A 288358-nucleotide genomic window follows, 5' to 3' on the forward strand; every position below is an offset into this window, starting at 1 on the left:
AATTTTGTTCTTCTTATCTTATGATCTGCTGTCTCTAATAGTGAAACTGTGGTGCTAAATTTTATTTTACAAAGACCCTCAAGCCTTTGAAAGAAGAGACTGGGACACCAGATATCTTTCTATGAAGACCACTCAATTTACAAAGACCCCAATGCAGCACTAAAGCAGCACTGATACCCATCTGGAAATGAAGACCTGCCATTTACAGCAGCCTGGCATAGAGAGATCTTGTGGACCATTTTCTAATGCTTCAGGAATAATAATAATTAAAAAAAGGCCAGATTTCCCACAGAGTATCAGAAGTTCCCTTTCAGACACCTAAGGCAGTGGCCACATTTCCCAAACTGCTCAGCATCCAGCACTTTCTAGAGTGAGCAGCAAGAGCTACTTGTTGAAAATCTGGCACCATCTGCTCCAGAGCTGCACTTTTTCCATTTTATCCAGGCTGGAATATCATACACACAGAGCAATGATTTCAACATCATGGGCATCAGGCATAAGTCAGGTGATGGACAGGGTATTTCATAGCTGCTTTTATGTAATCAGCATTCAAAATTTGACACACTCCTGGATCATTACTGTCTAAGATTTTGCTAAAGAAAGTCCAAGGACTCTAGGTAAAAGTAATCTCCTACATGGCAAATTCTATGGGCAAATATGTCATCTCAGTGTGCTCTTGGCATGCTGTGTGCTGTCACAGGCCTTTTGTGTAAGATATGAGAGAGACCCAAGTGATTAGCAAAGGCCCCAAGGTACTGTTTGCTACAACACAAGTATCAACCTCCAAAACTGAGGTATACTGCAACATAGTCAATTATCACTTAAATGTCACCAGGGGTTTCACTTAAAACAAGTATTTGAGTCCCTTTCCTGTTCCACACAATCCTCCAACATGTAGCATAGTCTCTCCATCTCCCCAGAGTAGTAGCTGTATTTCATTAGGGAGCAATGTGCAAACTCTGGAGAGCAATATAATGCTCTGCTGAATATAGGTCACTATTAATCATTAGTGACCTATGGCTCTAAAAATGGTACAAACATCACATACCATCAGGTTGAGTTTACGTGGAAAACAATGAGACTAGATATTCATTCCAATTTGTTAAAGTTAAATGTGTGTCTGGTTGTAGAAAATGCCTGGATTCTGCCAGAATTTTACTTTTCATTTTTGATCTCCACAGGGGAACATAAACCAGTGATGATTTTTTTTCCAATGCTGAAGTTGTTAGATCCTAAATTTCCAGCTGCTTATACTGACACCTTTTCAGGGACTCTATGTGAACAATTTAATCATTTCTTTCAGCAGAAAAACTGACTCCATTAGAGTGCAGTGGCCCAGAGGACCAGCAGCAGCTGTTAAAATGCAATCACTGTTGAGCTCATATAAATTGTTATAAAAGTTCTTTCACTGTTTCTGTATTTAAACTTGCTAAAGTACATCCAGCAAATGCATCCAACCTCTCCTTTAGATGCTTGCTTCTACTAAGGTTATGAAAGAAGGTCTCTCTGTAGCAGTCTTTGTGTTGGTCTTTTATCCTTGGTAATGTTCCAACCACTCTGAAAATGGCAATTATTAATTTAACGTGAAAAAAGCACCACTTCTATCCCAATATTCTGATTCATTTTCTTCCAGTTTCTAACCTGCTGTTTCTGGCAAAAGCCTTTTTGATAAAGTGAAGGCTGAGTACTTTTGAGGCAGGCTTTGACAAAATTAGGTGCCATATGTGACAAGTTTCAGTTGGTGTTTATTTAAGCTAGGGGGTAGACCACAAAGACTCCATTTGGTAGCTCAGGTCTAGAGCAACAAAAGAGTATTTAGCTGCTTGACTCCTCTCTAGGGATTAATCTCCCCTGGGAGTTCAGCACCTCATACCTCTGTGGACTTGAGCCTTTCCTCCTAACTTGATAGGATGAAGTGAATCTCCACAGAGCACGCCAAAGCATATGCTAGCATCACACTCATCTGACTGAAATTGGAAAACAGGGCTGGCATGTGCTTAAGAGGTTCCTGACAAATGCAGGCTATTACCCAAAGCTGGAAGTTTGTTCCCCTAATCAGGCTCTCCAAACCTGTAGAAACTGCGGTTACAGTCTGACCGTATGGATGTGTTGCAAAGCTGTAAGTTAGGTTGTGAATTTGTAGGTAGTCAGCTGCTTAAGAAAAAGGTTTTCTGTGTGAAGACTTATTCTAGGTTAAATCTGAGGTAGCTTATGCTTCCTTTGCTGTGGAGGTGAGCTACCTGTAATTGCCTGGTATTTACCTGAGGATAAGAAACATCTGGATGGTTGCTGGAAAGCTGCTGATGCAATTGTCATCTGTTCATTTGGGGTTTGACCGAAATCAGCATAAAACTACTTTCACAGAAACTAATGGGCTGCCTTCAAAGTAGTATTGCAATGATAATAAGATCCATTTCTTAGGCACCAACTTGGACTTGGGAAATCCTAATTCCAGCACTCTGTAACCCCTGAAGTGATCTTGGGCAGTGCTTTTCTCAGATCCTCAAATGTATTTACACATCACTGATTTCAGTTGCGTATCTAAATGGCTTTGAAAAATCTGACCAGAATGCCTCTGTGCCTGGTGCCAACTCTGTTGATGGGTTATTAGTAAAATCTTGTGCTGTAGTAGTACTGTGGGACCAATGAGATCGTATGTTAATGACAGCAGTATGAATAGCTAAGACAGAAAACAAAGGTAATTACTGAACTGAGGAGTATTTAAAGGGAAAGTTTCCCTGACATTTAGCAACTCACAGAGTGAATCCAACTGGGAAAAGCAATTCTGAAATACTCCAAGTTTCCCTCCTTAATGTCTTTCAAGGTTCAAGTGCTTGTGTTATTCGAATCCTACCTCAATCTTTGATAAAGTGGGTTATGAGACCCTACCTGTTTCATGACTTCCTGATCGTATTAAATGGTGGCAGTGAATTCCATGTGCTTCTGCTCAGGCTCAGCAAAGCTGTTCCATTGCTGCCTTCTCATATGCACAGTATGTAATATCCTTATGGTATATCATAGGGTTTTTGTTTGCTTGCAGGTAAAGGCAAACTTTCATATTTGTATCCTGAGGTTTACTGATATCCCCAGTGAGGCATAGGGCAACCCTGTATATAGCTTAGTTCAAAAACAATTGCATATCAGTTCTTCTGACACCTGTGGGGATTGAGTTACCAGATCAAAGCTCTGAACTGATTTTGTTCTTTGTGGTTTCTTCACTCAGTCAGAAATAATTTGTAAAAGACCTTTAGGGCACCTTCAGCTGAGCATAACTGCATTGATTGGAGAGATATGCATACTTTTGTGAGCATAGTTGTGCAGATTTCAAAGTGTAAGGTATTCAGACCAGTGTTTTCCTGGAGGAATACCAGTGAACTACGTGGGTGTACACATTCCTGTATACCTGGAGAGACATCTATGGGCTGTGAGCATAGTCAAAACAGAAAAACTGTCAATATTCTAAGTGGAAAATGAAAGAGAAATGTGTTGGAAATCTAGAATCAAGCCTATCAGAGCTGCATTTAGTGGGTAACCAGGAGGGGACAGGACAGGATAGGGTGTTTTCTCTCTTCTTTATTGATCCTGATTGTTGCTGCCTTAAACAGTGAACATTCTCGGAAGAGAAAGACAAGGTTTGATAATAATGTGCGTGATGGTCTACCTACTTCAGTAACAGTTAGAAATCCATGCTCGGGTGAAGAGGCTTCAGGATTTTCTCATTTGATAAAGTGTTGCAGTACACCTAGACGAGCTGGTGAGGAAAAAAAAGAGACTGACAGACACCACTCATTTCATCCAGCAATGCACACAGTTGCCATTGACAAAAGGGAGCCATTATATCAATTTTGTTAAGGGAGGGAAGTCTTCTGCAAAACTCATCAGTTTCCGAGTTTTGGGGGGTGAGAGGGAGGGAAGTACATTTTAAGGGATGGGGAATCAATTTGTTATTGTGCAGCTATTTTTCACTTATGAAATGTATGCTTTATAATGATAGCTATGTACCCAGAGCTCGGGGTGAGTGATTAAATGACTCTTTAGAGTGAAATAATTAAACCTGTCCCTTTTCCAATAGAAACAATGTCCAACAAGATAAAATTATGGTTGTGATATAAAAGCATTGCTGATAAAAATTTGAGAATTACAACACAGGAAAACTAAAAGAGGAGTCTGAGTAGTAGAATACTTTATATTTTTCACAGGACTTCCTCAAATATGAGAATGCTCAAATTACTACTCCAGCACATTTGATGTACACGATGTTCATTTTAGAAACTTATGATTTCATTAGCAAATGGAAGTTTAACTAAAACAAAGCAGTCAGATCTGTAGGCAGTGATGGCTAGAAATAACATTCTAAGTATTTTAATCCTGACGTTCCAGAGATGTTTACCTTTGTGAAGATAAACAGAACATATACAAAAACGAATGAACAACAATCTGCATTCTGTCATTAAAATGAACTTTGCAGATGACTTGCTCTCAGACTCTGAGACCAATTCTTTTTTTAGAGTACAGTCTGCAGAACCAGAAAATAAAGACAAAAACCAGCCTGTTTTCAACCTCTTAGGGACCAAATACCACAGAGAAAGTAGTTTTGTGGTTTTGTATTTATTTTTAAGTGCTTAGTTTAGTTATTAGAACACCACTTTTTTATTCTTCTTCTCAAGTATTCTACATCAGCTCTGTGGTTTAAAGTGATACTTAAAATGTCTGTAACTTCATTACAGTTACAGAGAATTCATGCCAAAAGCCTTTTGCTTTGGAGTACACACTACGGTGTATGTGTCTCTTTTATACCACTGCTGCATGATAAAGAGAAAGCAAGATACTTTTGAAGCATCTGCATTATCATTCTCAGATGCTACTTTCATCCATCTTATCCATCACTGTAATTTTTACACATCTGGGCTGTCATACACCAGAGCTAGCTAACCTGATTTCCCTTGGCATTAAGGCCCCTTTTATCAAGTTTGCTGAGAATAGAGCCTAACATGGCTATAAAATTTTATCAATAACTCTTTCAAGGACCCTAGACCTTGGGAAAATAATGTGCAGAGGACCTAAGTCTGGTCAATGTTCATATGAATGTTTTACCATGTCAGGGAAAGTCAAAGTCAACAAAAGCAACGTGTGAATGAATAAAAATGAGGGTCATCAGACTCTCATGCCTCCAGCCATCTTCTAGGTCATACATAAGACTGAATCCCTCACTAGTGATCATTAGACAAGCATCTACACTGTGGTGGACAGCAGCTCTCAGGGTGGCATAGAGGCCAAAATTGTTGTTCATGTACAGTACTGCCTTGCTACAGTGATGTTGGGGCTGACTCAGTCGTAACCCTGAAGATTTTCCCCAGAGAAATGGAAGGTCCACCAAGTGCACATGCTCCAGAGAGCTGCCCCTCACAGTATAGGTGAACCCCAGCACTCTCTGCAGCCTCCAACTGTGCCTTCTGCTGGAGGCAAGAGGAGGCAGCAGGGAACACCTTGAGACCTTCTTAAAATGACTCCTGTGTCACCTGTTTCAAGCAGCCAGCATCCGTAGGGAACCTGAATTCAGGTTGAGTTCAAGCAACCAGCATCTTGCGAGTCATGTTGATGTTTCCAGGTACAAACTGTTTTGCTCTTTGGTTTAACAGTTAAAGAATTAGCATCAAAACCTACATTTTACCATGCAGAAGAAGCTAATTTAGACCAAATCCAGAACACTGCTTCCTCATCTAGCCAAAAGCAAGGAGAGACATACACAGAGCTTCAGCAGTCTTCTGTGTTGGACTTCTGCACAAAGCAGCAGAAAAAAAATGAGAGCTGGCATGAATGTAGTGTTCTTTAAGACTGTCCTAAAGAATATAATAATGACTATCTTTATTTTTTCTTTCTTTTGAAAATTTTTTTTGTTTTTAACTGACCACTTCAGGAAAGAAAGTATAAATTCTGGCTTTAGTTTGTCAGTGGCAAAAGACTACAATGTATAAAACTTGTGGAATTCAAACTAGCCTGTCCTCAGGGACAGGTCTGTCTGCTCCCTTGGTTGGGCACACGGTGTGCATACCAGCAGGCTGTGCTCCGCAGTGGCTTTGGAGTAATCTGTTCACTAAAATAACATAATAATGCTTTAGGTATTAATGGGTCACTTTAGCCAGCTTCAGTGAATGAAAGAATGGAACTTGTTAAGTTCCAAAATAAAACTGAAATTCTTTGAACTGCTGGCAATACTGAAAATAAGTGAAGTTCATAGAAGTATATATCCAAAACCCATACAAAGACAGGCTCCGAGACATGCTTAATTGCATTTTTGGGTAACTGTTATCACACTGTTTTTTGCTTGAAGGATCTGTGTCCTGCCTGATTCTCTCTTCTGTGACTCAACATGAGGAAATTCCTGAAGGTGCCCAAAGAGAGTCACATTTCCAGCTCTTGTGTTTGTACCTTTGACCTTCCTTATTACTTGCTGTAGCCTTTCTCCATTTGTATTTGTGTGTATGTGTGCATGTGCACAAAATTCTTAAGCAGTCTGGGGGATAACTAGCAAGTGCTGTGGTGTGGAGATTTCATTTGTAAGGGCCAGTTGTCATGAGTATACCAAATGAGCACATTGCAGTTGGTAATGGCCTAGCATTAGCTAAGCCTAAGTATTCAACTTTTTTTATGATTTGTACCTCCTGAGATGATTTCCAGTGGAAACATAGACCATGCATAAAGAATTTAAGCCTCTTACTTCATCTTCGCAGACCCTCAGAAATAGTCCACAACAACAAACTGATAACCATGGGGCTACATATAGCAAAACTGTAAAAAAAAAAAAAAAAAATCCTTAAAGGAATGTTGTATCCATCATATACAGATATGAGTGTGACAAGGTTTGTAGAGAAGGGTAATATACTTTACAAGATCCATTCATACTGTAAAGAAAACAGAAACACTAAAAGTGCAGAAGCCTTACTTCTGGTCCATAACAGAAGGAAAAGACTTGAAATTAAGTACAGGCTGGGATTAATTGCTCTAAGTTCAATTTAATTATGGTAGTAATCAATTAGAAAAGTCTGGATATTATTTGTGGGCAGAATGAGATATTAATTATAAGGAATTATCAAATTGCTAGCTTTTGAGGGATGGACACAAAGAAAAGTTATTGCCTGTGGAAATCTGAGATTTTATATTGTAATCAGTCTTCATGTATTCAGAGTTTCCTTAACAAATTTTCTGCAGATTTGATTTAGTACTTTTTCCTCTGGACAGTATAGTAGAGAATCACATGTGTTTCGTGCACTGAGAAGAGTTAAATGCGAAGTGCGTTAAGGATATAGTTCAGTTCTACCTGGAATCTTATGTGCCAATATAGGTAGCTTAGGGCCAAGTTAATAATTTTGATAGTTTCACTTTTTAAAAAAAAAAAAATTGTTTTGCATTATGACATAAAATTTACACATTCTCTCACTGGATCTGAATCAGATTTCTGATGCATTCAGGTCTGAGTTAATAATTAAGGTCCATTCTTAAACAAAGCATTATTAAACCAGATCATAGTAAAGTGAGCTTTAGAACAAGAAGAAGTTGCTATGATTCATGCCCCTTCTGTTGCAAGTTACATTTTTTTTTTTCAGATTATCATGCAAAAGTTTTCTCTTACTCTTTTTTTTTCTGTGTAAACTAAAACTTCACTTTTGCTTTTCAAGAGTCTCACCATGGGAACATTTTGTGCTGTAATTTGGCAGAGGTGCTTTCTGAGTAGGAAGTTTGGACTTGTTTTCAGGATAACTGAGGTATTCTTTTTCTTTGCTTTTGTTAAATCTTGGTATTTTGCTAACCTTTTTGATGAGAAGACAGGGACCTGCAAGAACAACTTTTCTCATGGAAACTGAAAAATTTTTGTTCTTGCCATACGTGGGAGTGGGAAGGCGAGAAAAATATTCTCTTTGAAAAATAAAAAGCGAACAAATTAATTTATAGAACTGTCCAGAGTTCATATCCCTGAAAAGGAGCTGGTTATACTTTCATACAGTTCTTCTCAGATACTTCTTATTTTTCTAATCTATGTTCAGTCATTCCTAGAAGAGAATAACCCCTCCCAGTCATTAAGAAATTTGCCATATGATACCCATGAATTAAAAACTAAACTGGGGGTAGAATACAGAAGTTCTGACATAATTTCATTATTATTTTTAGTGCATATACTAACAAATATCTCCAAAACAAGGAAGTAAATTCATAAAAATATGCTCATGTAGATGGGTATATCTACTCATTGGATGCTCTTCTTGTTAAATCAGAGGCTATGTTCTTGGCTTCCATTCCATTCCTTGCCAAGTATCTGCTAATGTGTCCTTAGAGAGCTCTTGTCTTTCAGTTGTAGAACAGTCTGCAGAACAGTAAGTGCATTTAAAAAAAAGGTTTACTTGTGTAGAATATGTATTTTTATTTCAGTGTTTACATATCTCTGTATATACCTCTAAGCTGCTGTGGCCAGTGCCTTAAATTAGTGGGTTTTCCACCTAACTGGCAAGAGAAAGGTACCTCAATAAAATTTCCTCCTTTTCACATCCCAGCTCTCAGGTTTTTTCATTTGGAGAACTTCCAAGAGCTGCAGCTTACCATTTGAGAAGGGATCCATTTCAGCTGGACAACAGAATGAAATTATTACATCTGGTGATGGGGTCAATAAACAGTAACCTTTGCTCACAGACAAATTCCCTGTCCAAGCAATTGCACTCTGCTTAAGCTTGTATTCCTGAGGTCATGTGCAAACTCATTCCTCAAAAGCTCAGGAAACTATAGAACTGCTCTAAGACCTTGTGAAGGGAGATTTTTTTTTAACAACTTGATTTGTCTCATATATGAGGAGCAGACATTATTCTCCTTCACTGCCCAAGACTTGTTAGGTGGGATTCCAAATTCAGCTGACTGCAATAGACTAACTTTTCAGGTATGGCTCTTATTTTGAAAATCAGAGCATTACTTTTAACTATCATGTTAAATCCCATCATCTGCAGAAGAGTAGGGTATGTCAAACTCTTTCCCTTTATTCACTTTCCAGATAACTCCTAGAAGTACTACCTCTGTCATTCTGTATATTCTCTGCATGTTGAAAATGACCCTCAAGTTCCTGCAGTTCACAAAAGACAATTTAAGGGATTACTTGGAACTTGTAGATTGTTCAAGTTCATATAAATTGAAATGTATTCAACGTGCCTTCTAAAACTGCTTAAGCCATCTGACTTTACTTCTGGAGTAGCAATAAAATAAATGAATAGTACTGAGAAAACCTATACTCTGGGGCAGTGGAGCATCAAGACCTTGATCCACAGTTAAAATACCTACCTTAAGCAAACTTAGCTTAAAATAAACCTATTTTCTAATACGATTTCTACATTTCCAGTTTACCGAGTCTATTGCCAAATTATCTGTGTAAGTGATAGAAAGCTTTTTTTTTTTTTTTTTTTACATTAATTGTTCTCATTCCTTTTGTTCTCACATAAGGAGTCCCTAAAAATGACAGTTGATTTTTCTTTGCAAAAAGTATTTTGAAGGGATAGCCATTTTTATTCCAGAAACTTCTTTTCACTGTGGTCCCAGTGTAAGCCCACAAGGAGTCTATAGGAATTATCCACCCACCGGAACAGATATTCAATTAGGCCTTTATGGTTTGGATACATACGTTAAGAGCTTGCTATCAAACTATCATTTCTTTGTCAGGGGGACAGGACTTTGGAGTTTCCATTATACTTGCAAAATTAAGCTTATTGAATGGCACACATGCTGACTGCTAAAACTTACAAAGCATTCCTGAAAATCAGTGCTTGTCATATATGACTTTCTGTGAAGGTACTATATGAAAGATATACCTGTTAGGCTTTCCAGAACATGTGTGTTTAATCTGGGTGTAATTTTTAGAGCGATACAAACAACAGCAACAGGAAACTTGATTTTTTATATAGTTCTTCTGACTGTAGGGAAGTATATCTAATCTTCAACCTGAACTCAGCAGCAGCAAAACTGCCCCGGAGATGTTTTAATTTCAATGGAGTTTTTAAAAAGTAATTAAAATCAGGACATCAGGGTTATTCCAGCATTCCTGTAGAAAGTGTAATGAAATCATTAAATTCCAGATAAAGATCTGAGACAGTGGCAGAACATTTATTGAATGTATAGTGAGAAACAGAAGATTTGAGTTTTCTTGCATTTGCACTGGTAGAAATTAGAAATATGCTATGTGGTGTAAAAGAAATAATGGCAGTCTAACCTCAAAGGGAATAAAACTAGTAATTTCTAATAGACAAGCACCTGTTCTGGAAAACCAAAAGTTTCTGGCATTTAATTTAGGCTGAAATACAGGGCCAAAACTGTAATTCTGTAAATACTATAATTGCCCAATCTAACTGCAGTACTGCGTGTGAGAGAGCACATTGTAAATGTGGTTGATAATAATACCACAAATTTAGACATCATCATTTTCAACATAAAATGATAAATATGTAAACCTTTATCTATAATGGAGTGGAGCATTTTTAGACCATCAGGATGACGGAGTTCTAAAAATACCTTTGTGCGTTTATGCCTGGATTCATCCTTTACTGGCTATCTAAAGTATGTGTTATTGACTGCTTTCTAAATATGATCAGAACTTGTTTCAAAGTCTTTGAAATTTGCCTCAGAAGCTGTGTCTTGTGTAGCATACAGCATTGGCATCTGGGAGCACAGTGACTGGTGCCTGCTACCTGGGTATCAGTTAGGTTCTTGCTCTATCATGGCACAAACAAAGCTTTCTACACTCTCCCTTTCTTTTTTGTTTGACTGTGAGGAGATGTATTACCTGACTTATGGTAAGGGAGCTACACTAAAAAATCCTACTGGTACTTAACTGTTTCCAGTCATACGACAGCTTAGTGGAAGAAGTCAGCAAATTTTTGTCAACAGCACTACTTAGTTCTGAAAAAAAATTCACTGAGTTACAAGAGCTTATGTGTTTTGCAAAATTATCTTCCAGGCCTGTGTTGTGATTTTGCTCAAAATGTATTGCATTGTTCAACAAATACGTATCATTGCCTTTTCTCTTTTCTGGAGATATTTGTTCATTTATAGTCATGAAAATAAGTTCTATTAGGGAGCAATGTTTTCCCACTCTGCAGACTTCGAGGATGTGAGAGAGGTTCTTACTTGTGAACTATGATGTATTTCAGGAATGTTGGCTACCAACAGAGAATGTGTTCACCTTGGAGCTGGAGTTTTTCTGCAGAACACATCAATAAAATGATCTTTTAACAGCCACCCATTCCAGCACCCAGGTGTGCTGTATATGCATCCTGTTTCTCATACACCGGAATGCTTTCAAATATCAGGGTTCTTTATTGAAATCACGGCCAACCATATTAAGATATGATTTCAGGTAATTATAAATGGAAATAATATTTATAAAATACCTGCCTGACTAAAGGTCATGCTGCTGTACAAAATTCATGTTTTCCTAAGAGGTCAGTCAACTCCTTTGGTTTAATAAACCGTTTGTTGGCAGATTTGTAAAGTGATACTGGTTCTGCAGGTCCTAGTAGTTCTCTGCAGAGGAAATAATTTTACTGTTTCAGATTACAAGTGCTACAATTCTTAACCAAGATGTTATTTGGGAATGTCAGCCTTATCAAATCTGCTGCATGCTGCTTGAAACTCATTTATCTACTATATGCACTTTATTTACACCAGAGTGTGACAATTCTCTCCTGCTCTGTCTTATGCAGCTGGCCAGCTTGATCTGTGGTCAGTGACCAAAGATTTGCCTGAAGCACAAGGTTCTGCATCTGGGTCAGGGCAGCCCCTGATATCAATACGTGCTGGGAGCTGAAGGGGTTGAGAGCAACCCTGTGGAGAAGGATGTGGGGGTACTGGTGGATGAAGAGCTGGACGTGGGCTGGCAATGTGCACTTGCAGCCCAGAAAGCCAACCGTATCCTGGGCTGCATCAAAAGAAGCGTGGCCAGCAGGTCGAGGGAGGTGATTCTGCCCCTCTACTCTGCTCTGGTGAGACCCCACCTGGAGTACTGCATCCAGCTCTGGAGCTCTTGGCACAGGAAAGACATGGACCTCTTGGAGCAGGTCCAGAGGAGGGCCACAAAAATGAGCAGAGAGATGGAACACCTCTCCTATGAATAAAGGCTGAGAGAGTTGGGGTTGTTCAGCCTGGAGAAGAGAAGGCTCTGGGGACACCTTATTGCGGCTTTTCAGTACTTAAAGGGGGCTTATAAGAAAGATGGGGACAAACTTTTTAGCAGGGCTTGTTGCATTAGGACAAGGGGTAATGGTTTTACACTAAAAGAGGGTAGATTCAGACTAGATATAAGGAAGAAATTTTTTACACTGAGGGTGGTGAAGCACTGGAACAGGTTGCCCAGAGAGGTGGTAGATGCCCCATCCCTGGCAACATTCAAGGTCAGGTTGGATGGGGCTCTGGCCAACCTGATCTAGTTGAAGATGTCCCAGCTCATTGCAGGGGGGTTGGACTAGATGACCTCTAAAGGACCCTTCCAACCCAAAGCATTCTATGATTCTGTGATTCTATGAAATGTATCTGCTTCGTCAATAGCAAATTGAGCTGGAACACTGAATCAGCATTTGATTTTAGACAACTGTTAAAATATTATTTCAGTGAGCCTGGTATTCTGAAGAAGTATTGGTTGAACTGAAAACTGGTGTTCATGCTTAAACTTGAAGCAGATTGTGTTCCCGCAATACTGTACCCTTAAAGAGTTCAGCATTGCAAGAAAAAAAAAATTGGACCACTACGACTCTTTTCAAGACTTTTGAGTCATTGGCAGCCTGATTTTGTTTAGGAAAGGAAAAATGAAGCCTCTTGATGTGGTTTCTAATTTTTCTACTGAAATAAAAAATCAAGTAAGGGGGAAGATTGAAAATTTTCCAGTAAGATAGGGTGGCCTAATTAACCATTGCTGCAAAAGTAGGACATGAAGGGAATGCCAGAGAACTGTAGTTCTGAAGTACATACTATTTTCAAGCATTGTCTTAGGATTCATGGCAGAAAATTCCTCTGTGACAACCATGACCAGCCATCACAGGTACAAACATGGTCACTAGGCAGCCAGCAACATCTGCCTGCTCAGTGGAAGCATCAGGACCAGAGGAAGTGAGTCGTGACTCACTTTCCAAGGATTGGTATGAAAGAAGTGGGCCAGCAAGTGGGGATGACAACTGCAGCTTTTAGGGTCAAGGGCCTAGAAAAATCATCTGGTTCCCACGATGGCATATTGCTTGCATTTTTCTTTCCTGTTGTGATGACTCCCATGTTTGTCTTCTGATGCTTTCAGAGTATTTGATAGGGCCTAGCCACAAAACAAATGTTTCAAAGAAGCTGGGAAACTGAAAACATGCCGTAGGTTTCATGTTGCTGGCACTTACAATTACTTGGTAAGGAAAGCAAAGTTAGCCAAAGATACACCTAATCGTGCAGTCACAGAAGAAACTCCTGTCCTCTGCCAAAACTGTGGCATACTGAAGAGTAAACAACCCTCCTGATAGCCTGCTTGCTGCACAGTGTTGTAGCCTGTCAGACCTGTATGTATCATTGAACTTCAGTACCATAGGCAATCCTAAGTTTTGAATATTTTGTTACCTTCCAAATAAGGATGAAGGAATGAATTGGAGCTTTTTGTGTGTTAAGCAAGTTGTTCCCAAATATTTAGCTTCAGTCCTGCTGAATTTTTTTTTTTTTTTTTAACCTTGTCATTTTAACTTGTACATTTGTAATCTTTTGAAGGGAAGAAATTGTAAAGATGAGATGTCTGGTCCTGTAGAAATGAATGCTTTACTTTGGTCAAAATAATACATTTTCACCTTCTTGGAGCTAGTTATTACACTAATTTCCTGTAAAATGTGAACAAGATTGATCTAGTTCACAGTATGGTTGGATATGCTGGCAATGTGACTGTTCAGTGTTACCACTGGCTTGACACCCAGCGGGCAGAGGACTTCCCTGCCTCCACAGAACACAAGAGGGAAGAAAAGCCTGTGTTGGGGTGAGGGTTATCATACTCCGGAGGGAGGCAAACTAGGAGAGCCATGGAGACTCCTTCAGTTGAGCTGTTTGACAAGAAAAGACTTCATAATGGGCAAAGTGAGGCCTGGGCGTGGAGGCTGTGGGGTCTGGGCAGAGATGTGGCTCCCACTGGCACTGCAAAGGGCTGAAGCTGCTTGGTTCTGCTGATAGGGCTGACCCTAGAGACTCACTTGAGATTCACATCAGTCTTAATTTCTAATCAAATAGTCAATGCTTTTAACGTAATCAGTATGTGAATTGTCTTAGTAAAGAGCTCTGTTATATGAAGTGTGTGAACCCTTTGGGAGCGTTGCCAGTGGCACCCAGGGTTTGGTGGCAATCTCTCTTTCTGCTGAGACCATGACAGACCCAGCCCACCGACAGCCCTCAAAGGGGACTGGGGTCCCACAGTGCTTGCAGAGACAGCCACTTCTTTATGAAATTTCCATTGAATTGTGGTCAGGTATTTTTTTCACAGGTGACTCCTGTTAACTTTATCTGACATTAGGTGGATATTCTAGGAATTAAACCTGCTGTGAAAAAAGCATGCAAACAAAACCATATAGTTCTAAGCCCTTACATTTGTAAAGAAAAGCATTGGAGAATGTGAAGTGGCACTGATACAGCAGTGCTTTCCTGATTTGGTCATCTGATGTAGTTCTTGGTACATGTGCCAATGGATATTCTTTCATCTATTTAGCTTTGACCTGATATTCCCATAACTTTATTAACATTCTTAGCCTCTTTAAACAGCATTCCCAAATATGGTTATCTGGCAAATCCACCCTCTCCACAGCAATATTAAAAACTCTGAATCCAGATGATTTCTCTAACTTTCTGTTTTGCCTCGTCAGTCCAGGTAATTTGTCTACAGTAGCCAGCAGTTCTAAGAATCAGGGTTCATTCTGTAAACAAAGTTTTAATTAAGACTTCCAAGTGCTTCCAGCAACCATGTATCTCAGGAAATATTTGGGATTCAAACATCTGAGATGTTTGATTTGGATTTTTTTTCAAATGAATGAATCCATTCATTTGGGATTCATTTTCAAGTCTTCATATTTCCTTTGATTACAATGGCCCAGTAACAACCTATAATGATGGCTTTAGTTACAGACGTACAAAACTAACATCTTAGCGCCATCATAGCATTGATAACAGTAAAGCACAGAAAAATTTAGGATTTTTTCAAAAGATATTCTTTTCTGAATGCGCTGGACATCCTGACTTAGTCCTGTATCTGAGGAGGGCATAAAATTCTGAGTTTTAACTGCATTGCAAGTCATTTTCATGTCTGCTATTGGCTGTCATAAAAGCTACTTCTATCCATCCTGTAGATATTAAGCAATAACAGGGGATTTCTTTGTCCCTATTAATTATCACTTTTTTCAGCCTCCTTAAAAATTTTAGAATATAAGGATACTGAAGGCAGAGTAAAAAGTGTTGAAAGCATCTCTATAACAAATTCTGTAAAGAAGCAGGTTTGAAATGTCAGTATTTAGCTCCATTTGGTACATACAATTTAAAGTATTTCTGAAGCCCAACAGGCAAAGAGGGGGTATGGCATTTCTTGTCCATCATCTTTCTCTCTGATGTCTCCCGTCCCTCTTGTTTGTATCCTTTTGCCTCCGGTGTGATTGTCATGTGCGGCAGCACAAAGGCAGATTAAGGATAATTTTGGTGCTTCATACACTTTTTCATGTCTTGGGAAGGTAATTACAGACTTCTCTACCTTCACAGACTTCTCTACCTTTCACATCAGGGTGCAGCAAGGGCTGGCTGCTCCCCGAGGGCTGGAGAGCCCTCCGCTGAGCGCAATCCCACGGCCAGCTGGGCAGGGAACCAGCGGGGCAGGGCCTGTCCCTCCACCGCCAGCGAGGGAGCAGCACAGGCCCCGGGTGGCAGCCAGCTTCAGCCCAGAGCCTAGGTCATCAGGCAAGCGTGTGGTGATGGCGCAGGCCCAAAGTCAAGCCAGGAAGTCAAGCGGCTGGTCAGGGTCAGGGTCAGGGTCAGGGCCAGTGGTGACCAGGCAGATCCATGGTGATGAGGTGGACCTGAGGTCAAGCTGGGAAGTCAGTCTGTGGGTCAGAGTCCGGGTCGGAGGGGCCCATGGCTGGAGAGGGCAGGGCTGTGGGGAGCTGGAGATGGACACTGCTGCGGCATCGCTGGAGCAGAGACTGGCGGCCTCAGGGGGCTGAAATGGGGTCCTGGGCTGTGGGCAGGGTGGGGGCAGCCCCAGGGGTCTGGGCAGGGCAAGTAAGGTGCACTGATGGCCTCAGGACCCTGACATCACATGCCTTAGCAGAATACATTAGAAAGAGGAATGAAAAGTCTAAAGAATCAGAAAGCTCTTAATATGTCATATAAAAGCAAGAAAGAAAACCTGGTTTTGGAGTGTTGCTCACCAAGCTCGGAAAAGAAGCACAGTTCAGGGAATTAACTGGGGATTTTTCAAAACCCTTTCCTTTCCCAGGACCTTTTCAGGCACACTGATGTCTTTGCCACCCGAGTTTGCCATCATTTTCCAGTGTTTAATAACAGATGAAGTGAGGAGAGACTAGAAAGGCTGGGACTCTTCAATTTGGAGAGGAGATAGATGAGAGGGTCAGTTGAAAAAGTTTCAGAGAATTATGAAAATAGTGAAGATGTGGCAGTGTTGGTCACTGCTATGTACAAACCAAAGGAACTGTTAGGAGACTGGTTTAAAATAGGTAAAAGGACAAACGTACTTCTTTCCACCGTAGGTAGTAAACAGCTGGCCACTGCTGCCATAGACATTGTGGATACAGAGAGAATTCATTGGTTCAGTAGAGATTAGATAAATCTGTGGATGACCAGTCCATAAATAGGATATGCAAAGGAGTGCTAGAGGGTTCATCCCTGCTTTGTCTGCTCTGGATTTTGGGAGGGTACAAAGGAAATGCATCTCACAAAATGGCAGGGTCACATCCCTTCTCTACATTCCCTCTCCTTCAGCCACTGCTGGGGACAGAGTTCTGCGCTTCACCCAACAGGGCACTTCTTACAGGCTGATGGTTTTGACTCCTCTCCTGAATGCTTTTCCATTACAATTAACTTGAAAGCTTCAGGTTCATTCTCTGGATTTAAACTCATCAGGGAAGTCAGAGAGAATAGGCACACATATATCATTGGCAGATTATGTGACCAACTGTCCACACTGAAACACTGGATTGTGACCAACTGTCACTGCTCTTAAATCTTGTCCAGCGGCATACCATGACTGCTGAAGTGACACAATGACCTGCTGGAGCTCTATTCTGGGTATGTACTTCAAATCTAACTCTGTTCAGATATCCATAATTGAGTGAGTCAAATATTCAAGACAGAGAGTGGATAACAGGGATAGAGGCAGGGAAAAAAGATCAAAGGAGGACTTGAAAACTTCAGCAAAAAGGGAAGCAAAAGGAAAAGAGATCATGAAAAGCACAGTCAGCAGAAATAATGATAACCGGTTGAATGTAACTGTGCAATGTGTAAAAGTAAGGAAGACAAAGGGGATGGAGCTGGAAAAGGAATATATAGTGGGACAAAACCTGGCAATTCAGAGGAGAAACAGAAAGAAGTAAAAATAGTGGGGAAGGAAGGTGGTGATGTAGAGAGTGTAAGAGTAAGCACCAAGTGAAACAGGAGGAATGAAGAGAAGGAGAGTGCAGGAGGTAAACCACAGGGAGACAAAATAGAGGGTAGCAAAAGGAAGGACTTGAAGATAAGGAAGGAAATTAAGAAGGAGTGGAGGAGTCTTAAAGCAGAACTGGTCTCTGCTCAGATGCTGAGGTCTCCTCCTCCCTTCCTGGTTGCAAAATGAACCCACTTCATCCACTGATTTGAAATGGAGAGGACCTGGCAGAGGTGCAAAGCGCAAAGCGCACTCCTCAGCACAAGGACTAACACAGGCCCAAAAGTCCATGGTAGCCAGAGGCAGTGAGAATGAGGACTGTAGCCTGGCAAGCTAAGGGAGGGTAGCTCCCCACTGACGCTGGTTATGAGAATGGTAGTTTTTGTAAATTCTGTTTTCATTTATCCACTGTTATGACACTGGTTTTGTTGCTGTGACATGCAGTGTTTGGAGAATCTACAGTTTACCCACGGCAGATGATTCTTGAGACTGGGCAGCAGTAAATCCTTAATTTATTTGCTTAGGACAAAGTATGTTCTGTTGCTTTTCCCCATTTTTCATGTCATTGTGACGTGAAAAGCATTGTTTTGTCTTTCTTTTTAAAGAATCTATGTCCAGCTACCGTGAGTTCAAGATGTAGCATTGTGTCTTTGTTTCCCTGAAAGAGTTAACTCATTGTGTTGGCTTTTTATTATTTTTCACACGGCATTAGTTAGAAGCAGGAATTTTTTTGTTCTCAAGCTAAAGCAAATAATACATTTCATATACAAATGGGCCTGCTGTGTTGTACGTAGCAAATTGCACCTCTGCTTTATGCTCTTTGTGGTAACCCCTCCTTCTCCAACATCCTGTCTCCTACCCTTGCACTTACTGGTTGTGGAAGGACGACGTTAACCGTACAAAAGCATTTTCCTCTGATCTGGGGAGCCTATTGGCCATATGAGTTCTTTGAGCTGCCAGTGTCCCAGTGACACACCTCACCCTGCCAGCTTCATGGGGCCTGCAGGCAAAAGGCAAACCCCAAGCCCACTGTGCCGAGATTGCTGTTTCCTCATAAGCAAAATAAGGAGGATGGTGAAGCAGGGAATAATCTCCCCATCTCTACTTGAAGCCACGGGAAACCTTTTCTTCCTAATAAGCATCACTTCCCTTCATGTTCTGGCTCTGCATAGTGAGAGCTTTAGTCTTTTCTGTCTTTTAACCATGAATCTGTGGGATGTAGGATTAGACAGTGGCTGTCATGTATGGGCTAAACAGTCCTGAGATAGGGAGAGGACCTACATGCAATGTTTGTTCTTCTCATTATAACTGGTGGCAAGTTAAAAAAGTACACCTTCTTACAATTATTTTACAATAAATTCAGTTAAAGTATAATGAAACTTGATGAAACAGCTATTATGTTCTTAAATAAAGGAGAGTTGTTTTTATAGGTTTCAGATAAGAATAATAACTCCGCCTAATCATTTTATACAGAGTACAGACAGGGCAGCACCCTTTATTTTTTTTGGGGGGGGAAGCACCAAAAACCCAAACAAACAGAAAAAAGAAAAGGCTTTAAAAGAAGTGTTTTATTTAATATGGACATAGCGTTAATCTGATTTAAAACTTTTTTACTATCTTGCCTGTCTATTGATTAGACAGAGGAAAATTTAATGTGTTTGTTTTCTTGACTTACTCGGATGAATAAGTGAATGAGTGAACAAGTAATGTGGCTGCTTGCTCCCTCGATCTGTGTTCAATAATACCAAAAATGGGCTTAGTTTTGGCTGAGGGAAAATATTTGCACAACAAATGATTGGGCAGACACTGTGTCCAATACCAGGAGTCAGCCATCTGGATTTAGCATCAGGTGCCCGAAGAAAGAACAGAAAAGCTCTTTGTCCTACATAAATCTCCAGAGAAAGTTTTGGTCCAGATTCCCAGTCGGATGCTGCTTTGGATAGCACTGAAAGCTTATCTTCAGTTGTTTATTAGTGTCGTCCACTTCTGGATTTGCAATGATCCTGCCATTCTGTTCCTATGGTTGGGGTGTTTGTTTTCTCTTCATTTATCAAATCAATAATGCCAGAGGAAATAGTAACCTTCAGTGACCTACAGATATCTTTACATCTTCCCTGTCAAACCATACAGCAACTCAGGGAACAAAGAACCCTCTTTTCAGTCGCATTTCTTTGCCAGCAAATTTCTATGTTTTCTGGAAGGGACCAGCAAGGTATTCAAGGAGAAACTGCCAGATGAGACAAGCTGTCACTTAACACAGATCTTACTGATTCAGTCAGGAGGGAGGATTTCTTTTGTGTCAGGTAGAACTGCTACTTTCAGACCAAAAGTCTCAGTTTAAATATCTTCAGGAGCTATTGTCCAGGAAGCGTACACTGGGAGATTAAACACTGGATGGGAAGAGTCTACTAAATCATTAAGTCTCCTGGAGTGTCTGGCCATCATTCAACAGACACCGCTGGGCCACATGGTATAACAAAGTTCAAGCATTATAACAGAGATTCCTTACTGGGACCACAATGCAAAAGTTGTGGGGTTTTTTTTTTTTAATAATACATTGCCAGAAATATCTGAGCTGTTATTTTTATCTTCTTTTTTAAAGCCTCTAAAATTATGCTAAAACCATATGACTTGCAGAGATGTGCATTAGAGTCTAATTGCTGTCTTTTTCCAAATACAGTTTAGTGAAATTACTGGTATAACTAAGGAACACATATAGTGCCAGTTCCTTGAGAGGGTGTGAATACATTTTTTTAATTATTAATTTCTTTCTCTCTCTTCCTTTTCAGAGACAATACAACATAAGGCACATAAACAGTGTTTAGGAGCCAAGTTTTGTGCAAGAACTTACATTGCTAATGCAGAGAACAGACATCCATAAGTAGTTTGCACATCTGGGTGCAAATCTAGTTTCAGACCTTAAGATCAAGCTATACCTCAAGATGTTATATGCAAGGCTCAGACTGGAGCTTTTTTATAGATATATGTGCTTACATATTTATTATTCCTGTTTTGCCTTCCAAATTGAGAATTTCCCTGGGATGTTAATTGATTACACTCTTGCTACTGCAGCCCCAAGATGATTTTGAAATTTAATGGATTTTGCATTGGTTTCATGTCTAATCAACCGCAGAATGCGAGAGATATATGACTGTGCTTTCTAAGCCCTGTGGTAAAAATATCAGATCTTAGAATAATCACAGCCATAAAGTTAATAATTTGAATTCTTCTGTATAGCTTGAAATCTGACTGCTTTTCTGGAGCAGGTGTATAGCTATACAAGAAGATACATCATTTTTCAAGGACAGGGGTTAAATTTTTTGCTTTGTGTATGTGTGATAATTATTTTTATGTTACATAATGCACCTAACAACTCTTTGGCATGGTTATTTCCTTTCGGCATGTTTGGTGTTGTGACACCTGCTCCCAGCTGCCTCAGGCTCCCCGTTCTACAGGGACTGGAAGGAAAATGGGGACTTAACTTACATTTTCTTTCCTGAAGCCACATGCCTAACTTATAGGCTTTTCAGTGTCAGCAGTAACATCTAAATTGCATCTGAGCCTCAGTGTTTGGATATAAACATTACTCGGCAATCCTTTGGCAGATAAAGGGATAGGAACCCGTTCTCCTGGGGAACACATAACTCCCTCAGTCATGGGACCTTCTTTTGCTAATATTTGCTAATATACCTCTCTTAAAAAGGCCATCAATCTGAAGATCTGTTAGAAATTTCTTTCCTGAGCTATTTACATTGCTGAACAGTTTGTTTCCTTCCTTTGGATGCGTAGCTGCATTTTCAGTGTTTAGAAACATAATTCTGTGCTGGCACAATTCAGTTTTCCATAACTAATTACTGAGCAGTACAGTAAAAAGCATACCATTTATGTAATGACAATATTCTGTAAATGAATCCTAAAATGGAAACTGCAGTCCATCTTTAGAAAGGTGTCATATGCTGCCATTGAAGTAAGATAAAATGGTTTTCACCCCAGCTTTGTACTGTAAATCTATTTTATCTCAGTTAACTGAGATTTCTTTACCATTCTGTTTCCATCTATGAATTGTAGAGCAATCCACTTTTTGTAGATAACAGAATTACATTAATTTAATAATCCAATTCTACACAAGTAAAACATTGTTTGATCCCTTATTGCAATGTTCTGTTTCCAAGAGTGCCCAGTAGCAGGTAATCAGTGGAAGAAACAAAATAGAAAGGTTCTGTAGTATATTGCTTCACATTCTGATTTCTCAGAAAGATCAAACATGCCAGATGTTAAACAAATATCCATTGAACTATTTTCCTTTTGAGAACACTTAAAAGATTACACTGCAGAAATGTTTTACATTTCCTATAATATAATTTGCAATGTATAAAGTAGTGCTAGAAACTAAATTTGAGATGAATGCCCAGAAGCAAATCTTTACTGCATTGTGTTTTCAGGTCAACCAAGGATGAAAGGATTAGGAACACATGCTACTAGAAATACTGTTCAATACTGGGCAGGTCCCATCTTGTAGCCTTCTTCCCTCAACCTAACTTAGAAGCAGTTGAGGCAAGTGAGATAACAGAGGGTTGCCTGTGTTTGTTTCTTGAAATTACTGCAGTGTGGTTTGCTACTCTGAGACGAAGATGTACTGTCCTTCCTGACCTTCCTCTTTTCTTAGAGCTCGTGCATTTTGTGGAATGATGAGCTCTCTGCCATGAACATGGAGTTGTAAAAACATGACAACACAACATATGACCTGTTAATTTTGGAAATTACTGTCTATGCTAAACATTTCTTGTTCTACATGCATTATCTTGCTCTGTATTTGTGATAACGAAATAGACAGTGTGAGCCACTGCCGGTGCAGTGATGCTCTAGAATTACTGATGCCTAACTGCACAGATTTTCTCAGGTGTGCATTTCCCTGAACTCTGCCACTATATGCCTCATTTGGAGGTTGACTGTATGATTGCTTGACAATACTATTAAAAACCATAGGCACAGAAACACACACTTAGCAGGTCAGAATGCATGGAATTTCTTTGCTGTGACATAGTTATTTTAGAAAAAATTGCAGCATGAATTGTAGCATTTATTTTCTATTTGTTTCTGGCTCCAATTCACTTGTGTGCTCACAATGATTAAAATACTTGTTCTGGGAAGATGCTAACACACCCTTCTCCTCCCAAATCCCCCAAATCCAAAATATACATGAAGAAGCTGAAAAAAATGCTTCAAAGCCACAGAAGAAGACATTTCAGGCTGCTGAAAATTAAATAGTTTAAAAATATTGCCAAAAAAATGTCCACAATGTTTCCAAATATTTGTGAGGAAATATTTGGTCATGAGAACTGAGAGGATGTCTCTTTTTTGCACCTCATGTCCCCTCTCAGTTGAGTACAGACAACATGGAGAAGGAAGATATATTTTACAAAAGCTGAAGAGGCAGCTAACCTGGGAAGGGAACAAATAAAAGAGCTTAAGGAACACATTGCAAGCAGAGGCTGGTAATTTTTTAGCAGGAAACTGATGCCTGGGTAGTAAGTGGCAAAGAAGCCTGGACCTATGAATTATTAGATGAAATGTAGGAATGGACTGACTGGGCAAAGACACTGGGGTAAGGCAAAGAAAGTGGGAGAAAAAGAGGACAAAACAAATCAAGGTCAGAACTGAGTCACGGGGGAAGAAATGTCATTGATGCGGTTGACAAGCCAGGCATGTATTGGTTATAAATCTTTATTTGTTTTATAACCTAATGGTAGACTGTTTTTCTCTCCTGCAAAATTATTATATAAATTTGAGTTGTGCTATGCTGAGAAAAGCCTCAGAAATATAGTTTCTCATTTTTGGGTAAGCATCCTAGTCGTCATAGCATTTTAGAGAATACAAGCACCACCCTGTAGATTAGGTGTCTGCTGAGTGGGACAAGTCAAGCAGTCAGATAGGGTTCTGGGCTATGAATCCCAGTTTCAGGGAGCCCCCTCATGCAGAAAGGAAAGGAGTGCAGACCGACCCCTCTATTCAGTGCTTCCTAATGATTTATTTCCTTTCGGCATGTTTGGTGTTGTGACACCTGCTCCCAGCTGCCTCAGGCTCCCCGTTCTACAGGGACTGGAAGGAAAATGGGGACCTAACTTACATTTTCTTTCCTGAAGCCACATGCCTAACTTATAGGCTTTTCAGTGTCAGCAGTAACATCTAAATTGCATCTGAGCCTCAGTGTTTGGATATAAACATTACTCGGCAATCCTTTGGCAGATAAAGGGATAGGAACCCGTTCTCCTGGGGAACACATAACTCCCTCAGTCATGGGACCTTCTTTTGCTAATCTCAACACTTCTGGCTTCTTCCCCTGTGCATCTTCTTGTTGATGAAAAATGACGCAGAGGGTTCTGCATATGAGATGCCTTCACATGTGACACTTTGATTCACACCCCCCCTCCCCCTGCAAAAAGAAAGCAGGATTCTTCTACAGGCGAAAGATATGGGAGGAAAAAATTCTGCGATCTTGTAAGTAAAATCTGAATCTTAATACATGGGATCAAATTAAAATTGTACAGGCAGATTTTTAATTCTTTTAAAATATATTTCATAACATGAATTATGTTATCTTAACCAATTTTATGTGTGTTATGTATAATGCTTGTGAATATTTACATTGTTTTTTATATTGGACTAACTATCTACCACCTCCCTTTCTCCCCATTCACTTGTAAATTCTATGACAAACAAGCATATACTATAAGTGCTTTTGGGGGAATGTCTTCCAAAATAAATTCCATTTGGACTTAAGTAGTTAATTCTATACCAAAATGACCAGAGAAAAATCACTTATACAGAATATGATCCCATCATTTTTTCTCAGGTCTTCAAAAAGCTGTCAGCATCTTCATTTTCTTATTTCATTTGAAAAACACCGAAAATGCTGTCCAATGAAGACAGGAGGTGGTGGGATTTTTAGGCATATTTTTCTGGTCTTACTTGTAAATTTTTTATACCAATGGGATTTTAGCAGAAGTAATTAAAGAGTAACTCTAGCTTGGCCCGTCTACATGCTGCTTGTGTCACAATTTTAAGATGTCAGTGTGTTTCACCTACATAGAAGTGATTTATCAGCCTTGCTAGCGGTGTGTCTAAAAAAAACCGCGACCTAAACCTAACACCTCCTCACTTGTACTGGTGGAATGATAACTGGTCTTGTATACTTTTAAAGAGGCATTTATCTTGTAAAGAAACATACACACTAAAGAGCAATAATCCAGCTAGCAGTTGTCAGATTTGCATACCATTTGTGACCTTTTCTAAATCATGCTCTTCCTAGGAAGCTCACCGCATTTGCCACAGTTTCCTTGGAACGAGACCACTTGTGCTTTAAATTGATACAAGAAGATTATTTGAGAAGGTCAGTTGTAACTGTCACAGGGAACCAAAAATAGGTTCTTCAAACAGAAAGCCAGTTCCTTTCAAGAGTTTTTGCTAAGCAGATGTGGTTTCAACCACAGTTTGAATTTACATCTCACCTTCAAAGTTCAGGAATGTTTCAAAATAGTTTTGCCATACACTCCTCTCCAGTTATATCTCGTGGTTGCCATTCAAAATATAATCAGTCTTTGCTGGTATTTTAATGGTATTCATCAGAGGAGGGAGAGACTGAGGAGCCTGCTAAATCTCACCAATTCCTCTGTCATGAAGGCAAAGGTGAATGCAGCAGAGCTACCACAACATGGGTGGCAGAGCACAGGTATGGAGCTTGTTCCCAGCTCAGCTACCAGTCCTCTGGCTGGTCCTTGGCAGCTGGTTTCCACAGCCCTGGGCTTCTGGTTTTGCACCTGCAAAAAGGCAGTAAAAATCCTGACTTCAATTATGCATGTTGTTATTTCTAATATAGTTATTTGTTATTTCTAATATAGTTATTTGTTGTTATACCCATGCTTGGCTATTGGTGTCTATTCCTACATGTGTGTTCTTAAATGAAGAGCATCAACTGTTGCAACTGAGGTCTTTGGGATGTCATACATACTTATGGTAACAACACCATGCATAAGACAATGAGATTTTGCATGTGTTTAGTGTCCTTGCATGGGTCGGTATCTGTTGATCACGTCCTAACTCACAGGGCAGTCTTGTTGTGTAAGAGCTACAGGAGAAGACACTATCTCAAGATGCCATTTGCTTTGTCAAGGAAGATTAGGGGGAAAAGACAATAGAAAACACTAGCATTTTTTTAAATGGTGTTCTATGCACTTGTGTTTGGCAAAAAGGCTGAGATTTGGAGAGAAGCTACAAAAGGCTGGCACAAACCTTACTACAGAGTTAATGCTGAATCTAAGTTCATGTGTCCATTTATAAATAAAATTGCACCCGTGTTAGAATGAGCATAAGAAACCTCAAACCCAAGGAACAACCTTGGTTATGTAAAAATTAGTGGCCACCCAAAATTTCCTTCAGCGTTTTACTACTACGTCCCTAATCCTACAAACCAGTCCTCCTCTGGTGAGGCTCATCTGGTGTTAATAGTGAAAAATAGCAGAATGCAAAGTGTAAAAAGGTATGGATTGCACCTACCAATGCACAGTTCAGATCTGTATTCAAACAAGTAACTGTTCACAGAAAAATGGCTCGTTGTGAACAGTGAAGTTTTAATTCTGTGATTTTTTTTTCTATGGCATTCCTTTGATGTTAGTTATATTCCTTTAAAAATTATTTTTATTACCAAGAACTGTTTTCTTTACCATGTATTATCTTTTCCATTAAAAAACACTAAAACAAACATTCTGCCCATCATCTAGTTTGTTGTGCAACTTGGAAAATACAGGAAAGATATTGTACTGTTTTCACACATGTCCACTTCTTATTTTCCTACAGCATATTGGAAATCTGTATCACAGTCTGTCTCTGGCTGACCTTCAGGAAAACTCCATTAGTATGTTCTGGTAAGGAAAGACGAACTGTATCTGTGAGATGAATGAAGCAGCAGTGAGGCAAAAATCTGCATACTTAGAGAGAAAGGAAGTGAAAAAGACTTGTTCTATCTGAGGCTGTAAGACATCCTCTAATAGTCTTAACACTCGAATTATATGAACATGTAATAGAGTTGCAAATATTCTGATACTTTCATTATTTGAATTTAAGTGCTCTACATACCAGTCAGTGAGCATCCATGTTCCACAGTACAGACTGTATTAACATCTTCTCAAATGCATCTTCTTTTTGCAAAGGTTCTGAATGCACAGTGTGTTCTTAAGAGTTCAATGAAAGAGCTTGCCCTTAAATCACGAACAAAACCAACACAAAATGTACAACTCAACTTCTGTGGAGGTATGATGTTGCCAGTAATAAATGTGGAAAAAGACATTAGAATGGTTATAGAGCCAAATAAGGGCTCAGGATTATTGGACTGTTTGCACTGGCTGTACATACAGTTTCAACAAAATCGACACCTACATCAAACATGCGGCAATTAGGCTTCAAAGAGTGTTTGATTACAAAATATGGGAAAAACCTGTACATTTCAGTGCAGTACTATTAGTCTTGTTAGTGTGCATTTTCAGTTTCTTTGCTTAGAAAGGTGAAGTTTGTATAGTTTCTGACTGAATTTTGGCTGAATTACTTTAACTCTTAAAAATCAAGTTTTAATGCTGAATCCACATTTACGCATTCAGAGGCTATTTTCTATAAAGACCTGTTCAAACAGACTTACGCTGCTTCTTTTTCCTGCCAATACAAAATTTAGTTATAATATTGTGCAAAAATGCTCATGATTAGGATGCACACAAAATGAGTACAGTCTGGAATTAAATTCCTAATGAACATTCATACAATGTTGTACTAGTGTGACCCATGGTACACTCCTAGTGATATACTAGAGGCAGGAAACAGCTGATGTGAAGATTGTGCCTCACTTTTGTTGAAGAAACATACTGTCAACAGAAGGGCAGCTGATTACAGCCACAAAACCTCAGGGCTCTCTTGCAGCACCTTGCTTGTCTGTGTAGAGGTGAGTATTCCACTTCTTGCGCACAGTTATCACATCCTAGCCACTACTCATTCTCCTGCTGGAGCACCAGGCTTTAATTAGCAGCCTTCATCACATCTTTTTTCTGTGCATCATTGTACAGGACTTTTAGTTCTCATGGATAGTTGCTGCTGTGTTTCACTCCCTTCCAAAGGTAATATATTACAATTGTGGATAAAGGCAGGGAAGGCAATACAAGGAACCGAGCCAATATAAGAGGGACTCAGTTGCCTAAATGAAGGTGTACAGTGTCATTTAGGATGTCTTCCACCACCCAAGATAACTGCATAGGGCTGACATCGGACTTATGAGGAGTCTGGCACCCCTCTGGAGCAGCAGCAGAAAGTGCACAATGCCTAAAATGACACTGTTTGGGTAAGCAAATCTCATGCTGTCAGCCCTATCAATATGCAGTCCTTAGTGCTGACGCCTTAAAACTAGTCAAGTTTTTCATAGGCTTCACACTAGTCGAGAACTGAGGAATTGAAGGACAGTAGTAACACAGCTTTGCAGGTTAGTACAGGATAATCCTCAAAGCAGAATGGAAGAAAACAGAAAGGGTGCTTGCTTCAAATGCTAAACGATCATCTGGGATGGCTGATGGAAGGAGCCAACCTCTTCTTTTCAATACTGAATGAGAGACGGTAGATAGGACATGGTACTTAATGACTGGTGAAATTCAAAGACAAGTATGATATGACCAAAAGCTTCTCTGTAGGAGCATTCAGAAGAGGCTTAATGAGGAAAAGACTGCATTTACAAAAGACAAAGAAAAGGGTGCTTTTGTCCTCCAGACAGAAAATTAGGAAAACCTGAACAATGAAAATGTCAAAGGCTTTGAGATGCTGTGCAAGAACAAGTGTAATATTTAGACACTGATTGGACGTGCGGTCTTGACAGATCTGAGTCAAAGTTGTTGCCCAGGTCTCCAGGTTGGCATAGGCAGACTGGCAGCATTCCCCTTTGGGAATGAGAGCATAGGGAAATATGCCAAACACTGCTTGGCAAATCTCTAAACAGTCCACTCAGTGACAAATTCCTGAAGATGAAATGCATTGACATTGCAAGCCCTTTCACTTTGCAACAATTTTATTGGACTTTTACAGGTTTGTGACTAGCTTCAGTGAGATTTTCTGTGGCAGCTATGCCTTAAGTGCAATCCTAAGTCTCTACTCAATTCTGCAAGATCTTTTGTAGCTTCAGTAGCACACTGAGCTCAGGTTTCTAGCAGACATATCAAGGAGGTAAAAAAAAAAAGAAAAAGGTTAGTTGAGACAAACCCTGGTTGATATACCTCAAAAGGTTTTCTCTTCTCTAGGAGATAGCACATCTAAGACAGAAGGATATGAGTGCTGACTCAACCTGGTGGTTTTCCAGTTCAGTACAGGCTCTTATTGATGCTGTAACACTGCTGCTGCATAGAATGATCTTTTGGATACCTCAAGAATTTTAGACACTTGTCAGCTGCATTTTGCAGATCCTATTTGTAACACAGAACTCTTTGGATTCAAAAAGCTTTACACATTAGCTTTTTGGCTTCAGACAGAAGCTCACTATTGCATTCTTTTGCACTGAATAGAGGCTTTTATAGTGTAAATGTGCCCTTATCTAATTCATAGGGTTACTGCTAGCCAGCCAACACAACTGCACTTAATTGTGCAGTTGTTAAGAGGTTATTTTATTTCATCTTCAACAGGTTGGGTTTTTTTCTTGACTTTTGTCTCCCATCAGGGTAAGGTGAAAGAAGGGTGGAGGCATGGGGTATATACAAACTCACTTTATTTAGGTCTTCCTTTGATATGAATCCCAGCATCACTGAAGTTACTGCATTAGATCTTCCCATAACATCTTTGTTGCTGATTCTGGTCTGACTTTTTTGTTGGTGATTGATTATACCTTTCCATTACATTATAACTTTAATTCATTACATTATAACTTTAATTCAGAAAGATTGCAATGCACTACCTTATTTCTGTAAAAACTCTCAATTTAAGCACCCAGTTGAACGCAGCCCTTTCCAGAATGCTGCAGTTATTCCAAAGCACCAAATTCCCTATTCCCTTTGCTTCACTGCTCCTTCCTCTGTGTCCAGCCACATAGGACACCTTCTCACTTCTGCCAGCTCTGCATTTCACTGGATCCCCAGTGAAAAGCTAATTTAGCTTCTGAAGTGACATAAAACTCATTCAGCAAGAGAATGAACATTTTTCAGCTGGTTTTATGAGCTGAACTGGCTCACCAATAAGTCAAAGCTGGCACAAGGAATAGGGCAGGACACTGCACCTACAAACAGGTCCTAACCTGACGGAGCCAGAGCAGGGAAATGAAGTTGAACTACTCCTCTGGGAGGTGTTTTGATCACACAAATGTTTTAGATGAGCTCAGCTCTCTAACTGCAGACAGAGGTTAATTAATGGCAATTGTCTGAGCTGGACTTCTCTTGGACCAGATTTCAAACAGAGACGTACCCTTTAATGCAAGCAGCCACGTGTGCAGCTTCTGCTGTCCTTGAAAGTAAGGCAGGTTCACTAACGCTGCTTCTTGTTAAAGTCTCCAGGCCAGTTTAACACCTTGTCTCAAATGAGAAGCTATTTATTATTTATTATCCCCTCCTGCAGCAACCTATTAAAAAAAAAAAAAATCTTCCTTGTTACTGACAAATTTATCAATAAGATGTGCTGAGAAAACAGCTTGATGTGATATAGCTGTAAGTAGTATACTATATTGCTTGTATTTTTGGGACTCCATCTGAACTGAAAGATCCATGAGAATGTCACCTAGACAGGGTAGCGAATCACTCAAACAGTGAGCTCTGCCCCTTCTTTTGAGGTATTTCTACTGTGTAGAGAGCAATATAAACAGAGAGAAAGACAGCACTAAGAGGAGAGTATTTCTGGAGGCTAGCTGTTAGACTACTCATCTAAGAGAGAGCCCTGGGCTCTGGTTCCTGCTCACTGGCCTGCTGGCGCAAATGGATATTGAGTATCAGGTGCAAATGAAGTCTCAGGCACTGAGGCTAGGACACCAAACTCCCCATCCTTGTCAGTGGCTGGACTGGATTGCAGATTCTTCCTTCTTGGCTGCCTACAAGCATAAGCTCATTAGTGTTTTTGCAGAGTCCTCACTTTCCCCAGCCCAGCCCAGCCTACTGTCTGGTGATGAGCACAATATCCAGGCAGCGTAGGCTTGGATGCCCTTGGGCAAAAGATTCCAGTGTTTGCCACCTGGGTTGTTTGTTACAAGTCAGTGAATGGTATTTGGGACAAAGTGAATTCAGTGCAAAGTGTCTCTGATAAGGATGGTGCAGCAATCTGCTGCTTCTCGGCACTCCTGTCTTCTCATCTGCCCGTGATTCCCTAGCTGTCCTCTTTGGCTGGTCTGAGACTTTCATGACAATCATCGTGAGAGTATATTGCCCAAAACATGTTCAAAAGAGACATGCTGTTATGATTGGCCTGATCTCTATGCGTGCTGTGCATATGGTGGTCAATAGTGGGATAAGGATAGTGGGATATCTTGGGGTGGGGGGGACCAGTGTGGCACAACCTCCTCATAGGTAGGAAGGAATGGAAAGTGATAGGCCAAGACATCAAGGAGCCCCCAGCCCTTCTAGGAGTGCTGGTAAATCAGCACAGGGGCTCATTTGGGGGCATGAGCAGCGGGTATGAGTCAGCATGAAACTTTACTGAGTACTTCTGGGCCAGATCCGGGCAGGGAACAGAAAAAATCTGCACATGGAAGCCAGCAACACTCAGCTGAGTCACATGCCCTTCCTCCTTCCTAAAACATGGGGTTATTACTTCTCTGGGTGATAAATTTAACAGCACCCCTTCTACCTCACCTTTTACAGTTAGCTACACACTGATATACCTACAACCTATATAGCTCAGTGGTTACAGACCTTCTCCTGGGGGATCTAGAGATAGAAATACAGCAATCCTAGTTGAGACAATTTCTCTCCAGAGGAGAAAATTCAGGACTCAGAGGTACAATAAAGTCACTATGGCATAAGGAGTTAGTGCACGCTAAACTCGGGCCCGTAGCTGTTGGTATCTGTCTCTGTGAATGCTCTCAGCCAACCCCTCACATGTCAGACTATACATGACAGAGGCTTGAACTGTGAGGCATCATGCTACAGCCAAGGTTGGCTAAGCTTCTGAACGGGGATAATTGTTCTGCCTTACTTCACAGATGGCAACTTGATAATCTACAGTCTAGGCCCTGACCCAGGAACTCTTGCAGCACTCTGCAAGACCTACCTTTTTGATAAATCTCTAGGCTTTGAAAGGCTGTGTATTCATAACACCTTGTGACCAGCTTGTCTTAGAAATTAAGGAGCATTTTTCTTCTGAACATAAACATGAATGTAGTGTAATTCAATGAACTTCATTGAAGTACTTCTGGGTTTACTTTGGTATAGCTGACAGCAGAATTTGGCTCTATATGTGTTGGCATGCACTCTATGGGACATTGTGAGAAAAAACAACAAAGTTATCCTTCTTAAACCATGTTTCAGCTTGCCGGTGGATCTGAGCTTTAAACACTACACTCTAGTCTAATGCCAGAAATTTTACCTACTTTCAGATCTCCCCATTGTAAACTGTCTGCCAAGGCTTGAAGACTGTAGGTGTAAAATACAGTTAAAGAGTTTTACACTCTGAGATTTGCCAAGCAAAGTAGAGTCCATGTCTCTCCTGTATTAATAACTTATATTGTAGCATGTCTGGAAAACTAAGGCTTTAATTAGCAAAAAATGGAAAATGCTTTAAAATGTAGCCAATTTTGGTGTGTTAGTGCTATTTAGAATGTAAGTTTGAAAAGGTTTTCATTTACTCTTACCAAAGGAAAAAAAAGTGAATGTAGTATCATGCTGAAAGTTTTGATTCCTTCTGATTAGGCAGAGAACAGGTACATGCACAAGCAAGATTTCACATGATGTAACTGTGCATGTAAGTATCTTACCTAGATTTAGCCTTTGTAAGCAAGAGGTTTGTCCTGCTGATCAGCTGAAGGCTAACTGCATACTGGCCTGTATCAATAGGAGCATAGCCAGAGGAATTGATTATGCTCCTTTAGTCAACACTCATTAGCTCACATCTGGAACAGTGGATCCAGTTATGGGCCTCCAATACAAGAAACACATTGATAAACTGCAGCAAGTTCAGCAGAGAGCCACCAAGATGGCTGGAGGCTGGAGCATTTACCCAGTGAGGAGAGGCTGGGGGAACTGGGCTAGTTCAGCCTGCACACGAGACAGCTTTTAATAGCAGCCTTCCAATACCTACAAGGAGGTTACTGTGAAGAAAGAGCAAGGCTGAACTGCACAGTGGGAGAATGAGAAACAATGAGAAACTGAAACAGGGAGATTCCAATTAGATATAAAGAAAAATTGTCTCCATGGGGATAACTTTTCATTGGAACTGGTAAAGTAGAGATGTGGAACTGAACAACCTGATTTGAATCCAGTGTTGGCCCTGCTTTGAGCAGGAGGCTGCCCTAGAGACCTCTTTGAGCTCCCTCCCAACCTGAATGAATCTGTGATGTTGTGATCTTACAGAGACATTTGCATCAGTGAAAGTGAATGTAGCAAGCTACCAAAACAAAATGGAAGTTTATTTTGTCTGGATGCAAATTCTGCTACATTGTGCAATTTAAAGCAATAACAAATGACGAGGCATCATCTAAATTAGTGGCTTACTCTTCTATTCTTTGGGTCACATTCAAACTTCACAAGTTGTGTCTACCCCATAGCTGCAGTATGAGTTTCAGGATGCTTGGTAGACCTATAACCTGGTGTCTGGGACACTAGTCTGTATTTAGCCGCAGCTCAGATTGTCTAAAATTTAGGTAATGCCAGAGTTTAGAATGGACTCCAAGTATTCTGCAGGGCAAAACCATCCTTAGCTCTTCTGCTTGAGCTTATCATTGCAAAACTGATGGGATAGCTGGAAGCCTTGATTTGGCAGGGCTGCAGTTTAGTGTGAGTTTGGGGTTTTCCTACATTCTGTCTGGAACATAAGTCTTCTGTCTTGTGGTATTAATATGTAATGGACCAGTTGTATATGAAGATGCAAATTCGATTCACAGTTGCATTCACATTTAATTGCCAAAACCAGTCTGATATACTTTTAAAGTTTGCTTATTATGTATTCAGGTGCCATTATTCTTATTGGTCTGACTATAAAGTGACACAGAGAAATCTGACCAAGAATTAAAGACTGACCCTGATATCTCTAGGTGTGTACAAGGGTTGTACATGGATATCACTGCTAATTTTGAGAGGGAAAAATAGCTATGACTCACTATTGATCTTGTTAAGATCAGCAATGGATAAATGGTTGTGTTAACATAGATTTCTAAGAGGGAACCTTCCTTTTACTTGGCTTACGCTGCAATTATTTGAGAAACGGCTAGATAAAAAGACCCATTAATCTAATTTCCTTCAGTGTTTTCAAACATGCTGCAACATAAAATTCCTGATAAAATTATTAAGATTGTTTATTTCACAGTCTCAGTGCCTTTACATGTCTGAATGGCACCCAGCCATCAGTATACTCAGAGTAGTAGTGTTTAGTGTGCACAGGAAAAAAAAAAAATTACTAGAAAAGCTATTTTTTAAAGTAACTTGCTAGAGTATTCTGGTTTGTATGTTAAGCACGCTCACAAAAGGTAAATTCACTCATGTTTCCAGGCAATTCAATGAGTAAGAAGCACAAAATACTTTAAAAAATCCAAGACTGTTTTCTTTCTGATTTTGTAAAATCTTGATAAGTAATGTTTTTCTTTAGGTACTCCCCACTATCACCTTGTAATCTAAAGATGCAGAAAAGAAATGGGGGAAACTGACTTTAATACATAGGTATTTTGGTGAAAGGTAGCAGTCCTGGATCAAAATACAAACAAACAGCTTATGTTCCCCAAAATATGATCTGCTATAGCCAACAGTTAACTGCCTCACATAGTGCAAATCTGATTAGCCAAGATTTTCCTTCTTTCACTTAGTAGGTCTTTATGAGTCTCATTTTGCCACTCTGGCTCAAACTGAGTTGTAGCTTACTCCTCAAGGCATGACTTTGATTCTCGTTGCTCTATCTAGACTCTACTCAGGATGACTAAAACTTCCAGAATCTGGTTTCATGTGTTATATTTAATATTTTAAAGATAACTGCAGGCTCGATGTTGGTTGCCAAGACTTTGTAGCAAGTAAATTCTGTAACCAAAAAACCAGAAGATAAACCACAGATACAACCACAACAATTTCTTAATTAACTGAAACCACCCTCAAGTTGTGTTTTTAAACTGAAAGGTGTTCTCTTTCTTCCCATTTTCACTATTGTGGCTGCTTTAAATCTCCATGCTCTAGTTAACCATAGGGTATATGGCCACAAACACACAGATCATTCTCAGCATTGGTGCTAGTAGGGTGTGATTCTACAACCCTTGTGTTGTGAATCCATGTATCCAGGCTATAATACAGTAGGATTGGTTTAATTATTTTGGTTTAGGATAGCAGGGGCTGTGGTACATTCTGTATAATTTCTCAGAGACCTTCAATATTATAAAACTTAGACATCTGATTGTAAAGAGACCTGATATTATAAAACTTAGAGGTCTACATTCCTCTGTAATATCACATCTTCCAAATGGGAGTCACAGGAGCCAGCAACTTAAGTGGGAGTGTCTCACAATAGTCATTAGGAGATGCTGAAGAGAAGAATATATCTTAACTCATCGAATCATATAGTAATTTATGTTGGAATTTCCCTCTGAAGGTCAACTAGTCCAACCTGCTTCTCAAAGCAACTCAAAACTTGTTAGGGCAGGTTGTCCAGTGCCATATACAGTTAAACTTTGAATGTGTCCAAGGATGGAGAATCCACAACCTCTCTGAGCAACCTGTTTCAGTGGTTTATTACCTTCACTGTGAAGACTTTTTTTCCTTGAATCTGTACAGAATTTCCTATGCTGCAATTTGTGTTCATTGCATCTCATTTTTCCACTGTATATACCTCTGGAGAAAAATTTGGCTCCATCTTCTCTATAACCCCTTCCATTCCTCTGCAAGTTGAAGACAACAATTAGATTCCCCTGTGATCTCTTCTTCAGGCTGAACAAAAGTTGTCTCTGCTTCTCTCTTTACTTGCCAGATCCCTTGATAATCTTGGTCGTCTTCCACTGGACTTACTTTAGTATGTACAAGGGAGATCGCAACTGGACATAACACTGCAAACACAATTTCACAAGTGCCAAATGGAGGGGAATAATCACTTTTCCTGAATGTTACACATTCTTGCTAATATAGTCCAGGATGCTGTTGGTCTGCTGCTGGCTCCTGTTCAGCTTGCCATCCATGATGCCTGGTGGTCTGACCAGGTTTCCATCTACTTTGTAGTTTGCTCATCCAATCTATATCTCTCTAAAGGGGAACTATGGGAGACTGACTATCTAGAAAGCCTTGCTAGAATCATTCACCTTACACATACTCAAAATAGAGCTCAGTCAAGTGTTCCCCATTCAGCTGAGTATTCATTCACTCCTAACATACCTGCCTGCTTTCTTGCACAATGGCATGAACTGCTCTTGTGCTTTCAGGAGGTTGTCTTTGAAGCCAGCCAGCTTTTCTAGGCCCCTTTGCTCTTCAGTAAACCCTGAATGAGCTGAAATCGGATGTCTTGGAACGTAGGGTCATTCTGTTACTTGCTGTTCTCATTTCCTCCAGGTTCTTAAGGTCTATCATGTCATTGCCACTGCAGCCAATGCAGTCATAAACCTTCATATCGGCTTTTCCTTGTTTGTGAACAATGGGTCCCCCTAGCTGGTTAGTCCAACATCACCACCACAAAATTTTCCTTGATGCACTGCAAATATCTCCTGGATTGCTTATGCCTCCTAATGTTGCCTTTCCAACAAATGTCATGGTGGACAGAGTTTCCTATGGGAACGAGGGCCTGCCATCAAAAGCCTTCTTCCAGTTGTTTTTAAAGGACTTTATACAATACCTCCCATGCACTAGCAGGTCTGTAGCAGACACCCACTGCAATGCCCCCTTTGTTGGCCTTCTTCCTTTTAATCATATATAAGTGACTAAATGTGATGGAAACACTCATGTCAGAATGGGACCCACAGCCTGAAACAGTCTCCTGGATTAAGATGCTTGCAAGCACGTCTCAATAGAGTGCTAACCTATCTTAGCGGGTTCACACCTGGACCTCATTCATCTTCTACCACCTGTGGATATCCACATCCCCCAATATAGATATGCCCTTGATCATGTGCTCTTGACTTACAACAGCCTCTAAAGATGTGTGCAGAACTGGGTTCAGCTTCTTTGTCTCCCTGCCACCTCTTCATCAGCTATGGTGTTTCAAAAATCATGATGGTACTGATTTATGCCATTTTACATGCAAGAGATTTACCTCATTTACATACAGAAATCTGAGAATCGTCAACAGGTGTTAAGCTTTGTCATAATGTCTTAAGTTTGAGGCACACAACAAAGCTGAACAACCTACAGTCCTTGACTAGCAAAAAGCTGAACATCTGTAGGCCACGGGTGGCTGTGGGGCTAGGCAGAGTTTTTGACAATTTCCCTCTTAGGTTCAATGCCTCAGTTCTATAGAAACTCTACTTTAGGCACTCTGTGGATCTTAACCCTGGCTTTTAATCCTTTGAAATAGTAAATGAAGACACCAATTTTTTTCAGGGACATCATATTTCTTATAGTAACGTGGTTCTACTCAAGGATGGCATTGTGAAGCAGCATCTGTACATATTCTCTCCTGAATCTCTGGATCAGTTGGGCTAAATTAACCTTAGGCAAGGGTACTTTTCTGCCTTGAAAATCCAACTTAAGATCTCTTTTCTGTGGATCAATACCAGTGCTAATGGTGACAAGTATAAGACACTTGAGGTGACTGCTCTGCTGTCCTATTGCTTTTACTAATTGTGCCTTAAACTCAAACATGGACCAACAAGAAAGGAACCCTCATTTAATTTAGTTATCTCTGCATTAACTCTGCAGTGCTAATAGAAACTAAGTGCAGTCAGATACTATTTTTGCCTGGGAACTAAGCAGCTCAGATGCTGAGTGCAGACGGAGAACTGTTCTGCTGACTAAGAAGCTGCCTTTTATATACAGTCATGTCTCATAGATGAGATACACTTATAGCAGTAGTTTTGCATCAATGGTTGACACTGAATTAGCATAAAATTCAGTGTGTCTCAGATCATGTGTGGTGATGAGATAGTCATGCACGTATTTTTGTCAGTGTTGTGGTATTGCATTTTTGGACATAACTCACCCGTGCAACCCTCTTTCTGGAATGAAGTTGCTAGATTACTTCGTAATTTTCATTGTAACTGGAGGTGCAATATATGATTGTGTGAAACAATGAGGGGTTTTTTCATCAGAACAGTGTATTTTTTATATTTTTGGTTTGATATGCTGTGTGTAGAAGATGGAACAGTAATTTCTGGTAGGTTCTTGTATTTGCAGGCACTATTGGTGTAGCTATTATAGTCCAAGGATTTAAACAAGACAATATTTTTAGGTAGTGATGATATCTCTTATTAAAGAAACTGATACAGCTAAAAAAATTAGGCACACAAGCCAGGCTTGTCATCTAAACAGAAGTAGCAGATGTCAAAGCTAAATGCAAGCTGAGCACAGGGTTTAACTAAATATGTATCAATGAGACAATTGTGGTGAAAGAGAAACAGGCAGTTTTATCTTCCAGACAGTAACTGCCTACCTCTTTTTCTCCTCTTCTCCACAGAACCATGACCTATTCTCCACGATAAGGTTCCGGAGAAAGGAAAATTGACAATTCTCTCATTAAAAGTTGATGAATTTTAATTATTTCATATTACGGACCTAAGTCAAACATCCCTGAGGAGAAAGCCATATAATGAACTATAGAGAAACACAATGGATATAGAGCAAGTCAAAGATATTCCAGAAATAGCCAGAAATCAGAAATTCTCTTTCAAAGCACAGAAGATACCAAACAGAGACTTAGAGCACAACATTCTTATACTTTTTTGATAAACTAAACCGACCTAGAGAACACACTATATACACTACCTGGCTTCCCTGTTGTGTAGAGCAACCCTGGGATCAGTGCAGGGCGTTTTTTATCTAGAAATGAGACCGTGTGAGGCGATCTTTTTACAATGGATACCAAATCACCATTGCATGGTTGAAATTGTCTTCTGTTGACTGGGAGCATTTTGAAGACAACTTTTAACAGCTTAATAATCTTACTGTTTTACTTAACTAAAAAGAAAGGTTAAGACACATGGATTGTTGATGAAGGAATCAGCATCTCTGCCATTACCTAAAGACAGCCATTTGGCAGCCTTTTCAAAGACAAAAACAGGTAAAGAGATGGTGAATAGTATACTTGTCATTAATTTGTCAAGTCAACATATTAATGTGATTTGAGTCAAGTTAGCGGTTGCTCAGCCAAGCATTCATGGCCTCACTAAACCCTGGGAGTAGTAGGAGAAATTGGGGAAGCCTGTAAGAAAGTTTAGTTTGGCAAAGAAGTGAAGAGCCAAATAAAGGAGAACTCCAGGGGGAGACCTTCTTCATCAGTTTATATGACAGGGGGAGTGAGCAGGGGAGTTAGGTTATGGCAAGTCAGGAAATCAGTGAGGGGCAATAGTTAGCCCCAGTAGGAGAGCTCTGAGGCAGGAAACAGAAAAGACTGAGTGTGTTGACTGCCTGTTTTCAGAGTTCCTCATTCATGAGCTCATAGGCCAATATCCTCATAGGTCTGCTAATGGCAAAAGACAGAAGTATTTGTTTCTTGGGTTAGGGGCACTAGTTTTTAGTTTCTTTCATGTGGGTTCAACATTTTTATCGGCCTTAATGAAAGTTTCATTTATATAAGATGAAGAGAGCTGGCTCTCCCTTGAGTTTCTCATGTAATCAGAAAGATATAACTCTGTGTTTATGTTAAGGACAGAGGAACAGAGCGCTACATGTTGCATCTTACTGCCTGCTCACTCCATTACTTTTCCTGTAATTTGACAGGATTAAACATAAACAAGAAAAGGAACGACTACAAAAGACAGTGAGTATACTGCAGCACTGATATCAGTCAGTTCAGTAATGACCATCAGTGTTCTTCTCTAGATGCATTTCAGAAGTACAACACGTAAAATTTCTACTCTTCATGAGTAATATAGATCAGCTGGTGATGGAATACAGGTGGGTTCTGCTAGCATGCCCTTGGGTATTTCTACTAATCCTATTCCTTTTAGGATATCAGAAAAAGCATGCTAGGCACTCAGATCACACATCCTGCCCTCAAACTTGTCCCCTACAATAATGGTGAAAAAGCAAGTCTTCTGCTTGCTGAAAACAGCATCCTGGTACTATATACTGACAAGTATCATAGTTTCAACATTGTTTAGTGTTAATTGATCAATTCATTTGATCAGAACAGGGTTATTTACAGTACTTCCCCCTTCCTGCTAGCCTTCAGGTACACTGAGGTCATTAAAGAGCGAATTTATATAGGAGCTTCCTAAAACATGATCTGCCTGCGTAGACATAGGTAGAAGCATACCTCTATGCCATATAGGCATTCACATGGAACTGAATGCATTAATGTATTTTGCAGGTGAAATTTAAAGCACTCTGTTTAATGTCAGCTGTAAAATATATATGCAGTAAACACCTATTCTAGTTCTTTTCACCTATGGCAAAACTAAAACCAAAATATATGTATCCAAAATGTGCAATATGATCCTGCAGAACTTGTGCCAGTCACGCTGAAATAGAATATTAATGTCACGGTTGCAACTCTAAACTGAAAAGCTCTTCCTTTTTTTTTTTTTTCCTTTTTACTGTTCTTTCAAACTAGCAGTCAAAGCTTATATAATGGTGGTGCACCAGACTTCATTAATGGGTAATTTAGCATGCATTACTATTTATCTATACAGAAAATACAGGTCACAAGCATCTTTCTTTCCCCTCACTTAAAAGTACTTTTTCTCTCATAGGTCCTTAGCAATTTGAACTACTAAAAGTGTCTTCCAAGGAATAGGAAAACAGATGAAGTAACAGGTCTGTTTTCCAAACATTTTTTTCTTCCTGTTCAACCTGAAGTTGACAGAAGTGAAGCCTTTACTTCCATGGAAAATTTTGGCAGTGCAAAACCTTGGACAGCATAGGCTTTGTGGTTCTGATTTCGTACAGAATGCAGAGTGGATGGACAGCTAACCATGCAGACTGAAATCTTTCTTTCTGCTGCTCCGGTGCAGCAGTAAGCATCTATCGTCTCACTGTGGCTAACAAGGCACATATATCTTGAAACTGGGGGCTGTCTTCTTTGTAAATATGCCTGTAGGCAATTAGATAAGGGAAGATGCTGTTCTGTTTCAGAACAGCAAAGAAACAAGCTTCAAAAGGCATGCCCAGGCCTGTCCCTTCTAATTAAACCTTGGCTCTCAGGATTCTTACAGCAAAGGAAATCTGCGCCTTTATGGAGGCCAGTCTTTATGGAGCCAGCTATCTATTTTTATTGTGGCTGGTAAGAAGGTCATTATGAAGTGTTTTTCCATAAAAGGCAAATTGTCCATCCATACAGAAGGTGTTTCATTATGGTGAGGAACTGGAGATTGCAAGTTGTGGAGGATGTTATTATGTTTCTTTTCCTACAAAAGCAGCAAACACCTTGCCAACTGTACTACTGTCTTCTCATTAGCTTTTATGACTTGTCTTACACTACTTCTTAGTCTCATTGTGCCAGCTGATACAGAAGCAAAGAATAAAATCCAGCCCCTTTGTAGCTGAGCCCCCTTCATATTTCTTGGAGGGGCAGTCTCAAAGCTGAGAAACATTTGCATAAGAAGCAAGATTCCTATATTTCTTTGACAACAATCTGAGCTGCAAAAAGTATTTTAGCTTGAGCTAGGAGTGGTTTTGCCTTAGATAACCTCAAACATCCAACAGTCTGAGTCAGCAAGAAAACTGGTTCTGAGTTCTCCAGGATACTAGACAATGAGTGCAGATTAGTTTCCAAAGAAATGTAGTAATAAGGCCGTTCCCCTATATGAACCCTCATAATTTCTGGCAGAAATTCTGCTCCCACTGAAGTTTAGTAGGATTTTCCCATTGACTTCTGAGAAGCCAATATTTCACTACCAATTCTCAGAGCTATTCCTGCCCTTTCATCTCCCTCCCTGGAGTGAATGGAGAACACCTGTACAATTGCTGTTTAGAATAGATGCATTTGATAAAATATGCAAGAGATTTTAATTCTATTCTGGTCAGAAATTTTGGTGGCAGCTTTCATTGTTTGTTTGGGGTTTTTTTAATGTTGACTGTAGCATAGTAGACATGCCTGTATGCTGGGTAGTTTTTCAGTGACTTGGTAATATTACTGCTACCTTTTACTATTTTTTACTCTTTTTATTCTATTGGCTACTATTGCTACTATGATGTCAGAGAAGCTAGAGGAAAAAAAAAAAAACACAAACAGGCTTCTGATTTTCAAGGTACAGCACCCAACTATTTTGACTTCATGTCAGCTGAAATTGCATGCTCAACACTTGTCAAAATACTCTGTCAAAACTAGAAAGGATAGATCTGACACCTGAGCTGTCGTAAATAACAACTTTCCTTGGAGTCACTGAAGAAAAAAAATTTTCTTCAAAGGGAGAGAGAAGAATGAGAGAAATTAATGAGAGGCAGAGAGGCAGACAGAGGGAGGGAGAGGGAGGTGGATGACCCTCTTCTTACCTGAGGAAAATTGTACCATCTCTGCTTCTTCAAAATCACCAAGTTGACATCAGAGAGAAGAGAACCAAGCAATATTGTTACTATAAGCATATGATTCCCACTCTCTGTAGTCAAAATCTATAAATTCATTAATCCTTCCCAATTTAATTTTAATAGCAATCTTATTGGATATTATATGTCATAGAATCATAGAATCATTTAGGTTGGAAAAGACCTTTAAGATCATCCAGTCCAATCATTAACCTACACTACCAAGTCCACAATAAACCAATCAAGGGTAGACTAGACTAAACCATGTCCCGAAGTGCCACATCTACCCATTTTTTAAACACTTCCAGGGATGGGGACTCCACCACCTCTCTGGGCAGCCTGTTCCAATTCTTGACCACCCTTTCCATAAAGAAATTTTTCCTAATTTCCAACCTAAACCTCCCCTGGTGCAGCTTGAGCCCATTTCCTCTCGTCCTAATGTCTTCCCATTGCTTCAAAAATTCAGTCAACTGTACTAGTGATAGATATTCCACAAGAAGGAACAAAATGAGATTCAAGCAATACCAGAAAAAAAAAATAAAAAAAAAATCTATGTGCACACCCCCATACATACACGCACATGCACACTTTTGGAGGAGTCACAAATTCAGGCTAATTCTCTCCCTGAGCCTGTTTAGGAATAAATATCCTATTAATGTTGGTGGCATGCATGATTTCTGATTAATGCCAGTGCTGGTATTCCAGGCTTTAAAATAAGTATGAAAACAGTCCTTCAGGGAAGATGTCAGCTTCTTTCAACTTCCCTTTAATCTCCACTACCCCAAGAAACTCCACATGTTCACACTTTTTCTCTCTTCAGTGTACAGAAAATTTATTATGATGACTGGATTAAGAAATAAAAGTCAGTCAGGCTAAGCCTTACAGTTGTAACTTTTACGTCTTTTTGAAATCTCAGAAAAGGGACATGTGAATCAACTCGTAATCTGAAACGTTTAATTGATGCAGAGCATTGTGTAAGGTCCAGCCAGATCCTGAAGCCCTTCTCCCTGTGATTCTTACTGAACACAGTCCTCAGAAGTATTGAATGCCTTCAACTGGCCTAGAAAAAGTGATTCAGTTTTATCCAGGAATAATGTAGCTTGAGAAATGATTGCGTCAAGCAAACGTCAGCAACTCAATGTTTATGAGAATGCCACTGTTCAGGAACAAAACCTGGGGATATGGATTTCTGTTTCATTGTTAGAAAAATAAAGCAAAGGAGATGAATGTGGCTAAAGATGTTGTGGCAATTTACTGATCAGTAGGTAGACAGAGGAAGTGCAATTTCTGGGATACTGACTCTTCTGAGAGTTTGTGGTTTTATCCAGCTGAGTGTCTGGCCTAAACTTGGCTACATGTTAAAAAAATCAGATCTAATTTTTTTGGCCTATGGTATCTAAGAAATTGTTCACGAGAAACATGAAAGCCTGCATGAGCTGAACTGGAAAGCAAGAGGACATTGTGTAATAAATAGGAGTCAAGAAGGTGACTGAGGAATAACATTTTCCATTACGCTAATCCAAAGCAGAAAACTCAACTGTGAGTTTCTTTTTCCTTCCTGTATATTCTCCTTCTCAGTTCCTCAGAAAGGCACTCACTGTATTCAGATGTAGACACATTTTTCATTTCTTATGCAAATATTAGCAAACTGAACCATGAGGCTAAGTTCATCATGTTCAGCACTTTCAAAAGAACATACAACTGCCAAGAGTTCATGGTGGTTCAGGGACTTTGCTTTTACAGACTTCTGTGGAGATTAAAAGTTAGCTCCAAAACAAACAGCCCTTTCATTAGGCTCTCCCTGATTGTGACAATGAAATCAATTTCTCAGAAAGCACACCATTAATGAGTAAGGTTTCCTTGTTCCCAAGAGGGCTATCTATGTTAAATAAGATGGATGCTAATTTTAGATACTTAAAAAAGGAAATCATTGAGGAATAATCATTTTAGTAGACAAGGCAGAAGACAGTTTGCTTTCTTCTACTGATGACTCGGAGGATGTGTTGCTACATAGCAACCTATTCCCAAAGAAGAGGAGTATTTCTCTTTGATGCTAGTCTTTGGAAACTGCCCCTTTTTTCTGTTTCTGTATCATCCCCCAACAGTAATTTCCTTAGCCAGCCTCTGGTATTGGATGTATAGCCCTGGATGTAGATTAGCTTTTGAGATCTACACAAAAAGGAAGATTGTAACTACCAAGTCTCACAAGCCTCAGAAGTGGACTTCAATACTGACCCATTCACTAAAAGTGCCTATAAGATCACCAATCAGTGGGAATTTTGTGTGCAAGATGCGCATCTAACAGCAGCAGAACTGAGATCACAAAGCTATTGACAATAAACTGAAAACTTAAAAAATTCTACTCCCAAAATAACTAGGTCTTCATGTCACCATGTCACAGATGCAGCTACTGCTTTTTTGGAAATGCAGTTCTACTTACTCCAAGCCAAGACATACTGTTTCAGTATGACAGTATTCTTCTCCTTGCATGGAGGAGCCTTTGTAACTCACTCATTTAGCTCCTGATCCCCTTCCTAATTGGAATTTCCACACCTTGCACTGTCTTCATTTTTTTTATAAATTCTAAAGTAGCTTCTCAAAATCAGTTTATATTACTTTTTTAATGTAACTTTTGCAAATTTATGCATCATTAAATTACTGATGAGATAACAGATTTTTTTTTTTAATAAAAAAAGCAGTTTTACAAGGGCACTAAAAAGCAGATTTCATCACAACAAAATATACTACTGCTCTGAGATTCCCTGGCCTAGGCAGAATGTGCTAGACCAAGAATCAGAGTCTGTATGACCACAAAGCTGCCATGCTTTGAGGGTAGGAGCTAGCAGTGCACTGTGCAGGGTGCTTGGAGATAATCTGGATATCTTAAACACGACACTGTTTTAAGTAATGCAGACATACCCTAATTCCCATTTTCAGACATCTAGGCACTTAAGTTCTTCAGTCTTCTTGATAGTGGAGTAAAGCTTTGGTGACAGTGAATCTTAGAGCAGCAAATGACCTATAGGATTACAAAACGGTTGCTCTGAAGGTTCATCTTCTTGGAAAGAGCAGGTAATGTTTAGTCCTGTCATTCTCTTGAGGGCCTAATTTTGCCCTCTCTGCAGGAATAAACCTGTTAATTTACAGAAAAAAGTAGAATGGGAACTCGACCCAGCTGTAACTGTCTTTCAGTTATCATGTTACGATGTTCTTTCAGTACATGCACTGCTCTTTGCTGGAAGGTTGTTGTGCACATGTGTGATGTGAGAGCCACTGGTACCTCTCTATCAACATGCAGTACCATTCACTCTTTGTTATGTATTTATGCCAACAAACTGGGTCTTATGAGTGGGTGATAAGTAAGATCATGCGCTGTTAATCCTTCTTCGTATACATCAGCTTCTAGTCTTTTGTCTAAATAGACCCCATTTCTTATCTGCTGAAACAGTAGATGGCATACAGGCAAGCAGCAAAATGTTCCCTGGGTGATGCTGATGAGATCACTTTTCATTTTTTTTTCCATGAAAAAGTCAGTTTAACTTCAGAGTGTATTGCTTTTTTTCCTGATCCTCTTTGACCTCCTATGGGTATCTCAGCATTTTCCTTCAGCTTGAAAAGTTTATGGCATGTTGTTTCTGTAGAGTAAATGACCAGACTCCTAATATTTTTAACAAACCCAAGCTGATTCACAGTGGTGCTGCCAGGTTAAAGATCTGTTTCTTTTCTAAATGGTACAACATCAACTCAAACCTTGGCAATGGCAATTTGGGCAAGGTGCTGCCAGTGTGGGTAGCCACACTGCTGCTGGGCATTCCTCAAGCATTGCTCTGTCTCTTGAGGCCATGAAATGTTTCCAGCTGGGAGGCATGAGCAGAGGACAGGTTAAAGATGCTCTACAAGACTACAGGAGATGTGAGAATGGAAACTGAAGTGGTTTAGTTGTTCACAGTTTTGGAAACAGTACAAAACCATGCCCAGAGTTTGGCTTCTGCTGCCTATTTCATTCTGTTATTTAACAATTAGCGTTTTGAAACACTTGAACTCCTTCTCTGTAGATTCTGATAAACTTTAGCTGCTTTATAATTTTAACTATTTTTAAGTTTAGAAAATAATGCATAAAATAACATTTTTTGTGTTACTGGCTAGCTGCAGGAACACACTAAATAATTTCAGCCAGTCTGACACTGCATGGGCTCTTTGTCTCAGGGCCACCTGACCTGTGCAAACCAAGCTGAGATTCTCAGTTCAGTTGTTGTTGTTAAAGGAATTGTGGCATCAGTGGACCGGATGCCATGGCAGGGAAGACAAGCAGTTTCTGGATGGAGTGAGAAAACAATCTTCTCATCAGTATAGCTTGCTCTTCCTGATCAAAGTAGTTCACAAGTGGAATAATCAATATGCAACCATTGCCTTTGGTCATAAACCTTGGATTTCCTTCTCCAGGAATTAAAAATTATTCAGGTTAGGTTCCCTACATTGACTTTATATTGCACAATTTAAAGATGTCTGAAAGTCTCTGAAAGTTGAAGTATTAGTCAATCAGTTTTCTGAGAAGAGCTGAAAATATGTACGAGGACTACTGTTCATACAAAGTTAAGCACTAATGTAACAAGTTAATCAAGTAAATTCCATTTCAACAATATCATAAGGAAAAAGGGTTACATTAGGCCTGAATAAACTCTGCTTTTTGAAGAGCTGAAAGAGTGATCTTATAAAAATATATTCTTGAATTTGCCATGCAAAATGATACATGAGTATAAAGGCTCTGTTTAGCGGGTGTATCTACATATGCAAGTATGTATGCATAAAAATTGTAATTTCAGAACTAAAGCTGACAATCTTAAAATGCTATTTATACAAATACATCTTGAAGTAGTATGAAAATTCACACTTGCATCTTCATATGAATACAAATAATGTTCAGTGCTATCTCTAGTCCAGCTGTCTCTGGCAGTAGTTTTAAAACCTTTACTGCTTCTGGAATTGCATCAGAAGTAATTTCTTCTTTTATGGAAATGTTTGTCACAGTGCAAAGGATGTGGACAGTCTTGTGAATATGTGCATTTGCACATGCCCAGTCCCTCACCTGCTCATTCCTGTAAGACATCCTTGTCCTTTTTCCTTGATGAAACTCACACTTCCAATGATGTATTTAGTTGTGTTCAGCAGCCACTTGGAGTATTCATGAACACAGCAAATCCAGAAAATTTGTACCAAGCTATTTCTGGGACATGAAAAAAAAAATAGTTAGTGATTTCCAGAGAAGTCATAAAATTTGAAGTACCTTTTGTATGTGTTGTAGATTGGACTGGTGGCACCATCTACTAAAATTGCCCAGAAGTTCCATTACAAAATCATCTTTCTATTGCTTATAACTTTGCCAAACTTTAACTATTTGGCCTGAAATTTTGCATACTGGGTATCTGCCTCAGGCTAAATCTTTCTGGAAAAATTCAGTCAAAATGACTATTTCCAAGAACAAAATTAGGGGAAAATACATCATTCTGTCCATATCAAAATGTTCTGGTTGCCTCTTTTGTATGAAATTTTAATGATTTGAAACAGAAACATAAAATTTGGCAGGGGTGACTGAGGTGTCCAGCCTGTGCTCTTTGTTGTTGACATGGAACTGCATCTTGAATAAATTAAGAATCTTCCAAGAGAAAACAAAAATTAAAAAAAGAAAAAAAAAAGTTTGCAAATGCTGAATAGAGGATTACTAGACTTTTGAAGTCATAGCTCTGAAAGACTCCTGTGTCTACTGATCAAGATATCAGCTAGTAGTGAGCTGGGCTTTTTTTGCAGTAGATCAAGTCAGGGACTGATTCCAAAAGTGCATGCAGCAAGGCCTCAGCACTCTCCATTCCCAGTCTCCTTGCTCAGGCAGTGTAAAGGACAAAGCTTTCTGTTTCCACTACAGAGATGGCCGCAGGTGATTGCAGGAGGAGTGTGGTAGGACAAGGACTTGGTGGACAAGACTGAGACTCGAAACATCTGTCTGTAAGGAGGGAAATGGAGATCATAGGAACTGGGATATAGGATAGTAGGGCTGTGGGTCAACTTGGACTGGTGTGTAGTCCTGGGGAGGTATAATTTTTTGGACTGGAGGTTGAAAGCCAAAGGACCATGAAGGAAACTTGAAGGCAGGAGTCCTGTGGAAATAGTACTGTGCAGTCCTGTAACTAAATATTGTCATAATGCACATCCTCAGCAGTCCTGCATTACGAATACAATTTTGACATTTACTAATGTGTGAATGCTTATTATTGGAACTGATTTTATATTTTTAATGCTTTATTTTAGTGTGCAATGTAAATGAACACTGCGATTTCTAGTGTTAGGTCCTCATGATCTTCTAGAGTTGGAAACCCGAACTTTATAACTCACTGGAAAACTGGTAGGCTTTCCTTCTGATTTAGATAATGTTCACATCATAACCCATTTGAGTGGCAATATATCAGACTTTATCTTCTCACTCATGGCAGAAAGTGCCATCCTGGGCTTGAAACTCCAGATTAATCTTGTTTCCAAAGACAAAAGCTAATGAAATGTTTCAATTCTTTTTTTCCTTAAAGTGAAGGGCATTGATCTAGGCTAGAGTAGTGTCTTGCTCTGGTGAAGGAAGCATTCCATTAATATGGGAAGGACTCATGTTGGATGCATGGAGTTATAAGTGCTGAGACACATGACTTATAAACCAGTCCTGTGTGCAGCAGGTTAGAACTGGACTGAGAAACTAAGTCAGGACTAGTGCAATTCAGCTGCTGAAATGGGTTCCTTCACAGCCTATGCTGTACTGAGCAGAAAAGAGTCTAAACTAACTTTTACTTCAAATACTGAAGACACTTATGGAATAGTTTAGGTTAGAATGGACCTTGGAGGTCCTCTGGTCCAAACCCCTGCTCAAAGCATGCGTTAGTAGAAACTCAAGAAACCAAATTAGACCCTTATGCAGAAAACAAAACAAAACTTTTTTAGACATTTTAACTAAAGACTGTTTTTCTTATAAGAAATTACTCCTTTTGCAAGAAAAACACATTTTTGAGGTCAGTAGATCTGTTTATGTCTTATGTCATATGAGAACAAACAATGAGGGAGGAATTAGTAAAATTCTTAATACAAGAAACACAAAGTGTGAGATTCTTGAAAACAGCAATTCTGCTATTAACATTCCTCAGACATTGAACAATTTTCAAAGTGGCTTTAAACCTTGCCAAGTTAACTGCCATTGTAGCTGGGTTGGTTATGGCAAAGACTATTGGAAATGGGGTCTTATTATTGTTCACATGGGTCAAATGAGGGCAAGTCTGAGCTGATATCTGAACTGTGAGGTTAAATGTTTGACCTGAGCAGATTGTCAGGAAGGCAAAGAGGGCAACAGAGACCGAAAGAGCTGCTGGGTTAAGCAGCAGTAGTTCAACCATACTGTCTTCCACACAGTTGCACAAATATAAACAAGAAGGGGACAACTTGGTTCTAAGGTGTCATAAAATAACATCTGAGGAAAAGTTGTTTAACAGACACAGGCCCTGTCTCTGAGAAGCTGATCATATCAGCCATATGCTCTACATGTGGAGATGCCTTTGCACAACTTAAGAATCTTTCACTAATATTTGCTTCTGATTTGTGTTTAATGAGAGTGTTTGCAGCAGTATGTAAAGCATCAAATCGTGTAATATAAATATCATCGCATATGAACTTTCAAAAACATTTAACTGTTAACGATGCTTAATAAATAAATTTCTGATATGACTGACCAGCTGGTCCACTTAGCAAAAAGGATGTGATAGCTTAAAACCATGCTATCTTTATGGTAACCATACTTTTTTAAAAAATGCAGATACAGTATGCTTGAAAGCAGAAATAAACATGAAACTTTATGCTTGGAATTTCCCCATCTACTTTCATATTGGTCAGATACAAAGAAAACTGTGTGGCCCATGTTTTTAACCATGGCTGATTTTGGGACAATAATGGATCTGAATGTATCCTGTTCTGCTGCAGAGACTCTGAAGTTTATAAAGCAGGAATCTGAGGCTGTGTTATCAGTGGGTACTTTGAACAGTGGATGTTAGACTGCTATGATGGGATTAATCTCATCTAACTTTAGCTATCCCAGATGTATCCACTGAGCCTAGGATAAACCTTTTAGCACTCCCTACAGTCGGGCAAGAGATATACACAACTCCAAAGAACAAGTCCTTCAAAGAGCCTTTGAGGGTTTCTGGTGGTTCCCACTGAGTTCAGATGAGTAGCTGACACCATGGTCCTTATTTTTAGACTTTTAAAGCCATGTGACATGAAACTAGCTCTGAATCTATAAGAATTTTTTTTTTTCCTTTGGATACACAGAGACTTCCAGAACAGTGCCCCAAACTTGAAAATCTGGTTTGCTTTTACAAAAGAATGTAATCTTGCATATAAATGTAGTCTGCTAAAAAGATCCTAGGGTCCATAGCCTAGATCTAAAACCTAAAAAAAAGCCATTGGTCATAAAAGCCATTGGTCTTGGTCAAAGTATTGTCTGTAGAAAGGAGCTGAGGAATGCACGTGATTGGAAGGATTAATAAAAGGTTGAGAAAAAGCAGAAATTCTGTACAGATTAAATCTTTCAAGGTGGAAAAATGTAATGACCTCCCTGTTGGCCACGTTACTTGTTCCACAGTACTAAGTTAAATTCCTATTGAAATTGATAATACATTGTTGATTGCCCACTCCATGTCAGGACTTCAGGATTTAGTTTGAAATTTTTGCTTGTACTCTAAAACTATCATCATAAACTTTCATTTTAAGGATTTTTAACAGTGTTCCATCCTTTCACAGACACTTCTGTGAAAGAAATAGACTCCCTATGTTAACTCATGTTCATAATTAGTAGTTCCATTGCACAGGAGACAACAATAAAATAAAACTGAGGAGCTAAATATTTCGTTAGTCTGTTAACCCTCAGTGCTACATTACAGAATACTGTTCTGCAATTGTATCTTGAGCAAGTTTATTCTCAAACTGTCTACCTAGTATAGACACCTGAAAAGTACAATTAAATTACAGGGGGAGAATGACAAATGTTCAGATTCTTGGTTCTTTTGTATTTGTTTAAGGCATATTTGACATTTTAATTTATTTCAATTTTGTATTGGTCCATACCATAGCAGTGGTTTTCATGAATTGCCTCTGTACACAGGACAGGTCTTAGTTAGCCATTGCTAGAAAAAAACCCAAATGTTTAATTATAATTAAATCATCAGCCTAATCAGAGCTGCAAACATATGTTTATTTGTGAAAGACAAGCAGTGATTTTTATTTAATAGGATATAGTCTGTATTGTAAGCTGACAGCACCTCCAGTAAAAAGGTGTAAGCACTTTATTCAACAAACTCTTGTCTAATAATGTGCTCTTCTGTTTCATTGCAAACATCACATTACTGACAGTCTGAGATCAATAGGCATTTTGTTCCACTTGTGACTGCCAGAGAGGTTTTTAAAAACAGCTCCAGCTTATCAATGCCTTAGGGCAAGGACCCTCAAAACCACCATTTGTTATCAAGGAAATTTCTACAGATCATGTAGCCATAGGGCTATATTAATAATCCCTCATCTTCTTTCTTGTTTTGTCTTTCTGTTTACCAGTCTGAACTCATGTGCAAAACTGTCATTTCTGGAGCTTGTGTCAGTCTAAATCATTTCAATAAATAATCAAACATACAAACTAAAATAATATTGTTCTTTCAACAGGAAAATAGTTACTATTACTAAGGAAAATATTATTCACCCTGATTAATTTCAAGATGAGCCTTAGATGGCTTCAGTTTGACCCACTTTCTCTTTTATTGGATTTATTGCTCAGATGTCAACATCTTGTGAATTTCAGATTGTTTTTTAACTGTCATTAAAAAGCACACAGTAAGCCAGCGTTGTTTGTTATTTGTTTATTTCTTGATCTGCAAGTAAAAGCCAAGGGCACATTTTTAGATTAGAAGTATTCATTCAAGGATTATGAAGTCAGGGAAAGCAGATATCTGCTGCCAGTTATTAATGCAAAGCAGAAGACTGGAAGTGTTTCGTATCTTTCACTATGATTGATCAAGATATAGAAATAGACTTAATTTCTAGAATAAGATTTTTTTTTTTTTTCCAAATAAGTGCTTTTAATCAGAGCTAGTTGAGAGTCAGTTTCATGTCCTGCAGCATTTTCAAGTGTTCAGAAATGGTCCTGATTCCATACCCAGGTTAAAATGAAAGAGGCAATAAAAAAGAAAAAAAAAAAAAGGATGTTTAACCCATCCGTAAACCAACACTATCCAAGCCACTGAAGTACTCCCTAACAGGACAAAACCCACTAAATTTCAAGTTCCTTATCCAAAAGACTATACCAGGACTGTGCAGCCTGGGCAGACCCTTCTTGCTATGAGTCCTGCCTTTCCATGGTCCAACCTGAGGAGCAGACTGGAGTGCACCACAGCTCCTTTTGAGCCCGTATCTACAGGTCTCACCCAGGGCACACACCTGAAGTGCTGCTAAGGACTGGAAGGCATCCCTAGGTCTGCTTCCCTGGCTGGCTCTGCCCAGGGGAGGCCTCTCTCAGTGTGGCCAGATGCAGCAGTTCCATTTTGTAAGACTGATTAAACACTCTTGGAGGCAGGGCTTGACCCTTAGGTGCCAAACCAGCAAAATCATGTGTTTGGGCTTGCAGAAATAGTGACATTTTCCAGGGTGGGAATTAACAACAACTCTTGCAAATCTCAAACAAGCTGCTGCCAAGAGTATTGGATGAAAGTTTATTTTGTATAATACTTCGTTGGACTTGGTTCACCCGGCTGCTTGATGTCTGCACATCTTTTCATCACCTTAGCTTGCTTGGAAAATGATGGAGCACACAGTGCTGAGTGGAGATGAAGTGCACTGCTCTCCACCAGAAGCAGGTTCCTCAGGTGTGATGCGTTTGTGTCTACCACGTGACATGCTAGCCTGAGGTTAAGACTCCTTGTACCACTGCAGACTGACAGCCTGAATGACCATTTTCATCCTGAAAAGGAAATGCATTTTCACGCCTACCTCACTTTACATTTGTACGAGCAGCCAGCCTGATTCTGAAGGACAGGCCAAATCCTCAGAGTTGTGTGAATTAAGGTTTCCTGCATCCCAGGGCAATCCAAATATCTCTGTCCAATTTCTGTACTGATCCATTAGTCCAGAACAAAATAGTCACAAATGCTCTGTTTACACAAAGAAATTACTTGCTACACATGGTTCTTTATATACAAAAGCCTAGTCATGAAAGCATCATACTGGCTACTACATAAGCATGAAACAAAAGAAGAAAACATATACCTCAGAGAGTTTCCTCTGAGTGTGGTAGCCCAGAAGAGCCCTAGAAGTAGCCTGGAGGAAAATAATGTGAGACCCTGTCTTAGATTTGTATGGCAAGGTTTCAGTAGCATGAGGGCTACAGGGGTGGCTTCTGTGAGAAGCTGCTAGAAGCTTCTCCTATGCCCGATAGAGCCAATGCCAGCTGGCTCCAAGACAGACCCACCGCTGGCCAAGGCTGAGGCAATCAGCGACAGCGGTAGCACCTCTGGGATAACGTATTTAAGAAGGGGAAACAAAAAAAAAGACCCAGGACACAAACTACAGCTGGAGTGAGGAGCGAGAATGTGTGAGAAGAACAACTCTGCAGACATCAAGGTCAGTGAAGAAGGAGTGGGAGCAGAGATTCCCCTGCAGCCTGTGGTGAAGACCATGATGAGGCAGGCTGTGCCCCTGCAGCCCATGGAGATCCATGGTGGAGCAGATATCCACCTGCAGCCCGTGGAGGACCCCATGCTACAGCAGGTGGATGTGCCCGAGGGAGGCTGTGACCCAGTGGGAGGCCTGCACTGGAGCAGGCTCCTGGCAGGACCTGTGGACCCATGGAGAGAGGAGCCCACGCTGGAGCAGGTTTGCTGGCAGGACTTGTGATCCTGGGGGGGACCCATGCTGGAGCAGCCTGCTCCTGAAGGACTGCACCCCGTGGAAGGAACCCACACTGGAGCAGTTCATGAAGAACTGCAGTCCATGGGAGGGACCCACTTGGAGAAATTCATGGAGGAACTGTCTCCCGTGGGAGGGACCCCACACTGGAGCAGGGAAGAGTGTGAGGAGTCCTCCCCTGAGGAGGAAGGAGCAGCAGGGACAACGTGTGATGAACTGACCACAAACCCCATTCCCCATCCCCCTGTGATGCTCGGGGGGAGGAGGTAGAGAAAATGGGGAGTGAAGTTGAGCCTGAGAAGAAGGGAGGGGTGAGGGGAAGGTGTTTTAAGATTTGGTTTTTATTTTATCATTATCCTGCTCTGATTCTGACTGGTAATAAATTAAACTGATTTTTCCCAAGTGGAATCTCTTTTGCCTGTGATGGTAATGGCTGAGTGATGTCCCTGTCCTTATCTTGACCCACAAGCTTTGACCCAGCCAGGGCCAAACCACCACAGCCCTTTTTGAGGGTCAAACCACCACAGGTCCTTGCAAGTACAAGGGGTAACCTTGAGAAAAATCATGTGTATGCTCATTTGGAAACATTCAATCATGAACAGAGATAGCAACCAGGACCCCAAAAATACAGTGAATGAGGAGTCCTACAGTTTAATGTGATGTAGAAGGGAGGAATTGCAGAGGGAGCCAAAGAGATGGGCGATACAAGTAACAGATGGGTGAGAGAATAATCTTTGCAGTAGGGAAACTACTGCATTTTCAAGTCCCAAGAGAAAGATGACAAACTCGCCAGGCTGAAAGAGTCTGGGTGAAGGTTACAGGTGTGCAGATGTAGAAGAAAGATTATCTTAGTAGTAGTACATGGAAAGAAACTTAGACATGGTCTGGATGTGAGAGCTCAGAGTGAGCTTAAAGGGATGAGATTTTGTGTTGCATGTGAACCTGCGATAATTTGTTTGGAGAGTAATTTCTGTCCAGAAATTTGTCAGTTTTTGTTTACTGTTACTACCAGGGCAGTCATTATCAACTGGAGGATGATATTTGTGGTGCATTTAAGAGCAGAAATATGCTGTGTTGGGGAAATAATGTAGTAGAAGAACATTAGGGCCTGTGTGTAAGTGCATGGTAGAATGTTTTCTAGCCTTGACAATTTTCTTTGCAAATAAACAGTAGTAAGTAAAAGGTGGGGATGATATTTTTGGTCACATATTCATTCATGGCTAAGGTCTTGGAAATTTCAGTATTTTTAAAGCCTGGTCACAACAGGTCTGCATCACCTGTATCACCTTCTGTAGACCTGCTCAGATTTGGACAGTTGGCTTTCTCAGCTGGAGAGCAAGTAAAAGCCAACCTGTGGGCAGATTTGGGCTCAAGTGTAAGTTCAAACCTCAAACTAAGATGACAGCACAGATGCAGCCAGAGCTAGCAGCTGATCTCAGAACTTTGTTCATTAACTTGCCATAAGTTGGGTGTTTTCTTTGCTTAGTCAACTCTATAGTTTGGTGTACTGCTGCATTACCACATTTGCAAAAAGAGTGGGACTTAGTGAAATAAAGTTGGAATAACACAGCAAGGAGCAGGATGCTCTTATCTTCGGTCATTGCCTGTTACTAATTTTTCATTTGTCTGTTTGCTGATGACGTGGTTTAGCCCCAGCCAGCAAGTAAGCACCACACAGCCGCTCGCTCACTCCCCCTACCCCGATGGGATGGGGGAGAGAATTGGAGGAGTAAGAGTGAGAAACACTCCTGGGTTGAGATAAGAACAGTTTAATAATTGAAATATAGTAAAATAGTCATGATAATAATAGCAATATAATAATGATAATAACAATAATAATATACAAAGCAAGTGATGCACAATGCAATTGCTCACCACCCGCTGACCGATACCCAGACAGTTCCTGAGCAGCGATCGCCGCTTTCTGGCCAACCTCCCCCAGTTTATATACTGAGCATGATGTCATATGGTATGGAATAGTCCTTTGGGCAGTTTGGATCAACTATTCTGGCTGTGCCCCCTCCCAGTTTCTTGTGTACCTGGCAGACCATGGGAAGCTGAAAAGTCCTTGACTAGCATAAGCAGTACTTAGCAACAACAACAAACATCAGCATGTTATCAACATTTTTCTCCTACTAAATCCAAAACACAGCAGTATGCCTGCTACTAGGAAGAAAATTAACTCTATCCCAGCCGAAACCAGGACAGCTGATAATCAAAAATATGTGAATGCAAAATGCACTCTGAGGCTGGGGAACTCTCTGGAATGCCTGTGAGATGCACAGGACTCCAAAGCAATAGGATGCTGCATAGCAGAGATACTGCTACAGTATTCTCACTCTTTTGAAGTACCAGGGCTATTAACTGCTCTGCAAATAGTTAGTACCATACCCTTAGTGAAGGTGGGTTTTAAAAAAAAAAAGCAAGAAAATGGTATCCTTTGCTGTTAGTCCAGTTCCCCCAAAAACCCAATCCTTCTCATACACCTCCCAAAGATACATTTACTTTTTCTGGAGGAAGAAAAACATAGTGATGTAGTTATAGGCCATGTTCAAGAATGCTATGACATATGTAGGGCTTGACTCTAAGTTCAGTTTTAAATTATAAACAAAATTCCAACTTTTGAATCATATGTATGGTATCAGCACTTCAAAGTGAACTCTCTGTAACAGTCTTTGGAAAGAGACCCCACAGCTTAAGATTTACATTTTAGCTGAATACGTTTTTAAGCATGACAGTCATCTGCAATGATATATTGCTTACAGCAGCATTTTACATTTTTCATTAAATATTAACCCAAATTTATCCATGTTCAATAAAGAGGCAGACTAAAGAATGTTAATGTTAGGGAGACTGTTTCAACTGCTATTATAATCCATAATTTCCCAGTGCAAATTCTAGAGGCACCCACTCGTGTAATGCTCCACTTTTGCTGCTGCTCAAAACAGGGAAGAACCAGTGACAAATGCAGTCAGAGGGGACAGTCAGAGGGGACAGCAGCAACCATGACATGACTGTGTCCAGGATCTGGATGAAGGCTGGGAAGGGAAGCAGCAGACTAGGAGAGCAGAATTTGGCTTATTCAGGGAATTGCTAGGCAAAATGGTGCCACGAGGGGAAAAGGTACCCAAGAGAACTGGCTGATTTTTAAAGAAAACTCTTTGAGAGCTCAGGAGCAAACTATCCTGTTGTGCAGGAAGATGGGGAGTTTCAGCATTGGGAATTTCAGTAGCAATTCCTACTTGGCTAAGCAAGGGCTTCTTAGCTGCTCAGTGAAAGGGATCTAAACGTAGCCTGCAACTGCTTGAAGGGGAGTTAGGAAAAATGTCAGAGTCAAACTCTTCTCAATAGTGGTAGTCAGCATAAAAAGAGGAAGTTGGCACAAACTGCAGCCTGAGAGGCTCAGACTGACTAGAAGGAGAAACTTTTTACCCAACTAGCGCACTACTTGAGCAGGTACCCAGAGAAGAGGCGGCAATTTCCATCCCTGGAGATTTTCAAGATTTAACTAAACAAAGCCACAACTGCCCTGAGCTGTGTGAAGGAGGTTGGAATAGTCAGCATTTCTATGATTTTAGAAATATCCTTGAACAAATAAAGAACCTGTTTCTCTACCTGTCTGTGTTGAGCATTGAACCTAGCTGAGCTGGGGACTGAGCTGTTGAAGAGGGAATGGGAACACCCTTCTGCCTCCTTGGTTCTGAATGAGCCTCAGCATGGTGCGCAAGACGTGGAGAGCAACTCCCTATTGACTTACTGCCCGAGCGGAGGCTGTGCTGAGCATGCAAAGCAGCAGACTGTCAGGCATCATGGGGAACTTCACTGGTAGATTCTTTTTTGTGGAATAGTCGCATAGTGATGTGGGGCTCTGTTTTGTCAAAATCCCTGTAGATGCCTAAGTGTTTTGGCATATCTAGGCCAAAACTCCTGCAAGGGATGGTGGAATGACTGCAGTTCTGTGACTCACTTGTTAGAGCTAGAAGTCTGATGCCTCTGAAAAAAAACCAAGAGCAAAACAAACAACAGCAACAACTATGTTTTTACTTATTACTAAAATTTTTAAAGGTTAACTCTTTCAGAAAAGTTTAATATTACAAATGTTCTGTATGTTGCCTTTTGAAAACTCTGCTGTAATTAGAGCTTCTCTCACCTGACAGCTCAAGCTTTTTCTCCATTTCAGTCTCTGATTTCTGACCGTACATTCCTTCGTTATTTGCAGTACTTGCTAATTAAGTGCTATCTGCAAACTTGGAAGTCTTTGCTTTCCACATCGCTGTCTATGTTATATTTGTGTAAATATTTCAAATCTGGACCTCTAACACTGACTCCTGTCATCTTCTACTACTGACATTTGAGTTTGAATACTTTCCATTTGTGACTACAGTAGATTTCCTAGTAATGCAGCCAAATTTATGTTTAAGCATGCCAGTTTTCTTCCTCTTCTATGACCAGAGCAGAGGAGCTTAGTAGCAAGAATCAGCTAGATTTCATGCATTTTTTAAAATTAATCAGAATGGGTGTTTGAAGAAAGCTATGTGCTCCTTTACCTCTGCTAAAGGTACTGATTGCTTCCAAAAGATTTAAAACTGAATTTGTCTCACCTGAAATGCATTGCCTTTTATAATTTTTCCTTATCTAGTTCACTATTCTAAAAACTTTTTGTGATACTTCTTCAGGCTTAAGATCATATTTCCTTTTACATCTAGGCATGCATAACTGACTGTACATGCATACATACACAAGCACATATTCAGGATTTAATAATATTATTTGGAGGAAATCAAACTTTTTTTTCTTGGAAGTTCCCTATCCTTTAAATGTATATCTTGAAAATTTCAAATTATGAAAATAATCCTACTTCCTCTAAAACTCTCTCCAGTGCAGGTGTGCTTGTGTATGTGCTGACTGGTCCATCAGCCTTCCTTTCAAACCACTTCAAGAATCTGCACATCCCTAAGGATCTGTGGTCTCCCAGAAAATGTGCGATTTTACAGATGGAGCTTCTTCATGGCCTTGCTTCATGTTAAATATCCTTGTCTTTTTTATGCTGCTTCTTCAATGTTTGCCTCTAAATATACTTTTCTTGGCTACATTTTAACAGCATGTTTCTATATTTACATTACTGATGTTTTATATTAAATTCCAAAGTTAATTTTCTTACTTGAAGCAAGTATACCTGGTTTTCACCATGTAGCGATTTAAACTTAATTATTTAGAAGTACAGAGCAGTTTGTAATCTGCTTCAAACAAAAATGGAAATCGCTACTGTTACGAAGAAAGAGAATTATTTTTTATGAAGGATCGCCAAATCCTTCACAGACTATCCTGAAGAGTGCATGAAACTTATCATTAAAAAAATTTCTGAGGTGTTAGTATATATGCACGCTTTACATATTGATGGAAATACTTTGGCACGTAAAAGACAAAGGTTAACAGGATATTTTTACATAACATTTTGCAAGAAGTGTTAGAGACAATATTCATTTACGGTATTTAACAAGTGCAGTTCATGTTAAACATTAAATATTCTGGCAAGCGAAAGCAACAACTTAAACAATTATTTTCCATAAAATATCTTTTAACAAACCAAACCCATGTTCCTGGAACTGCCTTAGTATATATTAAGAATATACTATACAGAGAAAATAGATTTAATTGCTCTTTCTTTTTTTTCCCCCAATGTAATCATTTACACATAATTCAAAAGCCAGTGTCTTGTAGGATTCTTGCTAACTCACTTCAGCCAAATTTCTGTTCTTATGAAGAAAAGAGTTTTTTGTTCATGATGGTTCAATTGTCAAGTATGGCCATTTCATTAGCTAGTTGCCAGGCTATCTCAAAAGTTAAAAGGTGATTCTTCAAAAGAAATTATAAGCCCTGGAAGATAGGGCATCTTCACTGCACACCTCACAGTATGTGAATTAATTAGAAGCTGTATGAAATACGCTTGCTGCATGAAAATCCTTTTGTATCTGTACGTTAGCAGAGCAATATAGTACAGCAGTACTTCACACTTCAGATGTTTCCATTGACTACATGGGATATAGTTACCAGATGACGACACTGGGTCTCTGCTTACATGCAACTGATGTTCTAAAGTATTTTTTACATTAAAAAATAAGTAAATAAATCCCATATGCTGAACTAAAACTTCAAAAAAGAGACAGTTTTTAGACAAATCAGTGAGCTTACCCGACCCACCACAGCAGTATAGCTGCTGGAGGGCTCCCAGTGAGGAGGGTTAAAAGATGAGGCTGGGCACATGGAAGCATCATCATGGCCTCTTCAATAGCAGTACATAACTGCAACCTGACTCTGAAGCCTCAGCTTGAATGTCTCATGATGACTTACACCTAGATAAGGCTTTTGACTGTAATGCAAGCCTGTTCTCAGGGGACTATTAGGGAAGCATGGGTCATGTGTGTTTCAGCCACTTCCAGTTAATACGAGGAGTGTGTCTTCTGCTACCTAGGTATTAGCTGCAGAAATATCCTGCAAAAAGGTGTGTGTGGGATAGCACACCTTACCCTATTGTTCTCCAGTCTGCTTATCTGGTTTATACAGCTGTACGCAGTGGCTTTGGTAGGCAGAATTCCCATGGCTGCTATATATCAGTAAGCAACATCACTTGTTGCAATTACACAAGAAACCACTGTCATGTGGAGCTGCGGGACAGCTGTACCCTAAGACTATGCCCTAAGGCTATAGAGAGGTTACGTCTCTATACAGCTCTCATATGATTAATTTAATAATGTATTACATGCCATGCTTCTTGAACGTTCCATTGTGCTCTCTTTTTTCCTATCAAAGAGCTATTCAAAGTAAACAGTGACCTCATCAATACTGTCTGAAACTTACAGTAAATGGAAATCTTCCAAAACCATAATAGAAACCATATTTCAACAGATGTAAAAAGCAAGATGAGGAGTGAGAATTAATTTAGATGAGAATGTTACAACACTTGATACTTGACTTGGCTTTGCTCAACCTCATCTTTTTGCTAAGTACAGTATGCTTTTTTCATGTGAGAATCTAGATCAAAAAAGAATAGGAAAATCACCAGTGCAGTTTTTGTTGCAACATTCATGGCTTGGTGAAGAAGATAAAAGTAATTTTACCCACAAAAGATAAAAAACAAAGCAGAGAAATGTTGGCTTACAAGAGAGAGGAGCGAGAGTACTGTCATGATTGAGATTTCCAAAGCTGCATAGGTGTTTGAACAAACACAATTTTTTGAAAAAGGTATTCATTAACCTATTCATCCATGACCTTTAAAATGCCAACCTTTGAAAAAGCATGCAAGGATTGCTAGAACAGGAACAGAGCTGCTATTCAGGCATTTTAGATTGATCACAGCCAACAAGCCAAATAAAATAAAAGATCCTATCAGAACATCTTTGTGTGTCAGACAGCATTAAGCTGCAGGTGCTTCATTTCCATGCAACTCAGAGAAACACTTGTCTTTGCCTTGTTGATATATGTGGATTCTCTTCATCCCTGAAACTCTTAGGAAATTGTCCAATCTACAATCATTTTTCTTTTCTAGATAAAGAAAGAAACGTTGACTTGATTTAAAGGAAAAACACCAGAGGATAACACTCTGATTCAGGATCTGCACATTCGGCAAACATTTAAAAAGCAGCACTTGCTTAAATAGTAAGCCTTTAGTGACTTGGATTCCTACTGAATGTCTTTGTTTGTTTGTTTTTTCTTTTGTTTTTTAATCAGTAGATTAGCATCTTCCATAATAAATTCTAAGGCTAGCTGCATTTTCTCGTGCAGTATTAAAGCGTTCAGATGAATGATTACAGTAATGTGATTTCTATCACATTAGTAGAAATCTCTTATCAGAGTTGTTCATCACTGGTGCAATTTCCTGTCAGGGAATCCTTGCTGTTAACAGTGCTTACACCCATTAGGAAAAAAATCTCAATAAAAAAGTCATATAAAATATACTAATGATATGGTGCACTCACAGTGAAGCCCTTATTTCCAGCATTTTGGCTAACACCTTGATTTTCCTTAACTAATTTTGAAATCCAGAAGCTATGAACAATTGAGCTAGAGAAAATCATGTATGAACTTTATAAAGGCACGGTCTAATATACAATCAAAAGTGTATTTATGATATTTACATGTATTACTGTATTCATATTTGAATCGTATGTTTTCTATCTAGAAGCCACAGACATTCTAGGTAGGTGTGATTTATCCCTCAGAGTGTGAAGGATGCCTAATAAGTATGCAACAGGTTTATCATATTTCTGGAAAACGTGTGGCACCTTAAGAAAATTGTGGTCATTTATAGCATTGGAAGAGTAGTATTTTGTTTAGTTTTGTTTTAAATAGTCATTAAAAATTGAAGAAATCTCATTAGAATGTGTGTGCTTTAGTGTCAGCTCATGGTCTGCTTGCTGATGTTTTTATCACATCTACAAGCCATAACCTTTTGTGGACACTCACCCTGCTAGACTCCCCTCAAAGAAGATGCTAGTTCTGGTCCCAGTGACCTTTTAATTTTAGAAGAAGAAAGGAAACAGGAGCTCAGACGGGCAGAGAAGGGTGTACAAGAAAGCAAGGTTGGACAGCATAATAAATAATTGGATCTGCACAGTTGGCAGCCATTCTGGCAAAGAAGCCTATCAGTGCTTGTGTATAACTGTGTGTGCGCGTGTCTGTCTGTTGGCATTATTTGCCAGAATCAATAGTATATATTCTTCTAAATATTAATTTTCTTGATAGCCTGAAAAATACTAATATGCTAAGTAGCAAGATCCTGATTCAATGGAAATGCAGTTATTTTAAAGCTGCATAAGTTCACATAACTGTCCTCAAATTATTTTTTTTGGAGGATGGGGAGAATTTCATTACTTTATATGGGCCTCAGAGCATGAAGCCAAAAACCTTTTTCTTGGAACAAGTCCAAAATGGTTTAAGTATGTGGTACTTTATGTCCCTATTCCATGTTTTTCTGTATTTTTCTCCCCCCACCCCCCTGCTATATATCACAGGATAAGTGCTCTTCTCCTATGTATAGGAGGTCTGGAGGGGAGAGATATGCTAAGCTGGAATTCAACTTGATAGGTTTTCGTAAACAAACATTTCTTACTTTTCCATTTTAGAGTCTGCGTTTGTTCATCCTCTGGGGTGGCTTTTTCCTCCCACTCTACATTGCTAAGAAATTGTATAGAAAGTTTCTCTTTCTTCAATCCTCTCATCATTGTTTTCTTTCAACAGAATGACTCACTGTTGCTCTGGATTCCCTGTGCATGCTATCACAGTTCCGTGAACAAACTTGCTCTCATGTTAGCCTGACATCATCTTTATTACATTTTTATTGTCACTGACATTAAACACGATGGACCAAAGGAGAGTACCCGTGTCTCGTCATTTCAGCAGCACTTAGACATTATATATAGCACACTTTCTACCATATTTCTCCCTTGACACCATTCCTCTTCTGGGAAAACAATGTAGTAAGACAAGCACTTTGTACGTATAAGCTTTTTCAGCTAGCTCCTGTTAGGATTTATGTCCATTACATTTCAGCTCAGATGATCTCAGGGCACAGAGGCAACATATTTGCACTTCTGTTAACTTCTGTGGAAGAAAACATCTCGTCTAAGCAATGCGATTCACAGTTAAACATCTCGTCAAATAGGGAGGACTGCTTTTACTCAATTCTGTCATCCCTGAGCTCTATTGTCTCTGCTGGTCTGGAGTCCCATGAGGTAGTATCTCATGTGCAGAAACCAGCAGTTACTCCAGTGTATTTTACTGTAAGGCAAGGAACCTCAATTATCTTTCAGCTTCATCGGGGCATGCAAAGTGCCTTTCACAAAACCTCCTCAGTGGTTCTTTACTGGGAACTTGTACAGTGTAGTGTGTTATTCCTGTAATGGTCCTGTGCTGGACACAACCACTAGTCCTATGGTGACTGTCACTCTTGAGGCTGCAGGTCACTTCAAGCAGCAGACAGGAAAGTTAATGAAAAACAGCAAGCTGAGCACATAAAGGAACTATAAACTCGTAAAGAATCTGAAGAACGACTGGCTATGAAAGGTATAGCAAAGCAGTAAAGCTTCCATTTTGGGTGAATGGCAGAGAGTGGGATTTACTATCCTTCCACCAAAGTCCAGACTCTCACCATCACCACCTCCACCACTTCTAGAGAGACCTCAGTGCTTTGTGAGGTGGTTGACATGACATAGAAGAGGAGCTGAATTGTTGTTAGCCATATTCTCTGTATCCACCTCAGGTATGTAATAAGGGTTTGCTTAGGAGGTGAGCGTCTGAACTCTGTGGAAAGTGCTCAGAGCCTTCCCCAAAGTCTTATGACATTTTTTTCTTTTAATATCTTGAACACAGCTCCCTGGGGGATTGACAGACTTAGTCACAGTCCTACAGGGGAGGGGATGCACTTTTTTTGGTAAGAGGACATAGCTTCTATGTGAAAAGCAGTGGAGAGGACAGATAGCTGTTCTTCACTGGGCAAGAATGGGAGGGACCACAGAATATGTGCCCACAAAGGAGAAATAAAGCTGCTGTTATGGGGTACCTGGAGGAAAGATGTCTAAACTGGTAAAACTTTGTCTTCACTACAACTTCAGTGGTGTAGCCCTATCAATTCTACGTCCTTACTTGAAAGCCACAGTCTGCTCCAGCTGCCTTTTGACATTACTCTGGCAACCTGCTCTCAGTTTGTTTTTCTGAGTGGGGTGCTGTTCCCTCCTCTGCCCCCCTCTCCAGTTGCTGCTTTTAGAAAGAGACAAGTGTGGCCTAGGGGAACAAATATGTACGTGTGTGTGTGAGGAACACTGAGTTCTGATCATGGCCAAGCAAGTTCTGATTAAGCATATGTGAGCAATTGCAAGCGAATGGGGCACTATTTTTGTTGGTCTATTTCAGTCTCTTACAACTCTGACCAATGTCCCACACTGAGAAGTCTGAAATACAAGCAGAAATATGTTTTCATTGTGACCTTAATATGTATTGGCCAACTCAGCAAGGGATGATTCTGTAACCTGTTGTTGTAGACCACAAATTAGTGCAATGTGCATTTCAGGAGAGCAGGTCCCACACCATTGTGCACTGAGGTGGATTGTGCTTTTGATAGAGAGTGTCTTCTAGTGCTCCCTGTTTGGTGACTGGCTGTTTTGCTCCCAATATACATTTTATATACACCATATATTACAAACACCATACATTAGCTTGGGTAAGGGCTATGCACTAAAAAAGCTTCCCCCCCACCCCGCCCCTTAAAATATGCTACTTTCCATTCAGGAAAAAAAAAAATCCCCAAACTAAAAATAAAGACTGTATTCCTGGAAAAAGACAAAAGATTTCAAGAGAAGGAGACACTTCGCCACATTTATTTGATCAAAAATCTAATCTTCTATTTTTAAAAGTTTCATCTCAGTATTTTTCACTTTTTAACAGAAAACAAAAAAAGAAAAGGATTCCATTAGGCAGCCCATGAGGAATTTTTCTGGGTATCCCAAAGATCTGTGTACTTCAAACTCTATTGTTCTTTCTCTATGCAATGTATCAACAGCAATGAAACAAAAGGTTAAAAAGAACATGGAGGGAACTGCATGGATCTAAAGGCCAAGTCTGGCTTGCATGTTTTCAGTCTGCATCCTGCTGGGCCATGCCAGTTTTCTAGTTTGCGAGGAGGAAAAACATGTTCAAATGTTCAAAACCATCTCTCTTAAATAACAATAAAGACAAACTGGCATTAAGAGTTTGTGAAGATATGAGAATTAGTTTCACAAAAGTTGTATTTAATTATTTTTGGTGCACTGAAACAGTTCTCCTTCACTACCACAAGAGAGAAATTTCTGTCATATGTTACACAAACTACTCCGCATGACCAGGATTCAGCTGCTGCCTGCCTGCCCTGGTCCAGGCCATTCTCATTACTGCTCCTGCTGCAGACTGATACTGTTTCTGATGTGGTTACTTCTCAGAATTCTGTTCCACTGTGGAAGAGGTTATGAGCAATTTTAACCTTCATTTAAGTTATGGGAAGGAATTTGAAAGCAAGAGGAAATTTGTTTGGTAGTTTATATGGTTTGAAGTTGGGATGCAGAGGACCAGGAACTGCCCCACCCCCCACCCCCCACCCCAGTTTTTTAATGCCCAAATAACAGCACTGTTGCTGTTACCCAGGAGCACGCTACACACAGCACAGTAATCTCCTTTACAGTAAAACACAAGCCTTTAATTACAAATGGAACAGACTGGAAAAGTTCTGACAAAACATTTTCTGGTAGGAATTTGCCAGTTCAGACAGATTGAAATGTTTTGCTGAGACACTGGCATTTTCCCCTGGTTCCCTCAGAAGCCAGGCAGCCAGGGAGCTGCTCTGGGGCTGGGGCTTCAGCAGCTGAAAGGTGCAGCTCTGGAGCAGGTCCATCAGCAGCAGCCTTGCAGGGCAATCCCCCTTCCTTCCCTGGCTCAAGAGATCTCAGTGTTCACAGGACCAGTGCTTTGGGGAAGCCGAGGGGATGACCTGCTCCCACACTGAAGCTTTATTGCCTTTCACAGATAATTCTGAAATGTTTGGCTTTTGTTCCAAACTGGAACAAACCCAGATTTCGAAATATCAAAATCCTGTTTGAAAGTCTATTAGTTCTCTCTGCAAAGCTGAAACTATGACCACATACTTCCCACGTGTAGCACCTGCAGGAAGATGTCAGTGTTGAAAAACTGGCAGTGCTGATGAGGTTGTATTCAACATTTTGGGAGACCAACATCTTGAATATAGTGTGCTGCTTTACCTATTAGAGGTACAGGTCCTGTAGAGCTGCCTGATGCTAGAAAGAATAAACAAGGATGACACTAGATATTAGATGGTATTTAATGTTATAACTTGGAATTTTCTTACATTTAAGGTTTTAAGATGTGGCTATGCTGCAAACATTAAGAGTCTCAATGCCTTCAGAAAATAATGATCATGTGTGGAATACAGAGAGAAAGTATTTTTTGACATTTTCAATATATAAACTTCTAACAAGAGATTCTTACCTCTTCTTATAAGAAATGACTCCTTATAAGTTCCCTGTGTCGAAAGGATTATTAACTTTCACTAATACATATTTATTTTTACAATTTCAGGATAAACTTCCATTTATCACCCACCAATGGGCAATGTAAAATGAATTACTAGTGAATAATTTAATTAACATGAATTCAATTCTTGTTTCTCAATGTTCCGGTCAATTTATGACATATATTCCAATCTGCTGTTCCCATGAGACTGAACACAGGTACATCATTTATACACTCTTTTGCTTTATCCTACAGATGGCTGTGTTATAACACAGAAATCTCCTAATAATCTTCTTCCAAGCTGAGTGTTCAATGTAGGAGGGGGAGGCAAGCAGAAATACTGCAATTCTCTCCAATGAAACAATGACCTTTACACTCCTGTTGCCTTATATGTGCAAATACATCTGAGTCAAAAAAATCTGCCAATAAACGGTGCTGCAGTTTTAAGAAAGAAGCCACATCTCATACCTTTTCAGTTACTGTCAATCTGAAGTTGGGAGAGAGCAGCTGCAGATATAGCACTGATAGCCTTGGCTGGTGGCCACTGTGTGGTGGTGGAGGTGTGTGTACTTAGGCTGGTTACGAACAAGCTGTTTTCAACAGATTGCACATCAGCTGATGCATCTGCAAATGCCCTAAATTGATACATGAAGCCTTGTAGTACATAAAGGAACACAACTTTATAGAAAAAAATTCTTAAAATCACTCTAGCAAATGTAGGAGAAATGTCCTACAATTCAATTTATAAACATTTAATTTTGTGGAAAAAATTCATTGAAATCTGTAGGAGGAAGATCACTCTGCACTATATACTTGTACCTAGTAGTTTCAAACTTAGTCAGCTGAACTTCAGTTTCTAAATGAGGGTCTTTGTTCCTGAATATATCTGGTCTGTGTTTGAAGAGTATCACATCTTACAGTAGTTCCTGTTTCATTAACAGGACTTCTGCTTTGTTACTTATTGTTGCATCTTTGTACACCTGTGAAGCCTCAGGTTAATGCCCTGTGCTGCATGTAGCTTTGCATGTGAAAGGACTTATGGGAGATTCTTACCTACAAAGCCCATGGGAATATGATAAAACAAGAAAATATATTTTCTTGCTAATTCAACAAAGCTGCTGTACAGTTACATGGAGATACATCAGTTTTCATAGCATTCTCTGGATGGAGAGATGTTTTGTTATATGTAATTAAAACATATGTATCTAAATCATAGTACATTGTAACAGCAGCTTATGAACTTTGTCCATTCGCTTTTCAAGATACTCAGAAACTTTCTGGTTCCCAGAATAATTTCTTTCCGTGGTCACATTAATAATTTCTATTCAGGACGTACTGCCTCATTTCTATTTTAAATTAAATTTGTATGAAACAGTTAAAAATAGGAATTGGTGGAAGTCTCCAGGTAAATATATTCTCCACTAGTCTGTGTCGCTTCTCTTCAAAAGGCTTTTGTGTATAGATTTTTTTTTTTTCCTGAGGATAACTTTGGGCTGGGATGCATGTTGTCTTACTAGATTTCAAAATAGCAAAGCAGGACATTAGTAAGAAGTTGTTTTTATATATCTGACAAGTAGACTTATACCGATGTTACAGTGATTAACCTCGTTACTCAATCAGTGACCCCTTGTATTGAGCCTAGAGAGCAGAATTAGGAGTTCATGCAGCACAGTAACACTTCTGATATATACGGAAAGCTCTAATTCCAGCCAATAAGGAAGTTGGAATAGTATATTACACTGTGTAGGAATATGAAACTATATTTTGTTATAGAAAGATCAAAATCCTGAATGCAACTTAACCTACTAAATTTTGATATGCTATTTGAACCCCACCCTCATAAAGCTACCCCTCGGAAAAAGTGAACCTCAGAGGAAGTGTACTTAACGCACACGAAATTTGTTTTTCTAGGGTGAATAAACAGCAACATTGTTACAAGGTTATTTTCGTGTTTCCTTCTTATATGACTAAGTTTAATGATTTTTTTTTCTAATTATTGAATGGGGCTTTCATATTTCTCAAGCTATTCAAGAACCTCCCACTCTCACAGTCCTCAGAGATTTGTAGCCAGCCTTACTCAGAGGACATTCCAGACTTGTCACTGCACAGCTGCTCTTGGCGGCCAGCCCTCCATGCAAGGGCTTTGCCAAGCACCGTTTGGACCCCCCAACCACTCTGCTGAAACAATAGTTAATAGTATGACATTTGCACAACTGCTAAGTATTTTTGGGGAGGGCCTTAGAATTAATTTGTTTACTTCAGTTATAAAATGTGCTGTATCTTTGACGTCACTGGATTTACTCCTGCAGCCTAGTGTGAAAACTACCATTGATATCTGATATTCCACATATAGGCTGGTAGACAGCACGAGCTTAAAAGTCTGGGTTGGTAATAAATAAGATTCGTTACATTTCTTTAGTTGCTTGCTTGTGCTTTGGTCAGGGAGTTTACTTGGGAGAGTCTTCACTTTCTAAACCTTTGAAGTGCTTGCTTCAAATATCAATGATTTAGAGAGATAAAATAATAGATCTTACCAGGAAGAGGTTTCTTTCCTTTTCCTTACATACTGAATTTCAATCTGGTAATTTATCGTGCCTGATCCTGAAGTGTTTGATTCCAGACACTGAAAGGTGGAAAAGTGTGTATTTCTTTTGTCCTATTCTAGACCTCATAGAATCATAGAATGGTTTGGGTTGGAAGTGACCTTTGAACATGGTCTAGTCCAACTTCCCTGCCCTGGGCAAAGACATCTTTCACTAAATCAGGTTGCTTAAAACCCCAGCCAACCTGACCTTTTACACTTAAATTTACAAACTCCCCATTCCATGTGAATGCCAGGAAGTTTGATGCAGATTCTAATAAATCATTTAAAAAAACAGATTGGAAATTATCTTTGAAAAAGCTATGTTAAACTTTGAGCATTTCCCACATCTATTCTTTATAATTTTTATCATCCTCTAAGAACCAAAGCACTAGGGATTCTCCCTCTAAAAAGGAAAAATGGACTGTAAAGATAGTGGCAATTAAACATTACAAAACTGCTTACAGAATTTTCAACATAGTTTAATTATAAAATATATGATAGATTCTGCCTTTTTTAATACAGGACAAACTAACTTCCTATTTAAACATCTTTATTTTGTTTTAAAGTGAATGTGGTGCTGGGGAAACATGACACAAAGACCTCAGAAATCCTTTGTGTGTCTAGCAAGAAGAGCACAATGCAATAGCAGTGAAAACTTGCCCCCCACCAGTATGGTGTTGAGGGATTATATTTGGCCCTAACTGAGCAACATCCCTCACTGTGCATTTTAACTATGAGGATATACTTAAATGCTGAAAGGGAATCCATCTCTGCTCCTTTGTATCTTGTTTCAGCTGTATATTTGCCCACCATGGGTTTCATTCATGTTCTGTATTGTGGAACAAGAATATGGTTTTTTTAAGGCCAAACTCAAGTTAACTTTTTTAGGAAGAGAGCAATTTTTATTGTGTAAGGGGTTTTTATCAAAACTGATTTAAACAGTTGTTCTTAGGGATGTCTTTGGAAGTATTGGTTAGTATGCAGATTGCTTTGATTAGGTAAATGTTTTTCATGGCAATTGCTGGAATGTAAGTGAGCCTCTGAAGCTGGAAACTGAAGTTCAAACTCTTCACCACTGCTAAGAGGTTGCATTAGACCTTTTTCTCAATTACTGTGGTACCATCTTCTTTATTTGATCTTTGTACCTTTCTATGTTGCATACAGTTATTTTAATTTCATGACCTATGGAATGCAATCAGATTCTAAGTCTGACGAATACTTCAAACATAAATACACTATTTAGTAGAAGTTTTATTTTTAGGCATGAACCTGAGAAGACTTACTTTCCAGTAATACTCTGCCTGTGTCATCTGGATCTTACCTAATTGGCTTTTGAACTTTCCTGTTGTAGTAGTAAGATCAGAAACCTGGCATAAAGAAAGTGATTGATTTTATTTCCTTTGCTCAGGTTGCAAGTGCTATAAGTTTATTCCCTAACTATCTCCAAACTGCCAACTCTAGTGCCAATCCAAATGGAAAACCATGATATGAAAAATGAAAAGACAAACAATTACAAGGCACAAATTTCTCCAAAACAAAGTTTAGTTCACTTAGAACAGGATGACTCAACCTTCCCTGCTAGAAAGTTAGCAACTCTTTCTCTGGGGAATCAGAAAAGTCTCAGAATGTACTTTTATACCACCTATTGTAACATAGGATTTTTGTTTCCTTACGCAACTGGTCCTGTTTGCCACTCATTTCTCAACCTGTGATTAAACATGTAAATATTACCTATTTATTGACTCAGCTAGAAAGGAATCCATGGGCCTGCTGCTTAAGTGACATTTTACAGCTGTGCTGATGTCTTTGTTGTTCTGATTTCAAGTCCAAAATGCACAGATGTTTACTAGGATTCTTCTTGTGATGATTTTTTTTGTTAGTTATTGTATCATTTACATCTATGAAGACATTGAATGAAATGGCACTCGAAGTCTCAGCAGACTGGTGAGTTATCTGAAGTGTTGTAAACTATTTTTCATTCTTTGTGGAAATGAACACAGGCCTAATAAAGTTATTTTCTCTAAGTTCTGAATGAAGAAACTCCTTTAGATTCTTTCAAGAATGTGCAGTTTGTTTGTCTTTTATATGTTACAAATCCATAAAATTCTGTGCATCATTGACACATTAGTTCTTAAAAGTTTTGTTAGAGAAAAAATGGAAGATTTTTTGCCATGCTTTGGCTAGGCTGAGTTCATAGGGACTGTTGAAGGAAACCTTCAGATTAGCAGGACTTTGCTATCTGTAAAATATAGTTGCAGTTACAAAACAAGTGTTCAACGACTAACAGGCAGAATTAGTAGTTCAGCTGCTGACAGACAAGAAGTGGCGAGAGGAATTAGTGATTTAATATTGTCAGTGATTTTGTTTTTTATGGCAACAACAAACAACTTATTAATAAAATCCACAGGGGGCTCATGACTAACAGAAAGTAACCAGCCCTCAACTTTCCCATACAAGGCTTACTAGTTAAAAATAAATATATGTGAGCTGAACTGCTGTGGCCTGCATTGAAATGCCTAATCAAGTGGTCTGGGATAAAGTTCAAGCAAATAAAAGAAGATGAAAAATTCATTTGTATTAATCAATCACAGGATGACTAAATCTCCAGGAAAAAAAGTCAAATGTCTATGCAGTCTTAGGATGTACCAGGAGAGGCATTTTCAAGAGAATGCGTTAATGATTTTGCACACAGCACTGGGAGACCAAATCCAAAATGAAGTACGGTTCTGCTCCCCCATGTTTGAGGAAACTTAGGGGACTGGAATAAAATTACACACTTTATTGAATCTAGCAAAGAAAAAGTAGAGAAGATGTGCAGTTATTTTCTTGAAACAGCCAGAACAAGCATCAGTGAGGAAGACAGAGACATACAATATGAAGAATAAAGCATGAATGTAGACTGGAAGTTAAAGAGTTTCTGACTCTCAAAGGAGTAAGTTTTTGAAACAACTAGTGGGAACACAAGGAGAATAAATCATGTGGTTACCTGCACCTCAGTTATATAGATTTGCTGAGCTTTTTAACTTTGTATTTGTGTAATATAAATAGAAAGTGAGGAAGAGGTTAAAGATGAAAATTTAAAGGAATGTGCCTCAGAATTTTTCTAAACAGGCATGCTTTATTTCTTAGGAATGAGGAATTACATGGAAAAGCTTTATGTAAATATGCAGAGTTAAACACTAAGCCAGTAGCTGTTCATTCTCTGGAAATCTGAAAAATTACAAAATTAAGATAACTTTTATCAGTAAGCAAGGTTTATTAATCACCATTTATATAGCACCTTTTCTGTCAAAGGATCTTTAGAGTCTCTTTAGACCTCACCAAACTAATAGCCTGTGTGAAGACCTAACTATCCAAACTGAACTACACTCATGTTTAGGAAAGGTTCTGGTGACGATACTGGGTTTCTGTCCTTGCATAGACAACAACCACTGTGGATCTGTGCAGTCTATAAACTGTAAAGATCTGTTTATCTGCTCTTGCCTTCTTTATTAGACTTGCTATAATCCTGCAACATCCTTTTTTGAGATGGAATATGCAGAATTAATCACAATATTTAAGGTGAAGCTGTACCATTACTGTAGGCCGTAGAGTTGCATATTTTTCCACATTCATTCCTGTCTCATTCCTTATAAAGTCTGACATGTGATTTGCTTTTTTGTCAGCAGCTGAACGTGAGCAGAGGTTTCAACTGGCCATGCAGTTAAAGCTTTGAATGCAACTGCACAGACTTGCAGAGTAGTGGTTTCCATTGTAATTTTGCTTTTTTCCCTTTCCTTTTCACTCCTTGTTTATAAATGATGCAAAACCAGTTCCTGTTTGTCTTGGTATTCAAATAACCCACAAAAACTGAGAGGATTCCCGCATGGACCAAGGTTGCCTATCTCTGTAAAATGCTCAATGCATAGCTTCTTAATTGCTTCCCATGTGCTCTAAATTCTAATTTATATCTAACATATAGGCATTTGAGGCTTTTGAGAAAAACTTTAAAAAATGGCAGCTTATTGTTGCCATATAATGAAATGTGATGTGTGCTATTTATATATTTATCCGTGAGTTTACTTATGTTGCCATGGTTCCTAGGAACACTGGTCAGATGCTAGCCAGTGTATGGAAGTAGAAAATGAGAACCCAAACATCTCAGAAGATAAGGGGTAGGAAAAGAGAGGCTGTTGAAGAGAGGGATTGCTGGAGAACTGAATCAGTCAGCCAGTGTCAGGACAATGGCTGTTGGCACTATATACCAGCACCTAAACAAGCAAGATCTGATCCATAGCAGAGGACATGAGGGGAGAAGCACTCCTGGGCCAGACAGGGTATCTGCAAAAGCAATGCCATAAACAAAGAAGGAAAATGGATCTCATCTCTCTAAAATTAATAAGAGACATATGGAAGTAGAAACAGGAATGGTGGAGAAGGGAAGATTTGGAAGGAAAGGGGTAAGGACAAACAATGTGAGAAGAAGATAATAAAGGAAGGGTATGGAAATGGGATCTGAATTTTTGCTGGTGGAAGAAGGCAGGGTGAGGGTGATTAAGATAAAAAGGAAGAAACCATCAGGCCTAAATGACATAAAGCATAGGGAGGAAAGAGGAATGAAAAGCAGCAAATGGGATCAGTATGGGGAAGGAAGGCAGAGGAGATCTGTAAAAGACTGTCCAAGTGTCAACTGTGGGAAGTGTCAAAGGAATACGAGCACACTATGAAAGTTTTAAAAACTGGGCAGCACAGTGAAGGTGCTCCTGTGCAGACCTGCTAGGTAGCTGTTTTGTCAAGCATAATTTTCTTGTCCATGACTGAATCATATTTTTCCAAGTTGAAGAAAAAAGAACCTGGGATGTTTTCTTGAGAATCTAGCTGATGACAACGTATTTACTGAACTTCTCACAAAAATCATCACATAAATATTTGACTCTGATTGTGATTTCAGCAAGTTTATTTCCAAGAGTTTGATTTATAGATAAAATTCCATGTACCGAGTCTCCAAGCAAAACAACAAAGACTGAAAATATAAGAGACAAAGTTATTGGATTCTGTTGTAACATATTATTTTCAGCTACTCATTTTTACTTTTAGGATATAAATCACAGAAACTAACTGAAGCTGGAGAACATCCTTTCAGTTGTAATAATTTGCATTTCAAAATTAACTCATTCTGCCCCCCTGACAAATTCCTTGCTGCAGATTTTAGGCATAAAGTCCTGCAAAGCAATGCAAAATCTGAGAACTGCTAAATTAAAAAAAATAAAGTAATGTAAGACTATTCAGGCTAACACAGATGTAGAGTACCAATTATAGTCTGATTTAAGCAATTGCATAATGCTAAGACTTTGTTTATATCAGTGGAGTAAATTCCTGATTTACAAGGGAGACCTGAATCAATCGAAACATTTCTAACTTTTTCCACAGTCATATTTTTAGAGAATGAACTGTTGGCCATAAAGAGGCATGCAAGGAAATGAACAGGTTCCACCTTCCATCATTTCAGAGCTGAGCTGCTGTCTGCTTGACGGCTGAGCTGAGAGTTTACTTGCCACTGAGCTTGATGAAAATAAGTGGAAAATCTATTAACTCTTTTGCTCTCTGCTTCTTTTGGATCAAAATCACATTACTTTAAAATAGTGTTGCTGAAACATTTTTAAATCATATGCCTGAAATAAGTGTCCTTGTTACTTGAAATCATTCTAATTCTAGCAGTAGCTGAAAGAAATGTAATTTCAGGAGCGTGAACTGGTGCAGCTGAGATTATAAACTGGCACCGTACATTTCCTCTCTAGTGCATGAAAGCCAGTGGAAGTTTTCTCTGGCTAAGGACATAGTACCCAGCGTGTCAGGGCCTCATCCTGGCTTTGCTCTTGTTTGTACATTTTGCACATTCTTTTTATGAGTTGCCATAGAGCATGTATGAGGACCCTATTCTTTCTTGAGGACTGAAGAAACCTTTCAAACACTGTTAGCAGGCTATACTTTTTCCTACTTCTTTGTGGCATCTAATTCTAATATCCCCCAAATTATGTAGTAATTTGTATGAAGTAAAGGCTGATGAGCCGTAGGTTTCTCAGCCCTGCTATAAAGGAAGCAGTCAGCAAGTATGGGAGATGAGAAGCTTTTACTCTTTTGCTATACCCTAAAAGCAAAACAAGTTCAGGGGAATGACACTGGACTGTACAATATTAGGGAAGTGAGCTCTGCACAACGTAAATTGAATATACTAATGTACAAGCTCGGTAAAGGAATCCTAACTGTGTATATAAAATGTTTCCCTGATGAATAGTCAATGGCTCTGGTTTGCGTTTAAATTCCTCCCTCTACACTCATGCATCTAGGAAACCAGATTGGAAAAGATTCATTTCAGTCATTACCAGATTTACTGGAACAAACAGGAACACATTTACTGTGAAGAAACTCCTTTTGAAAGAGGCACTGAAGTTGCCGTGCCAGGTGGGGAAGACGTCCTCAGTGTGTGTCATAGCCTCCATCGAAAGGCTGGCTGAAAAGGTCAGGATGCACTGAAGCAGCATGACTTTTTGTTGTCCCAGAACATACCACCTGCTTAACATGATAAATTACACCAAGTTTGAATATCAGATGTGCACAAATGGCAATGCTTTATCATTTAGGCCTAGATCTTCACCTACAAACATCTGATATATTTGGCCTGGAAATGTTCACAAGAGTTATTCCTGCCTTGATGAGCCCTGAGGACCACTGCTCTCTAACAGAGAAAATAAGAGCACAGCATGGCCTTGATGGTGGCCTAACTGCAGTGCCCTGGCATGTCTGTCCCATTTCACCAAACTATTTTAAAAAATAAGCAGCATGTCATCTGAAGAAACTGTTTTCAGCTTCTATTGCTGGGATGTATTTAAAAGTCTCTTTTCTGCTTACTAACCAAACAAAGGGGGTGAAGTTTTTAAGAAAGGTATCTAAATATATCCATTAATTGATGAACATGCTCACTTTGTTGCTTGCAAGACAATAGACAACTTCTGATCATCAAATAAACGCTAGAGTAAACGGAGGGTTTAACTAGGAATTGTTTTTGTGGGAAGCTGTAGTTGTGGTTGTGGCATAAAACAAATTCTTTGAATACGTAGAAAACATTAATCATTGGCATCTAAAGAGGAAAAAAATGTTAGTGATGTTTATTGAAGGCATCATTAAATGCCATGGCTTATTATAAAACATGAAAGAAAACAAGCTTCAACAAACCACAGTAAAAGGGAGAGAATTTTTTTCTTACATTACAAACTTTTGGAAGAGCTCAGTTTCTGCTTTTTGGGAGCAGATATTTCCTACTCCATGTTTATCCTTCCACTAGAACAAAGGTACTGCAAAAATAAGTTAGATAGGCAGCACTAAACCAGTACACTATTCCCTGACAGAACAAAGGAGAAGAAAGAGAGGTAAACTTGGAGGTAGAGGACATGCCACCTCAATGTAACCTGCAGTACAGTCACTAGGAATAGCAGATCTTTTTTGCCGTGCATACTTTCTCATAAAATAAAATAATACAAATAAGATAGACTAAACTAAAAGCATCCAGCTTTTTTAGATTTCCGTATAATGTCAAATTTGAGAAATGTTGCTTCTGAGCTGAAGTGAACAAAGGAGTACAGCATGTATTTCAGTCCTTCAGTATGAAGCAAATACTAGTATTGAATGGAATCAGCAGCTATTCCAGACTTACTCAGAATAGTGGACCCATTTTTTTAAAAATATGTATCTGTTTATTAATCCTCAAAACCAGCATTTTAATACTCCTTATTTCAGTATCATAGTTATCCTCCATTAAGTAATGAAGAGACTGTATGTTATATAAATGTCATTTTAATATTGAAACCAGATGGATGTATGTAGATGTTTTTATTACATGCTGTTTACCATACATTTATAGTGAGAACACCTGCATTTCCAAGAAATAAAGGACAAATGCATGGAAAATTCAAGACAAAACTTTCTTGGCTTCCTATTATCCTTGCAATTCTATTCATATTTTGTAGCTTTTGAGCAGGTAGAAGGAAAAAATTTGACTAGATTTCAACTCTGGGCAATGCTGGCAATTTCTGGAGTAAGATCTCATATAAGAGCAGATGTTTTATAGATTTTATTATCTTCTTGTAGTGTTGTACCCAACCAACAGTTAAAGGCAATAGCCATTTTACAGGTCTGTGTTCCAGACCTTTTTGTTTTTGTCTTTTACTACATGAAGAGAAGCAGCCAAATCTATAAAAGGCCTATAACAAACTACTATTCCATGCCACTATCTAAGATCATCTGGATTTCTCCCATTATTAGTGTAATCCAAACATTCCTAAACACTGAAAAAGGTTACTGTCCTACCCAAAGTCAGCATAGATTATTTTAATTCTGTCAGCTGGTATAAAAATAATCTATACTATAGAATGGATAGCTATTTTTATGCATCTGAGGTATCCCTTGTTTTGTGAAGTAGTCACAACTTATTGTTTCATCTGATACATGGTGAGGCTGATGTTATGTGGTTTGTCTGCTGTTTTGCCATTTAACAACCAGTAAGAGCTTCTATATTTTTTCTCTTGGCTTGGATACTACTCCTGGACACAGGCTAAGTTGTTTTTTTACCTACTTACTATATCGTAGCTCAGAAGCAACATGACAGCAGTAGCAATTGCTCAGTTGTTTTACTCCTCATTAGTATTGTAACACTTCAGTAAAGTTCTTGTGTTGTCTGGATCCCTTGACTATGGGGAAAATAATGTGCCCTTTAATACTTTTTACAGAACTGGTCTGACATGGAAGTGGTCTTTAGGCCTGCTTTAAAAGATGCCTTGCTAATGCTGCCAGAAAGTACTGTACAATGGGCCTGCTCTGATCAGTACGATGGACTAGATGAACTCCAGACATCCCTTCCCACCTACCTAATTCTGTGTTTCTATGTTGATCTTACAGTTATATGCATGAGTATGTAGTGTATATGTTGCCCTACCTTTATGAAACCCATACTCTGGAACCACTTTCAAATCTAGAACATTTTCCAGTTTTATTTTTCCTGTAATGACACTTGTTTTCTGTCTCAGTTATACTAAGAATATTAAACAATCCTAAAGCTGCACCTCTGGAGCGGCTGGACTCTGTTACCTTCTCTTTGCTGTATTGTCAATACAACTGAGCCAGCATGTTGGGAGGGTCCAAGCTGGATGGACATGTAGCCAAAGCAGCCCAACAAAAACTCTGGGATCTTGTGTAATTATGCAGTTAGCATATGGGTGGATGCAACAGCATTCTCTCTCTTTTCCTTTGGCCTGTTCATCAATGTATTTGTTTATGTAACAAAGCAAATAACACTCCTGACCTATATACAGAGTCTGTATCCAAGCTATATTGACCAGTGGCCAGGAGCAGCTGTTTGAGAAAGAGTACGAGAAGAATAAGGTACTTGATACACATGCATGCCAAGGCATACACACACAAAAAGGAATAGACAGCTCTTTCCAAATTATAAGGAGATGGTTAGATTTGCAACAGCAAACTACAGTAAATATAAAACTTGCAACTTGCTATCACAAGAAAATGCAAAATGATGCAGCAATTCTTGTGCCTAGTTCACTTATTGAATAAAAAGAATATGTCTGGTGAGATTTTTGCAATATTCTTTCCATATTTATCAAGAGATAACAGAGGTAGTGATGACACAATTTATTGCTCAGTTACTTTGGTTTCCTGCAGAGTTATGTTCCCTTAGAGTTACCATACAGTTCCTGCAAAATAGCATGTGGTATTTTATCTTTTCAAATCATTACCTTGCATTCTTTTGTCCTACTCTAATAATGAAGCCTATTAAAAGAAAATTCATGAAAAGTGTTTAATCAGGATTTGTACTGTTATTTGGTAAGAGATGATGACAGAGGCTGCACTCCACTTCAAAGACATATCAGTCTTTTTAATAACATGCCAGCAGTAATCTTTCTGTGAGTTTCCAAACCAGAGAATGAAAAACACGCTAGGCTATTCTGCTATAAAGAATTGTTTGTTAACTCTTCACCGTTCTATTAACAAATGATAAACTGCATAAATTTCTACCAATGAAAAGAGAGTCGGCAAAGATGATGTAATCTGACTTCTACTCTAGGAAGTAAATAAAAATACCAGTTCCCTAATGCCTCTTTTTGGTTTGTCAAACTAAACAAAAGTTAACAATAAAGGAGCATTTGATTATTTTGGTGGTCCAGTTAGTGAAATTTCAATCATTCATGGCCTACTGTCCTACTGTCTCAGAGAAAACTCAGTGTAATTGGAAATTTTTGGTAAGAAATAATTCTGGTGAAGATGAGGTGTGAAAGACATACTTTCATCCCAGGAGTAAGAATCAATTTCTTCAAACCACTGGCCATACAGAAATTGGAACTGTAATATTTACAGTCAATACATCCATCCATACATACATATGTATGTGTTTATGTATATTGTATTGTAATATGATGCTACTGACCAAAAGCTAAATGGATTTTTTTCATTTATATTTCAGCACACAAACACTTTTTTTGGCTAATCTGGCAAATATCTGGCTTCCAATGAAATTAAGAGGAATTGGCAGTATATCAGGCCAGTTAAAATAAAGCTATTATTTAGGTATCTTGATATGCATTGAAGTTTTAACCCTAGGTCAGATCTTGGGTGACAGTTTGAATAGGCAAAGAATACTGTATACTGCTTCTGTGGTAAAGGAAAAGCCTCTAAAATGTGATCTGTCTCCTTTCAGCTATGCATGCATACACTCACAAACACACACACATATATAAATGAGGGAAATAAACTTATGTAAAGGTGCATAGGATTTCCATGAGGACAGCTGTACTGCCAGTTTCTTCTTTAGGTAATACCTTTTTTAGGATCTGAAGAAAACAGGTATTCCAGTTAAACCATTCCAGCTCAATCATAGCAAGATTTACTATATCTGAGTCTTCACTAGACATTTGTGGACTCTTTTTTGTGGGTTTTTTGTGATTCAAAAGCAAGGGAGGAAACACCTGAATTTGATACCCGCCTAGAAGTTGCAGAGTAAAGAAGCAAAATCATCAGAGTCTGCAACAGGCAGCTGCAGTAGGTACCCACTTCAGTGAGTACAGCTGTGCTCTGATAGCCGCTACACATATTCTAGTTGTTAAATGCCTGATTAAAGATGCATTCATGCAGACATGATGGTGGAGTACTATGCATTTTTATGCAGAATCTTGTCTTTTCAGGCTTGGGAGTCAACTTACCAGACAACAAAAAACATATAGACTGACTATAAGCTTCCCATCATGATAAGAAGTGATATGCTAGAAGTACATGCCACATACTGAGATGAGAAAGGAGCACTGCATATGTGCCTCACTAACCACTAGCTTTGAATACTGTCTTAAGTCTCTCTGAGGATAATGCCAACTCAGAAAAGGACAGAGCAACTGGTTTCGGCCAGTAGTTTATCCAGTTCTCTCTGAGTCCTGGGCTGTACATATACACTACAGTTTGCATCATAGGTGCTGCAAATGCTTGAACTTGCAAGGTGGCAAATCTTCAGAGAATTTGGGGGCTTTTTTAGATTTACACACATATTTAATACCATTGAAGTTAATAAGAATAGTGCCCTTAGCCTTTAGGCTGGAGTGCTCAGCACTTACAGTAACAAGCCCTGAGTAAGCCAGAGGAACGTGCTTTTGTAAGACACTGAAAAATTGATTTGGATTTCTTTGAGCACTTTCCTAATGCAGCTGTTTATGGGCAGCCTTGAAGTTTTATGTCTCTTGGTGACTTAATCTATCCATTCACTAATATAAACATTTCTTCAAATAAAACAAAGTTAAAGATTTTTGTTTCTTTTTGCACTATTCACATTCTGAATGGATCGTGACTTGGTCTCAGAAGCAAATTTGTAGTCTTTCCTTGCTGTTGACTGTCCAGCACCATGCATGTGCATGAATCGCTCATTATCTTGATAATTTTTAACAGCAACCCAGTAAAAAAATTGGACTTTAAACTTATCACTTCTTATCATTCTGATCTGCCATTCCCCAAGATGACTCTAAGAAGAAATAATTTGTCATTATGACTATTGTTAGATTCAAATATATTAAAATTATTTCAGAAATAGATATCCGCTACAGTGGGGCTAAAAGACAATAGTTTGCATACAAGAAGCAAACAACAAAAATAGATATACAAAAGCTGATCTCTTGTTTAAAGGATTTAATATCATAGAAAACAAATTATCATCTACCCACACAACTAAGAAGCACATCTATCTGTTTTGAAGAGACCCGATCTTCTTTGTTAGAGAAACACACGCAATTGCTTCTGTGTGCCTTTAGCCAATAGCTTCTTGCTGAATAAATGCTGAGGGCATTCCTGACATTCCTGGCGGAAGGCTCCTGGTGGAGCAAGCTGTGGCAGCTCTGTCCATCCCAGTTATGTACTGAGGGCTGAGCTGCACCCGCGCAGAGGCTGTCCAGGAGGCTGCACGCACTGGGATTTCCAGCCGTATATGGAGAACACCCATATGTGAACACGGTGCTTGTCTCCCCTGAGCACGTACTGGGACTGGAATGCACTGAGGTCTCACGTTATAGACTCCCAATGATGTAATCACATGTATCCGGTGCCTAAATTTGGTAGCTATATCACCAAGGCAGAGTGGATTTTTTTTTTCCTTCCTTTGTTCTTTTGGTTTGGTTTTTTGGGGTTTTGGGTTTGGTTTTTTTTTAATTAAATAAAGTGGAAATTATTTAAATAAGGTAGAATTTATTCCCAATATTTCAGCATTTTATTATTTCTTTCTAAGCTTTTGACAGAAATATCATGGATCTGCAATACAGGTTATTTTTCTCAGCAACCCCTGACTAAAAGAATCATTCATGTTATTTAGCAACTTGAATCTTCTTCCAAATGCTTTATCTTTACAAATCTGACTTAACAAATGGAATCAGAAAAACAAAATAAGCCCCAATTTTACACCATCATCTCTCATGTCTGTAGAAACCCACTGCTTTCACTTAATTTCTGAAAAGTCATAAAGGTATATTTATGACTTCTTTCAGCTTAGAAAACTGAATATTTCCATTCAGAGAGTCACTGGTAAATTTTCTTCAGGAGGCAGAAATATCAAATGTGCAAGAAAAGCTTTTTATCAACAGAGCATTTTTGTCAGACAGTTATAAATGTGTTGTCGCCCTTTTCTTCAACAGTAGTGGATACCCATTTCTTACCAACGTTCTGGCTACTCTGAAAACAAAGTCATATTACTCTGAATACAGAAGGAATCAAATAACAAAATTCTCCACCCCCTGCTCTCCCCGCCTTTGCCACCTCAGAGCCAGGGTTGTTTCCAGTGTTGTTTTGTTTGTGTATAAGACTTATCTTGTTATTTATGCTCTTTTTCTACTCTGTATTGCCAGTGTTTGTGCTAGAGGTCGCTGCCATTTCCTCTGTCCACTTCCAGGGATTTAACTGTTTCTTAAACGTGTCTTCCAATGACAACTAGTATTTACATTCAGTCCAGAGTGTATATGTATATATATATTGCCACTCCTTGTCTACATTATCATGAGATCCCTGGGACCTTGACCTATGTTGCATATGTGCCACAGGCAGCATCAGTATAAAGAACCCTAAGTACAGCCTAACATTGAGGGGTACTAGAATGGTTTGCTGCTTCAGGTGATCCCAGTCAAAGCAGAGCAAAGCAGAGAAAATAAAGTATTCCAGCACGCACCGAGCTTTCTCAAATTGGAAGACATGCTGCAAATACTAATTTCACTCAAAGGTATGTTCTGGCACTATTTGCCTCAAGCCATTGCTTACATGCAGAAGCATCCAGCTGCCTTTATGTGTTAGCTAAAGGAGAACCAGTGGGTTTATACAGCATACAAAACTTTTGTAAAATACTTATAAAAATGTATCATTAACATGATCTATTTCCTTCTCTGTGATCCTTATGCATGGCTCATAGAGTTTATTAGTTTTGATGAGGCAGGAACGTAGTGATAAGGTATATTTAAAGGATGCTATGAGAATTAGTTGCAAGTTTCACAGTGAAAGTGCCCACGAATAATTCAAATGCCTTTGAAGAAGTCTGGCTTTGTAACATCGAGGTTTTTGTTACAGCACTGAGTATTTAGGAACTGTAATATAAATTACAAATATGAAACACAATGGTGTAAGAACAAATTAATTTGTCTTATTATTCTTATTCAATAAATCTGATTTATTGGCTTTCCCTGCACTTACCCCCAGCCCTAAATTCTGAGGCAGATACTGTCTTCTTACGATATGTTTGTTTAGTCCTTAACATAATGGGCCCACAGGCTAAGATCAGGAGTCCCTAGGAACCCCAGCAGTACAAACAAACAATATTTTAACTAAATAGGGAGAAGAGAGGCAAATGACATAATACTTTCTTTTGTTATATTTTATTCTCTTTGAGCAAGGAGTATTTATGTATGAATTACTGTAATGTCCATCACAAATGGGTGTACAAAACACATACCAAACTGTGACAAAAGAACAGCCCTTTTACTGTAGTGCTTGCTTGTCTAAGCTGGGACAATGTGTATATCTAAGAAAGAGAGAGTGAAAACAGGATAAAAATAAAACCCTTGGATTAACATGGTAATCATAGCACATCCCTTGCTTATTTTTGGTCTGTGTGTATTTCTACTAAATGGAGATGAACAAGTCCAACCAGGGATTAAACGAAACCCAGCAGAACATCCAACAATTGCTTTTGAACTACACAGTGTTCTAAAAACTTGAGGCTTCCTTATCGGAAAGTGTTAGGAACTATTCCAAATCTGAGAATGTCAGCTAATATCCTGGTTACTGTATTTTTCATTAAAATATCTCAGGTGACATTAAAACTAAAGATGTTAGTTTGCACTGTCAAATCTTCTCTGAAGCCAGAAACCTTAGCTTGTTACTTAAGCATTTCAAAGTACTGTCAATTAAATAAAATTTCATCAAAATGTCCTGTTTCATCAAATCCAAGCTTTTTTAGGAGATCATCAGTTTCAACATCAATCAGGTTTTTGTGATAACTTTGGCACAAGGAAAAAGGCCATCAGTACTTCTTCCCATTCCATTATGTCCACTCTAACTGCTATGCTGTTTGTAATGTTACCACGTTCTGCATGTTTCTACACTGTTGTTTAGCTAACATATATATTTCCTGAATATGTTTTCTGCTTCAGCCAGAGGAGTTTCTTTGAATCTTTAACACATTGTGATTTGTCTATACCTTCCTGGCACCTTTGCTTGATGCGCATTCCCATGGATATTCGACAGCTACAGTGTCAAAGAGAAGGCACAACCTGACATGAGTGTTTGTATTTCAACAAAGCAAGGCTTCTTAGGTCAATGTATTCAAGATCCCTTGTGACCTAAAAGAGATCACCATAAAATCATATGTAGGGCATAAAGAACTGCAAAAGTGAAAAGAAAATCTTTCAAGTGAGCATTTACCAGGCACCACTAAGATGCAACAGATCCACATCATCCTCCTGGTTTGGAATACAGAATCACATTGAGTAAATGCCTCTCCAAGAGAGAACAGAGGATAGGGTTGTTTATTGTTGGACTGGGAAAGAAGCTGTCAGCACTTTCTTCAAGAATAAAAAAAACCCCTACCATCTTTCACACAAACCCTGTGCATAAGAGGGAAAAAATAGGCAACAGGCATATGAGGGTTCCCCCCATACACACAGTAAAAAATAAAATAGATGACAAAGCACTACTAGAACAGAGGACCATCCCCATAGGCAGTGGACTGTGGCTTCCAACCAGAATTTCAGCTGCCAGCTTCCAAGCAGGTTGTTGAGACTAGGTCAGTTGAGACTGTCCAGTTAACCTAGTCAGGATGAAAGCAGAAATTTAATTTGAAGATAGAGCCTCAGAAAGGAAGAAGAATTAAAATATAGCAGTTCTTAGAGAAACAACCAACTGAAAAATGCCTAATCCAGCTGAGCACATAAAAGGATTTAACAAACATCCTAAATGCAATGGCAGAATAAAACAAATTCAGATTTGCCAGACTAGAAGGCTTCCAAAGGAAGGAATAGGAGTCAAAGTCTTTCTCCTATTTGCATGATAAAGAAGAGAGTGCACAAGTAACATCAATATTTGTGGGAACTTGTGAGTATTAGTGACTACAACAGTGAAAAGTCATTCACTTCTCAAACAGATCAAGAACAGCGCCTTCCTAATGAAAAGTCGTGCAGGGCAAGACACAGCTAAGAGCAATTCTAAGAAATGTGGCTGATGTGATTCTAATCCTGAGCGGAAAATGCTGTGGTGTGACAGGATCAAAACCAGTGCATTCCACAACCTTCAGGCTGTGAGACAACTGACAAAAACCCCACATGCCATGAAGAAAGTCCAGGAGGGACCTAGTACTATTTCTTCAGGTAGCTCGGAAACCCACCCTCAGAAAGAAAAAGAAATCATTGTATACTTTTAAACTGCAAACCATGCCTCTCTTCTTCATCAAGCTCACAGAACTATCCAGTTGCAAATGCTGAGTGGCAGTGAAGAAATAGTGTTTTGGCTAGAGGTGAGAAAGTTACAATAAAAAAAATTCTTCCTTATACATATTTGTTAAGAATGTCATGAATAAAAGGCAGCGTCACAATTTGCTTTTACTTATGGTGCCATACTGAGATTTGTGAGTAATAAGAAAACTGCAACAATACCACAAAATTTTTCTTAACCCTATAAGTTCCTTAAATTTTACCCCACCTGTTTATTCACTTCAAAATTCCTATCCAGAATATATCTGTTGTTTTGTTCAGACAGAAAAAATGGTCTCGTGAATTAAGTAACCAGCTATACAACAAAAAAGGTGACCACTGAGCCATCAGGGCAAACAGCAGCAGATCATAAATTCTCCCAGATAATTATCCAGGCGAATACTTAAAAATGTCAAAACCGTATGAAGAAATCAAGATCAACTTGTGAGTGATTTGCTGAACAGCAGGGGGGGAGTAATTCACAATAAACACCGATGTATTTTTTGTAACATCAGCATCACCCCTCTGCTGAGCTCTAGCATGTGTTCAGGACCTTGTGAGGGGAGGCAGAGAAAAGGAAGAGAAAACTTGGTAAGCTTTTAATGCAATTTCTTTTCCTTACAGAATACACCATATGAGGAAGAAAGGAAAAGACCTGCTGCTTGCCAGGATCCCTTTGCAGAGGGGCCCAAAAGAGACAGTGTAGTTGGAATTCCCTCATGCAGACAGTGTAGTTGGAATTCCCTCATGCTGAGCTTGCCTGTACAGTCAGAGAAGGAGCCTGGGCAACTTCATTGAAACCACAATGGCTGGTGATGCCAGGTATGCAAAAATGACAGTCCCAAAAGCTGTAATTTTTTCACTGAAATATTTTGTTGAAAGAATTCCTATTTGGTTCTTATGGCAATGGAGGTGTAGCTATATAAAGCTGGAATGTCTGAATAGTTTTCTTCTGCTCTTGTTTTCTTTTGGACTAACAAGGGGATATGTAGCAGAGAGAATCAATGACTGGCAGGCAGGCAGTTAACACTGTAAATAAACATCTTCATCTCTACTTGTGACCATAATCAAGAAAGGGTCAATAAACTGGGGATGCAAAAGCGGTTATTGTGCTTTTCCTGCATGTCTTTTTCTGTAGCAACTCTACCAAAGCATTAAGGATGGCAAGCAGTGGGCTTATAGGTCAAGGCTCTCCAGCAATCTGAAAACTTAAAACAGTTCTGGAAGAAGATGACATGAGAGATTTTAAACAAATAAAAAACTGATGTGAAATGTTTTACCACCATGTTCATCTGATTTAATTCTGTTATCCTATATCCTCCATACGAGCAATTTGCCCACAGTTCAGTATGATGTTACTGGTGCAGAACATAGGCAGATTACCTTCAGCAGCAGATGGCTTTCTCCCCCATCCCCCATTGCATTCTATGGGAAAACTGACAATAGGTAACATGCTGATGGGAAGATCTTGCAGGGGGTACTGAGGGGTGAATAATGAAAAATTCCTGCAGGAGGCACCTTCCAATAATGAAATCCATAGAGCGGAAATCCTCTTTAGTGATGAGAAGAAACTTCAAAGATACCTCCCCTTAGAAAGTGTGAATCATTTCACAGAATCAGATTCGTAGATCCAGATAATGCTTGCTAATGGTAGTGAAGATGAACAAAAAAATTTTATATACACCTGATGTTGCCTGTTCTTCTTAAGGTACTACTTTTAATTTTTATCTCTACCCGTCTGCAGGAATTCATCACTATACTTTTTTCAGACTCATCTGGGGCTGCATACAAATTTGTCAGGCAATGTGGCTGCATGTCATTAGGCATCTATCCAGTGTCTGCAGTGCTTGAGCCAAGCACACTACTAAGCTCATGATAATTATTTTATACTAAACCCAGACTTTTTTACAGAGCAAGATACCACTGTCAGATGTGAGCTGTCTTCCTAGTAGGATTCTGGGGAAAAAAAGCACAATTCCTTTTCAAGATTTGCAATACAGGCTGGAGAACTATAGTGCTGCTTGGAGGGAAAAATCTGTAGTAGCAAGCCTTTGATGTGTGTGGCTGAAACTAGAATTGCATCTAAGTAGATTTATTCCCAAAGTTGATGCAACTTTAATAAAAAAACCAAAACCATTAGATCATATGAAACTCTTTATATTCTGTTTCAAAAAGGTAAAAATGGGAAACTAGCACAAAACCCATAAAAATTATTTTGAAGGAGCTTGACTGGAGTCTTGAATCACTCTGTGCTGCAATCTGGCAGATCATAGGCTAACTTATGGTTTGCCTAAAATAAGTTTGACTCCAAACCCATGCCAAATGCAGAGTTACCAGTAAATTTTTAAACAAGTCAGAACACAGAATGTTTAGACCAGGACAAATCTTTCCTTCTCTCACTGATCTTTAAAAGTTGTTTTTTAATGATATGCATGCAGATAGGTGCATAGTATAGCTTGTCAAGGAAATAAAACCCACCTGCTGATTTTAAATACTTAAAAATACTGATTTTAAATAATCATGATCAGCTATGTTTCATATAAAGTAAGTATATAAAGAAGGTCTCTTGTTCCAGAAACATTACCGATTCTCATAGAGGTCACATTTAAGTAGGGAAAACATTTCTATGCACCACAGTTCTATTACTCAAACCATCATCTTCTGCAGTTTATCTGTCTGTTGAACCAGGTATTGCAAAGTGCCAAACAGTGGACAATATCTGTGTGAATAGAGGTGGTTTCTCCTCCCATAGCCTGCTCTGCACTGGCGTTTAAGTTCTGTGGATGGAATGTGGAGAGCCAGGGATAGTACATCAAAAAGACAGGTCAATAATCAAGACTAAAGAGCTCTTAAATCTAGTAGTCAAAGGCATATGAAGGCCCGATGGCTGGCAGCTAAAAGCTGCTAGGTTCAACTTGGAAATAGGGTGGAAGCTTTTAACAGCAAACACAACTCGTAACAGCTCTGCTAACCATCAGCTGGCATCCTCTATGCAAGGTGTCCTGCCCTTGTGAAAGACAGACTTTCAACTTCAGTTTTTTGGGTTTGATGCAGAAATGACTGGGTAAAACTGTATGGCCTGAGTTATGCAGGAGGTCAGATGTGCTGTCCAGAACAGACTCTTCTGGAAAGGAAATTTATAAAAATAGTAACAGAAATATGTAACCCAGTGAGTGTATCAAGCATTTTTTTAGGACTTGGGTTCAACACCTCGAATGTAATGTACTTTTCCCCCTCAGATTCCTAAAGCCATTTATGTCAGGCCAGCTTCTCATCACTAATTATATTTATAGTTTGCCTGCCTGGTTGTCACTGGTCACATTTTTAGGCTTTGCATTGCGTTTTAAATCCCCTGAGTCATTTCATGTTCATGTTTACCACTCTTCCCTTCTTTTATGAGATTTTTCCATGAACCTGAAATTAAAATCATCCTTTCCTCCTCTCCACTGAAAAGTCACAACCACAAGTCATCCATCACAGCTCCAATTTGTCCCTTAACATTTTCTCTGATCCCTCACAGAAGAGGCATTTCCAAGCAAGAAGTTCAAGCTCCATTTCTCCATATTTCCCAGGAGAACCAAAAAGAACTTGCCTTTCTTCTAAATATTTCATTTCCATTTTTAATTCAAATTCTGCGTAGAAAATCAATTCAATGAAAAACTGGTCTTTTCACTCGCTGGCACCTAGCACTTGCAGTTCCTTCTCATTTTTTTGAGCTGTTTTTAAGGTGGAAGGGAGAGGGCTGAAAGGGAACAGGCTATACTGTGGTTGTGTCCATCACCTCTCTCCCTCACACATAGTTCACCTGTTTCAAGCTTCAGAAACTCATCGCTTACTTCCATTTGTTGCCTGAAAATAGTTATTTCCACAGAGTGGAAGAAAAAAGTGTCAAAGTATGTCTAGAAACGCTGCATAGCAGCCTTTTCTTTAAAGAGGGGCTTTTAACTCCACATTCAGCTCTATGTTGTACTACAGGCCCAACGTGCTGATTACAGTCATACAGCTAATAACATCCTGCCTTTTACTACGAATTGTGAACAATCTCAGACCTGACTGAGATTTGTCATCTGAAGCATCACTCTTCCCAGATGTAATAAGCCCTTTTCCTACAGCTTTCCACAGATGAGAGTAGTCTAGTGGTGCCAGGCTATTACACACATACAGATGTGATACCTAGACAGCCGTAGGGTCCCATACCAGGGACCTCAGTGAGGCATGTGTGTCTCCAGCTTCCTGGCACTTTGGTAGTGCTGTGGCCCTCACACCCAGGATGGTGAGTAGATGACTAAGGTCTGCAGTTGACTCTGTTAGTTTCTACATCTTCACATCTAGTTATTGGTTTAAGAGACAACACAATACAGAGGGAAAAATAATGTGATGTGTGGGAGCTGGCAGTAGGGATTTTTCCCAAATGTTTGGGAGGATCCCATTTCTCACAGATGGTGCTGCCAAGAAACAGCCTACTTTTCTTTCAGAAAATACAGATTGTTAGCAATAATCTTCTGCCTAAAGTATTTCCCCAGCCCAAATGCTAATCCTACTGTAAAACAAGAAAACCTTATTCAAAGATACTTATTATTTCAAGTGGGAAAAGAAAGCAAAGACACCCAACAGGTGGTGGTGAAGGGATTAATCTAACACCAGCAGAGGTAACTACAACACTACCTTGCAAAAGACCTTGATGGAGTGGAAGGGAGGAGGAGAGAGCAGGCTCCTTCCCAAGCAGAAGGTCTGTTGCCTGTCACACTCAGCTGCAGTGGTGGGAAATTTTAAAGCTGGGTGTGTCCAAGATTGAAGACTGAACCTTTAGAAAGGAGGCAATATAATATAGCTCATTTACTTTCACAGGCCCATACATGGTTGTGTCATGCCTACCCTGTTTTGTTTGTTGTTCATTCATATTGTTTCTCTTTTTAATTGATAGTCAGAAAAAGCATTTCCTTACCTTAAGGAAAGATCAGGCAGGATGGTGAGTCATACACTTTTATTCTTCTGGCTGCTATTCAGTGCATTAATAAACAAGGAATGTAAATATCTGTATATAGCTGGGGGAGAAGTCCTCTGCTGCAACTGCTGAACAGAGCTGCTCACAGTGAAACCCATGCAGGGCACTGTACAGGCCTTGGCATTAGGAATAGGAGGGAGGCAGACGCTCAAGGGAGCTTGCTGATACTGGGTTGAAAGGACAAAGCAGGTTTCTTCCTGACTGAACAACTGTCAGTGATCCCTCCTAGTGAAGGAAAGTCAGAAATCAGAGCAGCATGACTTGTTGGGCTTAACTGCAAAAGCTACTTTCAGAAGCCCCTGATGCTGCCAAAATTATGAAGACAAAGAATTTTGCTTAAAGACACTTTCTCTCTCTTTCTTTGTAACTGAATAACTCCAAGGTGGTGTAGAACATAAACCTGCTAGAGAAATATGAAAGCAGAGATGAACTTGAGTTAGAGGCTATGAATCCCCAGTCAAACCTCCTGAAAATTTAGCATGTGTTTGGGAGCGAAGGTTTGGGTTGGACTTCTCCCTCATGGGCAGACAGAATGTACTAATTCTGAGTCCAATTCCATGTTTTTCTTTGTTTTGGTTGTTATGATAGTCATGGCTACTGCTGCAAAATTAGGCCATTAAAAAAAAGGCAAGCAGCCCAATCCAAATGATTCCCATTTGAGCTAAACTCCTTGGGCTCAGCAGTAGACAGAGAGGTACCTATTTAGGACATGTGTTTTCTACTTATTTCTGCCCTTGACTAGTTTTGGATGGTACAGCTAGTTGACAGATGAAATCTCCTTCCTAGGGAAAAAGGCTGATATTTTCAAAACTATTTTCATCCCAAATTGGCATTTTCAGAGACCAATATGTTTAGAAAAAAAATCAGTTCAGAAATGTCAAAATATTTTTTTAAAAAATCAAACCCAAATATTCAACATTTCCCAACCGGTTTTAAGCTTGCTCCCACATGAGCTGGTGTCTGCTCTTAGGCTGGAGTCACCTTGCTTTCCTAGCGAGTGGCAAGTGCCTTATGCTTACATTTGTGCCTATAGACTACAGTCAGTATCTCATCAGATTTTGAGCTGATGGAAAGCCACTCAGAAACTAGAATCAGTATGGGAGACTTACACTTGTGCAATGCAACATATTTAGCAATATGCTAAGGACTGGCCAAGATGAATACCCTGGTCCAGCACTGGTAGATCTTCACAATGTGAAGATAGTATTGGCAACCTACCTGTATTATCATGGCACAGACCCCACAAACGCTTCACTCCATTTCTCAGCCAAACAGTGTGAAAATTCCCTATGTCTTTCATCTGTTGCTGCAAATCTTCTATGGTGCACAAGACAAAATCACGATCAAAAAGTTAGCAGCTGGTCAACCTTACCATAGACCTACTAATAAAAGTTGTTCCAGCACTTGCAGAACTACAGAGTGGGAATGGAACAGTCTCTTGGGATCTGCAGAAATGAAGGATGGTATTATCTGAAGGGGAAAAAAAGCAAAAATATTCAGATCCTGCCTCCAGAAGAATTACTGGTATTTTCTATAGGTTTCACACTTGTTCATTAGCCTGAGCTGTGCTTTGAGGTACATTAACTCGTATATCTTGAGTAAAACATGAAAAAATGTTCCTTTCTTGCTGATCTCCCCACCTTTTAAGAGATACTGTGAAAGTACAGTATTCTCATAAGACCATTTTAATGAGAGAGAAGTGTAGCTATGTTGTTTTACAGACTTTATTAAATTTTGCTTAGAACTCATTCACTTTGTTGACTCAAATTATGGAAGCAATTCTTGTTGTAGGATTGTTTATATGTCCCAGAGCATTCATAACTCACTGAGTTCAACCATCTACAAGTGCTTAATTACAGACTGTCTGTTTCATGTAAAAAAATGTTTGCCAGCAGTCTTTTGGCAGAGTAAGGAATGAACTTTGTAGAGGAAAACTAAGTTGTTCATGAGCGGCAGCAGCAGAAATGGGGAAAAGAACTTCCCCAGAGTTCTTTGAAGATTCAGGTTGCTGGATCCTGCCATGAGTTGGACTTTTATATAGACCTTTCTGGAATTATGCTAAATTTTGTATTGAAATTTCCCCCCCTTCCTGCCTCCCCCGCCCCCCTCCTTCTACAGCTGTAAATGTACATACATTTAAGAATAGCATGTGAAAATTAAACTCACAAGACACAGTTACACAAGATGTGGGCTCAAACTTTGTCCAGAAAGAGAGAGAGCATCTAGTCTTTGAAAATAATATTTCTTTGTGCTTTTTGAAAATATAAATACAGATCATCAATATGCTACTAAAGTGAGGCTGCATCTCACATTTCACAGGCTCAGAACATAAAAATGTCCTATATTATTTAATCTGTCTGATTATTTAAACTGACTATTTTGAATATTTGAACTGACTAGAGGATGGAGGTTTCTTTACCTTCATATTTCTAAACTGATTTTTTTTTCATAGTAGATTTCTATGAAAAATGTTGTCTTGCTGTGAAATGCTGAATTTATCTGATGGGGTGCTTTTAAAGCTAAATCTGAAGGTTTGGGCTGAAAAAGACCGATTTTTTTTTTTTTTTAAATTTGGAAATGCTATTATCTTGACTCCTAGGAGGTTTCATGTGAATACCTTCTCTTCCCTCCCTTTGCCTTTGGTTTGAGATTCATGGCTGCAGCTGCTGTGCAAAGCAAATTGAAACTTTTTTTGATTGAATGTCCATTCCTGAAGCAAAATTTCTGCCATTCTTAACTGCTGAAGTTCAAGATCGTGTATCGGGCCAGCACAGCATATCGCAACCTCAGCCTCCCCTACCTGAGACACTGCTGCCTCACCTCAGCGGAGGAACCCGTGTAATCCTTTGTTGGCAGACATTAGATACACCAAAATATGCGAGGACTTATTTGGAGAGTGATGTTGTCTCACCTTGGTCCAGAAGACAGAAGACAAAATTGAAACAGGCAGGACTTAAAGAAAAAAAGCCAAGTTATTTCAGTGTTTGGTACCTGAGGACTAGCTGAGCAAGTTTGTGATACTGCAAACGGCAGTTTTATTGAAAAGGTGAGGAGATTTCCCAAAGCTACAAAGGCAAGCGCAGTGAGTCTGAACATAGAAGCTGCTGTTTCCACCGTCTCTCCATTTCAGCGTATGCCAGCATGGAATCAGTGAGGCCTTCCCATTTCTATGTTGGGCTCCCGGGCCCTGCTCCTCACCGACCACACAAGGGGCCACGCCATGGCTGCGAGCAGTGCCAGCAGGGACGCCAAACGCCCAGGAGGCCCGGAGGCAGCAGGAGCCTGGGGGGGAAGGCCCTGCTTCTCTGCTGTGGGTGTGCCCCGAGGGGAAGGGGCAGCCCTGGGGCTCCTGGCCTTCCCCCTCCACCCTCCTCTGACAGCTGGGTGCCCACGGCCACGACGTGCTAGGCTGGACCGAAACCCTGGGGCAGCAATCAGCTGTGGGGCCATGGGTGGCATGCACCGGGGGAGCACCCAGCCTGAGGGAGCCAGCCTCCTGTCGGCGGCAGAAATGCCAGAAAGTTCTCCTTAAAAAGCAGCGAGTTACGCAGTTTTGCACCTGAGTCCTCAGCCGAGGGGGTGGAAATGGCCTTTTCAGGCTCTCAGCAGCCAACCAGCCAGAAGACCAAGGGTCAGTTATGAGAGAGGACGAGGGTGAGTTATTCCCCTCTGATGGTTCCCGTTGTGGGCTCAGTCCGCTCCCCTCCGGGGCCTGGCTGAGCTCCGAGGTACCTTGAGGTACTCAAGTCCTTGCAGCGTGAGCTCATTTGTTGTCATTTCCACTTCTGGGAAAAAAAGGGTCATAAGAAGAGATCAGTAAATGTGCAGTATTCATAAAGCACGGCCTCTAACAAAACAGACACATTGCAGTGTTATCATATCCAGGAAAACAGCAGCAGGCAGCATAACTTTAAAATACCACCCAGAAACTCTTGGTTGGAAAGGACAACTCATAGCATCAAAGCCTAAATATATTTGCCAAACCATACTTTAACTTACTGCCAAGACACCAGATTTATCCCCTTAATAGCAATGATCCAGTAGGCAACATGGTGCCTGCTACAGCAAACTGGACATGGGTTTATTTCACAGAGGTCAAGATTACAGAAAGAGCCCTACACATATTAATACTTGGTGAGAAAGGTAGGATTTGTTTTCCATATGAAATTGGCCTGAGGCTAGTTTGTTAATAAATAAGCCTCATAGGAAGAATACAAGAGAATCAATGTAACTGCTAGCTGTCAAGTCTAAGGAAAAATATTTATGAAAATTTCAGGTGTTTAGATAAAGAGTTTCAGGCCAAAAATAAATGAGAAGTAAATGTCTAATACAAATTGGATTTAGGAAAGGTAAAATTGCAACACAAGGTATATAACCGTACACAAAAAAGTGAAGGGAATGCCCTGGTTTCTACCTTGCTTTTTCAGACTGTCCTCATCTTCAGCCATTTATATGGCAGAGAGAAAATTCTGAAGACCGTGATATGCCTGGCATTGCTTTAGGACATTTATGTATGACGAACCTGTGCGTCGTGGTACGTTTCTCACTCTGATTGCCAGGAACTCTTTGGGGGATACAGGGGGACAAGTGGTGGAGGCAGTTTGCTTTTGTAATATTGTTTTTCTTCTTTTGTAATATTGTTTTTCTTCTTTTTTTTCTTCCCAGAAATGCATTTTGTACTCTGAATGCATCTTTCAGAACTGGTCCTCAGACTCCTGAAAGCAAAGATGCCATAGCCAGCTGGAATGGAAAAAGCTGATAAGGTGTTTAAACAGAAAAAAAAACAAACCCAAAACAAAAACTGTACGCAAAATAGATGCTGCAAGTATATGTGGTGCATATTTTTTGTATACACACATATTGGTGTGTGCATGCATATTTGTCACATATGCAAATATACATGTACACACAAAAACATGGCATTTATAGTGTGCATACACACAGGCAAAAATCGTCCTGACCCACCCAGAAATTCTACTCTTGGTCAGAGAGGGAGCAGACTGGTTTTTCTGTTTAATATTTTACCATCTGAACTCAGGGGATAATAGTAAGCGTATGTAATTTTGAAACTGAGGTTAGTCAAAGACTTTCCTGCAAGTGCTGACAAAGGTCTCTTGGTATCTTTTGGGGAGTGTTTGTATGTCCATTGTATGTCCATTAGTTCTAGGAACTAAATACATATGAGTTCAGGGGATCAGTCTCTTCTAGGTGTAATTCAAAATGCTGATACTGATCAGCAGGACCTGAAGCAGATCTCAATGGTTTTTTCTTTTGACTTCCTTTACTCTGATACCAGGTCTTAAATACCATGTTTAGATTCTGATAACCTGAAAGGACATTTCTGAGCATAAAGGTGAAATCAGGTGATTTTTTTTTTGATGGATATTTTGATGACTTTAATATAGGAGCAAAATATTCTGTGTAGAGAACTCATGAAATTTATGTCCCCTTTATTTATACAGTCTGTATATGCTCACTCACAGGACATAGGATTCAGATTTATGAGGAGCAAGAAGGAGAGGATGGTAGTTGTTACTCCTATTCCTAGCCAGAAATGACAGTGTTTGCAGATTTAATGGTGCTAACCAACCAAAGAATAATTTTTTTGCTTTCTAATATTTCTATATCTGTGCTCTAAAAGAGATAGCTACGTTTTAAATCTTTTTCAGCACATAAACACGTAGACTTTAAGGAGACTTACCTCAACCACACTACAATTTGCTGAGCCTGGCAAGTCTTACAAATCCCTAATCACAGTTGCATGTATTCAACAATGCAGAAAAGTCCAAATTTAAGGAGTAGCAGTTGAAATGTATGTATAAGGGGCTAATTGGTTTCAGCGGTTACATGGCATAGAAATAATAAGGTGCTGGGCTGGTTGCAAGGACACCTGCCAGCTGTTTCCAGCTCAGCCATGACTTGCCATGTCAGTGATGCTAGGCCTTTACCACTGTCACTGCTTTACTTGCCTTGTTTTGGCTGTCCCATCAGACTGTAAGCATTTGAGAACAAGCGCATCACTGCCTGTGCAGGATGGGGGTGCAGGGTAGTGTGGTTGTGAGTGGCTCTTCCATTCTTACGATGCTCATACTAGCAATTATAATAGCCTATACTCGTCTTCAGTGAAGTAATCTGACAGAAAACTAAGAACTTTGCCCAGACTCTTCTCTGGAAGGGAAATAACAATGAATCTATTTTAACAACACACTGGTTGAATCCCAATTTGGAGATCCTAAGACATAACATCTGACTGATGCATTTGTACACCATCGGATGCAAATTTTTACAAAATGAATGTTGTCTTATCGGAATTCTTCTGCTGATGAGGTAAGTTTGCGGTATCTGAGCTATGCTGTGTTTTTGGCTGTCCATGTCTTTAATTTGGAGCAATTCCACCTGCATCATTATACTTACATGACTGCAGTCACTGACAGAGGCCCTTAAACAGGAACATGGATGAATTCCACCAGCATGGCATGATAGCCACCCTTAGTGCAGCATGTAAAATTACTTGATAGTGTATGGCATCATATTGAACAACTTCCTGGAAACCTTAGCAATGCAAAAGTCTAAAAGAAATGGCCTGGCCTGCAGTTCATAAACAACACAGGCTGAATAAGCTACTTCTAACTGCATCAGAAACTTTTGCTCATAGATTTAGCCTTTGCTTCTAGAACTAAAAGTGCTAAAAAGTGGCATGACTAAAAAGGCAATGCAGCAATAAAAATTCCAGTTTGACTCTAGGGATAGCTTCAGAGGCATTGTGGTCAGAATTTTCTTCATTATTTGCAAGTTGCCAAAGAACATTTTTTATTCTGTATTGGCTTTGGGAAATCTATTAAGATTTTTAATTGCATTCAAAATTATTCTTATGTTTTGAAACCTAGTCTGCAGGAATGTTAACCAGCCCTTCATTAAGGTCTCTGAGTGTGGCTGAGACTTGTGTCTTAGCAAGGTGCTTTGCTTGTCTCTGCTCAATAAAAATACAAGGAATAATGCCAGTTCAGGGAATGAATAGGGCAGAAGGGAAGCAGGGGACACAAGTTATGAGCTGCTTTGGTCTTCATACTCAGGAAGTACTTACAAACTTCCATTGCCTTATCCCATCTCTTCCATTAGAAGGCCTTTATAAATTACAGGAATAAGTGGCCCTTAGCAAATAACTTCACAAGAGAGAGCAACCAAATGGGACTGAAGCAGAATAGGAAACTCCCTTCTGCTACTGCAGATAGTTCTGAGCTGCTAACATTTTTTCCTCTCGGATCAGGATGAAAGGCAAAAATCTCAATAATTTCCACAAATTATTAAAAAATAAAAAAACCCCAAAATCTCAATTATTTCCACAAATCTGAAAAATGTGTGAGCTGAGTGCAGATGAAACATTTCATTTCAATAATTTTGTAATATCTTGTTACAATGCTGCTTTGTCTTTAATCATTTTATGTCTAAATTTGCTAAGATTTCAAAGACTTTACTTTTGTAAAAAGTTCCAGCTTGAAGGAAACAAAAGCTTTCTAATTCAAGAAGCTGAAACGGGGCTATTTTTAATGTTTCTTATAAAATATAATAATTAGGGAGCAATGGGAAATGGAGACTTTTCTTATCCATTAGTCTGAGTCATAACTCAGATCAGTAACAAACGCTATGTATTTCAGTGTGATGGCTCTTTGGTGACTAAATCTTTTTTCCTATGTGGTTGACTGCAGCGGCATTTGGATCAGGCCTAGTAAGATGGTTCTCAACTGTGCCAATACCAGAAGAAGGCTTCACTCATACGCTGATAAGTTAATGGAACATCAAGGAGAAATATTTATTTTTTTAGCCAAGAACAAGATATTTGACAGTGGAGCTGATCACAAATGGAGTGTATCCTTTGGCAATAAAAATTTTCCTTTACAGTCATTTCCATGATTAAGCCAAAGCCACTGCTTTGTTCCTCCACCTGTCTCTGTGAGTCAGCAATGGTTTCCTCTTGCTTTCCCTCCAAGTGGTATGCCAATGTCTCGCCTGGACTGCAGAGGCACAGGTGTTGTGCCCACATTTGTGAATTGTTTAGTTTTTGCAATCCTGGCAGCCTGTCTGAGCTCTGGCAAGCTTTTTACTAAATGGGGTAGAGAATGGAGGGGACAATCCACTTTTCATGCTGCTCATGGGTTTTTTACTCTAAAAATAAGGAGTTTGAAAATCTCATCAGAACAATCTGTAATTTGTTTAGAACTGTGACTAACAAAAATGCTAAATTTTGTTCATGAAAAGAAGTACTGAAATGTTTGAGAGTTTAATTCCATGGGATTCTAAAAGTCAGAGATGACATGTTTGGGCCAAATTTTCACATTCAATTTGTGCTGTGCATGCAACTCCAATGACACAAGCATATCCAATAGGCAGTTTTGTACCCATGAGTTATGCTGTTGTAACAGACACACCTCTCATTTAATATCTACATTTTAGCTTATCTCATACCTGCATTTTGCACTCAGTCCTCTCTACTGAGGTACATATTTGATGGCTTTTGCCAAATGTTTTTCTAGAGCCAATATGAGTATGAACAACATGAAGTAAGAGGTGCCACCTGTACAAGTGTCATGCCAGCCCAGGATGTGTGCTTCCCACCTAATCACAGTGGGAAAGAATCTGTGTGACTCAGAGGCAGGGAAAGGAAAATAAGTGTCAGACCTCTGGACCAAGTCCTCAGCTTGCCAGGGAGGAGGGCTATCAAAGCCAGTGAACTCCACACCGCTTTATTCAACGGATTGTAGATCTGTGATTTCTGTCCCTATGGCACCCGTCTCCCCCACAGAAGCAAAATTCTTCATCTAGTTGTCAATGGTTTGGTGACAGCAACTGATCCAGACACTTGAGGCATGGTGTTGCTAATATAGCCAGTAAGCATGTCAGCAAACAAGTCAACCCCGAAACACAGAAGAGTATGCATGTGTCCAGTGTGTGCGTGCACAAACTTTAAACTGACTCCTCTCATGCCATACTGATGAGCAACATATTCTGGCCGTTTGTTTCCCATGCAGGCTTAGCATGGCTGATTTGTGTACTCAGCACTGAAACCTACACTTTTCCCAGGACCCATCAGGTCAGATTGCCCATAACCTATTGCTCCTTTGATGGCTCTCATCCTGCTTTCAATTGATGTGGCAGCGCATGAATACATATGACCGAAAGCTTGATATAAAACTCATTTGTCTAAACACTGGCTATTTATGTTTGATGGCCTGAACAATTATTAATCCTGATTGGAAATATAAGTCATTGTGTCTACAGTGTCCTGTCACAGAATCCCTGTTAGCTCCCCTGAGGCCAAATTCTCTGACAATGCACACAGTGTCCGGTTCTTTCTGCACACAGTACCATGCCCTAGCTGAAATCCCAGGCAGGAAACCTCTTTTTCTGTATGCTCACCAGTGTGGATGATCCCCAGGAATTTTCCTGGTCTGCCAGTGTATATCCCATAAGACAGGGGACAGACCCTGCGCCGCTGTGTCCAATAATTTCCATGCTCTCACATACTGTTAAAAAATGCCATGGCACATGCACCACTCATCCTCAGCAGGTACAACATGCATCCTTCCTGCCAGGGCATGAGCTCCCACACTAGCCCTGCATCTGGGGAAAGCCCTGAAGGGACTGGAGCCTCCCTTAACCTACAAAGAGAGTGGAAAGCTCCAGAGCAGCAGCAGGCCTTCTCTTTGTGTTAAAAAAGCAATATATCCCTCTTTGATTCCCTCTAATCCCTGCATTCTCACCCTTACTTGAAGACTCTGCTCCACCGCTGCCAATAAAATACCAAGTTCAAGGTTGTCAGATGACCTACTTGTCCAAAAAAAGTCACATACGAAACCCAGTACAGCAGGCACCCATCACCATATGTTTTGCTGGCCTGCACCTAGTACACATGTTCACCTCATGCTATTTTTTCAGTAGTTACTCTACAAAGCCACTGTGTGCCTCTGTGAACATACAGAGGCTGGCCTGGGCAATGGTACCAGTTACTGCTGTGGTGGGGCTAGTCCCTACTAGTTACAAAGGATTCCCAGCGCCGCATGGCCCCACAGATCCTCTCTCCCCGCAGCACCAAGCTGCAATGCTAGGATGTGGTAGGGGAGATCCATGGCAAATAACCCCACACAAACCAACAGATATGTCTCTCTCCCAGGCCAAGAAATGTCTAACAAAGCCAGGGGAAGCAGTTTAGACACACATAGCTCTGCTCTTGTGGAATAGTGTGGCTTGCTTTCTGTCCCCAGTTATCCCAGGGCTGTTGAGCATTTCCTTGGTCTGATGTGATGGGAGGCTTCTAGCAGCCATGGACCTGCAAATGTTGGTCTTTGGGGACTGGCACTAAGAGTTTGGTCTTTGTACACAAATGGTGTGATTGAGGGAAGCAAAGGTACTTACTTCACCTGTCACAACTTTCTTTTTTTCTGATTCTTACAGGAAATATGTGTTTGTTCTTGACTTGTGTTTTGTTTCCCAGGACAGTGCCCAGGGGAGGATCTCAGCTCCCACATTCTCACACATGCATGCACACTGCAGGGGTCTCTCCTCTCAGCTTTCCAGCAGGCTGAACCATGCCATACTACATTGCTGATCTCCAGGACTCCTGGACCAAGCCCCTAGCTCCCTCCAGGGAGAGAGCAAGGTGAGTGGCAAGGCATCAATGATGCAGTCAAGTCAGGCAGGGCTGTTACTAGAAATCTCTTGCTAGGTGAACGAGATGGGGAAGGATAGAAGAGAAATGTAGATTAGATAGTGTCTGAAGGCACACCAGGCAGAATGTGGCACAGACACCCCTGGAAAAGCGCAGAGATGATTTATGGAACTGCAAGGTAGATTGAGACAGGATGTTTCTCGGTTCTGCATTGGGAAAATTATCAGGAACACCCTACCAGGGGATTGCAATAATGAGTAACAGAAATATTGATTTTGAATGTTCAATCCTGTAGAAGAATCTTCAGCTTGAGTACATCATTGTAACTTCATTTTGACTTCAGTGGGGTATTCCATTTTCCATCAGATGACAACATTGCCCTATATACAAAAATATCAAGGCTGTCTTTTGGGGTTTTTTTAATAATGCTGAATGAATTAGAAACCCACTGTAAGACTATAAATAATATTTTAGTGCTGGCAGCTAAAATTCCTGGATCTTAATCCAAAAGGGACTATAATAACCATTTAGTCAGACCTCCTGCCTGAAAATGGGCACAGACTGAATGAAGGAACATTGTACCTCTGGGTATATATTTCTATATTTCCTATTTCAGTGACACAGAATTGAGAACATGGGAGGTTAGTTGTGCAGCCAAAGCCAAACGTGCTGTCAGCTGATACTCTTGCATTTCATATATACTCTATTGCAATGCCACATTTCCTTTGCTTACAGTGAATCAATACAAGGATATAACCTGCTATAAAGAACACAGTTCTGGAGAATGCAGAAAGCACTTTAGTCAAAGAGTAAGTTAAGTTTCCTTAAAGTCTGAATGAAAATGTGTACAGACGTTGGTTTTTTTATACACATCGTACACTCATTTGCTAATTTTACTTACATTCTCTCCAAACAAAATGAAAATCATTAAGTAAATTCCTAGAAGGTAATAATAAATCAATCAGAAACACCACAATTTTTTTTTTGATCCTTCCAGTTGTTTTTTCAGATGAATGTGAAAAAGTGCTAAAATACTCTATCCAGAAGCCTACACTGTGTAAATGATTATTATTAGCTAAAACTGCACAGTAAATAAAATCCGACAATTTTAAGCTGAATTTATAATGAGGTGAAGGTTGGTTTGATTTTGGGAGTTTTGTGTTTTGTTTTTGTGGTTTTTGGGGGGCTTTGGTGTTTGGTTCTTTTTCTTTTATGAAATGGAGTATTCTGCTTGGTGAACCGATTCAATGATGGAGTTGCTCCTGAAAGTCATTTGTCAGTGAAAAGAGTAATGAGAACATAATAACTAATCCCTCAAAAGTTCAGCTGGATTAAAAGCAATTTGAATTTTTTTTTTGGAACCAAAAATAAAGCTATTTGCAGATGGTCTTCATTAGAAATACCGGTGGCAAGAATTATTTCACAGCTCTAATAGTGTGTCTAGCCAGTATCCCTTAGGCCTTAATATTTTCAGTTCAGAGATGAACATTCTCTTTGTAGTCATCTGCTTGCATTAAAGAAATATACTTACCATGCACACATAAAGGTATGATATACATATATATATACACACCTATACACACACACACACACACACACACTTTCTTTAATGCAAGCAGATAACTATATATATTAAAAGATTTCCATGTATTTATACTACAAGAAAAAGAGTGAGAAACACTTGATGCTGAGAAACATACTTGTTCAGACTAATTTTTCTTTTTTTGAATCTGCAGCTCAGAAGGTTAACAACTTATTTTATACTATACTGATAATGTAAATTATACATTACTACTGCAAAAGCAATTTCCTGCTATGGAAAAAATGGATGCACCCTGGAGAACATATCAGCCTCCTTGTCACCCCACTGTCTTCACTTAGCTACAGTACCACACACAGGCAGGTAGTTAGATATATAGTTATCCAACCTGCATATATTATCTGATTGGCATGTTCACTTGCTCCTTGACTGCCATAAATGAGTGGCTGTGCAGGTGCCATTAGCACATGCATCTTTTTCTGAATGCACCATTGTAGGAGTAGCTGAAAAGCTGTTTGTACTACACAGTCAGAAAGTTGGCAGCAATGCTGGGTGAAAAATGGCAAGTATGTTTCAAGAAAAATTCAAAAAACTTCATGTTTACTCTACATTTTTTAACATCTCAATGAGAAATTAAAAAAAACCTGAAGGTATTGAAACGAAATACTTTTCAGGTTTTGATTTAACATGTATTGCATTTTCTTCTTCTTGCCTTTCTTCCTTCCTCCTCCCATTTTCTTTTGCTATTGTCATTTCTTGCCCTTTGTTTTTAATGATCAGTTAGAAGTGAATGAAGATAAAGGAACAGAAAGAATGAGAGGGAGGAGGAAACAATACCTGGCAAGCTGTAACACTTTTAGCAGGTTAGTTTAATAGAGAGGCCTTTGTATACCTGTACTAAGGTAATAAATGTGCCAGTAGGTGAAGTTCAACACTACACAAGACAGTTTACATCCACCCAATTTGATAGAAAACTATTTGGCTTGCTCAGGACATGTCCGTTCAGCTGGTTGTAGATTTTGCCCCCATCCTTTTGCTCTCTTAAAAATGGAATAGTGCTTTGTTAGGCAACACTGTAGAAGTTACTGCCTCCTTTTGCTTCAGGGCTTGGGGTGTTTACAATTTATGACCTGAATCAGCAGATACATATGTTTCATGCATATGTATAACACTTTTGAAAAGCTGGCAAGATATATCTTTCAGTTAGCAAGGAAAAGAAACAAAAATTTAATGGTTACAAATTTGGGCTTAAGCTATTCCTCCATTTCAAGCTTCATTTGTTTGCTTTCCATTTCAGCAGCTGCTGGAAGCACTCTTCAGTAGGAACCGAATAAATCCATACCACCTGTCCCACTCTGAATTGGAGGCCAAATCTTACTGTTAGCTATCTCAACATTAAAGAATTAAAAAAGCATCTCAACCTCAATTTCCATGCCATGGAAAAAAAACAGAAGAAGAATAATAAGAGCTTGTTAGGCAATTTGTGGGCATGTGACTTGCAATTACAGTAAAATCTTCATCATTCCCCCCAAAAATTGTTTGCAATATGAAGTGCAGTGTCTTCCTCTCCAAATTTGGTAAATGCCAATATGCTTTGGCTGGAATTTCATGCTGACATATATCTATTTTATTACAGGTTAAATTTTTAGGTCTTTTGATATTTAGCCTCTCCCCCTGCTATGTCTCATGGCAAGGCGGCTCTGAAGAAACTCATGGATTTGTGGGTATAGAAACAGTTATCTGAGAAAACTATTGGGATTCTCCCAGAACCACATGGCACATTTATCCCTATAGACTTGAAAGTTATTCCGCTCTAAACTCTACAGGTCTCCCACACAATGTTCATAAATAAAAGCAGATTTTGAATCCCTGCCTTTAGTCCTAAATCCCAAGGTAAGGATTGACTGGAATATATTGGAACAGATCTTTAGGTTTGGACTAAATGCTAGTCTTAGGTCATCGCCATGCCTTTCAAGCACTCAAAAAAACTACTGTAATGTGTTATTTTGGTACTGGGCCATGCAAATCTTGCCCAAATTTTGAGTGCGTGAGCTGTCAGCAAAGAGCTGTATAGTTGTAAGCAGGAGGCACTTCAATGCAATTCAAGTGAAACTTGTCCACCCATTTCACTTCAAATCAGCTGATTAGAAAAAGTGGCTTATGGTGCCAAGATAAAAACAGATAAGCCAAACTACTCATTTGTTTTTCCAGGGAGAGTTTCATACAGTTTATTAAATAGAGAATCCAGAGCAGTAATCAACACACTCACTGGGACATTAATGGAGATATGGTAAAGCAGTGTATGACAGCCAAGGGACAGAGTGCACTTCTTACTCACTCTCTCCAGCCATGAAATCAGTAACTCAAATCATTTGTCTAAGTCGTCTACTATTACTTTGGAGTGAATCAGTGCATGGAGGTTTAAGGACATCCCAAGCAGATTTGCTCATTTAATAGGGAAAAAACAAAACAAAAATAACAATTGCTTTATTTGAAAGCCAGGACCAAGGGAGATTTAGTTTAGCTAAAGCAATATTTGACTCCAGTTCAAGTTGGGCAGGAGTTCAGCCAGAAGTTATCATATGATTGGGTTTTGGGGATTCTATTTTTTTGGAAGTCTGTGTGAAATGATGTAGTAGTGGTCTCAGTCCAAATTCCAATCCATAAGTGCCTCTGTTCCTCGCAAAACCCCACAATTTCACCATTGTTAAGAGTCTCAGAAGAGAAGGCAAGAGCTAGAACCCATAGTTTGCTCTGGGTCTGCTCTGCACATCTGAAATAAGGACATGGGGGACATGAAATGACACCATTACCTTTGCTCTCCTGACAATCCTCCATTAAGGAGTAAAAACTTTACTGAGAAAAAAAGTAGTACAAACTACACCAACTACTCCATTCATATCTTTGTCCTTGTCCTGACTTTTTTCTTAATTTTAGCATAAGCTAAAGGTGACATTAGGATCCCAGCAAGCACTTTTTGGCATTGTCACACTGTTATTGAGCCTGGTTAAGAGTCAGCAGGATGTACACAGCGAAGATGAAACAACTTACTGTGACTTATTTTTGAGCCATTTGAAGAGCATGTGCCCTAAAGTCTGTTCAAAGTTAACTTTTCAGTCATTTGCCTTCTAGGAGGTATAAAATAAAAATATCAACAAATGCAGAGATTAAGTAGAAAATATAATGAAAAACACTGGTGTACTTCACCAGTTACCCAGTTCTAAGGAATGGGTTTTATGTCTTACACACTCTAGACTTCACTGTAACCAATGAAACATATTTAGTCTGTATTTAAAGTAAATATCCCATGGAACAGCACATGTTCAAAGTACAGGAAAAGCTTTCACTAATCTCTCACCCACAATACAACCTTGAACTACATCATTTGCCCACTCCTTATAGAGTTTTTTAGACAGTGCTTCTCAGAGCACTGTAATTAAAAATGACATTTTCTGAGTCCTATTGCTGCTGGCCTTCTCAAAAAATAAACTATATTTCTAAGAGTATATCAGGACAATTCAGCACTTAAGAACACTTGCAAACCAAACTCCAGTAGGCTAGAGAGTAATGCAAAATGCATGAAGTCATTGGATATTTTCTCTGCCAACACCAGCCATAACATACCAATAATGATTATATACCATTTCCCCATCATTGAATTGTTTTATCTCTCTTCCTCCACCTCCTTCTACACCTCCCCTCCACCTTTCCAAATGAAATTATACACTTAGAAATTATGCTTGTGACTCGGGGTTTCAGCTGAAAATGAAATTTGGAGTAGTTGAGAATGTCTTTCCTCCTGAATAAGCTTTACCAAATCACACACAACCAGATATTAAAATGAAGAAGAACTGAAAATTATTTCTTCTCTGCAGTTTCATTTTACTCTTTCTCATCCTTGTACCACACTGAAAACAACAGATTGTACTGCAAAGATTTTAATCATATTTTATGTCTGTTCTATTGAAACGTGCCATGCAGACTATGTGGCTGCAGGCTATTTCTGATTCACATCACTTAAACAGGAGTAGAATCAGGCCCATGTAATCCTGCAAGGATTATAAAGATATATGGTTTCCTTGGCATTAACCAGAACTGTTGGATAATGGCTCCCCTCAGAGGTAGTATAGGAAGCATGCACCAGTCCAGTATGTCTCCTTGCTACAAGGTGTCCGGAGGAAATAGATTGTGCATTATGCACAATGGTTGAAAATGCACTGCAAACTCCATCCTACAATGCATTAGAGATTGCCAGTTCAGTTCTTTTCCTTTATGGGAAATGACTGTAGCTAATGAATACAATCTGTTATAATTAATGATGGAAAAATATATAGGAATTTAGAAATGAAAAATTAGTATCAAGGATTAAGCTTCATTTTACAAAATATAACCAGTTTTGAGGTTGTATTAGAAGCATGCAAAGGAGAAACTTACCTGCCTACATTCTAATACTTCAGCTTCACAAAACTAAAATGAAGGCAAAATAATGAATAAAACATTTCTATTGATTTAAAAGTCAATTACTTGCAAGCTAGACCTTTTAACATTTGTCCAACCAGATGTTTAGAGTGGCTCTGTGCCAAGCTCAGCTATGTTTGGGAGAATTCTCTCTCTCAGTGGTGTCCCATTCAGTCCTTTAAAGCTTACAAGCAAATTCTCTTGCCCCAAAGCTGTTAATTTAGGATAACACATCAGCATGTATTCTGTCCTATACCTGTTTGAGGGATTCTATTAAGGAGCACTATTATTGCCTGCCACTTTCATGAGATGCATAAAAATGTTCTTGAACTGACTTTTTAAAAAATATTCTAAGAGATTTCTAAAAATTACTCACAGTTTGACCATCACATCATTGTGGAATGTGTTAGTTTGAGCTGTTTCTTAAACAAGACAATAGAGAAAAAGGGTAATTTAATAAACGGAACATATTTTTTGACATCTACTGGTTCTTCAGTTTTCTCCAATACAAGACATAGAGGATATCAGATGAAACTTGCATGTGGCAGATTCAGAATAGTGAAGAGTAAGTGGTTCTTCATAAATGAGAGGAAAAGTATCCAAGTATAGAAAATGAGAGTTTCTGAGATGACCACTATCACCACAGAAAAAGTCTGGAAGTTCTAACAGGTGTAAGAACTAGGAAAACATCAGCTCACTGCTCAGTAGCAGTTGAAGTAGCAAATAAAATTATAGGAATTATTAGGTAGGGAAGAAAGATTAAAAAAAGCACAGAGCTTTGCCACAGTGTAAACCCACACTGCATCTTGAATCCTATGCACAGGTGTGTCCCTAGTCTCAAGAACAGATACAATGCAGTTGGGAGAGGTATGGAGAGGGACAGCAGTAATGATAGCATGTGCACCAGCTCCCATACATGGAGCAGCCAAGTAGCTAGGGCTCTCGTGCCTGGAAACGACTCAGCTGGGTGGAAGTATGACAAAGCTTTATAAAATCATGAAAAGCAAAAAAAAGGTGGATTGGGACTGATTGCTCTTTGTCTCTTCAAATATAAGAAGTATAGACCATGAATGGAACCTGATGTGTGGCAGGTTCAAAGCAAGCAGCAGCAGGCACGTCTTCACTGAACATGTCGCTGAGGTGTGGAACTGCATGCACATGTGAAGCTTATGCGCAATAAAGAGGAGACTGGAGAATTTAATGGAATAAATGCCTGTTAAATGCGTAGATTCCACTCTAGCTCAGGAAATCCTTTAGTGACAAATTGCTGGGTCAGAGAGAGAGTATTTTATTTTAAAAGTTTGTTATTCTGTAGATAAAGCAAGGATCCAAGTACATTTTTTGATATCTAAAGGAATTTCAGATTTAAACATAATCCTTAATGGACAAAACTACACACCAAGAAACTTTATATTCTCTTAGAGATTATGAAATGGCAAACATCACATGGAAAATAGCAAACCAAGATTAAGAATAATTTCCTTTCCATCAGTCTTCGCATTGATAGTTCTAAAACACTTTTGCTCACATACACTATTTCTCATACTCTTACAAGGTGGGCCAGCAGAATTTTGCATTTGTTTTTAAAATGGCTAAAAAAGATAAGGAATGACTGATATGTTCTAGTTTTCAAAGGTTTGGTCCATCCCTATCGTTCACTGAAAAGGAAACCTGTCACTATAGTTGTCAGGTTGCAATGGATGGCAAGGGGAGAGTAAGAGTCTTACTCAGTACATACATCTGAATATAAACCAACAAAAAAGGTATGCACACTCCCACCAGAGGAAAAAAAAAAAAAAAAAAAATCTGTCTTCTCCCAAACACTCAGGAAAGCAATTTTTTTTCAAGCAAATATAAGTGATAAGATGTGTATTAATGCTTTGTGCATCTTCATTCAAACAATACACTAATTAATTTCCTGGCCATAGAAGCTGGAATAAACTAACAGTCATTAGTGCACTACAGATTTCAAGAGCCTAATATACTGCAACAGGACAGCATTTCACATTTCTTCATTTTTTCATGTCCCCTTGCTGAATGGAACTTGGAATAGAAAGATGGAAGAAGTCCAGAGGCTGTTCTCTTTAGTAATATATATAATGCTAATTAAGATTAAACATAAGATATGAGATACTAGAAGTAGGATTCCTCAAGCACTTTCCATAAAGAAAACAAAACTGGTGTTTTCATAACCCAGTGAATTTCTTTAATAAAAAAAGCAAACCCCCAAATCTCAGTATAATCTTAGGACAGCCATTTAACTAAGAATATTACTGCTAGAATATATGTAACAGAACCGCTAAACTGTTTGGATGCTCTAAATGTCAGGATATTGACAAAAAGTTTATCTGAGAGAATCAAGGTATTGTTGTGGAGTCTGAGTTCAAGAATGATGCTTAATAGTTCCTGAAAATCAGAATCTTCTACTTGTCGTGGTTTAGCCCCAGCCAGCAACTAAGGACCATGCAGCCATTTGCTCACTCCCCCTACCCCGATGGGATGGGGAAATAATCGGGGGAGTAAGAGTGAGAAAAACTTCTGGGTTGAGATAAGAACAGTTTAATAATTGAAATAAAGTAAAATATTAATGATAATAATAACAATACAATAATGATAATAGTAATAGTAATAATAATATACAAAGCAAGTGATGCACAATGCAATTGCTCACCACCCGCTGACCGATACCCAGACAGTTCCTGAGCAGCGATCGCTGTCCCCTGGCCAACTCCCCCCAGTTTATATACTGGGCATGATGTCATATGGTATGGAATAGCCTTTTTGGTCAGTTTGGATCAACTATTCTGCCTGTGCCCCCTCCCAGTTTCTTGTGCACCTGGCAGAGCATGGGAAGCTGAAAAGTCCTTGACTAGCATAAGCAGTACTTAGCAACAACTAAAACATCAGTGTGTTATCAACATTCTTCTCCTACTAAATCCAAAACACAGCACTATGCCAGCTACTAGGAAGAAAATTAACTCTATCCCAGCCAAAACCAGGACACTACTGTATTTCAAATAATGGGCTGTTAACCCACAGCTCTGAAAATCACCTGTCCTTTTCAAAAGCCTTAATCTATGTTTTGAGTAAGTTAAAAATTCATAAAAGTTGCCAGTACAATCCAGACAATGCACTTCAATGACAGAATGATAGAATCTCACTCTCCAGGAGGGAAAGAACAGTTTCTTCACAATATCACTCACATGAGTGAATGCATTAGTGCCATATGATCTTCTGGCATTTAGAGATCTCTCCAATATAAAGAAAATTAAGACCATTATCCAGTGAGGATTCTTACAGCATCATCTATTCATCACTTTCTGTCAGCTCTCGGTTCATACCTAGTTTAGCCTCTATTTTTGTATAGTCCAAAACATCGAACCTGTAGTAGAAATAAAGTCTACCTGAGAAACGTTGCTTTACAATTTAACTGTAAAAAACTGCGCTTACATTTAACATCATGTTTCTATGTCCCACAGCTAAAAAAATAGCATATACCATGGAGCAAGGGGAGCACCTGGTATGCAAGTGAAGGCTGTGCTCTTTCAAAGGCGTGGCTGTGGTGCTAATCACTGTGAACATGGTGGTGCCAGGCAGTGCTTGGCTATGCAACGTACGTGCCTTTGTGCAAGCAGTGCTGGAGCAAACCTCAGAGATATTCTGCCTCAGTGAGGAAGAACGTCTCTTGCTGCCACCAGTGTGTTACAGCTAACGCTGTTCTTTTGAATGACATATGGAAGCAGTATGGGCCTGTCTTTGGCTAGTTTTTTCCTGCCTGCTCTGGATATGCTGTGAGGTGCCCTCTCTTTCCAGAAGTCTAGGGATGTAGCAGTCCAGTAGTGCTTCATCTTGCCACTAAATGTTCTCGGCTGTTGCTGAATATGGCCATTACTGGCTTCAGAAATAATGGCTTCATGTACCACACTATAAAAATAGAAATTAGTCAGTTTTCCAATTCAGCTGGCAGTCTTTGTTTTTAATATTTTTATTACTGCAGACATCATCGTCCAGCCATCTGCTAAAGATGAGACAGACAATAACTGAGCAGAACTGGAATGGATTTTGCTGCATCTGCAGCTGGGCATTTCATTACTGTACTCTGATGGGGAATTGACGGGGGGAGGTATTTTGTTCTTTTTATAGAGACAACCAAAATGTGATGCGCAGCAACACTTCACTGTGAAAAAGGTTGCTGTTGTTTACAGGAAGACCGAATGACCCATACTGACCTTTGCTCACCACTGTCCTATCGCTGTTATGAGGGGAGAAGCAGCAAAGTCTGTCTCAGTTCCTTCTGTCATTCCTGAGGCTCTTCAGATCACTGAATTACTGAGATTTTTGCAAATTTGAGAGAGAAGGGAGGCTAACCCACTCCAGATGCCATAACAGTCCTGTATCTTGCTCTAGCTCCCCATGCTGCTTCCTTTCCCTCACCTCCCCTTTTTTAGTTCTGCAGACAAGTTATCCTCCAGAGGAACAACCCAGCCATCCTCGGCTTCAGGAACTGGCAGTCCCCTGGCTCTTCCTTGCTTAAATCCAAAATTACCCCAGAATAGACAATTAGGATGAGTAGCTTTGGCCAACTGTAGGCCATTTTGATTAAAAAAAAAAGGCAGAACACTCACTGACACCGAGATAAACATTCTTTTCTATGAAATAAAAATCTCAACTAAAAATATATATTTTTCCTTTTTTTGGTTTTAGTTTGGCAAAAATCAAATAAAACAGTGCTTAATGTTAGGGTTAATACTAAGTCCAAAGTGTGTGTGTGTGTGGGTGCCCTGGAGATATATAAGGACATACAATAGTCTTCTGCACACAGAAGTTGAAACTGAAACCTTGAAGTCCCGTGGTAGCTTTTTACATTAGAAGTTTCTGGATTTTGGTGGTCTTTAGCCAAAACTGCTCCTACACAGTTGGCCTGTCCATCTATGTCCTCTCAGCACAAATACAATTCTTTCTATTGTTTTTTTCTATGGGATCTTTAAACAACTTGTAAAACTCACTGGACTAGAAGATGCTTATAAACACTAAATTCGCCACTTGTGTAGAATTAAAAAAAATGCAAGAAATGTCTTTATCAACTTCAACAAATCTCAGCATGAAAACACTGCAGAATTAAAGAATGGAGAAAACACAGCTAGAAGCAGCACATAAATGAGCCCTGATCCACTGCCCATTGATGTCAGTGGAAAGACTTGCAGTGACTTCACCAGATCAGGCCTGTTGTGAAGGTCTGAAAAACGCTAACAGTATCTTTATGCAGGGTATTTTCAAAACCAAATGAGATACTTTTTTTTTTTTAATCAATTGCTTATATGGTACAGCATTGCTGCACAGAATGTCCTTGTCCATAAGAAATTGACAGAACAACATGATAATATAAGAACAGTAGCAAGGAAAAGCGGAAGATGGAAAATCTCTTTAATTAGCCTTCAGTTAGTTGGAAGCTTACCTATGCCAAGAAGAAATATAATTGAGGACAATATGCGGTAGCATATTACAGCTGTTCATTTTAGAAGACAGATAAAATCATTTCATTGTTGCCTTTTTATATATTTACTTCCCCCGCCCCCCATACCACACTTCTTTTTAAGAAATCCCTTAGCACAGTTAAATTGGAAGGCTACACAGGAATTCTTACACCTTTTTATTATTTTACCAGATGAGGGTTCAGGCATGTTGTCAGGTCATTTGACCTCCTTAAATGCATTGGCAGAGCTCTGATATTCATGGCCAAGAAATTGTCCTTGCTTCCTTTTCTTAAAGTTGTTTAAGTAATAATTTGTATTAATTACAGAAAGCACATACTTAATTAACTGAGGAAAGACTTGGGGTTTTCCCCAGGTGTCTCACATTTTAGCTGATGAATCCAATGATTAGAGAGATGGAAGCTGATTTGTGAGCCTGTTATTTTGTCTCATTTAGACCTGGTAAAAGGAATGGGAGTGATGAAGGAAAAGGTGATCAATACACAGAGAAAAGATCACATGCATTTCCAATTTGAGTCCAAAAATACCCATGTTATTAGGAGAAGCTGTGAGTGCAAACTTCAGAAGAAAGCCCAGATTTTATGGTGTGAAGTAATAGACAGGATCTTGATTTAGAAAGGATTCTGCACACTGCAGTGAGTAAAAAAAAACCCAAAAATTGACAGGGATGACTGTTCCAACTGAAGCATGTACAAACGTACCTGAGAATGCACATTGCCTATAATATCTATTCACACCAAAGGAAGGTTGCACCAAATTGGCACATTTAAACTCAAACATAGGTGCCCTTTGTTATAGAAGTACGCTTCTGGGAAGAACAGGATGTTATTAAAGGTAAATGAGTTTCAATCAATTAACCAGATAATTATTCAAATTTATATGCCTTTTCCAAGAACTTTTTTTTTTTAAACTTCAGTGCCAGAAGTCAAGCACGAAAGACTTTATTGCAAATACAAAATAAAAGGGCCTGATTTTTACAAATGCTAACAGGATCCAACACATATCTGAAGCCAGTGTTAAATAAAGCATTTACTACCACTGAAGTAGTCGACCATTTCTTTTGGCAGTAAGCTAAAGATTTCTGATCTTAAATTTCTGCTCACAAATACGACATTTTTGTCCTTGGAACTTTTGGGTACATTTTCAAAAGTGCTTATGCTATTTCAGTGGTTTTCAGCATTTAAACCTCTGAGTTTATGGGAGAAAGCTTAGAGGACTGGAAGTGGAGGAGCTATCAATTTGCACATTCTGCAGTTCCATCAGAACAGCCTAACTCAACAAGCACCAGCACGACAAAACACCTAAGTATGCGCTTAATTTCTGTCTCACCCATGATCTTGCCGATTTCAGCAAGGCATTCACACACTTTAAGTGTTAGTCTTAGTACTTTGCTGAAACAGAGCTGGAAAAGCTGCTTTACCCATTCAAAGTGCCAGAGCAATTCAGGTTCTCACCCGCTCTCTGAAGGTCCTGTGCACTTTGCAGCCCCTGTTAGCTGTTCTTTCAAGAGCTGTTTTTATAGACTGCTCTGGCTTCCTTGAATGCATCATATACAGACAGACAGTACGTACCAACACTCCCCAGAGTTCCCTAACACTTTAAGAAAATAGCAATTTTCGAAATCCAATATATATTTTACACTCAACTCATGAAAATAAATTAACTAAATGATTGAGTCTGCACATGACATTAAAATGCATGAATTCTTTAGTTTAGTACTACTATTTCTCAATTTTCTAATTACATTCATAGACTACAAGAAAAATAACACAGATACTAATACAAACTGCAGAAGGGCTCATACTCATTTACCATATTAATGAACATACGTTAATTTAGCACTGTTCTGGATCCGTATTAGGATGGTTTTAGAGGCCTTGATTTTGGCTGGCTTTCTGCAAACACATTGCCAGAATAATCACAGGAAGGTATGGAAATGAGTGGTGTCTCTTTTTGTTGAGAACAGGTTGCCACCACAATGAAACAAGTGTTGTACGAGTAGGAAATACAACATCTCTGGTTTGGTATGCAGGAATGAAAAGATCCTCAGCAGTGAAAGTGGACAGAAGCAGCTAGCTTCACACAGGGGATGAAATATGAGAAAGCACTAATGGACTAGTGACAAACTCACGCTCTCCTAGTGCAAACAGGTCCAAGGCAACAGGAAAGAGAGCCAACTAATAAAAGTGGGCTTCAGTAACACCTTTATTTTTTCCTCTGAAGTTTTGGGCTAGCTTTTCCTCTTTCTAGACTGTAACTGAATTGCTTGATAAAATGTATTATGGATCACTTAACAGTTCTTCATATGAAATTCTTCAGAAATATGTAGGAATCCTTAGACATTATAAACTGTGTTTATAATGCTGTGTTATATAAACTGTGTTTATATATTTGCTGAGGAGCAAAGAACAATGCGAAGCCAAAGTTGAACTTTAGAATGGGTATGCAAATTTATTAATAAGGCAGGTATGTGAGCCAGCTAAGAAGGAAAACTCATGAAGAAAGGTGAGTATTTGTCCAACTCAGGAGCACTGCCCTGTTCCAGTGGTTATATATGTTTCAGCACAATCTCAAAAACGACGAGCTAACTTTACAGAAATGACTTTACGTCTTCATATCTCATATGGATATATATCTGACCTCACAGGTCAGATCTCATGTCTAAGGGAAGGTTTCCCTTTTACAGCCCTCAATACTTCATCTCTTCAGCTACCATCAGTGGATTATCACAAGCTTTCTTTACTACACGCAACTATGAATCTTATTTAAGTAACATCAGCTTCACTGGAAGTTGAATCTAGACCACAGAAATGTTTGAAACTATTGAAAGGGAATGTATTCACATTGTTGAGCATGTACCCAAGTACAGATCTTGCATACTCAGGTCCTGTCCTGAGAAACAAACAGCCCATAACTCCTGTAAGGCCCTCAGGGTTACCATTCTGTTCTCCATAGATCCAGCTACTATTCTTGTTGCTAGTATTTTAATTCAATTCCAGTTGCAGAACTTTTCTCAGCAATTTTATTAAGTTTTTAGTACAGATACATATGTAATATTGCATATATATGGGAGACTGCAAAAATTCAGCTCTAGAATATTTTTTAAATATACTTGGAGCATATTTATGACAATAATCCTTTCACATATGAGGTGTCCCATTATACATGACTGGCTGGGACCAAAACTCTCAATACATGTTCTTCTATCACATTCGAATTCATGCTAGATAAATGATATTCAAGCAAAAGTTTAAGTGAGGACAGGTGTCATAAAAGTGGTATCTGAAGTAGGTACCTTTTATCTTTCCTAAAAAGTTGTTTCATACTTACAAATTTATTTACTAAATAAGTTCATGTCCTCCAGAAATTACTTCCTAGCCTAGATCCTATCTACGATTGCTTTCACATAGTTGACCATTTTCTTTCTAATTATGCATAGATGGCCTTCTCAAATGTCCTGTCTGCCCAAGCAGGGATTATACAGTGTCGTTGGAAAATATGCTAAGAAATCAATCCTGTTTTCCAAAATACTATGTTAAAACTTTCAATGGTTTTTTTAGATTACATATAGCACCTGTCATGCTCTACCACAGCATGTACTACACTGGTCTTCTCCTTTTGGAGACCATTCCGGGAACAAGAGTCTCAGACATTGAGGCATAAGACGATGTAGTGAGACTTTGCATAGATCAAGCCATCAATGTCTCCAGTGAGCCAGACACACATGAAATCACAGGGAAGTTGCCCTTTGGAATTCATGAGAAAATAGAAAACAATTCTAAAACCTAAGCAGGAAACCACAAGTTAAGTAGGGAGACCAAATTAGATACAAGCTTGCAATACACATACTGTAAGGAATGGAAGAGGAACAAACTGCTTCATTATTAGATGTACCAGCATACAAAAGCACCTGCACAACAGGTGCTTTTTTAAATCCTCTTCTCTGACTGAAGCAGCAACACCAGGACAAAACAATTACATTAGAGGGACCCCACTCTCACATCTTGATCGTATTGTAGCCTGTTACTAGCAATATTTGTAAGACTTATATCCATTAAAAAAAGATACTCAATTCCATGTTGAGTAGTACCATTTATAACAGAAGGTGGCTGTTAAACTGACAAACATCCAGAAATATAAAGGGTGTGCATAAACAATGCCAAGGATGGGAAGCCTGGATAGATAAAGAAAACTTGAGCATTACCTGCCAGAAATGATGAGAGTGGTATTCCACAAGGAGAAAATCAGCTGCAAGCTACTACTTGTGGCACCTGAACCATCATCTGGCTTATCACTGAGGTTAAGAACCACTGTGCTTCCCTGGAAAAAGCTGAGGAACGCCCCAGGCAATGAAAGATTAAGCCAGGAGGTTCACAATAACTATTCCCATTAGAAAATGATAGGCATCAATCCAGAAGCTCTCTAGGCTGGAACCACGTGCCCTAGCAAATGAAGATAAGGCCTGGGAAGCGGAAGCAGATTAAAAAATACAAGCACCCTGAAGAATTGCTCCTGTATTTCTTCTCTGAAGACCTAACATTTCCTGACCAAACCACCATTCCTCAGTTTAGTGAAGACCAGGAGGGTACTGCTGTCATGGTTTAACCCCAGTCAGTAGCTAAGCACCGCATAGCTGCTCACTCACTCCCCCTACCCTGATGGGATGGGGGAGAGAATCAGAGGAGTAAGAGTGAGAAACACTCCTGGGTTGAGATGAGAACAGTTTAATCATTGAAATAAAGTAAAATGGTAATGATAATAATAACAATAAAATAATAATAGTAATAATAATGTACAAAGCAAGTGATGCACAATGCAATTGCTCACTATCTGCCGACCAATACCCAGACAGTTCCCAAGCAGCAATCGCTGCCCCCCAGCCAACTCCACCCAGCTTATATACTGAGCATGACGTCATATGGTATGGAATAGCCCTTTGGTCAGTTTGGATCAACTATTCTGGCTGTGCCCCCTCCCAGTTTCTTGTGCACCTGGCAGAGCATGGGAAGCTGAAAAGTCCTTGACCAGTGTAAGCACTGCTCACCAACAACTAAACCATCAGTGTGTTATCAGCATTCTTCTCCTACTAAATCCAAAACACAACACTATGCCAGCTACTAGGAAGAAAGTTAACTCTATCCCAGCCAAAACCAGGACAACCGCATACGCTAGTCACCCTAGAAAGGCTGAACACAAAGAGAAAAATCATGAAAAGTGATGGGGGAAATCAGAGGGTATTACATCATGTAAGAGTCATAAACATTCATGTGTTGTCCATTTGCACTGGGAGTCTCCAGAAGACAAGCTGAAGACAGGTTTCTCAGCACATGTGCTCCCTCTGATATGACTTAAGGTGCCTGAATATCATTTGTGGAAAACAGACTTTCACTAAACCAAATCTTCAGTTACAACAAATGTGCTCCTTATAGTTAAGTCTTAAAAATAACACATATTGGCCAAAATGATTATATAACTGCTCAGGGATGTGTACATTTAAGATGGTTTTAAAAATCTGAATCTAATTTGGTAAAAAAAAAAGAAAATTTTCTGAGAGCTGCAGCAAGTGAATCGATTACAAACACAAAAACACTAAATCAAGGAAAAGGTATTACCTCTTCTTAGCTCATTAAAATTTATACCTTATGAAATCAAAAGAAAATTAATTGACAAACTCTTTTTGGTTCTATATTTATATCAAATTTTTCCCCTGTGTGTCTGAAAGTTGAATACTGCAAGCAGCTTTACATCTGAGTTTCAGAAGGAAGTTGAAATCATGGAAAATACCTAGAGGTAGAAAAGTACAATGTGTTTTCTAATGGTTACAGGGAAAAAAAAAAACAAAACCTGTGAACTAGGATTCTTGGGTTTGATTCCTGATTTTATCAGAGACTGGCTTAAGACACATCCAGCTTAGATGTTTCAACAGCTAAAAGATGCTTGGCCACAGCAAGATGATTCAGAGTGCCAGTTAGGAACCTGTCTCCTTAGTCATTCAGCAAAGAGATTTTTTTGGGATATGTGTATTACCAGGCTCCCAAAATAGTCAATGGAGACTGATAGGCTGCTTTTAAGAATGAGTCAGAGCAAAAGCATCAGACATTTATTCCTGTAATCGCACTCTGGAGGAGCCCATCTCTCACTGTCCATTAGAGAAAAAGTGCATAAGAAGCATCACTGAGTTACCTGGCCTCAGCTCAGTCCTAGGGGAACTGATCCCCTCCACATCTCATGCAGAAGCTTGGCCAGCTGAGGACATTGTCACATCAGCCACAGGACTGAGCTCCCATTTGAGTCCCAGCTGCCCTGACTGCTCAGGTGGCCTCTCTGCTTGCTGAGGTTGACGTGAGCATGGAAAGAGCCAGCTTGCTCTGCACACAGGGCCACCAGGGAAAGAAATGTGATACCATTCTGGATCTCAGCTACATCTCCATGAGCGATAGGAGTGGGCCTGACCCGAAACATCTGACCCAGACAGTCCCATTCGAGCCCAGGTGACCAGAACTGTGCAGGCAGGAATCATAGGGACATAAAGAATAAGCCTGAGGAAACATAACTGTCTAGCTCAGTTAGCATGGCACTCACTAGTAACAGGCAAGAACTGAGTTTCCACCGAAGCAAGTTTATGACATGAATGTGGTTTTAGAAAATTGTTCCCAAGAACAGAAGAAAGCATTTCAAGACTAGATCGTGACTTGTTATAACCAAACTGTCCTAGGAGTTACCTGGAGATGTACTGGGATGGGTGTCTCTTTGGTACTAATATTCATATTTCTAGGTAGTCACCAGTTTTTGAAAAAAATCACTGCATACACAGCAGCACCGAATGTAAAAGTACACTTAAATATCAGAATTGATAGGCATTATTATTATTTTTATTGAGGTGAACATACCATGTCAGCAGATCCCATGCTTTTAAACTGTGGATTTAATAGTCTAGATTCCTTTTGATTCAGAATCACGTTTCTAGGCAATGATATCTCTTCCTCTCCTCTGAGCTTGTCTCCTGAAGTTGTATATATCACACAATAAGGATTTCAACCTCCTATCTCTTGCTTAAGCTCTGCACTTCAATTTCTCAACTACTGCCATACAAGGGACCTTCAAAGGCATCCATACGGACCAAGCAGTACTCACTTGTGCTGCTCCAAGAGCTCTGCTGCCTGAGCTGCACCGTGCCACGCGGATGCCGACTTAAGGGCCTCTACTACTGCACTGTCTTGCTTTCTAGCCAAACACTCTGTATATCTGAATATGAAGAAGTATATTTTGTGTTGCCACATTGTTCACTTTCAAAGGCTACACTGACTTGCATACAACATATTTTCAGTGCTCTGAATGTATTAGAGGGGCTTAATTCACATATTTCGGTTTCTAGAAGAAACGATTTCACAATCCTATGAATTTCAACATTTAAGAACCTTTGGGTTTCCATTTATGAAATCAGTAATGTTTTCTTGTTTTGAAACTTTTATGCACCATAGCTGTACAAGTGATTTCTTTTCATTAAATATCACCTTTTGCTGCTAACAGTTTAAGACTGGGTTACAAAACCAACACTGCTTTCTCAGTAGTGAGTCCTTCCAGACTGTGAAAAACTGTTGATAACAATACACCAGTACTGATGTTAATATATAGAGACTGTATCTTCTATGCCGTTAGACCACAGTCTGGAAAGCCCTCAATGTATCCTCTTTCAAAGGCATGTGAAAAAACCAAACCCCTTTTGTTATAATTAAGAAATATAGCTAGAATCCAATATACTGTGAGTGGCTGTTTTTCAATAAATTAGAAAAAGAAAAAAAAAGAAAAGAAAATAAAGTGAAATAAGTTACTCTTGAACTGCTTGAACTTTTGACTCTACAAACAAATTATGGAAAATCTGACAGATAAACCTAGGTAAAATGACGTAATTTCATTTCTGCTTCTGGGGAAAGAAGAGGAAAGGGGGAAACTGTTGTGGTTTTGAAATCACGAGAGAATGAACTCACTTTCATTCTCTGACCTATCCATTTCTCAATACTTATTTTTATAGCTCATGCTATGAAGTTATGTAATGATAATTTATAGGTCAGCTCAACAGAACCAGGCAGACAACACTTAACATGATCCTCACTGTTCCGGTCCACACATCCAACAGCCTATATTGCCTCTCCTCTCCCCCAGACTGTTTGAACCTTTTTTCAGAGAGGTGTGCGATGAAAGGAAACATATGAACAAAATATGGAACAAAGGGGAGAAAGGGCAGACTTTTATGTAATTCATTCACAAACATTTCTAGAAGACCCAAGAGGTAGCAGTCAGCAAGGATGCCGCATTCCAAATGCAGTTCGGTGAATGCCTACAGAACTGGTGCCCGTAACATGAATAGATATTTATTTTCTCTGAATTTACGTCTAAGACTCCGGGTTCAGCATTTCAGCAACTCATCATTAAGCTTCCAAAGTGATGCAAGTGTCGCTTGCCATGAGTGCAGAACTGATAATTCATCTGTCACCAGTAGTCACATCCAAGCCTGCCCAGACAGAAACACCCACACCAGAGGCAAAATGTGGTTCCTATGTATAGGAAATTCTATTTTCAGCTACTGAGTTATCTAAAAATAAACTCTTACTCAAATGCAAGAATTTCCTTCAGTCCATTTTATTAGTACTATTAAAACACAAAGTACAATTTTGATTTGCAAGAGCTATTTCTACTCTAGCCGTGTCAGGTGGCTGGGTTCCAGTATCCTGTGAATACACTTTACATTCTTTTAAAGAACTGGGCATTTTCAAAAGGACAGTACTCTATATTTTGAAAAATATCCCTCAGTGATTTTCTGCCAGCTAAAGCATCCAAAGTGTCTGCCCTTAAAAAAGATTCAGTGCTTTTGGCAGCATTTGCAACCTAGTCTGTTTTTTCCAATCCAGAAACAATTTCTTTGCCAGACAGTCATCTGAAATAATGTTCTTACACAGAAAATACATGTTCAGTATGTTTTGCATTTATACATTGTAAACAGGCCAGTACACAAGAAGTTCTGAGGTCCTAGAGGCTGGCACTGGATTACAAGGGCAGTTACTTTCCTCTCAGATTGAAAGTGAAGGCACTGGAAGATGGCAAAGGTGGTAACAAAGCACTGGGATTTCTAGGACCATGACTGGCACAGCATCACTCCCAGGACTGCAGGGTCATGGGGCAGTGATGCTAAAGAGTGTTATAAGGTTACCCCATAGGGAAGACTGTGATAAAAAGTCAGCCACTCACTGTGAGGAGGGGAAGAGGCCAGCAGCAGGTTCATGATGTTCAGCCATGGGGCAGCAGTACCCTGGCTATGTAACCGGCGTACCTGCCCAAAGTATTTCCGAGGTGAAAATGCTGAAGGCTTGTGAACAAGACAGCAATTCTGATGATGTGATAGAAACCTCCAAATTCTAAACTACAAATGCTTTCATCCCTATTCTATAGGACTTCCCAGAGTGTTTTTTTTTATTTGAACAATGAGCTAGTCTTACAATTCAGATTATAGATTACATTGTTCGTCTTATGAACAGAAGTTCCCAAACAAAATAGGATTTGGAATCTACCATGATTTCAGATTTTGAGGGATCTGTGTGGACCTCTCACAAGATATAGTCTGTATTCCTTTATAAAAAGGAATAAATTCAAATAATTTAAGTATGTGAAAAGATTTTCAGATGCTAGAACAGTGCACAGCACTCTAAAAGCATGGTCAGACACAGCTGGATATCAGACTATGTCTGACAAATCTAGCTGCTCCCCCAGCTGCCTGTTCCATTTTGCTGACAGAGATTATCACCCTCTCAGCAGAGCAGGACAGGTAAGCATTCCTTGTCTGCTTCTCTGTGAACGTAGATGGCTCTGCTTAGGCTGCTCTTCTTTGACAGGGTTAGCTCAGATTCTGCATTTTGCACTGAAGTGGTTAAAGTATGTGTATTCACTGCGCACCACCAGATGTCTTTTCTGCCCTTCATTCCAGAGGAGGTTCAAATGCAGGACCCAAAAACTTGCAGATCAAGCTGTCTATGGTCTAAAACATCATCACATTCAAATTGAATAAGAATGTTGCAGCATTATGACAACTCTCATATTCTTCAGAACTAATATTTTTTCTGGGGCAGCATTTCCTTTTAAGTTTCATGATGACCTTGATTTTTTTTTACCTCCCTTTCTCTTTTGGGTAGAAGAAATACAGTTTTCTGGGGACATACAAACAAACACTACTGAAATTAAATACACATACTTCCCACTGACAGCCGTCTTGAGTTGTTTTTTTTGTTACTGTTTTCTTTTTGGTTTTTGGTGCTAGGGGTTTTTTGCATTAAAATGTGATCTCAGATTTTAAAGAACTCATTAATCATACTCCAAATTCTCACCGGGAGTAATCACACTCCAAATTCTCACAGGGGCCCTTGCCTTTTTTTAAAAACCAGCCTATCTGTTCTCAAGGTGTAGTATAAAATGTGACATAAACTGTCAGTCTGTATGCTTCAAGAAAATCACCTACAGACAGTTATTATGAAAAACATTTTTTTTTTAAAAAAAATCACTTTCTGTGTGTATCTTTATGAAGCACATAAGCCTTTTGCTTTTCTTCTGTGAAAATATCTGTGTGAAATGCCACGGTATATATTTCGTATAAAAGCAGATGAGATAGTCAAATGGTCCTAAACATGCATGCATTAAAAGGTTTGTCCAGAAGACAGTTCAGAGGAAGGAGGTGTTTTTCACATATATTCACAAGAAACGTTCAGCTTCTAAGCATGGTCAACCTGTCATTCCCACAGCCAAGGAGCAGATACAGTGCCTGTGTGAATACAGTTCAAAACCACAGTTACAAATAGCAGCCTTTGAAGTGACAATGAAGCATCAGCAAGCCATCCTTGGGCCACTCAAACACATTTTTAATGTCACACAATTGACAAAAAAAGACCAGCCTGCACTCAGACTGCATAGGCATCATATGAAGGCCAAAGACAGCAATGGGGCTGCTGGGGCCTCCAGCTGGAGCTGCCCTGCACCTTCAGAGCAGCCTTCAGAGCAGCCAGGAGCCTACAGCCCCAGCAGCAGACATGCTGCAGTGATGGCGTACAGGTGGCCTGCTCAGAGGTTAGGTCACGCTCTGCCATGACTTGAGCAGGGGCCAGCATATGCAGGCTAGTTGTCTGGCCAGGCAGCGGATATGATCTCAAAGGCAGCCAAGAAAGGCAATCTGCATACAGGGTCCTTGTCCATCTCATCTGCTACAAGCTGAGGGAGTTGTCTGACAGGAGGCTTGGTACCAGGCACAGATCACCTGGAAAAGCATGAGGCGAAGGGCCTGTATGTGCACCACCCTTGCTGCCAGTGCACCAGCTATAAGTGCACAAAGCCACACTGAAGACCTGTGGAGCCCTTCCCGGGAAGAGCTTGTTAGGCTCTTGCAGCCTACCATCCATTTGTGCTTTTATTCCAGTTTCTTATTTTACATGTCATCCATTGAAAAAATTTACTATCATCTTTGCAGTTCCTCAGATTTCACCTACTTATCACACTTTAGCAAGTTTCCTCCAATGACTACATTTTGTAACACATTTCTCCACCTCAGAGGTCCCTTGCACTGCTTTTTCCATCAGTTTTTTCGTTCTTGCTCTCAGCTTGCTGTGATTAGGCTCTAAAATAGGCCTTTTTAATTCTTTCTCTTCTACCGATCACTAGATCTGAAAGAGTACTTTTGGGAGCTCCAGACGTTTTCTATCATCTTAGTCCTCCTTCCCTTTCTGAGATCCTGCCAAAAGCAGCAGAGTGGTCACTGGACTTAAAGGGTCAGTCACACTGTACAAAGGTTTTGTTAAATAAATTTTCCTTAAAAATAGCCTGCCCAGCTCTATTTGTGACAGTGGCCTGATATTTTTAGGCTCTTGATTTAATAATAAGAAAAACAAAGCCCAGCTAAATTCTCCATCTGATTGTTAAACCAGCAATCTGAAAGAGCATTTCCTCCTCTAGTGACAGCTGAATTGATCTCCGACTTTTGTTTAACTTCTCCTTTGGCTTCAATACTTGGATAATGTTTTGTTTGTGTTTTAAAGCTTGCTTACCAGGCAATTTCTCCAACCACTCATCACTATACTCTTTCTTTCAGCAGTATATACTTGAGATGTCAGATTTACTGACTGATCAGAATATTTGACATCAGTGAAAAAAAAATCCAGCAGGTCTTTTTAACCAAAGAAAGAAGCACAGGAAATAACCTAATGTGCTATTAGTTACCAAAGCAGTAATGGTAAAAAAAGGTTTAGCCTTTGGGTCATCACATCTCTAGCTGTATGCTTCTGCATAGAAGTCTTCCCTTTAGATTGCTTTACAGTAAAATAATAATGCTTCTTCAACATGCCACACAGCTGACAGTCTTTAAAAAACAATTTTATCGTAGAACTAATTCTTAATGCGATGGACCTTAGTTCTCTAATACACTGTCACATAGAAGCCCCTGCTAGTCAGATTTAACCATGTTTCCATTGTCACTAGCTCTTGGGAGACCACGGCTAAGATTTTCTTCAGTCCATGTAACCAAGTTTTGTATGACTTTATTCATAAGTGTTGTTTGAAATTAGACAATCTGTCTTTCTCCACATGCTGGAACATTTTAGCAGTAATTCTAAACTGCCTCAAATACATGTTGTAAAATGTTCTGCATCTGTGTGGTTTCTATATTCCAAATATGCGTGTGTGTTTCCATATTACAAATGTGCATGGCAGAATCTAATAAATCTAATGGTTACTGCAGTGTTGCACATTAATATTGTGACTGTAAGTCCAGGCAACAGGCAGTATTTTACTAACTTTGAGCGTCACATTACAGGCAACCATCATGACTGCAGGAAGAAAAGTAGTGTAGCAGATCAGTAAATTAACTACTGGATACTGTCATATCTAGGCGCAAGGCTATGGACAATCTAGACAGAGGGCTATGGACTGGCAAAAGGGAGTCGCAAAATCTGGGGAAAGACTCTGTGCTATTTCTTCCATCATACCCCCATGTTAACAAGCTACAGCACTTAAAGCAGTTACACACTGGAGTGCACTAAAAGACTGAAGTATGTTGTGGTACTGAGGGAACAGGCTGTCTGGATAGGTCATGGCAGACAATGCCATGCTGCCAGTGAATGTTGAAACAATTGTCATGATGCATTATTACAGAATGCTAGACTTAGTAAGAGCTTTAAAAACTCAAGTGTTTGGCCACAAAGGCAGCCAAATAGTTATGTTCATCAGCAATACTTAAGTTATACACAGTAATGGAACGACAGAGGGGAGAAGGAAGGAAGGAAGGAAGGAAGGAAGGAAGGAAGGAAGGAAGGAAGGAAGGACAGAAGGACGGACCCCCTTTGGAAATAGGATCAAAATAAGAAGAGAAGCTTAAAAATCTAAGGCCTAACTTCAGCATATCATGATACATTGTTTCCTGAGATTTCAGGCTCAGGTACCTAATTCACACATATGAAATATGCCTCTGACAAAGTCCTTACGTAATACAGTGCAGTCATTCAACTGAATGGGTTAATGCCGCATGGGAAACTTCACCTAGGAATAAAAACCACCTCAGAGGGTAGAATGAGAATGTTCCCATTCTCAGGAGGTAATTTGTATGCCCAGGAGATAATTTACAACTCTAGAAAAGCACAGTTCAGTGTGAAAATGAAAAGAAATTTTTCTGGTCATTTCAACAAACCAAATCAAAATATTTTCATTCTTCAATATTGAAATATGTCATTTCAATTTAAAAACAAAAAACATGAGAAGATGTGGTTATTTCTGCATGCCCCTTTTGGAATGTTTCATAGCAAGCAGAAAGAAAAATTGTATTTCAGTCACTTGATCTAATAGGGATTGAAATCAAGCAATGAAATGCTGAAATTTCCTACTGGGTAACATCCCAATTCGTATCAAGTCTAGAAAACAAGTGTTTCTTTTTCAAGGAAATATCTAATTCAAGTAAGCAAGGGTTATTGAGACTACCATCTGTGACACGGAGATACTTAATGGCAACTTGGTTTGTGAAAGAAGGAAAAATTCTAAGTGTGCTTACATAAGTCAATGACATCCAAAAGCCAGAAACTTTGTTGTGCAATTATTCTTCTGCACTGTTCAAAAATAAAAGGTTATTGGCCAGAATTTTGGAAGACTTGTTATCTCAGTGCTTTGAAACATAAATAAGTTACCCCGGAGCACATAAAGCATGGTAACACTCTCCACATTATTTCCGCATGTGAAACTGAAGCATAAAAATGTGGTTATTTATTTCTCTTCTACTAAAGGGTAAGGTCTTTCACATTTACTGAGGAATAAAACTATGCAAACAAACAGAACAGCTGACCCACAGTAATGTTTCCCAGCAATAAATTTTGCATATGTCAAACCTCTCAATAAGCAATAGCTACACAAATAACATTGGTTTTTTCAGGTGCCACTACTTCAAAGATCATAGCTAATATACTTTCAATGACTGCTGAACAATTCCAAGCAGAGGCAGCCCTAATAAACAGGAACATAATTTTGTTATGGTTTTGTATTGAGAAGAGCATGATGAAGGAAAATATTTGGAGACAAGTGAGAGTGCATCAAGATATGAAAGAGCTTCTAGGAGGTTTTATTTAACTTGTTTATTAAGACTGGAATTCAGCTCAGCACAAAACTTTCTGTGACTTGCTGGAAAAAGTTTTCAGTCAAATGCAGAACAGCTGTGCTCTCATGCAGTCACACTAAACAACAATATCCGTCATAGCATTCTACCGAAAAAGGTCTATTCAGTTGAATGCAGTTTGGAGGATAGGAGGAAACTGAAGAATGTATCTTAAAATGATGCCATTTTGGCATATTGTCAGTGGGTCAAGAAGGAACTTCAGAAGGTTCAGAAGACCCTATTGCTGTCAAGGTGATGCTGCCCAGCTGTAGTAACTGAGAAATAAGCCAGGCTGAGTTTTCTTAAGCCACGAAGAAGATGTGCTCACGTTTGCATGGTGCAAAGCACTGAAGAATAGAACAGGCATAGTGAAGAGAAACGCTAGCAGAAGCTTTGGGCTGAGTCCCAACTACATGCAACTTTAGGCTTAGTAGAACATATCCCAGGATTGTTTGAATGATAAGAAATGGAGCTACCTAATGTATTCCTTCCCAGCAAATGTCAGAAGTGTTGTCCTTATTGGGAAAACAAGAATTCTGATAAGGCACAAGGGGACTGGCATCATTTGAGTTTCACAAATCAGGTCCCATGCTGTGAAGTGGTCGGAGTAGCAAGTGATGAAATTTCATTAGACCATCACTTGTGAAGTCAAGCTCTGAATCAGTTCAAAACTACTTTGAATTAAGCATTTTTCTTCTAGCACTCTGTTGAAATAGGTGCCATAACCAAAACCACTGCTTCTGCTTTTCTGCATGGTCCTATCAGCATCCAACAAAAATAAACAAGCAAGGTTTGTATGAAACTGTGCATTCCTCTTTATGATGTTAATCAATAGGTACCAAAGTGTGATAGACCAGACATAAGGTGGTTTATTTTACAGTCTGCATACAAGATAGGTTAAAAAAAAATTCCAGCACTAGAAACTGGGATTATCAATCTAATTCATGTCCTTAAATAGGTTTATTAATACTCAGAAATAACTTCTGATATGTAATTAGCAAATCACAAATCATTAGCCTCCTGAAAAGTCACATACCTGATCCCAACCTGAGATATTAAAAACCTGCTCAGCTGTTATTTAATGCGGTACTGCCCTCACCTCTGTCACCTAGATAACTAGCTCACAGTTTAGCCTGTTCATCTGGAATTTAGAAACACACACTTGGTCCTCTCTTTGCATGAACTGAATCACCTCCTTGAGCCTATTTCTCCTCCCTCCATGTGCATGTTTTAACCAGGATGAGCAGGCGAGTTCTCTGATTATAGCCATTACACCTTATTATGAAGTTCTCTGAAGCAGAGAAAGGAAAACTGAGAATGACTGCATAGTGCCTTACTGCCTTGCAAGTCCTGGATTCTTCCTTAGCCCTAATGGGATAGAGAGGCTCTGACAATGTGATGTAATGATCATAAATGTATTCTGTTGCTGGATTTAGTACAACTTGTTATGCTGGCTCTTTGAGGGGGAGCTGCAGAGTGTTCAGTTTTACATTTGTCTACACTAAAAGTTTCAAATATCTAAAATAAGGCTGTATGGATTGCTGAAGTATATATATCTGTATGAATCTAGCTAAATTACTAAGCTCCAGCCCACCCACCCCCCTAAAAAAGTGTTACAAGAAAAAAAGGATAGGGAAAGTATAAAGAAATGCCAGCAAAAACCAGAGAGAGACTGGGAGCAATACTGTGATATCCTGTCAAAGAAGTACTTAGAGAGTGTGATTATCTGCATTTTGAGTAAAATTATGATTGGAGGTCCTTCAGGATATAAATATGCAGAATAAAGGTGCAAAAGCTATCCAGTTACTTGAAACAGAGCTAGATAATTTAGATTAGAAATAAGATTCACTTCTTAAAGCAATGAGGATAAATACCTAGTGGATTACCTAAGGTTCTGGCAGATTTAGTATCACTGCAAATGTTTGTTTGTTTGCAAGTTTCTAAAATAAATGCTGCAACTCAAATGAGGATTAGTCAGAGCAGTATTTTTGTTTATTTTTTCACTGGAAACTTACATTCACAACAGTCCCCCAAGGTTTACAATCTGTTCATCAGTTAGATATGGCAAGGGCATTAATAACTCATGTTCAGTAAATTCGTAAAGCAGTTGTTTCAGAAATCAATCACTGTCCTTAATTTTATCACATCTTTTTGTATTTGATAGCATGACTACATTAAGTACTCAATATGGTAGTTATTATTCAGAAAAACTCAAGAATAATATTTTTAAACCCAAGGATTGTTGTGGAAAGGCCAGCTGTTAATATAGTGGTGTTAGCAGTTTGCACTGTACTAGGCTGGATGTTGTCATTCAGGAACAAGTCAACATGGAAGAGATGTGAAGATAGTTTCCTACCATATCTCCAGTGTCACTGTGCACAAAGAAATGTCCACTTTGGGTGACAGGCTATGTTTCCCCATAACATATCTTTGGGGTTAGACAAATCCTTTGGGCACCAACCCAAAAGATGGAATCAATCCCAACTCTTCTTTTCATGCTGCCTTCTGACCTAGACAAAACCATCATGGAACTGGTCTAAAAATCAGAAACCGCAGTTTTAGTATTTTGAAAGAGAAGGATTAGAGACAGAAAACCTACATTTTTTTTTTTCTTTCTAAATTTTTTTAGTGATAGCTGCTTGATTTGTTCCCCAGGATAACCCTCCATTTTGGTTGGGTTTTTTTTTTCTTATGTTAATTCTTCCTCCATTCTCCTGATGTTTTGCTTAATAATATTCTTATGTATACAGACTATGACCATAAGTGCATTATAACATGGTCACTTTAAAAGCCCATATAACTTTTCAGTAATAGTACTGAAAGCAACAAAACAGGGAAAATAAGGACACACCATTAAAAGCAAGATTCCTATAAAGCTCTGTCTTTCCCAGCTAGGTGTGATATTGTTTATGAAGCAGCAAGAGGATACTCATTTTCTGGCCTCCAACACTCTGTCTGCCCTGGGAAATTTAATCTAACTAACAGTAGGCAAAAATATTATACTTTGACCAGACTTCACATACCGTGAAGAGAGAAAGGGTTGGGACATGTCTATTTTTAACGAAAAAGTTTCTAAAATTGAATCACTTTTGTGTTCCCGCTCAGTAAAGAAAATAAAAAAGTATTACTTTTTGTGGTAAGCCACACAAAAATAAAAATCTGTTGGACTTTGATTGGAAAGAAAAAAACAACACAGCAATAATACACCTAGTAGCAGATTCAAAACATAATAAATCTTTTTTTCTCTTTTATTTTTCCTTTTTATTTTTGAACAGCAAGGAGTGTCAAATTCTAACCTTTTGCCTGAAAAAGCTCAAAACGACTCATTGCCTTTCTCCCAAGTATGGACTTGCGAAAAGAAAAGATTAGCTAACAGAATAAGGGCAGTTACGCTGCTTTGCCTCTCAGTTAAGAAGCATGACAAAGATGCTATTAAACCTGCAGATTCTCTCTCCAGTTTTTCAGCAGGTTTATGTATGCAAACAAGACATGGAATATAAGCTACAGTTCAGCTCACTCAGTGTATGGCTGTCACCACAGAAGGAACTTCCAGAATTGTGCTGCTGACTTAGGATGAGATTTAGACGGGTGAATTTTGCTGATTTTATTAATGTGTCTTAAATAGATGCGTTTGATATGACACCTATCATCACGGCAGTTAAGTGCCTGTGCGGGGTGCCTGCATGTTTCCTGCGAAACAGAAAGCAAGTATCTTATTTCTATTCTTACTTGAATGCCTTCATAATATTTTCCTTGTATGATCAATCATTTAGAGGCCATACAGTCAAATAGTCTTAACAAAGAACTGAAAAACAAGAACTCATTCTCGATTTATTGCTAAAGGAATAGTCAGCCCTTGGCAACATTAATAACTTTTTGTGACCATTTCCCAGCTGTGTTAGACAGAGCTATACCCAACAGTATCCGTATTAAGATTACATAATAGGCCTCATTTTCTTTTTCCTCAGCTACATGGATTATTCAGAAAAGATTATAGTGCAATCTATTAGCTCATATCATCTATAAATGTTATAGATTAAAGGTTTGTGTGACACTGCGCAGATGTAAAGTGCTAGCTGGACTCCAAGTATCCACTGCCCTAAATGGAACTGACTTTATCTGAAGAATGTGCAGAATTATGCTTGAAGGTCAGAAACATGACAGATAATTTGGAAGCTTATTCCACAATGGAGCTTCCCTGGCAATACATTCTATAATTGTCACATACCACAAAAAGTCCAAAGATGATATATCTTCTGTGCTAGATCCTACATCAAGTTATTCTCACTGTCATCAAAAGATTTGTTTTCAAAACTAGGTGTCACACCATATTGTGGCATTTGTGTCAGCAATGTGAAAGGCATAGCACTTGTTCTTCTGATGTGGTATGTTAGCCTACTTGTTCTATAGATATGTGTGTACAAAAACAAAGCATTAATCACAACCTTTAAGACTTAAGTGACTGTATAACATTCAACTGTGGAAAGCAACAAAAAAAAAGCAAAGTCTTCAACAAGAAAAAAGTGCAGCTCTCTTCTTGTGACAGGCTACAGCAACTCTGCAGAAAAAGTGCCAGAAACTTTATGTCTAACCTTCCAAAGTTCCTGCATTTACATGAACTGCCAGTAGCAGTTGACTTTCAAGAGTAGGATGTAGAATGAAGAGTGATCTGTGTTTTCCATCATCCAAGAAATTTCAAAATCTGATTGCACAGATGTTACATTTTTTAAAAAATGCTAAAATGAATTCATTAATTTGGGAATGTTACTTTTTCTACATGTTCTGCTTATTCAGGTGACAAAAATATCCTGCAATATTTAGATTTCAGATATATCTGAAACAGTGCTAATACGGCATAGCTTTTCAAAATTAGTTCAGAAAAAAAAATATTCCTGCTTAATCCTAACTGGTCTACAAATGCCTCCCTAAGACAAAAGAAACACTGCCATATTTTACATTTAGAAAAAGATTAGTTAATCCTTCTTTAGATTATTAGAGATCAGATTTAACATACCAAGCATTCATTTCCTGGCAACACCACCCATTTTTTGGTCACTGCCAATGAAGTTTGAGTAATGCCCATTACCTGCAAAATCAACAACACATTTTGTTCAGCTGATCCTAAGATAGAGCAGTTATTATATATCAACAGAAGGGAAAGAGAAAAAGCCCCTTTACCATATCCAGCTGGATGATAAAAATGTAGTGTAACGCGTGGATAAAAAAAGCAGATTTACTTGTTCAGATTCTTGAACAGTTTTTTTAGCTGATTAAAGGTAAAACACATAATTTAGGAAAATCATCACTTCACCATGAACATAGATAGGCCTTCTGTGTTCTCTATCAGTTGTAGTGAAATACCGCCCAAATACTATAACCAGTCTTATTGGTATGTGCTGGCTAACATATAGACAGATATGGCCTCTGCTCAAAACCAGACTGCTCAGACTTCCACCCTACCCTATGCTTTGGATGTGACAGATATGATTAATAAAACACTGCAATCTTGCATGCTTTACCATTAATTATTATTTAACCAAAATCAATCAAGCCCCAGGGTTCCATTTTAAAAATTAGATTTATTATCTACAAATAGACATCCTTGTAATGGAAAACCACAGAAGTTACAGAACCAAAAAGTTACAATTTAAAAAAAAAAATGCCTCTAGTTTTTTTCCTTTCTTCTAGTCCAAACCAGACTTTCTCCATCCTTTAATTCCGTTCCCAAGCAAGCCTCCTACTTTAGAGACACAAGCCCTAAAATGTAACTCTTATTTTTTTGTATGAGAGGGTTTCACATTCCTCTGTAGGGCCAGACAAATAGTTACAGTCAGACCCAGCAATGAGTGGAACTGTTCCATGCCATAGAAATCCAGAGTGAGTCCAAGCAATGTGCCTTTTACATGGGATGTGAGTCAATCTGCATCAGAATAGTTGGCAAAGTCTCAGTAATGATTGAAAAATACCATTTACTGAAATGCTACTGGAGTCAGAGAGATGAAGTTCAGTCTGGCTCAGCTCAACAGACCAAGATGCATTGCAGTTGGAGTCATATCTGCAACTCCTGCCAGATCATTCACTGTACTATACAAAGCCCTCTACTGTGCTTGACTGCATGGAAAGTGGTAATGACAGCTGGTTTTCTGCCTGACTCTGTCTGGGGACCATTTTATATTTTAGTGCACTAAACAGTGGATGTAGGCTTATATATGACAGATTTCTTAGAGGTATAGAGGTCTAAAGCTGACTTCCCATGCACTGTACCCTGCAGTGCCTGTATCCCAGCTACTACCTGGCTCAGCCCACTGAGTCAGGTCTAGGCTGGATCTAGAAAACCAGGATTTTGAAAGGATGGACTGCTAGGTTTCTCTTGATTCATTCAAGGGGAAAGGTTGTACATAATTTTATTTAGAAGAAATGTATTTGGGGGTAAGGCTATCTTTCATTTCCATTTTGTTTCACTAGTTCATGCAGTACTGTTATTGAACATAAGCCAAATTTTCCTTTCATTTATATTTGTGCATGCTTTATCAGTAAGCAGCCTCAGATTGCCTTGGTTCACTGAACCTCAGCAACGAATTTGGGCAAGTTGTTTTAATTCATACAGGCAATTGACAATTATTTTAAACCTGACTGAGCTACTTTGTGAGTTTAGTTCAGGAATACCACAGAAGTATTAACCTTCTAGCTTGAAGCAAATACAGCACAAGTTTTGTAAATGGTTTCAATAGGCTACTCAAACAACTCTGGCCAAGGAGCACAGCTGAACAAACTATACAATTCAGGAAAAGGTTGGTTTTACTGGCACCTGGGCAAAAGAGATGGTACCAGACCTACCTTGTGAACTTTGAATCTGTCTATACCATATCAGTCCCTTTTACATTTCTGAACTGCATCAGTAAAGACTTGCTCTTACCTTCCTCACTAAAGGAAGTTTTACAATGTCTGATTGGGGAAAAAAGAGAGTAATGTGATTCTGGGTCTGATCCTGATCTTTCTTAGTGCAAATCAGAAGTAATTCCATCAAATATAAACTGGCTTAACACATAGGAGGATTTCAGAATCCAGGTTAATAGGTTATTCATGAAAAATTAAAATCATGATGAATAATTGGAAGTAAATTGCTATAAAAACTCTTCTATTCTAAGTAACTTTCCCAATGTATCTGTAAATGTTTTTGTAATTATGTTCTGACTTTATTAGAAAGCCAACTAATAGGCAACCTAGCAAGGGAATGACATCCACTGTATGGACTTCTACCAGTCCAACCACAACAGCTTAATAGAAAAATACGACTGTAGGCCTGGATGACACATTGTGATGACACTGTCCATTCCCTGGCAGGATCAACACAAATGAAACACAATTTGAGATGTTGGCAACTGAGTCCTGAAATAAAGCATGTAAATAAATTTGGACCTGTTGAGAGAAACGTTATGGCTGATATGGGACTGTACAAAGTCCTTGTTTCACAAAGCTCTTCATGTTAATCATCTCGTGCTTCTATTGAATGGGGTTTTGACAATGTTTAATAGCATGACCTAGGTGAAAGTAAGCTTAAGAAGGTTCCAACTGAAGATAAGATTGACCCATTTCGACACAAGCTTAAACTATCCTGAATTTTTCCAATAAGCCTGTTTCTAAGTAGTAACACTCTGTTTAATGCACTCACTTAGAGAAAAACTTCTCATGATAATGGAAAGTAAGGGCAAGAAAGCTTTCCCTACTTCATGAATAAAGCCCATGAAGCATGATGGGGTTAGGCATAAAATCAGAAGATTAGTTGCCTCTAGAAAAAAGACAACGTGAGAAAGTGGACATCTGACAATATCAGTAACAAACAGCAAGTGATGATTCTGCTGAAGTGCAAATATAAATCACATTGTAACTAGGTCAGTTGCAGACCTACACAGACACCCATGGTAGGAAGTTCATGATAGAGACATTACTCAGTCTTCTGTGTTTGGAATCTACTTTACTGAGTCAGAGGATCATTAAAGCCTGAGAGTTTGAACAACATCCAGATACAGGACTCTGGCAGGGTCCTCTGAACGTACACTTGGAGAGCAGTTCCAGTTTTCGAGCCCTTCTGAGGTTTACTGGACACATGTAGTTTCCCAGAAATATCGTTGTTTTCAGTGGGAAATAGCATCCATGGCTTCAGGCTGTCTCACAGCCCTAAAAAGTCATCTATTTCTCATTCAACTAGAGGGTTTCTGGGTAATCCCAAACTGAAATATGGAATCCTTATTTGTGAGGGCCAAGGCCCCATCCTGCCCACAGATTTGTGCAGCAAAGCTGAAATGTACTTTCTCTTAGAGCTCCAGACACACAGTACTTCACCTTGGGGTTTTAACTCTTCAAGACATACAAAGACATACAAAGACATAGACAAAAATAGGCAGAGGAAGACGCTTCGCAGGAATTTGGAAAGAGAGAGAGAGAGAGAAAAGACTAAATAGAATAGATGTAGACATCCATGTCCTTTTCTCTGCATCGGTTTTCCCACCATGCCAGAGATATATTTAGGCTCTAATCAGAGCTAAGACATCTACGACTCCTCTGCCCCTTACTTGTGCTTTTAATTATGACTCTCCCATTCACAGGTTACTTGCTTTCATTTACCTTCCTTGAACCTATAATTAAACTTTTTTCTTCCTCCTGCCATTGTAATTAATCTCTTCCTGTGCTCAAGCTACCTTATATTCCAAGAGACATATGCACCCACATATCCTCCTAGGGTTTTAAAGACAAAGATCAACATATTGCTCTCATGCTGTTTGAGATTTTCTACCTGCAGAGGAAATGTGGCTCTGTTCCTCACATCTTCAGTCACTGCATTGTCCAAATACACTTCTGTCAAAGCGGTTGTCCATTAAGATTTTACCCATGACCTTTTCCTCCGTCCAGCAGAGATGTGCAGCAAAGTTATCAACTGAGTCAGTCCGCTTTCACTGAAGAGACTAGCAGTATAACAGTATGATGGTGAGACAACCATAACTTGAACTAATCCATAAATAGTGGTTCTCCAAATTCATCATATCCTTGAACCAGACAATGTCAAAAAAGAACAGCATGTGGAACTAGTGTTACAGTCTTACTAGCCATCTGCTGCTTTCTAGAAGGCTTTCTGTGGGCCTAAGTGAGGAGATTATAAAAAGGAATATTTGCTTCCTTTTAGTGTGGGCTATTGTGAGGAGGAGAGAGATGTGTGCGTTTCATGGTTACTTTATTTCCCTGGTTTTTTTAACTGGATGAAGGGACAGGGTATAGATAACCTAGCTTAAAACAGTCAAAGGTGGATTTCAGAGGGTAAATAAACATAGTGTAGTTTCTGGTATTTCTAGAAAGTCTTTGATTTAAGAGCAAGAAGGAGAAATTTTAAAAACCACGTATCTTTAATTAGCAAGTCCTTGGCAAGAAATCTGGAAATATCTTCACTAATCAAATAGTTTCAATATAGTAGGAATGAAAACAGCAGTGCCCCCAAGAAAGGACAGTGGGGAGAAAGGGTGGGGATTAATTTCCCATAAAGGGAAGGGACTGTAGTTGCTTCATGCAGGTTTGCCAACCAGCGCTTAAGGAATCAAGGAAGGTCACATCATGGTGCAGCATAATTTTCAGTTTTAAGAACAGGACTGTGTACAGTGTTCACTACTGCAGCATCCTTTCTCTGAGTATGATTTATTTGAACAAGTAGAATGAAATGGGTTTTGGTGTTGGATGTTGAAGCTGAACAAAATCCAGACTAGCTATAACACTGCCGAGAAATGGTTTTCAGGTTAAGACCTGCAAAAAATATATGTCAGACATTGCAGTGCAGGCTTCTAATTTGTCCTGATGTTGATAGACTTACTCCCAATGAAGTCAGAGTGCTCACTCCGTCTCTGTTCTTCTCATGGGAGAATGATACAAGCTTTCAGGTGAGCTCTTCTGGTAAGTTATGGAGAGACATTTTAAGAGGAAGGCTGGAAACCTGCAAAATTCACATATGTGAATATCTGCGTGTTCCTTGTTAACAAATATATGGAGCAGGCTCACTTGTTGCTTTTAATTTTCTTCTTAATGAATCCATAATGGCTAGAGATATTAGAGAATAAAAACCTAAAAGGAAGCCGTATCCAGTCTGGGAATAAATACTGATATCCACTTGCAAACTTTTTAATTTTTTAAATTTCTCTAAGCAAATATTTCAAAAATTTTGGGCTAAAAATATGAATAGAAATCAGCAACCTAAAGTTCATTAATAAAATTATGATAGTAAACCAGTCTGAATGAGCAATGCAACAGAACAAGCATTTGGTCCTGAATGTATTTCTGTTCAAAGCATCCAGGAAGATTTTATAAAGAGCCAGGTTAAAGAGACTGTACAAATTATTAGCATATTTTCTAAGTAGAATATGAACTGTCAAGGAATTGCTCATAATATTTCCAGTTATGCATTCCTAAGATACAAATAAAAATTCTTCTGCCTATCACTCAATTCATTATGAATGCTTCCAGCTGAAGGCAGAGTTAGTTTTGGCCTTTTATGGACAGTTAAAAGCTGCACCTGCTTTATTCTGTTTTATGTAACAAAAGAACATTATCTTTTTTTTCCTGTAGTGTTTAACAGCCCATTTTTAAAGGCACAGCTTCAATGACAACTAAAAAGCCAAACCTGTCTTCCATTTCTGGATTTGTTTTTTTGGTATTTGTTTTGTGAAGTAGCCTACTACTGTCAAGATAGAGTAGCAATTTTATGTCTGTTAATAGAAAAAAGGTAAATAGTCTAAAGCAGTGATTCTCAACTAAATCCCATTCATTTGAAAAAGTGCTGCTGTTTTCACCAGTCAGTAGTCCCAGTTCTTTGCTCATTTACATCAGCTATGTCATTCAAGAAACTTTTCTGAAGATCTTGCTTGAATCCCTGGTACAGTATTATTCCGGTGTAACATACTCCTGACCAAGGCTATCAAAATATAATTTATCACGTTCAATGAGGACAGAGAGAAGACTGAGACCACCAAAGTCAAGACTTTGGGGGATATTAAATTTTTTGTACCCAAATCACTGCACCAAAACAGTACACTTCTATTACAGTAATCAACAGCATTCCTTATAAGAAAAAGAAGCATTATAATATTTCCTAGAGGAAAGATTTTAGTCTCGGATAATAATAGCCATAATAATACACTTGGATTTGTGGTTATACTGAGGATGACACTAAGTGAATAAGTCATCAGATTTACTCTTCAGTCCACAAAGTAGCCTGGGAGGCAACAAAGTCTGAAGGATACTCTCAGTAACCCAGTGAGTTCTGAATGTTGTTCTTTGTCCTCCGCTGCAGTTCAGACATCTGGCATACCTCAGGCGAAACTGCTCTCTTGCACAAACTAATCCCTTCCATTGCCTCTTCAGTTGCTCAGTGTTTGTGGAAGGCCATAACGCCCTCTCACATTGCTTTTATTAGCCTTTAACTTCAGCAGTCTCTTACCTTTCCCTTTCACTGTTTACAGCTCTCAGTCATTTAGACATAATACCCAGATTCTGGACACCATTAACTGAGTAAGAGTGCTTTTGAAAACAGTAAATTTAGTCAACTGGGAAACTGCACAATTTGGGTGCATTGCTTTGCAGGCAAGATTTCCCAGAGAAATCAGATGATTGGATCTACAAAAGTGCTGGTCTACCACCTGTGCCTAGAAACACCAGTATGTGGACATTTTTCTGGTTAAGCAAGGCAGTTCATGGTAAAACAGAATATCTGTGCATTTGTGGTCCTGTACAGGACTGCAACACACAACATACCCGATCCTATAGAAAAACAGCTGTTGGGGCTGTATTCAGGTTGTGAAGGAGTTTGAGGCAGGTTGAGGTAGAACTTAGTGAGTCTGTGTCAGTTTTAAACAGATATGTGTCCTCCTACCTAAAGAGCTGTGAAACATAACTGTGACCAACCTGTCCATGCATACTTCCCCTCAGCAAGTGAGGGCACTATTCATTTGGACTAATCAGCCAAAGACCAATAATTTTCTCCCTTCTTCACGGAAGGTGTGGATGATCAGTGTACCAGAATTCAAGTAATCCTAATTCCCAGGAAAGGGAGCTGCACAAGAGGTGTTTCAGGGGAGAAGGATCCATGGGCTGGAGAAGAAAAGGAAGTATGGAGTTGGGCTACCCATGGATAAGAGAGGAAAATGAGGGAGGCAGGAAGCATTAATTTTCATTCTGCTGGTTCTGTGACTGCAGTGAATCACTGGAGCATAAGTAATTCTCAGAAAATCTGAAGTTTCAAGCCTCAACCCCCTGGTTTTTTTTTTCCAGCAGAGAAAACAAATATAATCCAATTTTCTTTACTCCTGAACATCATAAGTATGCTATAAGGTTATAGTAGCAAACTGTTTGAGATGCTTTCTATAAAAGGGAGTGAGGTGAGTCTGAGTATCGTCAGCCAGTGTTTATGGGGCTATATTGTTTTAAACAATTTTCGGAAAATGTGTTATAGCCAGCATTTCAAACATGTCTCATGCTCAGTGTAAAAGAGGTTTTCCTGTATTAATTCAAAGCACTCTGAAGCCCAGACACAACACAACACTCAGCAGCTCATAAATTTGTCAATGGATGAATTTAGCTTAAGAAAAATAAGCTGCATGAATTATAGGTGTGGCAGGGAGCACCACCTATATTCTCAAAGTTGCTTAGACCCTTTCCAGTTGGTTGTAACTTGTTGCAACTTTGCCAAATTTTAACTTTCAGTTCAGAATTTTTTCTAATTTTAGCTAGAAACCTTCCATGTAGTTATCTGCTACTTGAGCTATTTGGGGAATTTTCAGTCAAAACAGCTCAGCAATTTCTGAGGGCAAGTGAGGGGAAAAAAAAGAAAAAGCTTTTTATGTCCAGGGTGATAAATTCCTTTGCTCTTTAAGATGATGAAGGGCTCTCATGCTTTGGTGCAGGATATCCCATTCCCAACTCTGTGCAAAATCCACCATACCTTGTCCAAACAACAAGCATTTCAAAAGGCACAATTTGTACATGAAACTGTAGTAGACATTTACTGACTGGCAAGTGTTTCCTAAAATCTCGGCCTACGCTGAGCATGCCATGAGCTGAGCAAGTCTTAATGTTTTAAATGGGGTTCCCAGCTCCTATGGGGAGTATCAACACTGCTGGGGCGCAGTGGGGTCTGGCGGCTCCCTGGGGGCAGGAGCTGAGAGTGCCAGGGGCTCCCCATGGCAGGGCTCAGGGCAAGGCCTGGCAGCCAGGGCCCGTCTCATGCCCTGGCCAGGAGCAGGGCAGCTGCGGGCCCTGGGGTGGCCCCAGCCCTGGGCTTCAGGCACCTCCCTGGTGACATGAAGGGCCGTGGGCCCGTGGGTGGGCCTGGCTCGTCGGGGCCCACGGCCGGGCAGGGCAGGGCTGTGGGGAGCTGGAGACAGGCCCTGCTGCGGCGTCACGGGGCAGGGGCTGACATGGGCTCCTGGGCCGTTGGCAGGGTGGGGGGAGTGCTGGAGGGTGGTCAGGGACAGGAAAGCCCCTAAGTGCCCTCAGGACCTGACAAACACAGTGAAAAGAAGGCAGCCTTTTCTGTACACCCAGGCTAGGGGGGGCATTAGGTATGAGCTGAAAGGGGAGAGAAGAATTGAAATGGAAAAGACTGTGGAAAATGGAAAATGGAAACTCTGAAGGATGAAGGTGGGAAGGATAAGCACGAGGACAAGAGTGGAGGCAGAGTGAGAAAAATGGGGGAATGGGACAGTAAGCTGGAGACAGAGATGAGTCTAGGACACAACCTGGTGGACAGGCTAGGACATAAGAGGAAGAAGGCTTTGGCTCAGCTAGCTCACATTTCTTTGCAAAACATGGAAGGGAATCCAAAACTGCTGAGCCTAAATACATTTCAGCTCTCAATAAACAGATGTAAAATCCATGCCTGAAGTGCTACTGTGCAAATACAATGATATCCTACTACTTCAATCAGGTATTCTTTATTAATTTGAGTGGTGGAGGTCTATGTAGTGAATCCAAAACCTCTATCCTGACAGTAATCAATGGAGCTCTCGGTGTGATGCCACCTAAAGAGGTTTCTGGGCGTTTCAATGTCCACTTTCAAAAGTAAATGTAAAAAAAACCAAAAACAAACAATGAAATATCTTGTAAAATTCTTAACATTGCAAAATCAAGCAAACAAAATTAGGGGTAAGCTGGCATAGTGGCATGAGGATATTTCTGTTCTGATACCATTTGCAGCAAAATTGACTTGAAAATACCTGATGTTAGTGTAGCAGGCTAGGAGACAATCAGTTCGGGTGGTCCTGGATTCCTTCCAAACCATCTGATCATCCCTAGTAGAATAAGCCCACCTTGAGATTCAAATAATTTTTTTGCCTGTACTACTAATAGACTTCACCAGTGCATACATTTTCCAGATTACACACATCAATTTAAAAATGCCATTCTGTCAAAGTTGTACTGAGAATTTTAGTATAAATACCTGAGGTGTGGCAAGCATGGAAATAGCTGGAAATGTGACTGAAACTGAATGGTCAAAGGAAGGAAACAAAACCACAACAAAATTCTGAGGTATATGATCCAGAGGCAGTAACAGCAATGAACTTAATGAAAAAAACAACTGAATATTGGAACCAAATATGTAATAGGTTCATCAGAAATTGCTAGATAATAAAAAGGCAGCTGAATCTGTGCCTGTTTTGAGCACTCAAAATGCAGGCAGCATTAATGTTTTAAATTAGTCTGTTTTTCTATTATTATTACTATGTCTATGCGGAGCTGTAATCCGCAAAGATTCAAAAGTAATTTGAAATGAAACAATTCACTTCCACCTGAAATACTGCCACCTTTGGTGCAAAAAACCTCCCAAATAGGCTTTCTACGACAGAGAAATCCTTTAATTAAATTAAGAGAGGGAAGCTAAGAATAATTTTCTCCAATTAAAAAACATGTAAGTAATTTAGGTAGGCTAAATGCAATGACCAGAACTGGAATTTATAAAGCAAACAAGGATTAAACACTCTGCTGTTACCAAACATTCCTTGGATTCCTTTAAAACCACGAGGGACAGATTGTCAGCTTTATATCTCCTCTGTTTGACTGGGCCGTGTCTACAAGGGGACTTGTTGCTTCCATGTCAGACTGGAAGGACCAAAAACCATATACACTTTTTTCAGCTGTAAAAGTCAGTGGTTTGTTCTCACTTTATTTGCCAGCCCTTTGGCTCCCATGTTTTTCTGGACTTTTCCTCTCCATCATTGTCAATGACCCACTCTGGTAGTAAGTCTCACACTTTCAGACCTATCATCAGTTTCCTGCTATTTATCCACTCTAGTTGAAATACAAGGATTTCTCATCTTGTGTCAGCTCTTCAGTTCTCATGAATAGAGATAGACTCATTTACCAGAGAAGTAAAATTACTTTTGACTTCACTCATACCAACAAAAATAGAAAAATGTTTCCTGATTATGGGCAATGCATCTGGACCAAACCCCCTCTCTTACATTTCACTCAGTGTTAAGTTTAAGAAAAGTCAAACATTCATAGGCCAGAATATTACAGTTTCTAAGAAAACCATTACAGGAACATAGTAATAGAGAGAATTCCATATTTTGGGACTGAAAATTATAAATGTGCTAAAATCTGCATCATAAGACAGTGGACCATTTATATGGATTGTGTAACAATAGAAAACTGGTAAGAAGGAGGAGTTGCCCATCAACTGGTATGGTCAGATGTGTTCTTCCATTAAACTATATTGCAAAGTGTGATACTCGCTTCTTTGTTGTGTTGTCTGATTGCTCAATGATGATTTTATTAGCAGCTCGCACTCCCTTGTCTTAGGATTTTTAATCTGCACTGTTCAAAGTAGCTCACCAGTTGCAGTGGCTCATAGATGAAAATGTGCGTTTTCTGTGTACCTTGGTTATACCCAAACTGCTATGTAGTTCTCAATTACTTTTCGATGCCAGCTCAAGGTTTTACTCCTCATTATAAAATTAATGAGTAGAACAGTTCACAAGGACAAACGTGGTAATTCAGGTATAATTAACAGAAACAATGCCACAACGTCAGTCGTCTTCCTGACATTTTCTGTATCTTAACTTCCAATAGAGGCTTCCATTGTCTCTGCTGGTACTGGCTTTTGATTATTCCTCATACCATTCCTCTGAATCATGGAGCAAATTATTCTGAAACCCTTGACCAGAGTGCTACCATTTCTCCTTCTGCTTCCACAACTGAACAACTAAAATTTTCAGTTAGGGAAAATGAGGGGAACAAAGCAAGTGTTTCATGGATGTTAGAAGAAAGCAGATCCTAAAGCTCAGAGCTCCTGATAATTATCATGCAGTTTTGTGACACTAAATTGAACCAAATCAGTAGGCAGAATTAAATTTTCAAATAAGGAATATTGTCCTTGAAAGCTCAACATACCAGCTTGTATATACGGTGAAGAGCTATGTCAGATTCCTATATTCTGAATGTCCCATTGAGTACAAATGAAGTGAAACACTTGTACAGAGCATCTGAGAGGCCCATATTTTAGTATGTTAATAAAATTCTCCCACAGTGCCTTTTTCATAAACAGAAAATGAAAACTGCACATACGCATGCACACATGTATGCATTCATGCCTGTGAATTGGTCACAAAAATAGGATATACGCTCATATATATACAAATGTGTGAATTATGTATAAATTGCAGGCTCTCATTATATTTTTGGTTGGATGCTTTTATGCATGTGATAGCAAAAACATTCCTTAGGGCTGTACTGCTATGCTAGTAGGCACTGTGTCAAGACCAAACAAAGAGCCAGTTTAGTAGTTCTGCTTTATAAGCTGGAGTGTACAGAAGCTTCTCCATTTTCCTCCACAGGTTAATTTTGTGGATCTACCCTCCCTCTGCGTTCTGTGGCTCCTTATTAGTTACAGTATCGAGGACTCAAACTCTTAAATGATTGCCATTTTACCCTAGGAGATCATGGAAACCTGGCAGCAAGATGCTTGGCTAGCGGCACTACAGAAAAAACCATAGTGCTGTGTTTTAGAAGCTCAGTGTTATAACACAGCAACTATATCACAGGGCTTTTTTCACATCTTTCCAAATCCTGCACTGTTTATAACATTGGCATGATAAATACGTCTGAAAAGGTAAGGTTTGAAAAGTGTTTCCCCAGTGCCAATTAACTGTTAGAAGGATGCACAGACCACTGTGGGAAGGAATTTAAACACTTAGTGTCCTCTCAGTCCACTTTCATACAGAAAATGGATGTCCCTCTAATTAATTATAGTTCAGAAGCTGTTTTAGCTACATTCAGCCAACACCACATTCAAGAATGTCTCTGACCAGGATTTGTTCAAGTAGCAAGGTCATGTCTTCAGACATGTTCCTCTAGAGAGACTACCCTTGGAATAACAACTTGTTCCCATCCTGTGTTTCACAGACTAATTAAAATGACACTTTATATCTTAAAGGACATTTCAGAGATGGCTCTACAATGCTGACTACCATGCTTATGGACTACTTAATTTTCTGCCCCATCTATCTGTATGCACTTCTCATCTCTGATCTTCCTGCTTGAGTGTAAAATCTTCTTTTCATTTGTAGTAATGCAGAGCAAGAACTGTACCTGTCTGGGGGAGCTTCTGGCTACAACACATAAATAATTGTCATTCTCCATATATTGTCCACTCAGTGGACAAATACCTACTATGCTGCCTATTTTCATCCAACATGTAACTGGCCAAGTTCAAGTAAGATACTCGAAATTGCAAAGTAATTACTTCATCTGTCAGGATACCATATCATCTAGAAATAACATATTAGAAATTGTTTTTTGTCTGTCCCTTTTTGTGCCAGGTTTGGATTGGCCTTTGTTACTTTTCTCTGAAGCCTCTTTGTTGTACATGTTGTCAGGTATTTTCCTTGTTTAGGCAAAGGTATACAGAGAAGAGGCTGTTCGGTAGTTGCTGCTTTTTTCAATACAGCCACTTCCTTTTCCACAGACACAAAGTAGCCCTGTTTGCAGTAGAGCATTTCTGGTGGACCAAATGATTGCTCTAACAGACTTAGCTTTTGGCAGTAAGTGTATACTATTCCTAATGCCTACTCTCCTTTCAAATACAAGTCATACATATAAATATGTAGGTATTTTAAATATAATTTCTATACGCAGACTAAGCTCTTGGGAAATTTATTTTAAATATATAAATAAAATATATTTTCAAATGTAGGCAGCTTGCTTTAAAATCTAAATTTCAGAGAGCTCCACAAAGCTGTCAAAATACTTTAATTTCCATTTCAAAATCCAGTCACTAAGCCATCATATTCTCCAAATTCCAATTCTTGCTTTAATTTCTGTTGCAATGACTATGAGGTATCAACACAAATAACAGTTGATTCTGAAGGCCCACTTCAGAAAAGTATTTAAGTGCTAGTATTCAGTAGAATACTTAAAGACATGACTATAAGTGAGGTTTAGAGTCAGCCAGGTGCTTACACCTCATGATTAAGGAGAAATGCTTTGCTCTCTGAGCAACATCTCAAAATGGTTGATCCATCTGGTATAAAATAAACTTATTGACATTAATTACCACTGGAATTGTAAATTGTTTGTGACAGAGGATCTTTTTTCTCTATAAATCTATGAAGCACTTAAAATGTTGTTAGTGCTCTTAAAAGAGATTATCATAATCATTATCATAACCACTGTGCCAATTTTCATAAATATGCTATCAGAATATGTTCAGTAGAGACCACAGCTGAGCATGTATGTGCTTTAAGTTTTGATAAATAGGTTCTGAAAACTTCCCCAACAGCACTTACCTTCATATATTCCAAATGCAGATTTTTTTTCTCCAGAGTTCAGAAATGTTAGGTAATCTTTTATCTTTCCTGTACTTAGGTTCCCTTTGGACCTGATTCTGACTGAAATCGAAAGAATACAATTAACATTAACAAGGCTTTTCTTGAAATAGTCCTGCTGAGATCTGAAAGGGAGATGACAAACCACATGCAACAAAAATTATTCTCATGCTGTTCAAAGTCCAGTTTTACTGCCTGGTGAACTTCCATGCTGTTTAATGCACATTTTCTTGGTCTCCTGTAATCCCATAGCAGGAACTTCCCATCCCAAAACCAAAGGAGGCTTGTGCATTACTGGTGCTAGCCACACACATCAACAGACATTTTTTAATATTTAAATAGAAAAAGGTTACATACTACTCTCAGTCTTTCATTACAGTCTTCCATTTCAGGAGCGATGATTATTTGTTTGTTTTTTTTTTAATCTAGCATCACAGATTGAAAGTCAAGCTAATTTCTAGTGCAGCAACTGCTACTGCAAGACTAGCTGGAGTACTCCAGACTCTAGTCTGCGTGCAGTAAAAGAGGCAGAGCTGATAACCACAGTTTCCTAGATTAACTGATCACAGGAAAGCAATGCTTTACTTGCATGCATGAGAAAGACTGTGTTTGGTTTTGTGAATTCATATACAGCCATGTGGAAGCATGTGGTCATATTTCTTAAGGGCTGGTATTTGTTTTCTCATTATTAGGTAAGTTGTTGGACAGTATAAAGAAGCCAAATAGCAAAGGGGAAATTAAAGAAATCTGTGGAGAAAAGACAGCCCTGCCCAGGAAAAGTTGCTGAAAGCATTTGTTTTCAATCTTATTCCAATAATGTTCTGTTTCACTTTTCAAGTGTGTTCCCCATAGTTGTGTATGTTCCTGCCTTCTGTTCAAAGATAAAGTTACTTTTAAAATTTTGTTTTCATTATTTTTAATATATGATACTTTTATGTGAGTGAATTGTGAGTGGCAGAAATAGAATGGATCAGAAAGGAAGCAGTCTCTTAACTTGAGATATCCGGAAATTTTAGTCTCTCTGTTACTCAGGAATTGTCAACAATATGAAATGCATGTTAGCACTTCCATTTTGAGATGGTGCTCATTATTTCCAAGTTTAAATTAAAAATAAGTACCGCAATAGAATTCTTGTTACAAAATTTTTCTTCTGTTTTCCTTAGACACTGTCTACTCCTTTCATATGTTGACTTCATTATACTAAAATGGGTTCCATGTTCATAGCAAAATGTTCCATCTTTACAGCAAAGTGTAGTCATCAAATTAGCTTATTTTAATTTTATATACCTTGATGAAAAGGAAGAAGAGATGGAAAAACAGTCTTTTGTAACTTCAAATGCACTTATTCTCTATTGCAGATATTATCACCAGTACTTAACAATACAGTTCAGATCTTCAGCATTAAAACAGAAAAGTTGAAAGGAATTGTGGAGAATAGTTAATAATTTTCAACATATTTTGCTTCTAAAACAGCCAACCTTCCAGAAAATTCTGAAAAAAAACCTGATCTTAAACTACAACATAAGTTTTGTTTGCAAATTTATGGAGAAAATATCTTCTGCATTTTTAAAAGAAAAGCAAAGCATCTCCACAGATTTTATCTGGGCTTTGCTACAGTTTTAGCTAAGCAATCATAAAAAAGCCCTCTATAATTATGGCTACGTAATGCCTGTAGAGTTAAAAGGAAAGCATATTATGTACCAAATCTATCACAAGAAATGAGACAAACATGTTTTTCTCATAAATTTCTTCTGTCGCATTCCTATCCTTATTTTTCTGTTGATTTTTCTTCAATTAATAGCTTAAATTAGACTGTAACCCTTTGGAAGAAATAATATTTTTAGCTCCCTGCTGAAGTTTCCAGAACTATCTGTAATCCTGCAACAATAATGAACATTTGGGTAAGTTTGATTTTCTAAAATTTTGTCTGGAAATTTGGTGGAAAGAATCTATTCTGATATTTCTGAAATTCTCATTTTTAACCAGTGGCAGTTTGTTCAAGTTTAGCTCTTTTTGCCACTGGTATCACCAGAAAAAAAGCAGATGAAGAAAAATGCTGTAGAGAGCAAAAGTAACCAAACTTCCAGGGTTTTTAGGAACTCTGCTTGAATTTTGCATTATGTTTCAGGTCTCTGAATTTTTTCTTACCGCTGTATCTGTAATTACTGTTAAGAAGGAACACTAGTACTGTTTATATACAAGTATTGGGTGCATCTGAACAAATGCAATACGTTTTCTTTTCAAGACTTTTTGTGTATATTCTAGTTTTGGACCATCTGCATTTTTAACCCCTTGGACTGACTTTTAGCAAAATCAAAGGGTAAAAGTGGAATTCAGGCAGTACTGTCAAATCAGGTTTTATCTGAGTTTTGCAAATTTTCACCTAAATTCATAAAACTCCAACTTCATCCCCAACCCACTTTTGACTCAATTCATGTTCTTAAAAGTTTGCAAAATATACCTATACTAGAGAAGAACCCAATCCATTTTTTTAAATCAAGACATACCCTTGGCTTTGGGCTTTCCTATGTAAGATGCACCCTGCTCTATAGGTGGGCTTCCTCATTTCAGAGCCCAGTTCTAAACTGGAATCAGACTGAGATTAAATTTACAGGTCTTTGTGGTTGAGAATATTAACCTTCCGTTTTAGAATCTGGCTTAAAATTATAAAAGCACAGATATTAAAGAAGATAGAGACATGTTAAGCAATATGCTCCATCTTCTGCCAAAATGTTATTGTTTCTACACTATACTTTCCAGAGCTTTATGGAAGTTCTTTTTAAATGACTCAGACAATAAGCTTCCTGTTTTCCCCTTGGGAAGCTACTCCATAGTCTAATGGATTGCTGCAATTAAGTAATGTTTTCCTTATAAGCAGTCTAAATTTGTTTGCTTTACTTCATCAAGTAGCACCGGTTACTTGCCCCGTGAATATACATGTGAATATATCACGTACAAGGGTTGTTATTAAATGTTACCATTTCCCCTGCCTGTTTACCACGTTTTTTGTCCACATGCCAAGAATATCACATACTACAAATAATGAACAGAGCAGTAGCTAATATTCCCTACATATAAGGCTATCCCGTATGTTTCCACATTATTCTCATACAAAAATTAAGTTTTTCCTAATGAAAGACAAGGGATTTAGTTCTGCACTTCACTAATTTTGAAAACAAAACAAAACAAAAACAACAGGAGGCAATCTATTATGTGTTGGAGTGAGGAATTAGATCTGACCTACTACTTTTACAGCTTCCCATGGGACTGTGTAGAGTGCAACTGCTTATCACACTTAATTCTCTGTGGCCTTTACTAGCCCTCGAATTCCTGGAACAGGGCTTTTCATCAGACTACTGTTTATATGGATGGAGTCCAGATGTGCTCCAGAAGATGACATTCAAGCAGTTTAAGAAGTTGCTGTCCTCAATTCTTCCATGTTACTCTCCTGTGCAACTTGTTGCCCTTTCAGTAACTGACTTTTTAATCAATTTCAGTGCATCCTTATTTAAAGCACTGCTATCTGACATCAGCTGATTACATTCAGGTCAACAAGATGGTTTTACAAATAAGTAAATAAGACTTCAGCTGGAGGAAGACTTTATGCATACAAACAGTGGACTCCAAACAAATAATCTGTCAACATTTGAGAGCAAGCAACATATCTTATCAGAGATGCGTCCTAAGGTTAAACACAGAATGACTCAGGGGTTAGTGTTCTTGACTGTTCAGGTTTGTTAACTATATTAGTACTTACAGTTCCCCCTCAAATTGACCGAGAGAGTATTTTGCAGAGTAATCACACAGCATATTCATTGGCTTTGTCTAACCATGTTCTATGTTATTTCTATAGTAGATATTTTTGTCCTTCCAAAGATGCAGTTATATGAACACGTGTAAAACCCAGGAAGCATAGTGAAGCCTAATCTAGTGAAACCTAGTCTTCACTGAGAGCTAGTCTGGCCTCAAGCAAGTTAATAAGTACCTTATTAGTGCCACGAGACAATAAATACAAATCTCTTAAAACCCAGGTATTTTTCTCCCCTAGTCCAATCTGTTTTGCCCAGCACACTTGAAAACAAAAAACAGCGGGTGAGGGTCTACGGTCAAATGCAGAGTAAAAAAGTGATTCTCCCTTTATCTCTCTGGAAGTCTCCAAAAGAGACTTCATTTTGCATTGGCCATACTCGGTTCTTACTTATGAGTGGTTTTAGTGTCCGACCCAGGCAACCAACAGAGCAATAAAGAACAGTGGCAAGGAAGAAGTTGCTGACACATTGCAGCACATTGTTCATGAGAAGTTCTGTTTGTTTAACTCTTGATCCTGAAACCACTATTAAGGCATCCCTCCCAAACCCTGTGTGGAGAAGAATCTTACTTTAGATGAGATCTCTGTCTGGTGGAATATTTTCATCCAGCTCTAACGAGGCAGAACAGCACCTGCCAGTGGCAACTCAGGCGACATGACATGTCTCTGCAGGAAAGGGGCTTCAGCATTCTAGAAATGACAAGAGTTAGGCTGTTTTTCTTCACTAGAAAGGGGCAATACAACTGATTTCTTACACTTTAAATACAATGGAAGGAAAAAACAGGTACAAGAGCAACGCTTAAGAAGTTGTTTATGGCTCATTCTAGCATTCCCTGCTTTAGGTACTTTTTGTCTGGTTCACTTCAAAGAATATGAAGATTGTGCACTTTAGTGATAAGCAGCAAAATTATCAGACCAGCAAACAGCCACGTCGTGTTTCAGTTCAGTATGCAAGCACTTCACATATGTGCAAGTTCACCTCAGGCAGAGCTAAGCACAGAGGGTAGGCTCCTGATTTATTTTTTTGGAAAGAACATGCTAAAAGCCATGTGCTTGACTTGGCTGACTGTATCCAAAAGCTTTGCTGCTCCCATAGCCAGCAACAACATGTGGGAACAGTGATGCTAAACTTCCTGCGCTGTCACAGTTGTACAAGGCATAGACAAACAAAGTTGTGTCACGTTGTAGCTATTGGTTGACAGAGGACATAAAAATTCCTTTTACTGACAATTTCAGCTTAATGAAGTCTGCATCTGCAAAGTTTTTGAGAAGTCTGTGTTCAAAGCTTCCTTTTGACCCTGGCATCAAACACAGCATGTGCTCACGCAAAGGAAAGCATACCACAAGTACATGCCCATGATCCATGAGGAATCCATGAAGCTATCCTGACTGCATGTACATTTATAAAGACGGAAATTAGCTCATTAAAATACTGTGCCAGAATTGTTCATACATATAGCTGCAAAACCTGGCAAGTATTGTCTTACATAGAAATCCTAGGTAGGAGAGTGAATGACTGAAGGAAGGAGAAAAAAACAGAGAAGGGTAAATATTTCTCATGGCATAACAACAAAATATTCAGTTGCAAGCCTGAACCATCGATTGGCCTGAACTTTAAACAAACACCTCTGCCAGCTGAATACTGGCCAAGTGGCAAGTGGCAACCTCTCTGCAGCTTGATATGTACCTAAATGAAAAGGTTTTGGGTGCCAGATACCAGGAAGCCAGTGCTTTTAACACCACCACCCCATAATTTATAGCATCTTGGTTTGTGCTACTGCAGTTAAGGGTCTGTTAATGTTTGTCTTCTGAATTCTAATTCTCAAGGGTTTATAATTTGGCCATTAACATGCTCTCAGTATCGAAACCTCGGCACACACAATGGCTAGCCAAGAAGAGTTTTTAGGTAATTTTTTTAGGAAGAATGTTAGTTGGTTTCCAAAATATGAGAAAGGAAGGAAAGAAGGCAGGAAGAAATGACTAGTTAAAATAGTTAAATATTATAATTTTCTTGTGTGCTCGATGACTAGAAATGGCTTGTATTTTGAAACATGAATTATTGCTATGAGGTGATATTATTTTTATTGCTTTAAAACTCTTTTTAAGATGAAGCCTTTTGCAGGAACCTAACCTTTCAAGCGATTTTTGAACAGTAATTGTTTAAAAAAATCTCAGCTCCTCAAAATGCCCATAGATACACATGGATGCAGAAGGTACATTAGTGAAGCCCACCACTATCATTTTAAAAATGCAATCAGTAAGAACAAGAAAGGAAAACACATACTTAGGAATGTTTTCTACCAATTTACAGCCCACACTGTTAAAACACTTGGAGCCCTGAAGTACATAGCTCCTCTGAGTCTTTTTGTGGCTGGATTAAACAAAGCAGTTTTAGCATAGACAGTACCTGTTCAACTACAATGAAATCACATTCTTCTTCATTTTAATCAAGCTACAGAACAAAGAACTGTGGATACCCAGGAGTACCATAGTGGCCCATACAACCTACTTTGGGTCTTTGTAACTCACTGTACCTCCAGGGACGCTGATGGGAAGTGAGAAATGGAATTCCTAAGCTAAAATCATTCCAAAAGCTACAGTGACTCTTGACTTTTCACTTGAGCAAAAGTAAAAACTTCAGGAATAATTTCAGCTTCTTGCAATTGGCTTCAAGCTAATAAGTGTTGATTAGCCATGCATTTTAGCAAGATTTTTGGTTAGGATGATTCTCAGTATTTCTCAGAATGAAATCCACACTCCTGAAATCTGAAGCTGTTATTGTCATTCGAAACAAGGACACACTGTTCAGATCCTTTTTACTTCTACCATATTAACTGCAACAGTGCCTGCCATAAGGTGCATAGAGCTCCCTAATAAAACTCTATTTACATAAATATATACAAATAGTATGTTGTAAACACTGAGTATTTAAAGATGCCCTGTACAAGGTAACAGCTTATTAGTCTCTAATTGAAGGTTTACACCACTGAACAGAACAAATGAACACTGTGGTTTGCATTTTCTGGCATTGCCTGTTAAGCACCTCTCAAGGTACATGTCTGGTTATGCTAAAAAAATGTTTAAAATACAGGTATATGATCACAATATTACAGATAAGCCTGACAAAAAAATCAGGTTTGACACTACAAAGTTTGGGGGAATTTCAAGCCAAGAGTTGGGTTTGGCTTTGCATTCAGAGTCCTCAGATAGACCATGGAGACTGGGCAATGATTAGAAAACCAGAAGCAATTAACTCTGTTTACCCTCTACTGAATTATGCTGTCTAGGGCTTGGTAAAGGGAAAAGGTGTTTACAGCTGCAACACACAGAAAATATTCCCATTTCATATGCACTATATATAAATACTTATATTAATCTAATAGGTTGAATGAATTAAATCCCCTTTCACCATTACATTCAGTGAATTGCCAGTGGTGGAATCCTTGAAAATTGTGCACTGGTCCTTTACTGCACATGTCCCTGCTAATCTGCTCTGGGCTGGCATATGTGAGATCAAGAAGAGTGCAAGAACTAGAACAAAACAGTGGCCATGGTAGGAGAGAGAAGACAGAAGAGCTGAGGGATAGAATATGAGAAGTTGAGCATTTTCTTTTTTCTAGCAGGTTTGTACACCTTGCTTTCCTTTTTGATTGTGTGTTTGTTGGGTTTGGGGTTTTGTGTTTTTCTTCCTTGTCCACATTATGAAAGTCCCTTTTTGTTGGCTTTCATATTTGGCCCATAATCTGGGCCAAAGCGGTCAGCCAGTCAGGATGTTGGAGGAAATATATTGGCCTGAAGATTATGACTTGGCAACATAGGCAAACTAATTGCATTCCCTGAGCCTTTTACTGTAATGTTGTGGTGATATATTGATCAGGATTCAATCACCAATAATTTATGACCACTCTGACCAGTACCAATTCTGGAAGCTGACTAATTGCTTGTTCCCAGAACCCTGTACAAAAACAGACTAAGAAACAGATGTCGTTTGACAGCTATTTTGTGTTGTATTGTGTTTTTCAGCTATAGGAATGAGGTTATTATCTTCAAATAAATTAATTCTAGAACTAAATGGGTTTTTGGAGAAAAGAGGTATCAAGAAAAACATTATATCTGACCAGACACTTACCAGGATTTTAAAATCAATAGCTGTAACGCGTTCTACCTAAAGAGGGTCTCTGTCGAGATAGCCACTTGAAGAATAAAGTATGCCAAATGATGGCAAGTCTAGTGCCTTACAATAAAGACAGTGAAGGAGAAAGAGACATCTTTAAATTGTAACTTCATGGAAACAGGTTAAATATAGCTTTTCTTCTGTTTTTTTTCACCTTTTTTGTAAAAATTGGCAACTGCATTGTGTATTTTGGATATTATAATGAATGCTTTTATTTACATTTTACTTGACTTGAGTTCACTGTGATTTAAGATAGCTAGTAAAACAAGGTACTCCAAGTGCGGTGACTGTGAAACCTTTACAAGTGCTCCACATCCAGGACACACAAAACTTGCAGTTAGAAACAGTATCTTTTGACAGGTAGCTAGAAAAGATGCACAAACTTGTCTCTAGCCCGAAGAAGGTTTTAGCCACTTGAAAGCTTGTTTGCTTTATCCAGCTATAACAGTTGGTCTAATAGAAGATTCTACTTTTATCTGCAAATCTGGCTCAACCAGCATTCTTTGACCATGAAGGCAAACAACAGATAGCAGCACAACCACTGGCTTCCCAAGAAGGCCCCAGAGGACCCAAAAGAAAGTGCTGTGTGCCCCATAGAAGCTGTATGAGACAGATTCAGCACTTAGGGGTCAGAAGAAATCTCTTCCAGTGGCTGATGATAACCTTCAGGAAGGTAAAGAGAGCAAGACTGAATCCAGAAATTTTCCTTGAACAGCAAAAGGTGGGACAAAACTCCAACTACATTTGTCAGGTTATGCCCAGTAGTATTGCAGAGTTCACAGGCAGTGAGTGGACTGCAGTTTTAGCTTCACACCAACCAAACCATACTAATTTAAGATATGTAAAGAAATATTCAGAATGTCAGGCAGAACATGTGAATAGAAAAAGACTCAAAATGTGGGTTTCAGTTTAAACAAGAAGGTAATGTGTTCTTCATGAGACAAACCACGAGTTTTGACACAATGTCTTTCTCAGACTGCCTTTCAGGGCAGCAGTCATTCTGGTTACATTAAATTACTCATAAGTGAAGGCCCAGATGTATGTTTATCATCTTCATATAAAACCAGACTTCCTTGAAAATAAAAAGATAGTTTTTCAGTTAGCTATTTTTTCTGACCAAATGTTGGTAGTAGTGTTTTAAATAAGTTTTAAAGGAAAAACAGATAATAAAACAATTTACTCAAAGTTTTGATTGCAGCACTTTTACTTTTGTAATGTACATTTGCGTTCTCTTCAAACTACGATTTTATAAAGCCTCTGTAAAACATAATTGAAATTTTTTTGTAGAAGATGATTAGATGGAAAAGCAACTGTGTTAGATGCCCACAAAATGTGAAGAGTACAGAACACAGCCTGTCAGATGATCCAACACAATTCTGGTGGGGACTCTGCTGGAGAGTAGATATCTGAAATGTCTGGCCAAAAAGGGTGCACATTATTCTGCTTTAGAGGGACTGCAGTGGAAATTTAGAATCTTAGTTCCTGTTTACAGCAAGAACCGTACAGAAACTCTTGGCATACCTGTGAGTGTCTCTTCATAGTGTGGATCTCTGGGCTGCTCAGAGAGAGGGATCTCATCCTATTGCAGACAACCATTACTAAGGCCCTAAAGTACTCTGAGCTCTGCAGCCCACTTTTCTGGGCTAAGTACCAAGGTTTGCCCTTTCACATTCAAGAAATTATTTGAAATCTTTTTTAAATAATAGAGGGAATAAGGGTACTTTTGCAGATCACTCAGTATTTCGTTAATCATTAGCTTGTTATCCATCACTGCACTGATGTCATAACTAGATTTGTGCTTAAGAGGCCTGTCCAAACCTTGTTTTAATTCAACGTGCTTTTATATTCTACCTGTATCTGCAGACTGTTTTACTAGGAAGCATGTATTTTGCAGTCATATTTCTTAAAAGGAATGTATCAATGTATCTATCCACCTGAAATCAAGCAACAGATCAATTCAGGTCAGGATTGTTGGAGGTTTTTTGGTTAAATTTGTAAGTTATGCCCACAAAAATTAATAACTCAAACACAATATTGGGATGAGAAATAAGTGGAGCACTTTTCTTTCTTTTATATTTTTGTTGTGTTGACTTACTTCTTGACAGGGCTCACAGCTGCTACACTAGAAGAGTAAATCACATATGTTCCACAGGTTGTTCAGAGAGCTGACACATCTTTATTTATTTATGTTTATTACTTTAAGGAGGAGACCATCGTCTTTTTAATGTTTCTAGTACCTGGTTTGAAATTTCCAGAAGAAAACACTGAAAAGACATGTCAAACAGAACAGAGGTGTTTTGCTGTGGATTTTAAAGACAGAAAGAGTTTTATGAAAAGTCTTACAAAAAGGTATGTGTTTTTATACATCACATTTTTATGATGTCTTTCAAAAATACTACCAAAGAGGCTAATTTCATGCTATTTCCAATGTGTTCAAAGGCCCAGCTAAATAAATTTGGTCTGATGTAAGTGTCATGTGTGCGAAGAATCTGATCTGGAATATGGCTTGCTAACAATCACCAAAGGAAAGTTTAGCCATATCCCGTTTGCCTCAGGAGTGATGATTCTTACATATATACTGAGAAAACACTGTATGCAAACTATTGAAATATGGGTTCAGATCATATAGGGTTGTTTTCACAAAGATGATTTTTAAGGTTAAAAGAAGACTTTAAAACCAAAGATTTCCTCTTTGTGTTGAATCTCCTAAAAGGAGTACAAATCCTGAATAGCAGTATACATGGGTGGGACATCTATGCTTGAGGCTATGTGAAATTAATAACACCCATGTGGCTAATCTTTAGTAAAAGCAATGAACACTGTAAAATAATTCAACAGACCTGTAGAGAGGCAGGGTGCCACTTTGTTGGACATATAGATTATATTCCTTGGCACTAGAGTTAAGGGAGTGGTTATTTCATTCCTATGTATTTTATCCTGCTGGGAGATAAATAGAAAACTTCAGCGTGCAAGGAAAATAAATCTATTGGTGAAAATAAATCTGATATTTTGCAGCAGTTAATAGTTCTGTTATTGGTTTGAACAAAAGCTGTCTGGAGGTCTGACATCCAGTGGAGATCTGCCAAATAATATGAATCATGAAACTTAACCCATATGGCTTCCAGACTATTTTCATTTATGTTTATATAATATTCTGAAACCATCTAGAGTAAGAGACTCTGGTGCACATCTCCAGGATATGATAAAAAGAAATCACTGGCAGATAATCATAGCTGAGTGTTAGTCCTTCCTCTATACAGCTTGTTCATGTGTTCTTATATGCCTACCAAAAGTGACTGAATTTGAGAAAGACCCAACACTTCAGAACGTAAGCTAGTAAAATTGTCAGACTTCTTCCAAAGTTATTCCAGTCATAAAGCTCTCCTGGAGTGACATGTATTTTTAAAATCCTGATGGTACGAATCAGTACAAGACAGTACTAACTGGAGCAAAGTTAGCACAGTACCCAACTGAGTACAGAAGATCTGTGTAGTTGTTTACCCAAATAGATGGGTTTTGTGTAAGGAAGTTTAGTTTTGTGGAAGGTAGGGAATTTCTGTATAAGAAAAGGAAAGATTCAGAGCTATAATTCTGAATTCTGTGGTGATCAAGTCCTGTAGACTGAGTGGGATCTGGTAGCCATGCAAACTTTTTTCATTCCATGAAAGTTCAATACATTTAGGCCAAAAGATGTTTTGTGTCATTTATATATGATGTGGTAATTGCTTGTCATGTAATTATATGGCTTTGTTCATTTTTACATTTTTATTTGATATTTAGGTTCAATTCAGAGCAAAATTGCAAATGAAAAGAATTTCTTGTAATTGGTGCGACCTGGACTGAGAATTTGATGCAGCACATCTGTTAAGCTTCTACTGATGGAAAATAAATCTTAGAATCATCTGAAATCATTGGGGAATCATGGGAGAAAAGAAGAAAGACTGAGGAACTGTTGAACTGGTTGAGACTGAATGAAGATTTATTCATCCATTGGACTAAACATTTTTCCCTGTTTTTCAATCTGAACCTACCTACCTCTGAAAAGGCTGATTTCCTGGTATTTCTGGGACACCAGAAGTTGAAAACTTCAGAAACCTGTTCTCATTACAACATGAGCTGTTTTTCATTTCCTTATGAGAGTGTAACCTGGAAAGAGCAGCTCATTGCCTAAAGCAATATTTTGAGTCAAAGAAATTCATGCAGAGAGAAGAGCTGTTTCTTGTGATAAATGCAGCCACTAAGAACACAAATCTTTGCTGACAGCATATGAAAATCGTAGTTAAATTCAGTGGGACAGAGTCACTTCCCTGATAGTGAAGTAGAGGTGGACACTCTCTGCAGATACTATTTCTTTACTGTACCTACCTGACATTCTTTTACTGATGGGGGACTTATTATCACAGTGCATATGGCTCCTGGCAGTATCTCTTGGGGTTAAAGGCTGTGTGACTTCTCCACTAGTGTTTTCCATACTTTACCTTTTCATTTTGTGTATCCATTTCTCTTTATGCAAAGTAGAAATTAAGCTGTAAAGGTAAAAAGTTTCTTCATCTCTGTATTTTTGTTAGTGATCTGCTAAATGTACAGATTAGATTTTTGGGATGATGACTTTTAGTCCAATCAAATCTTAAGCATGGTTCCTGTTTTGTTTTGTTTCTTCCAATCTGCATGTCCAAGTACTGTGGAAATCACACACAAAGAACATTCTCATTGGTTACTGCAAAATTACCACAAATATATATCCTGTTCTAATTGTAGGGGAAACAGTTGTGATCTCAGATGTTTCATGTGGTAACTGTTGGCAAACGGGAACATTTAATGGTAACCATAGTATATTTATTCAAAATCTCTTCCATAAGTATAATGTGCTCTGTACAGATAAGTTTTGAAGTGAAATCCCAGCTACAAGCTCTCTTAGTATATAATTTGAATGTATTTTCAGTAAAGACTATTTTTGCGTTGCAAGCAGAGAAAATGTTGGTTTTCCCGTGTCACATTCTTACTTTGTGTTATGTAAATTATTAGGGAGTTTTTGGCTATTGTTGTAAAACCTAACAGACAAGCAAAAGATATTTTCCATGTTTAAACAGCATATAGGATTCAAATTCCTCAGAGAAATCCAGATCCTCCCTGAATTAATGCTCTTGGTTTTTAAAACATCTGGTATAAAATTTAGCTCATATAATTAATTGTTTAGGGTTTTTTTGGATTCTGTGATAGATTAATGTTTTTGAATATGCCCAGTTATTCACTTGTAAAACAAAAAGTTATTCTCATCCTAATGAGTTCTGTTGACCCATCCTGTGTTTTCTGGTCTTTGAAAAGTTTGGGCAATTGCTCACCATTTTTGCCTCTCTTGGATCACAGTAGTAATACGAAGTTTATGGATTAAATGAAAGTCTGCTACCAAACATTTTCATGTTTTCCCCTAATATATACAGAATCTAAGATCTTTAAAAGCAAGGAATGGACTACAGCCCTTATTACAGAAAAAAAAAAAAAAAAAGAAGTATGACTACCTTTCCTTATTAAATTTCAAATCACCTACTTAGAGCTTTTTTTGTCTTCACCCAGAGTGATGGTGCCCTCTTGGTGTTCCCATCCTGCTGTCTAAAACTACTGCATTTGTTAGAGACAGTAGTGAACCTATTTAAGTCTTCCATCAGAGAGGAGAGAACATCCACCTGCACTGTCAGTTTGGTATTCTGAAGGGACAAAGGAAGGCAGAAAGCCTTTCATTCTTCAACACTCAATGAAAATAATCTTGTTGTCAAGCCAACATTATTGAAATATTCCAAATTTAAATGAATTGAGAGATGGCATTAGCAGTAATGTCAGCAACACCAGCAGGATCTTGGCAGTGGACAGTTGGATAAATTCAAATTCATCATATGTACACAACTCTATAATCTGCATATTCATTGGAAGAGAAAACACTGCTTCTAATTCCTCTCACGTATGACATTTTATTTGCTGTATTGGTAAAAGCATAATGCTAAACACTACCAAAAAATTTTATAGGGACACATTGAAATATCTGACAGGCGGAACAGATTGTCAATTATCTGAATGCAGAGTACCTATAAAATACCTTTTGTTGAGGGTTCATCCAAGTCATTTTATGGCAGTGCTGGAAATAGACTAAACGCACCATATAGACTTGATGTTTTTCATTCACTCTTATAAAAAGAATCTGAGCCAATGTTAAGATGTTCAGAACACTTAGAATAAAATCTGGACCAACTACATTTCTATAGCAGAACTTCCCCTGACTTCAGTGGGATGAAAATTTCCCCCAATATCTAAACATAATATACAGGTAGCATCCTGACATCTGCTCCAAAATAAAACGAACAAACTAAAAACTGCAGCCCCAACCACGGGTAGAATGAGGCATGAAGAATATTGTGTCTATTCCAAATAAACCTGGAGGGGCAGTTTGTGAACACAGAATTACTTTTCCTAGAATAGCTTTCAGGCAGTGTATTGGGGTTAAGACATTTATTTTCAAAAACTAAGCACCAGATCTTTATTTGTTCACACTGATAAGGATATTCACTGATACCTCTATCTAAAATGCAGTTCTGCTTGTAGATCCTTGTCCTAATATGCTCTGCTGGGATATGGCTTTTATTTATTTAAAAGAGTGCTTGATGCTGAATCACCCAAACCATTTCCCTCAGCACCTTAGTGTTCAGTGGAGGTCTTTCATCTATTTCTTAGTTTATCTCCAGTGATTATTAGGCTGTACCTCTTAACTTCTTTTCAGTGTTTCATGAAGTCCACAAGAAGTGCAGTGAAACGTTCCTGGTGCAGACACTGCTGGTCTTTGGAGGTGCAAAGCACCTGCTGTGAAAAGCTGAACTTTACTTTCCATTAACTTCTCTGGAGGAAGGGGGGATACGTGAAGCATTCAGCACATCTCAGGACTGAGCCCTAACTTCTTTTTAACCTTTCACTTTTCTCCTAACTGCCTTTCAGGAGATGATGAAAACAAGCTGAGAGACAGAGTCTAATAATCACATAAAGTTACATGGAATTTCCTCCTGGACAACCACAAGGTTATAATATCCAGTGACCTAGCTGTATTTATGGAATACAGGAAACCTTTACCTCCTTTCCTTTAGGCTTTAAAAATAAACAGTCTTACATAAAAATACACAACTGCCACACTGTGTCTCACATCATTTTAAGGCATCTTACCTAGCAGTGTCTGCAGCCAAACACGTTAGAGATGAGGAAGGGAGCCTTCTATTTCCCTTACTATACCTTCTCAAGCACTGTCACCTATAGAGCACAGAAGGGCTCTGTATGAATAAAAGTGTTGTTTGAGTGCTGAATTGTGAGACTTTTGGCAGTATACAGTGGTTGATTGATCATCTCACAGATTTGTTTAAAAGAAGAAATTTACAAACCACCCACAACTTTTCAATAACAAGTTCATGCATTTCTTTAAACAGAAATGAAAGGTATCTGAGCTAATTCTGATACAGATCAGAAACTACCAGGCAAGACACATGAAGTATGCAATTTCTCTGAAAAAAAGGTTTCTATAAGTCTTATTTTTCCGGGGGTGAAATGTTCCAAAGTAACTGCTTACTCCAATTGTTTAAGTCCTATGCAGATTATCCAGGAGACAGGAGGTTAAGAGAGCATATCAGGACTATTTTGCTAACACCTGTGGATGGGGACTAAAATATGCCTAACTTCATGTGTATGCAATCAAAACAGTCTGAATTTTAAACTTCAAACACAATTAATGGACTACTAGAAAGCAAACTAAAGTCAAGTATTATTCAAAAATCATGTTTGATTACTTTCTTCATGAAAATTGCAAACTGATCACACACAATATAAAAATGGCAAATATTAAACCACATCTACAAGTTATTTAAATTATGACATTAAATAATTTGGAAAAAATCACTATAATTCCAAATTTCAAATAGGCATTGTCTAAGGATGGAACTACCATCACATTTATACCATCATTTCTTCCTTGGCATCTTCTGAGACTGCCAGCTACCATTAAATTTAACAGATGCTTCAAAAAATAATACTACTAATAAAGATGTCTGTGTCCATTAGGAAATAGGTGACAATTACCTTTCAGTTTAATGGGCTGCTAAACAACTGAAATGACAATAATGGTACATATTTTGCCCCCAAATAGACTTCTGCCTACAATGTTCAGGAAGCAGTCCATTTACAAGTCCCTAGAAAACTTCCAATACATGCTATGGTGCAGGGCCTCACAAGGCCTGGAGCGCAACATCTCCTCAAGCTAACAGTAAAACTGCAGCAATTAACTTTTTCTTTCTTTCTTTCTTCATGTTTAAAGAAAACAATGTCCTCATGGTTCAGGGACACAAATGAAAACCACAGCCTAAATTCAGGCTGCACTTTTAGCACCACCCTGACCAGTATGTGGTTCTTTCAAAACCTTTAACTCACAGAAGACCACATGATCCTGGGTAGGATTTAGCTTCCAAGAGGTAGTAGTTGGTTTTAATATTGGAAGTGATTTTAGAAAGCAAGAATTTCTGACATTCATTGAAAAGTATGCTGACTTTTCCAAAAACAAACACCATCACTTTGTATTCTTAAGCCAAAATAGTAAACCTGACATACCATGACAGACCTGAGAATGATGGATAGCGTGCCTTCAACCACTATAGCAATGGGGAAGCCACATCTACATTACCTACTTTTTCCCATAACAAGGAAGGAAGGTGGCAGCAGCAGGATTGCTTTACTGGTTTTCCTAGCAGGATTCTCTTTTTACCATTACACTGTCTTTTAGACTGCTGGCTGCCACCAGCTGACCCACAGATCAAGCTGGGAATCATGGAGTTTAGATCCAGATCTGGAAGAGAACCTGCCCAGAATTTGAATAGGGATAGCTTCACTGTTTCACTCTGGCCCTTCCTATATAGCTATATGCTTTTTTCTGTATCTATAACTTGTTTCTTTTTACTAAGTATTTTAACTGAGAGAGCATTCAGGAAGATACATTCAATATCCCTAACAGTTTACAGCAAACTTTTATGTAAGATGCAACAAGCCCACATAACAAGAATCATAAAGGAAAGGAGAGAGGCAGAGTGTAAGAATATACTCAGAGTATAAAACATCCCTTCACTGCTCAGAATGGTCCTTGGCTTCCCTTGAAGTCCCTGAAGAATAGCCACGAGCAGGTCAAAAGCTTATGGGTAAGAATCAGAGACAGAGGCAACAAAAGGATCCTTGTGGTTGGTGTCTACTACAGGCCGCCTGATCAAGGGGAGTCTACTGACAAAGCCTTCTTCCTCCAGCTCTGGGAGGCTTCGTGCTTGCAGACTCGCATTCTGCTCGGAGACTTCAACCACCCCAGCATTTGCTGGAAAAGCAAGATGGCGAGCTGCAGGCAATCCAGGAGATTCCTGGAATGCATTGAGTATAACTTCCTAAACCAGGTAATAGACACCCCTACCCAAGGGGATGCAATACTGGACCTGATGGTCACCAATGCAAGTGAGCTCATTGGTGACGTCAAGACTGGAGGCAGCCTGGGCTGCAGTGATCATGTGTTGGTGGTGCTCACGCTCCTGAGGGACATGGGAAAATCGAGGAGTACAGTTAGGACCCTAAATTTTAGAAAAGCAAAATTCCAGCTCTTCAAGGAGTTAGTCAGAAGGACCCCCTGGGAAACAGTCCTCAGGGACAGTGGACTGGAATAGAGCTGGCAGATTTTTAAGGACACCTTCCATAAAGCACCAGAGCTCTCAGTCCCCAAGTGTAAGAAACCAGGCAAGGAAGGGAAGAGACCAGCATGGCTGAGTCGAGACATGCGGGTCAAACTAAAGAGTCAGAGGGAACTGCACAGGCAGTGGAAGCAGGGACAGGTGTCCTGGGAAGAGTACAGGGAAACTGCCCGGTTGTGTAGGGAGGGGGTCAGGAAGGCTAAGGTGCAGCTGGAGCTGAATTTGGCAAGGGATGTAAAGAATAACAAGAAGGGCTTCTACAGGTATGTCAACCAGAAAAGGAAGGTTAAAGAAAGCGTACCCCCCCAATGAACAAGAATGGCGACCTAGTATCAACAGACTAGGAGAAAGCAGAGGTACTCAACAACTTTTTTGCCTCAGTCTTCACCGGCAACTTTTCTCATGACCCCTCCCGAGTTGATGGGCCTCAAGATGGGGACCGGGGGGTAAAGCCCCTCCCACTGTAAGGGAAGATAAGGTTCAAGACCACCTGAGGAACCTGAACGTACATAAGTCTATGGGACCTGATGAGATGCATCCCAGAGTCCTGAGGGAATTGGCTGATGTATTTGCCAAACCACTCTCCATGATATTTGAAAAGTCATGGCAGTCAGGTGAAGTCCCTGGTGACTGGAAGAAGGGGAATGTTGTGCCCATTTTTAAAAAGGGAAGAAAGGAGGACCCTGGGAACTACCAACCTGTCAGTCTCACCCCTGTGCCTGGGAAGATCATGGAACAGATCCTCCTAGAAGCTATGCTAAAGCACATGGAGGACAGGGAGGTGATTCGAGACAGCCAGCACGGATTCACCAAGGGCAAGTCCTGCCTGACCAACCTAGTTGCTTTCTATGAAGGAGTGACTACATCAGTGGACAAGGGAAAAGCAATGGATGCCATCTATCTGGACTTCTGTAAAGCGTTCGACACAGTCCCCTACAACATCCTGCTCTCTAAATTGGAGAGATATGGGTTTGATGGGTGGACTGTTTGATGGATAAGGAATTGGCTGGATGGTCGCATCCAGAGGGTCGTGGTCAATGGCTCGATGTCCACATGGAGACCAGTGACAAGTGGGGTCCCTCAGGGGTCCGTACTGGGACCGGTGCTATTTAACGTCTTCATCAATGACATAGTGGGATCGAGTGCACCCTCAGCAAGTTTGCAGATGACACCAAGCTGAGTGGTGCCGTTGACACACCAGGAGGACGTGATGTCATCCAAAGGGACCTGGACAAGCTGGAGAGGTGGGCCTGTGTGAACCTCATGAGGTTCAACAAGGCCAAGTGCAAGGTCCTGCACCTGGGATGGGGCAACCCCCAATATCAATACAGGCTGGGGGATGAAGGGATTGAGAGCAGCCCTGCCGAGAAGGACTTGGGGGTACTGGTGGATGAAAAGCTGGACATGAGCCAGCAATGTGCACTTGCAGCCCAGAAAGCCAACTGTATCCTGGGCTGCATCAAAAGAAGCATGGCCAGCAGGTCGAGGGAGGTGATTCTGCCTCTCTGCTCTGCTCTGGTGAGACCTCACCCGGAGTACCGCATCCAGGTCTGGAGCCCTCAGCACAAGAAGGACATGGAACTGTTGGAGTGGGTCCAGAAGAGGGCCACCAAAATGATCCGAGGGCTGGAACACCTCTCCTACGAGGCCAGGCTGAGGGAGTTGGGATTGTTCAGCCTGGAGAAGAGAAGGCTGTGGGGAGAGCTTATTGCGACCTTTCAGTACTTAAAGGGGGCCTATAGGAAGGATGGGGACAATCTTTTTATCAAGGCCTGTTGTGACAGGACAAGGAGTAATGGTTTCAAACTAAAGGAGGATACATTTAGACTGGATATAAGGAAGAAACTTTTTACACTGAGGGTGGTGAAACACTGGAACAGGTTGCCCAGAGAGGCAGTGGAGGCCCCATCCCTGGCAACATTCAAGGTCAGGTTGGATGGGGCTCTGAACAACCTGATCGAGTTAAAGCTGTCCCTGCTCACTGCAGGGGGCTTGGGCTAGATGACCTCTAAAGGTCCCTTCCAACCCAAAGCATTCTATGATTCTATGATTGAGTTCCTAGATAACCATGTTTCAGTAGCATTCTGCCCATTTGTGCTGCTGTCTCTGTTCCCCATCTCCGTTTCCTAGGATTTTGTGCAAAACAAATTTCATAATACTATTCATACTTTGACTATAGATTAACCAAACTTTATCTCTTGACAGAATCAGTAAAAAAAATCAAACTGTCATTTTACGCTTCACACTCTAAAGACATTCCAAAATACTGTTTAGGGTCAGTATGTGAAAGACAATAACAGATTATATTGAAAGAGTCGCAGTCCCACCGTAGCATTGCTATATACACACATACATTGTCAAATGTAACAGGGACGGAGTCTGATATCTTGGAAAACAGCTGTTATGATAAGGAAGACCAGAGAAGGGAAATGAATAATGAGTCTAAATGCCAGGTGTGCTATGGTGAACAAGCATGTTCTGACTATTCTACCTAGCTCACATACTCTGTATTTTTTCATGTCTTGGTATTTCTGCACTTACAGTCTCTAAATCCCGGACCTGAATATTGGCCTGTAAAAGAAGTTTTTTGTTTTCTGTCTGTAAAAACTAATGAAATGCACTGAAACCATATGGCTAATCTATTCAGTATGTTTCTGAAATGTGTTCTGGTTTTTCTTCCCTCAGTCATGGTTAGAGAGGTGTTCTTTCAGCCTAATCTCTCTCCTCCAACCAGATGTGCAAACATGCCCCTCAGAAAGCAAAACTGATGGAATGGAATGGGAGAAGGTTAAAAACACACATCAGTTTTCAGTATCTCATCATTTTCCCCTCAATGACATACATTTGTGGATGTATTTGTGTATACAGCCTGTGTATTTATTAAACTCCCATCCTCCCACTTTACTGAAATTCCCTTCTAACCAAAGTCCCCAGAATAAATCACTTCCTCAGTTGTTTACAATTTGTCCAAACTTCTTTGCAGTTCCTGCAATATTTTAACAACTTACATTCATTCTTGGGCACATGCATAATACATTCATATTAATACATGGTAGTCAGACCTGTTTCTTCCCACAATTTTTTCAAGGGAAGAGACAACTTAGTATCTTACTTTTGAGCTGCATGAACAATGTTCAGTAACACATTATTTTTTTCTATTATGTTTTTAATTTAAATATCTCACAATCATTTAGTATTTATTTTCTTCAGCAAAATCAAAGTGAAATGGAAGACTAAAATTGTCACTGCTCACAGTTAATATTTAAAATGCTAGTCCAGTAAACCTAGCATGCAGAGAGCCATACTTACTGCTGATATGTAGGTACATCTGCATTAAAGTCAAAAGAGTTACACCTATAGATGCCTACAAACTGTAGTATTTGCAATGCTTTTATCCATCACAACTATTTTACCAGTGGAAGCTATTGAGAACCTGAGACTCTCCGCAGTGCTAGAATTAACTTGCTGGTCATCAGGGCATTTTTAAATTGAACTCAGATATCTTATTCTTTAGGACGTCAAAAATTTCTCCTTCTTTTCATCTGTGTAACCCCAGCAGAGTCATTTCCACTGGTTGAAATAGTTTGCAAGAATGCAACTGAGGTAGAAAAAGATCCTTGGTTCACAGCACACCAGCATAAACTTGGTAAGGCTTTAAAATGGAGAACAGAGCTTGGCCCAACAAAGCACTAACTACTTGAAGTCAATTTAGTCATTTATTAGGTTTACACCTTAGATTTACACTTTCAAAATGCCTCTTTAGCCAGAATTTTCTACTGCTTCCTCACAACTACCTGAGATACTGGGTTAGGTTCAGCCTCAGAAATACGTGAGCAATATGTAATAGGGTTAACATACCTTTTGTTATTTTATATCCATGCAATCATTTTTCTGATTTATGATAAATATAAGCTTAATAATTTTGATTCAACTGAGCATTAAGAAGTGTATTTTACCCTGCAGAATATTGCATTACTTGTAACATATATTGAATATATAGAATGTGGCTAATAAGAAAACATGCCTCTCCTCCATTTTGTAATAACCCAAGCCTTTTTGTAGTATATCTAGAAACTGACTCTGGACTCATATAAGGTGCTCCACTCATCTTTTTTTCCAGCATTGTTTAATTAATATACAGTTGAAATAAATACTCAAACTGTCACTGGAATGGATTCAAAATGAAATTTGACTTGAAAAAGATAAATTCTTTGATGAAGGCATGGAATTATCCAATGTGATTGGCTAGTCAATAGGCATAGGCTTTTTAAATCTTTTACAACTTCCCAGAGTCTGTCAAGTATGTGAAATTTACTTCGCTGCAGGTCAGACATGGGTACCAAACTAGCAAAAATCATTGCAACAGTGGTACAAACAGGATGAAACATGTTGCAACACTTGGTTTTCCAGATAACCTAGTTTCTTGCCAGCCAAATCTACTTGTACACTTTTCTGAAATAAACAGAACACACAAGGTGCCTTCCTTCGCCAGCTCTAACAATCTGCACTTCAAAAACAATTACTGCAGATCACAGAGCATGAGGAAAAAATCTTGGAGTTTAGATCTGGATTTGATTCTCTGTCTCAGAAGGACAGGAAAGAGGTCTTTCTAGTAATATGGAGGACCTGACCTAAAAATAGCTTTTTGAGTCTTAAACACATATATGAAAATATAATTTCATTTACTGTTTAACAACTTTTTTTCACTGAGGAGTGAAGACAGAAAATTTGGCTCAAAGTAGCTGGATGTAATCATCTTGCTTTTTAAAAGAAAGAAAAATACGAAGCAAAGGAAAGACTGAACTTAAAGTACTCGATCTCTGTCTTCCATGACCTATGTCCTATGTTGTGAACTCTGGCAATCTGCATTTAGGTACTGCTTTTTTATGTGAAGCAGTGGCACCTTTTAGTATATTGTCTAAGCCATATGGTTTGAAACAGCAATGAATAATGTTGCTTGCTGGATTCTTTTACTTCCATGAATGGCTGAAGTTACCTGTATATCCATAGCCAGTATGTATAGTCTTAAATAGTATCATACCTTGTTTAAATACTCCACCTGCTCAGAATATAAGTATAGATAGTATAAGCAACAACGCTGGATCCTCTTCACAGAGTGCCAACAGGTCTCAGTCCTAGCCTGAAACAGAGTATTTTTAGTGATAAGAAATAAATTAAATCTCTAGAACTCCTATCACTCATCCAAAAAGGTATAGGTTTTCATTCTGGTTTCTGAAATGAAGAATTCCTTTCAATTGTAAAAGGAACGAATGAAAAATTAAATAGGGTATTTTTAAATGCACACTTAAGGAATAACTTGTATATCTGCTAGATTCTCATTACAATGGAGTTTTTAAGTATGCAAAAGAGGTCAAACCCAAGGACCTCAGCTTGCAGTCTTTTTCTTTAAATCATTACTTTGTAGGAACTGGCTAGGCACCATGAATTTGCACCTTGAAAAACTGGGAAATCCACCTACAGAACTCACGACCCCAGGACCTGTAGATCCTGTGAAATCAAATGGGTTCAAGCCTATTGTAATGCTCCTAAAGGACTGTCCACAGAAGATGTCATGTCTGTGCTGTGCACTCCCCCTGATTTCAGTGAGACTGTCTCATGAGAGAAAACAGATTTCACAGTATTCTCTTATTAGCAATTTATGCAATCAATATGATTTATAATTTTAAGTAATTTCTATAATTTCTAACACTTTTAATGTCATAAATACATTCGTTTTATTAGCTGTAACAGGAGTTTCACTGAAGCAGTACAGACATGCATATATTAATTTTATAAAACAAGGTTTATATAAAAGAAAACAGCAGTTACCTTGTCAGTTCAAACTAAGTCTGTGCAGTCCAGCAACATCACTTGTCTGATACGAAAGTCCAAAATATAGATGAGAAAACACAAAATATTTTACCACTAACGTGTGATATATAAAAAAAAAAACCCAAAAGTGAGCAGAAATGTACCAATAATGGGATCACTTATTGCCTGGGAAGAGGTAAATCTTTTCAGCAAGACTGCATTTCCAAGCTTGTAAATTGGACTCCATTTTTAGCTGGTATTTCAAAGTATCTAGAAGCATTGCTATGGCCTCTCTTCTTGTCAGTCTAGTACTAAAATACATATTCATTCTCTTCTATAGAGAAATAAGAGAGAAAGCATCCTCCTTGATTCATTTTTTATACTCGGGGGGGGGGGCTTCAAGACAGTGTACGGGTAAAATCCCTTGTTATTTGAAGAAAAGTAATTTAATAGAATCCAAATTTTTCATTTATATTTTAAATTATTTTGCATCTTTCATCTGCCTGTTTGATACTTTCTGTATTTACCTTACTAGGATTTATAAGATAAGATGATGCATTTTTTTTTCAGAGAAACTGGCATGGCTGGAAAAACATACAAAGTAAAGCTTTTTGCTATATTAGCTGGTCTAACAAAAGCTATGACTTCTCCCTACAGATCTGGATTCATTTGTATCAATAGACCATCACAGTTACAGCAACAGTTTGATTACTAGTTTTAAAACAAGGGCACAGGATTTATTTAAATAAATTAACATCTAATTGAAAAAAAGAATGTATTTCTCTAATTCACCACAGAACATACTTTATAAGATTTGCCTGATGATTAGGCCATGCTTTTTGAAAACAATTAACAATCTTGCATGCAGAAGAAATTTTCTAGGAAGAAATTAGTATAAACTGCTAGGAGGATTCTACAATAAAAGCGTAATGCCTGTTCCGCTGATCTAAACATTAATATTCATGCAAATCAACTGTACATGAATCAGCAGACCAGAAAAACACTAACAAATTCAGGGGAAACTTCCTTGTGTCAGACTGCATGTCATTAAAGATGTAGAACTGAGATATGCCAGACTAAGATATCTCAGGCATTTATCTTTAACCTTTGGAATGCAAAACCTTTTCAAAAATGTAACCCCAACTCAATATTCATAAAATGGCATAAGGAAAACACTAACTCCAGCATTTCCTGTTGGATATAAGTGTAAATTCAGACCTTATATGCTACATAAACCACCCAAAATACTCAGCAGGTCAGGCAGAAGCAGCATTAATTGGTTCAAGAGTGACATGATCTGCCAATGACCACGGTATCACTGACACTCACCTCACAGCCCCAGCCAAAGACGGCAGGCAATCCATCTCCTCAGAGTCCTCAACATATTGAAGAGGAGGAACCCACAGCTCAAGAATTAATGAAACCAAGTAAAATATTTGTACAAAAAGTTCTTATACATAAAACAGGCAGATCTGGGTCACTGTTAAAATCAGTGAGTCATCTGGACTTCTAATTTGCTGTGAAATATTCTTAGATAATATCGCATACTCAGAAAAAAGATGATAGATTGGAGTATGTGTACTTTTCTGTAAATATGAATCAGGAAACCAGGATATAGATGAGGAATTTGTTTGGTAGTAGCTCCAAACTGAATGAGAAGGAAAGACAGAGGTCGGTCATGCTTTTTTCCTTGGTAAAAAAAAAACCAAACAACCAAAAAAATCTCTTTGTCTAGTATTGGGAAAAAACAATTCTGTGATTATTGTTGTACAGCGGTTGCATTATCATAGAATCATAGAATCGTTTAGGTTGGAAAAGACCTTTAAGATCATCCAGTCCAATCATTAACATACACTACCAAGCCCACACTAAACCAATCAAGGGCAGACTAGACTAAACCATGTCCCAAAGTGCCACATCTACCCGTTTTTTGAACACTTCCAGGGATGGTGACTCCACCACCTCTCTGGGCAGCCTGTTCCAATGCTTCACTACCCTTTCCGTAAAGAAATTTTTCCTAATGTCCAATCTAAACCTCCCCTGGCGCCACTTGAGCCCATTTCCTCTCGTCCTATCGCTAACTACATGGGAGAAGAGACCAGCACCCACCTCACTACAGCCTCCTTTCAGGTAGTTGTAGAGAGCGATAAGGTCTCCCCTCAGCCTCCTCTTCTCTAGGCTAAACAACCCCAGTTCCCTCAGCCGCTCCTCATAAGGCCTGTGCTCCAGACCCTTCACCAGCTTCGTTGCCCTTCTCTGAACACGCTCCAGCACCTCAATGTCTTTCTTGTATTGAGGGGCCCAAAACTGGACACAGGATTCCAGGTGCGGCCTCACCAGCGCCGAGTACAGGGGGACAATCACCTCCCTGCTCCTGCTGGCCACACTATTCCTGATACAAGCCAGGATGCTGTTGGCCTTCTTGGCCACCTGGGCACACTGCTGGCTCATGTTCAGCCGGCTATCTACCAACACCCCCAGGTCCTTTTCAGCCAGGCAGCTTTCCAGCCACTCTTCCCCAAGCCTGTAGCGTTGCATGGGTTGTTGTGACCCAAGTGCAGGACCCGGCACTTGGCCTTGTTAAACCTCATACGGTTGGCCTCAGCCCATTGATCCAGCCTGTCCAGGTCCCTCTGCAGGGCCATCCTACCCTCCAGCAGATCAACACTCCCACCCAACTTGGTGTCATCTGCAAACTTACTGAGGTTGCACTCAATCCCCTCATCCAGATCATCGATAAAGATATTGAACAAGGCTGGCCCCAAAACAGAGCCCTGGGGAACACTGCTCGTGACCGGCTGCCAACTGGACTTAACTCCATTTACCACAACTCTCTGGGCTTGGCCACCCAACCAGTTTTTTACCCAGCGAAGACTACGCCCGTCCAAGCCATGAGCTGCCACCTTCCCTAGGAGAATATTATGGGAGACTGTGTCAAAAGCTTTGCTAAAGTCCAGGTAAATGACATCCACAGCCTTTCCTTCATCTACCAGGCGGGTCACCAGGTCATAAAAGGAGATCAGGTTGGTCAAGCAGGACCTGCCTTCCATGAACCCATGCTGGCTGGGTCTGATCCCCTGGCTGACCTGCACTTGCCTGTTGAGTTCACTCAATATGAACTTCTCCATAATCTTTCCCTAATCTAATCCTCACACATTGCCAAGAAGTAGACTCCATTGTGTTCTACATCTTTCACAGAGAGGGACGGAGGACTTCTTGAAGTCTCAGCCTTCTTTCTTGGGTTCTTCAGTTTTCATTGTGTGGATTTATGCTGACTGAGAGAGAGCCTGAACATTGTAGCACTGCAAAAGGTTTCCACTCTTTGATTATGTCACGACATATGAAATAAAGGACTCAATTCACTCACCAGTGTTTGTCTTACTACTTGGCAGAATTCATATACCCGAGCTGGATGTCTGTGTGAAGCCATGGAAGAAATGGGTGTCTATGGAAGGGCTCCCTGCGAGATAACCAGTCACACTCTGCAAAGGGACTGAAGTCCCTGACCCATCTAACTAGCATATACACCAGTGCTGCCAGAACTTATGGGGTTCGGCAGCAGATGTAGCCACTGGAAAAGCTTTATTGGTGGAAATGTGTTGCGTGAATTTATGCTCCTACAGTTTTAAGCAGCAGCTGCATGATAGTTTTGTGACTAAAAGAGGTACCTTACTGCTAAATTTACACTCATACATGTCCTTGTGAGTCCAGCTCCTGCTGGTTAAATCTTGGGCCTTTTGGCCTTGAAATAATTTATTAATACCAGTGTTGCCAACACAATCCTTCTGGAACCACTGAATTATACATTTTAAGTAAATTCAATTAAACTAAAGGGCCTTTATTCCTAACAAGAAATAGCTGAGTTCTTGAATAACTGACTGAATCAGATACCGAAAATAATAATTCTCCCGGTCAGTGGGATCATGTGTATATTCTATTTCACACAATCTGTTTTGGCTTCCAAGAAAAGACAAACTTTACATGGTAAGAAATCCCGTAATTAGGTTAGTGATAGAGAAAGCAACCCCAGGGCATTGCTGTAAGCAGCAGTGTGTGAATTTTCTATTCAACACAGCAACAGTGGTCTATTTATTTGCCTTACGTGCATAATTAGCCAAATTACACCAGTTTTTTTCTTTAACATACAGTAGTTATTCTTTATAGGTCTGGATTCTGAACAAAAATATTTCCTTTAGACTTTATTTGAGTAATGCTTTCTTCAGGTGAGCTCTGGCAAATGCCATAAAAAATTATAAATCTGGAAACCTAGGAAGTATAGAAAGGGGAAGGAAATTACCTCAGTTTGGCATGAGGTACAATGTTACTTTCTTTAAATAAAATGTATCCTCTGTCCTTAGGAACCCCTTACAGGCTAATTTAATGTTTCATTGTACTCTGTCACTTGCCCTTGCTGTTGCCAGACACACATACAAGGCAGCTGATATTATGGTATCTGGAGTTACAAAGGGCTTATGTTTACATACACTATTTTTCACTTCTTTCAGAATACATGGTAGACTGGCACCTTTCTGACTGATTCTTAAATGCTCTTTTACTTACAAAAGCAAAATAGCACATAATGGAATGTGCATCGGTAACAAGACTGTAGGTAAATATAGAGGATATCACACACTTGTCACCACAACTGCAATTTAACTGGCTGTATTGCCACATTAGTTACTTTTTTCCCCTCAGCTATTCTTATCTAAACAAGCAGAAAATCCAGCTTTAGAAAAAAGCTGCTTGTGAACTGAAGCCGTGGGAGGAAAAGTATGCTTCGTACAGCTGATATTCTTAAAAGTGCATTTTAATATGTGATAGGTAAAATAGGTAAAAAGTGTAAAAGTTATTAATGCCAGTTACTACAACTCTACATAAAACAGAATGTACAATTTGATCTGAGATTACAAACATAGTGTTAGAGACCCACTAGTCTGATCTTTAAGATTTCTAAGAGGAATTAAGAATCAACAAAGCGCATGTAAAATCAGTTAAAAACTAGTTAACTGGTAGACCTCAAATTGTACTCATCCTCCCATGTAGATATTTCTAAGAAGTTTTTGAATGGGGATAGATTGTTGCCAAATACTGTTGAATAGCTTTTGTAAATTATCTGAACAAAAGACAAAATGATATCCAGTGACATTCAAGAAAGAAAGACACAAAGACTAAAGTGTCTTGTGCAGAAGATAACAAGCTACTTACGCGAGGTAATCTGCATGGTTTTCTCAACCTACTTCACAGGAACTGTGTGTTTAAAAACACAGCCAAATGGAAATACGTGGCAATAGTAAAGAAGGAAGGTACTCGCACAGGACAGTGACTGTCACCTGGAATGTATGGTGAAATGGTCGTGGTAGATAGTTAAATGACCATGGACTTCCACTTGTGCTTTTCACATTTTAAACTGTATGAAGGAAGAAGAAAAGCACTTTCAGAAAACTAAGTACGATATAAGACCTTGGTATCATATCTTCTAGTAAAAGACGTAAGTTACATCTTTAAATTATGCAAGGGAAGATTAAAGCCAATTCTGGTATTTATATGCCAACAGGAAGCAGAGAATTAGAGCGTCAGAGGCAGAAACTATCCAATGACAGAAAGATAAAAAATACATTCAAATGAGCAATCAAACAACAATTCCAATTTCTGTGTGCTTAGTTTTGATAGAGTCTTACATTTGTATCCTCTCAGGAGGCCAATAACCTCCTTTCACTGTTTGGAGTAAAGGTAGGGTGATTTTGTCCCAGACCATCTCAGACAAAAACTAGAGGGACTGCTTATCTATCCATTTTTCATTAAACCATCACAGGCTACAATATACAGACAGCCCTGGGAATGCAGTCCAGTACTTAGATATGTGTTCTCAAAAGTTTGAGATGGGGGTCCTTCTCTAGCTATGCAGAGTTTGAATTCATTTCCGTAGCCTACTTTTATGTAAGGAGAGTAGCTTCACCTACTTAAGGGACTAAAGAGGGTTTGAAATGCTGAGTGTAAACGCTTTATTTACTAGGCTTTTGTTAAAAAGTCTCTTTTTTAAATCTCTGACTTCTTACCTGTGAAATCTCAAATAGAGTCCATCATGCATTTCCAAAGGACGGTAGAGGTTATGAGTCAAGAAGAAGGATTTGGGCTGCAAACACCAGGTTCAAGATGTGCCTAACAGGACCAAATCTGTAGAGAAGAAGTTTCTTCCTTGTTTCCCATTGACTGGGTTAAATAACCATCAAACACACACATGCACGACCCATGTGCCCAACCCTGTCCTCTCTTATTTGGGATTCAGGCACTTCCACAGCTTGACACAGTGTCTCTGCATAGCCCTCAATGGCTTTTCATTCTATTACTTTGACCAAGATTTGCCCAAACTGCCCAACAGTAGGATCACTGCAGAATTCCTGCATCAGGCATTCTGAATTAATCTTCCCCAAAGACCCTGATCCAGCCAGCTTTCTCCTGAAGCAAAGTCTGAAAGAAAAGACAGGCAAATAAGGGAGGCATGAATTCCATGTTGCCCAGCAGCCTGTCTTTAGAGACACTGTAAGAGACCATTTTTAATGCCATTCCTCTGCCTAGATTGAAAATGGTATGAACTTAGCATGTTTAGACATTCAGGCAGGGCCCTCACCTACAGAATATTCTAGGGATACAGCTGTTAACAGCTCTCAAGTCAAAGCTGTCATATTTTTGCATAAATAATGAAATACATAGTGATAGAAGAATGACTCCAAACCTTGTTAACTAGGACTCTCTCCGTGGCTTTCCCAAGTAGATAATTGAGCTGGCTTCCCATGCTTAGGCACCTCAGAGCTCATGCACTGTGAAAGGCGCTGGACACCTAACCTAAGACTAAGTAATTTTAAAAGCAACTTTTTAATGGACGTCTCCTTTACCTGCAATATGTCAACACATCAATTTGGTATTAGATAGATTGCATCTATTACTCGTAAGAAGATCCAGAAGTTACCATTAAATTAGGACTGAAACAAATTAACAATTCCCATTCTTCTAATTATGGTCACACTCCCTAGTAATACTTCTCATGCCTAACTTTCCTGAGAAGAAAAAATCACCTTTTTCTGAACTCCTCACTTGTCTATGCAGGTAATTAATCAGTCAAAAACACTCAAGTATAAAGTTGATCTGACAAACTCTGTTGAGAATGTGTGCTGTAATTTCACTGAATCTGTAGTGCAGGACAGAGTGCTGGCTAAGCCCAAAGGTTTATCAAAACACAGTGATAAATCCCAGATGTGATCTCAGCTTTTCATGCTTTCTATTTTGTTAATGTCTCCAAAACCACTCGTGGGATTTTTGTTGGGTGTTTTCTTTCTTCCCCCTCCCTTCCAGAAATTCAAAATAAATTGGTCTGGCTTCTGGTACCTGGCACAGTGGCGTGCTTCCTCTCAACAACTGTAAGCCTGTCTGAAAAACAGAACAACATCTTTGAGATGGGGTGTTTATATGGGCAACATTCAGCCACTGCAGTGAATGTGGCCTCACCTTCAAAGAGACTCCAGAGCACTGCTCACCTGATGAAAGCATTAGCTGGTTTTGGTTGACTTGATTTACATGGAAGCAGTCAGCTCATTAGCTGAACTGAACCCAAAGAAGTAAATGTAATGCACATGCAGATGTTTTCCTAGCTACTTGATGTCAATGTTGCCGCAGCTTTCCTCAGGGTAAGAGTACAAAGACAGCAGTGATAAGGCTTTGCATAATCCCCCAGCAGCTAAAGGAGAGCAAGCTGTTGAAAAGATTTACATCAGGGCTACTTAGGTCAAAGAAGTTAAATTAATGTAACCAAATCTTAGTGGTTAATATATAGGATTGCACTATGCACTGCTTATAGGACTGCACTATACTGATATTTCACAGAAATAATAATTTAATATGATCAAGGGGTAAATGGAGGGCTTGGCATTCACATACTGCTCCTTAAGAAATCTACACTTTCTTAAAAGTTCTTTCAACTTCCAAGCTACAAGTAAAGTTATACATAATTATTCATATAACTAAGGCATCTCCTCTTGGAGCAGTGTCTCAAACATTAAACTCAGATAAGCTAGATTTCTCTGGTCACTAGCAAAAAAGTTCTTCCTTCTAAGTTGCTTTTCAGACACTGCTCTTTCCTTGAGTAAGAAGGTTTAAAATAATAGTCTAATGAATACTCAAAAAGGTATTCTTAGTATGCAAAAAAACCCCAAACCCTCAGCAACAAAATGAAAATGGATAAACATTAATGAACGCAATATCAGACTCTGTTCCTAACTAATATGGAAAATGTTTCATACTCATCACTTCTTAAATGCAAAAGCTACTGTATGCTGTCTTTCACTCACAATCCTAATTAAAATTGCACCTCAACATCGTTTCTCAGCTAGAAAGCTTAATAGGAGCTCCCTATTATGGTTGCTTTCCTTGGCTTGTTATCAAATCCTCACCACAGTCATAACATCTAAAGATTAATCAACCTGCTTTTCCTCAGCCATTAATTTAGCTACTTTGCTCATATAATGTCTATGTGGAATCTGATGGTCTTTTATTCCTATTGCAAAAGATCATATAATTCAATCTTTAGTTAAGCATACATTAAGAGTATGACATCTTCGCTAGTCTATAACAGCATGCCTCATTCATCACTTTACTTTTGCTTCTTATATTCTTATATTCTTTTTGAGATTTTTCTGCTTTTCTAATACTTGTCTCATACATTTGGACATTGGAATTACCCACCTTCTTTCCTCTCCTTTTTGTAATCTATTTATACACCTTTGCATCTTCCTGTCTCCTAGATTAGTATCATGTTTATCTTAGATTTGTAAATCAATTTTTCCCACCACTGTCCTTTTATTGATTTAGAAGACAATATAGTGAACAAGAAACAAAGTGAAAAAGGCAATGTGAATGGTGTTTGTATATGAATACACTTAAGTATATTTAGTTATAACCATGCACTAAATTCAATGGCTTCTTCTGTCTGGAGATCCTTATGGGCTTGTTTTCTTATGAAGTTGGGCAGCGAATGAAAATTTCACTTGCAAAATTCATCACTTGCAGGAGAATTTCTATCTATGAATATCCAGCATTAATAAAACAAAAATCAGAATGGGTAGATGGTTAAAGAAGGAGATGGCAAGCTTGAGAAAACAAAGAACAGAGCATGTCTATGATTTGTGGTAAGCACTGTATACCCAAAGGCCTTGTTCTCCCACTTCAGAGACAAGCAATTTTTAAAAAGTCAATGTCAGTTATTCATTTCCAGTGGCAGGAGAACATGGTGCCCAGGTAAAAACACTGTAGACCCTAAATTGCAATTCCCAATTTGGCTATTCAACTGTAGCCTTGTAACTACTTTTCAGATTTTACATTCACTGCATTTAGTCAGTGGTCTGATGGTCATAATAGGCTACTGTGAAGTCCTGTGTGAGAAACCATATGCTTTTCCCTGACAAATGCTCTTCCACTCTTGGATGCTCAACATAAGAATTTTATCTTATCAAATTCCAAGAAAGGAAATGTAATTTTCCAGTGTTCATACATAGGAACTGTGCTATGTCTCTTATCACAGTGCAGACTCTTTCATTTCTGGAAGACAGCTTATTCAGGGTCTAACCTAGATAGATATATTCCTTGATTTTAGAAAAATAAGTCAATATATATAATAAGGTGATTAATCTTGCTGCTAGTTACTTATGCCAGGCAGTAGTAAAAAATACCTATGTCTTTATCTTCACACTCCAGCTTGAGTTCATAAGCAGATGATTTGCTGACCTGTTTCAGTGTGTTGCAGAATCTTCACAAGTCATTTTTGCACTTGAGATCCTTAAGGTAAAGCCAAAAATTTCTTCACTCAGCTTATAGAGATTATTATGCCAGTAGTAAGTGCAATAGCAGAGAGCCCTGAGCACGCTTCATAGCACCTAAGCTGAGCAAAGGGCAGGGAGGCAACTGTAGAAGCAATATTCACTCTGTTGTAGTGCAGATTCCTCTGAAAATTTAAAGTTCCATTTCCTACATAGATTTTACTAGCTATGATAGCTTTACTGGTAAAATTTCACTATTATAACTTTACTGGTAAAGTTCCTTTTACTAGCTATTAGAAAATGTCTCTATCTGAAAAGAAAATGTGGACTGAACTTTTCTGTTTCTTCAATTTTGCTAAAGAGGGGCCCCTGTCAGTGCTATAGGTCTAATATCACATGGAGCTTAACTACTGTATGTGCACAGCAGACACACTCTGCAGGTGTGTCAAGGATCCCTATGTTGCACGTGCATTTGCTACAGAGCCCCTCTGAACCATCTCCCATGGCATTGCAGAAGCCATCAGTTGATGTCTTACATTCTTTGGCAAGGCCAATACTTAGTATCTGTGGATGGTCACTGGCCAAGCCAGCCTTCTGTTTCTCAGCATCTGACATAAGACATCTGCAAATAGGGAATTTCTAGCATTTCTCTAGCATAGAGGAGATCAGGTATTTCTTCAAGAGGAGATACAAGAACTTTCTCTGTTGTCCTTCATTCTGGGGTAAATCCAGAGAATAACAACTGGTACAATTCCATCTAAATGTGAAGAACATTAAGTCTATTATTCTAATTTTTAATGTATTTGCAAAGTCAGTTAAGCCTCTTCCATGTTGCTCCCCCATATCTTATCTGATGTTTATTTAAATCTTCATGCAAGTTAAAAAAAAAAAAAAATCTGGGTATCTCATTCATTTTCTTTGTTTTCCTGTAGTGAATATCAGTGTTTAACTTCTCATTTTCCCACGCTTCATGATAGACTTGCACAATAGCATTCTAAATTAAGAACTTTGCACAAAGTCAGTTTTTACAAATATTATTTTGCTGGCTAGTCCAACAGCTGAGAGTGAAGCATTTTGTGAAACTTTCTGAATACATACTGCTTTATTCATTCCTTTTTTTTAAGTTGAGGAAGGGAGAGAGTCGGAAACATTTTCCTGCCAGAAATAAAGGAATAAATTGACTCCATTATCAATTAAGAATAATGCATTTTCCTCCTCAAAGAGTCTGACCTGGGTACTTTGGAGGAGTGATACTGCAGAAGCTGTGTATTAATTAGGCTGATCCTGAAAATCTGGATGATCCTGATTCTCCTTTCCTTATACCCACTTTACTGTGGGTGTGTGTAAACTGTGTGTAAACACTGGCCTCTTCTGATTTACGCTGCTCTGCCTTGGAGGAATACTAGGGCTGAGAAAATGGGACACTGAAGGAAAGGTGAGGTGGCTTTTCAAGTTAAAAAGAAGAAAGAAAGGAAAATCTGAGTGTCTGATGTAAGGGAAAAGTACATTTAAACCTGATCAGCAAGGAAGAAGCAGGAGGAGTGCCAGACTATCCTTCTGCCCACCCCTTAGCCAACTACCTAGACTTCTTCAGCTCTCACCCATGCTGCCTGTCTGTCCAATTGCCTTCTGAATACATGACAGTTATGGTTGTCTTGCTCTTGGATAACTTTCAGCCACAGAAGAGCTCAAGCATGTGTGGGAATTCTGTGATTACAGAGTTTGTCAGAGAACCTACCTTTTTGCCACAAAGTCCGTCTCCAAAAAGTAAGTTCTTGCATATGTGCCACACGCATGATCACAGTCTTTCTCTTTTCTTCTCTGACTAATCCTTCTTTCCCATATAGCTGTGGAGGAAAAATATTAAAAATATGAACCAAATGTATACTGATATGATAGTATGTTCAAATATTTAAAATGCTATCTGAAAAAATTATTTTCAGAAAAAATCATGATGGGAAAATATTTTGCATGGGAAACAAAATCAGTATTTGATCCAGAAAATCACTGGCAAATGGCAATAAAGTTCAAAAGAACAACTGTGCTAAAATTGAAACCCTAAACCTCTGTTCTAATTCTGCTTCCCTATATAGTCCCATTTATGTTATCTTTTTACAGGACTGGGGCTAACATTAATTCATTATGCTGCAAAACAAGGGAAATCCTTGCATTAGTTGGAAACCTCCATACTGACCTTACTGATGGATGTATTTCTCATCTCTCTCTAACAACTCTGAGGCTGGCATGCTGGTAGGATTATAAATTCTCATATTTAAATGAACAAAGAATTATTTTCTAATTTGAATGACACCAAAAATTTCCTGCCTGCTAAATGCCACAGAAAATTAATATACAACTTAGAGTATGTAGTCACTCTTACCCTTGCCTCATTTAATTTTCTCCTTCCACCCTCACCCCTCTTATGTCCTTTCTCATTCATTTCTTATCACTTTACTCATTACTCCAAAGCTTTTCATGTCTTTAGCCTTTCACCCTCACCTCTTATTCCTCCCTGAATTTGGACTGGGACCTTAGTTAAAACACATAAGTAGTTTATAATTTCCTCTTCTTTTTTTTTTTTTTTGTTTAAATTTTCAACATCTTGTTGCACCTTTAGAAACACGGCTCTCAATGAAGTTATTCATAAAGCATTCTGTGTTTAGATTTGCAGTCACAGTGCTGGCTGCCTCTGTGTCTCAAAAATGGTGTGAAAAAGTGGGTCTTAATAAAACTCCTGACTGAAGATTGTAAAGTCTTTGATGGAAGAGCTGTCTCTTACCATGTGTTTGTATGGTACCTAACAGGATCAGACTCAAAGTCAGGTTAGAACCTTGTTGCTGCTTAGGTAGTTAGTAATACCAATAATAGCATAAAACCCAACATAATGATTTCAGTAGGCATCCTTTTCTTTTGCTTAGCGTATGAGCTGTGTGCCGAGATTATTCTTGCATTTAATTTACCTGCTTCCTGCATAGAAGTACAGCTTCATGTCCTAGACCATCCAAGAGGAAAGCCAAAATACTGAATTTATGGTCACTGATATCACCGTTTTCAAAAATTAATTTTATTTCTTTGCATTATTGAAGTAGATATAAGATGCTATAATAATAATGTAAAGAACAGATATGGCTTCTAGCTGCAAAATTCAGATCCAGGTTCCTAGCTTTATTTAAAACTGTAAAGGTTGGTCAGACTTAGGGTTTAGTTTAACAATTATATATACATTATGTATGTCAGTACTGCACCTATGTGTAATAACTCTCAATATTTAAATCCACAGGTTTCAAAAAGCAGTGTCAGTGGCATAACAAATTCGTAAAGGTATGAAGGGCCATTCTGCACTGCTGGGTGTAGGCAGACCTGAGTTCGTTCAGCCTGCACTGAGCCCAGGACTGGAATTCAGAGGATCACAGTGACAAGACACCTGCTCCTACAGGACAAGAGCCACCACAAGCCAGGCCTTTGAGCAAGGCTGGCCATTGACTGCATCTATTTTAATAACTGTACCTGAGAGCTAGGACATGTTAGCATGGGCCCAACAGCAGACAACCTCAGGCAGACAGTGTCTGGACTACTGCAATGGTGTGTTTTTAGCATTCTAGATTTCTAGTAGCTTAAGCCCATCGAAGCAGTCTGTCCCAAGGTAGCCATGCCGTGCCTGCGGCCACACAGTGGCTCGGTAGCAGAGCTGGGATTAGAATCTAACAGTCCTGGCTCAGTCGTGTCCATAGGTTATTTCTAAAACTTCCCTCTACATCCAGGTTCCCATGGCCAATAAAATAAGATAAACTTTCAGATAGTAGGAGCTACTGTTGTAACCCATGGGCTGAGCATTCAGTTTTCACAGTTTGCAGCAGACACTTAATGAAAGTCATCATGTCTTACTCACTGCTGTTGTAGGCTCAGGGTAAAAATAAGGTTGCACTTCACTGATCAGAATATCAGAAATAAAATCCAAATTTACATGCACAGGAAAACACAATTTTGAATGTTATATTGCATTTCCTGATATCACATTCTTGTTCTAGATATCCTCTCTGAACTAATGGCAGCTGTAATATACATCATCTACAGCAAGCCACCCCTCTGCAGCCCTCCATCACCATTTCACTACACTGGTAAAGCAATACAAAGCAAACAAACAAAGTTTTTCCAAATCTGTTTCTTCTCTTTTCCTGTAATTTTCTCAAATTTCCTGATTTATCATTGTCATCTGTCTTGACTCATCCGTTCTTTCCATGCTGAATAAGCAGAACTGTGATTTTAGCTTTAAAAGCATTTCTCTTTTAAAAGTGTAGGTTAGAAATAGGTTAAGAAAATATTGCTCTAATTTGTGCACCAAATGGAACTAAAATGCATTAACTAAGCTGCAATTGTATTTTACTTCGTCCATCTGTTAGCACCCTGTTGCACTTCCATTCCAATTACCTGTAGCAGACTTTCAGAAAAATCTTCCAGAGGCCCTCAGACACAGAGGAATTTGTTAGGTAAAGTGATTACACACTCATCTCTGTGAACACGAAGGAGCAGAGAGACACAGCAGTAGATGGGTGAACTCAAGTAACCTACTCGGAGAAAGAAGCTGTTGCAGGGGACCCTCAGCCCCATGGGCCAGAGGTGACCTTCATCTGTAAATCTGTGGGAGAGGCTCTCCAGGTGTTCTTTCAGACTGAGGGGGTTTAGCCCAGGGGTAAGGGAGTCATTCTGGGATGCAGGGGATGAACATTGTGGGATTGTACAAGACTTATGACATGTTTAGGGTAAGTACCAAAGAAGGGGAAAGGGAGAGTTCAAGGAAGAACAAATGTGGGAAACTAGAAGAAAACAGGGATAAAAGCCATCTATAAACTGGCATTTGGTCGGTACGCTTGTCTGGCCATGCACAGTCTATCCCATCTTCTCATTTAACTCCATTTCCAACTCTTCTTGTGGGTGAGAGGCTCTCTACTCCATGGGTCTGTGTATATACGGATGTCCAAGTGTAGTAACTGGAGGCAGATCATGGGGCATCAGGGCCCACGCAGGAGGGGTGGCAATGACTGGAGAGACCAGAGAGTGTGCATTTGTGTGGGTGCATATGTCGGTGTGTAATCACTACTGAACATCAAGCCAGACAAGGCAGCAAGTAGGATAAATGCTTAGCAGACAAGTATTGGTGTGGCCATTAAGTCTGGACCAGATACCAGAGGAATAACCTTGACTGAAATGTGGCTAGTGGAGGACCACGAGGTCCAAGCCAGCTACTGGAGAGACCTTGGGATTTGGAGGTCAGCTACTGGTAAGGTCATAGTTCCAGGCCAGCAACTGGAGAGACCCATCTACATATGTGTGTCAGTGTGTGAGGCATCAAGGAAACCAGGGGATCCTGGGCCAGCTACTGGGTAGACTGGGTGTCTAAGACCAGCTACTACAGAGGGATCCATATTGGCTTATATATGTATATGGTTATATATTTTATACTAATGGGCTTTCATCCTGAGCAGCCAGAGGAAGAGGAGGAGGCTATTGGTGCTGTTTGTGTTTGGAGTGCTGTTTTCTGTCTCTGTTGATCTGTGTGACCAGCCACTTATATCTGTATTTTGGTATAAATGTTTGTGTTTCTATTGTGAATACATGTTCAGTCTCGCTACTGGTTGGACCTGGGAACACGGAGCTGTGGCAGTCTCACCTCTACAGGGCTACCAGTTTTGGGAGCTCCTAAAAGAATTAACACGATACCTCTAAGAAACCTCAGAAGTTGCAGAAGAATTAGAAGACAATAATTCTCAATATTGGCAGCTTCTACCAAAATGTTAGGAGGCCGTGAAAATGCAGGTGAGGCTACCAAAAGTGTGCTTTTGTAATTTTTGTAACCTTCAGTTGGCAGCTTGAGTCCTTCCTGGTGGGTAAAACAAAAATTGCCTCATTACAGCAACATAAGTATGGAATTACTAATCTGTCAACATGTTTGTGAAAGATGCTGAAATGCTCAGACAAACCAAAACTGAAATGCTTCTGTCCGTGTCCAGAAGCAAAATTTTAGTTACCTGGGGATTTAGGAAATTACATGGATAGTTGAAGAAGTATATAAGCAGTGACTAAGTGAAGACTTGGAAATCACTATTTTGAATTTGATTTTCGAATTCTTCTTAAATTTCAATTCCAGTGCCTAAGCTTTAGTATTTACTAAAATGTACTGTGATTAAGTACACCATTAAGAATGTCAGATTAAGCATAATAAAGTATTGTAAGGGAAAAAAAACCAAGAAGATTTGACCATTCTTAAAGCAGAAATTGGTCAAAAGAAGTTGTCAATCAGCTACATAGTTAGGTCACTGGAATCTGAATCCTTTTATGAAACCAGGCCTATGCCTGACACTGTCTTTTGTGTTTTGGTCTGGCATTTCAATGATTTTTACAGTGATACACAATATATTATTGCAACTTAGCAGGGCTTACTCAAATGGAGAAACACATGCCATTTCCTTCTTTTCTTAGCCTATAGTTTCCTACAGTGTCACTTGTTTTTGCTCAGAAGAAACCAAAATATGCCTGGAATTGTAATTTGGAAAAAAGTCGTAGACTTGTGGTAGTAGTGGCATTGACTACATGCCATAAAGCTCTTTAATGAGCTTCACCACCTCCATATCAAGTTCTGCAATGAATGCAATTTGATCCCAAAAGAGCCCTTTTCAGAAACCGTGTAGCCTTTAAAGGGCCACATATAATATATTAACTCTATTTTGATGAAAAACAAATCTGCTAGATACTTAACAGACTTCATCCTGAAGTAAAAGCTGGTATACGGTGTTGTTCTTGGCAAAAGTAGCCCCAGCCTCCTTAGAAGTTGTGATTTTGGATTACCACCCCTTTTCAGTAATAATGAGCATAGGGTAATCAAAAATGTTATATGCAGGAAAATATAGTACATGCAGGAGATATGTTATTCTTCTCATGCAAAGCAATGAGCAACAGGTCCCTGTTGTTATAAATCAAAGACAGCACCACTTAAATTTATGGAACTATCCCAAGTTATAGCAATTCACGTCTTGCAACTGCAATCTGCTTAGTACAGCTAGAGGCAATTGTGACTGGTAATGGCACGTGCTGTACCTGCCATATGAACTTATCTTTTTGAACAAGACTCTTGCTCAATTTTGCTTCCATGATGACCTATGCTTTCAGGAAAGGATGAGCAGTCATTAACAATGTTGGAATTAAGTAACATAAATTGAAGGCTCTCTTACATTTCAAAGATGCTGTAACAGAGTCAGGACTGAAGAGTAACAGGAAAAAATCCCAGCCACAAAAGCAGAAGTCAGTTCTAGGTTTCCAGCACCAACATTTCAAAGTTCAGAGGCATTCGGGTCTTTTTTCAGAGAGAGGTCATTTGCAAAATGGGGCCATGGATCTAGTTTTAGTCCATGATCTCCACCCACTTCCTTTCCCCATAAAGCTTGGGATGGTCAGGTCCAGGCTCAGGGCCATCTTTAGTAGAAACCATCATCTTGAAAAGCTGTTTTCTTACAGAAAATATTCTACATACTGCATTAAGAAAGATTTGTATAGAAGTCAGTAATGACAATCAAAATTATATTTTTCAGTTTCCTTGTTTGGGGCATGGGAGAGAGCTTTGTGTGCAGTAAGTTTCACTGATCCTTTGTACAACCCATTTGTTTCTTTCTGGGATGTTTCTTAATCAAAGGCCAGATTGTTATTGCATGGAATAAGCAGTTGAAGAAAGGTAACTTGCCGTGCCCATTTTTCAGTTAGGTGTGCCGTCTGTATTATTTAGTGGTCTGTTGTGTGCAGGAAGAGGCTCAGTCAGAGTGTCCTCAAGACAATCGTTTACTGAAGAGGTTTTGTGCCCTGATACTGCACTGGTGGAAGATGATACAGCACCATGTGTCACTCCACAGACAGTGTGGTGATCCAGGATGCTCTTTCTGTACAGCTGTAAGTGTATTTCTGCAGAAAAGTGCTTGAAGCTGACTGATTCTGGATCCTGACTCCATAGCATGCCAGGAGGTGCTATGACACAGCATCAGTGCCCACATTGTCAGTGGCCTTGTGTTCCTTCTTATGAGTCCACTCAACATCTCTTACAGTGATGGAAACTTTTCTAGCCTTGAGTCAGTCCACAGAGTTGGTCCTAGAGAAAAAGCAGGGCCAAATTCTGGGGCCTTTATTACATGTCCTCACAGCAGCTGAGGCAGCAGGAATGCCCATCAGATGAAAGGAAGTCATTGTTGAAATCACCACATCTCTTGAAGACAGCCAGAAAAGGTCTGACTGTTCCACCAAAATATTTAGAGAGACCTGCTTGGGGAAATGAAAAATCTCCCCTCCAGAAGCTAAGAACAGGGAAAAAATGAGCAGAAGAAGGGTGGCAGAGGAGACTCCATGTTCAGATAAATTTGTCAACTCAAGACATTCTGGTGTCCATACAAATAGACATGTGTGTTGCTTAGCCTGTCAGAAATCAGGGTCAGATATAAATCAGACATCACAGCACAACTCACATTTAGTATAAATCTGAAGGCATGACTGTTACTATACTTCAAAAAACATTTTTCTTGTGCTTTCAGGGAAAGAAAAAAAGGTTGGCTCATAATTGGACTCTGAGGGAATTAAATCAAATGCCCACATCCTAATGAAATACTTTTGAAGCCTATTGTATTTGGAAACTGATATTAATTTCCTACATCCTTTTCTAAGAAGAGAGAAACAATGATCTCCGTTCTCTAAAACTTCTTATACATCAAAAACCCTGAAGAAGAACAGGCTCTACAAACTTAGTATTTTGCTAATTTTGCACAGCCATCAGTGTAGTTGTATGCATTCAGTATGTGCCTATATAATTTCAATGGTGTCTAGTGAACCCAGCTTATGAAGAAATTGTGTGCAATATCTCTGATCTCAGAGACAAAAGAGACAAAAACAGACAGGAAATTCATGTTACCCATAGGAATGTGTGCACTTGTACAACGATGTTCTACCCCACTCTCAGTGAGGTTGCTTCTGCTCTGTTGAAGGGCAAATTTCATAAACAGTCTAAGCAGTTTTTCTGTCCATCAAACTCAGCGACATTTAATACTACTGTTTGGAATATAATTTCCTGTAAACAAGTTTGCAGTTGCCATACCATATATCAAAGTCAGCATTCACATGCACTCTACTCAAAATATTGTGTGGCTGAGAAACTGGTAGCATTCTTCTGAAAGTAAAAAACATCTGGTCTGAATAGCTAGGCCAGCAGCTGCAGAAAAATGTAATTTTTTCCCATTAACAAAGGAAGCAAGACTCTCCATAAGGTACATCCATTTTCTCTTGCCCTTAGCTCTAGGTTTAACTCCTTTTAATATAGAAAAGCTTTCTTGGAAGTACTGCTGTCATGGAAAAGGAAAAGAAAAAAAAAATTTTTTTGTACAACTACACGGACTGAGCAGGATCCTAAAGTGTTCCTAAATCCATAGTGATTTAAGCTAAACCTTTTGGCTTTGCAACTCATGAGAGACATCTTCCTACCATCAGATACAGTTCAGATGTTTTGGAAGAAGTTCTTTACTCTCTCTGCTGTCAGTTTCTCCGTCTCAGCCCAGTCTGAAGTATGATGGACAGTTGTTCCAGCTGCATTACAAAAGGAAGATCTCACACAGTCAAGTGTTCTTTCTTCTGATCCAAGTTCTTTGGAGGCTTTTCTGCCCTAAAGAGGGACAATTACAGTACAGGACTCTGACAGTTTGGAGTTCAGTTACAGTTTCAGGCCAGCTACACACCGTAGACACAGCCTAAGCAAGAATGCTGGTTGGGACTTTGGGATATTGTACAACCTCTTTTCATCTACAGCTGAATATCTAACTGTAAGCCTAGATGGCTATATTTTCTGCTCCCATTGGTGTAATTATTAGGTCTTGTTCTTCCACAAACAAACTTGTGCCCCCAATTCAGCAAGTGTATGTTGGTATAAATTAACAACCACTCTACTAGAGGCAAACATAAGCAATATGAAGGCCTTCATATATTATGGTCTCACCTTTTCTCCTCTCTCCTATATAACGTCTCCTAGTTTCTTGTCTCTCAGCTACAGATGAGTACAAACAGAGCAAGTTTGAACAGACAACTCCCTTGAAGTTAATCTCCCTTCCTTCAAGTCAACCAAACGAAGAATCTCACCCTAGGAGAATCAGATCAAAGAGAATTGTTCACCCCAAATATTGCTTACTCAAACTTTAAATACTGATCTATAAGATAAACAAGATCAGAATTTGCCTTTTAGACACACATTTTAAAATATTCCAGGTAGCTTATCTCATAGCAGCAACTCTTCAACAAAAAACAGACAATTTTCCTCAAAGACTAAAAAAGGGATAGCATCTGAATATGGAACCTAACTGAATGAAATGAAAATACACAAACAGTGGGAGTGCAGTTAGGCTACCACAACCTGACACAGCAACAATGAACCTGAATTCCAAAAAGTACCAAGTGTTAAACCAAAGGATGAAACAGGGAGGCCTTTCAGCTTAGAAAGACAAAATGTATGGGTACCTATCATAAAACTATTACCAATCGTCATGAAGAATGGTGGGCAAGTAGACTGTCTCTGAAGACAAGCACTTTCTGAGCCTTCCTCAAGAAGGATGTAAGTGAAATGACAGTTCAGAGATTGTTTGAAATGGCTGCAGATTCCTACCCTGCTATACAATTGGGTTTTTGATGGGTTCTTTTAAACTCTACCATTTACATAGAATATTGCTTTCAGTGCCAAACTTTATGTAGGAACTGTACAGCCATAGCAAGAACAATGCAAACGGAGAGAGGTTCTTCCTAGTCCTAAAGCCTGCAGCTGATACTGCTGCCATTCAAAGAGATGGGCTGACATCCCAAAGGCAGGGGCAAGGGGTGGGGGTGTAAACAGGAGGCAATGACAGTTACAAAGAGCCCCAGGGGAGGGTGTCCATAATTAGTGGAGCTGTAAGAGTTGTATATGAAACTAATTACACTGGTAAGGCTGCTCTGTGACAGATAAATCCCATTCTCTGGCCTCACGCCAGGAACTCATAAACTGCCCTATATAATTTCCTCTCTTTTAGATCAGCAGCAGTTCCCATATCCTTCTCAGCTTTGGGGGAATTTTTGATCCTTCTTCCATGCTAATTTTGTCCCACAGGCTTCCAGGGATTTTGTCATTTCATCTGGAAGGCATGATTACCCCTGCCTCCAGAATCTCATCACTTTTCTTGCAGCAAAGGCAGGTCTGGCTGAGGGACTCTTCTGAAGTTTTTTTAGTGGTTTTTTTCTTTATACTTCTTCTATCCTCACTCCTGTCAAGTAGTTTGCTGCCTTGCTTTCCTTAAATAGAAATCCTAATGGAGATTCTGCCATGAATTTTACACACACCCCCATCCTTTTCTTCTTTCCCTGGCATCTCTCATTCTTGCAGCTTGTTGCACCTGGCTCCTATTTTGGGCTTTTCCTCTCCCACTCTCCTCACACTGTCCCTGCTGTCTTCCATCTGACATGTTCCTTTTCTCCTTACTTTTCTAGATGACTCAAGCTCTCTCTCTGCTCATGCAACCAAAACCTTTCGCAGTTTTGTTGATTTACAGAGGCCACCTCAGGTCGCTACTTCTTATGCCCATAAAAACATTTCTCTTTCTTGCACCCCTGTTCTGAGTGTAGGTCTCCACACATCCCCTGAGGGCCACCTGGGAGTGTGGAGAAGTCCAAACTGCCAGAAGAGATCCCAGAAAATGTCTCTCTCCTGGGTTCAAGTCTCTGGCAAATACCTCACTGTATTTCTGAAGTTTAGTTTTTACATGGAATTTATAATAACAGGAAAGAGAAATATACAGTCTTTCAGTGCTTGGAATGGTAATATGTCATGTGGCTAGGAAAGGTATGTCTGGGAGTATCATATAGCTGTTACTCAACCTAGAGACAGAGGAGCTTTGTGTGGCGTGCTGAGGCTTCTTGAGCAAGTCAGACCAAAATACAGACACATGGCTGAGGCTGTTCTGGCTTCGGCTGACACAGACAAGTTTCACACCCAAGAATAAGTAACTATTTTTTCTTATGACAACAAAATTTTGTGAAGGTAAAAAAATTAAGTCCCAATATTAGACCCATCTGACTCCATGTTCAGTGCAGGGCAAGCTCTCACTCCCTGCAATCCTCATTCAGGCAAGGACCAGGATATTTCTGTATCAAAGCAAACTAAAGAGGAGATTTAAGGATCATACTCAGGCAAGCAGAGGTCAGTTGCACTCTCTCTGGAGACCTCACAAGGCAGAAGCTTGTTTCTTTATCCTGACAATCTGCCATTCTGAATTACTCGAGATAATTCCAAGTTTTATTAGCTTTCTAGTCATGAATAATTAGATTAAAAAGATATAACCACTCATATTTCCAGCAGTAACACAGGAATAAAAATATGGTGAACAACCAAAAATGTTTGTTTCCTAAAGCTTTCTAATACTTCAGCTTTCAATGTTCTAAAAGCTAAAAAAGGAAAGTGGAGTTTTCTCTTGGATTACCAGTAGCAGTGGGACACTATAAATTGCAGAGGTCCATTTGGAGTAGGATACTCCAAGGTTTGTCCACGCATAAAGAAATAAAGAGAATCAAGAGGGTCAGATGAGGAGAGAGTGTTTGTGAATATCTGCATGTTTAATAAAATGCATTCAATAATGTCACTCAAAGAAAAGACATAGAAAGATCTCAATTATAAAGATTAACACAGGACTTCTGTAAGTTGACTCAGTAGAAGTTAGGCGTTTTCAAAGCCAACTTGGCAATAGTGTGCTTATTTGGTGAAATTTATGGTCAGAAAGCAGCACTCTAAAGGAAGGAAATTGGCCAGTTTCTTCTTTCCATGCAGTACAGAAAAGTCCCACAAGTCATCAGTGGCATAGGTCATTTTGATGAATATTTAGCACCAAGCCACTTTCCATCATCTATCAGCAGTCCTGGTTAACAGGGGAGGTCCCTGATGACTGGAGGCTTGCCAATGTGATGCCCATCTACAAGAAGGGCCGGAAGGAGGACCTGGGAAACTACAGGCCTGTCAGCCTGACCTCGGTGCCGGGAAAGATTATGGAGAGGTTCATATTGAGTGAACTGAACAGCCAAGTGCAGGTCAACCAGGGGATCAGGCCCAGCCAGCATGGGTTCATGGAAGGCAGGTCCTGCTTGACCAACCTGATCTCCTTTTATGACCTGGTGACCCGCCTGGTAGATGATGGAAAGGCTGTGGATGTCATTTACCTGGACTTTAGCAAAGCCTTTGACACAGTCTCCCATAATATTCTCCTTGGGAAGCTGACAGCTCATGGCTTGGATGGGCGTAGTCTTCACTGGGTAAAAAACTGGTTGGGTGGCCAAGCCCAGAGAGTTGTGGTAAATGGAGCTAAGTCCAGTTGGCAGCCGGTCACGAGCAGTCACAAGCGGTGTTCCCCAGGGCTCTCTTTTGGGGCCAGCCTTGTTCAATATCTTTATCGATGATCTGGATGAGGGGATTGAGTGCAACCTCAGTAAGTTTGCAGATGACACCAAGTTGGGTGGGAGTGTTGATCTGCTGGAGGGTAGGATGGCCCTGCAGAGGGACCTGGACAAGCTGGATCGATGGGCCGAGGCCAACTGTATGAGGTTTAACAAGGCCAAGTGCCAGGTCCTGCACTTGGGTCACAACAACCCATGCAACGCTACAGGCTTGGGGAAGAGTGGCTGGAAAGCTGCCCGGCAGAAAAGGACCTGGGGGTGTTGGTCAACAGGCGGCTGAACATGAGCCAGCAGTGTGCCCAGGTGGCCAAGAAGGCCAACAGCATCCTGGCTTGTATCAGGAATAGTGTGGCCAGCAGGAGCAGGGAGGTGATTGTTCCCCTGTACTCGGCACTGGTGAGGCCGCACCTGGAACCCTGTGTCCAGTTTTGGGCCCCTCAATACAAGAAAGACATTGAGGTGCTGGAGTGTGTTCAGAGAAGGGCAACAAAGCTGGTGAAGGGTCTGGAGCACAGGCCTTATGAGGAGCGGCTGAGGGAACTGGGGTTGTTTAGCCTAGAGAAGAGGAGGCTGAGGGGTGACCTTATCGCTCTCTACAACTACCTGAAAGGAGGCTGTAGTGAGGTGGGTGCTGGTCTCTTCTCCCATGTAGTTAGCGATAGGACGAGAGGAAATGGGCTCAAGCGGCGCCACGGGAGGTTTAGGTTGGATATTAGGAAAAATTTCTTCACGGAAAGGGTAGTGAAGCATTGGAACAGGCTGCCCAGAGAGGTGGTGGAGTCACCATCCCTGGAAGTGTTCAAAAAACGGGTAGATGTGGCACTTTGGGACATGGTTTAGTCTAGTCTACCCTTGATTGGCTTAGAGTAGACTTGGTAGTGTATGTTAATGATTGGACTGGATGATCTTAAAGGTCTTTTCCAACCTAAACGATTCTATGATTCTATGATTCTATGAAAAACATCATTTGCCATTGGATGTATAAGCAGCATATAAAACATATTTCTGGCAGCGCAAAACATAGGGTCTTACAGAAATTGCATGTAAGCAAGAGTTTGAGAAAGAGATCTTCATGATGACAAGAATAGATCCCGTACAATAACCAGTAACAGACATTTCATGTTGCACATGGTGAAGCTAAAGCAAAAAAAATGTACCACGTGCATTGAAATTGCATATTAGACAAAAAAGCCACCCCAAATTCAAGCCAATTTATAATAGAAACTTCATTTTATTATTGGCACCACTACTGACTACATTACACTGTAAGACTCTATAGCAATTTCTCTGCTATGTGGTAATGTAGAATAACTAATTACAATGGCAAAGCAACTGCAGATAATGCAGTTCAGAGGGTTCAAAAATTAGTTTTCAGAAACAGCATTCAGGAATTCTGTGAATTCAAGCTCTACCCAAGCACAGAGAAGCATTTACCAATCCACAATCAGGACAGTATATGCAATAACATTTACTGAGCGCAACAGCAAATGAGCTAAGCAACCCTCTACTCCCCCTCTCTTAAGAAAGCCAGAATTTTTATATATTTTTGATGTCCATGTAGCTCTCAGTTCATAAAATGTATTTTCTTTTTTTTTTCTTTTTCTCAGTGCACTGAGTTACCTTGCCACTCATTCTACCCTTTCAGAGATGTCTGTCCAAACTCAGGATGTATCATGATTCCTGTTATCATATCCAATTGTTCCTCCCTTCATCAAGAGGAATTTAACACCTCCATTAAGTCCATTTTCTGCGATAATCTAGATACCACTGGAGGAGCTGCAAATAGGATCTATGCTGCACACAACTACAGACGGTAAAGAGTAAACAAAGATATGTAAATAAAAGAAAAATACACTAAGACATGGTTGATTTGAAGTATTAGGGGGAGCAGATTTTCTATTTCTTCTTGTCCAGAAATCCTTTATTTTAGCCAAGTCTTGCACTATTCTACATTCTTTCAAAATTCATCCTCTGCTGTCAATGCTGTAGAACCACCAAACTGGTTCAAATATAATAGTGACCTTGTGAGATATATGAAAAGAAATTGGACTGCAATCATCCACTAATTTGACAGTGGCCAACCAGCAATATTACATACAACAATTTTTTAACATAAGATAAAGGCTATGAGCAAGGACCGGGGAAGTCAGTATCCTAATATCTTTGGCATAAACATTTGGTATTCTTTAGCTGGACATGGTGTACAAATTGTTTTGTCTCAGATATGCTCCACTTTTGTTATTATTGTATCCATATTTCCCTCTATTAGTGTGTTGCTAATAAATTATTCTCTGTTCTCTATGTTTTCTAGAATAAACTCAAGATAATGCTTAAATCACACAAACACGCATTCCAAGAGGAATGTATTCCATTACTTATCTGTAAGTGCGCCTAAATATTTTAAGCAAAAATAGCTTTGTTATGGAGTAAAAATGTCATAACACATGAAAAAGCCTATAAACATCTTTAGCCTAATTCCTGTGAGAAAATTGTTCTCATAATCATTGCAGTTTCCTGCAGACTCAAAGTTCTGTCTAGAGAGTCTTCCGTTTATGTAAAATCATAACTATCTCTGTACGGACTTCCTCTTATCTCCCATAATAACTCTAATTCAGACTATGGTGATGTAACATTTTTAAAGCCTGAAGCAGGTACTGCTGTACACAGAGTGGACCAAATCCCTATGTCACTGGCTGTTCCTGTGACCTGTGTTTAGAATAGCAGCCTCCAATTAAAGTTTTTTAGAAAAACTCAAAAATTCCCACTGGGAGACAAAACTGAATCCTTTTGAGCCAAAGATATATATCTGCTGGCTCCACAACACATGCAACTTTGCTTATTTTTCACCACTTCTTTTAAATTTTGTGTACATATGTACCCACAGACACATTTAAAAGCAACACTTAGTCTCTAGGCACCCCTGACATAAATAAATAAATAAATAAATAAATAACCACATGGACTATAAAAATCTTTTTTAATCTACTACTCTGACAGAGCTTAAACACTGTGCAAGCTTTTAGAAATACTTATTTAGGGAACCTGAAGCACAGATGGCAGAGCTGTCTGCAGGGCATGTATTTTGTTTTCATAGCAATTTTCAAGCTTTCAACATTTTTACTTTTTGTTGGAAATATTGCCAGAAAGGAACTGGGTGTCAAGAGCCAAATGTTCCCATTTAAAAGGCATCCTGGTCACTGGGCATTGAAACTATGGGCCTGGGAGTCAGAATACAATTTGTCATCCCAGAGTATTCTGAAACAGGTGGAAGACAACCTGAATAGGAACTGTCATCATTCCAGGCCCAGTCTCTAACTACCACTCCACTGAAAGTGAGATATCATGTGTAACTGAAAACCTTTCCCAAAGAAAGGCTTATTTATGCTAAAAGAACCAGCCAAAAGTATCCCAAACAATGGCAAAAGGAAGCACTTAGGAAGATAAGGGCATTAACTAGCCATTTTGTATAAGATCAAAAGTCTGTCTAATCTTGTCCCTTCCAAAGGTCTGTAGCAGAAAGTAAAGGAAGTGAATAAGAGAAACAAAGAACATATAGAATCATATATGTACTCCTTTATATATCTCCCACGTATCAGTTAAAAAAAAAAATCAAACATTTTTAAGTTCTTTTTGCAGAAAGGTCTACTGATAAATCTTTTGGTCTACTGCAGACTTCTGCAACAGTTCAAGGATTAAATTTATTTCTCCTTCCAGGAAAAATACCAGCAAGTTTCAAAGAAAAGGACAACAGCATGGTTCAGACTTCTTAACACTCTTAATTGGTATCCAAGCATGAATACTGAGTTCTTTTCAGCAGGACATGGTACAGATTTTCCAGGGTCTGGATCAGAATTCCCACCTGCAAATACCAAATTCATGAGACTAATTTTTGTCACAATTACACCAGTGCAACCCTGCTGTAACTACAATGAGAGCACAGCAAGATGTAATCATTGCTATTTATCCCTAGCTAGTCTCATTTATGCAGAAGAGTGACTACAGCTAATTTTTAAATCCAGTGGCCCTCAGCTCTGCTGTGAACTGCTCAGCTACAGCCAGTATCTGGCTTCATTACTACTGCATTTTCTGGCTCCTGCTCCCCACAGCTCCAGCTCTGCAGATCAGTGTGTACAGAGTGAAATGTTGCTATTCAGTCAGAAGTCCAAAATAGTGTTTTCCCAGCTCACCCCCCCCCCTTAATTCTTTGGTCAAGACTCTCATTAGATCTTCTCTAGCCTTATGAAAATGACAGAGGGGGAAAAAAAAAAGCTCTTCCACATTACTCTGTTTTTCTCTTTTTGAGACTAACATATTGCAATTTTAACTGATTAACTGATTATGCTGAGTCTTACTTACACCTGTAGTTAAATTTGGCCCATGTCCTGAAAAGACCACAAGAAGAATGAAACACAAGTCTGCTGTTTTCTGTCAGCTCCTTTTTCTTGACTAGCTAAACCTTCAGAAAATCTGAGCTATAACCACATTTTTCAAAGACGGCTCCCTCCTACTAGTCATTCTGAGGTTCATTGTGTAGGTGTCGATGTCTTCCAACTGCAGCATTCCTCATTTAAATGTCACCTGTGATAATATGTGGCAACTGGAGGAAACTCCACTAATTTCTCAAGGCATGTTAAATATCTGGAAGTTAGCCACCAGCTAAAAAAACTAGAAACTAACTTCAAGGACAGCAAAAGAATCATTACCAGATTTCTCTGGACGAGCACAAAAATACTGTGTGATTCTTGCAGAGAGCTCGATCCTAAGTACCTTGAATCAGTGGACTGAATACCACTGGCTGTAGACCAGCCACCTACAGTGCAGCCGAAATTACTGAAATTGTGTACCAATCCCAATCTTCTTCTGTGTAACATAGGTTATTTGATAATCAGGGGAAATACAATGGCATCTGTTTTGCAGGAGGCCTTAAATACTAGCTTATGTCATTGCAAATATATTTATTTATTTGCAAATATATTTAACTCCAACAAATGAATATGCAGATGAAGTATATAAAGCCTGCAATTAACATTTGTATTTACAAGCTTTGTTGCTTTGTGCTGTTGATACCTTCATTCATTTAGTTTAATTGCTTCCTGGCACAGATTTTAAGGGATCATTTTTGTACGCTCCAGAGAATATATTTGCCCTCAAGTGCCCTCAACATCCATCTACAGTTTTTATAAAAACAATCCACTAGACCAGCAGGCACTAGTTACTTATGAAGGAGTCTATCAAAGACAAAACAATAAGATTTTTGTCATATTTGCTTTCATGATCTCAAAAGACGGGAGAATTCCTGGCTTGGGATTCTATTGGATTCTATCAGATGGATGATAAAACCAATAAAATTAAAATCTAAGTGTCTCCATAGCTTGTGGAGTATCTTCTCAGAACCCCACCACATTCATTAGATCCTTATCAGCTAAGAGTGAAACAAGGTCTGAGACTCTTCCATGATGGTTCTGCAAAATCTCAGTAGCTTCACGTGTTTCCATTCACTAAGGAACAGCAAGTGCTGACTCCCTCCTCCCAAATAAAACCTTCATGATTTGACTTACTGTTGTGTTTTCTTTTCTAGTGAACAAAAACCTGTCATTCTTTGTCTGCCTTTCCCAGCCAACTTCAGTTTGGACAATTTAAAAGAAAGAATCAATGTAATTTATTGGCCAAAACCCTGTAAGTCTTAGTAAAATAAAATTTCCCAGTTTTCACAAATATATTCCAAGAAAATGAGCAATAAACAGAGTGGTAAACATAGCTGAGGCAATGAGTGATCTGCCTGAAGAATGCTCAACCCTCATATCAAAGAAAGAATGGTTATGAGTGATGAGAAACCTTACTGGAGATAATTATGTATACAGTTTTTACCAGTTATTCTATAAGAGAAATAACTTTTTAGTATTTTTCACTCCTTATTTTACTCTTCACTTATCCTCACGTCTCCAAGTACCCTTTAAATAATATTGCTCACAAAGCCAGCTGAAAAAAGTGGCTCTCAGCTCCCAAGAACTCTGAAGAAATTATAAGCTGTTTTTCCTCCTATTCTTGGAGCTACTGCCAGTAGAAGCCAAATCCAGACATTTGCAACTCAACACCAGGAATGACAAGCTAATCTCATCAGTGTTGTCAAGGCCTAAGCCAATGATCTCAGGCATAGGACATCTGACAGACGCTGAGCCACACTAGCTAATTCTATTTCATTTTATGTGAAAGCGCTTTTAGATTACTATTTTGTTATGTATTGCTACACTGAGAAACAGCTCAAAAGACACAGTGAATATTTTTAGTCCAGACTAAAATTCCAGTCCCTACAAAACCTCTGGCAAACATCATAGTTCAAACATAAAGGTGGTAGGCAAGTCCTTAGAGATGTGGAGATTTGCTTCAGATAATCACTATCTGAAAGTTGAGATGTTGATCTAATCTGCAAATGCACTCTCTAAATCTCCCGATGATAGACACCATAATAAAATCTCATACCTTTTTGGAACTTTGTTCTAGTGAGGCTAAAAACTACATAGGAGCCACATTTCATGTAATATACCAGTGTCTCTACTTCTGGACAGAAGCAGGAAATATCACAGCAAAATGAAATATGAAAGTCAAAGAGCAAACCTCCAAATACTTGCAAACTTCACTGAAGGTTCCAGTCACTTCAGTCCCATTGCCCAATCTTGATTAAAAGCGTTCAAATATATTTCTACCTAAAACACAGAAGGCAAATACGTTCTCAGCAGCATTATGAAGATGAATGTTTGGTCTCTGGCACATGTGCTCTCAGACATACTGCTTCCTAGACCATGTAGAGTAGAAGGAAAAGCTCAGATCAATCACTGTGGAAGCAAAACAATACTTCCTTCTTGCCATGGTGCTGTCTGGAAGAGATTTATGCTATAAAATGCATTTCAGATATATGAGCTGAAATCCTGGACCTGCTCAAATTAAACGCATAACTCCTACTGACTTTAATAAAGCCAACATTTTGTCTATGGAGAGCTGAGAAAGAGATGGAGGACCTGATAGGAGGAACCAGCCAGGCTCTCAGCCCACCCAGCAGGTGTCTAGCCCAAGTCCTAAATATGTCTGTGGATCATTGCTGCTTATTGAAAGAAAGGTGGCAGTGGCTTTCTTAGCTCTAAAGGAAGTTAATTTGTAGTTTGTTTGGAAAATGGTAGCTATATCAAGAATCATGATCCTGATTTAAAAAAACATGGTTTGCTTGATCATACAGCAGAGGAGAATCCTTCCATAGCGGCCACAATACACAAAAGAGAAAATGCAATTGCTTGGTAATCATGTCTAGCTGGGGGTGCATCAAGAATAGCTAGAACCCAAGACTGTAGACTCATTTTACGCTGTGGAGTATCTTTTGGAACAGCCCGACTTGAGGACTGACAAAAGCACATACTAGAGATTATTATATCTTGAAAATTACTTTATATGGTACACACCATTCTTGCTCAAATATTGTTCAGGCATTAAAGGCAACACCTTTCATAAAAGGCAACAAAAACCGTGGGAGATGATGACAAAAGTTGCAATGATGTACATATACACAAAGGATCATGCACGCAAATGAGTGGCACCTTCCATAGAGGTCTCAATAAGTCATATGCTGAATATTTTAGAAATATGTTACTTACAAGACTTTAAGATAGGATACTGGCATTATATATGACAACCTTTACAGAAGAACACAAGAGATATTGCTACTCATTACATGTTGCAGTCATTAAAACAGTAGAAAGAGCAGACAATTAATGGTAGCCAATGAACAGAAGAGGTTCAGAACTGAAATTTCTTTTTATTTAAAACCCTTTGTTTATCAGACAAGCATACATTAAAAATTGCTTTTGAACTTTTAATCACAGTTTTCACTTTCAGTTTTAAGGACTTAACATTAATTTTTGATTACACTAACTTCAGATTTACACCTGTCTGACTGCAATTATTCCAAAATGAAGTCTCATGTCTCCTGAAATACTCGCACAAGAGAGAATAAAATGTGCCTTTAAGTAATCTCTAGCTATCACTGCAGAGATGAAGGATGCAAATTCCTGGATATATTTATAACTGGGGACCATTTGGTATGCAGCCGGGGGAAAAGTAGAATCTGTGTGCCATGGGGATTCCTGACTTATCTTAGCTCTGGGTGGCTGTGACCAAGATTACAGTTACTACCAAGTACACTGAGAATGTCTGAAGAAATTATCAACTCTCTTGTCTAATGTAAAGTGAATCTTCTTCTCTGCTGCCTCTCTAGATCCCTTGAATGTTTCAGGAGACACAATCTAGTGTTGAGTAATTTCAGTGAAAATCCTATTTTAATTTAAAAGAAGGGTTTTTTCTTATCTCAGAATCAGGGAATCATAGAATGGTTTCGGTTGGAAGGGACCTTTAAAGATCATCTAGCCCAATCCCCTGCCATGGGCATGACCATGGATACACTCTTTCCATTATCCATTTTACTTATTTTAAAAAATATATTAATGTATGTACTCTTGAAAGTAAACAACTGTAAATTTAATTGTAAATTCTAAGGGTAGGGGGCTAAAGTTAACATACTAGATACACTGGTCAAACAAAATTTTCCAGCAAATAATGTCATTTGCCCAAAAAATTTACAGAATCAATTTGGAAAATAAAGCAAAGTTTCACTTACTTACATGTCTTGATATCTGGTTGTATAACATAATGTTCATGATACTTCTGTATCTCTCGAAGCTAAATATGTGACTTTGCTTGTAATACTTAATAAGCAGTCTAAGAAATAGTTATCTAAATGTAATGAGTAGTTGCAATTCTGGATTTCATGGTGATAGAAAGTATGGCACAGAACATTCTATATTCCAGATATGCAGCCTTTGCTGAAGACTCGTGCAGGATTGTTTCATTCTTCAAGTATAAATGTGACATTTATGGGACAACATACAGAAATTTTAAGCATGTAACCTAGGTATCTGAATTACAGATCACTGGGAAGGTTGATTGGGCATGGAATCACTAGACCCTTTAGAATGGGAAACTTCTGAAGTTTACATTGAACACAGCAATTTACAAAACGGTCGGTATAATTTTAAGCTCATATACAAATAGCCAGGTAAAACTTCCAGCACAAAACTAATCAAGGTACCAATCACCACAGCTGCAAAATTAAAAATACTTTTGCATAACTTAGGCAAAGCTTTTTATTTTGCAGCCAAGCAATAAATCCTAACAACTTATCTCCCCGAGCCATCATCTTGATGGAAGGTCTTTTTAACCACTTGAGAATAATTCCTTTAAAATGGAAACTTGTCATATTATATGGTCACACACAGAGCACAGAAGTATTTTTATCACACTTTTGCATATATAAATGCATTGCAAATTAGCATTTTAAAATCATTTTCTAAACATTAAATATTTCCCTTTCAATTATTTTTTATGTAAGTTGAATATTTGCTTCAAAGAATATGAATTTTCATTTCCTGAGTCAGTATTGCTATTATTACAAAGCCAGTGGTATGCTTTGTTAAAAACATTACCTGAAATACTGCCCAAGGTTAACCATTTACAGCACACAACAGCAAGACCTCTTATTATTCAAGAACAATGCTACATATTCTTGAGCACCCTCTACTCTCACCTATTAAATACTTGCAGACTTCAAAGCAATTCTAATTGTAGCACAATTCCTTTTTCTGAAAAGTAAGTTGTCAGGATCACACATCAAAGAATTAATTATTTGAATTCTTAGTACAGCTAGGATACAAGACTTACATTGTGCACCTGAGTCCTTGAATTTAAGTCACATTGTGAATTAGTGTAAACAAAAGACAACCTTGGAGACAGCCAGGATGAGTGTTAAAGCTCCAAGACATAGAGAAATGTTTATTTTGTAATTAGTCACAGTGTTGATTTCTCTGTGTTTTGTTAGTTGCTTGAGAAACATCAGAAATACCTCTACAATGCCCTACCCAGTGAAAAAGATTTGGCATGTGTTAAGAAGGATTTTTTTCCTTGTTTTCTTAGTTGCTCGACATATGTCACAAACAAGCCAACAATGGCAACTTCAATGAGAAACATTTGGTGTGCAGTAAGAAGAGATTCTTGCTATGTGACCTCCAAGGAAATTATGCTAGATGGCTTGGCTTATGGTGATATAACTTACTAGTGCAATAGCTACTTACAAGAGCTGGTTTTCTGTTAAAGATGCAATTCAATTAACAGTTTCTAAACCAGCATGATTAATTGAGTAGCCACTTTATGCAATCCCTCCAACTAAACTACAAGAACTAAATGGAAGTTTTCTTTAGTTTGAGGGTTTTTTTATCAAAGTGAAAATCATCCACTACCGTCTTTTCAGCATGAAATATCAAAAAAACCCCGCAAGATACAATAGCAATATAAGGTAATGATGCATGCTGGTGAGATCAAGTCAGAGTCCCAGGAGGTGGAAATGCCATCTGTAATTAAAGCATGACTTGAGATGATAAAGCAACTGCCAGATGCTGAAATTACCTACCTATTCATAGGTCATATTTTGTGCAAGGAGCTGCAGAGTAAATTGTCTCCCACTAGTCTGGCAATGACCACAGTCACTTTCACCAAAGGTGCTATTCCTCTTAATAAAAACATCAAGTGTGGGACAAAATTCAGGGACAGGCTTGCAAGAAAATCCCAGAAACAATCTTAAGGCAATGTGAAAACTGAATTTTGTAGCAGGCCCCTGCACCAGAGATTAGTAGAAAGTTATTATTGGCTTCAGAATTTCTAATGCAGATTAAGATATTGAGCATTATATAGGTTTACATCATGTAGAATGAAGATATATTTTCTCCATGCATTTTCCAAAAGCTGCTGTGTTTATTTAAAAAAAAACCTAAATAAAGTGATTAACAACAACTCAACATGTAAAGTGAAACAGGTTTCTAGGATAACAACTGCATTGCACATAGGTCCAAAAGCGTCCCTGTGACCCTCATCTTGCTGGCGTAACACTAGGCAGTAAAAGTAAGCAACTACAGACAAAAATCAACTTCTTATCAAACTTTTCAAAATCACAACTGGTTTGATTCAAAAAGAATAGATACATACATCCACTATTTGGATACTAGTAGAATACAGTTTCAAATAGAGTAAAATGCCATTGATGTTGGTTCCCAATGCAGAACTTCAGCACACAGTTTAAGGGCCACGCATTGCTATGAAAAAGTATGACAAATACTCAATGTAACTGAATGCAAATATTCAGGATGGAGAACAAAACCACGACTCGGCCATCTAAAACAGGTTTTACTTACACAATGCCCTCACAGTATGTATCAAATGGAAAAACTGAACCCAAATCCTTTCCTGAAGAAAGATTTAGAACAAAGTGATTGAAAAGCTGCTTCTTGACCAAAATATGTGATGCATTTCATGTACCCACAATTAGTGAATTTTATCAAACATAATTCTTCAGAATACTTTAAAAGCACCTACAGTGTTTTAAATATGCATATAAAATAAACAAAAGGACTAATTATTCATTTATTTTTAGCTGAGATTTGCTGAATTTTAGCACCATATTTGTTTATAAAAGTTTTAATAAAGTATGAGTAACTTAGATGTATTACATGACATCTAACAGCAAGAGCAAAAGACTTACAAATGTATCTGTTGATCCTATTCCAGTCTCATTGACTTGACTAGAAAGTTTTGAAATACCTTGAAATCCCCTGGGGTTCTCAATTCATTTGCCTTAACACAGGAACTTGCCTAGAGTGCATTTGCATAGCCAGTGGAGAAATCACTGAGGATAGAAGATTATGTCTTCCCACCTGACAACATCAGTGCCTGTGCTACCTTCAAAGTGAAGGAATTGACTTTGGGTTTTCAAGCAGCAGCAAGTAGTTGTCATCTAAATAATTGTTTCCTCTCACCTCAGCTCCTCATTCCTAACTATATGAGAATTGCCATGGAGGAAAAAACATAAAGGTAACATTTGCCTTTGTCAATCCCTTTATGGAAACCTGAACTTAAGAAGGCAGTTTAATGCAACATGGCTATTTTGGTGCAAAATTGTATCTCAGTTACAAGAAGCAATTCAGGAAAAGAGCAATGCTTTTTAAAAGGAGAATGGGAAGAGAAAGGTTGAACAGTGATGAATCAACTGCCTCTGAGCTGAGAGACAGGCTACCTGCTCAGGAAAACAAGAGCAGTACGTTCAGCAGAAGCAGTGGGATGTGGAGCAGAACTGAAAAAAGTGTTTTAAAAAAGCCTTGCTGCATTCACCACAGGCTGTCCTGCCTGACAGTTCTTGTATTATCCCATGATCAGTGTGTGTTAAAAGTCCCTTTCTGGGCTAGGTTGCTGAGGTGTTATGTTTAGCCAGTGGAAACACGAACTTCTGAAATTATTCTGCAAGCTAGCCAAAAAGGCTATCATTGCACTTATTTTTAGCATTTTTTTGTTTTCCATACAACATTTGTGGATAAACAACTCTTTATCAGGCATCTGCATTGGTGAAAAATCCACGATCCAGGCAGCCAGAATCTTTCAACTTCAATTCCAGCTCATCTGCTGTTCTACCTACATCTTTCACACTACCACACTGTGTGTGGTGTGACAGAAAGACTGTGCATATCTTGTGTCCTGCTGCAATGGTAAGGAGTCACAAAAATCAGTTTTGTTTAATATTAAGCAAGAACTTTAGTATCAGACTTGGAAAAATAATCTTCTCCCTAATCTTAGCCCATCTCTTTCTCCGCTTTGCTGCAACACTTCCAGTTTCTCCAGCTGTAGCCAGAAGCCATCGCCCATTCTGAATGAGTAGATAAGCAGCTGTCACACATCCTCCTGCCATTCACAAGAAACAGGTGCATCCAGAACTGAAGCAGAATCTAAGTGTCAAATTTTATCTTCCCCTTTGGGTACATATTCACTGTAGTAAAAATGCCACACACCACTACTGACTGAGTTTATTACAGTAACATGTCTTGACCCACCAAGAGCCTTTCATTGTGCTAAGCCATGGAAGTCTGCCCATCCAAATTTCCATTTGCTACACGTGAGTCAGAATTTTATCAACCTTTCTTTTACTGTGATCCCTTGATGCTACATTATTAACAGGAATCAACAAGTAATGGAAAACTATTATGATCATTAAAGTACACAGAGGAATAGTAGCCAACTCATGCTTATGCATGTGCCAGAAACCAGAATACACATTTTTTCCAGTTCACAAACACTTGAGAAAGGAATTTTGGTCCTGGCATTCTTGGGAAAAATCAAATGCCTGAAGGACATTTAGTTCCAACAATGGTGAGGTTTTTTTCTTGGTTTGGGGGGGTGTTGGCAAAGTTATTGAAAGATGTAATTTTAAAAGTAAATAAAATCAATACATTTTATTAATGTTTTGAAAAAGACACACATTTCAGGTAGCTTATTTTCAGCCAAATAATGAAGCCATTTTTCAAAACTTGCTCAGGAAAGCTTCTTGAAGTCAACAGGAGTTTTGCTGAGTGAGGACTGCAGGATTTGTTTCTAGGAGTCATCGAAATATTGTGTTTATTACTGAAGCAGTAGCAAAAAAGCAGTCACCATGAATCATCTAAAATAACTATTTCCTTTAAAGGCTGACACTCAGCCAGATAATTCTTTCAGATTTTTTTGGACTTGGATAGAGTGGTCTTCAGCAGACATTTGGATAACCTATAAGAAGCATATGGGCACACTAGAGTTAGAGCATAGGTCTTGCCTCAAACTAGAAAATCATTCTTTACCTCTTCTTTTTATAAGCTTGAGGGGATATTAAGGACAGTGGGAAGTTTCTGCCAGGATGAAGGCAGAGTGGATTTCTGGAAGGAAACATGTTTTCACCAAAAGAAGAGGGAAAAAATAAACAAGGTGGAAAAAGAAGCCAACACTTTCCACTGAAAGAAAGACAAACTATTAAAGGGAAAGAAGAGGTAAAAGTAAGAATAGCTCCTTGGCAGACTTGTTACTTCCTATTGCTCTTTTTGTTTGACGGAGCCAAAATCATTAATTTACTTTTTACTTCTGTATTTAAAGTCTATACTACTTTGCTCTTCCTTTTTTCATGTGTTTGCTTTTAAATTCTGCTTGATTTCACATTTCCATTGCCTTTCCTCCTGTGAAAAAAAGCAGGTATGGATATGGATTTCCTACAGAAGAGATGTTAATGCCCTTCTTTTACTTCACAGTCTTCTCAAGAGACTGGGGATAAGGGGGATTTTTAGAAGCAAACCATATTCTAGCAAACAGTCTGCTTTGTCTGATGTCTGGTGTTTGACATCAGGCAGTTTCAAGATACATTTGAGGAAAGCACAGAATCTCCCATTCCTTGACAACCTGCCCAGAGGAAAATATATTTTCTAATATTTGTGTATTTACCAAAGTTGTTCTTTCCTCTGATTCAGTCCTTACACTGGCATGCGTTACGTTTTCCTCTTTATTTGCTGAGTACCTGATTTATGATTGGGGCTGCTAGGCTTCATCACAATACAGTGCTGATAGTCTGGCAATAACTTGCCCTGTTTCTTGAGTCTCCCATGTCCCTTGTTTAGGAAAGCATCCAAACTCCAGCACACATGTATTCTTTTGTAAATGGACAATATTGAAAGACAGTCCTTTGCAAATGTCATTTAAAAATATTTAAATATAAAGAATGCAAAAAATAATAACTTATAGGAGCCAAAATGGCTACCAAAATTAAGAAAAAAAAAATTAAATATGTCTGTTTTCATAGACTTGGCACTTTGAACTGTCATATTATTTTTAAAATATTATTAAGAGCACAGCACATGTTTCTTTCAGAACCTGGCATGTGATCTCTAAGAGAAATCACATTTTAAATCCTAAATACAGCAGATGTGTCTGCACTGTTTTCTCATGAAGAAAGATTCATCAAGTTTCATATGCTGAGTATATCAATCTATTTTCAATCACTGACATCCAAATGATAGATCTGACATATTTCCAGGAGATTTAATCTGGGGAAGTATTTCTAGAGCTGAGTCAAGTGAAGGAACAAGAACCCTAAAGTCAAAGACCCCCTGCTTAAGGACCCATCTGTTATTTAAACGATATATTAGCAGAGTGCATGCTCATTGAAGCAACCCCTAGATACAAGATGTCTCAAAATATGGAATATTAGACTTCAGACACTCCTGGCACTGTGACAGTAGTCAGCTTAGGTTACATAGTCCTTTGCTGATAAATTAGTGTAATTATTCCAGTGTGTTTCTAAGAGGTGCACAATGTCTTCCCTTGGAAGCAATACCTTGTTTTTGGAATCTTTCCTAACTAGTGGCAGTATCAGTCAGAGGGAAAGATAGAACAAAGTTTTTGCATTTAGATAACCACCAGGCACTTGGCTAAACCCAAAGTACCAAGGTAGCTACTTAAGATTTATGGCAACTGTGCTTATTATGTGGATTTGGCCTTATTGCACCAGTCTATGTGCATGTATTGAGATACTAAACACCTATCCTCATGCATTATCTCATGGACACCTACAAGACTCAGCCTGATGGTCTCTTGAAAAGACAAATTTGTGTGTTCTGGAAAGAATGACTATTTTCCAGTAGAATCAGATTTTGGCGATGGATACTATAGCTGGTTCAGAAAAGGGATATATGTCACGGGACAGACCCTGGCTAACGTAGCTTCCTAAGAAGAAACTTTCAGAGTGGTCGCATGCTGTCTAGAATTCATTGCACCTCTTTATCCACATTAAGAAAAACAGTGTAGTTTCAAGGTGGTGAATGTGATTTGTGTCCATACAAATACTTTCTTTTTAATAACTATTTTACCATGCTCAGTGGGAAGCATTTGCAAGCCACATGTGGGCCTATTCTTGACCAAATGGAAACTTTCTGTGGAAATTCAACTTTGCCGGGAAATGTTTCTTAGATGCAGGATGTAAATCAGACAGAGTCCTCACGCTAGAAACTCCAGTTGTTCTGTGGCTGCAACATTCATCTGACACTAAAATGCCTCGAATCAGGCGAACAATTTGTTGTACTTCCCACTTCCTAGCATTGTCTGTTGAGTTATTGACTACTGCAGATAAGATATGTCTCTCCTTGGAACAGTTATACTCCTTCACTGAATTTCCTTCTCTCAGAATACATAAAGGTATGTCTAAATAAAAGAAAAACTGCAAAAGACTTGTCCCATAAAAAGTAGAAAGATTTGGGAGAACTCAGTAGCTTCCATTACACAGAAGAATATTTCCCAGGCAGCTCTTTTCAGAGCACAATACTAGCCTTCAATAAGACTTAGCTTAAGGCAGAATAAGTAAAAAATGTTGGTCTGTTCTATCAGCTTCTCCACAATGCCATCAGTTCTTCAATATAAAATGAATAGAAGTGGATCTTGGACCCAGAAGAGAAGTCAGATCTGCTGTAAAACAGAGGATGCTGAGTTGAGCAGCATCCATCCTACAACTATACCTTGTGTTTACTGGGTGAGCATGAGGACTGAGCACAAATACTAATTTCTTTCCAAAAGTGCAAAGAGATATCAGTCTGTCCGAAGTCCAAAGAACAAGAAAAAGGAGTCCTCTTCTGGCCTTCACACTCCCGACTTGCTCAGAAGAGCTGAGAAGAGGGAGAACATTCTCTCCTGGTCCTTCTCTGATGATAGTTTTCTAACATCTGTGTTATAGGTGTAAGTTTTGTCATCTGGAAAAATCGCCACTGCACAAATGCTGCTGGGCAGAAATATTAAAGGCAAATGTTTGATAACTTTATTCCTGCTGTGAATTGCAATTTCAAATAATAGTTTCAAATTATTCACAAAATTATTACTTATATAATAATCATGAAAATGTGGATTGATTTTGAGCCAATCCTGTGGAATCATAACCAAATGCAAGCTATGTTCCTTGGACACCACTGGATGTGTATATCACAGGATTCTTTGACTGAATGAATGCAAGACTACTAGTAAGTGTATTAAAAATTTGTAATTCCAAATTAGTGAAGATTTGCTTTAAATTTACTTTAGTTGAAAATATTACTGGTGATGTTTCAAGTAGCAGAAATTTCACTGCAAAGGGATAACAAAACATTGATTTGAACTGTAAGTTAGAGAACTATGAGAGCATTCAGTTACCTCTAGAATCGGAGCTGAGCTACCACCTCCAAATTCAGATGAGGATTTATAACATTCCAGCATCTGAGATTTTTGAATCAAGGATTTGGGGAATGGTACATTTTAAAGATTTGGTTTGGTCATTACATAACAATCTGAATGAGGGTTTTTTAAACCCTTTCACTAAAAAAAAACACTAAAATTTTTGGGTCCAGGTATTTTGATTCAATCTGCATCTTGAATGAATGCAGTACTTGTTTGCATAAAATCTTGTGTTCGCTCCCTTTGGCACCACACTGTTAACATCTGCTGGTAGCGCTATACTGACAAAAATCTTCCTGCCACCACACAATCCCACTGAAATGATAGGCAGTGACCTGGACTCCACTTCCCTAAGGAATGTAAGCTGATTTCCTATCATGAAATCCCATGAGAGCTTTTCAAAATATTTTCAAAATAAATCCCAATTGATTATCACTTCAATTCTGCACCTTTAATGTGTCGTGTTGCCTTTCTGACCTGTAATCAGAGCAACAGTTCTGGAATCTGTTAAGAGAGTAACTACACAACTCCATGATGTCAAATGCACAGAGTATTACTGTGATTTAAGGGCAAATGCTGTCTGACGCTTAGGTGGTTCTCTGGAGAGGTGATGGCCAACATGAAGAACGTTCAGCATCATTACTGTCTATTTTGATTTGAGGACATAAAGGCTGTACAATGAGACACCCTCTCCCAACCACTGTTGGGATATATTTATTTACAGCTGGAATGATAATTACATGGATGGTTCTTTTCAGCTGAAGTATGGTTCCTCCTTTTCGCTTTAAAGTAAGGGTGATCATACTAAATCTGTTATTACAAGTGGTGTTTTCTTTTTCCTGATACTATATAAGACTGCCAGCCTGCCAGCTCAGCAAAGATATCAACAAGCACTTGCTTTGTTGACCAGATGAAAACAAGTGCATTTCAGTTTAAAAACTTCAGCATTTGAAAAAACATACTTTTCAAGCAAAACAATATACTCTTCAAGGGGAAAAAAAAACAAAAACAAAACACCAGTATCTGGCAATTTGTATAAAAAAACAGTTCTCCCATGCGATGACGACTGCATACAACAAAGTTTCCAAGGTGTTATTACAACAATATATTCAACTGGGATGTATAAATCTGTCCCTGTGGTTGGTACGCAAAGGGAGAGCTCCACAACTTCTGCCTTGCCCTTTGCATCTTTGTCTCTCCAAACACAGGCAGACTCTCATATTTCATTTCCAGTTACGGACTTGATTTGAATTCCGATTTTTCTGAGAAATCAAACAATAAGAGCAGAAAGATAATACAGCAGGGAGTTGCTGTTGCCCAAAGGAGATGGAAGATGTCTTAATCCCACGTTAATCCAGACACACGGGCAGGACAGAGCACCTCGCTCTCTCAGGGAAGGAACACTGCTTGAGTGAGTTCTCATGGACCTTCCTCAGCTCCAGAGGACACCGGACCTGTCTAAGAAGAAAGATCCACTGTGGCAGTAACCTGCCTGACCTGTGGCCACGTACTGCAGTGAAGGGGCACATGACTTTCTAAACAAAACTGAAGTGTGTTCCACAGGTGAATGTGTCACACATTTTTAATTACGACTGTAGGGTTTTAGACATCAGTACTCACAAATGCTTGGTGGATGCAAGCATTCAATTTCTCAAAACATGCTTAGATACCAGATATTTGCTACCTTGTAAAGTAGCTTTAAAAAGTATTCTATAATTTACTACAGACTGTCGATGCTATATGTAAAAATCTATTGGTCTGAGTAGAAAAAGATCTTTCAGCAGGGTTTTTTTTGTTGTTTGTTAATCACTAGACCTCTATAAAAATATGAAAAGAAACATTACAGCTTTCTATTAAATATTATACAATATTTTTGCCATAAATAAAAAAAATCACACCTATACAGAAAAAAAACCCATCTAAATAAGAAGAGTTGGAATATCTGATCTTTGGTAGAGGCCTAGCTGAGAAACCTATCTTCACTATCTGGCTTTCCAACAATTATAGCATTACATATTTTCATACTTTAAAACCAGATCCATCAATATAAACCAGAAATTACTTCCATGTGTTTCCATAGAAAATATTCCCTCTTCTCATGTTTAATAAATTTCCTGTTTGAAGAGATGTAAACTGATATCCTCATTCAGCAAAGCACTTAAGTACATGTTTAAACTCATGCACATTTACTAATTCTTGTTGATCAGGGTCTAAATGAAGCTGCAATCATGTCTCTCTGCTGGAGTCTTTCCCCTACAGCAAGGTGATGTAAAACTATGTTGAAAAGAGACAAAGTGAGTTTATTGCCACCATTTAATGTAGACATTATTGGGAACCAGTAGTGGAGCAGCTTGAATAGATCTATCTCCATCTTGCCAAAGTAATGGTTCCCTCTCAGGTCCCGGATAGCCAGAGATAAAACATAAAAACGGATGTTGTCCACAAAAAGTCAGCAGTGCTGAATACATCAAAAGAAGGACACAGGTGACTCAGGATGGGCTCTCATATCACCTTTCCACTCCCAGCTTCCCCAGAGACTGCAAATACTGGGGTTTCATGCAGGGGAAGCTGGTTATGCCTTTTACAGTAATTAATCTCATCCATGTCTTGGCTTTCTTGCTGAAACATTCTTCTGATCAATATTTTGATTTAAATTAATCATTAAGTTCCTATTCATAATTGTAATATTTTATTCCTCATCTGAAACCCACCAGTAGTAGAATCAAATTGAATTTCTGCCTCTTCTTTTTATTCCTTTTCCTGTCTGGTCAAATCTCTTTTATCTTTTCATCATCCCTTGACTTCCTTCACCTAATACGTTATTTTACAAATTATTTGTTCTTTTTCAATATTCTTCTGTCTTTTCTTTCCTTATTTCTTTCTTTTCTTTCCTTATTTCTTTCTTTTCTTCCCTTGTCTTTTCTTTTTCTTTCTTTTTTCTTTTCTTTCCCTCCTTCCTTCCCCCTTTCCTTCCTTGTTTCCCCCTTCCATTCTTCTTTTTCCACTTTTCCCTTTCCCTTTTCCTTTTTTCCTTTTTGCCCTTTGTTCTTTTCCTTTCTTTCTTTTCTACTTTTCTTTTATCATCCACTTATTATCTTCTTTTCACTCTCTTCTGTGCCATGATCTTTTTTTCTCTCTACTATTAAAAAATAATACACGAGAGCATATATACATGTATAAATCAAAAATTAAAAAAATTCATTAACTGAGATAATTTCTGGAAGGTTCATCCTTCTAGAATTTCTTCTTTTAGAAAATTACAATTGTCAGTGTTCACAACAATTTAAGAAAGCTGAGAAGTAAAACTAGAAAGATTGTATCAGAAAAATATATAGACATGAAGGCTCAAGTTAGCATACAAACACACATACACACAAAATAAAATCCTGGTCTACACAACTGCAAGTGCAATATAAGTATTTGTACACTCTTCCTGAAGAATAAATAAAATGGAAGTTGACGTTCAACACTGCTGAATCTCTATGCTTCTTTAAATTTGGGCCTTGAAGATATATGTGTTTTGTACAAATAAGCTTATGAAATTTTCTTTATGTCTTGCACATGTCACAATAGGGATCATAGGGAAACTTGGAAGTCAGTTGCTTGAGTATACAAGGCAAAGCCAAAAGCTTGGCTACTGAAAAAATACTTCAGAACTTAGGGGTTTGATACAGAAAAACAACAGACCAGAAATAAAGTAAAACCCCTTGTAACACATTTTTGTGTAAGCATATAAACTAATCCTCATGCAGAATTGATTTAAAATCATCTCAGGACACCTGATGCTGGTTCTGGCGAATTAGACAACACAGTGGGACTCTAAATTTTGCAAATCCCCAGTCATATTTGTTTTAGTTTGAGAGACAATTTGCATACAAGCAATACTCCGGGTTCTCAGTCTGTCTTAAAGACAAAACATACGTCTGTATTTTTAAGCAAACAAGGCATTTCGGTTTCTTTGTATGACTGAAAATTCTGAAACTTGAGGAGAAAATAAACCAGCATTTAGTTATGGCATGACAGAGTCACTGTTATTTAGATGTTTAAATAGCATCCTGTGGTGGTGTCGGTCAGTGGCAGCCTGTGGAAACCCTGTGCTGAACCAAGGTGCCCTCCGAAAAGGAGGCACCACCTGTAAAGAACAAACGTTACACAAAGATATAAAATTCAGCTTCTTTTCCAAGTAAAAAGGGTTATGCCTGTACAAGAGCACTGCTCATTTGTAAACTTTTATAAATGATGTGGCTGCTCAGGAGTGAATATAGGCACATTCAGTTCAGTGCCATAAGAAATGCAGGAGCAAGCTGACTTAGCTACTCAGTCAAAACAAAATAACATAATATTTAATGTGAAGCTGAGACATTGCATGAGATGGCTTTGTATTCCAGGACTCTTTAAGTATATTATACATGTTGCTATTGTTCAATATAACCCGTCACTTTTATCAAGCATTTTCTCCACAAACCAGATACTTAAAATTAGCAAAAACAAAATCTCATCCAATGGCTAGATAATATCGTATCCTAAGAACACAAAACTCTTCACCTTAGGGTCACAGAGGAGCTAATAACTTAACTGCTCTGTCCCATCCATTGGTCAGACTGAAACTGCAGGATGTGTGTTACAGCTACATCTCTCCTTTAGGACTCCAGTAATCACTAATTTTGTGTCATACAGGCATATTCAGTGACTTCATGCAATACTCGCTAGAAGCAAGACCAAAATATCCAAAAGTGTGGGGAAAAAAAATAGACATCCTTTAATTCATAAATAACAGGAATGCAGCCATGTAAAAGCTATTGTTATCAAACACCATTTCAGTATAGGATCATTCCTTATATCGCTTTGGGGAAAATGAGAAATAAATTACTGCTAAAATGACATATTTAGAAATTGTCATGGGAACAAACTCACTCTAAAACAAACATCACAAAAAATCTTCTGGACCTTGTGACTAAATATTCAAAAGCAGCTAAGTGATTGTATCCATACACTTGGATATTTTTGCTTATGTTTTTGCAATGTGCAAGTTTACTGAAGTCTGAATATCGGTCCTCTTACACCAGCCTATACATAATGACTCAGAGGGAGATGCCAAGCTACCTTTCTGCTGCCTTTGTCTGAGGCCAAGCGCATGCCTGGCCAATTTTTCAGTACAAATTTTAACATCCTGAAGGCTGCTCTAATTTGTACCAGTTGGCGAGGTTCCAAAGGAGCTGTCTTTGTGGCCATAGCTGACAGGGGCTCAGGAAAGCATCAGTCATGACTCCATGCTGACACTGGCACCGAGACAGAATACAGCTTTTTCTGGCTCTTTACTAGAAGGCATCCCACCCGCAATTTTAGGAAAATATCAGATATCAGAGTGGTGCAAAGTATTCCTGATGGCAATATTTCTGGAATTTTCTATTTTAACTTGTTTATAAAGTCTATAAAGCAATTACAGTTTGCATTTACTGTGTATTACATTAACGTGCAGATAGCTAAAATGTACATTGTTAGAAAGAGAAGGGCTGGATCCTGAGGCAGGAGACCCATAGGGAGAGAGAGTTTTAAAAAATGTTTGTATTTTTCTTTCACAATGTGCAATATTGAAATTTCAGCTATTTATTTTACATTTATTTATTTATTTCTCTTCACATTTCTTTGTTTTATGAAAGCAATGTCTATGTATCATTAAATGGATCTTCCTTTTTCTATAGACATGTAAACATAAGATATAATCATAGCTCTGCTTCTGTTGAAAACAGTCACATTTACACCTTTTTTCCTCTTGCCCACTAGGTAGTGATTTTCTTTCTTAGCCACGGATTACTCTCAAATCCATCATTCCCAACCACTCATTTGGTGGAGCATAGCAAGCTTTTTCAATCACTCCTTTTTGCTGACCATGCACATGGGGTTGCAGAACTCAGTCTTGTCCTCACAAGAGGATTGTTTTGGTACATTTTTGTTGTAAATTTGAAGTAATAGTTACAATCTTACATGAAGATGTTCTGATTCCAATACCACAAAACTTTTTCAAGTTTTTTTGCATCACATGGGAAGAGTTCTAAGCTAAAGTAAGCAAGCACCACTTCTCCTCTGATAAAAGTTTTCATGTAGGAGGTTATAGCCATGTAACCGTTCAAATTATTTGTCTCCTGTCAAGACAAAGTCCTAGACAATGACGTGCTCCATGCAGACATAGAAGCAGCATCTAGATGATAGGTCTCCATGTTGCCTAAATTGGTTCACATAACATGGTTTTCTTTTATAATAGCATGTGTCTATTTCTTGTCAATTTTTAAAAGGAAAAATATCCTTTCAGCTGAAATCTTACTATGACTATAAGTCACTAAGTTGCTAAGAACCCTTCAAAATCTTGTTATACAGGCCAGGTAAGCCCCAGCCTCTCATAAAATTTGTGTAGTAAATAATTTATCATATTAGATTTTCCATATGCATGACATGTTCTTTGTATTTTCAGCCATCTAAGGAAGAATAACATCACATGCCACGGTAGTCAGATGAGGTAACAGTTCAAAAAGCCACTCCTGCATAGACTGCATGGATAGGTACTTGGAGGGGAGATTCACATGATGGAAAACTAAGTAAAAGCATCCTAGGGGAAAATTCAGGTTAGAAAAATAAGATTTTTCCCACCCAACAGGGAAAAGAACCCACTTGTCAGAAAAGGCTGCAAATGAACTTTATGATCTGAAAGAATGAGTTTTCTTAGTAATTCAGTGACAGAATTACAATTCAGTGACTGATTCCTACAATGAGCTCCCCATGGATAGATGATTTTCCTTCACATTGAGGCAGTTTCAATTAAAAAACCTTAAATTAACAAATTAGATGTGCAAACATTTGCACTATTTTTACCAGGTTCGTCCAATCCTTGTGCTCTGAACACTCCATTTTCTGCTTTCTACTTCATGAAACGTGAGGGTGAGCAGCGTTAGCTCATAATTTCAGAAATGTTCATGTTGTCTTTTCTGTGACGTAGAGGAACATTTCAGATCATAAAAGTTAAATCACTACTAGAAATGGAATTTTAAGTCCAGGAAAAGGTGGGTAGCTGCTGCTGATGTGAATGCTAAGCAAGAACATACTCATAATTTTTAAGAGTTTAGGTGAGAGTACAGGCAAACAGGTTTAGGTAACATTAACCAATTGGTCAATTAAAAATTTTTTGCTCATCAAGCAATCACAAAAGCCTTTCCTTAAAGCTGCCTTTGCTCTATATTTGACCATTCTATGGTCAAACAGAGACAGCAATTTAATTTTCAGTATTCTTGCAGATCTTCAGAAAGCCTTATTATTTTTAAATCATACTGCCTCATATAACTGAATACACAATAGCTTAAAAGTCTGTTTAGCCTCTTATTTGTCATGTCTTTGTTCTTGATCTGTAAAGAACTCAAATCCTTCAGTTCCTGCTACAGTTCCTGAAAATAATTCTGCTTTCAATTGGATTGGAGTATACATTGTACTTTCTATGGTCATTTTTTCCTACACAGGGACACTACAGGCATCAGTCAATTTATAGAAGCAGTTTATAAAAAGAAGTGAGAGGGAGACACGAAAATGGGTAGAGGTAAGGAAATAATTTACCAGGTGACCAGAGAACAGCATTGCTTTACCTACTGCAGATAAGAGCAAACACTGAGAAGGCTAATCTTGTGTTCAGCAGTCCTAAACTTTTCTCCTGACAGAATATTGCTAGATGATGTCCTGGATAAAGAGGAGTTTTTTTCTGGCACTACTGTACGAGGAATTATTCAATTGACTTCTTACTTAGAAGACTAATTGGCTTTCTATGTGTGTTTATCTTGCATTCAGTAGACTCGAGTCTAGCTGATTTACAGAGATTCAGGTTTCCCCTTCCAACCAAACTGTCTACCCAGTCTTACATCTTTTTTTTTTTTTTCAGATTCTGATATCCAGAAGTCTTAAAGGCTAAGTTATTTAGTACCAATTTACCCATAATGAGCTCACATTCACGATAAGGAGACATTTTAGGGCACTAAAAATCTTTTTGTATTCAGTTAAATTATTTTGAAAGTAACTGTGATCAGATCAAATATGTGATTTGCATCAGCATACTTTTAACACCCCATAGAAGTTCCTCAAAAATCAAAACTTTTAATGCCTCTTCATATTTTGGGACATTAGAAGTGTAAAAAATACAAGAAATACAATTTCCATAGAAACAAGCTAACAATTAATGACATGCTGATTACTATGGGAACAGGATGGAGCCAATGGAAATTGTGTGTATTCCTTTAATTCTAAGCTAACTACCACTTAGTAGAGAGGACAGTCTTAGGGTTCAAATCCCTTCATTCCACTTAGACAATGCTCTGCATTGTATGCTTCCAATTTATTTACCACCTCCTACAGACCACTTCATTAACACTTTTCATTAAAGGAAACATGGAAAATAAACCAGCAGACAGCAGCAGCGCTGGAGTGCATTGCTCTGACCCCAAAACCATTAAATGCTTAAGGCATTGTTTAAAAAGAAGTTTACAACCTCAATTTTTGTTTAAGAAGAGGGAAGAGTACCAGTCCATGTCTCATAAAATTCTACTGTAAGAGAACTTCAAGAGTATGTAGGAGTCTGGCCCACAGAACTTACAGGACAACGAAGGAGTTTGTTTTACACTAACTCTCCGCATGCAGCTGGGAATAAGAAAAACCAACATCCACAGTCTCAGCTATATCTATGTTCTCTATCTTCATAGACATGACTCCACGATGTCCACTGAACAGAGCAATTTGAGGATCTTCTGTATTACTTAGCTGTAATACATTCTAAGCATATGTAAACATATATGCATGCAGTATTCGTTGTATTGTATTGACTGATCAGGACTACCTCTAGACATGTAGAAGATAGGAAAGAGTTAACTACATTTAAGGAATGATGGTGCTTCCCAAGCTGTCCTTTCAGAACTGCAATACCAAGCAGCAGTTTAACCACAATCACACACACAAAGAAGCAGGTACATGCCATCTAGGACTTCATTAAAAATAAATAGAAGTTTCCATCCCCATTTATCACAACAGATCTTCAACATGGATTTCTCTGATAGGACAAAACCAGTCTGTAGGACGCACAGGAAAAGATTGCTCCTCAAGCAGCTTCTGATGGCGGCATCCCTTAAACCCTGAGAGCTTATAGCCAGGCATCCAGCTTCACTCTGAAAGCTCCTCTGATAAATCTCCTATTTAATTTCTGGACAATTCAGGGGAAGCACAAACAAACTGTCTTTTGTATTCTATTTCTGATTCATAACCAGTCTTTGACAAATTATTTACATTTTTTCCTTTAATTTTCCTATCTGTATCCTGGAGTAATAACATTTCATTTCTGCAAAGAATCAAGTACTGTTCAGTGCTATATAAAATGCCAAGTGTGGTGAGAAGAAAATGGAACCTGGAACAAGACCCTGGAAAAACAATACCACATGCGCAAGAAATAGAAAGAATAGAAAAATGAAGGATGATAAAGACTTAAGAAAACCAAGAAAAAACAATCGTTTTTAATCTGCCTGTTTCCCGTAATTTGTCAGTTCCTCTACATCAGAAGAAAGACAGGATAGATATTTGGTGAGCTCAAATTACATTATGAAGCCATACCTACCTGGAGGGGGAAAAGTGACTCACCAAAAGGTACATAGAGTCCTCTAGCAGATGAGACTTCACACATACAGAACTGCCGATGGAATTTAGTGTTTACAGCTAAATATAGGAAGATGGATTTCATCTCTACCATAGAGAAGGCTGCCTTTGTCCCATCTTTACGTAAGCTGAGTCTGTCCTGACTATAGTACGCTGTGAGTAGAATAGTGTTTCTACAGACTGCCACGATTGCTGAGAACTGGAATTTCATTCATGTTTAGGGTAAATATCAAATGTTTTTGTCAGCATTAGCAAATGGATACTTTGCTCCACAACCAGTGTGATCAACACTTCTAACTAAAAAAAACCATTGTATTTCTACCTTTTCCCCAAAGAAGGAAAAAGTGTGTGCTTCTGGAAATAGGTCTGTTTTTCAACATTGCGCCTTCTGCTTCTCAAAACAATAAAGAAAAAGCCAGTCTCCTGTGTTTGCATAAGCAGAATATCCCTTTTAGCTGCTGCTCTTTCCTTGCATAAGGTGCCTGTAAGCAAAAATGATAACTAAATAAATAAACTGTGCCTTTTTCCCTTCATCTGCCTCTTGCTTCTAAAATGTCTCTCTTTTTTTAACATAATTGATCAGCGTTATTTAGATGAATGTGTTTGCACAGCTTTGGCAAGCAAATGTGTATTTTTTCCCTCTCATGCTGGAAGGAACAGTTTATTTCAAAGAGTTAAACAGCCACAGGGACCCTTGAGATGTTCTACATCCTCTAGCTGTGGTATGCACTCTGCTGAGCTTTGAACGATACACTATGCAGCAGCCCCTTTGAGGATATGGCTATGTAAACCAACTTACAGACTCTTTTCCTACCTATACTAAAGGCCTAGTGTCTTCAGGAAAAAAACCTAACGATTCCTGTAATTGGAAAAAATTACTGCTAGAAAGAACCAACAACAGGAAAGGATTGAAATGAATGGGTAATCCAAACCCATGCTTGAAATTCCATCATTAATAATATAATTGGCACAAACGTTCTCAACAATGCTCCACTGTTAGTCACACACACCATTGTTTACATTGTTGTGATGCTTAGATTAACACAGATACAACTGTACCTTAAGTCTGGGACATTTGTGGCATGACATAAGTCAACCTCCTGTCACACATCCGTTTATTTTGCCACCTTCTAGAACAGAAGAGGCAGTCAGCAATGAAGATGCAGATCCCATACGTGCTGAAGTCCTAGAGCCACATGGGTTCCTTTTGGAAACTGGGATCATTAAGTGAAAAAAGCTATGAAATAAGCCCTTTAAACACAATAGCCAAATTCTTTTCTCAGTCACTAAGCGTAGCTCAGGAATTTTGACTCTCTTTTTTTCAGCTGCCAAAGGAAGCCACAGTAGGAGTACATGGTTGGTCTTATGAAAAAACAAACACATCTGTAGTGGTGCAAGTCTTAAATTCACTGAAAAAAACCCACTTTAAAAAAAATTATTATTTAGTGGAATCATTCCTTTTCCTCAGAGGACAGAAATTAATAATATCCTCTGTGTCACCATGTGTGATGCCTCTGTGTAACTTAATCTTCTGATCTCTCCCATTCAGTATATACATGCAGCCACTTAGAAACAGCAAAACATTTAGCTAAGTGTGTGCAGCAAATATCTAATTTGGACAAGGTATATTAAACCCCACATTTCCATAATTAATTTACATAGCATTTCACTTCTGAAAATGATAGGTTGACAGGCCAGTCACTCTCTGCTTCTTCATTTAAAGACAGACAACATTTCATGACCACACTTCACTAGCTACAACATATCAGGAACATTTTACCCACTTCAGAAAGGGTCCGGGGAAGCTATCAGCTTTGCCTTGACAGACAAAGGGTATTTTTAAATCTCCCAGTCCAGACTCCTTTCTTAACAGTCAGTTGGTTCTCTGTTATTATAAATTCCGATACCCTTTTCTGTTGCTCACATAAGTATTATCTCACTGTAACAGAGAGGGGACACAGAAAAAGTGAGTCAGGGAAGGAAAACCAATTAAGGATGAAGGTAAACAGCATGGGAAAAAAATATTCCTAAAAGGTTTTTCCTTGACAGGGAAGACAGGCATATGTTGTATGAAGGGTATCAGGGATCAAGGAATTGAGGGATCTATCTGCATCGACTGAAGAAAGGATTTCTGGATATAAGACATTTGCTATTATTGGAAGACAAACAGAAGGGACAGAATACAGAACCTCTGTAAAATGAATAGACCCAAAGGAGACTGAAACACAGCATTCCAAATAATTTAGGAAAAACAACATTGAGGGCAAACATTTCCTTTATATAACTTGGCAGGCCAGTGCTAAAAAATGAAATGTGGATCTCTAGCACTTGGCAACAGCAGATGGCCAAAAAAGTTCTTGTGTGAATAATATGCAAAGCAACTGTGAGTTTTAACTCAATTTATCACACAAATTTTGAAAAGAAAGATTTTCTACTTTGCCAAATTTTGAACTATTTTTGCCATTTGTTTTTCTTTTTTTTTTGTTACTGCAGTCCTTTTAACTTCAATAAATATTGCATATCAAGCAATAACAATTATTTTTCTACTATAAAATATTATACAAGCAACATAGAATTGATAGCACAATGCTGAGAATGTTCCCAAATGTTCCTTATTAATTTTGTTAGAAGGTAACTTATCGATAGCAGAACAGCCCTGGAACAGCAAGACTTGGAGAAAGTAGTCTATCCATCCATTATTATCAATAAATGCACATTCCTTGTCACACAGACAAAGTTCAGCCAAATGATCTTACTATTTATCAGTCCACTCAGTTTATCATGTCCTTTTTTCCTAATCAAGAAATTTGCTCAGAGTGCACTAGCTCACCACCAGCTCTTACTTCATGAAAGAAAAACATTTTTGATACTTTATTTGTTCCACTTTTCTATGAATTAAAGCTATAATCCTTTTTCCTAGAGAATATATCCTTCCAAGGCCAAAATACTAAAGATTTTGAGCAGTCACAAGACCTTCTTGCATGTACCCACAGATTTTGCTCTAACTTGAAACATCCTGAAATAGAACATTAGGTTAGAAATTGGTCTGCCTTAATGCCACTGCTAATAAGAGAAAATATTGTCAGGTTAATAGACAATCAGCAAAGTTACAACTGACTAAAACACTGAATCAGATAAATAGGAACTGGCCTAATTCACCTAATACCAAACCATGTCTGGAAATTGTGGGGGAGAATTGTAGGTGGAGCAGACTAAATCCATGACACAGATGCTGTTAACACTTTGACAACATTGCCTTTCCTCACACTTTAGTCCAAGCCTGGACTTTAGCAATGCTTAGTTTCCTAGCTTGTTGCGAGCTGTTAGTAATGACCTAGATATAGTCACCTTCAAACAACTTCTTAGTTTATTTATTCTTAGTGATGATAATGCTTTACAAATGACTTGCGAGAACAAAGAAAAATGTGCTGTCAAACCAAGTTTGTCAGAAGAAAAGACACTGTAGGTTCCCCTTGCTACAGGGAGAATGGCCAGGCCTTAACAGAGAATTTGAAGAACAGCTGACAGTCGACTTGAGGCAGGAGAAGACTAGGTTTTGGGACACATGGGTTGCCTCTGCCCTAAAACAAAAGTGACTTCTTCCCTTTTCAGGAATTTTCTAATCACTTTATGTTGTAGAATCTAATTTTGATTTTAAAATATTGTAGCTCTTCTATTATGAATACAATTCCAAGGACAGAGTAAATCAAAGCATTTTCTCTTTGAGCAGTGGGCAGAGCTTAGTACTAGAATACAATCACACCATTTAGCCATATTTTATCTGCATGTTCTTTATTTTGCCATTTCATCCTCTGTAATATTAATTAGGTTTTACAGAAAGCAATAATGGACAGTCATGGCAAGATTATATTTTTTTACAGAAAGAGTACATCATTCTATTCTTTTCCTTGAAGTTCATCATGTAATGCACTAAAAAAAAAAAAACAAAACCAAAACCCACAACCAAACTAGTAAAGGAAAAAGGTTAGTATTAAGTTTTAATACAGAAACTTAAAAGCACATTTTTAAGGAAATACTGAAGTGTCCACCAAAGAGCAACTCAAACTTAATAACATGCAATCTCTTCTTCTTTGTTTGGGCCTCCCCAAGTAAAGAGAATTTTGTAAAACATAAAAAAGGGAATTATTTGAGAGAGTACCAGAGAAGAAAATTACATGTCCGACAGCCTTCTCCATTAATTGCTGAGCAAAACTCTACCTCCCTTTCCACCACATTTATTTCTCCAAAATATGCATTTCAATTAGTTTTTAGTTTAGGCAAAGGAAGTTTACAAGGTTTCTGATTTTTTATAATGAACAGATGTGAAAGAGGGATGGGTTAAAGACAGTATTTCTGCCTCTGCGTGTTCTGAATGGTCTTTTGTTTAAAGAACTTATTTTCAGCTGAAAGAATTATAAAATTATGAAAGCAAAAAGCCCAAGGACTTCACCAGAGCAAGAAACTGGCAGATTGCACGATCTGGGACATGAAAGTTTCTGAAGAAGCATCAATTTTCATTATAAGATCTAGAAATTTGTCAAGACCTACTAGGCATAATTTCTTCACCATCTAATGAAGAAACACTTGTTTAATTTCTTTGTCTTCCCTTTGCCATTCCATAGGCCCAGGATTTTGCATTGAAGCTCTTACGATTTATCAGCTACAGGTAGCAAATCCTGACAAAAGTTAACCCTACAGAAAGTCTGATAGGAAATGAAGGCTTTTTCAACTCAAAGAAAAGAAACTCAGAGAACAGAGACTGAAGAGAACTGAAAATGTAGCAAGTCACCAAAATAAGGCCATTTTTAGGACCTATTGATCAGGAAATTATAGACTTTTTTCTGCAGCTTTGCATCGGTTGTGGGGAAAGCCTTGGGAATGGTTGTTAAAGAGCAAATGGAAGAACAGTCAGTAAACCACATCTTGAATCAAGGATAGCCAGCGTGGTCTCAGGAAGGGAAGGGCATGCCTCGCTTACTTGCTGGAATTGTTTAAGCCTGTGGCTGCCAGTACAAACACGGGGAATGCTGTGGATACTGTGCCCTTGGATTTTCAGAAAACACTTGCCAGAATTCCTAACTGAGTTTACTGTCTAATGTGCAAAGCCATAGCCTAATTCAAAAAGGGCAAAGGGGCCCTCACAGAAGCAAAAGGCTGCCCCTTGGGCAGGAAACAAGGCAAGCCCCTTTAACTTGCAGGGAGGTTTCTGGTGTTAAAAGTTGGCCTTACTAATAAGCTTATAAATGCTCTGCGAGATGGAATTGGTATGTACTTACACATGGAGAGAATGAGTTATGATACATCCAGAGGCACAAATAGAACATTGTATTATTAAACATGAAGGCTAATTAATAATAGAATTGTAATTTCGCTAATTTTATAAAAGTAAAATTAAATTTCAAGATTAAAGAATCACAAGGCAAGGGGCACAGCTCTAAGTTCACTCACCAAACCCCCACAAAGCTCATTAGAAACATAGGCTTGAAACACAGCAACACAGTTTTAAGCCTGAGCCTCTGAGAAAAAAACAAAATTTAGAGTAACTGTGAAGTTGTAAATATCTAAGTTGTCAATTTAGCTACTGAACTGAACAGAAAAATCCAAACTTGGTTTGAAGGTTGAAAGAAAAATTTTAAGATGAAAAAAATACTGGGGACTAGGAAAAACAAACTGATTCAATCCTTCCAAAATGTTCTATTTCCAAATACTAGTAAAAAAGCAAGGCAAAAAAGGTATGAAATAAGAAATAGGCAAAAAATTCTCTTTTACCTACAGTGCAATTGAAGCACTCACTCAGAATTAAGGAAACACATATCCTCTGCCATTTTCCTAGTCCCCAGGAGTCTGACTTTAACAAATGCACTGTAAGGTTTTTTAATACCATTGGATGTATTTGTTCTTCCGTTGAAACTGTTCTCCCTGAAAAAAGTATTTACATATTCATTAAGTTGGAGGGGGAAAAAAAGTACTTACTAACCAGTAGGGAAACAGCCTAGTCCCTCATCTAGTTCTTATTTTACACAAAGTAAATTTAGTGAATTTAATGCTGACACCTCCAGATTGGACTAGATGTCTTCTTTCCAACCAGAAAAATGCGAGGCTTCTGTGCAAACCTCCTCAACAGAGAAGACAGTCTGTGGTCTAGTGAACATTAAGCTTGGAAGCCCCAGCATTTTAAGTATCATAACCACTACTGGATTAAGACAGCTGCCCATTTCAATCAGGCAAACTTGGCGAATCACTTTACAAATTTCATCTGTCTGGTTATCGTAAAAATCTACCCTCATTCTCCCAGAGCAGAGAATATGAAACACAATGTGTATTAGTATTTTTACAAAGACTGGTCTATAGGAATGCATTTTAAAGAGAAACCATAGAAGTCAGAGCTTGTGCTTAATTTCTGCAAAATCACCTAAAACTTTTGCTTTACCAATCTGTAAAATAAAAAAAGGCTAGTCATGTAATTGCCAGGGACACTTGTAATGATAAATGAAATAACTTTAATTCTGTAATACTTTTGGAGCTCATTAATTGGATTGTCTTGTACTCATTTTTGTAGGTTAAAACATGTCTGTGATGCGTTAACGAAACAAAATACTTTTGCTTCATTTTAGTGCTTTCTTAAAAAGAAAAAATTTGTAAGGCCTGCTCCTGTACAAGTAAGTAGAGGTGACACAGGGGAAGACATAGCCCCCACTGGTTTAGGAGGATTATGCTGCCGTCCAGTATGACTTCTTTACAACGTGGGAACACCTCCACTCCAGCTGTCACTACTAATAAGAGAAGAAAGTATCCACACTTCACCAATCTGCAGCCTGACAATAGAAGACTGCAAAATACCAGACACAGGAAGGAGCTGCGTGGCGGCTGACTTGGTGTTTTGAGAGTGCTGTTCAGTAGCGACTCAGTTCTTCCTATTTACACAATGGGACTAAAATAAACAGGACTTTATATCAGTGATTCATTTGTACCTTGAAGATTTCCCTGAAACCCTCATATCTCCTGGTCACACTCAGCCCTTCTATTTCAATGACCCTATAAAGAAATAAGGCTACCGCCAGAAGAGTCTGTGGCTTACATCTCAACACATTTTGCACAAATTCAGTACCACCTTTATCATGCCAAAAACACAAAACTAGGACTGGGGTAAATCAGCAGTAAGTATTTAGGAACCAAAAGCAAACATCATGTGTTGTATGCTTATACTACTACATCAACTATGTGGGAATGAAACCTCATGTTAAAATAACTTTTTGCAACACCAGTTTTGTTTTTAGGTTGGGACTTCTGCCTCAAATTACAGTGAAAGGATTAACTGGATGAATGAAGGAAAAGTTGATTTTCTGTGCACTATAGAAAATACCAGTAACAACGGAATGGTATTTTGCAGAAGAACAGAAAAATGCACAGTTACACATGCATCACAAAGTGATACAGTGTTTACTATTTGTTCACTGAAAGTTTGTCATAAATCAGGGATGAATGTAATTGCAGCACTGTAATTACAGTACTGTGCTTTAGAAAGGCATGGTACTGTGATAATTTAGAGATTACTTAAGTAGTAAAAACCATGGCAAGCTATGTAATTCTAGAGCATCAGGTCAGTGAATGCAAATATGGCAAAAGACGATTTTAAGAAAGGTTTTTAAAAACCTCAGTGGGACAGCTGTGAATCCAAATTTTATTTAACACAAACCACTAAAGTTAGGGAGAGGAGGAGTTCCTCAGGATGGCCCTGCTTGTGGCACAGTGCTTGCTATTTGAATAAGACACACGGAATATGTGTTTTCCTATAACAAAAAATAAGTTGGCAATTTTTCCAAAAACAGGAGAGAAAAAGACATCACATTCAGGGTCTATATCTCAATGGCTGGGATAATGGAATCAGATAAGTGACCATTGTTTGAATCAATCTTTAGAGCACACAGCAAATAGTAAAATACAGGCAAATGGCAAGTTAGGGGCAAATCACCAGGTGACCCCTCCACTCAACAGGATTGAGCTTAGCATATTGCATGGTTCTTCTTACTGCTACACAGACATACACAGAGATAGTCTAGCCTGTATGATAAGTGTCATATATACATTATAGCCGTGGGTATTACAATTTAAAGCACAAGGCTCTAATTTCATGAAACAGCTTGTGAGAATGCTACACTCTCATGTAAGAGTTAAGCTAATGTTCAAAATTAGCAAGCACTATGGCTCTTACATTGTTTTTTCAGCCCTGTAAATTGTCACACAGAACGGTCAGGTATCCTCAAAGAAAAGGGTTATTGTTTAATTGTTTGTAATTAACTAAGCACAATTAACAACCTTTCTGATCTTCACTAAATTGTAGCCAGCTTCTCATATTTAGTGCAATATCTTTACAGGACTTTCAGTTGTTAGTCCTGCATTTCTTGCCACCCACGAGAACTCAGAACAACTGCATGCAAACCAACACTGGCATGGCTCCGGCAGCGTCTCAGCCATGCCTGCGCGCCGTGCCACGGGTAGGGCCTTACAGAAGGAAGCCATCAGCATGCTCCATGCAATCACTACGTTCTGGACCCCTCCTTCCCACCAGAAGCACCGATATTACAGCCACATCTATCTTCAGAGGGATAGGCAGAATGCATCCATACAAAATAATTTGGCCTGGACCTGTTTGTTTGACATGAATTGTTAGAACTTGGTGCTTATCTCAACCAGTTCAGCTTCTCTCCTTAACAGTTTTAGGATACCTACCTTTACCTGTTGGTATAAACTCTCTTTGCAGGCAAATCTTTATCTTCTTATGTTGTTTTAGAGACAGCAACGAGGACCTGAAGGGTAGGTTTGAATGGTAATGGAAAGAAAATGAAACTTTGAAACCCTGTAAAATTGTGTTTCCGATGCACCCTGCATTTCATGAGTGTCTGCTGTAACAATGACCAGATCACTCCACTTCTCCATTCCTGGATGCTGAGAACTGAGGCTGGCTGAGCTGCTGCCTCCTGGACCGGACACTTGCACGGCTCCAGGGGTCCTCTGAGCCCTGTGACAGTGACAGCAAAGCAGTTCCTTGGCAGCCAGGGTGCAAGAGCTCCCACCTCCCACTTCACACTGGGAACCCTCAATCTGTTTTGACAGTGTCACTCGCAGCTTTGTTCTGTGGGATGATTTTCTTTTCACGTGAATCACAATACAGATGACAAAGGATGTATGGTGATAATTATAGTCAGATTGCCAGGTAGTTTTGCATGCCTGTGTATGAGCAAATAAAGCAGGGCTAATAAAAAAATCTGCTTCCTAAAATCTTAGGATTTTTGTTCTTTCTTTTAGATGTATTTATCGTTAAAAAGATTCCTTTGTAGCATCTAATGTGGATGTAGATGGAGGAAGGAAACAAACATTCTTAACTTTATTGGGGTAAAACAACTCTAAGAGTATGTCTGCTCAAAAAGCTAATGTCACTATTAGTAAGATTACTAATTATGGTAATTAACAAGGAATAACGAGGCTTATGAGGATATAACAAGGAATAACGAGGAATACAGCACTGGAATCAGTAATATTTCCAAAAGTACATATTTATTTTAGAGATGCTCCACGCAACTCCAGTTCAAGAACCATTGGATTACAAAGCCTAACTCTTCACTATTTTTTGGCATTTAAAGGTACTAAACACAAGTCTCCTGAGAAGAAACACTGGCTCACAGATTTCGTTGCTGGAAGTTTTTAAAAACATGTAATGAATTAATAATACCACTGCAGAGCATTTAATATGTATCTTGTAGTGTGACAGGATAGAAAAAGGACAAAAATGAAAAAAAAAAAATCATAAATTTTCTACAAAGTTCTCTCTAAAATGAGTAACTTCAGTTGGAAGCACAGATCAAAGGACTAATTTATAACAAGACACAAAACAGCTAGAAGTCATCACAATTACAGTTGTTTAGACATGCTGCTTAAAGGCCAGATGCAGGGAGCCAGCATCCAGCAACAGAACTGCTCCGAGAGGCCTACAGTCCCACAATGACTCTTTCACCTCAGCACATCCACCAGTCCGGCCATGCCCCACCCCTGGTTTCCATTTTATGCAGCAAATGTAACCAGGTCTTACTGTGCATAAGGCAGGGAGCATGCTACGTCCTGAAATACCTTCCAAATACCGTCATCACCCCTCTGTAAAGAGCACCATTCAACTTCTGAGACAACAAAACCACCCTGAATTACCTTCTCTGCCCACCCCTGGCTTCTGTAGGTTTGACAAAAAACTCTGCTGAGCATTAATCCCCTGCTAACAGAACTGTCATATTCAGTCAAGTACGTTTGATGCTGATAACGATTTAGGCTCTGTAAAAAACCAGTGTTGATAGTTACAATTTTTAGCTGTCAGATTATACTGGCAACCTGTTTTCTACTAAAAATGCTAACTGGTTCTCTGAATTACAAAGGGAAAAAAGTGAAACAGGAAGATACCATGGACGAAGCTGTAATTACAGAAGGTTCTGGTGACAACAGCAAGCTCTGGAGCCTTGCTCGTCTGGTTAATTATGATGCCATCGTCCCCTCAATGCACAATGTTTATAGGACTTTACTTCAGGGCCTATGATTTATTCTATATATTAACATCTAGAACTATAACCATGATATAACCTAGTCATTGGGAAAGGCCACAAACCCTGCCATGGTATGTCTCGATGCCAGTGCTGCTGCTTTACTGCATCTGAGACAGAACCACAGAAAAGACATGGCTTTCAAAACTGATCGCTGAGGTAAGTCAGAAAAGCACTGCTAATTGGAGGTGCACTGAAGTAACGGGTAACTCTTGTACTTCTGGTGCTGTGCATTTTAAAAAGTGTCTGCAAAGGATGTTAATTAATTAACCTGTATCACCTCCACCACAGGAAAGTCAGTCCTACTGGAGATACGTCTCAGTTAAAATATTAAAATGCACAGACTGAAGTTTAGATGTTAGGTTTCGGTTCCAAGCTATTTTTCCCATGTGGAAAACCAGAAACAGATGTAGAGTATCTGGTTCTGATTTCCACTGCAGGGTATAGATCAGGAGGAACTCCACTGAGTAAAGCCAGATTACATCTAAGAGAATTGCCTTGTAAATATTGCAGAGGATGTGGAATTAGAGTCCTGAAACTTGTTTCGGGCCACAAGATCGCCCTCTCTCTCTAATGTCTCAATAACAAACCTCTCATATCTCTATTTCCAAAACAGAAGATGGCATTCCCAGTCTGAATTAATCATGCCCAGAAGCAAACAAATATTTTTAAAGCTTAAAAAACAAGGTGTTTCACTCCAAAGCCGCCCATGCCTGTGTATCAATTACCTGGTACATTACTAAAGAAAATGGCATTTAAAAAGAAAAGTATAGCACTGGAAAGTCAAGTTCTTGCATTTGACAGAGTATTTGATGTTGCCCTTGAGATTCTTTCACTTCAGATCCAAGACATTGGAAATGTTATGTGTGACTCGCTCTACATTAAAAACTAGCACCACTTCCAAATAAAATATTAAAAAAACTTGCAGCACTACAAAATACATAGGAAAAACTCTCAATGCCAGTATAAATGTTGTTCATATACAGGCTTAACTGCACACCATTTTTAATGGTGCAGATATATACTTAAAAATAAATGCACGTACCCACGCAGATCCATTACTGTGCCTGGATCTTCCCGGGCAGAGACACGGAATTTTTTTTTTTTTTTTTTTTCTCCTACCTTGTGAAATTTGCACTTGAAAGATTTAAAAATTATCGTTATCAGGAGTTAACAGCTGAAGAGGTTTCAGGGGCCGAGCTGCCCGAGAGGCGGCAGCCCCAGGCAATGGCTGGAAGAGGAGCCGCGCAAGCAGCGGCTCTGCAGGGGCGGGCAGGTGGGGCGGGCAGGTGGGGCGGGCGATGCACCTGGGAACGCGGGAAGTGCTCCTAACGAGGAGGACACGCGGCTCCCGCGGGTCGCTGGAAGGCGACGTCCTTCCCATTTGTCACTTGGAGGGCAAAGCGGAGGGGAGGGTGTGTAAAATGTGCCTCGTGCCGCTCATCTTTACCTTACCGAGACGGTAAACCACCTGTGATGGATTTTCACTGGCGGACTAGCTGAGGAAGAGATTCCCGCCGTTGTGCCACCGGCACCCACCGCCCCCGCGCTTCTCCCGGAGGTGGCTGCTCCCGGGGCCGCCGGGGCGGGGGCTGCGGTGCTTCGGCCGGGGCTCCCCCCCCCCACGGTGCTTCGGCCGGGGCTCCCCCCCCCCGCGGTGCTTCGGCCGGGGCTCCCCCGCTCCGCGCCGGCCCGCGCGCAGCGGCGGTGCGCGGGCGCCCCCTGCTGTCCGGCCGTGGCAGTGGCCCCGCGCGCCGCTGCCCGGCGGGGCGGGCGGAGGCGGGGGCGGCAAGGCGCGGCCTAGGCCGGCCGGGGGCTTCTGGGTGGCTGCTGGGGGCTTCGGGGGGGGGGCAGGGGTCTGTAAGCAATGACTACCAGAAGCTACCGGTGGGCTAAATGATAAGCGTACGCAATTTCCGCTTCAAATAAGGGGTAAAACTGTTGGAAACGAGCGGTGAGAACGGCACTGCGTTGGTCGGCGTGCCAATGTGCACCTGATACCTAATCATAGAATCACAGAATGCTTTGGGTTGGAAGGGACCTTTAGAGGTCATCTAGCCCAACCCCCCTGCAGTGAGCAGGGACAGCTTTAACCAGATCAGGTTGCTCAGAGCCCCGTCCAACCTGACCTTGAATGTTGCCAGGGATGGGGCCTCTACCACCTGCCTGGGCAACCTGTTCCAGTGCCTCACCACCCTCAGTGTAAAAAATTTCTTTCTTATGTCTAGTTAAAATCTATTCTTTAGTTTAAATCCATTATTCCTTGTTCTGTCACAACAGGCCTTGCTAAAAAATTCTCCCCATCCTTATCGGCACCATCAGGGCTGTACCTGAAACCGCACAGCTGCGCTGACTCTGTTGGTATAGCGAGAAAATCGGCCAGGGAAACATTACTCCCACTTAAGCAGCGGGGACTCCAAAAGGAGTTGAAGTGGCCAGGCTGGTGTCACACCGACTCAGAGACAAAGACCGGTTTTGTTTTGGTCTCTGCTCTCTTAACTTGCAGGTAAGTGCCCCAGCCACAAAACATGAAATCCAGATAGCAACAATATACAAGCAGTCGTGTCGTTTAGATCGTCTGCTTCTTCCATACCAGCAAATCTGCCTAATGAGATACAAGGTATGCCGTTTCATATTTACCAGATCACATCCAATCCAGGCAAGTAATAATCAAAACTCTTGTACTTCGGGACTGTCAGAGAGGGACTGTTTTTCACTCTGTCACCTCTTCAGCAAACCATCTGGCGCAACTGCCGGTATTCAAATCGGGGTGTTTTTTGTTGTTGCTCTTGTTGTTTTCATCTTCATAAAAGCACCAGCGAAGCAGAATGATTATGGGAAATACATTCTTGTTCATAACACTGTCCACTTCAGGAAGGTGGAGATAGTGGGCAGGCAGCATCCTACACTAAATGAGTGTGGAATGAGAATAAACAGACAGTATCGGCCCACAGCATTTAATCCAGTCTTACGAACAAGTCTTAAAGCAGTCTTTTAAAAGGATTTATGACATTAACCAAAATAAACTAACAGGTCACTTTAGGAAGGCTATATCTGGCCTGTGAAAACACTGGAACTTTTGAAAAAGAGACCCAAATTCTTTCATTCGCATCAATTGTCTTAAATAAACAGCGTAGTGAGATGAGGCTTCATAATTTTAATGGTTTTCAACAGAAGGAAATGGAAAACATTCGTGAAATTAACCTGACAGATGAGGTAGCAGAGCTGCAATTTTAAAAGTAATATCCTTCCGCAAGATCCAAGAAAAATGAAATAGTCTTGTGTTTTTCTGTAGGCTCCTTATTTTATTTTCTGTTGCTTTGACTGGCAAGCCCAAATATTTTAGCATGAATTTTATTACTGAGGAAAAAAAACATGATTATTTCATGAAGATTACATTGGAGATGCATCTCATACCTCTACTAGCGTATTATTAACTTTAGAAAAAATGTCTATCCAGCTGTTCTCACTAAAAACTCAGTCGATCGTGACAATTACAGCTATGCTTTTTCCCAGCATTTTTGGAAATTAACGTTTTCACAGAAATTAGCATTTCTGCAAAATATTTTACCTTTGCTAAATCTACAATTTCTGATAAAAGATTCCAGTGAAAAAATGTAGAGCAGACATCAGTCAGAAAGATATTCTACTTCTGCTCTACCTGTGTGACTATTTTATCATTTTCCCCATTGATGGTTACTGTGACCTGAAATGTGATTGGACCCCATGAACTAAACTCTGAGGAGGAAAGGAAATTATGGAAATGTGTGTTTCTAGTTTGCATGGATTTTTGAAAATATCTTCTTCATTAATTTACTGTGTGAATTCATACACTTGTTATTTACACCCCAGGACTTACATTTCAGTCTACCAGAAGGACTGAATTGCAAATTTAGTAAAAACCGCTCAATGACCCATTTTAAGATATTAATCAGATCTGCTAAACAGAGGCACAGACTTGCCTTGGTGGTTGCCATCAAAGATAGCAAATCTCTTGACAAGCCTGAAATGCAGGACACTTGCCAAAGTAAACACTATTTAAGATCCTTCTGATTTGTGTAAAAGTAATGATCATTAGCGCAGTTTCAGGGATAGTTATTCAAGAGGAAACAGTGAACATTAAGAGGACCCTGCTCGCTCCCTGATAGCATTACCGGGAGTTGCCCGAACACCAGAGCATGGTTGCATCAATAACTTGACTGTTATGGACAGGGAAAAAAAAGCTTGTTTTTCTTTCCTATATAGTTATAGCATAGAAAGGAATTTAATTATTTCCCCATAGCTGATACAGTCCTTTACCCCTGCTAAAACTAGCCATACAAATGTTTGCTGTGGTAGAAAATGTGTTGTGGAGTTTTATTCTAGACAATAGGTGTCCACTTCTAACTAGACTGAAATAAATTTATTATAATCCCTGTAAACAGCCTTTCAGTGGTATTTAATATTCTAGTTAAGGCTGACCAGTACAGAATTTGATCTGTTAACTAGAACAGTTAAGTGTAACTAGTAGAACTGTCCCAAGAATAATGGATAAGGAATTATGCTGAAAAATAAAAGGGGTAGATGTGGTCTGTCTGGGAAACAAAACTGAGAAAAGGTAAGAGGAACATGAAATACCTGAACTACAGGTCACATGTGACAAAATAGCAACATTACAGAATATTTTTCTTGGCCTTCACTAAACAGATGCTTTTTCCAAAAGACGTTCCTTAATTACAAAAAAAAAAAAAAAACCAAACCCAACCAGTATACCCTTGATAAAAAAAAAAAAAACAAAACAACAGTTTTCATAACCAATACACTGCAGACTATTTGTTTTCAAGTTTGAGTTATTTAATTCATGCATGTGGACAATAGTATCCTCTTAATGGGTATTGTAAAGCTCCTTAGCACAGGAGAGTATGGCATAAAATAGCAACTTCAGTAACCTTAGAGGCTTTTTCGTTCAAGATTCTGATTGAGGCTGAAGTTGTTTAGTGAAGACGGAAATTTTGTGGGCTCCACACAAAGAGAACATATGCTTTGCATCCCATACACAGGGATTAATGCAAAAATAGATGTGGTTATTTCAGACTGCAAAAGGTACAAATGCTTCAAGTCCAAGCGTTAGAGAGCAGAATGAAATACTTGTGCTTGCACTGAGATTATCCTTTCAACTAGAAAAGAAGAAATAATCACAGTTTACAGGAGGGTCTCTCTGCACCTGCAGTTCAGTTGCTGCAGTCCGTCATCTCCATTACCTTTGGAAGTAGACTATTTAAAAAATGTCGAGCCACACTTACGGAGAACTCTGACTGCTTCCTGTGCTGTCTCCTTGCCTCAGTCTCAACCAGGGCTGGAATCTAATAACTCAGAACTAGTGATTTCCTGGCAGAATATTATATTTCTGCTTACAATCATTCTTTCTGGGAATTGAGGTAGGGCTGTGGAGAGTGCTGAATCCCTAACTGTGCAGGCTGGATTAGATTTACTCTAATCCAGTGTTTAAAAACAGTATTTACCTTGCTTTAGTGGAATTTTAGCCATTTCCTTTATTACTTTGATGATACTTCAGAGATAGTTCTAAACCTGGACAGGAAGAAAGAAAAATTGTTGCAGGGAAAATTGCAGAAATCTATATAAACATGATTTTTTCCAGTATTCTGCTATATGCATGTGTATATATATAATTTATGTATTTATATAGTATAAAATCTATTATGAAGAAATGGTTTACTGCAAATATTTAAATAAAACATGTTGGAGCCAGGGAGTGCATGCTATTTAACATATTCTGTTTTCATTATCAAATGAATTTTGGCACTTTTCTAATGTGCAGATGACATGAAGGCAACCGTAAGGTTAATCTTCCAGGCTTCTAACACTCCAAATCTCCCTCACAAGAGACAGCACAAAATGCATTCAAATTTTTATATTCTTATAATAGATCTACATAGATCTAGCAAGCAACAAGTTATTTTAACCAGTCCTGAAATTATTTGACTGGTATCAACCCAGATGCAACTTGGAGATTTATAAATACTGCCGTAAGGATCAAAGTTCGTTGTCACCATGTCTGGCTAACATGGGCAATTATTAAAACGAAGGAGAAAACTATTTGTGCCAGAACTCGGACCCCTTAATAATTCAGAGTTCTATGTTTAGAACAGAACAAGCAGTTACAACACACAATATTTTGAGGCTTTATTTCCACTCACTTTATTCCATTCAGGATTTCAAATAGAAATCCTAAGCTGCCACAGGTTTTGTTTTTGTGTGCACAGTTCTTCCACAAACAGGGCAGAAATTACTTTCAGACAGGAGTCATTATTTAAATAACACATGATTCCACCCAGTTACAAATACACTGGCTGAACAAGAAAATTAAATTAAGGGGGAAAAGACTTGGCACATTTTACCAGTATAAAGGATTATGAAATGCAGAAAAAGTTCTAGAGGATCTGCAAACCCAAAACACAACAATGGTCTCTTATCCATAGTTATGCTGCTCTGTTTAATGACAAGTTTTGCAAGCAAACCATTTGGTAAGAGTTTCATCCTGAAGAAATGAAAATAACAACAGTAAAACTTAGTAGTTGTATAAAATCATATATGTTTGAAGAGACATACAAAAATTACGTGGATTTTTTTTACTCAAAAAAGTCCTTCTAATTGATACCAAGTGGAAATGAGAGGCCACTCAGAGGACTTGGGGTGGTTCAAGTTCCCACCTTTCTCAGGGGTAACAAAGAGTTCACAGTCATTCCTTGAAATCCAGAGGATCAGTTGTAGGTCTCTGTCCAACCTGGGATTCATTTGTTCTTGGCTCTTTGTCTTCAGGATGATCACTTCTCTTCTGCAGAAACAGGGAAAATTAGATCCACTTTCATCCCTGTAATGCTTGCTGGCCTGAATCCCCACCTTGTCTGTTTGATCTCGCATGCAAAGCCTCTTTGAGGCAGTTCCCAGCCTGTCCATATATTTCCATGGGCAGTATTCTTTCATAGCACCTGTTTTTAGCAATCTCATTGAGATTGCTAATTAGGTCCTCCATGGACCCTGATATGCAGGAGATCTACATACCCCCTTACCAGGATGGAAGAGTAATCCTGAAATTAAAAGTTTCACAGTTGCTGGGATTTTCTAAAATGTAGACTTTCCCTAAATTTTCCATTTGGCCACAATCTTCACAAGAGATTAAAGAGCAGTGGGTCCATGAAAAGCATAGTTATATCTTCTATATAAAGAGTGAAGACCTTTGGAAGATTTCTGAAGTGGAAGTAGGACTTAACTCATCAAAATTCTTTCCAGTTAGTTAGGAAGTTTATTTCTTATACAAACTTTAGCATTACCAAGACTAGAGAGCTCCAGAAGATACAGGAATTAAGGAATACTACCAAGGAACTAAAGCTGAATTTCTCAGCTCTTGCTAAATTGTAATAAATCTTAACAGCATTAAAGCTCAGGGAAATTATATTTAATTTCCTTTTGTTCACTATCTCTTTTTTAAGATTTCATGGAAAGTTATGAGATACTCATTCTGCCTTTTGGAGACCCAGTCTATCATAAATCCTCTGCTGCTTTCATTTTTCTTGTGCTTCTGCATTTCCTGATACTATCAGGGACCACAGGTGGAGTGTTGAAATAAAGCAAGAAAGAGTTTTCTACTGATGAGATGGCCAGACAGATAAGGTTAAAGAGATGTGCCAGCTGCCCATTTCCTAACTCTGAGGGTCCATTGTTATACTACCCAGCACTGGGAGTTCCATCCAGTTTGTTTAATTCATTTTAATTACATTTCATGCTGATATTTTTCCCCACCTCAATATATTGCGATTGGGGGGGGGGGGAGGTTAAGAGAGAAAAATCCTTAAAGTACTCCGAGTAATATTCTATGAAGAAAAAAAAATGCAAAAGAATTTGAGAAACAAGTTCTAAATTGTTTCACAATACTTCACCAACATTCTTTTTTCTTTAACTCATTGGACATAAACATTGTCTTTATTTTAAATTAACTTCATGTAACGAAAAGCTAACAGTAATTGTAGTCATGTTGTGATCTTCTGTGGTAATTGTCCATAAGAGTGGAACAACGGCGTGAAGGAATGGGTCACCTAGCCTTCTTTGACCAAAAGATCTATCAAAATATTAAAACTAGCCCCAGTCCCAAGTCATTTCCTGAAAGACAAACTTTGGGACACTTCTGGCAATTATTAAGATATCCTTAGGGAGATCTGAAGCATTTCTTTCATTCTTCAGACACACAACAGTGTGCATTCACACAGTGTGCAGACACACAACAGTTGTGTGCATCCTTCATGCACACAACAGTGGATGAGCAGGAAGAGTATATATATATACATTATATACACAAATAATCTTGATTTCACCTTATCTCAGAAAAACCTGCCCAGTTTCACAACTTAGTGGATGAAGAGTGTTCCTTGATTTTACTCTCCTTTCAGTTTGCATTGCTTCTGCCTTTTCCTAATTCATAAGGAAAATGAATTGCCTGTGAGATTGCAATGTCATTAGTTCCTGGAAATACTGCTTTCTATTATGACTGCTGGTGAAGAATTTACCCCAGGAAAGGCTTTTAACATCAAATAACTTTATTTGACTAAACTGAATCGGCAGTCAAAGCAGCGGAAGTCCAACCTTATAGCTGGCAATAATCAAGAATCTTGCTCAAAATTAAGAATGTTGCATATAAAATATTATTGATTCAAGGCCAGCAACCCCTAATTGCAGTGCAAAGGCTGACTTCATCATGGCCAAGGCCTGTTCATGAGACAGGGAGGGGACAATGCCCTGCCATACATATTCTGGAGCTATAGGTACCGTTCCATGTTCTGGAAGCTTTGCTTAATTGTGAAAGAGCTGCTTCTGCCATGCCACATCTCATTTACGTCAGGATATATCTTCAGAACAATTCATAGACTGACACAGGAGGTTCACTGACCCATTTCAGAGTGAATCCCTTCGGGGCTTTCTAAGAAGCCTCGAAATATGGAAATGAACTCTGTGAAGCTGTCACAAAGGCTCATCTATGGATGGTTACTTGTTCACCTATGTTGTTATGATGATGGAGATGAAAAGCTTCTGACATTTTATGATAGTTTATTCACCTATCAAAAAAAAAAAAGAAATCTCTAAGCACAACTGCTTCATTACAATCTCACCAGCTACAGAAAATCTCACCATACACTTTTTCTTGTGAAAGGCATCTTGCTCCACAAGTTAATTCATAGAATCATCTTCTGAAAATGAACAGGGCAAATAAAAGCAGGGCCTAAACAGGAGTCCATCACAGCAATTTCAAACAGGACCAAATGAGTGTAACAATTGTGCATCCACAGAATATAGTCATCAAGACCTGCGTGAGGGCACTAAAGTGTCACTTATGACAGGGAAGGCATGGGAGCATCCCAGAATAAAATTTCTAAATTAATATATGCCAGGATGTTTACTCTGCAAGTTCAGGAAAAGAAAACTGACAGGTTAGGAGAGACTTCAATCTTGATCACAGATTGTCATAAAGCCATATTTTAGTATCTAAAATAGAAGTGTATATTTTTTTTCTGTCTCACAGGTTTTTCTCTCCTAGTTCCAATAAAAATATGTCTTCCAAATTATCTGGAAGGCTGAGGAACAGCTGACAAAGTAAGTTTTCTTCTGTGCATATATTAAATATTTAAGAAAAACTGGTTTAGCCTCCATTTTCTTTCTTCATGCAAAGCAAAGGTAGATAACGAGCCTTCAGGTATAATTTGGATCACAGAAAAATTCCATCTGTGTTAGTTTTAGGGTCAGCCGTTGAAAACTATGTGTAGTATGTGTCTTGTATGCTTCTATACACAATTATTACTTTCCTTGGATTTGTTAGCATGTCCTAACTATCAACCGCAACTCCTGTTTTGCTTGGCAAGCCTCCCAACAGTCAACAGATGTTTTCTCCCTCCTATCTCTTCAGTGAGCAAATGATTTCCAAATGATATCCATCTCTCCTTGAACATAGGGTGACTCCTTTTGTCCGGGGGTTCTCTTCTATCTTTTAGAAACTTGTGTTTAGAATCTTGGTAAATGACATCTTTTAAGACTCAGCTGAGCTCTCCTTATTCACCCAGAAATATTAATTTGTTACAAATATAATTTTGCATTCTCTATTTTTGAATTTTGTGTTCAACAAAGTACAGTAGGTATGCTTTCAGAAAAGGATATATTTGTTAGCACTTGAAAAGCATATATTTCAATGTATATTTGAAAGATAAACTTCTACCAAGTACTTCTCTCCCTCCAAGCAATCTGCAATTCTGAAAATGCGATCTGCAAAATGAGCACACACATGAGGAAGGAATTTGTGAAGAAAGGATTCTGTTTATCTTACCCTCTTAGTTTTCAGCACGGAGTTCTGACTGTTCAAACCAGAATACTCTGTTCTCTTACATAGCCAGTTACTCTACCAGGCATTCTGGTGTGAGCAAGACTTCTTATAACCCTTCTCAGAACAGTCTCTACCAGTGTGTTATCCAAAATGCTGGACCTGGAGACCCTAATAACTACAAGGTGAAGTTGCAGTAAATTAATACTACTATGCACAGACACACAGCACAGGATGTAGTGTAGGAAGAGCACAGACAGCTTGCTGGTCCTAGCTAATATTGAGCATTTGCCTTAGAGATGCCTTCTGTATTAACTCAATGGTTGTCCATGGCCTCTCCCTGTACAACACGCATCTTTGGCCTGCAGGTCCCAGTGTTCAGTATCAAGTTTTGTAGACCTTAGACCTTGGTGAAAAATTCTCCTTCAAGCATTTTTCATTGCCTGACATTCTCTACAGTGGTTCCAATACTGTAATTTCAACTGAGCTGGGGCTCTTTCTGTCTCAGAAAAGTTGCTGTTAGGTGAATAATCTGGCAAAAATGATATTATGAGAGGACAGAAGAGATAATCACCCATGAACATGAACAGTGCTATCCAGCACAAAATACAAACCCAATCTCTAACTGGTATACCCTGTGACACTAAAGTTTAGCAATTATATTAGGCTTTATTTTTAAAACCCTTTACTGACATTGGCAAATCTTAGACATAGTCTTGTGAGTGATTGACATATTGTGAAACTAGAAAAAGGTGCAGAAAAATTAAAATATTACTTATCCAGACCACAGAGACAGACAGTGTTTCAAGCTTAAAATAAGAAGAAGCAGGAATTCCTGAATCTCAACTGCATAATCAGCTACAGATTCTCTTTGCACACATACAACCAGAATACCCAGGCAAATATAAACTTTACAAAATGTGTGTTATTATTAATGTATCCAATGCATTAGGTATTCATATGTTTCAATTTTTAACAGGGTGACTTTTGGTGTTGGTAAAAATTCAGTCCACTGTCCATGCAGATGAAACCCTGTAGCTGCAGGAGCAAGTATAAGAATACGTCACCTGTCAGAGAATCATCTGCTCTTTGATCATTTTTGGCCTGCAGGAATGTAGTCATTTCTAAAAACAGGTAAAATTCTGACACATAAGTTATGTTCAAGGAGAACATGACATGAAAGTAAGCTTGCTACAGGAAATACTGTGTAATCAACAAGTGGAGAGCTGAGAAGCTATTAAACAAATAATGCACATTTCATCCGCTTGATAACTGACTGTATCAGGTCAATGCAGGCTTGCTGTAGGCTCAGGCAAAGCAGAAGGTTTTCTAAGGCAGCAGACTCTGGGGTGTTAGCAATAACCTTGGCCTGGTTGCTTCCTTTGCCCACACCTGAGGTCTGGAAAACCAGTCTGGCTGCTTCTGAACCAGTGTGGGTTTGGCATAAGCTCATTCTGTGGTGTGGAGACGTCCCTCCAACAGCAGCTGTCAGACTGTCCTTCCCATGGCAGTGGGAGCAGCAGTCCCTACTCTCCAAGGTCATTCCTGATACCTGGCTTCCTGGTTGTCTGTCCCCACCTTTCCCTGTGGCAGGACCCTCCCCTGAGACAGCAAAATTCATGTTTTTCTACATTCCTGAGAAGCATTGGGCCAGCTCTGGTTCAGTATCACATTTTTTAATGACCAGTAAGTGGTTAGTTAAAAAATCATTACTCTTACAAAAGGCCTATGTTTTTAATCCTAAAGATGGACTGGCACCAGTGCAAGGAAAACCACGCGGTGCCAAGGCTCAGTAGCTAATAAGCTGATCTGCCTTGCTGCCTGCCCCCACCTTTCACTAAGCTGGCTGCAATCTTAGACTCTGGCTTTACTGCTATTCAGGGATCTCTGAAACATCTTTGAGACCTACGTCAAAATTAAAACAGACAATTTATGAGCACAGACCACCTACACAGAGTTTTGAAGTTCTGTACTTCTCCTGTGATGCAGTGTTAAAATCCTTACATACAGTTTAGCTTCCTCCAGATTACGAATTCTCAATTTTACTTCTCATGTAAAGCCTGGAATCCAGGAAGCCATTTTTCACTATAAGCAATATTTTTTCCATTTGATATACACTAGGAATCATCACTGAGCAAGCTTTTCCCCCGTCATTACTTTTTTCGCATAACAGAGCTGTTGGATTTGAAACAAAAATGTGGTTCTGTAACCACAGAAATCCGACAAGGAGCACAAAGCAACAGAATCCTTAAAAGACTCCTGGTTTTGGTTTTGATTTTAAATATAGTATTAGTAAAGCACTTTTAAAACTAGATACGGCACAAATCTACAAGCAGAGCACCTAACGTAAACTGAATGGAACCTGAAATCACAAGTCTTCATATGCCAGCTTCATACGCAGCTACTTCAAAAGTATCATTTTGAATATCAGAAATACAGGGATGAGGAAAAAAGTTGTGATATGTCCATATTCCATCCCATCTCCTCTCTGCAGAAAGTACTGGCATAACTCTTCAAAGCTTTGGTGTATTCTGAAGAATTTATTACCTTCATATCCATTAAATGAGCTGTAAATTTTACTATAGTTTTGAGATAATGCCTTTAATAAAATAATAGATTGCAATAAAATGAAATTACTATCCTTCTAAGTATATATTATATGTTTTATTGAAATTGAGGCAGACTTAAAATAACAAAACCCCTGCACAGTAGTTTTTAAATATGAGTTTGGAGCTCATGTGGTGCTTCCTCAACTGTTTGTTTCAGACATGAAGTGCCACATTTTTCTCAATCATGAAGTCACACTTAAATTGCACTTGTGCTTGATTATCTATTGGCATATGTTTCATTATATTACATTTTAGAAGAAAATACATTACTGAGAAAGACACAATATTTTCTACAAATGTATGTTTGTTGAATGCTTTTTGGCAAACCAAATTAAAATCCCAGGAGTTTTGCTAGCTCTTTTTCATGCCACGATATTCAAAGACTGTGTTCTAATAATCTGGCATGTTTCAAAAAAGTGCACAGTCACACAAGTCCATATTTGAGTTCACTGACTTTAACAGAGCTACACAAAAGAAAAAATTGGCCTATTTTTGCTAATAAAATGCTAGCAGAGAAAAGGAGGGGTACGTATGAAGACAAAAAATCACTGATTCAAACTGTACCCCACAGTCTCAGTTTGTCTTCTGTATTTGTGGTAACTTCCTGGACTACTGGGCCAACAAGTAAAGTATGAAATAGTGAAAGACCTGTGGGACAATCATGACTATATCTCAACACCCCCATCCACTCAGAAAATGCATCTCAGTCATATAAGAGATCCATGAAGATACCTAAGTGCAGAATTTGCTCTGTATAACAATCACAAATGGTCCTGACAGGAAGTCTTGATAATTGTGACAAAAAAATTAAATATACCATTGGTGTTGTGCCAGATACATGCCGCATTTAGTTTTTTCTTAGACGGAGGTTTTCTCAGTTGCAAGATTTCATTGCCCAGAAAACTGCTTTATTTCTTCCAATTTCTGCCTCTTCTCTTCTGGCTAACTAAAATGCAGAGCAATGGCACTCTGCCACATATCTCAGGATATCAATTCACCGTCTGTCCAAATCAGGTACCTGCCCAGACTGAAATGAAGCTTTTCTCTGTTGCACATTGAGATTTAATTCTGAAGGAAATCCAGGGCTGTGAATGATGGGATGTGCACCTGCATCTGACTCCAACACAGAATCAAAATGCTGCCTGGGCACGTGTCCATCACAAGCTTAATGTGTGGCAGGAAGTCCTGGATCTCTTTCATAGTGCATCTGTAACTGTGTCTCTTATGGATGCCTCTTACAGAGGTCAGCCAGATCCTGTCAGATCCTGTGCTGGAGACCATTTGTCACATCCCTCTAAAATCTTGTCAGCAATACAAATTCAATTACCACTCGTGGTGCCATTAATGGTTCTGTTTCTTATCAAAACCAAGTATTAAGCTTTCTCTCTAATAGGTAGTCTTGCCCATTGAATAAAGTTCACTGCAAGTAAATCAGTTCTTAACCATCTTCCACCATGTTCTCACTGCAGACAAATGCTATTCCATGTCTGATTAAGATGCCTAAATTGGACTTTGCCTTTGCTGACCTGACTAGAATTTTTGCAGTGTTTAATATCTGCTATTGGAAATTAATTTCTCTATCCTTTTTCTGGATCTAGAATAGTTCTGCTTCCGAAGTATTAATAAGTTCCATAATTTAAGTATTCATTCTCTGAAAAAATACTTCTGCTTGTTCACAAATGTACTGACAATTTCATCGTGTGTCCCATAGTTCTCAAGTTGTGAGATACATAGCAAAAAATGATTCTGCAGTTAAGAATATAGTACAGCCAGACAGCAGCACTCCTGGACTGTCCCAGCTTTTTTTTAATCAGAAATTTATTATGTTTTTGTCAATGACATTTGGAACTCTCTTTTATGTCCAGTCTGGTCTTGAATCTTGTATTGCTCACATATAGGCTTTGAAATCTCACAAAAGGCATCAGTTTGTTTCTGATGCCATGCCTGACATTCCTCATAATAATTTCTCATTTAATGTCACCATCACCAATTTTGCAAATTAAACAAAGTTAGAAGACATTTAAGCAAACAGTCCAACGTACAGTTTAACTAGCCACTCTACCCCAGGTAAGGAAACAACAGTGGCAAATTACACCTATACAGCTCAGCAACACCAAGAATACCAAAGGACATCAATGACAGAGTCAGACTAATGCACAACTTTCGGTGTCTACTCCTGTGTTCAGTCCACATCCATGAGCACTTCCAGCACAGAACTTCAGTGTCTCCAGAAACTGCAGATTTGAAAATACCTAATGATACTCTCTACAACAAAATCGTGTGGGTAAATTTCAGAACCAAACAGCTCAGTGTATGAGTCTTAGTCAGTCCAAAATGAAATGGGCCTTTGTGGCATACACAGTAAGAGCATGATAATAAACTTACCATAACGACACTCTTTTGTAAGCCTCTTTGGCCCCTTCCACACAAATATACACCTATACAGCTATTCAGATTATTATCTACTCTGTTTACCTTTCTACATTTTACAGTTCTAGAACACATTTGAATTTTTGGCAAGCATTTCACTGAATCTGTACATCATAAACAAACTTGAAGAAAATGTAAGGCTTAATTTTATTATTAGAGCTAGCCAATAGAAAGCATCCAAATATGCTTTTCTCAATATTTAGACTGGTGCCTAAACTCATGGAATAACAACTGTAAGAAATTTTCCAGATGGACCAAAACACACTGCTACTTGCTTAGAGGTTCACAACACAAACAATTCAGGTCGAATAGCTGCCAGGATGTGTGTGTTTGTGTGTGTGGCACACGCATGTATGTGTGTATCTGTCTCTTTCTCTTGCTCTCTCTTTTCCTATTTTCATAGAGTCTGCTCTCTGGCTTTGCTTTTTTTCAGCAGTATTTGCCAATCCAAAATATGTAGACACTAAGTTAAATTACTCATTTTGTTTATGTGGCAACAAGTTCAGACTTCTTGCTGAAAAAATGTTCTTGGCTTTGGACAAAGCAGGCTTTGAGATGCTTCCATCTGTTTTAAATACACCACAAATCGTAGTATGGAAACCATTGCCCTCAACTGGTAGCCAACTTACTGAATAAACCTATATTAAAAAAAAAAAGAATGATTCAACTGCAGACTGTTTTTCATATTTTTATATCATTTAATTTCAAAGGAATTCAGTCCTTGTATGGAAGAACTTTAAATACTTGTGAATTTGTCTTACTGGGTACAAGGTCAAGTAAGTAAATTAACAAAAACCAGTTCTTTCAAATTCATGAATTGCTATTATCAGTGTGGGAAAAAGGTTTAGGTCCTTTATATTCTCACATAGTACCTTTCATAATGGGACCTGAGCACTGTCATAAAGGTAATCTTTCAATCTCTCAGCAGTTTTACTTCTTTTTAGGTTCTACTACTGCTTGAAAGGAGGCATTTAAGAGAAGTTGTGAGTCAAAAGTATACAGAGCCTTGGAAAGAGCAAGATATACTCTGCTCTGTCTTTGGTTTGTTGTGGGAATCTGGGCATATCTTTTTACTCTTCCTCTTCTCTCACTTCCTTTTTTAACTTCCACTTCTAGTTTTAGAAAGGGAGAAGGGTTTCTTTAACAACATGTATGGACAGCACCAGCAAGAAGAACTCTCAGACAGTGACATCTGTCTCTTGATGGAGGGAGAGCTCATAAGAAGTGATGCATAGCAAGGAGGAGATTATCCATTTCCTTTCCATTCCTCCTGCTTAAATATTTGTCTTGGGGACCTGCAGTGGCAGAAACAGCAGCTCAGTACTGCTTACCAGGTCCACACCATCAAGCACAGGTGCAATGAAGACTTCTTGAGGGGGCAAGGAGGAAAGCAGAAGAAACAACAGTCCTGACAGACTTCTTTCCTTACAGTCTCATGCAGACCTTCTCTAGCACAGAGCTGAGTCTGAATCTGCTGAGGTCTGATATTACCTCTCTGCTCCCTTCATCTTCTCTTTACAAGAACAGCATGACTTGTTGCAGCCCCTGGTCTCCCCACTGATTTGCTCCCTTTTTTCTTCATATGATCCTGCCACTTTAATTTAAAACTTGTACTCCCCAAGCACACTCCTCACTCCTCCCACCCACTCAAGACTCTTCCGTAGTGTATCACCATGCTGGAAGATTGATAGTAGCTGCCAGGGAAGCTAGCAAGATATACTACACTTTGCCAAAGAGCAGGGCACCTTCAACTTCTATGTCTATATGAATATACAAACATATTGCTTCTCTCATTTTATTAGGCCTAAACAAAACAAGGCAAACAAATGCTCTTCACTATCTGGACCTCAGAATTGTTTGCAAACACAACTCCTTCAGACACCAGAAATTTAGAATCATAGAATCATAGAATATGTCAAGTTGGAAGGGACCCATAAGGATCATCAAGTCCAACTCCCTGCTCCTCACAGGGAGTTATATCTTTCAAGATAGTGAGTAAAATGTGTTAGAAGGAATAACTATGTATATACTTGTGTATGATTTTACATGATAACTAATTACAGGATTTACTCAAAAGATCATAGCAGATACTGGAATAAAACCTTGAGCAACCTATTCAAATATATCTTGCAGACCACAGCACAGGTGTCCACTTTATGATTCTAAAATCAAGCATAGCATGGGAATGTACTCTAATTTATCCTACATTATTCAAAACTGAGTCTTTCTTATATATATTTCTGTCTTGTGTTCCCTTCCAGACATGGTCTGTTTTCAGACATACAGCAAAACAAAAATATACAAAGTCCAGAAGCCAAAAGCCAGGAGCAAGGGACTCCATGACTGTCATGGTAAATTGCCTGTGATCAAATCCAGTGGCTCGTGGCTGGTTCCAAACTTATTGCAGAAGAACCTGGCTTAGGAGAGCCAGTGATGGCAGGAGGCATCTCATACTGCAGCATCCAGCAGTATTTCCCAGTTCTAAACCAAGGTGGGTGTGATATAAATGATTTAGCTGAGCTTGAGAATGACCTGAAGTTTGACCCTATCCACAGAGGCACAGTCTCCCTGCAGTGTTGAAAAAATCAAGCCATAAGCAAAGTGATGTGTAACAGAGCTGTTAATAAGTACAAAACATTGGTTTCCATATGCGGTATTTCAGAATATACCAGGAGAAACTCACTGGAACAAGGAACTTCACTGTAGGCCAGCAGTCAGTATCTCATCTCTGTCGGACTTTATGCCATACTACATTCTTTTACACATAGCCAAAATTTAGAATAATATCAGGGCTGTATGGCTTCAGTAAACAGAAATAAAAATCCTGTTCCTTCATTTGAAAACAATTCTTACACATCCTAACTCACATAAAGATTCCCTCTTATTCTATCTACATGCTTTTTATGGTTGCAGATGTTGTGGAATATAAGCTACAGCTAATGCAGAAGTAGTATCTAAAGGTATGCAAAATCAAATCAAAACTATGACATGTTAATGTTAACAATTTACCTGTGATGCTAGTCTTCCACCCCTTTCTATGTTAATGTTTCTACTTCATCAGGTCTCCTGGTGCTGCCTGCAGAAAAAGGATGAGAAGCAAGAGGCAGCTCTGCTCTGCACCTAAGACAGAGGTGCTCCTCCCCTCAGCAGAGTGCAAGGCAGGATGATGCTGCTGCATGAGTGGAACTAGTGGCAATCTGTGGGTGCTGTGAGGAGCACAAGATAGGTGGGGGTTGCATACCCTAAAGATATAAAGGAGGAAAAATCTCATTTCCTCTACCATGTGGGTGCCAAGATACCCCTGAAAGAACAGACCCATGAAAGGGTAGAGTAAGAATTCAATCCCATCCACAAGCCCCCATCACATCTTTAACACTTTGGCCAAAATATTTATTAGTATTGCAACACTTGTGATCCTTTCTGCTATCAATATTATTACACATTTAACTGATGCGATCTTTAATTTCTAATCTACTAGTGCTATTACTGTTTGCTCCCTGGGTTGGGACTTGGCCCTCTTTTGCTTTCCAATAAATTACATATTTTTGATCTGTTCCTAGTAAATATTTGTTGTAATTTCTTTTGAGGACAATACCTCATACCTTAATAGCACCAAAACTGTGAAGAAAGGCATTAGTAATTAAACCATGCTTACCCTCTCACTTCTCTAAATTTGCATAGCATGGGTTAGGGACAACTGGAAAGTACTCCCATACAACAATTAATTGATTTATTCACTCACTTATTTTGGACCCTGTATACCATATATATAAACTTTATACAGTTTTAAGCATGGCTTAGGAATGGTACAAAATGACTTCACATCAGTAACTTCTCAGCATAGTAAAATCTCTCATGCCATAAAAAGAGACCTTCAAATGACTTCTAACTATGTTGCAATTCTCACTTCATCACCTCTGACTACTCCTCAGCAGGTATCACTGCTTAAATCTCCACTCAGATATATCAAAGAAGTCATCTTTCTGCTATATTCCTAACTTTTTATTAGCTTGATGAAATCCTTGGACTCTTGTAGCTTTACTGAGTCATTGCTGCAGTTTGGCAGAGTCAGATGGATCTAGTACTCTGATCTGGGAGCAGGCTGAGGCTCTGGTACTTACAATTATGTCCTTATAAGGCATCTTGGTTCACTTCAAATCATTGCTTTTTCTATAAAGTTTTCATATTGCAGTGAATTATTTATGCTCAGCAAACTGAGAGCTCTCATTGCTGATAGTATTACAGTGTTGTTAGGTAAGAAAGAACAGCTGAGATTCTGACTTGTATATACCTCCACAGACAAGAGTAACAGATGAAGCAGCTCTCTGTCCTTCCTTGTTAGCAGATAGCTGGAATACTAATGAACTATAAGCTGAGCACAATGTACAAGGAAACCCTAGCCTCTGGGCTTTCACCAGCTTCTCAGCTCATGCTCACTCACACAGCGCTCCTCCACAGATGTGTTTGACACCACATAACTACACCCAAACCTGCCAAACGTCAGAAGGCAACAGTTTTTCTCTTCTGACTTTCTGAACTGTAATTAAAGTGAGGGAGGGCAAACACTCGAAAGAAAAAGACCAGATTAAAAGAGGGGCTGTTCTCCCCCCGTTAGCACTGGCCGGAGCAGAGCATGCTCTCGCACTAGGTGACACTTGGCACTAGCACGGCTGTGCGGTCTTTCACCTCCTTATCCAACCAAAGCTGCTTCCACCACAGCCTGCTAGCAATCCCTCCAGCCACTTGCTCTTAGATCCCAAATTTAACAAACATGCTTATTTTTCTTCTGTACTGTCCTGCTCCTCAGGTGCTGCAGTGTTTATCTCAGTACCAATGACCTCAATATCAAGGGCAGAGGTTTACAGGACAGACATCGCTTTTTGCTGTGCATACAGTTAATGCACACTGAGTTCTCTCTGATCAGGGTCTGGAACTAGTGCAACACAAATGAATAAATGATATCAGCATATTGGAAAGTGCTAGCATCATCCAGACATATCTTGCTACTAACTCAACATGCCAGACGGGTACCTAAAGGGACTTTCTGAGCTTTACCAGCAGTATCTGCTATCTAGACACAAGGGTAAGCAGTGCACCATAAATATTTAATATAAATCCTATCCTTTGTTCTGATCTGCCTACATCATGTTGAAATACCATCCAGTTCTGCAGGAGACATGCATATATGTCTGTGATTGAGTTTTCATGCAGGAAGATTATCAGTGTAAATTTTAGTGAGAGGAAGAAGGTTTAATTCTTGTTGGTAATTTTATAATCAGACAAAAAATCAAAATGCAAAATTTTCTAATTATTTTTAACACACAATTAATCAGAACTAACTGGGCAAAGGCCACGATCTCAGATTTTAAATCACGAAAAGTGCAATCAGTCCTTTTTTAAGTAGTTTTAAGCATTCTGGCTGGCCTTTCACTTTGCTAATGTGCTGTTCCTGTGAATTCAGTTTGCTTTGTGTGCTTTGTTCTCTTTTCCTACAGCAACCCCTACTGTTAAAAGTAAAACTGGAATTTTCAATTACAAGTCCACAAGGTTATTTTTAAGTAACCACTCAAACAGTAACAGCTCAAACTTTCAAAGTGATCCTAATCCTGTTATACAATGTGTTTTGTTTCCCCAACAACTTTTTTAGGGAGCGATCTCCTATCTTAACTGGTCTCTGGGTGCAAAAGACATGAATTACAGATTTATAAGACAACTCTCTGAACATAACTGGGGAAACCTGATTGAAATATCTGAACTGACATGCCACCCTGTGCTAGGTCAGTGACAAAACTCAGATATGGACTAAGATTTTTTAAAGCCAGCACCTAACCTCACTTCTGATTTAAAATAAAAATACTGAAATAAAAAGCAGATATTCAAAACAAGCCTAACTTAAGGAAAAAGAAAGCCATCAGTAAAATTGGATCTGGTCTTACTTTAAGATTTCAGTTCCAGGAGAGTATGATCCCAGGCTTTTGATTCAGTTTTATCCTTAGTTTTACCTAAGCTGTGAGGTAGAAGCTTAGATTTATAATTTAGTGTTCATGCTTTGACGAAAAGTGATATGGCACAGAAAATGGAGGCCTACAGAAAGTCCAAGTACGGTGTCAAGTTTGGTAGGCTAAAAAGTTAAGTGAATATTTAAAATGGAATAACAAAAACACATGCACTTTGTGGCTTATTAGGAGATTGTTTTGACAGATGGCTGGTTCACAGCTTCTGTTCCCAGCTTTATAGAAACTGACAGCAGAGCTACCACTATTTCTTGTTCTGAAAAAATGTATTCTATGTTTTTCTGTGACTAAGGTCACTGTGTGTCGTCATGTTCCCTAGAGCATGTTGCAAACAAAGTTCAGCCCCAAGTAGCCTGTTAGCAGACAGTTTTTCTGAAGGCATGTTCTATGTCTGTCTTTTATACATAGAAGGATTTAAAACAATTTTACAGATAGAAACACTCTGTGACTATGTTATACTTTGCCTGAATTTGAATTACTCATATATTCAAAAGATAAGCTGTTTAAATGAAACACATCCTATGCCTTAAGCTAGCTGCAAAAAGATACAATTTTTTCTTTTCAAAAGTTCTCACAACTGACTTTTGCTAACCTTTAAAGATGAAGAAAATCTTTTAAAATCTCACAAATTCTTAGGAAAAGAGAAACATTTTCCATTGCCCTCCTCAGTCTTCCCTGATCCAGTCCTTTGGATACGAACCTACGTTTCTTTATGCATTGCCCTGACATGTCATTTCATACATGCACGAAGGTGAGAATTTCCTATGGACACAGTGAGAAAGTTTGAATAACAGGATCAGTGACTAGATGGTAGCCCAGTAACACCACTAAATGCTTGGGTCAGCCAACAGCTCTCAGCACTTTCTGTTGATTTGCCCTGAAGTCTGCACTGCCCAGATTCATTGATCTTAGTATCCAAGCAATCTCTGTTTACCCATTCACTCATTAGAGAGAAGGATATGATTTACATATACTGGAACAGGTTGCCCAGAGAAGTTGTGGATGCCCCATCCCTAGAAGTGTTCCAGGTCAGGTTGGACGGGGCTTTGAGCAACCTGATCTAGTGAAAGATGTCCCTTCCCATGGTAGGGGGGGTGGACTAGATGATCTTTAAAGATCCCTTCCAACACAAACCATTCTATGATTATGTGATGTGTTGACTTACAATGTCAGTCCTCAGCAATCCCATCTAACAATAATGTACTCGCTACTGGAAACTTGGCTTTTGTCATCTTCATGTAAAATACTCATGGCTTAAACTGAAAAAAAAAAACCAAAACCTCCCAGGATCACTACAGAGAAAGGCAAGAAATACACGTCACAGGAACTCAGCACAAGACTGTACAGAGGCTGCTCTTCACTATCAGTTGAAGTAATTTCTTTGTTCAAATTGCCATCCTAAACCAAACTCTAATAAAATACAGAAGAGACATAGGAGCTGAACTGCAGGCCATACCCTAACCATGTACATTGCTTACCTTTGTATAGTAGAGCTCAAAAAAATATATCTTTAGGAAAGAAATTGCCACAGGCTTGGTTAATAATCCATAAGTCCTTTGAAGCCAAATCAAACCATCCTTTCTAAGCAGGACAATTAAGAGGACCGTTCATCTCTATGGAGTAGTTTAAATATGCATAGGCTTATTCTACAGTGAATGCAGTCATAAGATTTTATCAACAGAAAATGTGCAATATTCACCATTGTTTTCCTGCAGCATGATAATGGATAATCATGTTACGAGGCTGAGTCTGGCACAGGTAGCAATCTGCTATGGGCTTATATCTTACGGAGTTACTTCTTTAACTTAACTGGTAAAGGTGGAGCTAGAACCTTGGTTGAAAGAAAGCCTGCTGCAGTCTGTGTGAAAATTTCCACTGACTTCGATACGCTTTAGTTCAAGCCTTTTCAGCTGAGTGTCTCCAGTGTAGTTCCACTGATGAAAGCAGCATTTCTATGCAGATGTGATTTGCTATGTAAACATATGATGGAATATGCTTTCTATGGATTCTATGGCTGGCAACAAAGAATCTGGTAAACATTCACCCCCTTCAGACTGCCATTTCAGCAACTGGAAGTTTTGTTTTTTCTGAGAACTGTGTGAACAGAAGCTAAATTTCGTAATAGCTCTCTAAACACCGCTGTCTGGTTTCTGTTAATATTTCCATTACCACGGCTTCTCAGATGGATTCACAACAATGCTCAAGGAGGCAGTAGGGAAAGAGATTGTTTCCCAGTGGGTGTTTTTTACTATGCAGCTCATGTGTCACGGTGGAGACTGATTTTTACAAAGAGACTCACCTAGGGAGAGCAGAATCGCCTAGGGACCCAAGTCTGGCCAATAATAAGCATGCAATAAACTTGCAAGCAGAATGAAAGCAGAATGCCTATCTATTCTTGGCAAGAAATAGTCTAGAGAGGGTGGTGCATGGCTTATCAGAAAGGAGTGTTATGAGAACTGGCTGTGGATTTCCGTACTTGAATTTGCACAGATGCACATAGATAAATCTTTGCACCTTGTACGACTGTACCTTGGTAGACATAAGTAAACTGTCTAGTGTGACCAAGAATCTTAACTTTTTAATTTTATATACATAAAATATCTTTTTAAATGCTTCTAATTAGAAAAAAACCCTTCCTTATTTTCAGCCAGTCACTTCAGCAAAGCTATTACAGCTAGTGTATTCTGTAAAAGAATTTCTCTTGCATTTTGGCCAAGATATCTGGTAAAGCTTATTTGCACTCAGTGAAGACATAACACAAGGACTGGGGTAGCATTAAGCTTTATCTCAAGGATGACTTGGAACTGACCTATCTTTTCTCTATTGCAGGTAGCCATAGTAGAGGGGCATTTCTAACAATAATTGCTCTGATTTTGTGGATGCGCTGCCTTTGTACCAGTAAGACTTGGAGAAGAATTACCCCATTCATAAATCAGGCTGCAAGATGCAACCTGGAAAAGGTCAAAGAATACCACTTTCATACACACCGGGATAAAAGCAACAAAACAGAGAAAGCTGCCTACAGGGAATGAGTTTGTCCCTGGCTGATGGATGAGCTTCTGATAATTCTGACCATTGCTTTCAGCTTAAATTACATTCTAACTATGAAAGAATAGCTATAGGTACAAGTTATATTATTTCACAATACCTGTTCTCCTTCACTGGCACTGACAAGTTCTTCAGTTGAGGCAAAATTCTCTTTTCAAGGACAACAGCAGGTTGCAGTTCCAATATCTTGCCTTCCCAGCACACACAGGATTGATCTCAACATCTGACAGAAGCATTAAGAACCATCTCTGAAGGAATTAAAAAGCAGAATCTTGGAAGTAAATGTACATGAACCACAGGTCATAAATAAATTTGTCCCAAAGGAATCTCCGAGAACTTCCACGGACATTTCTGCTCCGCAGACATAGTATTGCCAAATGATTTGCTTTGCAGTAAGATGTGAAGTGCATATGCATTCACGTGCTGTATAAAAGATACATGTTCTGTGACAGTGTTGTAGTATAATCTTGTGGTGCTCTCAAAACTGTCTGCTCTGCCTTACTCTACTCCTATAAACACTGTTTAACATTTTAGTCGTTAAACATTTTAGTAAGGCAGCGATTTCAGCAGAAAAGGAGAGGATTTATAGTTTGTAATGCACTTTGAGGTTTACCAGAAGGAGAGATAGTAAATATATTTGTATTACTTATACAGATATAAAGATAAAAATACACATTTGCTCACACACACATACATAAAAAAATACACATATATCAAGCTAACAAAACGACCATGATAAATTATCTAGATTACTTTTCTAATGATTGAATAATTTGAATATGAGACTAACATACTATTTAAAAAATAAAGCAGCACTATAAATGCTATACAGTGCTAGGTCGTTTGTTTTCAGCAACAACTGTGATATGTTAGACCCTTTCCAGAAATTCACAAATGGCCAGTCCCTGTCCTTAGTTGACCACATGGCAAACTGACAAGTACACAAAAGTTAGAAAAAAGGATATAAATATTTTTTCATATAGTCTGTCAGAGAGAAATATTTTCACATATTTTAAACAGTTCCTATGAAGCTGAGTGCTTAATATTAGTCAAAAATTCATAAATTAATCCTTAGGCTTTCACTGCCGGGGCACTTGAAGGAAGCTTTGAGAGCAGTTTCAGACTCTAGGAAGTGAAAAATTCTGCTGCCCAAAAGAGGCATAAAAATGCCAGTTTCACAAAATAAACTCTGCTAAAGTGATCAGACTGCAGACTGAAGAATCTAGTTCAGAAGTCAAAAATGTAATACCAAACCACAGCAGTACAGACTAGATATAACAACATTTTCAGCACCAGACAAAGAGGACAAATTGGCTCAGCGGCCATCCTGGAGGAAATTCTTGACTGCTCTGTAGTACCTCTGAGCAAAAGGACAAATGCTGGAAAGTGACAAGAGCCTCAGCTGCCTTCCAAAAGATGTGTTCAGAAGGCCTTACGCCCCACGAAATCTGCATGCAGAGTGCTGCCAGGGCTATTCTTAGTTTTACCTTCTTTTGTGTCTTGCTACTTCAGTGGTTCAAATCTCTTTAGTTAAGTCCTGTTCCAGTCCAGGATATTCCTAAAGTCCAGTATTAAAATATTATGTTTTTTAAATGTCAGTATTTAAGAAACATAATAAAGTTATATATTTCCTGTCATTTTTTTCTAGAATAAGCATAATTTCTCACATATTTCCTTTAAAATGGTCTTTGCCAAAATAGTGACCTTGAGGGCATGAGTCTCATCTATTCATGGAAATGTTTTCTTAACAGAAAACAAGGGTTCTGTGGTTTCATCCTGTATTGCATCCTTCCACCCTAGGACCATCTAGGACAAAACAGAAGAAACAGAAAGCCTTGTTTACCTAAGGCAGCAATTGCTTGTAGCTGAAAAATTAAGGTGACATCTCCACTCCATTACAATGGCACGGCTTCTTACAAATTTGACATAGCAAAATATAAACAAATCAATGCACAATTACTTTTGTTGGTAGAGAGAAGCAAAAAATACCAAAAACATAGTGTCCTCAGCTGGCATTGCTTGTAGACTGGCTGGCAGCCTCTGCAGAGAGAACAAGGAATACTAAAATACATTCAAAGGTGCTATTCCAAGTCACTTTATAGACATGCTGGCCAGGCAATGTGGGAAATGGGCCTTCCACTTGTCTGTGACACCCCTATCAGATTTAGATGATAAAAGTAAAGAGACTAGTAGAGTTTCTTCTAAAGTGTTTATTGTTGTAGATGTATTGGCACAATTTTTCTCTGACAATCACAATGTATGGCCTCATTCCCAGAGCCCAGATTGAAGCCTTGCACCATTTAGGATTGCCCTGCAGTGCTAAGCTAGATGTTTCTGCTCTGTCAGGCAAGGGTAATAGCAGAATATAGATACCATCTTCTGCAGGGGTTGCAGGAAAGGATATACTGCTGTAAAGCTAAGGCATATTACCTTATCTAATTCTGTATCACATTTTTAACCCAGTTTCTGCTATTGCTAGTCCCAGTAGGACTGCCCTGTAATCATCAAAGGCTCTGAATCTTGTCAGTCTTGAGAGTATCATAGAAGCTACGGTCTTGCAATTCATCTTAATAGTTGTTTAGGTGGAAATCAACCAGCCATGGAATTTCTTGAAAATAGCCGAGGATCGTTCCTAGCTCCTGTCCAGCATTTTCTTAAAAACAACTTCTGTGGCCATACATCAGCTATCATTGAGTGAGATTCAGAGCTGTAATAAAGCTGTTTATTGTTTCACTCTGGACATGGTTTTCTTATTCATGTGCCCCAGCCCATAACTGCTAAAATATATACTTGTCTCATTGCTGTGGCCTGGAATTTATTAGCAGTATGAAATAATAATTTACAAGGAACTCCTCCCACTTTTATTCCTCTCTCAGGAATAGGCTGGGAACCTCTACATACAGCTGTCTGAACTTGAATAATTTTCAGATAAAAATATTATTTATGCTCTAAAGTGTCCTAGCAGCCTCCTAGACAGAGCTGTACATAGTTAGTATCTGCCCATTTTCACAAGTGGGGAAACCAGGCAAGATTCATAATGGAAGATTTCAGCCCAGATCTGCCTTTAGGTGAACCTGGACCATGCATAGGCACACACAAAGTTTAACTAGCTGCTTGGGAGGTCATTGGACCTTCAGCATGATCACTTCAGGAAAATGCTGAACTTTCTTGGTGGTTCTGCTGAATCTGTGTATTCCTGTGTTCCAGTTTGTTCCTTTTTCAAACATCCCTTCTTAGTCCGACTATGCTTTTTCCAAAACTGTATATTGTTGATTTGTATTTTGGACATCAAGAGTTTTAGCTCAGTTAAAAGACACACTGTTGCAAGTAAGCATACTTTGACACTGGATACAATCCAGGATGAAATATATAAAACCTGGGCAGTCACATCAAAGGATACTCAGTAAATTCAGTCCTTTAAGCTTATGGCTTGAAGCATTTTTAGTTATACTTTATGTGTTAGGATCTTTGTGCATTCAGTCTGTAAAGGGATGCTGTATTTGGTGCAAGACCTAATCCTAGTCCTAGTGTAACAGAACTCACACTCTGCTATAAAAGCTCTTGATAGCACCTGCTGAATTCAAGAGCTTGCTGAGTGTATTCATCCAGTTTTGTTACGGTCTCTGGGATGAAAGGCACTGCAGAACTGCAAAACCCTACCACTATTTATTTAATACCAAGCCACAAAGGCTAGCAGGACTTATACAAGGTTTAAATTTGACAATAGTACCATTTTGTCCTGTTTTGTTTTGAACTAACATGTGACTGCAGTACTTAAATTATTTTTAACTTGCCATTCTATGTGCAAAAAGACCCAAATAGGTTAAATAAAAATTTCTGGTTTAGTTTTTCTCTAGCCCTTTAAAACAGAGGAATACCAGAAAATCTAAAAATTAAATTAAGACTTTTTATGTGCTCATAGGAGAAAGTAGAGACATGCAACTGGAACAAGATCTAATGGTATTAAATTACAGTTGTACGATATAGTAATAGAGTTATGGCCTAACAGACAAAAATACGTGTTCAATGTTTTTAACTGAAAATTTATTTAGAATAACCTATAGGCTTATAATCGAGGTGAATAAACCTGAAGCCTCTATCACAGACAGATTGGCACTTTACTGGCACTAAAATGCAAGGCTTCTATAGCAACAAAAAAGAGATCATTTTGGACCATAGCTTGTAAGCAGCTGGGTAACAGCAAGAGCCCCATATAGAAGATAGGTGGAATGTTTGTTAGGGCAGCAAGATAACTCTGGAAGCTTAGCTTCACATATATGTAAGTGTGATCGTGTCCCATATTCCCATTATGTTTTTAAAATGGCTCATTTTGAAAAACTGTAAAGCTTAGGTGAGAAACAAAAAGTGATACTTACTTATCGTTCACCACTGAAATGCAACTATCGTGGAAGAAAACGGGCTATTCTATGCCCCCAGTGATAAGCAATTTCAATGAAAGTGAGTGGTCAGGGTAACAATTTTAGATACAGAGTTTCCAAATTAAAATTAAAGCTTTTCTAGGATAATGGACAGATGCATATCAAATAGCTACTGCACACTGGAAAATAATTGACCTAATACTCGCCAGGCAACCAGACATAATATTTGATTTGAAATGTCGTATAGCTAAATGAAGTAATTTCACTCTGACAGATAAACAATTCAGAGAATAAAGAGGCAGAAGCCAGACAGACCTCTTTTCTGAGAAAACTAACAGAAGATGACAAAGCTGTTTTGAGTTACTCTGTTTACTTTCAGTAGTAGGAACTGACAAGACTCACGGCTACAAAGCAAAAAAGGATGGATCTGCATCATGAATTAGAAGGTTCCTTTGAAATATTTTCTATTTTTCTAAAGAAAAGGTTGTCAAAACATAATGTTTTTAATTACTTTCAGAGATATTTTCTGTGTTTCCCTTAAGTGTCTACAGCTGTCCCTTGCTCAATCATTTAAAAAAACAGATGAACTCTCCTAAAAAACATTCTGCTCAGAAGCAATTTTTATATATCACATATTCTCCATATTTTTATTCCTTGACAGTTTCAGTCCTTTGAACTTTGGAATGAAAATAGGATGATTGCTTCATAAAACAGGTTTTTGTTTCTGCCACTTATTTTCCCATTTGCACAATAATTCCTTGGATTTAGGAACATGATTAGGCTTAAGATATCCCTAAAAAATACTTAATAAAGCAATAACATGATAAAAATACGCAACACTGTCAACTGCAAGCGTTCCATTCCCCAAAACAGGCAGCATGAACAGACTGAACAGTCAGGACAGACTGAACCAGAGGAAGAGCTGTGTTCTGCTCTTTGTGTACAGAAATTTCTTTATCAACGTAACATGTCATCACAGAAGACAGAATATAAAACTTTGGACCTTCTAACAGGAGCCTGAAGAATCGGTGTCAAGGAAAGGATTCAGGACAAAATTTTCATGCAGTATTTTGTATCTTGTACTCTTTGAAAAAAACCCTGTGTGCATCCTTCAAAAATCATGTCAGAGAACATACTAGGGGCGATACAGCTAAAAGCACTCCTGAAGCCATGCTGTTTCTCAGCTCCTTTAAGACATGTAGCAGAGCCATCTGTACTTCAATATATATTTAGAGCCATCAATAGCATGTAATGGGAACTTCATATGCTTGCTTGCTTGCTTGCTTGCTTGCTACATGCTGCAATAGCATGTAATGGGAATGGAAGTATTCATATTTGCACCATCTTAGTTGAAGTCTTTAGCTGAAGTATTTCCTGGCTTCTGAATGTAAGTAGAAGACGGGTGTCAGAGTTTTACTTCCAAATATGTGTTTACAGAAGAGCTATAACAGTGAAAAGGAGGAGCATAGGTTGTTTTCAAACACTACTTTTAACTGGCAGAACCTTCAGTTTCTATTATTCACATTAACAGAATCCAATGCAACCTCAATACAAATCAAGCCCACACTACGCAAGGCCTTGAAAAATAAATAGATACATACATACATACATAAAAATGGACAACTCTCAAAAAGGATATAACAAAGAATTTGGTGGTGTTTAAGAGATATCAGAGTACAATCATATAGATGCATGGACTATCCAAGTGTACAGTTTTCTACAGTGATACCTAGAGATTTCAGCTGCTTAATTAAGCCTTAAAAGGTATGTAAATGCCAGGTCTGTAGAGGCCAATATGGCATTCCATGATGTCCTGGTTTCGGCTGGAATAGAGTTAATTTTCTTCCTAGTAGCAGGCATAGTGCTGTGTTTTGGATTTAGTAGGAGAAGAATGTTGATAACACGCTGATGTTTTTAGTTGTTGCTGAGTACTGCTTATGCTAGTCAAGGACTTTTCAGCTTCCCATGCTCTGCCAGGTGCACAAGAAACTGGGAGGGGGCACAGCCAGAATAGTTGATCCAAACTGACCAAAGGGCTATTCCATACCATATGACATCATGCTCAGTATATAAACTGGGGGGGGGGGGGGGGGGGGAGGGGGGAGGTTGGCTGGGGAGCAGTGATTGCTGCTCGGGAGCTGTCTGGGTATCGGTCGGCGGGTGGTGAGCAATTGCATTGTGCATCACTTGCTTTGTATATTGTTATTATCATTATTATATTGTTATTATTATCATTAACATTTTACTTTATTTCAATGATTAAACTGTTCTTATCTCAACCCAGGAGTGTTTCTCACTCTTACTCCTCTGATTCTCTCCCCCATCCCATTGGGGTAGGGGGAGTGATTGAACGGCTGCGTGGTGCTTAGTTGCTGGCTGGGGCTAAACCACAACACATGACAAGCCTCTTTCTTTTTCACTTCTGCAGACATTACACCAGCCACAGTTCTCTTCTTTACCTCTTGTCATACCGCGCACTTTTAGACAGAACGCCGTATGGTCAGTAAACAGGAGTAGGATTGTGTGGAGCAACGAACCATTGCTCGTTCCTCTCCTCAGTGCACAGACTACCAGAATTATGCCAGAGATCATAGTCTGTTAGAGATGGGGCCAGTACAGTTCTGAGGGAAGCCAAAAGAAAAGTCATAGTCCTGTTGCTGCTGCTCCTAGAGAAAATGTGTTTGTGAAGTTGAAAATAATATAGTAATAGCTAACCAACCCTCTGTCTTCCTACCTCAAAATTATAAGGCATTAGTCACCTATTTTAAAATTCATATTCTTTAGTTACACAGCATTCCTAATTTCTGGGGTAGATATTCTAGAGGTACAGTTGCAAATCAATTTGTGTCAGTCTTGTATGCTTCTTAGAAACTATCTGGTAAAGGTACCGACAATTTGGGAATTATTTTATCCAGAATTTTAAACAAGAAAAGAATATTGTGTTTCACTATCAAAAAATTGTTTTCTGTGTAATAATTCCCAAGAGGCTTCTTGCAGATCTCTAGACTGCCAGGCCCATTACTCTGTAGGCTAGCATAAAAATGAGTTTTTAATCTATTGATCCTAATTGATAGAGACAACAACAGAATTTTACGTGACAGACATTTTCTGCCACACCCTTATAATATAAGTTGTGCTTCAAATTCAGCTATGGAACCTTGGCCCACATTCTGCAGGAGCCTTATTCATCCTTGGAGCATATTTAGAGTCACAGAGGGAGATTACTGAGAAAAAAATGTTTGCCACTGAAATGGGAGATCAGTAGCAGAAAAGAACCAGAACACTGCACATAAGTTTGTAATTAGGGGCCTGATTCTGCAATAGTCTGAGTATTTCCTGAATGGTTTGGTGCTGAGTACCTTTAACTCATCAAGTGATGTCATCCATTAAGTTTATTCAATAACACATTGCTGCGGTAAAAGGAATGAACAAAAGGTTGTTTAATAGATGTGTTTCACTTGCTATTCAAAGGCAAAAAATCAAGTGTCAGACAACTGGAATTTTTTTGTTGGGACTGCACACATCCTGTGCCAACCAAGGCATTAGAGCTCCTCACCTGAAGCAGAGGGAAGGCCACTTCATGAATTAAATGGCTGGACAGATGCCCCGCAGCTATGCATATAGAGTGAAAGGCATAGACTCGCTTTCACACTCAAAGGACTCTCACAGCATTTAAATATGTTGTTGTCCAAGCCACAGAGACACTTTTCTTGATACTGATTTTGAGGATAATGCGCAGCTATGTTGGTTGGGCTTGAAAACTGTCCAGATTGGCTCAGAGTTTGTTTTGCTTCAACTGTCCAACATGAAAAAAATCTTCCCTCATAAATCCATATCTTCAAGCATGCTGCCTTATCAAGCATTACGCGTTTACCCATGAGGATTAATAAGACTGGCTATATCCTAGAAAGTCCAGATCAACAAGTTCATATGAACATTGGAAGAAGTTGGTGTGGTCATCTACTTGTATATGAAGGAGGAAAGAAACTAAGAAATCGTAGTGTACGAATCACATCTGGTGAGGCATAAGTTCAGCTTTCCAGGAGTTAAGCTTTTTTCCTCATTGATTTAAATAGGACTAGTAGGGAAAAAAAAAAAAGAGTTTATACTTTTAAACTAGACCTGTGAATTCTGTTAAAGAATTTCCAAACTTTCACACCATCTCCTTGTGTCAGGACAGGATTTTTGGATTCAGGGTATCTTTGCTAAAAAGTATTGAAATAGAAGTAAGCAAATGCTGCTTTCTTTGGCAAAGGTCCATTTAAAGTTTTAACAACAAGGAAGGACACAAATTAGTTTTGAAGTCTAACAGCTCTGGAATATCAGGCTTATTTTACAGCATTTAATTATTATAGGAAATAAACTCATAGTATTAGAAGTTAATCACATTCCCACAATGACAAATATAGAGTAGTAAAAAAATAATATTTTTCTATTCACCAATCTTCTATTCATTTTAAAACCTTGAAATCCAGAAACTTGGATTGCAAGCTTGAAACTCTGATACATCTTAAAATCTGATATCAAAGAGTGCTTTTATACTTACAACCATTACTGCCCAAAGCACCATCTTAACCTAATATTTCACTTTCCTTTGCTGAAGTGGAATGGCCAGCAACAGCATACAGTTCACCAAACTCTGAGGTCTTTTGAGCCCAAGTGAACCTCAAGAGTATATACAATCTGTGAAAAGTACAGGATTACTTAATAACAATTTCCATCTACAGAAGGCAATTTCGGGACATGCAAGTGAGTTCACATTCAAAAACGGTGTCAAACCTTCAAAAAGATCTCAAATTTTTACAGCTAGTCAGAGTGAAGAGATTTACTGACCTTTTCCTCAGAAATCTTTTCCTATTTCTTCCTCTCTCAACTGAGTAAAGGCTATGAAAGTCTACTACGTATTCATAAATATTTTATTACCTACATTCTTAGTTTCAGTCCTCTTACTGGGTTTCTTTAATTTCAAGGTTTACCTCACAGTTCATGTGAGTTAATACTAAAATAATAATATATTTACATTGCTAAATGAAATCAAATGTTATCTAAAGGGAAGTACCAAATGTAATATGAGTCTCCATTATTTTTCATCCATCATTTAAATTTTGAATGAGTAGTGGGGTTGACATTATGCTTCTTTTATGAAGTTGTCTACTTGGTATATTTTCTAAGTGACTACAGATAGTATCCACAGCCAAGGTAACAACTATCTGTCTAGACTGGATTTTCAACTCTCCTTGTTACAGGCCTGAAAATACTGGAAATTACTTCTGTGAGGCTGCAATGAAGAGGTCAGATGTTGAATTCTCTCTCTCTACAGTGTGAAAAATCCTCATAATCCCATATGAATCTCTCCTTGGTAATTTAATTCCAAAGTTGTTATTACTCAATGTTATTAGCAGATGATAGGAAATTGTGGATGAAGTACTGTTGATTTCCTTAAGAATGACAGGGCTCCCTATAATCTATCATTAAGAAGAAAAGATTGTATTTCTCTTCTGGCTCAGAAGGTTGGTGTTCATTCAATTTCTTATGGAATAAGCCCCAAGGCCAACCACTTTTGATAGGATCAAAATACAATATTTTTTAATTAAAACAGATGCTTGATTCTGTGGATAGCTAGCTAAGTCAGAATTCCAAAATTTCATTCATTCCTTTTGCTGAAATGTAAATTGCCATTACTATCAGTTTCATATTATCTATGAAGGCTTTTACAGACATACAAATTGAATACAAAAAAGAACTTTCTCTTCATCACTTCACTCAGGAATTGCATTTTGTACTTTATTCTTGCTCCATATGAAGAACTTTCATGGGAAATCATATATTTCTGCACTTGCCTTACAAAAATGAACAACAAAGTATGAATCATTGAAGAGTACTGATCTTGGAAACAATTATGTTTTCTCAATCATACATTGAATGATTTGATGACCGTTAGATTCAGAACACAAATGACTGTAATACAAAGGGCATAACAAATCCAAAAGGCAAGCAAATGATACTGAGGAACGTAATGCCATTCTAATTGTTGCCATGTTCAATAGATTCACATGCTATGATAGATTTCCTACTATTTGAAGACTGTATGCAAATCCTGAGCTTTCTTAAATAATACAGAAACAGAATTCTACAAATTCATTATTTGTAACCAAATGTCCTTGCTCTGTATATTATTTTGTGTGACTCGATTATTTTTAACATTTTCTTAAAATAGCAGCAAGAAACGGTAAAATCCAATATGTACAGTGGCACAGATGTTATGTTAGATTATGCTATGTTATGTTATGTCATGTTATAGCAAAACGTTTGTTTATGATGTGACCTATGAATGCTGATTTAATCTTATTTTCACATTTTTACTGCAAATATTTGGAGAATGGAAACATTAAAAGATATAAAAACTCCAGTAAAGAGGAAAATGAGTAAAAGATGGAGCTTTTTCTCTAGCTTTAATTTATTTGGATATGTTATAAACTCTTAATGCTGCTGTATCACAAGATCCTCTGGTAGCTTGCAACATGAGAGATCAGAGAATAATACTTAACAACAGCACTTTCAAACATTTTCATGCAACAACATGATGCTTTCCTATCACCATGTGTTAACTCAGGGTACTGGAGTTACTGCACTCCTTCCTGGTTTTCCCAGACAGGCAGGAGGTACACCTTACTATTACAGTATTTTTACAAAGTTGTAGGAAATTCACTGTTTTTGAAGTGCCTTTAAAAACAGATACCTCTCTTTTTCATCTATGTTGATCAAATTTGATCAATGGGTTCCAAAGCTGCACAGAGATGAGTGTTATGATCAAGTGATCTTATTACCTTTCAAATAGGAAACAGCATCGGTAAACTACAAAATCGTTATAAAACAAATCAAAAAATGCCAATATTATGCTTCCTCATAATTTACAAATGTTTTATGTAGTTGAGGAATGGGATACATATAATGCAATATTCCACCATCCTAAGAATAAATCTGCAATTTTCAGGACAAATCAAGCATAGAGATTCAACCAAACCAGAAATACAGATGTATATACAAGAAGTTTACAACTTTCCTAACACTTAAGAAATAACAGCTAGCCCTGGAAGTTTGCACTTTCCTAACACAAACTGCAGAATTTGCCAAAAAAATAGCTATTATTTTTAATTTTTCAGTTCAGAAACATATTTGTCAGTCTGAAGTAGACTTTCCTTGCACATGCCAAGATGAATACCAGCGATTCCAGTAGTGGTTAATGTTCACCGCCAAGACCTAAGGATTTTAGTTCAAGCTACTCAGAGTACACAAAATAAGATATAAGTGGCCACGTCCAACTTTGTTAACATTGTCTACATGTACGTGACCAAGTGTAAACATTTATGAATGCACACTAAGCCTTATTAAATAACAACATGTAAAACTGGGATACAGTCTCCCAATATGCTTTTCTAAACAGTGCACTGACTTCAAGCAATGGAAGTTGTAGGTTCAGAATTTATCCTTTGTCTACTTTGCAGCCTTGAAATGTAAAGGAATGTTTCCATAAGGGAATGCTCCAGAAGACCTTGGCTTCCTTGCGGTCAATTACATGGAAAAGCTATTTGCAAAAGGAAAGTACTGAATTGCCTTGTTATTTCACAAACATTTATTTCAAGTGAAGTGGCCAAGCCCTGAACACTTAGAACATTAAATGTACATTATAGCCATGACTACTGATTGGACTAACATTTGCTTAAAAGAATGCCATGGCAATTCTCTATTATGGGCCTAAATCAAACAATTTGACCAATAGTTCAAGTAGGAGTTAAATCTGATTGTTTGTTTGGATTTGATTCATATTCTTGCAGCCATTATGGTATCCACTGTAAGCTACCAGTCATCACAGATTTGCTCCGCATTCAATCCGTGCCTCTTAAGAGTAATCCAAGCTTGCTGAAATATTTTAAAATTGTAATAATAAGAGAAACTTTGTTTTCTCTCGCAAACCTTCTCTACTTAAGGTTACATCACCTTCACAAGCTTGAAATTGAAAGGATAAATAAATTGTAAAGACAATTTGAAGCCATCCTGTAACACAATTGCTTAAGATATGCAGACAATTTAGTACAATGCACATATGTATTGATACATGAAATACTACATGGTGTCAGATATATAATGTACATAGAGCAGTGGCTTCTCGCTAACAATGGCTAGGAAGGGACGAACCCCTACAATTTCTAGTAAAATTCATTAAATACTATAATAAAATAAATAACATGTATTTAATATGGCCAAAAAGAAACTTCCTTCTAAATCTCAGCATTAAATAGCTTTATAACCATCAGTACTTTATTCCTTGTATTTTCCCTTATTTTCTGTTAAACTCCATATTCTTGTTAGTTTTGTAGCCATCCTATTAATATCCCAGTGTCCATGACAAACCCTGGCAATAAGTTTCAGATGCTACGTATGCATTTACTTTTTCATTTTCTAATCAGCTAACTTTTAGTTTAACTGCATGTGGGTTTGTTCTGCTAGCAAAAAATTGGGAGACATGTCATGGATCATTTGCTGCCTTTTGGCCCTTTCTTTTTCTGCATAAGTAAAAATCTATGCTCTGAAGATGTTTGGTCACTTTTCAGTATTTGCTCCCTCACAGAACTCTACTTGTACCCTGTGAAAAGCTTACACTGCACTTGGAGCCACCTCACATTTGTATGCACTTGTGCATTATCAAGTTGAATGAGACATCTGATTTGTATAGGGTTATGATGAGGAAGAACAAAGGGAGCCATACACTGAGCTACAATGAGTCTATAAAATCATGAATGTATTAGACAAGGTACAAGTCTATTTGATTTGCTCGAAGTTCCAAGACCCTTCATTTGGCCTAAAGTTAAATTCTCTTTAGTCTTAATCCATCACAGCTATGTTAATTGACATAAACAGATCATTACTGCACTTTTAGGGAAACCAAGTTACAAAGTCAACAATTAGAAGAAAAGAACTGCCGTAAGAAGCAATTAGGGAGGAAAGAAAACATACTGTGTTCAGCTCATGTCTGTTATTAAGACTAGTTTATTCCTACATAGCTGGTACTTGGGTACATGCAAATGAATCTGCAGATGATACATAGGAAATTATTAGCTTTTTCTCAGTCACAGATACTACATTCTAGACAGAAACAACAAGTTGGTGAAGGTGTTCAGACACAATTTTTTCAATAAATTTCAATTAAATTGCTGTAGTGGAAAACTCTATTGCTAGAGTAATAGGCTTATACAGAGCAGAGTATGTCATTCTGAGTGCATCCAAACTAATTCTTACTCAAATGTTCCTGACATTTTCCACTGTCTGAGATTTGTACACAGAAAAGAGCAAAAAGTTTTCATAAGTTTAACTATCATCAGGAGGATCAGAATTTGGCAAGTATCACAGTGGGAAGAAAACACAACAGTAAGACACCTCACATATCTTCCTTTTGAACCTGAGCCCTTTCCTGTGATAAATAACATTTCTTTAAGTAACCAGATGTCTGGGAATACTAACTGTGATATTGGTCAGGACAGCTCAGTGGAGGAAGACCATCTGATGTAATAAGAAAGAGATGGTTGACAAGAGAAAAGTCCAAGCTAGAAAGCTCTTTGTTGGGCTATGATCTACAAGGCAATCATTGATGATGTTTTAATACGTATGTTCCTTCCAAAAAAGCAGCAAAAACCCAAGAAACAATCAGCAGAAAATATTTTGCAGAAGTTGGAGAGTTAGAAGTGGTAACTTTGTTAACAAGTCTTCTGCACAAACAAGCAGAATTTGTGTAAATAATTCACCAAGAGTTAAAGTGAATAGAACAGACAGGGAGAGAAGTCTATATTCTTATGGTCTCAGCATTCATTGGCTGTTTCTTGAAAGGGACTTCTATTAATGCTTACTGGTTTTATGCAAGGGATAATGTACTCTCCTACCTGCCCTAACAGGAAAATGGTTTGACTGTTTTTCAAAATGTTAGTACAAGTGACATCCAGCATCAGTTTCTTTTTAGTTCTGCAAATCAATTAAATATATACAGCCTATACTTGGCTCCATACAGAAGCAGGGAAGTTCTATAACTAGAGATGCAATTCAAGTGATTTATCAACAGCAAATTTGTCTAAAACTGCCACATAGCAAGTCAGACATTGCTTCTAGGAATGAAACTCAGGTGTCCGATATTTAAAGGATAAAAATCACTAGCTTGAATTCCTACATGAACTGTTTCCCCTCACATTAATGGAGGCAAATAGTTACTGAAAAGTTCATTATCCAGGCATATACAGACTTAATCTCAGGAAAAGCTAACTTTTCAATGTGAATAGTTAGACACCACCACCCCCTTACTCCTCACACACAAATCTAAAGGCAAACACAGACTATTCAGAGACTGAACTTTAGCTGACTTTTTTTTTCCTGTCATCATCCTCCAACCGCTTTGATGTTACTAGAGATTACATTGAGGTATGATTAGAAGGGATGCTGGAACTGTGCCCACCTCTCCTCCCAGGATTTTTAAGAGAGATGTGAGTAGAACTTTCAGACTTTGGCTGAAGATGAAAGACTCTAAAACTATGAAGTGTGGAAATGTCAAGGGCTCACCATGCTCTTTGCATCAAGGAAAGCCCTCACAATTTTCTTCAGTGCAATACCTCACATGAGAAACTCCTCGAAGGAAACAGAATAGTTAAAAAATACACATTTAGTATCAGGTGTCTAGATCTATTTTGCAAAGAATCCTGATAGTGAATGATTTTTCCCACTTCCTCAAGTGGGGTTAAAAAAAAAAAAAAGGCAAGAACATGTTATTCTAAGGAGGAAATACCTTGAAAAGATATTTTAGGAAAACGTTCTAATAGAAAAACAGACCCTTCCTAGTAAAGATTAGTAGGATACATATATTCATAAAGGAAAGAGACTGCTTGCATTTTTCTCAATCTCCACTGATTCACATGGCGAAGGAAGTCTGTTTTGGGATGGCTTTTAAGTCTTCAGCTGAAATCCTGTGTGTTCCACCAAACTCAGTAGACATTTACTTATACAAGCAGACTGACTTCTTCTTCCTACTCCATCAAAGACTACCTGCATTATCACTATAACGCAAGCAAACAAAAATTAATTCCACTCACTTTTTTGAAGCTATTCGAAACTCAACTCTTTGCCAGCTCCTCTCTTTCATACCATTGTGAACAAGGAAATTTAGCTGAAACTGGGGATGGGATTGTGTTCAGCACACATCCTTTGAAATAAGCACAGAGAAAGCAAAATCCCATTATGGAAGGAACCAGATAGCCAAAAGAAGTAAAGCCTCCAATTCAAACACAACTACATTTAAACAGATGGTAACTATACTGTGAAGGCTTAAGCATCTAGCAAAGCAAAGCAGACAGCCTTGAAAGCAGAAACAGCAAGGTAGCCCAGGAACAAGCAACTTTAGTAAGGAGCTAAGAAAAAAGATGGGAAGAGGTTTTTGTGGCTCAGGATGGTTGAAAAGGTTATAGAGCTTTGGGCAACTCTTACTCATTATGTCTTCCTCTTACCTATTACTGTCTGACTGAAGGAAACGAAAGTTCTTACTATATTTCAACCTTCTTTTAAAGGTATTGATTACACCATTAATTTCTCCTCCTAACTGGAATAGCATCACACTGCTTTTCAGCTGTTACTGGGATGTCATTCACATCAAAAGGAGGTAGCAATCAAAAGTTGCAATGCCATCTTCTTTTATCTTGAATCCTGCTACTGTGTACCCAACAGTCAGGTGAGGAACACATTTAATCCAGCCTTCGCTTGCATGGAGCTTGTATTGTCATCCCTGTTTATAAACACTGTAAAATCTTTGCATAAAGATTACATAAAAATAGTAATTTGTACATTAGAATCTTAGCTTTGCTTTTGCTATCAAATATCCCCTCACAAAACAGTCAATAAGGACAGCACTTGAAATACAGTACCCTGCAGTGTGATGGTATGCATTATATATGGAGTAATGGAGGAGTAAATAACCCACACTGGATGCCAGCTCTTCCAGTACCATGCAGGAGCTGGAACAGGACCTTGTAAGCTGCAGGTCCCACAACCCCATCAAAAGTCTTCGCAAAAAGCTGCTGCTCCCTTAATCCATACCCACACTTCATCTCTCACATTCTGCAGAGTCAACAGAAAAAAAAAAACAAACCATCTGAATATCCTTTCTTTAGGAGATGCTTTTGTGACCAAACATTGCAACCAGCAATAAAATTGCTGAACTAACTGTCAGCTAACAAACTATTAAGTGCAGCAGTTAGGAAATCATTTTTTTATATAATGAAAGTGCTAAAAGTGAACTTCCCTCAGGCTTTCAGAAAATTATGTTTTATCCAATTACTACATGATAAAACTAATTCTAACTAAGACCTGTTGAGTGAGCAGTATTAATCCTCCATTTTGACCATTGGCCAATGTAAAACTTTGCTCAGATGAACATTTATTAATACTGTGGGGACTGTGTTTGGAACAAAATCAAGAAACAGTATCTAAATGTGATCATCTATTTTTTCTTTGACTTCATTTTTTCCAGATCACCGACAATGGTAGGATGACAATAGAAAATATCTCTTCTTCATGTTTTATGAATGCTATGGATAAGTACAGAGCTGAACATGTTGCTGCATATGGTGCAGTGCCATCAGGCAGCAATTATTTCCATGATACGCATAGTTTTTCTTGTTTGATGCCTCAGCATAAGTCTCAGACACAATTCCATAAGGATCTTCTCCAATAAGAATTTCAAAGCAGTCCAGAGAGAGCAGGGTTTGAGCAAAGGATTTAGAGTCAGCTTTCTGAATTTTACATGCTGCTCAACTGGTTATTTTCTTCATGACCTTGGTCAAGATTACAGGTATGCATCAGGTTATTCACCAGAGCTTCAAAGGATCATAGAAACTGGAGAAGCAAATACTAATTAAAGAACAAACATGTTATGCTTATTACCAAGCCAGTGGTGTCCTAACTGTGGCTCACAGGTAACACTTTGTACACAAGAACCTCCACCACTTCTCGTACCACAAGCAATAAGAGAGGTAAAGCCGAGGATCCTAGAGAGGCTTTGAGCAGCAGACTGGACTAGATGACCTCCAGAAGTCTCTTCCAATTTACATGATACTATAAAAAATGTCATGTTCCAACAGAGTAGTACTTGTTTAGTATTGCTGCTTATAGTCCAGATGTAATCATAACAATAATTAAAAAATCCAGTACAACTACTTAGATCTTCACATTTAGTAAGATTTGGCTTACTAACAGTTTTCTTTCTTATTAAAATGAGCAATGTTTTCTAAATTTATGACTTTTCCAAGTGGTGAGATTTAGTCTGTATTCCTTGAGAAAAAAAGATACTATCAAATATCTAATATATACGTAGTGCTTCTCAAACTCACAAATGTTTTCTTTAAGTTGTACACAACTCACAGACATTGTGAAACAAAATACTTGAAATTATCTAAGTTTGTGCATTTCCTTATTACAGTGGGAAATGTCAAAACAAAAACATTTTGAAGAAGGAACTAAACCAGCGTCCTCACACATCTTAACAGGGTCATTAGATATGAAGTTGGGTGCTTTCAGCTGTAATTAAATAATCTAACATTTATTCCAGAAGCAGATAGGAAGCTATGGAAAATCAGGCAGTTATATAGACTGTCTTCTGTTCTTAAATGAATGAGAAGGAAACAAGTATCCCAAGATTAAGAACACCTCATGAAAAAAAAGTATACTGAAAAACAGCTGCTCCTGAAATGACTGATCACTTGTCTGGACTTTTAGGTGAGCACATACTGGAATACATGTTAGTGTAACAGGTCCTGACTGCTGCAGTGAAACTGCTGCAGTGAAAACTAGGCTTACAGTAAGAAATATGTATATTAAATTATTTACCATTTTCCATGCACTGTCCTCAGTTCCTTATATATTATGCTAGAAATCTTTGGGCCATCTAATACTTCCCCCAAGGTTTGATTCTGCACATATGAAGGCAATGGGTATCTTGCTCTTGACTTCAAGTGGAGAATGACCGAGTTCTGAACTTGCTCTACCTAAAGTATGAAAACAACCTCAGGTTTATCACAAATCAAAGGCTTGGCTAACATTGTATTGTTATTCTCGCTATAACTCTTGACCTTACTCACTAAGTAATTATAGCTACAGTCACAAGCCCAAAATTTGTTCTTAGTAGTGAAAATCCAGCCTTCCCTGAAGCCAGGGAACAGGAGTAGATCTGCAACTGTGAAATTTTCAGGAGGAGGCTCTAGCAATAAACATCCATCGATCACCTAAAGGAGACTGTCCCCTCCATCACACTGCATCTGAGCAGAGACTGAATCATCACAATAGCTCTGGCTCCTGACAGCAAGCACTGACTTTGCAGCAGGACTTTTTCTTGGACAACACTTCTCTAATAATTCTCAGAATGAGGTTTTCTGAGAAAGACAATGTCAGTTGGAATCATGGTGTATTTTGGGGAGATTCTTTAGAGCCGAGTAAGAAAAATATGCCTTCACACTCCATATGCCTTTGGCCTATTATGGCTCTGCCTCTTCTGCCAGAATGGTATCTGCACCACAGAAAATCTTACAACCTAACCCACTGAATCCAGTCAAGCATAAGCAAAGATTGCTGTTGCCCTAAATTTCTGGAGGAACTCTGCCTCGTAATTTTATTCTGAATTTTCATAGAAAAAATGGTGATGTTTGTGTTCCTTCAAAGTGGCAACGTGTTGTGTGACCAATGCTGGCTATCCAAATAGGAATAAAATGTAGTAAGTACTTTTGTGATACTCTCAGTCTTGTCTGTTTCTGTATCCTCTTTCAAGCTACAACAGAAGGCATGCTTTGAATCAGGAACTCAGCAATCACCCATCTCTCAGCTGGGTGGCCCTGGCTAACCTCAGATAATTTTTTGCACAGCTTCTTTAGGAAAGGCAGCAAGTGCCCAGGCAGAAATCTCTAGCCTGCTGATCAGGAAATTCTGTTCGATGTGGGTGTGAACAGATTCCAGAAAAGTTGAGAATTCAATTCAGAATATGCTCCAGCTATCAGTCTCTATTCATAAAAGAAAGAATAAGCCTAACTTATGCTTTGAGGAAAAAAAGGACATCAGCGACTACCTCCAGGAGGTAATTTAGTGCTGCAGATCCTGTGTAAGTGGATGCATCCCCCTAGACTGAAGGAAATAGTCCGAGGAATGGGATTTGAGATTACCCCTCACCTCAGTTTAGCTATCGGCCTAGATTCCTTCTTAGCAGTTGACCTTTACAAATCTTTCACTTCAAACCCACTGTTGAGGGAGTGTAATAATAAAAAATGGGTTCTGAAGTCTAATCCAGGGTAAAGTGCCTAAAAAACTAAGTGTTACAGTGTCAACCTTTACTGAATCTGGCCTTTAATTTCTTTTTTTTTCTCATTACCAAATCAAAACATCAAAGGCAATTTATCAAGATATTGCCAGCATATAAACAAAGCTGTATTAATTATTACTTCAATCAGCTAGTGCAGACTCAGATATACTTTCCTTCCTAAGTTCAGTCTTGATTTCTTTAAATAAAAGAAAGACACAAGATGAACAATATATTTGGAACAAAAAAATCTGGATAATATTTTCGTAAAACTTAGTTTATCTTACAGGTGTAAATTTTGGATTAAAAACATGTAAAATAAGATAGAAGTCCAGCAATTGAAAAGACCTGACAGTGAAAATTCTGTGGCTGCTCCACCCTGTCCTACATAAATGTTAAAATGAACAGTAGCAGGAAGGCATGTGTGCTCTTAGAACAATTTCTTCTTGTTTACAATTGCAGTAGGCTAAAATGACTCATTCTGTACAAAATGAGAACTGTGTGCTCACAAAAGATGTTTTGGTACTATCTGAAAAGTTTCAGTAAATTACAATGTCAAAATGATATATGCAATTTCTTTGAGTATAAATTTGAAAATCCTGGTGCCTACAAGAATGTGAAAAGATATACAATTTCTTAGAATTCTGTTTCATGTTGATAAGCTAGGGGACAACATCTGTTTTACTTCATAACTGTTCAAAGGGCAGGTGTTATAAAACTAAATTAAGACCATTGCAATACTTGTCCCTCAGGAATTTCTAAAATAGAACATTCTTGAGAGTTATAAAAATTATATGTAGCATTTCGGAAAATGTTAAGAACTCTTTTCGTCATGAGTTTCTCCTTATACACATAATAAATATAGAGCGTTTTCATGAAAGGCTCCTATATTAAAACATAAACTATAAAGATACAATTTTCATAAGTTTCCTGTACTAACAATGTGTGTGACAGTTTTTGTGATAATTTCAAAGGCGGTAGAATAAGACAAGCACTTTGTGCTTGAAAATTACTCCAAAAATTAATTGTAAAGTGTAATTCTGATCAAATTATGTTTTGGCAGCTATTATAATGTCTATATAAAGAATACATCTTTTCTGAGTTTAATAAAAAAGTTTTGCTTTTCTCTTCCCTTTAAAAACTACCATATGTTTCAGTGAGTTATCAAATCAGTTGGAGGATAATGCATACAATACATAAACACAAATTCGCATACATATTACAAAAGATGTACATACACTATGAAGGATTTAATCTCTTCTTCAGCCTCAGTGCCAAAACACAAGCTGACTTCACTTGAAAAAAACAAGGTTAAGGGGTCTTAGACAAATAATGAACTGTTCTACCTGTCTGAAAATGCAGTGAAGTAGATAAAGACGTTAAAGTCTTTGCTTCAGGAATGAAAATCAAATGGAAAGAAGACATGTTCCTTCCTGTAAGCATTCTCCATAAAACAAGCTATTAGAAAGGAAAGAAGTCTAGCCCTTTCGGCTACTTAGAAGGAAACATTCCAGGAAAGAATATTTGTGTTTTGTGGTAGAGGAGAATACCAACATAGAAGAAGAGGGCTTTTGACTTTCTTTGAAGGTCACGAAAGGGGCAGAGCAACAAGGATTTTTAAAGAACAATATCCTTTCACATCAAAATGAAGTATCAAAACCCACCACAAAACATACAGACAGAAGTGTTCCCAGCAACTTTACCAGTGGTTTCTGTATTGACCCAAAATTTCCACATAAAGGAAGATCTAACTAAATGACCATATCAGGCCCATCATGAATGAAAAATCTAACCTAGATCTCTGTGCAATCCCTCTGATGCTTAAAGGTGCTCTTGTTTTGCTATGTTTCACACAACAAGAGGAAAACACACAGGGAAGGAAAAGAGTCCTTACCTTTGTAAAATTCAAAATTCAATGTACCCAGGAGCTCTGAAATAGTACCTTTATTCCTTTATATGTATATAGACCTACACGCAGGTACAAATTAGGGAGATTAAAATTATAGTGGAAAGTCTGAATGGACAGCTATCACAGCCTCTTATTTTCATTAAGATTTATTTAATGAGTAGAAATACAAATATCCCCATAAAACTTGTGTGGAATATCAATTTTAAGAAATTGAATGGGGTCAGAAGCATTAGCTCTTTCCCTGTGTTTGCTGTCTTTTCTCTATGGATTTGGCAGAGAAGTTCATTAAGTGCATAATAGAAATTTTTGCTACTTCACAACAGACCTCATTATGAAAGGGATTTATAAAACCCATGCTGATTATAGCCATGGGGTCTTTCTTACAGAAAAAGCAGTAGCTGGACAGGTAAGATTCCTAGAATTTCAGGCAGAGTGTAAATGAGAGCAGAATTGGAAAAGACTCGTTAACTTCTCAGAAGAAAGTTCCCTTTTGTCACTTTGACCTGTCACTGCTTGAAAAATCACTTAGATCAAAGACTATTTCAGGGGGTTTGCTACAATTTTAGCCTTAAAAGAAGTGTTCAAAATTTCTGAGGCAAGTCACTGGAGTTTATTTGAACTACAAAACATCACTGAAAATAGCCAGATACTTGGTAGACAAAACAAACCTATAATCAACTTGCATTGCTACTAAAACAAAACTATTTTGGCCACAGGGAATCCAAATGAAATCCCACGTGAATTAATGTGTTAAAACAGCCAAGTTTAACAACAGTGTTTATGACTTCATTTCCAAAGCAAATGTCATCAAAAAAAGACTTTATCATTCCTTTGATTTGTTTTGCACAGAAAAATTCCTCAAGGATTTTGCAGACTTAAAGATGACAAAAGCTACAGAATTTAAACAAATTTTAAAATGTTGTGTGCACTTCATTTTATCATAGATATACATTCTACTTTGCAGAAACATCATATCAAGTTATAAGAGGAGGGGTCAAAGTGCAATTGCATGGCCAAACATCCCAATAACCCACCCTGGAACAGCTGTTAATTTAAAAGACAAGTTAGAACAAGTCAGCACAAAAGAAATGATAGAGAAGCAAGGCAGATGGAAGAGAGAAAGGGAAGAAGTAGAAATCTTTAATTTAAATGTTAAATTCTTCTCTCATAAAGTTGATTGGATGGATATAATACATAAAATTCTCCTCAAATGGATTCATTCCTAACTAAGCATTCAAATAAATCAATTGATCGGTGGTATTCTCATCTCAATGTGTATTTATAAAAGGAAAATGGTAATTAAAGCTTTATTCCAAAGAGCCAACCATCTAAGACATCAGGCTATGCTCAGAGGCTGTACAGGCTGAAACCACAGTATCTTCTTTGTAAACTCAAACCTTTTTACAACATCACAAATCTAAAAAATTAAATAACAAAACTTCATCTGTCTATTCTGTAAACTATACTGTTTCTTGAGAACATGTGTATATGTATTGGGAAATGGGGAAGAAAAGACATGGACTTAAGTACACTGGAAGACTGTATAAATATTACTTCGCTGACCACTATATGAAAAGCTCCATGCTGATTCTTGAATTTTTCCAGAGCATATGAGGTTAGGTCCACTTCAAACAGTTTTGTGTTAAGCTGCATAAAGAACTATTGGGAAGAAAAGTTGAGTTTACTTGAGTAACATTATAAATCAATATAATACGCTTTATATTTTTACATCCCAAATGACTTCCCACGGTACAGTGTTACACAGATGTCTACTGTCATTCAAAGAGGTACCTGTCATCTAGGTTGGACAGGTAATCTATAAAACACAAATTATAAGGAAATGCCAAACTGACCACAAGCATTTCAGAAGTCCTGGGAATTTTCCAACCAATGAATCAAAAAGAAAAGGAAAAAGCACCAAACCTAAGAGACTGTTGCCTTGTGGTGTTTTATATTGTTTGAACAATCTTTCATCTCTAATAATCATTAGGAATGCTTATTCCTCGTATCGCTCAAAAGAGAGATCTTCCCCAGGATGTTCTGCTTACTTAAAGCTATCAGAAAGCTAAACTAATGGGGGACAGAGGTAGTGTAAATGCAATGATCAGTCTCATGTTTCCATTACTGTTGGACATGCCACTGAGCATAAGAAATTCCATTTTCCTTTTAGTTGTGGATTTATGCCAGCATTCTAAGAAAATGGCATTCATAGCCAACCAGATACATCATTATGGAGAAAATATAAATAGCAATATATAAGTTTTGTAAAAGTCACAAATGCAGAAATGCTAATGTAAGTAAAGAAACTGGATAAGCTTGGGTTAGTAAAGATAAAGATGGGATTAGTATATATAACATTCGATCAGTAAAGATAAACATTGGATTAGCAAATGTGACTGCAAAGATAAAGGAATAATTAAAAATAACAATTTATTATGTCCAGCAGTTATTTGGATTTATTTTTATTATCTGGCAGATATACTTCATTGTGATACACATGTAGGACACATGACAAGACAAGACAAGTTTCTGCTCTACCATATCTCTCCGTAACAGCACTGATTTGGGTAATTTTTCTCTGTTCTGCTTCAAATTTTTACAATACTTTAAAAATAGTTGATAGACTTCTACACCTGTGGGAAACCCTCTTGAAATTTACCAGTGAGTTCAAATGCTACTTAGAGAAATACAGCAAAAGGGACTTACAAACAAAACAGATACTTTTCCCAGTCCCGCAAACTGAACATAGACAGACAGTGTTTTCTATAAAATAAATTCTGCTTATTCAGAAGAATTAGAGGTGTAAATTATTTTTAAAAATATACATTTCTGCATTTTAATTTATGTAGGGCTGGTTGTGCTACTATTGAGATTAACTAATACTTCTGATTTTTAGAAACATGTTTACATTTACTCAAAGTTTTGCCAAATTTTGGACACCTAAGATCAAATTTTCCATGTTATTTCTCTTTATATTTCAACCACTGCATTTTATCAATTCTCAGGAAAAGCTAAGCAGAAATGCATGATTTTCAGTTTTAAATGCTGGTCACCTTTATGCTCCCTTGCTTTATAAAAAGGACAGAAGCAAAGCACTGGTCTTTCTGTCAGGAAGGTAACTTCACCATCCTGGGAAAATTCACCAAAATTTGGCCATTCTGTTAAAGATAAACTAGTTTGAGAAAATTTAAAAAAACCTGTCTGTGTCCACAAAAAGAATGCTCTCCAGAACTTGGAATTAAATAGAATCATAGAATAGAATCATCTAGGTTGGAAAAGACCTTTAAGATCATCCAGTCCAACCATTAACCTACACTACCAAGCCCACCACTAAACCAATTAAGGGTAGACTAGACTAAACCATATCCCAAAGTGCCACATCTACCTGTTTTTTGAACACTTCCAGGGATGGTGACTCCACCACCTCTCTGGGCAGCCTGTTCCAATGCTTGACCACCCTTTCCGTAAAGAAATTTTTCCTAATTTCCAGCCTAAACCTCCCCTGGTGCAGCTTAAGCCCATTTCCTCTCGTCCTATCGCTAGCTACTTGGGAGAAGAGACCAACACCCACCTCACTAAAACCTCCTTTCAGGTAGTTGTAGAGAGCGATAAGGTCTCCCCTCAGCCTCCTCTTCTCTAGGCTAAACAACCCCAGTTCCCTCAGCCGCTCCTCATAAGGCCTGTGCTCCAGACCCTTCACCAGCCTTGTTGCCCTTCTCTGAACACGCTTCAGCACCTCAGTGTCTTTCTTGTATTGAGGGGCCCAAAACTGGACACGGTGTTCCAGGTGCGGCCTCACCAGCGCTGAGTACAGGGGGACAATCACCTCCCTGCTCCTGCTGGCCACACTATTCCTGATACAAGCCAGGATGCTGTTGGCCTTCTTGGCCACCTGGGCACACTGCTGGCTCATGTTCAGCCGGCTATCTACCAACACCCCCAGGTCCTTTTTGGCCAGGCAGCTTTCCAGCACATAGAAGTGCCCCAATTTGTCTACGCATCTGCTACCAATAAATATCTGTGAAACCCACTGGCTACATATCTCATTCTTCTCCAGTGTTACTCCACAGAGCATATTGCAACTGTCTATTGATTATTCTGTTAGCTCAATACATTTGCGTTGCGTAGCAGTTTGCAGTGTTTCTATTCTTTGAATCTGTGCTTCACTGTGATGCTGCACTAGGGAGTTTCTGGGGCTTTTGAGTTCTCTTTTTAAGCTAAGAAATTATCCACACAAAAATACATTAAGAAAATATTATTTGAGTGTAGAATCAATCACTTAAAAGTTAGGTACTGCTTAAATTATCATTGTTTCTGACTGCATTATGATATAGCCTTTAATTATATAGTCTTTTTTCCACAGCTCCTCCTCATCCAATGTCACACTTATGAATTCCTATGCAATACTGACAAATCACTTAATTTGAATGTTTCACAGACTGCCAGTAGAGTATGCTTCTAGATGACAAGCTTATTACCTTCAGCCTGGTGTGCAAAAATACCAATCAGTCACAAATGTACCTACAATATATTGGAAGTCATGTCTAAACATATGAAATGTTTAATGCCAAGTTCAGTGAAGAAATCACACCATGAATGTCCCAAGCTAGACACTCAAAATTATCTTTATTTTTACCTGATTTTTCTGAATGGTATTCAAACTTCTTAATACAGTGTAAGTTCACCAGACTGCTGTGCTATTCATAATACAAAATAGACAGTCTTAGCTTCCCTTTGCTGGCAAAGTTGGTAGCCAGGGTCTAGCAGCCCTGAAGAGTGATTAGCTTAAACCACTAATTGTTATCTTGAATTCAGATCACAGTACATAGTGTGAACACAGTCCTTTAAATCTTTGTTTCCCCTTCATTAAATAGGGTTAATAATATCTCCTTCTTTTTCAGAGTTGTGGTGAAAATGAGTAATATCTGTACACTTCTGAGATCTTATTGATGGATGCAATAAAAAGGTGGATGGGGGAATTAATCACTTTGAAAAGCAGAATTTGAATAATGTGAAATGTATGGGGTGCTGGACTGTTTTGTTCTCACTGAATGAGAATTATTGTTTTTTATCAAGGACTGTGTGGTGGGTTGACCTTGGCTGGAAGCTAGGTGCCCACCAAGCCGCTCTATCACTCCCCTCCTCAGCAGGATGGGTAGGGAGAAAATGAGATGAAAAAAACCCCTCGTGAGTCAAGATAAAGGCAATTTAATGAAAAAGCAAAAGCAAAAGCTGCACACAGACGCAAAAGGAAAACAAAGATTTTATTCTCTACTTCCCATCAGCAGGCAATGTCCAGCCACTTCCCAGGAAGCAGGGCTTCACTACGCATAGCAGCTGCTCTGGAAGACAAATGTAAATAACAAATGCCCCCTGCTTCCTCTTCCTTTCTCTTAGCTTTTATTGCTGAGCCGACGCCATATGGTATGGAATATCCCTTTGGTCAGTTTGCATCAGCTGTCCTGGCTATGTCCCCTCCCAAGATCTTGCCCACCCCCAGCCTACTGGTGAGAGGGGGAAATGTCGGAGAGACAGCCTTGGAGAACTGCTCAGCAGTAGCCAAAACACTGGTGTGTTATCAACACCTTTCAGGCTACCAATACAAAGCACAGCACTATGAGGGCTGCTTTGAGGAAGATTAACTCCATCCCAGCCAGACCCAATACAACCTCCACCCCTTATTCCATACCATTTGCATCATGCCCAGGTCCCATGTAATTTAATATATATCTTCTAACCATTCCATTGTACTTAATTCTCATTACTGAAATCCCTTCTTAGCAACACTTACAACTTGAACTACATACTTAAACCATCTTTATGCCCAACATACAGATTTATACATTCTCATTAACTACTGTCCCCTGGGCTTCCTCCACTCCTCCAGACATTCACAAACAGGCTATAACTTGGGCCACATCTGTCAAGATGGCTGTTCAAGACAGGAGAAGCAGTATGTTTGATTGTTGAGCACCAACACCAGCTTGGTTTGAGTCACCATTGTACTTGTCTGGTTCCTTGCAAAACTCAAATCTTCATCAGTTCAGGTCATTCCTGCTACATTACTTCCTACAATATACAACTCACATCACAGATTATTTTTTCCCCAAGATTAAATGTCCTTGAGGCACACACCGGGTCTCCCCATCCTTCCGTATTACCTACCACGTACACCTGGGGGTCCTTGAGCGAAGAAAATCCCACAATCCCCAATGGGTTTGCCTTTTCCCATGGGAGGAGCAATCCACACCGCCTTCCCCAGCCATTTCCCCATATGCACTATAGGGACCTTATCTCCTCCCACAGTATGTAGGGGTTTTGTTTGGGCAGGACCAGGACGGTTAGCAGATCCTCTGGTATTAACCAGCCAAGTGGCTTCTGCTAAATTTGTATCCCAGTGTTTCCATGCCCCATTGCCAAATGCTCTCAACGTACTCTTTAACAGTCCATTATATCTCTCAACCTTTCTAGAGGCTTGTGGGTGATAGGGGATGTAATACATCCACTCAATGCCATGGTTTTTTGCCCAGGAGTTTATGTCGCTAGTTCGGAAATGAGTCCCATTGTCTGATTCAATTCTTTCTGGGGTACCATGTCGCCACAGAGTTTGCCTTTCAAGGCCTAATGGTGTTTTGGGCAGTGGCATGGTTTACAGGGTATGTTTCTAGCCAACCAGTAGTTGCTTCCATCATGGTGAGTATGTAGCGCTTGCCTTGGCATGTTCGTGGCAGTGGTCCAATACAGTCAATTTGCCAGGCCTTGCCATATTGAAAACTCAGCCACCACCCTCTGTTCCAGGGAGATTTTACTTGTGTGGCTCGCTTAATGCAGCACATGTTTCACATTCATGAGTGACCTGTGTGATGGCCTCCATGATCAGGTCCACCCCTTGATCACGAGCCCATCTGTATGTTGCATCTCTCCCCGATGTCCCAATGTTTCATGGGCCCACTGAGCTACAAATAGCTCACCCTTATGCTCCCAGTCCAGGTCCACCTGAGCTATTTCAGTTTTGGCAGCCTTGCCCACCTGTTCGTTGTTTCGATGTTCTTCAGTGGCATGGCTTTTGGGCATGTGAGCATCTACATGGCATATCTTTAGAGCCATGTTTTCTACCCAGGCAGTGATGTCCTGCCACAATGCAGCAGCCCAGATGGGTTTACCCCTGTGCTGCCAACTGGTCTTCTTCCACTGCCGTAGCCAACACCACAGGGCATTAGCCACCATCCAAGAGTCAGTATAGAGAGAGAGTACTGGCCATTTTTCTTGTTCAGCAATCTTTAGGGCTAGTCGGATGGCTTTCACTTCTGCAAAGTGACTTGACTCACCTCCTCCTTCAGTGGCCTCAATGACTTGTCGTGTGGGACTCCACACAGCAGCTTTCCACTTCCAGCAGTTTCCTACCACATGACAGGATCCATCCGTAAACAAAACATAATACCTTTCATCTTCTGATAACTCGTTATATGGTGGTGCCTCTTGGGCACGAGCCACCTCCTCAGGCAATGCTCCAAAATCTCTACCTTCTCACCAGTCCATGATCTTTTCCAGGATTCCTGGGTGGTTGGGTTTACACAGGTGAGCTCATCACGTGATCAACACCACCCACTTACTCAATGTAGCATTGGTTGCGTGATGCGTATAGGGAATGTTTCCTTCGAACATCCAGTGTAGCACAGGCAATCACAGTGCCAAGAGGAGACATGATTCTGTACCAACAACTTCTGAAGCCCCTCAAATGCTGCTAGTATCTCTTTTCCAGTCAGGGTGTAGTGGGCTTCTGATCCTCAATACCCCTGGCTCCAAAACCCTAATGGTCGACCTCAGGTTTCTCCTGATGTTTTCTGCCAGAGGCTCTAGGTGAGACCATGCTCCCCAGCTGCAGTGTAGAGTACATTTTGCACAGCTGGTCCTGTCTGGACAGGCCCAAGAGCTACTGCACAAGCTATTTCCTGTTTGATATGCTCAAAGGCTTGTTGTTGCTCAAGGCCCTAGTCAAAATAATTCTTCTTTCAGGTTACTCGATAGAGAGGGCCAACAAGCTGGCTATAACCTGGAATACGCATTCTCCAGAAGCCCACAAGGCCTAGGAAAGCTTGTGTTTCCTTCTTGTTAGCTGGTGGAGACACAGTTGCTATCTTGTTGACCACATCCATAGGCACGTGACAGTGTCCATCCTGCCATTTTACTCCCAAGAAGTGAATCTCCTGTGCAGGTCCCTTGACCTTGCTTTTCTTTACAGCGAACCCAGCTTTCAGAAGAATCTGAATTACTCTTTTTCCCTTCTCAAACACTTCTTCTGCCTTATCTCCCCACACAATTATGTCATCGATGCACTGTAGATATTCAGGGGCATCACCCTTTCCCAGTGCAGTCTGAATCAAATGATGGGGCTGTGCTTCCACCCTTGGGGCAGTCGATTCCAGGTGTATAAGACACCCTTCCATGTGAAAGCAAACTGCAGCCTGCACTCTGCTGCCAAAGGAATTGAGAAAAAAGTGTTGGCAATGTCAGTTGTAGCATACCACTTGGCTGCCTTTGACTCCAGTTCATACTGGAGCTCTAACATGTTTGGTACAGCAGCACTCAGTGGTAGTGTCACTTCGTTCAGGCCACAGTGGTCTACTGTTAACCTCAATCCTCCATCAGACTTTTGCACTGGCCATGTGGGACTATTAAAAGGTGAGTGAGTCTTGCTGATGACTCCTTGGCTCTCAAGTTGATGACTCAGCTCATAGATGGGAGCCAGGGAGTCTCAGTTTGTGCGATATTGCTGCCGGTGCACCATCCTGGTAGCAATTGGCACCTGCTGTTCTTCAGCTCACAGCAATCCCACAACAAACGGTTCTTCCAAGAGGTCAGGCAGGTTAGATAAAGTTTTGATCTTCTCTGTGTTCACAGTGGCTACACCAAAAGCCCATTGGTACCCCTTTGGGACCTTGAAGTACCATCTCCTATGCCAAGGATACAAGAATTTGGGATTTAGCTTGTTTTTCTTTCTGATACTGCTAAAGTGGAGCTTTTTAAGAATAAACTTGTTTTGGAGACTGAGGTCATGGAATGGTGGTTCTGTGAGCATCTGCAAACTTGTTTTAACTTAAACGTAATGGCTGTGAACCAGTGGCACCTATTAATGGCTCATACTCTTTACACCTTATTGCTATATTACCAAGGTTGACCTGGGAATTCTCAAAACCACAGAGAAAAAGGGAGTCTCAGCCCCAAATCTTCTTTCATTTAAATCATATTATAGATCCTCAAGAACTTTACTTGAAGCATTGAAACAAAAGTCTGCTCATGTGATAAAGAAGTGACAAGAGAAGAAAAATGATAAATTACCAGGTAAGATTTTAAGAGGGCTTCACGTTGACATAGAATACCTAAATTTATGAAACGAGGAATGAGAGATTCATAGATGCACAGAGTACATAGACTTTTGCACCAGCTGATGACCAAACTTCAAAAACATAATATGAAAGATGCCAAGCATGAAATTCTAACCCACTATTGAACAATAACAGTGAAAGACTTGTCATTTATTTCACTGTGGACAGTGTTTTATTCAAGCTCCCAGTGGGAATTAAGATCTTGATGGACAAAATTACTATTTCATTTGCTGTAAGTTTATCCCACAAATACCTGGAAAGGAGGAAGTATGAGGAAGAATTTTGCCTAACTATAGGTTTCTTTCCGTAAACAAACTGGAACATTTTCATTATAAGCAGCAGGAGCTAGTTTTGCATCCCGACAAAGACCTGGCAAGAGAACTCCCTCCCTCTTTAAAAGTTGCTCTCTCGCATGTAAGTGAATTTATGCTTTATTATAATAAAACTATTTACAAGCTTAATAAGAATATTTACAAGCTTTGACTCAGGGCTCTGCTTCCTCTGTTAGACACTGTTAGGGAAGTGATCATGCCCCTGTTCTCAGTACTGGTGAGGCCGCACCTGGAATACTGTGCCCAGTTTTGGGCCCCTCAATACAAGAAAGACACTGAGGTGCTGAAGCGTGTTCAGAGAAGGGCAACAAGGCTGGTGAAGGGTCTGGAGCACAGGCCTTATGAGGAGCGGCTGAGAGAAGTGAGGTTGTTTAGCCTAGAGAAGAGGAGGCTGAGGGGGGACCTTATCACTCTCTACAACTACCTGAAAAGAGGTCATAGTGAGGCGGGTGTTGGTCTCTTCTCCCAAGAAGCAAGCGATAGGACAAAAGAAAATGGCCTCAAGTTGTGCCAGAGAAGGTTTAGATTGGATATTAGGAAAAATTTCTTCACAGAAAGGGTAGTCAAGCATTGGAACAGGCTGCTCAGAGAGGTAGTGGAGTCACCATCCCTGGAAGTGTTGAAAAAATGTGTAGACATGGCACTTGTGGACATGGTTTAGTAGGCATGGTAGTGTTGGGTTGACGGTTGGACTGATGATCTTAGAAGTCCTTTTCAACCTTAATGATTCTATTCTAGTTTTACCTTCATTAAAAAATAATGCAGCAACCGAGCCAGGAAACATGAAACTAATTATTACTCTACCCTGAATTGGTTTAGTGGTGGACTCGGTAGTGTTAGGTTAATGATTGGACTTGATGATCTTTAAGGTCTTTTGCAACCTAAAAGATTCTATGATTCTATGAAATAAAATAGTGCAGGATGCTCTGTTATTTTAATATCTAGATGCAAGCAGGGAAAACACTGGGGGAATGTGGAGACAGCTAACAGAACTTTAGCCCCTACCCAGCCTACCTATTGGGACATAGAGCCCTATCACAGCAGGGAAGACT

The sequence above is a fragment of the Pelecanus crispus genome, chromosome 6, assembly GCF_030463565.1.
Source record: "Pelecanus crispus isolate bPelCri1 chromosome 6, bPelCri1.pri, whole genome shotgun sequence".
Taxonomy (NCBI): Eukaryota; Metazoa; Chordata; class Aves; order Pelecaniformes; family Pelecanidae; genus Pelecanus; species Pelecanus crispus.